The sequence below is a fragment of the Pieris rapae genome, chromosome 5 (genome assembly GCF_905147795.1).
Source record: "Pieris rapae chromosome 5, ilPieRapa1.1, whole genome shotgun sequence".
Lineage (NCBI taxonomy): Eukaryota > Metazoa > Arthropoda > Insecta > Lepidoptera > Pieridae > Pieris > Pieris rapae.
The window spans coordinates 10,713,645-10,987,775 of record NC_059513.1 but is presented as its reverse complement, the minus strand read 5'-3'; the positions used below and the strand labels follow the sequence as shown (position 1 = coordinate 10,987,775).

The window sequence follows — 274,131 nt, the reverse complement described above, 5'->3', positions numbered from 1 at the left end:
CTCTATCTACGGTAAAAAGGTTCGTTTCATATTAGCAAGCAAACACAATTTCCAAACTGTGGCTTCAGTAGGATTTCATTAAAAAAGTTATTAGTATTGTCATCATTCGAGACTCTTTATAACCAAAGTTAAACCACTTTTAATAAATACTCCGTAACTGAAATATAATAATAAATTTCATCCCATTGATTTATTCAAGCAAATATTTCGTTGATTTGATTTAAAAAACATTGCAAAAACAATTGTGAAATAGAGGAATCTTTTAGAATTAAAATTAATTCTATATATGGTAATTCGCGGCGCGGGCGTTGTACAAACATTATCACACAGGCTGTTTGCGAGAGATATCTAATCTCTGTTTGCAGCCTCTTTCTAGCACGACCCAATTAGTTTTACCTAGCTATCGTCTTCACACAGCACTAATTGTGTCTATTAAGATTTATTACTCTAAAACTAAGAGTTTGACGTTTTTATGGCTATATCTAGATTTTACTGATTATTATCTAGACGCTACCATACTTCCAACTTCTAAGAGTGGGAATAGTTAAAACGCATCCAAGGTTTCAGATAAGCCAATCACCGTTACGACCCATTGATTCAGCGTACAATTGAGATATAAATCCAATTTGATTAATTATCCAGCATTTACATTACGTAACCTAACCTAAATTAACCACTATCTATGCCCATTACAGCAACTATCCGTTATTAACAAAACAATCAATCACAACCCCCTTTTATTAATCCTCTGATGCATGCACTGTTGTGCAGGCAGTTCAAGAAGACCTGAGACAAGTGACCATAGTCCAAAATTTATAGCAATATAATATGTTGAAGATGTCGATATTAATTTAATGTAAATTGGGCATGGGGACTCAAAAACGCGGCCTTTCAAACACATGAAACATTTATACACATACTCGAAGTAAATACTAAGTCGAATACAGTAATAGCACGAAATCTTTTCAGACTTAATTCCTCATGGATTCTGTTGCCAAACATGTCCTCAGATTTACTATAAAAATCGTTGAGCCTTTTCCTAAGGTGCTGTTTTCCATATTAAGATCCTGTAGCTCAAGGCCGTGATGGTACACTCTGCCGAGATGCAACGGAGAGTAAAATTAAATGTTTGATCGTGCGACACATCTTGTCTATAACCTGGTTTAATAATTTAAAGTAGGACACCTAGATAAAGCTTTTTCTATTTTATGCGTTAAATATTGTATCCGTTAATAATTTCCAACAAGTTGGATTATTTTTAGTTCTTTAGTTTAGAAACCAAAACATCTGCTCAGGTCTTGTATATGGATTAAGTGCTTTTCTTTTTATAATAAGTATGTGAAGCTGTATGATTACTTATAAAAAAAAACATAAAGGAGAAATACCTCTTACTCAACAACATCAGCTTTTTTCGCTAAAGTAGAAAAAAGGTATTATGATATAGTATCAGTAAAATATTATGTCATCAAAATATACATAAATCTGATATATTTGTCAGTAAATACGTATCATGTTCGTTGTATCTTTTAATCGATAAAAAATATTGATGATTAATGATTTTCCAACAGACATCAATTCACACCACTTAAAATAATTTCCCATTCTCTGTAGTCCAAAATTACCAGTAATTATGTAATTGAAATAATCCCACCGTGATATAATATTGACACAGCGCGAGCCGCGACTGTTATACATATATTCATTTTGTTGGCGATGAGATCACCAGTTCATTTGCGGCAACACATCCTAAATAATTTAATTAATATTGATATAGGACTAATCTGTGTTTTCCTTTTCGAAAAACTGTTTCTTTCTTTGGTGATGAAATTAATCTCAACATTACATAACAATTTTTACATGAAAGAAATGTATTTAAGTTGCTTTGATAACATTTATCCCTATTAACTCATTCTCCTCTAGTTTACGCATATTTCTTTTTTATTTATCAAAAGTTGTTTAAAAACTTATACATTAAACAAAGAGTAATAGAAGCTGTACTTAAAGTCATATGTTTATAGATCATTGACTCTAGGATACGTTTGCATTATAAGCGAAATTTAATAGGAATTATAAATGTAATGTGTTGTTTTTCGCATTAACAGCCGAATGAGGTTACATTCCAAATAAATGATTCTCTTATTTCCTTAGCACGTGTTTAACCACATTCACTAACTTGTACTAAACTGTACAGACATTCTTCATAGTTATTAACCTATAGTATTTAAGAACACGTTTCTGAAAAAGTTCATACTATTTTAAAATTACGTACTGCAAATGTCATTTATAATACATACATAATGTAATTTATACAAATTTAATTATGTATGATAATTGACTTAATTAATATGAATCTGACTAATAATGTAAAATCTAAACTAAGATAAATTTGCGCGCCACTGTGTGTGGCAGAATATGCGAACGACTGACAATTGTACCACCTTGACATTTTATACCATATTCGTGCAATGAATAAATTATTATTATTATTATTATTTATTTAACTTAATTTTCAGGCACTTCAAAGCAATAGAACGTATATATTGGTGGTAGCACATAATATTGAGACATATTCTCACTTGCTTATCTTATATCTGAGAAAATGTTAATAAATTTTATTTAAATTAAATCTTCCTCAGCAAATAGACCAACGGTCTCTGCCACAACAGCGAAACAGCAGTATTACTAATATAGTACACGAACGCTAACTCGGTCACAACACAATTTGAGGCTGTGTTGATTTCTGACGATGTTGAAACTGAAGATAACAGATGCAGACAATCCAAACCTTAGAGTTGTTTACAAGGCACAATTATAGAATTTTATTGAGTAACTATATGTATCGCTACTGACACTTTTTTTTTATGTAACAAACAAACGCTCTTCTGTTGTTAAGTGACACCGCCGCCCGTTGACACACACATTCCTAGAAGGCTTGCGAGAGCATTGCCCGCCAAATAAGTATAATCTTTTCTGGTTGCAATAGGCTATTACATATTGTATGTGTAACGCGAATGCATCGCTCCCCGTGAGGGGACGCATATCACTTTACCCTATCAAAGGTTCGAATGAGGAAAGCAATTATCCACGTGCAGACATGCAGACACGTGCCCCACAGGAAGCACCCGCCCTCGCGGAAGAGCACCTGCTTCATGTTATCTCAATTCCACAATTGACACTATTTCTGTCGGTTGCATATTCATCGTTACTGATGCAATTTTAATAAAACAAGAGTAGTAATAACTTTATATTATAAAGGCCGTTAAATACTGGAAAACTTTTGTCACATGTTACTCTGTCCAGTATTTATCAGTTTACACACACAGTTATTAGATTGTGTGGGATTCACAATAAAATTGTGATACAAATTACTCGGTGATCATTTATCATCAACACCATGGAGAATCGTTTTAGCATTTGCTGTATTATTATTATTATTTTCTTTATTCTTACATAATTATACATTTACGTTGTATATTCGCGGATACTTGACCGACCCATGGTGCTTCTTCAAAACATACAGTGAGTTGTGTTTTGCGATATTGCTACTCGATTGCTGCGCGTTCTTAATTTGTCGTGTCATTTTCACAGGTGTATAGAGCAAAAACAAATAAAAAAATAAATAAGCGCCAAACTTAGTTACTCGTAATCATTAACGATCTTGTAAAGACGTTAAAGAAAAAAATATTAAATTTGATTGCGCCTTCGAGAATAAACAACGCAAGCGCCACGAATGTACGCCGTTAAAATATTTATACAAACAATTTGATATTAAAATACCGGCCAGCATTTGAAATTTGTATGTAATTTTAACATTTAAGTTGCAGCATTTATCTTTTCAGTTGTTGACATCTAAGTGGGTGATGAAAATGTGATACGAAACTAGCCCGCGTCACTTTTGGCTGTGATCGGCCAAATGGAAATATGGATAAATGGACCAGGATCCTCCCACGTAATACATGAGTACATCAAAAAGACATCAGGCCAAGGAGATCGGTATCACAATCTTGACCTGTATAGTCGAGTCTTTGGACCTAAATTACAATAAACGGATATAAATGACTTACCTGAGCCTCAATCCGTGTGAAGGCTGATTCCAAACGGGTTCTAATCAGCTCGACCCATCCTAATGACCATTTCCAACGTCACCTCACTGTTAATAAAAATAGGGACATCGTTTATAATTCTATTGAATTATCATTTGAAGTGTCACTACAGATTAATTCAAGGAAATCAAATTGACATGGCGTTTTTGAGAAGTTTCAGTTAAATATTTTACGTCTATTTCGGTTTATTTACATGAACGATATTCGCTGACGGTATTCAACATTATATTTGGGATAAATGCTTCCATTCTTTGCAAATAAATAGCGCCAAAACACTTTTTATTTAAAAGAGCCCAAGCATAACTATTTTTTATTTTGAATTCATTTGGAAATTCTGACGGAATTAGGAGAAAAATAAATAGTGGAACACAAGTCATTAGTAATCAGAGTTTATTTATTAAATCGAATGGTACACAGAGCGAACGTATTTTAAATATCCGCTTAGAATGAGTTAATGAGGTGGCTTACGATCAATGCCTGGGCTTCAAGATGCTCATCTCGTTCCCTTTGTATACGTAAGCCTTGAATGGACACACCTTCTTCCCATCCTTGTAGAGGTAGAGGCGGAAGCACGTGTCGCAGAAGTACGTGGGGTCGAAGGGGACCACGTCGCAGTCCTTGACGACCCACTTGGTGCTGTGCTCCGAGCATATGCTGCAGTAGATGACCTGGGTCGCGCCCACCTGGCTCACGAACGGGTACATCTGCGGTCGCAGAGGGTCGCGGGGGTGCAGCAGCCGCACCTCCGAGATGGTGAACGGGTGCTCGCAGTCGCCCAGGTGCACGTACACCTGGACAGGTCACATAATCGACAGTGACTACAGAGTTAGTTTAAAAAGACACGCATCAAACAAGGCGACATACGTCGGGATGTCCGAGCCTGAGCTTGATGTCTTCCAGCTTGACGTCCATGGAGTGAGAGGGAAAGGTGCCCATGTTCCGGGCAGCGGCCCATTCCCGCAATTCCCGAGTGATGTCGGAGCAGCCTTTGCGTTCGTCCACGTAGAACACGTTGTTGATAAACATGAAACTAGACGGAAATAACTCCTGAAAGAGGATAAAACAAAACCATCAGATTTAAAATATTAAGAAAAACAAGACAAATGTTGGATTAATACATGGATTGATTACTTTGTACTTTGTACTAGAATAATTATGCTCAGTGAAAATACAGGTTATTGGTTACTTAATTTTGCTTTATTATTGAAGCAGTTGTTTTTTTTTTTTTATGTTACAGCATATGTACGGGCTGGAGGCTTATTAGGTCAAGAGATACACTCTCGCCGGACACTCGCACTTCGAGAAATATTTCAGTGGGCAGCTGATTGCTATAGCATATGTCAAAAATCGCAAATCTCAGCTAAAGATTGCATAGTTTACCTCATTATCAATCCTAAACCTCGAATTATTATATCTTTAGTTTTTATCTGTTCCTTCTCATAAGTTTTTTTAAAAAAAGCAATACGGCTTTTAATAAAACGTGTTAGTTATAAGTTTGCTACATTCCAGGAATTAATGTACACTGGACATGTAGCACTTTTAATTTTTATTGAACATTAAATAAAGAATTTTTGAAATTGAAATTGAATTGATTGCTATAGTGGTTGCAATGATACAGTTGATAGGATACCTTAGCTGAAGTTGAGGGTACGGCATCCGGGTTCTCTGAGACATCAATGCCTGTAGAGATGTCATTGAGGCAGTAAATGTGATCTCTCAGAGCCCAAAGGGGCTGTTGACCCAGCACCACAATTTCTGACATCAAAAGTGAATGACGGACAGTCTGAAATCAACAAAAGACATATTTTAAATCTGAAAGCTATATTTTTGGAAACTGAAAAATGTTAATTCATTTAAACTTTATATTTTCTAAAATTATAAGCCTTTCCGGAATATGTATTGCCCCTTTATTTTTTATTATAAATATTCATGTAAACAAATTAGTTGGAATAATAGTTTCGAGGCCAAAAGGAAGTTGGCAATACCTCGGGTCAAAAATAAAATTTCCAAAGCTATCTATACAAGAAATTATCAATTATATGCCAAGATTAGATTCTTCTCTAGATGTTTTAGAAGTTTAAAGCAAAACACCAACAATTTTTGCATAGGAATAAGGGAATGGCCGATATAATCTAACTCTGTAGACGAGATCTTTCCCTGGTTGCAGCAATTCATTGTCAGGTTCATCCTTCTGAAAAAAAATCAACATAGGAATTGTTAATATCACATTTCTTTCTTGTAAATGTTAAATCTGACATGTATGTGAATGTTTTACCCATTATATGTATTAATATTGGCTAGAGCTAATCACATACAATAAAACTAATTTAGTCAGCTATAACAGTACACAGAATGATGTTAACTACATAATATATGTTTATAATAATAATTATTGATTATAGATATACAGATATTGTGGCTCTAAAATAACTCATAATTAATAATCAAATGGTTGCATCAGTATAATTCACTAATATAAAAATGCCACTTTTATTTTATTATTGTTTGAAGAAGTGTACATATTCATGTGAATTACTTACTTCTTCAGGTGGTGGTATAAGGCATACTGTTCTATATTTTAACTTCCGGGAATAGCGATTCTTTCTATCAATTTTTTTCTTTCGGAACATTAAATTCTTGCAGAAGTTTAAAGAGCTGGAAGCTTGAGGATTATAGCAACTGTTCATAGCGAAAGCTTTGCTAGTAGGTAATGACATTGACATCTTTAATTCATGACCAGTTTCCAAATGTTTAGGGCTAAATAAAATAATTATAAATTACTGTTATCGATTGAAGAATTATAATTCATTTTTTAATTTACAACTTACTCGCAAAATTCGACAAGTTTATCATATTCCTCATCGTCTATGTTACCGACAAATGAAACAATTTGTTGTTCCAATTCGATCTCAACGTCCTCCCTCGACGTAGACTGCGTACGTATTGGTAAATGCTGAAAGATCTTCGGTAAGTTTTTTGTAATCAACGACTTAGTAACACTGGTGCAGGTACTGGTGACATTACGCCAGTGGGGCCCGTCGTCTTTTGCATATAAGTTTCTAATGTTTGCTTCATTTTCACAGAAGTCTGGCTTTAAACCCTTATTTAAGTCATGGTGTATGCTCACTTCAGGCTTTTGTAATGTTCCCTCTAATTTATCGTCGTGTAGCATTGTGGCATTAATTTTAAGAAAATTTAATCACAAAAATCTCTTAAACTTTAATAACAGAAAAACCAATTGATATTTGATAATACGTATGTACTATTTTAAATTTTCAGCTATAATAATCAATCTTTTTTTTTCTTTTGGCTCTAACACGGTTTGTGCATTAGCCAAATCAATCGTTTAATATCACTAAATATAAAACGATTCAAAATGAAGTTTACATTTATTTATTTTTTTCAATTTATCCCTAATGGGAAAGGCCTAGTCCATACAGCCAATTACATTTTATTAAGTTTTTGTGACATAAAAACACACTTACTGCTCACAGTAACAGACTAAAAATGATTGAATTGAATGTACAACAGCACAGAGTGTGTTGTCTATTTCACAACATTGACATAACCAGTGACCCTTTCCGGAGTAATATTTTTTTTATTCATAAAACTAAATACACTATAATATTAACAGTATTGAGCCAGAACAACAATTTTAAAAATAGAATAAAGTATATAATATTAAACACAAATCATAGACCATATCGCTAGAACATACCCCTAGATATAAGAAATCGAATTCTTGAAGAACACTTACCACTCTCCACAATAATTTAAGTAGGCTAACTATAAATCTCGGCTTGTTTTTAATTTATTGTTCGCCGCCACCCTAGACTAAACTTTAATGTAATTAATAACCCTCAATTTTTAGTTTCATCTGAAGCCCAAACAGACATATTACGCATATAAAGCTTGTACAACTAGCTTGAAATAACCTCAAAGCTTATAAACGTCTTTCCCTTAGAAGCACAACTACCATTAGAGATCGTCTGCACAAAGTATCTAACATGTCTTATTACATCTAGTACGCCTCAAACTAATGATTGACCTAGTGGACTATGGTTTCGACTAACTTCGTTTGAACTCTACATACTGCTGTCGACATTTTAAGATATGTAATATGCAAAAAGGCCTACAGAAATCTAGGGTTCGTATTACGAACAGGTTGTGGGATGGAGAACATCAGTGCGATTAAAATTTTATACAACGCGCTAGTGAGAAGTCACTTGGAGTGCAACGCGATGGTGTGGGGCCCCATATGAGGCTAAATACAGTCTCATGTTAGAGCGAGTACAAAATAAATTCACTCACTACCTCTACAAGAGACTGTATGGAGATTATCCCTTGTCTCCGCTTATGTACCCGACCCTGATGGTTCTGGGAATGGTAGGTTACGACCAGCTAATTTTTTAATGTTTTTTTATGTAGGATAATTGGTGTGGGTATATTTTAGAAATCTATCGAATTAATAGTACTTAACTGTTAAGGTAAAATAATGAAGTGGAATAAACAAATAAAAGCAGCGTAAATATTTTTTTTGTGTGAAACCGATACTGGTCAACTTCGATACCAGTATATCGTTATCCATGTTAAACGCTTTCCTGTAATCAAAATATTAGGTCCTTACATATGAAATTGGCGTATTTCGTACTGGCCACTTTAATCACGTTCTTCTCCTCTTTGTTAAGGAATTCCAAATTCAAATTTGTACAGCTATTTACTCATGTATTTGTGTTTCGATGACTGTCATTCATTTGTGTTTTTCTTCTGTTTTTTTCTGTTTGCGTCACTCATTTCACAAAATGGAAAACTTAAAGTATCGCATTATTTACGAGTATGAGTTCCGCCGTGGCACTAGTGCTGCGGAAACGACTCGAAGGGTGAATGATGTGTATGGCGGTCATGTTGAAAAAGAAAACACAGTTCGTTTTTGGTTCCAACATTTTCGTTCTGGAAATTTCGACCTGCAGAACAAGCCCCGTGGACGGCCTGAGACCCAAGTTGGTAATGAAGTATTGAAGGCTATTGTGGAAGCGGATCCATCGCAAACCACATCCATGTTAGCTGCAGGCTGCGATGTTTGTGATAAAACTGTTTTAATTCACTCGAAGCAAATTGGGAAGATTAAAAAGCTTGAAAGATGGGTACCTCACGAATTGACTAAAGCAAACCGGCAAATGCGCGTCGACTGCTGCGTTACATTACTGAACCGGCACAATAATGAATGTATTTTAAACCGAATCATTACCTGTGATGAAAAATGGATTCTTTACGATAATCGGAAGTGCTCAGCGCAATGGTTGGATCCTGGCCAGCCAGCCAAATCCTGCCCCAAGCGACAATTAACCCCAAAAAAGTTACTTTGCTTTGTAAGCGTTTGGTGGACTAGTGCTGGTATTGTTCATTGCAGTTTTCTCAAATCTGGCCAGACTATTACGGCTGATGTCTATTGTCAGCAATTGCAAACCATGATGGAAAAGCTAGCGGCTAAACAACCCTAGGCTGGTCAATCGCTCTGTGAGATGCCAAAAGTGCATAGAAAACAATGTTTCATACTTTGATTAAGCAATTAAATATATTATATTTAAAAATATTCGACTTTTTGTTCCTCCCATACAAAACGCCAATTTCATATGTAAAGACCTAATATTATATCGTTACCTATGTTAAACGCTTTCCTGCGATTGCAATCTTGCGTGTAGTGTAGTGTGTAGCTTGTACTACGCATGGGTCTAATGTCATGCTGAAAATGCTTGTGCCGAGCTTTTTTGAGTTTGAGAGCGGGAGTTTTTTTTGAGTGTGTGTTTGTCGATAAAACAGGTCAATGTGATTCTACAGAGTATTTTCTATCACTTGGTATCACCCTCGTTATTTTCACGTGACTTAAGGTTCTCGTGATTTTTCAATCTAGGAAGCAGCACTCGTCACGAGTACAGATAGGCAATCCCTCATAATATATGCGGGTATGCCGTATTTATATTTATTTTAATTAATATTTATTTTAAGTAAATTTATATTTATTTTAATTAAAATACATAGTTTCTGTAGTCTAGAAAAGGGTTAAAACGTACCTAAGTAGCCATCGGCAGCAATTAAATGAATTCTTTCGTTAAAAAACCAAATAAAAATTGCCTGTTTCAAGCCTAGCCTGTGTCAAAAGGACGTCCAGTCCATGGCATGTTTAACGTGACAACAATCTACCACGGAATGAAGGCCTCCTCCAACTTGTCTCTCATCATCAGTATCATTTTCCAATCCTTACCCTCCATCACGTTTATTCCATCTTCCCAGTTTCTGATGGGCGTTCTCTCATTTTTCTTCCAAAGTAATGTCTTTTTGACCCACCTGCACAAATGACATGTTGGACATGTATTTGTGCAGGTGGGTCAAAAACATAATAATTAGTTAATACGATTAACTCGTAGCAATACTGTTATTCAAATTTCAAATTTCAAAGCCTTTATTTCGACTTATACAAGAGAAAGTTTGTTGCATAGCTGTCCTCTTGTACAGCTTCCCTTTGTGGCACAAAGGCCTCCTCCAGCTGTTTCCAGTGCTTCCTATGCCTGGCAAGTCTTTGCCACAGAGCACCGGTAGCTTTTATAAAGTTATCAGCCCACCGCGCACATGGTCTTCCTAATATTATTATAAAAACCTCGAAACATCGAATAGTTTACTATTTGTTTATAAATGAGAATTATCTATGACTTAATCCTCACTTGCAAATAACTTAGAATAAGTAATTTGCAAGTAGCAAATTACTTATTCTAAGTTATTACACATTCAGTGATAGAGAACGCATTGAATACCACGTATTAGTATTTCAACTAAAAATAAGAATGGAATTTATTCCTCAAAATAAACTTTTAAAAGTTAAGGCAGACACTCTGAAAGTTATCCGGGATGAGATCAACCTGGGTAAACCAGGAGAAATGAAGTCCGCTGTTAAGATCCTTAAGGAGTGGGTACAGCAACAACCGCATTTTAAAAAGAAGGACTTCGGTAAATATTTATTGAATTTAATTTATTTTAATTATATTTACGTTCACCTAATGTACATGATATGTATATGCAATACACAAATATAACGAATAAAAGTGTAATATTTTATATGACAAAAGCCGTTTAGTTAGCCTAATATAAATTAAAAAACAAAAAAATGTTTTATAATTGTTAGCAAAGTAATAAGACTATTTAAATATGCTTTACTATATTGAGACATAAGTTACCTTAGATCGGTTTTAATTTGTTATAGGTGAACATTTTCTAGAAACGACCATTATTTCGGGAAAAGGATCCATAGAACGAGCAAAGAAACAGATAGATAGAGTGTGCACATTGAGGTCATTATGGCCACAATTTTTTGGGGTTATTGATATTAGAAAAGAGTTTGCAGATATATTTGCAATCGGGTAAGCATTACGTATTTCGTTTCTCAAATAGATTAAACAAAACCGGAGGAAGGATGCTGTTCAATGTTATATAATTTTAGTTTTATAATATATATATATATATATATTATGGATATTTTGCACCACGTATAGCTTCAGACCCTCAAGATAAAAACCAGTCACGTCCCCGTGCAACATTTATAAGTGTAGGAATTCTGAATTTCTGAACACTTTATTGGTTGAGGAATGGTAGCCTATTTTTAGATAATGGTAATGTCTATAGAGGCATTTCATTGTTAAATGTATTTTGTAATACTTTTAGCTACTATTTCTGTTTCACTTTAACTGTTGGTATTTTATAAACGCGTAAGTTCTTTCTTAAGTGGATATTTGATATTTAATTTTCTTTAGCAAATATATTTTTGTCTGTTGGAACTGTTATATCTATTAAGTAGGTTTGTTATTTATTTTTGCGTGTGGTTGGTATTTCCCATAAAACTTTAGCTGTCGCAGTTTCTTATATTTATGATATATATGTGAACAATGGTTAATAATTATAATATTATTGTAGGCATTTCGGCGTTCTGCCCGAAGTAAATGAAAATAACCACAGAGTGTTTGTCGCTCAAGTGAACGGAAACATTTTAAAGTCATCACAATTACTCAATTATTATAGATATGCAATATGTGTAAGTATTATTTCCTTGTCTCTTGATATTTATTTATGCCACCAACGTGTTACTTAAAACTATTATATTTATATACTTAATATATAATATTTAAACTATCTCGTGTAATGTTAATTTTGATTCATATTATAAATATACTAGCGGATCGGACAGACGTTGTCCTGTCTACACGTCTTTAATTTCAAAATTTCAATTTTTAATAAGCCATTTTGATGAAAATTATTATACAAATGTTATGACAATATCTAACGATCCAGCACATGGTCACACACGATATAACACAATGATAACAAAACTTTTTTTAAATTTCGGGACAGACTAAAATTAAAATTCGAATATTATTTAAAAATTTGACACTGCGCTGGTAGCGCCGTCTGTCGGATCCAATGTAAAACATTCCAAAATCAACAACAACTAATAAATTGAAAATTAATTAAAAAAACATTGTCCAGCGGACAAAATTGTGAATCTGAACCATTCCCAGATCCCCTTGAACACACACAAAAAAATTCGTCTAAATCGGTCCTGTCGTTTAGGAGGAGTTCAGTCACATACACACGCACACAAGAAATATATATATTAAGATTGCGAAATAAATAGAGTATTCTAGAATAAATAATTATGTCATATAGATTATTGACAACGCTACCTAATATGTACATAGATACATAATATGAATTTCAGTTTGGAGAGTACATGAGAACGCACGATTACTATGTCAGCTACCATTACATCGTAGATCTGAGACAAACCGACATGACGGCCTTCTTGGCCTCCTGTAATCCCATTGAGATGAAGCAGGCACTGACAATATTGATAGTAAGTTCATAAATCAGGATCATAATACCTCAAGTCATATACTAATATAATTTAGCATCCTTTGGGATATTTAAAAGGTACATAGTTAGAAATTAAGAGTCTCTTTTATTATTACGTACTATTAACACCTTTGTGTGATTAGAGATTCAATAACTGTACAACTTACAAACACCAGTATACCAATAGCTACTTTATTGATAAGGCCAATAATTAGCTTGACAATTGGCCGGCACTGGTCCTCTCTAGTGACGTCGTGAACCGACGCAAAACTATTATGTAGGATATATTAATACGCAGATTTCTAGATATTTGTCGCTACCTTAATATTGATATCAAAATTTAAAGGCTGCTTTAACTGCTAGAGTTATAGATATGATTACTGCATTAACTAACTGGTTTCAGGAATGTTACGGAATCCGATTTAAGGGGCTGCATTTTATTACCAACTCAAAACACCTCATAGATATGTTAATCACAATATTAAAGCAAATATTGAAGCCGAAGATAATTCAGCGGCTACACCACCACGCTACTTGCGACAGCTTGGCGGATTTCATCGGGAAAGACTATTTGCCCGTGGAACTGGGCGGGACGGCGGCCTCCATGCAGGATATCCATAGTATGTTGGCATCTTTTATAAATCTGTCTGACCTATTTATTTACTCCGTACTTATTTTTTTATTGATTGCTATTATTATTTAATATATATAATAATAAGTTTACGATAACAATATTTAATAATTTAATCAAAGATCAATTTTTAATAACAGAAGAAGCAGAAAACCGAACCAAACAGAACCCGGTAGAGGCATAAAACAATATCTTTAAATAAACCTGTTTCAGATAAATGGGTGGAAGTTTTGTCTTCGAAGGAGAACATGGAGTATTTGCGTGCAATGGACGATGTCGGTACTAACGAAGCACTCAGACCCAACGTTCAGTTTAACGAAGAATATGCAGGTGTCACGGGAACTTTCAGATTTTTAAGCGTTGATTGATCTTGTCAATAACTCTGACGCTTTTTTTACTTGATACTTGATAAATTGAACATAAGTAACAATTTTATATTTTTTAATTTACTTCTATACTTATGCGTACATTACTTCTTAACATTCCTGAATTGGTTAGTATTAATTGTGTCTCAAAGTTTCCAATGTCTTCTGCCTCGCACTTTTTCCAGTGTTGGTTCTCCAGCAATTAATTTAACGTCTCCTTGCATATAATTTAATGGTAAATAAAGCTTAAAAGTTATAGCTATAAAGCTGGATAACTGATTAAACTAAGTTGGCATCTAATTCTAACTACCTATTATAAAAATAGTATATATTTACAGTAGCAGTAGTAAGTTTATCTTAGCAGTAATAAAATTCTGTTTTGCATACAGGACGTAAATAATTACTACGAGTCATTATTATGGCTCTTGACCTCGGGCTCAAAGATATAAAAATGTAATTAATTGTAAGGTATAAGGCATAAATATAGTAGTTGTTTAGCTGTATAAAGAATTAAGATCAAGGATCAAGAACTATTAAGTAAGTACTTATATGAAGAGATTTAAAAAGGCGTTGTTGTTGTCTTGCTTTGCTTTTAAATTCCAAACTACAGCCTCAAAAAATATTAACCCTATGTTATTAAAAAGGAAACTTTTATATTAATGTTATTTAAATCACTCCACACGACGCCACACAGCCGATCTAACATTATGGCAGTACATATTTATATTTGCTTATGAGGTAAATATACGACTTTAAACAGCACTGCCTTTAACATCATTAATGATTGAGCGACGTCCATCACACATTAGCACGGTTTATGTCTCCTTTTGTTTGAAAACTAGTGGAAGCAAAATCGACAACGAAAACATTAGCCCATTTAATTAATACAATATAATTTACTTGACAAAATAAGCCCATTTTGTATGTGTTCAGCTTTCAAATCAGTCACTAGATAGTAATTATAATAAATACTACAAAGTACAAACACTACTCACACGTTACATATTATATACATCTTCACTTGTTCATTGGAAAACAGCAGAGGCTTGGCTTTGCAAGAAGAATCTAAACTTAAATTAGCACTGATTGAATTGCAGTCTTTCAGGGATTTATGTACCCAATTAACAAGTAAAAGAAAAGAAAATGAAAAAGAACTCTTAAGTGTGCTGGAAAGCAACAGGAAGCTCAAAAACGAAATGTCCCTGCTATTTAAATAAAATACTTCACTTAAAGATGATTGTGATATGCTTCAGCAGGAATTAAATAAACTTGACTGTTATGGTTATGAGTATGAAGTAGCTTTGCAGCGCATAAGAAGCCTCGAAAAACAGCTATTGGAGGCTCAACAATATATTAATAAACTAGAGGCAGTATCACAAAGTGAAAAAGTTACACAAACTAATGCCATAAATAATTCATTAATTGGTAATTCAAACTATGTAACGGACATGTTAATAAAGCATAGACCGTGCCTGGAATGTGAAAAAATCATTGTATACATAAAGGCGGCAAACAAGACAGAAAGAGTGGGTCTCGCGAGGAATTGCGCCCCGGCTCGCCCATGAATATTGTTAATAAAAATATTTCCGGACGCGTAACACTTCCAATACACTATTTCACTATAGTAGCAGTGAAATTTATTTTTTGTTTGTTGAAAAAAAAATTTTGAGATATCCTGTATATCCCAAAAGTCGACGTCAAGTCGAAATCTTCTCATAGGTAATGCCACACTAGTTATCAGTATTTTTGAAGTTATGGAAATTTTTCTTTTATTCCAGAAAATGTACACCATGTGACAGTTTTTCATTCTTGTTGTTACAAATATTTACTTTTTGCCAATTTTTTTTCTCTTACGTCATCCCGAATGGTGCTTTATGTAACCTATGATCCTAAACCCTGTGCCGATCACTCCAACTTGTAGGAAAATGTCATTTTATACCGTACCAAGTTTTCAAAATTAATTTTTCGCACTAGTTCAACTGATCGTCCTGAAAAAAAAAAGTACTACTCCCGTTTGGCAAGCAGCTTTAAAAGTTTGCGCATTTAATAAGGATTCTAACGTGGTATAACACTTACTGCAGCTGAAGGACGGCAATTTGAACATCTTTTATAAAAAAAGTAATAAATCTAATCATAAGTAAGTATCTGTCTCGCTCACGTTTTATGGAATGTCTCTCTCCATCTTATTTAAACCACGCTGTAGTCATTAGGAACGTTTTGGGTGCGCTAGAAAAATTTGTTGTAATTTCAAAGAGATTTTTAAAAACAGACTTACTTTAACAAAAATTTTTTTTATGGCCGATCTAAGAAATAATGAAGTAAGTGTTATACCACGTTAGAATCCTTATTAAATGCGCAAACTTTTAAAGCTGCTTGCCAAACGGGAGTAGTACTTTTTTTTTTCAGGACGATCAGTTGAACTAGTGCGAAAAATTAATTTTGAAAACTTGGTACGGTATAAAATGACATTTTCCTACAAGTTGGAGTGATCGGCACAGGGTTTAGGATCATAGGTTACATAAAGCACCATTCGGGATGACGTAAGAGAAAAAAAATTGGCAAAAATTAAATATTTGTAACAACAGGAATGAAAAACAGTCACATGGTGTACATTTTCTGGAATAAAAGAAAAATTTCCATAACTTCAAAAATACATGACTTAATTTTTTTTTTAAATTTTCCTGATAACTGGTGTGGCATTACCTATGAGAAAATTTCGACTTGACGTCGACTTTTGGGACACCCTGTATAAAGTCCCTGGACACGATGGCAGTAGAGTAAAATATTAATTTTAAAAAAAAACGTTTGTATGGCAATGATATAAGCTCACGTGTAACCGTAATGTGAACATTTTCATCAGATCTCATATCAAATTAAACTTAATACACAAACATAGCACAAGTTAGATAATCATCTATGGTCTGTCGCAATGATTTTGTCTTAATCCACATAACCACATACTACATAGCAATAGCTTAATATGTCAATCTTATTCAAAATAGAGGAGATTTTTTATCTATTATTTTTTATACATAACCATCTGAGTAGACTTTAATGACGTGTTTACTATCAAATGTTAATTTGTAATCTCAACTCTCAAGTCACAGTCAAGTATTATAAATTATATGTCCTGTGTAAATATTACTACAAGTACAATTCACATTCTCAAGTAAAGTTTATCTTTAAGCAGTATTTAGAGACAAATGTTAAAAATTTAAGGCATTTATATATTTTGTTTGTTTTTATTTATTCATTGGCTTTAGATTGATTTTACCTAAAATAGTACTAAAAAATAATCCTTTAGTGTTAACCAATAAAATGATTACATTATGGAATTTATTTGAAGCAAGTCTTCTATGTTTAAATGCTGTTTGCGTTCTTCACGAAGAAAGATTTATGCAGAAAAGTAAGTTCTTTAATTATTTAAAAAAATTACATGGTCCATTGATCCATACAATCAAAATTTTAAGTTTATATACAATTTATACTTTTCCAGTGGGCTGGGGAACCAACAGACAGCAACAGGGTTTTGAAGACCAATCAACCATAAAATATCAGATATTAAATTTAGTACGTTCTATCAGGACAGTTACAAGAAGTAAGTTTTTATTTAAGATGTGCTAAGACAATTTTTAAAATGGTTTTGTAGTAGTAACATATTGCATGTTTAGTAGGCTTAGCTTAGAATTTTAGAATAACTTTCAAAAATTTGCTCTTGCGTTTTTCTGAATCATCATAATTCATATCAGTAATTTTAATGTTATGAATTACCTAGTAGATAGTAAATATATGTTTGATATTAAAAATTAAAATATTAACTTATAGCTTAAACTTATTGTATTTTCCACGAGCACCAGTTAATTTTAAACCTTTTATTAAAGGCTACAAAATAAAAAGACTGATATTTTATTTTGTAGCTATATATTTGTATGTTCATTGTACAGAAAATGTTTTGATAGGCTTTTATCCTGTGCTTATATAGTCAATTATTGTCTTGATGTCAATCATAATTATAAGTATATGTGTTGATTTCATTGAAATATGATATTTGTGGTTATTGTGTTCTAGATTTAATGTAAATTTTGTGTTTCAGCAATATTTTAATCAATAATATCTCCTTTGTTTCAGTTCCACTTATTATTCTAAATATACTAACTATACTTTTTAAATTACTCCTAGGATAGCAAATATTACCTACCAATAAATAAATAAATATTTTATATGTGTAAACAAATGAAATTGCTACAAAAATGTAAAATTGCAATACAGTGTGACATTGTTTTGTATACTTTGTAAGTAAATTGTGTAAACACTTGTTGCAGTTTTTTATTAATAATATCTTAAAACATCAAAAATATAAAGGTTAGTGGCCCTTTTCTAAGAAAAGAACACATAAACATTATTTTTCATATATTTTTATGTGTTCATAAGTTACCTACATGAATAAACAATATTTTGAAATTAAGAAGTACAATATCAGTTCAGTATCAGTTAAGGTAAAATTTAATTATTATGAATGGGTGTGATCCAATCCAATTTTTGGATTTTGCAAACCTTTACATGAATACATTATTAATATGAAATAAAAATTAACAAAAGGGATGGGTTTCAAGGATTATTCTAAGGAAATAAATGAAAAAAAAAAATATTTTTGAACCAATTCAACATTTCTGAATAAATGTAAAAATTTATGATTCTTAAAATGCCGGCAACGAATTTGCGAGCATTCTGGCAGTGATATCACATAATTTCAGAAACTGACGCACATTTACCCCTAAAAATCATAGTACTAATGATCAAACTAATGGTATGTGACTTATAAATTGTTATTATAAAAACACATAATTAACCCAATATAATTATAGTACGAGATCCGGTGGCAGGTTTAGTGCGTTCATCGTGCGGGTTATTCAAATCAAATCAAAATTTATTTATTCAATTTAGATACGACTTAGGCATGCTTATGAATGTCAAAAACGTTTACAAAATTCGCGAAAGAGCAAAACTACGCCAGGAGGTCTTGTTTTGAGAAGAACGGGCAAGAAACTCAGCAAGTTTTATCCTCCCTCTACATACAATAATTCAAAGGAAAATGTCATAAACCACAACGTCGTTATAACGTCGCCAATAGCACGTTTTTGCAAGATAAAAATAGACTGTATATCTGCTGCTTTGCCCCATAAAAGAATTCCATACGACATTTTAACATTAGGTAAAGTAAATCTTATGCATTTTGTTTTAAATGATTTGCAGAAAACCAGGACAATATTTTAGAAAGGCGTTGTTCACATCGTCAAAGTTTGCCTTATATCTATTTACTTTAAAAATCAAGGACGTGTCATCAGCAAATAATACAATATCACATAATAGCTTTGCATAAGTAGGCAAATCGTTAACGCTAATGAATAAAAATGGCCCTAATATTGATCCTTGCGGGACTCCTATTTTAATATGTGATCCCGAAGATTTAGTTCCATTTATATCAACTTTATGAGTTCGACAACTTAGGTAAGAGACTATTAAGTTAAGAGCTACATTTTTATACCGTAGTGGTCAAGTTTGCAAAGCAAAGTCTCATGATGAACACAATCAAACGCCTTCACTAATCACAGAAAATTTATTATAAGCCACTAGAGTATCACTACATATTATAAAACAAAGTCGCGTTCTCTGTCCCTATATCCCTTTGTATGCTTAAATCTTTGAAACTACGCAACGGATTTTCATGCGGTTTTTTTTAATAGATATAGAGAGAGTGATTCAAGAGGAAGGTTTATATGTATAATAACATCCATTAAACAGTGGAGAAGTACTGTTATTTTTGAGGTTTCTAATGTAATGTCGTAAATAATTACATTTTTTCCGCTTACATTGCAAACGCAGGCTGAACCCTACGAGTTTTATCAAAATAATGTACTAAGTATTGTACACATTGAAAATGTCTACAGAAAAGTCCGTGATGGTATATGTCTATCTCTTATGGATAACCAATATTTTTATATACAACGTTCACAGATTTTCTGCAGTGTATTTAGTATCAGCATTGCACACGTGCGAAGCCGGGGCGGGTCGCTAGTTATATATGTATATCAGTAATCAGAGCTAAATTGGTAATAATCTGTATAAATTAAGTCAAGAAAGGCCCATCTTTTTTATTTTATACACACGGAAATGATTAGTTTAATTTTTTACCCATATATATTTTTTTAAACACGTTAGATTCAAAAACAGTGGTACAATGCATATTATGAGTACAATTTCGTGTTCGTGTGGGCCTTAGGCCTATAGGTTGTCATGTGTAAGTTGGCGTGTGGCAGAAAAAGGTACTAATTTTGACAGTTGTGTTGACAGTTCTAACAGCTTGGTAGCCTCACGTGTGTCGGTGCTAATAATTTGTGTTTTAAAGTGTAAAAATCATTACGAAACATGCCAAAAGTAGTGCGGAGTGCAGCTAGAGAAATTATTCTAGCTGTAAAACGTTTTTGTGAAGAGGAGAAACGTAACAATGGGCCGATTATTCCATTTCAACAAGTGAATGCTCGAACAGCGGCTTTGACAGGTAAAGTATTGCCAGTTAAAAGTGATATTTATATCCCCAAATTTAGGGAAAAATAATAATTGCTTTTGAAAGTAAATGTGATTGATGGATAACTTAAAATATTTTTTGTTTTATTTAAGGTGTTTCTGAAAGAACCGTGAACCGTATAGTTTCAGAGGGAAAAATCATGGAAAGTAATTTTACAGCGAGAACTGAAGTCCCTAATCAAGCAGCTCAAGGACCTTCCACATCCACAGCTTGTGATGACAATTCCACACCAGAGAACACTACTTCCGAGGCTAAGACGATAAAACTAGTCACTCCAGGTAAAAGTAGAAAAAGAAAATTAACTGTTTCTGATTTGGATGACTTTGATCTTTGTGTTATTAGACGCAAAATCCAATCTTATTATTTAAATAATTCCGTCCCTACTCTCAGAAAATTACATTGTGATCTAAAGGCAGACATCAATTTCAAGGGTAGTATAGAATCTCTCAGAAAAATACTACACAAGTTGGGATTTAGTTATAAAAAGAATAAATCCAAAAGGATGGTTCTCATGGAGCGATATGATGTTGTTGCCTGGCGATCAAGATTTTTACGAGAAATAGACAATAATAGAAGGAGTGACAATCCGAGGCCAATCGTTTATTTGGACGAGACTTATTTACACCCTGGCTATAAAGTTAAAAAATGTTGGCAGTCTGAGGAAACTGAAGGTGTCCTTACAGAAGTCTCAGAAGGTCAGAGATGGATCATAGTGAATGCCGGAAGTGAGAAAGGTTTTATCCCCAATAGTCTTTTGTGTTTCAAATCTAAGACCAAAAGTGGAGATTATCACGACGAGATGAATGGAGATAACTTCAGTAAATGGCTACAAGAAAAGCTTATCCCAAACTTAGAGCCCAATTCATTAATAGTGATGGACAATGCGTCATATCACTGTATTAAAATAAATAAACGCGTGACAATGAACAGTAAAAAACAAGAGATGCAAGATTTCATAAAAAAAACAATCTTTCATACTTGGAAACCATGAAAAAAGCAGAATTGTATGAAATTATAAAAACAATCAATCAGGAGAATGTCTACTTAATTGATGAAATATTAAAGAAACATGGTCATAAGGCTGTAAGACTTCCGCCTTATCATTGTGACTTTAATGCAATAGAATTCATTTGGAGTTCGTTCAAAAGAATATTTGCAGACACAAATGTTACTGGCCTCTCTGAAAACATGGAACAGAGAATCCATAGTGCATTTTCCAAAATAACTGCTGAAGAATGGCAGAAACACTGTAATCACGTTATAAATGTTGAAAATAATTATCGTATGACAGACAACCGCCTTGAAACAGTAATGGAACCATTTTTAATTGATTTGAATAGCAGCGACTCAGATTCTTCTGACACAGATGACTCTGAAGAATTCATGGAAGGAATAATGCCTCTAACAGACCATAATTACTATAAAAAATAATTTTTTGTTATTGAGTTTTTTATTTACCTTTAATGTAATATCTAAGAATATCCATCAATCCAAACTAAACAAAAAAAGTGGCAACACAGAGGGTTGTAGGAGGCGCCGCCACTGGAACGCCAACTTATACTTGACAGTCTATAATTAGTAATTACTACAGTACAGATATAGTATAGTTATTTATTATCTATGTACATATTTCTTGTCTGTAGCCTGATCCGCCATCTTTATTCCCTTTATTCTCTATATGTCATTAGTCATAGAAAGAAAGAACGCCGGTCTTTTGATGTCAAGTTTTTCTCCGTGAAGAATTTTTAATTTTATATATTGGGAAAGTGGTTAATGATGGCAGCAAATAACTATTTTGGGTTTACCCATGGAGGTACCCAATATGGGTAAGTGGACTATTAAAAACATTAGTCTTTAATATAGATCAAGACGCGCACACAATTTACTAACTAATACGCAGCCTTGAGGCCGCATTCTGTGTAATCAAAATGGCGTCCCCAATGTATTGATTTGATGAAAATTAGCAACTATCGTGTCTGTGTCGGGTTTAAGAGGTGTATACTGTATCGTATGATTTCTAGTGCGGCAACGGCCGGTGCCGCTTACGGTGGACAAACAGGGTACGCCGTGGCGCCGGCTGCGACAGCCGCGACGTACGGAACTCAGCGTGCCGCAGCAACTGGCTACGACACGGCTTATCAGGCAGCAGCCGCTACTCAGGGTAAGGACTTTTCTCTCTCGTCGCATAAGTCCAAAAAAATCAACTAAAGCAAAAACCTTCAGAAGTCCTAATTGTTTTGACACAACTGCGTCTCTAAAATCAATACACTATGCAGTGTGTATATCTAACTGTACAATGTATATTTAACTGTACAATACAGCTACAGTTTTATGGAACTCTTCCTTGATGCCAGATAGATAGATCCAGGTCTCTGTTTATGAACTCTTACCATAAACAAATGGGTGTAAAAATCAAGGTCATTAACCTTATGTCTCATTAATGCCATAACCTATCTACTGTCTATAAGTTATAACATAAGAATTACACCAATTCTGAACTGAGCCTTTATAGTTTATGTATACCAGTAAATTAAAGGTGGCATGCAAAATAAGTTTAACTCAATATAGAGAAAAAAGTAAAAAGCCTCACAATGTGTCTTCCTTCTTGATGCTGTATATCTTTAATAATTGACACAAAAATGATAAACAAGGAAAATACAAAATTAACCATTACAATATACATACATATAAAATGCGCTAAAAATAAAAATCCAGATAAATCAGAAAGACAAATATTATTGGCATTAAAAACTAAAAATTTTAAAAGAGAAGTGAGTTTTATCAGTATGTAGATTTTTTTATTGTATAGGTATTGCTCAACAGTGTGAAAAACTGGAATGCATATATTTTTAATTTTTGGGCCACTTAATATTTATAAAAACAGACTGGTAAATATAATAATAGTGTTTTCGCAATAATGGTGTGTTGTGATTGTAGTAAAGTTTTTATTTAGATATTCATGACATTCAGCAACTTTAAAGTCTTCTAACTATGAGCCATGTGTTTTATATCAAAGCAAAATACATTCATTCAGTTTTAATATGTCCTAGCCCATGCTTATTTTATTTTATGAATGTAAAAACATTACAAAATTTGTCAAAGAGTAAGACTATGCCATTTTTTTGCAAAACTATGAGGCGGCCTTGATCTGAGAAGAGTGGGCAAGAAACTGTTAAGTTTTACCCTCCGTTTACATGAAAATTATTTAAAGGAAAATGTTGTAAAACACAACATCATTAAAGTTACATAGGAAAATACACACATTTTAATATAATACATAACTTTACAATTTTGACCCCTTGTCGTGCCATACAATGCTGAAGCAAATTGCTTAGACTAGGTTATTAATTTTTTAAAAATTAAGAGGCACGAGTCGACCACACACAGACAGAAGCACCTGTTGTTCACAGGCATGAAACATGAATCAGCCGTTGCTTTGTTTTCTGTCTATATATTTTGCTTCAATAAGTATGGTTTTATGTAATCCATAGTCCAGTTAATAAGTTTCTTGTAAATAAAAATAAGTTTAAATATTGAAAGACAATAAATAAAAAAATATAAAATACAACATCTGTGTATTGCATTAGCAGCGGCTCACGCACACGCCCACGCCGCCGCGGCCGCAGCTTCGGCGTACGACGCCAGCAAGAGCGCTTACTACCAGCAGGCGGCGGCCGCCTACCCCACGGCGGCGCCGCAGCCCCAGCCCGCTTACGACGCCACGGCCAAGCCTACGTATTCTACTCCCGCTACTTATGCACAGGTTGGTCCGGTGCTTGCTGACATTTTCAAGATTCACTTTCCTGTTCTAATTTACGTGTGTGTCTAAACTTAGAATATGTCATGATTTGTCATAAATTAAACATATGTTACAACAGCATCGTTGTAAATTTATTGAAATTTTATGTACGGGAAACATTCTTATTTGTTTACAAAATTTGTCAAAAATTATTACTATACTGATTAAATAATATATCGTAAAATTATAACAAGAATGAGAGTCCAGTATGGGAGACATATAGAATTAGTTTCGGGGTGGAGCCGGCCGGCACAGAGTCAGTATACGATATAAACCCGAAGAACAACATTATAATCCAGGGCGGAGGACGCGCCGGCGGCGGCGCGAAGGCGGCTTACGGAGGCGTCTACACGGCCACCACGGCCGCCGCCACCTACCCTGCGCAGCCATACACGGCGCCCGCTGCGCAGCAGGCCAAGCGTTAGTACTCACTCTATACACCTACACTATCCCACTCTACACGGCAACACGTTTTGTATGACATAATTAGGTTCATCTTTGAAATGTTTATGAAATCAGTACGACCCGAGGGTAACTTTAGTGAACAGATGAATAATGTTTCGGTTTGAAGTTCGTCCGAGGCGCTGTCTATGAACGGGGAACGTAGTTAGAATAGTGAATTGTAGTGGCGCACAATGAGAGTGTGTGGTTGTGTGGTGTTGTAGCGGCGACTAACAGGGGCACCTCTGCTTATGATACAGCGCTGTACAACGCGGCCACCATGTACGTCGCGCAGCAGAACAAGACGGCCGCCAACCCGTGAGTATATCTTTCAATTTCATTTAGACTTTCAAAGCATTAGCCTGTATCGAATCGCTGTAGTGCGTCTCGATATCGTTCATGATTTACTGAGTGTTCCTCGCACGATGCAGGGGTTGGAAGAACTACAACAAAAGCGGAGTGGGAGCGGGTCAGCCCAGACGGCCCAAGCCACCGCCGAAGGCGCAGCAGCTGCACTACTGCGACGTGTGTAGGATATCGTGTGCGGGACCTCAGGTGAGTCGCAATCGAAGAGATGATTCGCGATCGACGAGATACGCTCAGAAGAGATCGAGCCGTTCGTTTGTCTGTCCGCAGACGTACAAAGAGCACTTGGAAGGCCAGAAGCACAAGAAGAAAGAAGCGGCGGCAAAGGCCGGCGGCGGCGGCGGAGGAGGAGCCGGCGGCCGCGGCTCGGGCGGTGCGGCGCTGCGCTGCGAGCTGTGTGACGTCACGTGCACCGGAGCGGACGCGTACGCGGCGCACGTGCGAGGCATCAAGCACCAGAAAGTGGTGAAGCTGCACACCATGCTGGGCAAGCCCATTCCCTCCACCGAGCCCACGAAGCTCTCCTCGGGTAAGCCGGTCTCCCCGTCCTCGTCGCGACGTCGAACGTCCTCCGTCCTCCTCGCGCGCCACGAGAGCGCGGAGCGCGTTCGCCGTCGTGCCTCGTCTCGGTATCATATCTGTATTCGGCGACCCGTCGCTCGGGCGATTTGATGAAAATCAAAAGTCAAATTTTCTGCGGCCGTCCCCGCACGGTACAGATATGGACGCGCTATCGACTCGCCGCTCTTTCGAGAGAGAAGCGCAGAGAAAGTTTGACTTTTGAAATCGTAGCGAGCAACGCCGTCGGCGGCGCGGCCAAGATCGCGTTCGTCGCTCGCGGCGGACTCAGCTCGGTGACGGTCGGTGCCCCCGCAGACAAGGCCGAGGAGCGCGACGACGACGACGGCGAAGAGGTGCAGCCCGTGGGGCAGGACTACATCGAGGAGATCCGCGGGGACGACGGCAAGCCGCACAGCTTCAACTGCAAGCTCTGCGACTGCAAGTTCAACGACCCCAACGCCAAGGAGATGCACATGAAGGGCCGGCGCCACCGCCTGCAGTACAAGAAGAAGGTACGTCCCGCACCCCACCCCCACCCCCACCCCACGAGCCCTTCCGTGTCGCCTATCCTATGATTACTCAGTAAAAGGTTCGAGGCACTCGTCGAGCCCGGTGCTCCGTCGCCGAGAGATCCGGGTGCCGCATGATTACAATCTCGAATGAGGATACTCCGATTGGCTATTGAACTCCTAAAACTCTTTAAATACCGAGTACCAGTATATAATTTGGCGAATTGCGACGGATACAGGTGCAACCGGACCTGGAGGTGAAGGTGAAGCCGTCGATGCACCAGCGGAAGCTGGCCGAGGCCAAGGCCCAGCGTATGCTCGTCAGAGACGAAATGTGGGCTCGGCGTCGCATGCACGAGGTACGCTCTCTCGATCGTCTTTAGATTTGTTGAACGATACAGTCCTGTGTCGTTACTACTGAATGAGTGGTTTTGCTCTAACCGAATGAATGTTGAATCGCAGGGCATGGAAGACGAGGAGCGCGCCTACTGGGAGGGCGGAGCCGAGGCGTGGTGGGCGCGAGGCCCGCTGCCGCCCCACATGCACCACCACCATCACGTGAGTCCCGCTCGTTTAACTAGGATTCGATCAAATCATCCCGTCGCTAACGACACGTCCTCTATCGCAGGGAATGGGCATGGGCATGGGATTCGCGAGCATGGGCCGTCGCCCCGAGACCTCGGACGACCGCCACGTGGTGGCCCGCCACGCCGAGATCTACCCCGAGGAGCAGGAGCTGCAGCAGATTCAGCGGGTGGTGTCGCACACGGAGAAGGCGCTCAAGTCTCTCTCGGACGCCCTCGCCGACCAGGCGCTCGCCAAGGTACGTCCGTCGCGTCCGCGTCTCGAATTAAACTTTTATACGTTATCGATTCATTTTCTCTTCATCTGACCGCAGGGTTCCGCTAAGCCGTCTCCGAAAGTCGAAGACAAGAAAGACGAGAAACCCGAAGGAAAAGAAGACGGCCGGGACAACCAATTGTGAGCATCTTCTCATTGTCATCCCGTTCGCTACCCGACGCTTTATAATATACCGCTGCCCGTGAATAATGTTTTCGACTCGATTGTTTATCTTCTGCGAATGTTTCTATAGTTGCCAAATATCCGTCGCAGGTTCTCTTTCATGGGCGAAGGAGAAGGCGGCGGCGGCGGAGAGAGCGGCGCGGGTCCCTCGGGGGCGCCGAGTCGGGCCCTCAAGGGCGTGATGCGCGTGGGGCTGCTGGCCAAGGGCCTGCTGCTGCGGGGCGACAGAGACGTTCGCCTCGTGGTGCTCTGCCACGACAGGCCCACCGTCACGCTGCTCAAGCGCGTCGCCGCGGACCTGCCCGGCCACCTACAGAGGGTCAAGGTACGTCCGCGCTCTCGGCGAGACGTCTCCGACCTCCGTCGGCCCGGTCTCACCGCACATTCGCCTGTCCGCAGACGCCGGGCGACGAGGCCAAGCACAAGGTGGAGCTGCTGCCGGCCGAGGGTGCCGTGCAGGTGTCGGAGGGCGCCGTGCACGTGCTCGTGAGCCTGACGTCGGCCGTGATGCGGGAGCCCGCCGGTGAGACTCCGTCCCGCTGCCCTCACGATTTTCGAGGCCAATTTCATCCCGCCTCGTCGAGCCTCACATGAAATTGGTTGCCGAAATCGACCGAACCGGCCGAACAAACTATCCCAAACTGTCCCATTTCAATACTTTGAAGACGTTCAGAGCGTTTTGCTCTCACTTTGCGTGATCTGTCGCCGTGACGAGGAGATATTTTGTTCCGACTTGACGCCCGCGGGCACTGTGTTGATGCTTATTTTTAGGTGTAGCTTAAGAAGCGGAAGAAGGTTTTTTGACCATCCGCTGAATATACCACCTAGCCTAGGTGATATATCTCCCGCCGCCGAACCGAGGCAAACATCGCGCCCTCGACGATATCGTATAGTTTCGGGGCGCGCGCTGTTCTCTCTTCTTCCGACGGAAGGAAGGAGAAGCGCGCGTCCGGGGGGTCGGACAGGAGTCGGGGCGCGAGTCCGTTTGCCCCGCGTTGGTTCCGATGGTCAAACACCCTTTATTGTCGCTAGAGGGCGGCGACGCCAAGCGAGACGACAAGGACGTGCTCCCGCGCCAGAAGTGCTTGGATGCGTTGGCCGCCCTTCGGCACGCCAAGTGGTTCCAGGTACTGACATTACTTTCGCTCGGTTGTCCGCTCCGTCCTCGCGCCGCCCGCCGCCCGACGCTCCGCAGCCCACCCCGCGCCCCCACCGGCCCGGGGGACGGGTGACGAACGGCGCGAGGGCGGAACGCAATTGAAGTTTTCGGTGCGCGATACATCTCTTACTCCGACGCTCTTCTCTTTCTCAGTAGACTCCTTCGAGAGCAGACTTTTGTCAAATCTCGCGGCTCTTCACCTGACACGTGAGAGATTTATTGCGCACACATTTTAGTCACATGTTTTTGTTCTCATTATCTGAAGTGAATCGATGACGATAGTAGAAATAGTTGAATTTGCCGACCCGACGCCTCCCTTGAACATGTGGCTACGACTTCGAGTGACGGTCGGCCGCCGGGAGACAGGTCGTAGGAGCTCTGCTTTCGCTCGTTAACGGGATGCGATCTCGTCTCGTCCAGACTTCCTGTTCTCGTTTAATGTCGTATAATCGGCGAAATAAAATTCACGATTCCTTAAAGTGTGCGCCCGAATACCCTTCGTAGAGTAGTCGAATAGACGAGGGTAGATTGTCTGGACGGGAATGCCGAAGCGTCCCGTCTAATGAGGTGGAGTGGGGAAGGGCGGGGCGCGGCGGATGTCGCTCGAGAGCGAGACGAGAGTCCGCCGCCGCCGCCCCTCGCCCCTCGCCCGACGGAGGCGTCGGCTGGGCGCTCACACGGTTTGTGTCGCAGGCTAGAGCGGCCAGTTTGCAGTCTTGCGTCATCATCATTCGCATCATGCGCGACCTCTGCCGCAGGATTCCCAACTGGACGCCGCTCAATCCCTACGTGAGTTTAACTGAATTCTATTATTTTTGACCTCGTAGTCTTTAACCTTTACGACTGCAACATTTAGCAAACAAAGAGTTTCATGGCGACGATTAAAAAACAAAATGAATAGCGATGCGTTCACTCGTCCAGGCGATGGAGTTGCTGGTGTCGGGAGTGATGCAGTCGGCGGGCACCGCGCTGTCCCCGGGGGAGGCGCTCCGTCGCGTCATGGAAGCCGTGGCCGGAGGCCTGCTGCTGGAACACGGGCCCGGCCTGAGGGACCCTTGCGAGAAAGAGCTCGTCGTGAGTATTGGATCATTGCCGTTTAGATAAAAATGCCTATATTTTAATTTGTTTTTTTTTACCACAAAACGTGCGCAGACGACCAGCCAATTTTATTTGCATTTTACAATATTCAAACTTATGATGGGTCGTCCTCTGATATTTCAGGACGCCCTGGGTAACCTGGCGCCGCAGCAACGCGAAGATTTGACGGCGTCCGCGCAGCAGTTCCTCAGGCAGATCGCCTTCAGACAGATACACAAGGTGGGCTCGAGCGACGAGCGACGGGCGGGTGAGTCGAGGGAACGAACGGAGTCGTTGAGCGTCGTTTTCGCTCGCAGGTGCTGGACATGGAACCGCTGCCGAAGGTGAAGGCGGGCGGAGCGGGCGCCGGCGCGGGGAGCGCGGCGTGGAAATTCCCGCGCAAGCGCAGGCGCTCCAACACCGACGCCGATCACGACACGCCCAACGGTCGGTATTGAAGCTCGACGTCTCGACCAGGCTCGGGACTAAATATCTTTTATTAATGAAATGGCTTCGCAGGCGAGGGCAAAATAGTGAAGACGGAGGAGGCGAAGGCCGAGCCGGCGGACAAGCAGCCCGTCAAGAAGTAGTCTCGGCGAGGTCTGCGATCTCTCGACGTGGCGATATCCCATTTCTGTAAATATTCTCTTTTCTCTCGCTCGGGGTCAGCGATTTGGGGACGCCGAAGTGGCGTCGATCTGTCCATTGTCGCGGCGTGCTCTGCGGGTCTGATGCTAATACACTCGTAGTGGTATCTCGGACCGGCACGCACCTCGCACGTAGCGGTAGGCTACTCGTATTTTAATATAATTAGATTAGTCTAAACTCTAATATATGAATTGACAGGGAGGGTCGTAGGTGTTATTTTTAGGATCGCAGTATTTTGACTTATAAAGTTAGTTCCTTTGCAGTTAAATAATGTAAGTTCGTCGCGGTCGCCCTCGATTTGTCGCGAGAACTATATTACGATACATTTGACAAATCTCTATTTTACGAAAGACTCTACGAGACGTTTAGGTGTTCGGTTATGTCTAGTTCTAGCGTTTAACAAATTCGCTCGAAATTTATTTTCTATATATTTTAAGAAAATTGTTTTGTAAACGTACCTACGAACGAATATTTATGTCAATAAAAATACGCATTGTATACGATTTTGTTTTATTTATATCCTAGTTTTAAATGGAATTCGGCCATCCTTGTTATGGTCCTGGGACATATTTTTGCCGCATTTACCAATTCTATAAATACATTTCAATTAAAGAATTTCGGAATTTATTAAATTATTTTGGGACAATTTCTTACTGTTGTTATGTATATGTCACCGTAAGATTGTAAACATCGTTATATTACAATCTATCCAGTAAGATTGTAAACTATCGATAGATTGTGAACCGTATCATTATGATTGCAATTTAACGCATCATTTTTCGCTTGATTGTAATCTATCGATGGGAAGCGGTCAAATTGTGAACCGGCGTAGGACGGAATGCAACTCGCGCTCTGATTGGTTGAACGGTATGTGCCCCCGCCACCCCGGCCACACATCATATTTGTTTGTTATTTCTATTTTTATAATTTGTGCTTGACATAATAATTGTTGATTTTTTTGAAATTTTTAATTAGAATTTGTGTTTGTAGAACAAATATTTCGTTACAATTTGTTTCTAACATATTTCTAATTTCCTATTAAATAATAAATTTATTTTATTTAAGTGACACGTCTATTTCATTTCTAAATGAAATGAGACCGACCAATCAGGAAGAACTTGCAGACAGTTGACAATTTGACGCGGGACAGATTGTAATTTAACGGTTTCAATTCGGTAGATTACAATATAGCGAAAAATGATGCGTTAAATTGCAATCATAATGATACGGTTTACAATCTATCGATAGTTTACAATCTTACTAGATAGATTGTAATATAACGATGTTTACAATCTTACGGTGACATATACAAAACTGGAATCCAAAGATTATTAATGTTATTTATTGAAATTGCCAGTAGTATGGGAGCCCAAGCGGGAATTTCGGGATTTATTAAAGCGCGGCAGATTAATATACAGAGGGATACCTAGTACCCGGTTAAGTATCTCCACCTAACATGAGGCCCATATATAAGGCCGCCCGTGAAGGATACAGGATCAGATTAGTAAAAAAAATAGATCATCAGACATTCTCGGGCGCGTCAGATTAAGGTAGTGTGAGTTAATTACATCCTAAAAAGTGTATATTCCACTAATCTGACAATTTGAGAGTGACGTAAAGAAAGGGGAGGGCAGCAAATTTGTAAAAAACACGTCGAAAAAGCGCGGGAAGTGTAAAAATAGGCGGGCGTCTTTTTTTTGGCTTAAATTTTGAAAATTAAATTAATATAATAATACAGGATCAGTTAAGTTATAAGGTGTATATAGTAGTAGTTATTGTTGATTATTTATATTTTTAGTTTGTCTTAGTAGCCTGGTAAGTTATTTTATTTTATTATATGTAGATAAGAATTTTTTTCTTGTCGTCCGTGATGGAGCCCGAAGACCCTGGAGGGACATCCCTCCAGGTGTCTCATGTAGTCACAATCGATGCGTCTGGAATGGAAACGGAAGGTTCCATTATCGATACAGACTGCTCGGATAGCACGAAGTCTGTTAAAAGAAAAAGAGTATCTGTTAGAAATGAAAAAAAGAGAAAAAGTTCCCAAAATTTCCCTAATGATTTAAAAGACAATATAACTCCTAAAGTCATCGAGTCTGATGTTAAAATAACAGAAATACCCCCAAATGAGGCTGCCCACTCTAACAATATTTCAATTAATCCTCGCGTTGCTAGGTCGCTTTACCAGGCGTCAGACCCTGCGCCTTATGTTGTCCATGTCCAAAAAATCATGGAAACAAATCAAACTGGATCTGTTCACCCCATACAATTTGGATTTTTCCTTAAAAAAAATTATGTAAAAAGTATTGTAGAGGGAAGTATAAAAAAAATAGGGAGGAATATGTTGTCATTGCAATTTGAGACATTTCAAGATGCTAACTTATTTTTAAATCATAAATCTCTCAACACAAATAAATACAAAGCCTTTATTCCGGCTTTCACAATCACCCGCATGGGAATTGTGAGAGGTGTTCCGTGTGACTGGGATGAAAAAGAAATTTTAGAAAACATTGAGCTTCCGCAGAATTGTGGAAGTCTTTTGAAAGTTCGGAGGTTAAACAGGAAGATCTTTGAAGGAGAGAATTCCAAGTTCATTCCAACTGAGACTGTAGTCTTAACCTTTGATGGGAAGATCTTACCTACCAAGGTCTTTATATGTTACAACTCCCTACCTGTAGACCTTTATATTTACCCCACACTGCAATGTTTTAATTGCTGCCGTTTTGGTCACACCAAAATGCAATGCAGAGGCACTCCAAGGTGTTACAAATGTGGTGACAATCATTCAAGTATTAGTTGCAAGACTGAAAGGGATGATGCTGTGTGTATCTTATGCTCTGGTTCTCATTTTGCAACGGATAAAAAGTGCCCAGAGTATGCTAGGCAAAAAGCTATTAAAGAAACAATGGCTAAAAAGTCAATATCATATTCAGAAGCCAGTAAAGTCCATCCACCAATTTCTAAGTCTTATGCAGATGTTGTTGCTTCTGCGTCATCGGCCCATTCTGGTCCGAATATTTCTTATTCCAGTCCCTATAATTTAACAAGCCCTACTAAGACTTCCACACAGTCATTTAGAAAAACATTATTCATGAAACCCAAAGCTCGTCCTAAAAATGTAAGTAGGGGATATGATCAAAAAACGCATGCAGAGCTTATCCAAGATTACAGCAACATTCCTTCCTTTTCTACAGGTTGTCTCAACAACTATAATGATTTGTCAGAAATAATAACAAAGGATCTCATCATTTCCATAATACAGTACCTTTCACAATCTGACATAATTAAAATACCGTCCAACGATGCCCCTTCTACAAAAAGTTTTTTAACTAATGAACAGTCAAGACCATCCACAAAACCAGTCTCTGGTGATTCAATGGAATTGGCGGAGCATTTATAATAAAAAAAGTGACCTAATTTTTTTATGAAATAATTACAAACCATTTGCCGTCTCTCTTCAAGAGACTTGGCTTCGTCCCGGATTCAATTTTAGAATTCAAGGACATATCTGTCTTAGAGAAGACAGAACAGATGGGTATGGTGGAGTTGCACTAATTCTTAGAGGAGGTGTGCCTTTTGTTCATATACCCATCCCTAATCACAGTGATAAATTTTCTATTATTGCTGCTAGTGTAAATAATATTTGTATTGTAAATATATATATACCTCACCCTTCCACTTCTACTTTGACGCTTGGTAAAGATATTACTTCGACCCTTATATGTATGAGGCTGGGCCATGCATGCATACCCTTGCATTTGGCAAGGCTTAAACCTTTTGCCTGACGACACATTTGAGTGTGGCAATGACGTTGGGGGTTTTAACCATATATTTTTTGCCTGTAATAGACATGAACGTTCCGCTTTTATTTCCTCGCTTTTATCCATAAATATTCCTTTTCCTACTTCTATTTCTGTCTTTTTATCTAATATAAATATTGATGTATATAACATTTTAGCCAGTTTCATTTTTCATAACAATATAAAATTATAACCTATGTTTTATGTATATACGTACTTATAATAAAATTTATCTGATCCTTTTCCAAATTCCGTACTAATTTCCTATCCAATAAACCTAATAATGCACTTCCTAACTTTTGTACATGGCTGACGCACAAACCGTGCAGGCCAAGAAAGGAGAAAAAAAAAAAAAAAAAAAAACACGTCATCATGACATTCTCGAGCGTAGCTAAATTTTTTTTATTTTGAATGAAATAATTGAAGAATATTGAAAAATATATAATCTGACGATTTCCGCAAGCCGAAATAACAAAATTTCGTCGATAAATTTCGTGCGATAAACGCGTGCAGCTGCGTGATGCCTACATATCCTTATCCGCGTTTCCCTCAAAATTAGATTTCATGTGAATTTGAACCGATTCGGACCGATAGATTTTGAGAAATTTTGAAAAATCTCAAAAACATAACAATTTGTTTTTTTGAATAACTTTTAAACGGCTTTATCCATCAACTTCAAAAACTAATCCACCATTGAGCTTGAAAAACAACGTCGATCGCCACCAAAGTGGTCAAAATCGGTTGATTCGTTCAAGATATCGTGAACGAAAGAAAACTGAAAAAAGTGTTTCTTTCACATAACTTCGACATTTCATATCGGATCGTTTTTGATGAAATTAAATAATTATACCTTAAAAAATGCGTCGATCGCCGTCAACCGCGGGAAAACAGCTTGATCCATTCAAAAGTTATTGGGGTTTGAAAATTTCAAAAATGTGTTCTATGAAACTTCTATCAAACTTTCGAGCTGGGAGAGCTCAAATGCATAGAAATATTATATATTTAAACTCAGCGAGCTCATAAGTACAATTTTAAGCGCCCAGGAATGGAATTGCAGGGATGACCTTTAGGGTGAACCGTTTTTCTTGTCAGATCAGGCAAATCCCTCTAGATAATCGTCAGATTATGAGACAGTACGTTTATAACATAAAGATGAACCATATATATCTTAATCTGACGCGCTTGAGTATTTCAAAATGGCGAATTTTTTGCACCTTAAGAAAATGGCTGCGAGTTTGTGTCCCATCGAAATCGTCAGATTAGTGAATGAGAGCTTTTTTTTGGTGCACTTAACAGTCCCTTATAAAATCTGACGCGCTCGATAAAAAATTTTTTTCATTTTCGACCCTTACATACAACCACCCGCATCATGTAAACGATCAGATTAACTTACGTACATTATTAAAAATACGTAGGCCATTGATGCTAATAATATCTGACGCGCTCGAGGATGTCCATGCAACAGTTTTTTTTACATATTTAAAAATCTATAGCCGCTTCCCCCACCGATGAAAAGGTATATATCATATCGTCGACGATACTGCAATAGCGCTGAACTACCATTTGCAATACCGCGGAATTGCAAAAAGTAGCAAAATTCAAATTTGCGCGCCGCGCTATCCTAGTCTCCCATTGCTGCGTGTTGTTGAACACACCACTTTGAATAAGCCAATCAGAAACTCTCTGGCGCTTCGCGGCAATAGCGCGATGCGCGAGCCGCGTTTATTGTTGGAAGAGAATACCGCGTAATTGAGCAAAACGTTAACAAATTGTAGTTATAACATTGCGCTGCGTGAAAAATATTGTTAAAAAGTGGTTATTTGTGCATGGAAAGTACCGGTAAGTGATTTAATCTGTTGATTTATGTATAGGCTTGCTATGTTTGATAATGGATTGTACATTTGCATTGTATTTTTATAGATAAAATTGATTTTGATGCGGGGTTGTAATTACGCGGTTTTGTTTTTGGAAAAAGCAAAGTAGTTTTGTTACTTCCGCGGTTTTGACGACATTTGAAATTAAACGGTTTTCAATTTGTTTCTTTCAGAATTAGTCGGTATGGATGATGTCTTCCAACCCAGAATCGATCAAGGATTTAGTCAAACGACGGGAGGAGTTGCTAAAGAAAAGGCAATCAGTTTTAGCCAGACAAACACAACCAGGCACAAGCTTCAGCAATGACACTGACATTGTTCCTAAACCTTCGACCTCAGGTGCCAACCAGACAGTTTTACTTGAGTCCATCACCACGACAACTTGCGAAGAAACTATTAAACCAGATTTTAGCGACTTTTCATCTGACGATTCAGTAGCTGACCCTGATTTTGTGTTAACAATTGATGAACTTGTAGGTAACATTCGTTCTCCGACATTGCAGTCTCCTGTTATGGAATCGTCCCTTCTTCATTTAGAAGATATCGAAAATTTCCCTGAAAGAACTATTGAAGAGGAGCACACGTCGACAAGAAAAAGAAAAGCAATAGCAGACAAAGATTCATGGAAAAGAGAAAATAATAAAAGACAGAGAATGATGGGGAAGGAGTACTTAGGTTTTAGAAAGATTGATGGAAAGTATGTGCAAGACATCGCCAAACCGAACAGAAAGCTTAATATGATGCGATGTTCTTCTGAACGCTGTACTTCGAGTAAAGTTTTCTGTTGCAACATTTTCACTGAAGAAATGCGGATGAAAATATTTGATGAATTTTGGGCGATGACATGGAAAGAAAAGAAGCTCTATGTTTTGACCCTGATTGACACCCAAGACACACAACGAAAGACTAAAGGTGCCGGCAGTAATAGTAGACGCAGTGGGAGCAAGATTTACCACTTAAAAGCTGCCAATAGTAAAGTACGTGTGTGCCAAACTATGTTTTTGGGCACGCTTGGAATCAAGGAATGGACTTGCAGATATTGGTTGGGCGAAAAAGGAAGTAGAGGGAGTTCTCAAGAAGTTTCAGCTCAGGCTGATGGGCAGAATGATCAAATAACAAAAAAACTCTCTGTTTTGTCTTTTTTACAAGAAATCCCCAAACTTCCATCGCATTATTGCAGGAAATCGAGCCAAAAACTGTATTTAGAACCTATTATTCAATCCAAGGCCCATCTTTACCGTTTATATGTAAAACGTGCAAATTCTCTCTCGTCTCCTGTTGCAGGTCGAAAGTTTTTTGCAGATTTGCTATCTCAACAAAATATTTCCCTTTTCAAGCCAAAAAAGGACGAGTGTGATACTTGTTGTGCACATAAGGCTGGCAATCTAAGTGACGAAGAGCACAAAATACATTTGGCTCTCAAAACAGCAGCTCGTCAAGAGAAGAATAAAGACAAAGAGGCAGCGATCAAAGGAGAAGTTCACGCTATAACTGCTGACATGCAAGCCGTAATGTTGTGCCCATACCTAAATGCCAGTGCACTGTACTTCAAAACGAAGCTTTGTGTGCATAACTTTACAGTTTATAATTTGAGTAACCATCAAGCAATGTGCTACTGGTTTGACGAAACCGTTACAGATTTGAGAGCCACCACGTATGCTTCCTTCTTTGTTGCCTACATCACGAACTTACTTGAAAACGATCCTAAAGAAGTGATAATTTACACAGATGGTTGCACAGCTCAGAACCGTAATAATGTGGTTTCAAATGCTCTCTTGCGGCTCGCCGTCAAATATAATGTAACGATCACCCAGAAGTTTTTAGAAAAGGGACACACTCAAATGGAGGTAGACTCGGTGCATTCCGTAATTGAAAGAAAATTAAAAAATCGCGAGATTCACCTGCCGAGTCAGTACGCGATGATATCAAAAGAAGCCAGAATAAAACCTTTTCCCTATGATGTGGTGATGCCTGATTATACCTTCTTCAAGGATTACAGCCGGAAAGACTATCTCGTTTATGAGTCTATAAGACCAGGACGAGTTGCTGGTGACAAATGTGTGACTAATATAAGGGTGCTAAGGTACAACACGAATAGTACTATTGATTATAAATTGATGTACTCAGATGAATACATGCGTTTACCCCGGCGTGCGAAACCAATAGAATCCCTCTTATCTGAACCTCCACAGCTACATGATGGTCCGCAAAAAATTACTAAAGCAAAATTTAATCATCTACAAGAGCTGAAAACTGTCATACCGCCCGATTGCCACGAGTTTTATAATAATTTAATTTTTGACGATTAAAATAATTGTTTTGTACTTTTTATGATTGTTTCAATTACGCGTATCTATTCATTTTATTATATCTTAAGACTGATATTGGCACAAAAAAACCGCGTAAGTGCCGCAAAACTCGCATAAATTGAAAAACTGCAATTTTTCTACCACTGACTGATGGCCTGGTACACTAAGAACCCAATATTTCAGTAAGATTTGCTATATCATTGTATACACTTAAATTATAAAGTTTTTTTTATCTCCTGGAAAGTAGTCAACCTTGTAGTTACGCACTATTGCAAATAGTAGATCAGCGCTTTTGCAGTATCGTCGACGATATATTTTTTTTTTCTTCTTATCATCTAAGCTTTGCAACCTCGAGTAAATCCCCATTTAGCATCGTGGGCTCCCCTACCAGTGTGTCCCACTCATGCTCACAAAGCTCACACTTGGAAGTTTTTGTTTTCAAATAATCCATCACGTCAAATCAAGTCGTATGGTATCGAATACAAACAGAGCCAGTCTAACACTTAAAAATCCTTATTTCCGTTACTTTTCACTTCTGAAATGAATATTCCAATTATAATTTGCAGTTTGCTGATATTACGGTCTAGTCTTTCAAAACAAACTAGACAAAATACTATAATCATATTTGAAAAGGTGGAAAAAAGCAACCTTGAAATGAGTTCTCATTAGCTCTAAGTACAAAACCAATTAAATTGACTGTATAAATTAAAATTTTTCCATATCTACACACAATATTTTACATTAGTCTGAAAAGCGGTAGAGTAAGTTAATTTGTTTGGTGAGATAATTATTACTATTTTGTTGCAACGGATGTTAAAGCAATTAATTAATCAATATAAGATACAGTGTTAAATAGAAAAATTTTCACACTATATAATGTGGGCAGCCGAACACATTTCTCTGCGAAATAGTGTTTTTTTAAATAGTTTCTAAAATGGATCCAGCGTCGATAGTGGCGCAAACATTAACCATCCAACGCTCATTGAGCGTAATCGCAGCCACCCTCGCTCTTACTGCTTATTTATTCCCGAAACAAGCTCAGATTTCTGGTAAGTTGGCAAACATTTTCACCTGCGCCATTTTAGCAATAATGGCTTACCTCATATCATGTTTTAGATGTGAAGGAGTTCGACATAATAATAGTAGGCGGTGGATCAGCAGGATGCGTACTGGCGGACCGACTTACTGAAGACGGTCGCTTCTCTGTGCTGCTCATAGAAGCGGGTGGCGACGCTCCCCAAGAAGCTATTGTAGGCACCTTTATTAATTACAATATAATAACAATAAATATATTACATACAATTAAAAAAATGCTTTTTTAGGAAATAAGATTTTCGAAAGGTAGCAAAGGCGCGAAATATGAACATATATAGCAATAATATTTAATTGATATTACTATTTAGTAAATCCATATAAAATTAGTGGTGTGCACAAGTTTTTCCCGAGAGTTCACAGCGTACTGAGGCCAAATGAACAATACGCACTACTATAAAATATGTTTTTATTAATGTTTAGTATTATATATTTTGTGTTTCGTCTGTAATGTATATTATTATTATTGTTCACTAGTGTCAATTTATGGCCATCTGTTAAGCAGGAGTGTGAACATATTTTTTTTTACGTTTTATGTGGTAATAAATGTTTCTTAAAGAAAGTACTTTAAAATTATAAAAATAAAACTGCCGTAAAAAATTTGAGCTTAAACCATTGTTAATTACAATATTTTGTAAATAACTAAACAAAGCGAAAAACATAAATTATGATTTCAGTTGCCGAGCCTCTTTCCATATTTGCCACATACAAAGTACGACTTTAACTACACATCGAAGATTGATAACACAACGTACCAAACCCATAAAATCCGTGCGCTGAATTTGACCGCCGGCCGAGTCCTGGGAGGAGGCAGCAGCGTCAACTACATGGCGTACGTCCGCGGCTGTCCTGACGACTATTGGTGCTGGGCCAAGGATATCGGCGATGACAACTGGGGATGGGACAAAGTCTTTCCTTTTTTTCTCAAAAGCGAGAAGATCGTGAGTCCTGAAATTCTGCACTCAACCTACAGGACTTATCACGGGACTAAAGGGTTCTTAAAGGTATCTAGGGAAAACCGATCAGACATCGACAAGTATTTGAGAAGCTTCGAAGAAGTAGGAAAACCGGTGGTTTTCGATATCAACGGTCCCTCCAGTACCGGCTACACCCCACTATTGCTCACCATCGCAGACGGAGTGCGCCAAACGACGGCCTACACTAACTTAGCAAGAATAAAGAACCGTCCCAATTTGTTCGTAAAGAAAAAAAGTTTTGTTACAAAAATTATTATTGACGATGACAACGTGGCGAAGGGTGTCGTGTTTATTACCGAAGACGGAAAGACCCAGGGTGTTAGAGCGCGGCGAGAGGTTATCGTGTGCGCGGGCACAATCAACTCGGCCAGGTTGTTGATGGGGTCCGGCATCGGGCCCCGAGAACATCTAAGCGAGTTCAATATCAAAGTGAAGAGCGACCTGCCCGTCGGCTACAACTATCATGACCATACGACGGTAATCTTATCTATCAAGACGGAGGAGAGTCACGGCACTCCGCCTGCTCCCGACCCACACATACTTCCGTTTCCCGCTTTCAGTGGCTTTATTGCGCTAAACGAATCGCAGTCGTGTCCGGATTATCAAACCTTAATTTTTGCGGTTCCGAACGACTCGCCCGGCCCGATGCAGCTCTGCGCGTTCAACATGGGCTTCGAAGACGACATTTGTCAAAATCTCTTCGATGCCAGTAAGGGCCGGAACTCGTTGTTCGTGAATTTAGTTCTGCTGCATCCTCGTTCACGAGGGCGGGTCAAACTGCGGAGCGATGATCCCTTCGCCGAGCCCGTGGTGGAGCCAGGCACGTTCGCAGACCAAAGGGACCTCGACGATTTTGCGAAGTACGTCGCAGACTTTGTTGGGGTTGTGAATTCATCATATTTCAAAAGTATAAAAGCGGAGGTTGTGGATTTACCGGGGCCGAGATGCGCGAATTTGGGCGGTTTAGACTACTGGCGTTGTTACGTATTGAGTAGCATGTCGACGCTGTGGCACTATGTTGGAACGTGCTCCATGGGCCCCGTGGTGGATTCGTCCCTTCGTGTGCGAGGCATACGTAATTTGCGTGTGGCAGACGCGAGCATTATGCCGAAAGTTGTTGGCGGTAATATTAACGCACCTGTTATTATGATCGCTGAGAAGGCAGCGGACATCATTAAACGACAAAACTCCAAATAAATATGTAATTTACAATAAATTTCGTAATCCAATACCTAACATATCATCAAAACTATCGCAGAAATTGATACATATAAATCGTGAAAACCAAATGTACATAACATTTTTATAAAACGAAATTAACTTGATGATTATTAGAAAATTGTTTTAATTTAACAAGGCAAGGTCTTTTAATTTCATGATAAATTTGTATAATTATAAATATAAAATAGCGAACAGTTAACCTTGAGTCAAATATGGTTAGTGGTTGGTAGTTTCTAAATTAAAGTGGCCTCAAGTGTCGGGCTTGCAAGAATGAACAAATAAAAGACATGGTTGTGAGTTGCAAACACCATTTAATTATCTAAAATAAATAACAGAAATCGATAAATATTTTACTAATACATATAATATACCATATATCTTTTGAAAAAAGCGCCGCCAAGCTTAAATAAAAAACAAATTCTTATTGACTTGCTTCGCCATCTTTTGGGTATTAATTTTTACTTTGGTCCCTTATTGACTATCTCGATCTAGCTTATCGATGCTAGTCAACAGTGAGAAGTCTGAATGTCCCGGGCATCCCTGCATACTCCTGGCTGAAGTCCCCTTTTGGCCGAAGGCTTTCGTCAATGGTAGCCTCCCGCATCATACGCATGTATTCCATGTTGCTTTTAGACGATAGCTCGGTTAGCCAATCATCTGGAATTTCAATAATTATGTACTGCTAGGACACAATTTTTTTGTCTAAGACTGGTAGTTTCTTGGCAGGATACATTATTAAGATTTTTAAATATACCCCTTCATATATTATAACTAGTAATATTAATAAGTAGTAAAGTAAAGGTATGTTTGTTAAATTCAATCAAGTTGTAAAAATATATGTAGCCGTGCATAGCTGAACCTGAACGCTAGTGTGATAAATACCACATAAACTAGGAATCATTGATATTCTTTCAGACCGCAAGTTTGCAGTCGTATTAATAAAAAAATACTGACGTACATACAACAGTTATACCTACGGTAAACGAATTAAATATAAGTTATCTAAACAGGTTTTAATGATAAATGTTAGAAACACGTGCACCTACTTCAATACGGCTAATTTTTGTATATGAATTATTCATAGCTAATTACATACACGAAAATTTATTTTGACATATAATTTAACGAAATTGTTGAAAACAAAAAATTCAAGCCATAAAACAATTATTATAGTACTGACATTAATTTACTTTTTTATTATTAGCGCACTATAACGGCTCATGCCCACGAGACTGGAAAAAAAGGGAGAAGAAGAAATAATAACCACCTTGTATATCTCTAGCGCATCTCTCTTTACCACCGACATCTTGAGGAAGGTACTCTTCGCCGACAGCTTTAGCCAACTGATCAACGTCTGAGTAATGATGGAGACGAGAAATCAGTTTGGGCTTCAGGAATTGTTTCAGAATTCCTATAAGAGTATCCACCAGCTTAGACTCTGACACCAAGTGGATTCCCTTTATACGCATGCCGAAGCAATCCTATAAACAATAATATTATACTTTGATCAGTGTAATACTTCTGTCTAGCGAAAATTCTCTTCAAAACAGAAAAAAGTAGCTGGGGGCCAAATTGAAGCTCGCGCAGCAACCACTTTAAACAATGCTTTATAATTCTAAATATTCATCTAGAATATCTCCCATAGCAACAAATTCCTTTGAGGGACTACCTTCCGTTTAACGTCTCGGCTATCTAACGCCCGAACCCAATAATTAATCCACATTCCCAGATTAAAAACAATCCATTTTTGGCGACGGATAGAATGCAATCTCTTCGCCCTTTTGCACTCTTATTTGATAATCAATATAAACCATATTATAGTAAATAAAACCGTACAAATAATATTAATATATACATGTCTATGTTTAAAACATATCAAATAGCTTTTTAATTATTTTAATAAAACTGCTGTAAGTTAAAATCTTAAGATAGGATATTGGCACAGTTGAACTTAGATTTTCGAAAGGTCTATCCACATACATCGATCCGACCTACCATGGATAGGTAGCTTTTATCAATATGTGTTTAAGATGTCTATCTCAGACGGTCACAAATGGATTGAGATAGGATATTGGGTTTGGGCGTTATTCAACAATGGTTTTGCGAGTGCGTGCATCGTCTTGGGTACTCATTTCACTTCGTCATCTTCGCCATCTATGTGCCATCATATGAACTTTTCAGCAACACGACTTGAGACACAACTCTAGGCAATTCAAAAATATTTGAGAACAACATTATAAAACAGCCCAGTGACGAATTGATCATTCTAAAATTTTTTTTCTTTCATCGAACAAAAACTTCTATACAAAATGAGAGTTTCTTTAAAGTGCATAAGTCTTTTTCTTACCACTAATATGGTGTATATCTGACGAAAATCAGTGAGGTTAAAGGATTTGAGGAAGTCAGTCATATTGGCTTGTCGCAAGTCCAAGACGTAGTGGTAGCTATTCACATAGTCGTGGGCCTTCAGGTACTCTGAAACCTGACCACGAATATTAATATGAATAAAACATATTTTATCACTATTTCTCCTAAAATTGGAAATAATAATAAATACTTATGCCCCGAAACACATTTGAGCAATGATTAAGACAGAACCTCAATCTTGTTTGTTTTCATTTTTGGATGTGCACAATTGACACTTGTAGTGTGGTATACCTGCTGGCAAAAAAGCTTCAAACCGAACTGTCAGCCATAAAAGGCACCTCGTCACCCTAGTTTGCAAAACAAAATTCCGCAAAAAATGAATCGGACTATAGAAAATTTAACAGATTTATGAAATTAAAACAGGTGTAAGCATAGTACCGTCACCTAAAGTAACATGAGGATGCTCTTGCTACTGAATACTTGGTACACGGTCATATTGTAATTATTCATATTTTAACAATAACTTGTGATCAAAGTTAAGAAAGAATATAACCTCAAATAAATTTTAGCTATCATTAACACCGGAAACAATTTATAAAGCGATATAAGAATTCTAAAGTAAAGTTTCGGGGCCAGTTTTCGATTGCAATATATATTTTATTTTATATTCCGCTGTATGTGATATACATACTTACACAGACTCCAAATTTGTAATGTTGCAAAAGTTTTTGCGAGGTCATTGTGGACTTTCCCACTTTGACCACGAGCACTCTGTGGTGTTCTTTGTTAAGATTCGGCATAACGGCTATACATCTGAAACGAAAAGAAAAAACCTGCATTTAACTAACTTTGATGGCAATCATTTAGATTGCTTAACAAATCATTATTGTTTCGGTGCTATAGGTAAGACAATAATATAATAAAAGAAACTAAACTCTCTCACACATTCACACCTACACACTTACTCATGCACACACTCAGGTGTGATGATAACGGTTCAAAAAATAAAAAAAAAACGAATTGGTTAAATAATGATATTTTAAGTAATTATGTTTGTTATGGAAGACCTGGGAACCCTAACACAGGTATATTTACTTAAAAGGGTTCCCAAATCTTACACTATGAAAAGAAAGATGTACCTACTTAAATTGAATAAAGACTTTTTTATTATTAATATTTTTATTATAAACGTACATGCAGATGTTAAGTGTAATGTATATCATGCGAGAAAAAAAAAATAGCGAAAACACTTCAAGTTGACAAACATAATAATTGTTAGATATTGGGAAAACCACTTAAATCTATAATATTATTAATATTTTTACTGAACGTTTAGCGAATATTGATTAACATTTAATCATTCAATATAAATAAGCTGAACTTAAAAATAAAGACGCAATATCTAAACACCATTTTAAAGTAACTTTAGTTTTTTCGTTTCCTCACTACATTAATTGTAATTCATATAATCAAGGATATACAAAATTCCGAATTCAAGAAAAAAACATTAACATATTTTTTAAGTATATTAATATTGCGTCATCTGCGCATAAATTTATTGTTCTCTATGTTTTAAGATTATAATGACGGCAACCTTATTTTTTCTAATATGTATTACAAATATTTTTTTTGTTCATATCATATTTCCTCATTAAGATAATGTTTATAAGTAATAAAAGTTGTAACCAAATATGCCCGTAATTATAGTTATGAGAAGCAGGACTTACTTCAGGCAATATATTCTACGTAAATTATATTCTCGGTCTAACTCGCAAAGTAACCTTTGCCTGTTTGTCAACCGCTTCACAACGACTTACGACACAGAAAACAATGTACACTCTAAATAAAATACAAACTCAACTCTATTGGGTTGGAAGTATTATTCTATTTAAAATAAACTTAAATATCATTGATTTTAAATTTGAATACGTAAATTATAGGTAAACTATTAAAAGCAAACCAGGAAACACGATCTCTTTCGTGTAAGTTTAAGGAATAAATAAGAGGTGAATGAATATTTCTTTTTAAGATTAACATAACTTAAAGCCGCCTACCTATCCGCCGCACCTTTCTACTTATACCGCTACAACTTAAAGCGAAAGAAATATCAAATTATTAATAAATTAGAGAACTATCAGTAAATAAATTCAAAGCCCTTGTTAAAAGTAAATTAATTAATAAAGCCTTTTATAAATGTGACGAATACTTAAATGATCCTAATCCTTGGGATTAATTTGCTCCAGTTCAAACAATTTGTATTAAAAACTTGGCGATTGAAAAGAGTGGCGGAAAGTTTATTGCCAGTTCTTCTTACCCGCTCTACGCTCTTGACTTGCAAACTGGTTGTAAATGTTTGTTTTTTTTGACGTTCATAAGTGTACATGTTTACTTATATGAATAAAGATATTTTTGAGTTTGAGTATTCAAGTTTAAATAGCGGTTGTGGAATCCTCCAGTAATAATCCGAAAGCTTTTCTAAATTAAGGTAATTCTAAAATAAGTTGTAATTACCCGTCTTCAATGGTTTCTGCGCAGTCGGTTCTAATGTCCTCTATGGCAAAGAAATGAGGCCACAAACTCCTCATTGTGCACACTTTGTCAATCTGCCTCTTCGCTCGCTCCATCGATCCCTTTCCCACTACTATCGTATTTTCTAGCATATGTTCACCTGTTCAAATATATCATCAGTAAAGGTACCACAAATAAGGCATGGGGTTAGATTCATTCATCATGCTTTCCAACGTCTTTCCTCCATCATTGCCTTATTTAGATGAAATATAAGCTTGTTTGTAATTTTATTATTTAAACATTTAACAATTTATGTATATAAAGATTTTTTTAGTGTAATTACAATTTGTTCAAAATTAAAAATAACTTTGAAATTATACAACACTATTATTATTTTAAAACCACGAAACGTAAACTACTCACTAAAGTCCTTCTTTTTAAAATGCGGTTGCTGCTGTACCCACTCCTTAAGGATCTTGACGGCTGCCTTCATCTCTCCCGGTTTGGCCAGATTGATCTCATTCCGTACAGCTTGGAGTGTGTCTGGATGTGACCGTAGCAGTTTGTTCTCCTGTATAGCCTCCATGGCAATGAGCAAAGACTACTGCGAGCAGCGCCTAATGTATCAGATATAAATAAGCTTACGCAGTTGATGACCTCTAATAAATTCGTGTATTAATTAGTGGCCTTATACATTTGTTAGCATAAAGCATTTATTCCAGTATTTAGTTACAATTTTTAAGACTACAAAAGATTTTAGTCTTCATAATATTATTTTAAAGTATTTATACATAATTCCTAAATTTGGAAATTTTTACTCATCTGGAATTTCAATACATGGTGATCCTTGTGATGTTTCCTTCATTGTATTAATCATACATCAAGGTTTAATTAATTACTTGTTGATATTTTTATATATAATAAATTTAAATGCATGCACAATAAAATGTAACATATTTTGTATATTTTAAAAGAGGAATTAATGTCACCAATGTAAATAAACAAAAACAACCTGTTTTGGTCATACAAACTCGTCAACTTTTCTTTCTTTTAAATTCTATCTAATTACTCGATAAGTACAAGTTAAGGGACTCATGCGCGGTTCAAGGCTAGGATTATAACAAAAAAACGAATAAAAACTACATCACGCTTATAAAATATTGTAAATTAACATTGTGAGCTTAAATTTGCGTCATTTACATGATTAAAAAATATACTAAAATTGTGAAGTAACGAGTGAAAATTATAGTTTAGTCGAGCTACTTTTGTATCGTAAATTGGATGTTATACATTACACGGGGTTTAGGTCTAAAAGTATACTAGGTTTGATGAAACACAAGTACTCTAGGGTCAGTACTCTAGTGTGCTGGGATGATTTGTAAATTGTCTACTTCTAGTTATAGCCAGAAACATAACCGTGTATAAAATTGGTGCGACATCAATGAATAGAAAAACCAAAACTGAGAATTTCACAAAAAGTGCAGTTTCACCAAAGTAGTCGATTCTTTTGAATCATGGTATAGGTGAGCCTATGTCACCTACAAAAGTATGAATGTAAAAACGCCTATAGGAATTTGGAATTCATTTTTCGTATCGACAGGAAAAGATGCGATTTGGCAAGTAAAGCAATGATTTGGGTCCCACATGAAAAGAAGTACCCACCAATGGTGGAGCGAATACAAAATAAGTTTACCCGCTATCTACATATGGATGATGGAATTTTCCCGTTTTGCCCACTGATGTATCCGACATTGTTTTTTTTGTGTATGATACACTAAGCTTGCGGTTAGAAGGGATCTAACTATTATAACTCAGTACCTATTTAGAATTCTTACGGATAGAGTAGGTATATGATGCAGATGAGTTTAGAGGGGTTGGGGCTGCGAGTACCGACTAACTGCACTGAGAACCGGCAACAAGAAGAAGTATCTGTAAGGTTCAGATCCATAAGTGGATTTAGAGGCGTTTATTATATAATTTACTTAATTTTTTCATGTTATTACAGAGTCAGATATCACGAGTGAAGAAAGTGAAACAGATGAAGATGATAGCGATGTTAGTAGCGAAGATTTATCAGATGAATCTGATGAAGATTAACTTCTTTATATATATATATATATATATATATATATAAATACACAAATTTTTGTACCTAGATTACTAAAAAATAAAGTTATTTAAATTTTAAAAAAGATTTTTTCACTGTATCTTATTTTACAAATAGGAAAACGAAAAAATTACAATTCTTGTCGGACTAGTGATACATACCTGTTTTCTTGTAGGACATTGTTTCTTTTGCACAGAGAACACATTAACCTATTATATGATATTTTGGCCTACAGTTAGTAATGAGAAAAATGGTCTTGTGGTATTAACAATTTCTGAGCGTAGGACCAGGATAACGTACCGCGCAATTTGTAGCACAATATGTCTGTTAAATTACATGAATATTAACTAAGTAAAAAAATAAAATCTGCTGGTTAGTAATCTAACCAGCTAATCTAATTTATGATGACCTCGTTATCGATACATGTCGGAAAGAGGGGACTGTTTGATTAAACCATAGATTTTGTAGGACAAATATTTTTTCGAATAATTTAGATAATTGTCTTGAGATTTAACAAAAAAAATTCAGTTAGTAATTAATATTTGAGAATCATCAAATCAACATATTTTATCCTTGCTACCTCTGTTAGCTACCACAATCGAGAGTTTCGTATAGGAAATTATTGGGCGTCTCATCAAAATAAAGCTACTCACTGAAAATTAGCTTGATAGTAATCAAGCGGAAAAATGGGCTGGATGGATCCTGGACTATCATAATTGTATTGGCTTGCCAAAGTCAAAATATGTAATTCCTTAAGAACAAGGAATAGAAAAAAACGGTGTTTTGAAATTTGGAATACTATAGGTCTTTTTTATTACTAAGACTCTATACATATTGACGAGGATTTAGAAAGATGATAGGGTGACTGATGACTTGACCATGTTCTTCCGATGCATTATATGAAAAACGCTTTCATTTTTAAAAGGATAAAATTTAACATAGAAATAACAAAATCTACTACTACGTATTTGAATTGATATCACAAATCTATTGATATTTTGGTAGATGGAGAAAAAGTGGAACCAGTGGATAAGTTCATGACTTAGGCTGTATGTAAACTCCTGATGGAAAGTCTGACGATCATAAAGAAAGACGAGTGAATGCTGGGAATAGATAGAATTTGTAGTTAAGAAATCTCAAACGAGGCTAGACTGGGCTTACATAGCGGAGAGTTTATCCGTTTATACTTAATATATTTATGTATTAAAGAATGAAATTAGAATAAATGCTGTGGAAATAAGACATGGATAAATTATTGTATTCAACTGAGAACAATAAATGACGTTTATAAAGAATATAAAGAACTGATGGCAAGTACTAAAAATATAGATATGTATTTAAAAATATTTCATCATTACACTTACGCGAAATCGACAAGACTAATTTAAATCATAGTCATGGAAGTTGATCCTAATTCTTTTCATGCATATACTTATTAGAAAACAGTAAAACTTAAAAGGAGCGTCCAACGGTTGATATAAAAATGATGTATGTTGTTGGACAATCAATAGTAGGATAAATGATAAGATGCCGATAATTTTGAGCTGCGTTACACCTGATACCCAATGTCAAAGTAGTGAAATGGTTTTTAAAATCCTTATAAACATTTGACAATACCACAACATCAGGACCAGTCGGCACTTCATATGAACTATCGTACTACTTACTAAACTATTGTACTGTAAGATAATCAAATTATTAATGTGTCTCTAAACACTACACTAGTTTTGATAGTGTCAAAGATGATGTTCTGAGCGCTCAGGAATAATAACTTATAATGAGCGTTTGAATGCACTCGACTAAAGGAAAGCTCATTAAAACTTTAAAATGCTTACAAGTCACTATGTTGCAGTAATTGAAAAGCTCTTTGCATTAAGTGGGAACATACACTTAAGGCGATTTTTTTTAAACTGACCAGCCTTCAATATAACACCCATTCCCTAAAGAGCATTTTCCCAAACCAAGTAGTGGCCGACTAGGAAAGGTGATTAGTGAAACGTCTTTTATTAAAAACAGGATGGATAATTCACTAAGATACTAAAAATAATTTAACTGACTTAACTTGAACTTTAAAAAATATGGCTAAATATTGAAACTTCTGAATTTGTGTCTTTGATATTTTTGATTAAATTTTAAATATAACTCTGAAAAGGCAAAATGAGAATATGCAAGTATTAAGTAATAAATAACACAAAGTTATATGTATGTGGCAGTTTGTATATTTTAGAATATAATTTACAATAAATTTTGTACATGTTAACCTTGCTCGTGTCCAATATAATAAATTGCAAACATTTGTAAGAGGAAAAATTTACTATTGATATGGAATTTTTCACAAAATATTTTTTTTTCTCTCACAATTAGTTTTGGCAAGCGAATAAAGTGCTTGAAAATTTGCATTTTACTCCGTTGAAGCACAAACAGTTATTGATACGTCGAGAAATGAATTTGAAGACGTCACTTTGCGTTACAATTGTTTTTTAAAACATGAAAAATATATTTTTAATACAACATTTTTCTTTCATTAGCATTTCAGTTTTAAAATTCATGTTTTCTAAAAGAACAGTGACCATCGCCAAATCCATTCCCCGTAACTCGCAATGCAAGCCAAATGTTCGAATGCAAATTAGTCTTAACTGCCTTAAAAATACGATATACAACAGTTCGGCAGTGATAGTTAGCGCGCCCCATAATATATAATGCCAATAATAATTTAATAAAACATTCCGTTAACACTTAAAATTACGTTAAAGAGATACAAACTGCATAATAATTTGGAATAGAGGTTCGTTTGGGGCGTCGATTATTCGGTTACATTTCATTGCGTAGGACGATTCGACCGCGATTAAGAACGAGTCGTACTCAAAGGAAGACTACCAGAGCCTCATCGAGACGACTCCATGCGATTTCACGGAAGATGAACGCGTCCCGACGCCACTGAGCGGCCTATATGGCGGTGTATCGCCATCGTCTTAAGCGTGCAATACCCTGATTAGGAAGAATCCTTTTTATATCAATTTTCATTTTTATATATTTTTTTTTATTTTTACAAATATTTTAAACATTTTTTTTTGAATTTTTTATTTTTGTTTTTTATTGTTTTAGGGATTTTTATTTTTTATAATCAGTTTTCGAGATTGAGCATTCTCTCATTTTCATAATTATCAAAGTTTACTTACGGATAAACTTTTTAAATTATTGATTGTACTTCGACGCGAGGGAGACGTCCCTCGAGGTAAAACGAATATAAAACTTAACGATTAAATAAATGTCTGGGCGCGAAGGCGAAAATCAACGCGTCGGGCGGCTCCGACGGTCGACAATTTGATAAAACTCATCACTTTTAAAAATATATTTTCTATCGTTTCATAAAAGGCGCCGCGGTTCCGCGATACGGGCTAAAAAAACTTCAACAATCTGACAATTAACATCCTACACACAGAGATAACCATTCTCGCACAATCCTTACGGTTTCAAAGATATGCCTCGTTCGCGTTTCATCTCCGGGGCGACGTCGAGAAAACATTCAAAATTTAGCACCAGAATATTATTGCGGCGGATATCACAGACGGACGGACGGACGAGTCCGCGCCCGAAGGAATGTCGAAGCGTGCGCTGCGAGCGACGACTCTATATTTTTGTCATTTCTCGTTTACATCAAAAAAAATACTATTCACATAAAACATAGACAACGTTAAAACATTTCAATATCTCTTTCATTCTTATTTTGTACATTAAATAACTTACAAATAAATATAAATATTAAAAAATTAACAGGACGCAATCAAGGCGCGACCGGAGGCCGAGTCGCAACCGCGAGGCGATCCGGACGCGGCGCCGCGCGAGTAACATATGTCCGCGGAGGCCCCGCCCCGTCGCCCCGCTCTACGGGGTCGGTCGCGTATCACAGCCTACGTGCTCGAACGGCCTTCGGGCCTCGACGGCCTCGGGGCCGAGCCGGCCTCATCGGGCCTGGGGCCAGGCCTCGGCCAGGCGGGGGCGGGCGGCGAGCCGTCGATGGCTGTCGCGGAAGGCCTTCACGATCTTCTCGAACGTCTCGGGGTCGTACACCGACCGAGCCGTGTTCGTCAGGTCGAAGGGCTCTGCGGACAACAATCGACATTCCGGTTACGCTCGGCTCGAAGAGCGTGCGACCGATCGCGTGCACGTGCGCGTGCGCGTCTCACCTTCGACACAGATGTGTTTCCACTGGTGAGGGTCCAGATGCGAGTAGCGGCACTCCGCGATGGGGATGCGTCTTCCGGCGCGGACCGACACCGCCATCTGGTCATATCTGGAAAGACCACGTTCTCGTTTAATCTGGTTTAAATTGATTACCGTCTACGAGAGCGGATCGAACCCTGCTATCCAGATACACACACAGATGCGGATCTGTGTCTGCTTTATTTTATTCTAGAATCTAGATCGTGCAACAACTTACGAGAAATCTGCGTAGTATTTGAGGAATTGCAGGAACAGTTCCCCTAGAGTCAGCCTATTCTGGGACCTCGAGGGCTTCTCGCCCACTTCCGGAACGCGAGGGAGAATCCACGGGTTGGTACCGCCTGAAAGACATCACCTACGAATTAATATGGTCTACGCCGACGGATTATTACTCAGAAATAAATAAAGTAGTTATACTGACACTGCAAAAAGTGGATGACCATGAGTGTGAGGGCGTACGAAGACAACGTGCGTCGTCTCGCGTCATTGATGCGATGCGCACGCGCCCACAGTTTGGCCACCGCCACCAGAGGGCGCACGCGCCAATCGCCTACGGATAGCTATTTAGATCACGTTTATGTTGACAATTGCAATTATTAATTAACAGACGACCGCTTCTCAACGGCCATTTTTATTTTATGGCTTGGATTCATTCCTTAAGACAACAAGAGACAAACAAAAATATTACAGATTTAGCGGAAATTGTCAGTCACACACAATAGACATTGACCGTCGACAGACCAAAGCTAAGTTAATGAATGTGTACCAATGGAGAAGGCGTAGAGCATATTGGTATTCCGAATGCCGACCACGTTGTTGCAGTTGAGGTCCACTTGCACCCCGGAGTAGGCGTCGCGGAACTTCAGGATAGGCACCTTGGCTTGAATCAGTTCCGCGTCTACATTTAATGAATTTCATTATATTATACTTTATATTACAAAGCCAATTTCAAATGAAATAAATCACAAATTAGTAAATCTATAGCAACCTAAATTGATTTTTCATTAAAAAAAAATACAAAACTAAATACATACTGTAATGCAGTATGTATGTGTTCATATATAAATACTGTATACATGTAATACTGACCCGGATCAAATGCACGGATGAAGGAGAGAATATAATCCAGGTGCAGAAGAGCGTGTGCGCGCGGCTCCACGTGACCCATCGAACGCACATACAAACACAGATCCATGTCTGACGACTCTAGACCGAAGCCCGTCATCGTTGACCCGACGACATATAAACCGTACCGTGGGAATATTGTCTGGAATTACGTCGATCACAATAGATATAATGCAATAAAGTTAGGAAACCTATAAAGACAATTCATTAAATTAATTTGCTAGAAATAAAAAATTTAGGCTTTGACTAGTCAAATCCATCCAAAAAAAGACTCAACTTCTACTGAATAAAAATAAACAATCGGGAGTCCCACGATTTTGAAGAGCATCCCCTTAAGCTTACAACCATATTCATATAAAACTTATATTCTGTTTTTAAGTGTAACAGAACTTACCCTAACAGTTCCATAGAGATATCTCCATAGTTGCATCTTGTTGTGGAAGGTGGCCTCTGTTTGCTGAGACTTTATAAACTTATCCCATATCTCCTGAGATAGGGTATCCCACTGAGAACCTGTTATATTTTAACAATAAAAATGTACTAAATAACAAAATAAAAAATAATAATATTACAACTTTTCTTACCATTTAGCAAGTCATCAGGTGCAAACTTTACTTCAAATGGATAGAATGAAGAGTTAAATCTGTCTATTGTTAACCTTCTTGGCCGGTGATCACGACGGTTCCTGGAACGCCATTCACGAGTCACAGTATTTGAACCAGAACTGCTTGAACTGCGTTTACCATCTGCATCCAATATTTAAGGTTATTTAGAAAATATCATAAAGCTTATACATAAACCATAAGACAAAAATACCAAGTCATTAGTTTAAAAAATGTGTTTTAATTGCTTTGAGTTATTGTTACTGAAAGAGCTTAAAGACTATTCCAAACAATTTAAATACAAATAATCATTTTATGTATAATAATTGCATTATTATGATTATTATATGATTGTGTCTTTGAGCATATATATCAAAATATAACATTATAGATAAATACTTATAAAAATACATATTTATTTCTTGTGGGTACATACCAAAGCAGTTCTGCTTACTAGAACCAATTCTTATGTCATGAGATAACAAGGAGATCACATTTTCAATAATATCTAATAACTTTAGTCAAGCTTACAATAAATATTGGTAATACTATAGAAAAATATTTGATACAAATAGTTTTGTAGAACATTTTTTATTTGAAAAGTGTTTAGATGAAGGTAGTAAAATAAAATATAGAAATTGTAAGAAAACAAGCATGTGCAATTTTGTTTTACCATTTTCACTTGATTTATTAGATCCATTTGATCCTGATGCGTTGCTAGATAGGCTTGAGTCATCAGATTCATATCCAAATGGGGAATTCATATCTTTTTGATGTTGCTTGTCCCTGCCCTGCCATCGCCTCTGGCCCTGCCGTGGCGATCCTCCTCCGCGATTAGCCACCCCAACCATTTGTGCTAGAAAGTGCTGGTGATTTTGACATTGTCGATCCATATTCTGTCCCTGACCGACGCGTGGAGCACTAAAGCCATTTTTCCCATGGCACATCACTGAGTCACCTTCACTCATATTGCCACAATATCTGTGAGTAAAATCGTATTTAAATTGTAGTTAGCAAATAAAACCGGTGAACGAGATGAACATTCTCATACTAACCTTTTCAAATCTCTAAATGTAATGACGCTTTCAATTGTGGGCACCTATTGCGTCATAATAAACTCAGTTTTAATTATTAAGTTGCGACGTCGAAATTGTATAATTTACACTTATTTATTAAACCACCGAAATCTGAGACGACCCAGTCAGGCTTATTCCCTTGTACGTCGATGGCGGTCTGTTAAGAATCAGGTTGTAGTCACAGTAATGTTCTAGTCGCTTCTCTCTTACCTACACAACCTATTGAAATATTTTTTTCGACGTCTTAATTAATAAATCTACCCACAAAAATCAGAAAATCCTCAAAATATGAGAAAAAATTCCGCCATGACTTATTGAAACGACACTTGTGACATCTGGCGGTTACTATCAAAAACTACACGTGACAGCAAGTGACTTTTTATTTCAAATTATTACATTCTAATTTTAGCCAGAATGATATAAACCATATAATTTTGCTTGATTGGATATTTAAAATAAAATAAAAATGAATAAACTCTTTAAAAGTTTTTTTTTATTTTGGTCAAATTTAATAATAACTCCGTTTCTTTTACTTTATTCATACTTTTTAACAAATTCTACAAAATATGTATATAATTGTAGCTGGCAAGTAGTAAACAACTAAACAACAGCTGCATCAATTAGTTTCATAACTGACAACTGACAACATACTATTTGTAAATTGTAATGTTTCATATTTCAAATGTCAGAATATACTTCATCTATATAAATCTGTATCGTACTAAATTATGACTTATTGATATTTAATAATAAAAATAAATCGTATCTTTAGTATTTCGAAAAATTATGGTTTTATTTAGTGAAAATGTGCTTATGACCACTCGTTACATGTGTTAATCTTGATGTGATGACGTCAAACGAAGATAATGTAACCTTAAAAGTGCAAGAAGTGACGAACAACAAACTTTGTTTTATTTTATCAATACTATCAGTTTGAAAATTTTGTTGATATGTCACACTTCGGAGATTTTATGGACGGTGTTCCCGTTAAAATATCTGAGAAGTACAAGCGTCCTCCACCAATCGAGTTACCATTCTGTGTAACTGCATCTCCTTTACGTGCACAGACTGTTGTCGATTGCGTAAATTACTGCTCTACATTTGAGCGTAATATTCTTGCGAAACTTAAAGAACTAAGAAGTGCAAAAGAGACCAAAAAACACGAAAGACGACATCGTCTTCACCTTCTTGAAGAGGCAAAACAAAAAAAACTCGATGCTATTGCTGCAGCTGAGGCTGAGGAGAAGCTAAAGCAATTGAGCATTTCTGAAGTGTCTTATCCAAGCACTGAGGAGATAAGCCCACTCTCTCCTGATGATAAGCCAGAGCATAACTGTGATACCTCAGTTCAAGACAATATTATTACTAATAATTCTGATGCAAATAAATCTACTAGTGTAGATATTAACTTGACAAAGCCTACACAGGAGTCTCAGTCAAGTATTTTACAACCTATCCAAGTTAAGTCCAACTATCAGCAATGCAGTTTGCTTGATGATCCTGATCCACTTCAAGAATTGAAGTTTTCTACAAATATAACAAAAGCACAGTATTCACACAATGTGGAAACTTTGACTTTTAAAGACTTTGAAAATGACACATCTAGCCCATTTGATAATGTTGAACTGAAAACTATAAATGATATGGAATTATTAGCTCAAGTTCTACAAAGTCAAAGAGATTCAAGTGTAAGTTGTCAAATCCAAAGTTACCCTGATCAGGTGTATTCAGGATATGCCAACTGTGCTACCCAGGCTCAACTTGATGGAGGTGCATACCTTCCAAATGCTTACCAACAGACAATACATGGTCCAAACATTATGTATTCATCTCCTCAACAATTTCCTGCGTCTAATGGATACTATGTTCAAGCAGACACAATCTGTGATAACACTTTGCCTATAGACAATGTTTATGTGCCCAATTATCAATATTATGTTCCTACACAAACATATGCTGATCAATACTATAACGCATCTACATCAGCAGATGTCAGCCAAGTAACAAATGGTTCATACATTCCTCAGCCTTACTATTATCAGTATCAACCATATTATGATCCTAAAATGAATACTGAACAAAATAATGTAACATCAAGCAGTTCACAGAATATAAAATCTAGATCAAGAAGTGTGCCGGACATCGTAAGAGAGTTGAATGAAGAGTTAGCTACAGCTAAATTACGGGCTCATGAAAGATCTTGTAATGTTAGCCCAGCACCAGAAACAATAGTGCCTAGGTCTTCCTCTACTAGTGAGAAAAGAGAAAGTAGGAGAAGGAAACAAGAGCAGTTACCAAACCCATTTGAAAAGTTTCCACCTCAGTTGCAAACTGTTTGTCAGAAAATTCATGCGATGGGCTTCCCACTGGATCGGGTAGCAAGAGTATGCAGTTTAGTTGGTGATAATGATAAAAAGGTTAGTTTTCAAATAAAAAGGTAACATAACCAGTTAGAAAGAATTCATTCATCCTTGTCATTATGTTAATTATCTACAATCTGATAATCATTATTTGTTTAATATTCTTTAGAAGGTCATACTTATCTAAGAATAAATATAAAGTGTAACCAGAAGCACTACTTTATAAAGTTGGGATGCAAACTAATATGTCAAAGTAATGTATCCTAATAAAACAACTGAACGTTTTCTAAAGCAGGTTTCTGGAAGTGAGAGGGCAGAGATTTCACGTAATATCAGAGCCTCTAGCCTGTTTACCTCCCTATTACATAAAAGAAAAAGAATTTTATGCTAGATATTATTCTTATGGAAATTATTCAAGACCTGATTAAAAAAATTATTATAATATAAGTTAAACATAAACATAAAACTTATGATAACTTGAACTCAAACCTACTACTCAAAAAAAATATTAATTATGAGAAGATTTTTCAATAGCTGAAATTGACATTGATATTAAGATATCTTTTTAAATTCCAGATAATAGAGGGCCTTCTGATTGTTGGAGAGCTCATGGATTTAGGTTTCTCTGAAGGGAAAGTATCAGCAGCTCTTGCTAAACATGAATTTAATAGAGATAAGGCATTAGATGAGTTGGTTTCATAGCAATGTATGCAAATTCTCTGGTTAATGAATTTAATGAGACTACTAAGCCTTAAAAATGTTCTATCTATCATTGAGGTATTATATGCCAATATTATGTCTTGACAGTGGTTTATTGTTTTGCCCTGGAAGATTTAAGGCAGTTGCAAGGATGGTGCGGAAGGATGAAATGGCTAGAAATAGTGTCTTAAAGCAGTTATTTGGACATTATTTTTAAAGAATATTTTATATCTTTTTATCTCTTATAACTTGCCTGACATTTGGAATTTCTATATCTCCTTTCATGCTTCCCAGATATATATAAAATTATACTAGCAAATTTTTACCCAAGAGTTATTGTTATATTTTAAAAATATTGATTTTGTAGGTAAAGGTTTGGTCAAAAATTTATTTAATGCTATACTTTTATGGTTTCAGTGATAACATAATCATCTTTAGGTCTTAATTAATTTGATCTATGTATCTCCATGCACCCCTTACGATAAAATATCAACAGCCGTGTTATGTAATATCTATTGCAAAAACTAAATCATTAAACACACAAAAACAACATCATACAACTTATATTACAATGACGAAGACAAAAATTCAATAAACTAGCGTAATTTCCAGTTCTACTCTCCAGATTGATACCTGTGTCAATCTGGAATCAGTTTTGTCTCATGAATTTTTTAAAGTATTGTGTCTCAAAGCTAATCTAAAATCTATAATTTATGTGTCCATATTGATTTAAATTTATTACTATCCTCATGAAGTAAATACATTTCTCTTTAAAAAAAAATTATGTTTGATCAGGCAAATATTTGATTTTCACCAAGTTTGACAGAACTTTAAACACAATTGATAACTTAAAAGCTTGATTTATAATATTGAAAACAAGTTATCATTATAAAATTTATGTTCACTGAGAGTTGTACCGCAGTGTCTTTAACTTAATAGTTATATTCAGTAATAATCATTATTATTAGAAGTATAAAACCTCTTCTCTAATAATCCAAATGTCAAATCTTAAACCATAATATGGTTATGTAATGGCTACATGGCTCATTTTAACATGTTGCAACAAAGTGTATGAATAAGACTGTCGAATTTTTATGTTGATGTTTACAACTGTATTGTAATAAATTGCCTCTTTATACTTTCTTTCTTTTTATATATAGTAACATTGTTTTTTTGTTGCCTTGGTCCTAAGTGCCTGACCATCACGCAACAAATAATGAAGTCTGTCACATAATTGGGACATTTAACACTACTAGAATTACATTTTTGCAGTTGTATAATGTTTAATTTCAGATTTAGCATTATAAGCATATTATGTTATGTTAAACATACCTAATTATTTTTGTTATTTTGTAAATAATAGTACAATTCCTGGTAATATATTTTGTCCATTGATAGTAATTGTTATTTAAACTATTCAATTAATTTTAGGTACATTGAATATTATTTGTTACTCAGTAGAAAGTAAGTATTGATTGGTAATTTATACAGGTTCTTAATTTTTTTTAATTATTAGTTATCACGTGATAGAATCAATTTAAATATTCTGCTGTTAAATATTTTGTTTGATTGTAGATCATCTTATATGCCAGATAATTTGACGAAAGATTGAAGAAGGCATTAATTACGTCGGGCTTTGTTTAGTTTAGAATTGAAAATACAATAATAAAAAAAGGGGGTTTAGTTATGATTATTTGCGAGTGTTAAAGTTTCGTTGCACATACTTAATGGGTGCATTATATCAGTCAATAACCTAAAAAAATTGGAATAATTGAATATGCACGCTCTTGCGGTAAGATGCCTTCCTGCATGAGAAACTTAGCCTAATGATGATAATATTCATTGTTTATACTCATGGAACTAAATATCCGAAATATTTTATAACACGTTTGTCCTAAAACGTAATAAAAAGAAAATGTTTGCATTTGTCACTTGCCTTGATCACCCTGAGCTAACTTTAGTGATACTGTCTATAATGCTTGGGCATAGGGCGCGTGATTTTCAATAGCTTAAATATATACATATATAAATTATTGTATAAATAAAAGAGTTATTTTCATACTCTTGTTTTATTTATCATCCGAGACTACGCGGTAAGTACAAAAAGTTGTGCACTATGCCTGCATGAATATTTCTGATCATGAAGGTTTAAGTTTAAGCTACAAGCTAGCAGCGAAGAGTAAACATTATTTTGAAAGGAAATTTAAAACGCCACTCGTATTTGATTATTGAGTTATCGAAAGTAAAATTTCCTTAATGTTTAACGTGAGCAGAAGCCTCTAAAACTATCAGTTGATACAGATGACTTTTGTTAAGATTCGCATCGAAATAGCTAACATTTTTTACTGCACTTTTTATTACTACATCCTGCATCTGTCATGCAAATGAATTCTGTCCACACATGCAGCAGGTTTTTTTTTACTTGTACCACGTTCTCATGCCTTTTTTTATAAACTTGCGCCGTCTACAAGTGTTTGACGTCTCATAAATGTTTTTTTGTACAATTACCTACTGTAAAGTCAATGTATATTAAAAATAAAAAATATCAAATCAAACTTAGTCAATAAGCCATAAATTATTATAATTAATGTTATCCTGAATATATAAACAATTCATAAAGGTTCAAAGCCCTGTAGGTTAGGTTACGTGATAAATCTGTTATATTTTTTATTTCGAATAAACTAATAGTAATAGCACGTGTATGTAATCGCATCACATGAATGTTAATTAAGGACTGACAGGGTTAAGTAAGGAAAAAATATAATTATTACATTCATATTTTTTATTAGTTTACTAATTACATTCAAGAATTCCTACATCAGCGTAATCGGAGTCAGGTGCGTGCCCTCATAATGTGTAAATTTACGTCACAAACTAACATGCAAATTACAAACAGTGCCGTCAGACACGTCATTTATTAGATCTTTGGCTTCCTAACACATTTGCGGCTTCTCGGTTTTCACAGATCCATTCCTCTTGATAGTCATCAGCCGACAATCAACTTTCTGACGCCTAGTCAGTTGCTTAATGCTTATCTTTGTACTTCTGTAGTAGATGAATGAGACAAGTCTATTCGAAATCGGATCATATTGGCCAAGATAAGGACAAATTTAGCTATTTAACATGCGTGCAAGCAAGAGCGGTGATATTGTGCGGACAACCGGAATTACTGCTGCGTTTTGTTTTGAGACGGCTCGCGCCCGGTCCACCGTCAGCCGTCGCCACTCGCCGCCCGCCTGTCGGCCGTCCAGTTGCATAGAGAGCGGCGTTAAAGTTGCTCGTATTGTCAATTTCGCGCTAAAATGTTTTTTCGTTTCGTAGCGCGCCGCGACACAATCGTTTCTTCGATAACATCTTAAATCCGATATAGCCGCGTGATAGAGATAGTGACGTCCTAATTTTATTTTATTACGTTTATAATTCATTGACCATGTAAATCGTTCGCGAAATAAAGCGGGCCGCTTATGTTGTAACAAAAAGAAAACAGATATTCTGGGAATGCCCACATGTGGTAAACTGCTAACAGCGGCTGCGATTGTTATAGTGTCACGATGCCGCGAAGAAATAAATGGATGCATCTGGTGGCCGGAGTAATAGCCGGAGTTACGCTTGGAGTATTCTTAAAATTATGCTTAAGACCTTCCACTCGGACGTCCATTGAGACTTGTCCGGAAGCTGCAAAATTATACGCTCCCCCTGACCCATTAGCGGTGATAGGCTTGACGGCCGAGGAAACGATACAAAACTCAAATAGGACTTTAGTGTTTGTGGGTGTGATGACTGCGGAACAGTATTTGAATACGAGAGCAAAAGCAGTTTACGACACGTGGGCTCAGGACCTTCCTGGCCGATTAGCATTCTTTAGTTCTGAAGTGTCGCGAGCACCTGGTTTGCCCTTAATTCCCTTGCGCTATGTCGACGACAGCTATCCTCCTCAGAAGAAGTCGTTCCTAATGTTATTATACATGTACGAAAACTATGGAGAAAGGTTCGAATGGTTCATGCGTGCGGATGACGATGTGTACGTGCGTGGTGACAAATTAGAAGAATTCTTGCGTTCCGTGGATAGTAGAAAGCCGCAGTTTATCGGTCAAGCGGGAAGAGGTACCACCGCTGAAAGAGATGCACTGGCTCTGGACTACAATGAAAACTTTTGTATGGGCGGGCCGGGAGTGCTTATATCGAGGGAAACTCTCCGAAGAGTGGCACCTCATGTAAAATACTGCTTAAAGCACCTTTATACTACTCATGAAGATGTGGAACTCGGAAGGTGTGTCGCGAAATTTGCCGGAGTTTCCTGCACATGGAGCTACGATGTAAGTCGATATAATACAATGCTTAATTGTTGTAATTTAATATTCTGTAACATGATTTTGCTTGTGTGTGCTGATATTGCGATTAGGTTACCTCACTATAAGCCTATTTTGAGGCTCTATAACTAGTTAAAGAGATATCTATATTTCTCTTTGTTTTTTTAGTAGTGCTAAGAAACCAGTTTCTGTACTCGGTGACAGAGGGAATTAAAGAACTCTATGACCTAAAAGATATTATAACGTCGATAAACCCTAAGGACAATGACTTCATTACTATGACAGATATATCTATCTTATACTTCATACTAGTTTGTAAGGAATTGGCTAAAAAATTACTTGACCAATTTTAAAAATTCTTACACCATTTGAATGCTACAATATCACTGATAACATTATACTTTATTCAAAACACATAACATAATACATAAAAATATACCTAATAACTAACCTTAAAATTTAATTATTACTTAATAAATATTATTAAAAGGAGTCCCTTTATGCAAGGTTCCGAAGATTCTGGCAGCGTTCCCCCTTTGAATAGCTAGACTAATTCTTTGTGCGAGGTAGCTGCCAGCTCTTCGTTCTCCTAAAGAGCAAAAAAGCCATAACGCGCTAGGACCCCACGGACCAAGGGTCTCGACACCGAATGGGACTAATGGGAACTGGAATCAAACTCATACCGTCCGGTCTCTTGCCATCGCCTATTTATCACTGATTAATATAGGTTTAATAATAATTTTAATTGTAAGAAAAAATAACAACCTACCTTACTTTAACTACAAAAATATTATCCAAGGTGTAAAAAATGTCTATAATCTTCTTTCATCCCATGCGTTGCGAAACCTATTTAGGATACATCAAAAAAATGTTCCAAAATATTAAAAAAAACATATAATCCAAAAAAAATAAAAAAGGCAACCCGTGCAAAGCCGGTACGTAGTTTAGTATATGTAAATCAAAGTGGTCAACACTAAGCAGACAATAGTTTATCATAAAACAATATAAATACATCAAAAAGTTTTAGCCCCATCTCAGACCAATGGACAATTTTCGCCTCCGTTGATAAACTTCAAGTCAGGATGGGTTTGATTCATCGCAAATTCGCAAGAACTTCTTTCTCATGCTTGCATGCATGAAACTTAACAATATACTATTTATGGTACAATTCATTAAATTACTTTAAATGTAAATAAAGGCAGCCTGCCCCAAGCCTTATAAATCACACTATTAAGTTATTTTTACATAATAAAAGATGACAATGAGTAAAGATGGGGTTGGCTTTCTCAAAAATGTCGGTAACCTAGTTATAAAACAAAAATATATATTATATAAAAATAAACCATGCGCAAATTAATAACGGTTTTAACCAATTTTGTAAATGACATTAATGTTTTGTGAAACCGGAAACGTAATTATATTTGCTAATTATTACTCAATTTTAACCTAAGAGAACTTAACGTTATCTGCACTGCGGCGAATTTAAAAATTACCATGAAATTGTTATGACTCATTTACAACTTATCGGGATTTTGACAAGCATTTCCAATTAACATATCAAACATAGTACATATATTTATTACAATTCCCTAGAATGGTTTCCCTCTGCTTCCCTCAACTTTCAGTGTTAGAGATAATGCAGCAATCTAATTGCGAAATAATTGCAAATAGTTAAACGTGCAAAAGTACAAATGTGTAATATTTATTATAATACATAAGAATTTTTCTATTAATATGATATATAGACGATAATAGCGAAAAATTACTGCAAATATAAAACTTTAAATTCGTTCATAATTGGTTAGAAGCAGAAACTATAAATACAATAATTTATAGCTACAATAAAGTATTAGCGTGTTTAGTAGGTACATACATAGCCCTGATTAAGGTCCGCTATCTAATCATCTATATTATTTAAAATTTTACGTGATCGCAGAGACAAAAGTGCAGGTATATAATACCTTTAATTGTATTCCATATTTATTTATTAGATACTCTCAGGTTTTGATTATAAAACCACGAGTTTACAGTATTAAAATCAAGTCAATTGACAAATTTACTACTGTGAAGGGCGTTTAGGCAATCTGTAACAATGGGATTAGGAAGAAACTGCAGTAGATTCAAAACGTAGCCCAAAGTACAAAAATGCTTCTAATGCCCTAAAGTACGTAATAATATAATCACGCTTATCAAAGAATGGTTAAACTAGGCTATAGATAATTGTATCGATTTGTAAGCGGACCCTTGGTTCCTTAACATTATGATTAATAATTTTCATGGAAAGAGTAATGGCAGATTTAAACGGCAAGCGAAAGGAGACTATGTTTTAAAGCACCTTTAGCAGGAACAATAACTATAAGTTTAATAGAACAAGGTTTGTATGGACCAAGATTTTATATAATTTAGCCTCATATAATCCTTGATACATAAGAGAAACACACTTCGAATTTTATAACTTTTATTTAAAGTAACATAACAAAGGCGTCCTATCTAACTTTATCTTGAGCATTTTCCGCCAATCTTCTCCAAAAACTTCTTTTAGCTTGTCAGCTCACCGTGCAAGAGGGCGACCTCTGTTTGTTCATCTGCCATTGTTCAAGCGAGCGTTGTGACCCTCTCATTCCCACTTAAGTTTTTGGAAGATATAATAGCGGCGCAAATTTACTTGTGAATAATATTTGTACACTATACTGCATGTACTTACCACCAACACATAAACAACACAACATGTAAACACCGATTTCGTATAGAATACATGACAAACTATCACAATAGTTCTATGCGAATAATTCAACGAATATTCACATCTCTACACTATTTACTTATTAGGCACCATGGCTTGTCTAATGAACTAATAAAAACTATATTAAATATACCTTAATAAATTATGCGATACATCGCATATATTGCGCGCAATAAAATTAAAAAACGTGAAGTAGTAACTAATTAATAGATACATGTCATTTATTACATTGATTTAAAGATCTTAATTGTAACCAGTTTTTGATATCATATAGCTTTTTAATAAGTTTACGAAATATAGTTTGCATAGATTTCTCTCCGCTTATTTTCCCATATTTATTTATTAAATGTACATTTAATGGACACCGAATTAGTTTTTTTAATATACGGTTATTATAAGTTTAGATTAATCTCAAAAGGTTTTGGCAATAATTTTCATGTATTTTGTGGCACAGTATAAGTAAAGAAGATTCAAAGAATTATCTTAATATCAGTTAGGATGTCAATCCTACAACAACGAAAAACGTTAAAAAATGTAACAACTGATACGCAAATGAGAATCTTAGTTTAACTTTTCGATATCCATTATTTGATCCTATGTTTTTTTTTATTAAACTCGACTGCAGCCGCTGTTAATCACTTAAAGGCAACAATTTAAAATATGAGGAAAGGCAACAGACACGACATCAATTTTTTCCCAGCTAGGAATAATTTCTATCGGAAATTAATTGTCGTTTTTAATATTTTTCTTTACTATTTATATTTCTCATTGTTTAAACCTTCCCTGAACTTCCAAAAATATTTCAAGATCATAATAATTATCCAAATCGGTCCAGCCATTATCGAGTATTAGCGAAACAAACGAACAGAAATTAATTTATATATATACATTCTTTAAAGCTTCTTTTAATTAGGGAATTATACAACATTATTTGTATAGGGTTAATTAAAATGTACCCGGCGTCATACGGTATAACGTCAGTCGACCCTCAAGAGAAAAGGCACCTACAGTCCCATTTTGTTTATTATTACTATATTTTTTATAGTCTCTGCATTAGTCAATTTAGCTATGTTCTGTGGTGTAGAAAATCTGTATTTTCAAGCATTTTTGTTTATAATTGGATTAAAATGACTGGCGGACAGTTTCTTGTCATTTCATTTTCTCGTCAATTCTACGTTGTTGATTAGGAAGTAGTAGAATTTTTATTCACATTATTTAAGTTTGATTTGATTACATATTGAGTAATTAATTTTTTGCTGTATGGAATAAAAAATGTTAGTAATTGTCGCATATAATTGAGTGACCCGTTATCTGGGGTTCAATGTCTCGCAAAATTCAAACGCATTTTGTTTCACAAATCTCAGTCTGAACTGGTTTCCATTACACTGGGGCTACCATAAATAATGGGTTTGAAGGACATTTCGCCCCATTTACGTTCGATATAAAACGAGTTTTATAGGGTCTAAAAACACGCTTTTTGTATTAAAAAAGATGTACATCGCTAGCTATATTATTTCAAAGAGTGGAGATGTTTGAATAATATTTGTTAAAACTACTGTTATTTTATAGATTACTAAATCGTTGAGCAGGCTTGTTATTCAAAATCTAGTCGTAACATTTTGTCAATTTGGTTAAACAGTTTTTGATAGATTTATTTATACAAGCTGAGTATACATATAAGTAATGTATATTAGGAAAAACATAAGTTTAAAGGTTATAGTCGCCAGTTGGGGCTTGATAAATTTTGATAGTCTCCAAGTCTTGACCCAGTAACTAATTGATATGGGAATGTCATTAGCTTATGATCACTCTCTTAAAGTGATTTTGTACCAAGCCTATCGTCCGTGAAAGTTTTTCGCATTGAAATTCCAGGTCCATAGCTAGTAAATGTTCTACATTTGAAGTGATTGACCTCTATATTTCTTCATAAAATTTGTCATTGATAAGATATTTGATTCTTCGCAAAGATACCGTATGCGAGGGGAACGTTTTTATAACATGACGTGTTAATATTCTAAAACCATTTAATAAAGACACCAATAAAAGCGTCCATTACTTATTTCTAATTTTCCAAGGTTTTACTTTGAGTAGGAATAAAATGTAATGTATATTGTCTGTCTACGTACGCGTTTTTGTTTGCGTATACAGACCATGTGACTTCTTAATATGTTATTTTGTATAGCAACTCTATAGGAGGTATTTAAGCAAACATCCGAAAAAATCGGCAAAAAACGTAACAATAGTCTACCTGACGGAATCTCTTACTAAATAAGTATCGAGTTCGAAGAAAAACTGTTAGTCCCAGGTAAAATTAATTTCAAAGTTACCTTACACGGCGACACGTTTATTAATCAGTTCTTAAATTATCATGTTTTAATGTTCGAAGAGCGATACATTTAATCTAATAGTAGAGACAGCATAAAAAGTGACAGAAAAAAGCAACAAATGAGTAATGTTTTTTGCAAACACTCCTACGGTACATTAATTAATGCTTGAGGTAAGTGGATAGGGTAGCAATGATTTAAGAAAGCCCCCAAATCTCATCAAAACATATTTTTATTATGGCTAAAATAAACCAAATTACGTAAGTTAAATGCTTGTAAGACTAATGATCCATAAAATTACTATTAAAATAACCGTACCTTTGATATATTTGAATAAGTATTTACTTGCCTTTAAAAGTAGTTTAATTAGACATGCGCAATGACTGCGGAAGAGATTTATTTGAACAGACTCGCCATGAGCTCGTAGCCGGCGGGCGTTTTGCCACGTTTTGTGTGTTATTACTCACAAAATGAGTTTTTTGAACGCAACGTTAGGTGGACCATAGTTTACTGTTTTTAAAAACAACCTTTTTTGTTTTTTTTAATAAACAAATAAGTGAATTGCTAAGATCAATTTTAATCATTACGATAATGTACGTTATGATCATCTAATTATTTCAATTATAAATATGCAATGGAAACTGAATCAAAAATGATGCAATAATATTCTGTTACCAACTTTCTTCTTTAATACTGAAATACATTTGGCTAATGCGAATAAGTTTTTAATTAAAAGTGATATTCACCCTACTTATTGAACAATGTAAACCTCCAAACACTTACTTTCGGTTCATTAAAATAGTTTAAATATTGTCAAACCCACGAAAATAGGCTTTTATACTTTTAAGAAAATTGGCTGAGCACGACGTTACACCTGCACACCAATATCTACCTTATCTTTTCAGACATAAGGTCGTTATCCAGTATAATATTTATTCTCCATTGAGGACAGAAACTCACCTACATCCATTTGGTCATTGCCCTTTCGAAATTAGTTCAATATCAAATTATTGTTTAAGTTTCGTGTATGATTTATGTGTCGTTTAAAATCATTATCATTTCAATCAAATTATATAATAATTGGGATTAAGAATGCACCTTTGATAAAAGTTTTAATATATCGAATATAAGGTAAGATAGACACTAACAAACTTGACTCTCATACTCGGGAATGTGATGGTGGCGTGGAGATTGACATATTTAATTAAGAGTTTTATCAGGTTAATATTACTGTGATGAGAAATACCTTAAGGTTCTAATAAAATTAAATCAGATCGAAATCATTTATTCATATAGGTAACAAAATGTTCACTGTCAAAAATGTATATATATTAATTAAATGCTTCTAATTTTACATTTATTGCCAGTTCTCAAATAAGCACACTAGCAGTTGGGAAAAATATATTTTTAATAACGATACAAGTATAAGCACACTATAAACCTCCATCTGTCAAAATCCTATTATTTGAAGAGAACAGCATAATATTAATATTTTTCCGTTTGGTATTGCATGTGCTGAGCTGGGCAGCGCGTGAGTGCCCATCATCTAAAAAACTTTTAAAACATAAAATATTTTTATATTGATATGGTATGTCAATATAAAAATATTTTTATCTGTATGAGATGTCTTTACGATAGCTAATTATATAATACCTTTAAACAGAAGGGCCCTTAAGTAGGGACTGAATAGACCGACTTGGTAGTACAAGGATCTCACAAGTCATAACTTTACGGTAGAATAACCGCGTTACGAGATTTGATTTTTCCTAAACGTAATGGTTTTGATGAAATTATATTTAGCTCTGCTCATTGTTTCCATAACCACGTTAAAATACGCAAATTCAGTTGATTGCGGCAACTGAACAAAAACTTAAGAGTTCAAGTACAAAGTGACGCTCGAAGGCCGCCCACCTTGTATGGTTTCTGTTAGTTTACGTCAGTGTGAGTTAAACTAACTGACTTTTAGCCTTATAGAAGATTTATATTATCTTTTTATTTAAGGAAATAAATAATACTTGTATTACCGACATATTGGTTTAGGTTAATTAACAAAAAAAGAACACGTAAACTAACTAAAACTGAACTAAACCAAAAAAAATTAAAGCTAAATTTTTATGTGTTAAGATTTAGCTTAAAATTTTACTTACTTATAAGACTGAGCTCGTCTTATATCAAGAGGTACGGAATTCCAAAGTAGGATACTTAGCACAATTTTGGCGATTGATATGAATTCAGTTTTATAAACAGTTTCAAGAATTACATTGCCAACAGAATATCAATATTTGGGTGCCATTCTCGATAGACGCGCAAAAAAATATGTGCGAGCGTGTCTATTATAACAGTGGTTAGATAAAGATATACATATATATATGTTTAACTTTTTCTAAAGAACGCAGTCGGGCAAAATACTCATCTGGTGTTAAGTGATCCCGCCGCCCATGGATCACAATACCAGGCTCGCGAGTGTATTGCCAGCCTTTTAAGAGGGATTACAAATCCTTAAAATAATAAGCCAAATTGGTTTGAAAATACCTCGACGACAGCCGGTTCCACATAGAGGTGGTCGCACCACAGCGTATTATTATTTATCAACTATTGTATTGTCATAAAATATTCGTGCAAAAACATACAAAATTTTAATACGAAAAAACAGATAACTAGAAAACAGAGCTTTGGTCGGTTGTATTCATTTGATTTTATAATCATTTAACATGTTTGTCGGTAATATTCAAAGTTAAATAAATACTTTGATTTTATCAGTAGATAAATTTTAAAGACATCAAAAATAATTCAATGGAAATGATATAGCTTATAAATTAATAAACATAGGTTTCCTAGTTGATAAAGATTTTTTATTACTTAATGGTATGCACATTTTATGTATCCGGTATCTATATATAATTAAGTATAGTTTTTATGCCTTTGGATATTGGTCCAACTTGTGTTGTATTGGATATTAAATTTATTTAAAACTTTTGTCTCAAAACTTAATACACAATATTTTAACTGAAATGACAACTAAGCGCGATTTTTTTCATTCTAAAAAGGCATAAAATCCCTTTCATGGAAAAAATTAAACTATTTTTAGAAAATGCAATAGTAATTTTAAGTATTTTTAATACACTCAAAAACTAGCGACGTAGATTGCAGACGACGATTGCAGGGACGTATATCGTTCGGGATGTAGTCTATTACACACTTATGCGTTTTCTTTCCCAACTGTCAAAACAATGTCTATTAAAAAGAAAAAACTAACCACGAAGTTGATACTAAAAAAATCACCATCATGCAAATGTTTCTAAAAAAAGCTACTAAGTAATTTGTTTCAATATCAGATTTAACAATTGGATTCAATGAGTTATGTTAGGTTTCTTTTCATTTCATCTCATTAAATTTAATTTCATATCAATAAAAAAATCTACTGAAGATTTGGCTGTATGGGCATAGTAACCTTTGCCTGCTCACAATGGGTAAAGAAAACAAAAAAATCTCTGCTTACGGTTGGCGCCATTTTCCAAAAATGTTCTTGCGAGTTGAGTTGTTTGTTACACAAAATGAGTAATTTTGAGGAATTTTATTTGAATTCACAGCACCCGAGCCTAGAATTATTGCAAAAAATGCTTCGGAGAACATTTTACCGGAAAAGTAAAAAAGTCGCTACATATACGTACGATGAATTTGTTGCTTGGAGAAAAGAGAAAAAAAGAAAATAGTTTTATTAAATTGATTAATTTTATAAAACTATACGCAACTGTATTAAAAATATGCGTGAAGTAATATATGTATAGATTACATAAGCTTTTTGGAGGAAGATCGAGGAACTTATAGGCTATATTTTAGTAAAAATTATGTATGGAACTTACATTAATGAATTCTCTTTCACTGTTGTAATAATAATTAATATGGGAAATCTTATATACGTTTTAGGCTCTTATTTGCCGTTAATAGTAATATAGTTATGTGCCTAATTCTCGATTTTTTGGCCCATTAATTCACACAATGTTTGCCTTCACTGTTGTTAACGATTAGATACAACCCTACAAAGAGAAAGATGATTTGATTTTTACACAACCCGCGTTTCACGTTAGTTTTTAGTTAACGCCTAGGTCAATACTACCCTGCTATCATATGCCACATCAGAACCGTGGTTAAAGCGGAGTAACACAGTTAAGTTGGTAAAGAGGGTAACATATACTTACGTATTATCTATTATAGTTCCGTACGAAAGAGGTCGCTAGTTTAAAGGAAATATAAAAAAAAATCGCGTCTTATAGAAAAAAAGCGTCCGATCTATTTATCGGCTTACGTGGAAGATACTATTATAATTTATAATGTATAATGCATTTGTGTGCGAAGACACGGGTGCATGATATTGTCCTCATAGATACACATTGACAATAACAATAAAATTCAAGTTTTGTAATCTACGCAGTTACCTCAAAATATCTCGTGTGTTGTGGCACTTAAGTGACTAATCGGAAAGGAAATTACCGACAATTTAAAGCGGCCAGGTTACAACACGTTAAACACTGAATTAAATAAAACTTTGAAAAGATTATGCTTTTGTATGCTTCCTTGTTACCAATAATATGTTAATTAGTTGAATTGTTTATAAGCTACACGATATCTTATAAAGAAGTGTGGATCTTTTGGTTAGGTTAGGTCTCCCATGTTGTGCGTCGGAACCCCATCCTTGGAACATTTTTTATGTGTAGGTACAATTCACATTTGCACATGTGTTGATGAAAGGAGAATACCTAAAAGTCAATGCGTTGTGTCAGGCTTAGAAGGAAGTTAGGAGTTTGTTTTCTTACAAGATTTTATCACGGGACATCCATCTTGGTTTCAATATAGAATTCTCTATGAAACCAACTACGAGTTACTGTACGCACGTAAGAAAATCGACAACCCGCAGGAATTACGATTTTGGATATAGAAACTGTTTTCTGTCTTATCATTTCACATAATATTGATCAATTGAAAAATAAATGCATAATTGCAGTATACAAAACTGTTATTTGGCTATAAGTATTGGTAAGGCTCGCAACCAAATAATTTAAAATAACATTGTCATTCAATAGTCAAGTCTATTACACAGTTATAAAGAACTGAATCGATTGAACTTGAATCTTTTATTTGCAATCAATAAAATAAATTGAAATTTAATGGACTCGGACGCGACTGAATTAGTACTTGCGTATTTTTATTTATAAACTTCAATTAAAGAAGGTTTTTTTGAATTAATCTAGAACCTCGATCTTTAATGTGTGAGCAATAATTGTAGACATTTTATGTTCAAAACTGTAAAAAGAAAATAGCTGGCGCCAAGATTGTTTTCGACAATTGTGTAATGTCAATATATTAAGTGAGGTAAAGTTATTAAGATACCTTCTTGCTTACCTGAGGTAATAACGTCCTATTTTATTTTTAATGGTTCTATATACAACTTGGATTTAATTATATATTGCCTTTTATGACCGACGCGTAAAGTATCTTTATGGAGCTTGATCTTGGTACAGGTATAAAATGTAATTTAAAATAAAATTAACTTAATTCCATAGTCTATACCTATTGTATTATGAAACACTTGGATACAATTTGTTAGGTCCTGTGGCTAATAATTGTCCAAACCTTTATTTTTTCAAGATGACGTCTCTCTATACAATATAATAATAAATCTCTAATTCACTGAGACATGCTGATGAAAGAGTGGTGTGGAGGCAGCATGTTGACTAATCGGATAGGGCTCCATTTAGTAATAAAGACTACGAAGAAGAAAAAGAGAGAAAAGGCAGTCATTAGGCTTTTGTTTTGTTTGAGGTTAAAATAAAGTCGTAATATCTATCTTGACTGAGAAAACATAAATACTAAGAAAACTATTAAATCACTTTCATGAACTAATTGGATCACAATGTATGCTAACCAAGCGTATTGTGGAATATAAAAATAATACTTATTAAGTGTAAGTGCTATACTAGGGTGACCCTTCATTGAGGATAATATTTAATCATTTAGAGCAATAGGCTTCGTGGTTCAAACCGTACCTTCAGTAGTTCGTAAGTACGAGGATAGGTGAACGGAATATATTCGCTATACGTACACGCTGAACAAATGCATGGGGCATTTGGTAAGCATTTGGTAGAGCTAAGAGTATAGGAGGCTCTACCTATAGTCACTGGTAAAAGCTACCAGGTGCCTACTTCTTTAATTGGCACTTGTGAACTTAATCCCCATGCCCAAGAGAGGCTTTACTTCAATTGAAACACAAGGAACAAAATCAAAGTCAGAGGAAAGATTATTTTTATTTGCGCCGTTTATTACTTTCCGCCTGCTATACGCCAGCGGTAATAGAAGAGGGTTATATGGGTTTAGTTCCAGTTGTGGCCATACAAAAATTATTTATTCGGGAAGTTAATGTGAAAAGAATAAATAAAAATTACTGAATAATAAATGGTTACCCTACAATAGTTTAAGAATATCCAAGACTGTTTACCTACGTAGGGCAAATGAAATTGCAACGTATTGCAAAGTACATACTTTGATGAAATCACTTCATTCGTTTGTTTAATAAACTATTTATTTATGGAAAATATTTGTATGGTGTCGAAATAGTCTTATTTTAATAAAATAATTGTGATAAAGCGCTTTAAATCTCGTGAAGTTACGATACTGAAATATTCAAGCTTCAAAATCTTTTAGTATTGTAGTAAAAATGTAAAAAGCTCCTTATGAGAGCTTCAAATGATTTTGAAGTGATTGATAGGATATTGTTGTTGTAAGAAGGCAATTGTTGCTCTATTGAGCAAAGTGATGTACCCCAATTTCGTAGCAGATATAAATATCCATAAAATAGTTGATACCATATGTCTAACTACAATATATTTAATATTATCCAGCCGTCAAGACTGAACTGCGAGACTAAACGCTAGGTATTCTAGAAACAGCTATTTGTCTCGGCTAATAAATGTCCAATGAATTTTGAGTATAACTATTAAATATGCAGCAAGGGCAGTGCGCCTAATGCACATTAATTTCAAGTTCAACGTGATTGATTACATACATTATTTAGCTTCTAGACATCAAACGACCTCGCCATAGTTGGATAAATTACCAGTGGTGAAATATATAATTATAACAAACGACCAATTTAATTTTTAGAATACAGACAGACAGACATAACATTTATTACAAACAAAACACACACACACACATAACCACACAAAATAACAATAATCAAAGAAAGAAAAAATTAAAATGCGATATCGTTAATAATGTATTGTTTTTGATACCTAAAAGAAATTTTATTATTATTATTATTAATAAATAATCATAAAAAAAAAAATTCTCATTCGGTTCTTTTAAAATGTGTAATGCGTGTGTGCTGTGGCTGTAATTGGTTCTGGCTCAGCATTATACTGAGGAGCAAACAACTTTTATTGGTTTTAGCATATTTATAAATATCTATACAATTATAATCGTAATTAAACGGTTGTTACTCCCTTTTTATTAAATCATGATTGTTGTATTGGTGGATTTATTTATCACATCACTCCACTTATTACGTACGGGGATAATTAAGTAATTCGTTTGCGTCAGCAGTTAATATACACATTTAATTTTAATTTTTAAAGATTTAATAAAAATAATAAAAAAATGGACACCGGTTTGAATAGGGGACAGAGACATTTTAAACTAAGATACGGGACATCTGGAAACGCTAATTGTAATCCAAGTCGAATCTCAGGTCACAATTTTATCTTGAGCGCTGCCAAATAAGAGAAATATAGTCTAACAAATAGTTGACCAATATAATGAATAGGATAGCTGTAGGACGCACGAGTGTTCTTGTAATAAGGAAATTTGCCCACTGCCCGTTAATCTGTGGAGATGTAGGCCACTCCAGCTCGTAGTGGCTAGTTGATAATGTATGAACAAGCCGGTGAGAGCGATACTTTCTACTGATTCTATTTGACCCTTGTTTACTCGGCGGCCTATTCACACTACGATACTTTTAAATGAAACAGAAACTTTGTAAAGACGTAAATATTATTTAAAAATCGCCAATATTTTTATAAGCCAAATCAATTCTCACACTCATTTAAAGGTTTTTTATGTAACAGGAGTTTTATCTGGTGTTAGAATATACCGCCGCCCGACACTCACATTCCCAGAAGGCTCGCAAATGCGTTGCCTTTTATTGGTACGCTACGGATATACTTCATTGGGCAGGTGGTTCTAACTTAACTATACTTTCGCCTCTTTCTGTCAAATTGCGTTTACGTTGTGATGAAATGAGACACATGGGAATTTTAGTAAAAACTTTGCAATTAGACTATTTAATTGTTATTTATAGAAAGAGAGAATATATTTTCCATCACTTAACATTTAGTAAAGATTTACTTATCAATGAATCAATCAATTATCTGTTATCGTTATTTTTCAATATTTTTTCTTATCGATTTTTATCAAGTCGCTTGACCGAGGTTCATCGTATTTGTTATTAGTTTACTAGGATTAAGGATACAAAAAACAATTATTTATTTTATAAGTTTTAAAACGTAGTTGTTCTCCCGATGAGCGATAAAAAAAGGCGCGTGCGTACAAATTACACTTGCCAGAAGTGAAACTTCTTTCTAAATTAATTATTCCTAAGGTAAATTCCCCAATAGATGATCATGTACCGGTTTAAGATCGCTGCATGTATGTGTTTATCTATATTCACACTGTTTACTCACTGTATGTACGTGCTAATAATAATATAAATAAATAACAAATCTGCGTTTGCTGCACAAGACGTTATGCAACAGAATTTGCCATCTAAATTTGTAATGTATAGGCTACTAAACGAATTAGTTTTTTTTAATGCATCTTTGTCTATTAATGTACTTACCTTTTTCTGTTTCATATATATTGTTTTTATATAATCTGTTTTGGCTTTGTCTGTCTAATATTGTCTTTGTATTTTGCCTTATAATATGTCTATAAGCTGTAAGATTACTTATAATTAAATAAATTAATACATCAACCATTAGCGTTTTCTCGCTCTCCCTTTTTCACTCTCTCTCTCAATCGGTGTCAATCGATCTCAAACTTATATTACATATTAAAGTTATATTTTGACGTACATAAAGCTGCGGCCCTATAATCTAGATTCAAGACAGTTAATTCCTAGCCAATATTATCAGAACTGCGACAAAATCGCATACAAAACTGACGGGATCAGTATCGCTGTCACTATTGAAAGTTACAGAGCAAGGGCCTAGTGCTAATCATTACCTCCCTCGGCCTAGTGCTAAATAAAGAAACGGGCACAAATTAATTACAAATCATATATTAACCTTTAATTGATTATAGCGATAAAGGTTATGTTTATAAACGTTCGGGCCAGCTGGTTCATTGGACAATTGACCAAATTGACGCCAAATGACAACATTTGTGTCAATGGATGCAAGTAATTTGACGCCGTATCACAAGGATTGATTTAGAATAAAGAATATTGTGTTTAGGACATGGAAACGTATTTCATTTGGCACGAATTTATTAATGCAAATGTATTAATAATTTATAAGTTATTAATAATTGTTAAACAATTCTATCAGTGGTGCTTTCCTCTCTCAACGAACAAATATCGCAATATAAGGCAATAGAGGAAATGCCAGCATTAAAGGGACACTAAGGGACCAAATTGTTTAAATTTTAGTTTTCAATATTTCCACCTTTAATTATTATTATTACAACGTAGGTTAAGAAATTTGGTTTTATTTGTTCTTCGTTACCTTAAATCACTATTTATAACAAGCTGTAAACTGTTTTAAACCCCTTTTTTATTATATCACTGAATAGAGAAGACCATTTTAGATGCTTTTTTCAAAACGTTGAACCTGAAACATGACCTGGGCTTTGGTTTACTGATGATGATGAAACGTGGATAATGCTGACTGAAGCAGTACCTAAGTACTCCATTTTAAATTATATAGAAACCAGATATTAATCACATGTTAAGCAAATCATTTTAAGTTTTTTTTAATTAGTTACAGTAATTAATCATATAATCAATACACAAAACATACCATATCCATTTATTATAACAGAAATGATAATGAATTTTATATCCGTGATTGATTGATAATTATCATTTTACAATGGCAAAATTTTAATATTAAGTAAATATTTATTTATCCCTAAATTCGATGGAATGGTTGTTATGTCTAAAAAATAATATCAAAATATGTTGCTAAATGCAAATCTCGAAGACGGCTAGACAAACTCAGAATTCAAGGATAACTAAAATGTTCTTTTTGTTTATTTCTTGAATTCTGAGGACGGTAGGAACTATAATAAGAAATTTAAAATTTCCTTTTATGTATTTAGTACTTCGGGTTTTCTGGAAATGCAAAGTCTATTGAGTAGCATAAAAAAATATTTTACATTTAAACATGCACTCTAATTAGAAAATCGAATATTAAAAAATACATATTTAATTTTTTACTAAATATCTAAATGATTTGTAGTTTACTAAAATTATAATACCGAAATTGTTAAAAATCTGAATTATACTTTAATATTTTTAAACATCACCGAGGTTCAAGGGCTGCAGAAGCCATTGTTTTGACATTTCAGTATTCCCAAGTACAAACAAACAATACACAATATAATATTAATGTATTGATTGCGTCACTTTCGCCGGACGATGGATCGTCACATTACATTGCGAAGTAACCATGAGAAACTCGTGATATCATTATTAAAGAAGAAATGGAAGGAAAAAACGGTATCTTTAACATTTCTTCCGCCATCGCTACGACAATGAATTCTGAAGATTCAAATAAGAAATGGACGTACAATTTATAAAATCCAGCCATGAGCGACCTGTCGATACAGTAACTGCTATTTTAGGAGTTGTAAATAACATTATCAATATAATATGTTTATTTATAAAGGTACAACACATCATATATAATGCATTTTCTTTATGTGACAAGATATATCTACTAAAAATACATGAGTTATGGTAATTATGGTGAACATATTTTAATTTTAGTTTTTACTACTAATTTTTTGCACAACAATACGGATCCAACGATCTATATTAAGCTGAAATTCGGCCAGAGGTGAAGTAAAAGAGACGGCAACGCACTTGCAAGTCTTCTGGCATTTTGGGTGTCCAGCTAAACTAACTCACTCACTAAACATCAGGTGAGCCTCCTGCCGGTTGCCTCCTATTATATAAAAAATGTATTAATTTTTAATGAGAGGTCTGAACTGCCAGCTTGTTTTCTTACAGACATTTATAATTAATCCGATCCTAAATTAAATACCATAAAATAAGAATTCCTGCAAGACGACGTATTCTATACATGAAGTGAAGCTCTCAGTTTTCATATTTCATAGATTGACCTTGATACCACAACGAAATTCGCGTGATTGGCCGAGGTCGTCGCTCTCGGCTGCATTATTAAAAGAAATTGCCGTCATTGAGATGTATCATACTAATAATGCACAACGGTTGCGATACTTTTTAACCTCTCACGCAAAAAGGGGAGTTATAAGTTTACCGTCTCTTACCCAGTGATCATTATTTGAAGTAAAATTGCCAATCTAATATAAAAGTTATACTTTACGTGCTGTTGTATCTATTTTCATACAGCACTTATCCTAGACAGAGTCAGTGGTCAGAACGATTATGCTGGAAGGTCAGAAGCAGCAGCAGTAGCTATAAAGTCTAAGCCAAAGACATGATCTTCTTGACATTTATCAAGTAAAACGCTACTAATGATACCAGAGCAATAGTTTATCATTGAAATTGCAAAATTAAAAAAGACGACCCAATATTTATCTAAAAATATCCGTACAAAGAGATAACCGACACGTGTTATCAGTAAGGTGAACTGGGTCATCTAGTAGTATTATACACGTCAGAGTTCGGTAGCAGGCTTTTGAATTAAAAACAAAGAAGGCAAACGATCAAAGTTTTAATAAATACATTTGAACTGATTATATTATTATGGACCACTAGTAATGTAACCTTACATTACATATATATATTTTACTTAATAATTAGAAGCGAAAACAAAAGCAATCATCGCACATATGAAGCCAAAATGACCTCTTTAGTTTAATGTCCAATAACATAAGTGACACTTAGATTTAAGAACACTTCAATAAGTTAAGTTAGTTTTTTGTTAATCCAGCTACATAAACCCCTTTATTTATTAATAAATGTATATTTCAAGTATAACGTAAGCAGATTTACTGCAATTCATACCCCCCACCCCTCTTGTCAGCATAACTAAGCTCTTAAAAAGAATAGTACATAAACGTAAGAATTTATTGGAATCCTTGAAAATCCATTTCGTTATCAAATTTAGATATGACATGTGAGTAATATATGTAAAAAAGTAAATAATTACTGTTGACGTAATCACCAAACAAGAAAAGCAAAGACCCCCCCACCTCTATACTGCTTACTTAATACCTTGAATGGGCCCTATAAGTCAATTGACACCCAGCTTCAAACATTAACTAGTTTAATTGAACATATCTACTACAACCTCCACGAAACTTAACTGGCGCAGTCGGTACGATTGCGTCGATATTTTGTCAAATATCGGTGACCTATTTCAAAAATCAAACAACAAACAATGGATTTAGGTGATGGACGGATTGTTTTCACGTAAAATCATTACAAGTGGGTGCAAATCGATAAATATTGGGGCAGTGCAAGTCATACCTTAAATCGGATCATATTTCTTTGGGATAACTAACTATACCTTCATGTGACTTCCAAAGTTCCAAAGAGGGGTCGGAAGTGCGTTACTGGCCTTTTAAGATTTGGTACTATCTTTTCTTAAAGGACCCTAAGTCGAATGGGTTCGGAAATACTTCACTGGTTCCACAAAGTGGTGGTTCGCGGCAAAAACTGCCTTGACAAACGCTCAGTTGTGGAACGAAGGACGTTGTGGTGATACGGCTGGAATATCGTATTGCCTCGACGTCCTTTGATGAAACTCAGCTGCAGGTATTAATTTGTATAATATGTATCGTAGTTATATCATAAATATTTTCCTGCAACTAAACACTACTCTTAAACTTATCTAACACGACCGCCATCGAACTTAACTTACGATACAAGGTTTTAAATAGGTAAAATAAAAATCTACAAATGAATATTCTTACATTTCTACATTCAACATTTCAGCTACAAGGTAGTCTTCTTCCACGTTTAATAAATAATACAAGCCTTTATTGGTCTTGGCCTTGCCTTGGAGTTGATGCCTTTTTTGCATCGGTTTCATTTATAAGCACTTGCTTATTAGGCGAACGGTCCTTTCACGCCGACCTTTTTTCTTATATAATGTGTTAATTGATTCACAGACATTATTACACAAGTTGCTGATGCATTGTTTATTTGGGTTTGGGCCTCAGATTTCTGTATTTAAGAATCATCATTTATCAATTTACTAGGCAAGTAGGTGTGCAACCTCCTGTGCCTGACATACGTCGTCATTTTTTATTTCAGTCTAAGGCAAGCCGGTTTAGTCACGTCGTTCACCGTTCGAACGAATGTGCACTGCGCGCGTAAGACAGAAAGTAGGTACATTGGAGGTCAGCCGGGGATCGAACCTACGATCTCAGAGATGATAGTTGCGAGCTGAACTCACTAGAGGAACACTGCATATAAATAATATTACATTTAAAATAAAAATCATAGCGCGATAATTCATAATACATGAAATCTAAATATTTAGTCATTTATTACAATGCAACATTGAGTTGCTGTTTAAGCATAAATTAACACGACGGTGACAAATTACAATCGCCTATATGGCGTCATCTTTTTTTTGTAATCACAGTTAAAAAATAACTTTTAGCTGTGGCCTTACAATAAGTTAATCACTTAAACTTGTCGTTGGTATCGTTAATTATAAGAGACCAAAATACACGTGAAGGTCACTAGGATATTCAGAGATGGGATGGACATATCCTCACGACAGTTCGCGTGTCCGTCTGCTAGACATAAAGTGGGTGCTTCCTTTGTTCTAGCGCTTAAAGTACCGTCACTCGGTTTGTAATAATTTATTTCGTTATTGACTCTACAATGTATATAAATGGTTGCCATATGTTTAGTTAACTAGCCTCCAAAATTTCGATAAATACACTCAGTATTAGGACAAGGCTGTGTTATCATAACAATAAAACAGATGCTATCGAAAAATCTTTGTAGCAATTTTAGCCTCCAAGTATTGCCATTTACATGTATAACCTGCTATCCTTATATTATAAATGTGTATAAAGTATGACAGGCTTAGTGGCCTCAGCGTGCGACTCTCATCCCTGAGGTAGTAGATTCGATACCCGGCTGCGCATTAATAGAATTTCTTTCTATGTGCGCATTTAACACTTGCTCGTATGGTGAAGGAAAACATCGTGAAAAAAACCGGCATTCCTCAGACCCAAAAAAGCATGTTTCAGGCACAGGATGTGATTACCTACTTGCCCTTTAGATTGGCCCTGTAAATATTTTAAAGCCAATGATATATATTAATATATATTAAAATAATGAATAAACTAAGTTTATTTATATTACCTTAGAAATATTATTTTATGCAACATTGTTAAGACTTTCGCCAGAACCAGTGATTTGCAAACAATACAAAAGTCAAAATACATCTCATTAGCTTGTTCTAGACATTCTTTCTATGTCAGTTTTTAACAATAGGTTATATTGTTAAAAAGTCTGGAAATACGAAATTGTCTCGCGTCAGGTGATTTTTATTTTCATATTTGTGAATCGAAAAGAGTTTAGTATACATTATATTCCTGTATGTTTTTATAGTGTTCTTAAAGTTATATAACAACGGAATTTCGTCTATTTTAGCAGTATTTCGCGACTTCTTCAACAGTAACATTTATATTTTAGTTAATTTACATAATATAATCATTATGTGGGTTAGAAGAAAGAAATTTATGTGGGTTAAATAAAATAAAACCTCCCCGGGGCTCACATCTTCTTCTCATCATCATCTTTCGATGAAAATTTAGTATATGTATGGGCCGGGGTTACAATTTATTATGAGTCTAAGAGATTATTTATACTGTTTCCAGGAGGAGCTTCATCTGACAAATAATTTATTTTATCATAAAAAGTGATTTTTAATGTTAAATGAAACGTAAACAATACAGATTAATAAACACTAACTCTTTTTATAAAATGTGATTTGTAGTTTCAATGTATACTTTTTAGAAGATCGTTTTAATAGTCCGTTACTTTAATTTTTTTGCTCGCTTGTCTTGTCCACATTTTACTGGGAAGACATCATTTTAATAGTCGATTTAATGTAAAAATCCTTCAAATAGAGACTTAAAACTTACCAGATTCCTCTCGAATTACGTAGGCCGATGTTTGGAAAGATTGTTTACGCACATTTGCAAATCGGTACCTAATATACGCCGACCTACTTACTCAGGTTCATGTTATAGATCACGGACAACCATAATAATTCAGTGAATGTTTGTTTTTTTATGGATTTAGTGATTGATAAATACAGTTCGAAACGTGCCAGTACTCTGCAACTTTCGAGCGATATGGATACCCACCGACGTTTTGTAGATCTGCTGTGCAGCTGTGCCGATGTAGATCTCTCAGCATTCGTAGCGCTGCTGTCGTAACAAGCAATTAGTATGGCCATTGAGAGTAACAGCGCAGGTTATTCAATCCTGTTATGTCTATGCTTCATAATATTCTAAGATTAATAAATTAATAACGATATGACTTAGTCATGTAAATGATGATTTTGTTTTATCCTTTTAGACTATTTAAGGACTGCTTTCGTCAATTTTTCATACAAATATGATTACGTCGCCTAATACTAGTAAAATGTACAAGCGATTCCTGAGATTGTGTTGCCGACATTTTAGAAATTGATACGTACTTTTCTCGAAGGACCCTCGAATTGATTACTAAATTCAATGTGTTACAATGGTAGTGTGCGGCAAAAAATGCCTAAAGAAACTAGGGATGCCAACAGGCTCGAATTTAATGACGTGAAATAAGTGATACCATCATGATCCTATGTTCCAAAATAAACGTATTTTATTTTTTATTTTAAACGCTCACGCGCCTCGATGTCCGACGACGTAAAGAAAATAGTCAGCAAACGCAATCGGATGCCAAAACACATTGTATGAAAAGTTTAAACCACCGGCCTATAAGTACCGCGTAATAATAACTTCGTCGTAGGCCATACTATCAATGTTTAATCGCTTGTCAAACTCCCATAAAATGTGAGATGTAATCATGAGCTTACTGCCTCTACCCTGCGGCGGCATTTGTTACACTCTAACGGTCTCTTGACAACTCATCAGTTTCTGTCGAGTGTTTTAATAAATTTCCCGTGTATAATAGAAAATGTTTATTACAATATCACACATATTAGTGCCTTATTTAAAAATAATTTAAAACAACTGTTGATGTCCTAATTCTTGTATGTCTCTTCTCTTTAATAGCTACAGGTATATTTGTCGTTGTCCGGCTTTATACATTTTGTGTTGTCATGTTTTGTTTTGTTTTGCTCTGTATCATATTTTTATTAGTGAAACCTTTTGTGGATACATCCAATGTGTAAATAGTATGCTTTATTTTTACCTGTTTTAGTGTATAGATGTATCTGTTTTGTTTCCAAATAAATAAATAAATACTTTACCGAACATCTTTGTGTGCGATAAGAATTAATTTAAATCAATTTTACTGCGCTCTTTAACCCGTAATGGATTTGTTTTGCATTATTTGATAACTGTGTAAGTTGTTTATATTATGTATTTAATGTGTTTCATTCTTTCCAGTTTACCAGATCCCGTCCTTTCCAAAATACATAGGTGAATTTAAATATAAAGTGTGTATCTTGCTTAGCTCTTAATCCAGCATTAGCCCTTTCTATCTACCTTCATATATTATATATTAATATTAAGAGCTTTATATTTTATAAATAATAGTAAGGCCTTGAAAATATCTATGCTTTTTTTTTTTTTTTTTTTAATGAGGTGGAAATGCACTTCTGCAGGCCCGCATCAAGAATCGAACTTAACGCGGGGACTGTGGGGCTGGATCTACACTCAAAACCCTCTGCTATTCAGAGGGGTAGCGAGACCCTACCCACTAAAACCACCTCAGCCCATCACACGCCCTTAAGATGGGCCCTCGGGGTTCGCTAGGCATTCTACCCAAGGGACCCGGGCTTATATCCGACATAGAGAGCTAATCATGACCTGCGGTTCCGGGCTACTCGAGGTCGAGCCCCCAACCTTGAACTACCGGTCCTTCTACAATCATCCCCAGACCTCTCCCTCAGTCGCTCAGCTGCCTCCTTCTGCAGCATTACATGCTCACAGAAGGAGACCATTGCACTCCAGGCCTCCTCGCTCCCTAGCATGGCTATTATAATTCCCGGTAAAGTGAGGTCCGCCCCTATAACCGATACCAGGTCATGACGCTCCCTTGTCCAGGTGACACACTCAGCCACAGTATGCTCCGCCGTGTCATTTGGAGCGCCGCAGTGGTGGCACAACGGATGCATCTCCCTTCTAGGCACCTTATGTAAATACCGACCAAAGCATCCATGCCCAGACAATATCTGCGATAGCCGAAACGTCACAGCACCCCAATGTCTATTCACCCAGTCTTTTAGGACTGGGCGGATTGCCCCTACCGTCAATGCACCAGCGCGGGGCGTAGCAAGATCGTCAGACCACAAAAAGGAATGTTGAATTACTGACCACTGTAATTACCATCCTCGGCCTAGAACGTATTGCTACGTTCTAAACCTACACAGTATCCTTTCTATAGTTGCCCACTGCATTCTATAGAAATTCAACCATGCCCACCATGTACGGTTTAAGCACTCGCCCGGTACCGTACAACCCTACCAAAGGCCGAGGATAAATTGAAAACTTATCCTCGAACCGGGAATCGAACCCAGTACCCCTCACCACAGCGGCCACATACAAAGACCGCTAGGCTATGAGGCCCTTGAAAATATCTATGCTGGCTAGCTGTCTCTAGCTGTCTTTTTCCTTATCTAAAAGATAGAAGGAGATAGGTATATTTGAATGCTGAAACAGAAATCAACAGCAAAAATCTACCTGCTCTCTTCTTTTAAATAGCTAACGTTATAGGCTATGGATGCAAATAGATGCGTTGCCGGCCTTTTACTTACAGTCTCTATTAGGGAACATACACTGTGTTATAAGAATTACCTGCAATATCCCTTAAAATAGCTAACATCGATTTAGAACCGAGAAAAATGTGGCGAAATTAATTTCAGAAGTCAGGTTTTTTAATTGTTAGCCATCTAGCAATTGAATATTTTTTTTCAAATATAGACTTAAAATATCTAGATACAATAATAACCCTTGCATATGTTGCCCTTTATATATCATCATTATATATATATATATATAAAACTATATATTGTAATGGTATTGTAAATATTTACAATACCTCAAATGGAACAGGAAACTCTATTCCATGAAATTTTCTGACGCCGAACTGTTTGCAGAAATATCTGTTTTCAATTCTATGTTGTTTGTATAATGTACAAATGAGTTAAAATGAGTTTTTTTTAAATACTACGTCTCGCGTGGTTTGAATTTGTAATTCTAATTTTAAGAATGGAATGAAATCTATGAAATATTTTTCTTCACTGTACTCATCATGTCATCATGTGTGTAATTAATTTTTTTTTAATTATTGAATTAATTGTGCCATTTCTATACAATAATTGTATTGTATAGAAATGGCACAAATTATCTACGAAATTTTATGTTTGAGACAACGATTGCTTCTGTTTTGTTCTGAATGTATCTCTTAATTAGCACAATTGAAATGAAACAGAGTTTGTGCCAAACCTAGAGGTCATTTCTAAATAGGAATGTAATATGTATTTGAAATGTGCATATTATTTAAAAATACCGTTTCCACGTTCCGTTATTCGCAATATGCATATAGTATCAAGCTATTAGTTGGCTATTAGAGGGCTTGTGTTTATAAACACTTAGTACACTATCGGCTGCGATGTCTGACCTCAAAGTTACGATTTTAAATCCTGTTACCCCCAATTGAGACGTTCTTCATCTGTTTTTAATACATTCATTCTGTTCACTATTTCAATCTTTTTCAAGACCGTTACAGCTTAACCGGGGCTCAAATCTACAAGGTTAGCGCGTACTTAGTTACTAATCTAATCCTGCATATTAACTCCTCACGGTATTTCTCCACACTCTCTGCATCCCGTATCGTCCCAAAGATGCATGATGCGCCAAGCTTCATGTTTTGATAATTGTTTTTAACGTATTGAAAATCGCTAGATAAAATACTTCAATACCACATGAACATACTCAAAAACTAATATCTATAATTCTTGGTATAATGATGATGATGAAGATGCGTAGATGACGTACTTAGGTTTACCATATTCAATTAATGAAAATAAAAAATCTTTCATACATAAAATGTAGAAATATGCAACGTTTACCTCACCATGGAAAATCTGATTAAGTACTGTGCAATAATACCATTAATTATTAATAACTTGTGACTAAAACGCTCTGATTTCACACATATATAATCTTGGTTGAGGCCAGCGATTTATCTTTATCCACATCCTTTCAGATGCAAACGATACTTCATCACAACAGCAGTGGAACAGCTGCTTACACTGGCCGGCTGAAGAAACGGGAGGTCCATCGAGCCATAACCCTCCATCCCGTAAAAGACCACAGACAGATGTACCGGCTGCATACTTACTTTAAGGTATTCTATTTAAACCCACAAATACCTTTTTCAAGACATGCTTTCGTGAAATGTACTTACGATCCTTCCTTCCTTCTTTGTGTCTCTGTATGTGTGTCTATAGGGGCCCTTGCCAGGTTGACCTCGGTTATATCTAAAAATACAAATATTACCTCAATATATCGCCCAGTAACACTGTTTCCTGAGTGAAAGTTAGTACATACTATATTTTTATAAAGTTAAAAATGGACGTAATAACTGTCGTCGTTCCAAGTTTTACCAAAGTTGTTTATACAAGCTCAGGCTTTATAAACAAGGACGCGATATTTGAAAAAATAAATAAAAAAATTTTTTTTAAAGATTTATCATAAAATACAACTTTAAATAACTTAAAAAATATCCGAAAGGATAATACAGCCGTAGGTGTTTAATAAAACCCACAAAATTCTTTATAAAGGTAATATCAGGTTGCCATCAGATATTATTTAATGTTAAATAATTATAAGGCAATGAACTCGTTGTGAGCACAAAACGCAATTTTAAGAAATTAACCTGTATTCATAATTATTTATGATTTGCGCTTTCAGTGATTTTTTGGGCTTTTTAACTATATATTTAAAAGTACACCCTTATTCGTATTTGAGAGACGTTTTCAAGTTTCATTTTGTCGGTTCCAGAACTTAAAAATCCAGGATCTTCGCGAATCCACCCTAGACCTTCATAGAGATATCGCGTCATCACTCAAGAAACTAGGTGTGGAGCCAGACCAAGTAGCCGACTACATGCTTCTAGAAGGCATACCTCTTTTTCCAGCTAAAATCGGCGAGCCAGGCTATTTGGGTGACAACAATATATTAGGTAAGATTTACTATATGAACTTTTTAAATAACATGGTCAGACCTCAAATCAATTAAATGTTATTTACGAATGTAATAAATTTAACTGTTTTAAATGACAAACGGTATAAAGGATCTGGTCGAAATTTACCACAGATAAATTATTAGAAAATAATTATTCTCAACGCTATTATACTCATATAACATGACAATTGATATCAGACGAGCTCAGTCTTTAAAAAATTTAAAAATCTTCTTTTTGATAATTTTTCTTCTGCCTCGTAATTGGCTACTACTTATATATATTAATTGTGACTCGATTAATCTTTTAGATGTTTGTTTATACATATTATTATTTATATTTTTTGTTTAGATTTTATTTAAGTAATTTCATTTATTAATAGTTACATATTATTTCAATAAGAGTTTCTTTTTGTTAATTAATTATGCACTTCTTATATACCCTCCGTATTTGTTCATTTTTTTATTATTGCATATTAGGGTTGTCTGGAAGAAATCGTTTGTAAGCGATAAGGGCGCTCGTTAATAACTTATGTAACCTGCATTTTTTTTTAAAGTAAATAAATAAATAAAAAACATGACTTAACACCAAGCTAATTGCCAGTTGTCCCACATAAAATTACGAATGACATTTCTGATTTTGAAAACAAGAACTTCGTGATCGTAATATTGTTTAAAATATGCAATTCCAACTTTAACGACATTATTTTATTTTCAACACACAAATATACAGTATTTACAATATTCTTAACCTACATAGTAATTATAATTTAAAATTGAAAAATACATCATTAATTCGACTTTTAAAAGTTTTTCTGCGTTTCTTTACTGTATTGACCTCTGTGGTCACCGGTACTATCTACCAGGCGCCGACTAAAATTTAACTAGCGTCTGTGCACTTGGGAACACTTACTCCAAAGGGAACAAAGCCGAAGGAAAGACTCCGTTTATTTTTCTACTGACAATTAAGTTATGGTAAACTGCATTAATATATTTCTTGGAAAAGTGTGATAAATCCGAAACAATCATTTATTTTCCTAAAAATTGTTATCATATTACGTTATATGTCAAATCATTAGTACCTATATATTATCTATAGTTCGATGGCATTCTATGCGGCGAGGATTACACGAATGTTCAGTCATGCGGGTTGCAGCGGTTATGTGTATTAAAGTATCTTGCTTTAAATAAAATATAGCCTACATAGTTGTTATTACGCAATTATTAATTTAAACTTAAGCGTATTTAATTTTGTTTGTACAATTCGATTATTATATAATGTTTAAATCTAGACTGTTGTTTTTATTAACTTTGTACTACTCAAATGAATATCAAGGTCTTCAAATTATCTCCGTCGATTTCCTTATTACCATTATCTTAATAAGTATTTAAGATAATTGGTCATTTTTGTGTTAATACTGCCAGGACTATAGCCCAGTCATATTAGGGCTTTCACCTCGGAATGAAAGATAATAAGCTGCAAATTGGTATGAACCTTTGTTTTGTCATTCTAAATGTTGTCTCAAAAGTCACAATCGTTATCGTGTCCGCGTCTCAAGATATTCAAGGTCAAAGGTCACAAAAATCGGTTTTTCGCGAATATCTGGCTTCCTATCGGTTAAATGAGATTTGCATTTATTATAAAAGTTGTAGGCTATAAAATTCCCTACAACATTTGTTTAAACTTTTTTTTCATACGACCAACCGTTTTGAAGGTAGAGCGCGAAGTGCACATCGTACAGTCATATACGGCCTAATGCAAGGTCAAGCGTGAGTTATGGTTATCAGTACGTTATAAAGTCAATTATTTACTTGGAAATTATAATTATTAAACAATGCCTATTATTTATGTACTAACTATTAATTATTTATATTTAATTAAAGTAAGTAACTTGATTATTTATATATAATTATTCATATTTAACTATTTAAGTATAAAATATTATTAATTCTGGATTATATATTTTAGTTTTATTTTAAGTTAAAATGATAGTAAGAGTATATATTTAACACATATTTTTATTTATTATTAAATACGGCATAATATACATTTATCAAAATGTGAGTTCAAATATCAAAAGTATCTTTGTTGATTTTAATTGTAATGAAATTGGAAATGGAAGCTAATTATCTTCTTCTTCTTGTCGCTCAAAAATGTTCGATTCACTGTCATCATCCTCATTATCTGTCATGTTCATCTCCAAACCTTCCAGAATATCGGGATCATATGTATTTTCTTCATCGGGATTACTTGGATACAGTGAAGCGTTGAGGCAAGCTTGTCCGTTGCACTGGCCGCAAGCTAAAGAACATTGTAGCCCTGATTTTCTGCATCCACAGCGGGAACCACAACCATTTTTGCAATTGCAATATATTACGTTTAGTAGTTCGGCTGGTGCTGGAGGTAATAACGTTCGTATGGGCTCCAGGATTTCATTTTCAAGCATCCAGCCCCATTCTTGAGGTTCTAAGTCCTTCCCTAACCACGTTTGAATCTGGTAGTAGACACGTTTTATGTGTTGATGAGCTGCTACACTTGTTGGTGGAAGTGTTGACAGTTGTACAGGTTTATTTAGTTTTGTAAATTTGATGAATTGCGTGTAGCGGAAATGATCAATGTTGTCCTCAGATTTTGGAGCATTATATAATGCCAACAAGATGCGCACTCCATTTTCTAATAATGTTTGTTTTGGGCAGTTTTCTTGTTGAAATACTTCCACCAGTTTATCTAAATCAGGAATTTTTTCCAATGCTCTAGTAACAGTTTTTTTTCCTTTTTTAATTAGCGCAGAAGTCGTGTCACAGCCACTGAATGCGTGTAAAAATAAAATGTGCTTTTTAAATATGAATAATTATATATAAATAATCAAGTTACTTACTTTAATTAAATATAAATAATTAATAGTTAGTACATAAATAATAGGCATTGTTTAATAATTATAATTTCCAAGTAAATAATTGACTTTATAACGTACTGATAACCATAACTCACGCTTGACCTTGCATTAGGCCGTATATGACTGTACGATGTGCACTTCGCGCTCTACCTTCAAAACGGTTGGTCGTATGAAAAAAAAGTTTAAACAAAAGTTGTAGGGAATTTTATAGCCTACAACTTTTATAATAAATGCAAATCTCATTCAACCGATAGGAAGCCAGATATTCGCGAAAAACCGATTTTTGTGACCTTTGACCTTGAATATCTTAAGACGCGGACACGATAACGATTGTGACTTTTGAGACAACATTTAGAATGACAAAACAAAGGTTCATACCAATTTGCAGCTTATTATCTTTCATTCCGAGGTTGACCCCTTTTCTTACCTAATATGACTGGGCTAAGTAGTTGTGTTGAGATTAGAATTATTGTTCTACTAATAAATTGATCAAAGTGGTTTGAGGGCGACTCCGAGGATGTCACAAACTACTTTCCCTTGCTTTTGACTACCTTTATTACCCGACTTGAAAAAAAATGAGGCTGTTACTTTGACCTGTCTGTATGCATATTGTTGGAATTGGATAATACTTGGTGATTTATTTAACTCTCCAAGTTATATCAAATGATTTATAGGTTCTATGTAAAATTATGGAAGGGACAGCATTATAATATAGGTGTATAATGTTGACAGGTATTGACAACAGTATAATGTTTCTTGATAACTTAATTATAAAATTAGTTTAAGTTTCTGTCATAATACAATATGATAGAAATGAACGAAACTAACGCCTTTAGCAAAGTGAAACGTAGCTGAAACAAAAACTGACATACAGATTCAAAGAGTACATATGTACTTAAATAAATAAAATAAAATAAATAAAAAGATATTGCGAAAGGATAGAGTTTGTGTAGCAAATTTGAATAATTACGAAGATGACCCGAAATGTAATTGTATAAATTTTAATTTACCATATTATATTCCCCAGGAGCTCCGATTGATTTCAACAGATACAAACCAGAGAACGTGGAAGATATAATTCCATTTGAGTTCATCAGCAAATCCATTTATTCCACCAGTCATTCGAACCCGAAGAGACGCATCGAGAGTCCGCTGAAGGAAGCATTGGATGATGTTATTCGAGAGGTAAGAGAGCGTTCAAGTACTAAATATTATCTAATATACTCATAGTGGTTTTTTCCTTTACTAACAGTGGTTGTCTGGAAGAAATCGCTCTAAAGCGATAAGGCCGCCAGTTGCTTGTCATTAAATTATGTTTAATATTTTCCTTTTATGTAATGCAACAAAGTGTTAATAAATAATAAATAAATAAATACATAGCCTAATATCATAAGAGCAATATGTCCTTTACCTTCTACTTTCATTGTAATAATTCAGATCAATAGGAAGTGGAACTACTTTTTACCACTAGTTATAATATTCAGAACAAACTGGCACCAAATACTTATGATAACTTGTATAAGGTGGCATGGAGAACAAGTTAATGGATTCACAGGGCAAAAATGATTTTGGTCTTATCTACCCCTAGAATATATTTAATTAAGAGAAAAATTGTGCAAGCAATCTCATTTTTAGTTACCTTAATTAATTGTAAAGTGCATATGAGTAATATAGTAGTAATATAGAACTTCAGTACAGTCCAGCATCTAGACTTCTAATTATTTTATAACCAAGATCTTCGAGGTTATTATTGCATCACGATAAGTAATGTAGCATAAGAATTAAATATAATATAACATGTCTGTATATTTATTAATTTAGTTAAAAATCATCTGCTTTATCTTCCATTAATCGATTCCAGGTTATGGAAATAATAAATGCGCCATCCCGTCAACGAGGCCGTGTGATCGACTTCAATGAGTTACTGTATGGGTACACTCGTCTGCAGCCACTACACGGAGTCGACCACGTGTTGGATCTGCTGCTGAAGTACCGAAGATACCGAGGTCGGAAGATGACCGCTGCTGTCCGAAGACATGCGTATCTTCAGCAGAGTTTCACTGGTATGCAGCGATGGATGTGATTTGATTTAATTTTTAAACACTCAGTGCCAATGTCAAATGAAACGCTGTAAATTTGTAAATTTATTTAAAACTAAATAAAACGTTATAACTTTTAATAATAATATATATGACAAAACATATGTATGAGAACCAATTTTTTCCAATTTCAGCCACAGAGATACGCGAACTGCCAATGGGTGAGCCTCCACCGTTCGAGGATCCAGAAATTCTTGAAAAAATACACAGCAAAGATCCTCTCAACGAATACGCGGACTTCGACGAGCCGAGCCAACAGCCGGCCGGTTTCCTCGACTTCGGAAAGCTCAACGTCAAGGAAGCCATAGAAAGCGGTCTGATGAAGCTGCAGAATCTGCCAAATGTCCTCAAATGGTCCGATAACGACTACGAGTACCCAATATACGACAGAAGAATACATTTCATCCTCCCCCTCATGGGGCGACAAGAGATATTCTCCCGCTTCATGAAGAACTACGAAGACGTCGTCCTGAAGAGCGACGAAGCGGTTAGTTTAATCGTAGTCCTGTACCTGGACGTCAAGAACCCGCTGGACTACAGGAACGCCGAGGCCTTGATAGACCACTACAACGACATGTACGGAAAGGACGTGAAGATCGTTCACATGGGCTCCAATACCTTCTCGCGAGGAGCGGGCCTCACCGAGGGTCTCAAGCGGTGTGCGAGTGACGACCTCGTCTTCTTCATAGACGTGGACATGATGTTCAATCACATCACCCTCAGGCGGATCAGGATCAATACAGTGAAATATCACCAAGTCTACTTCCCGATCGTGTTCAGCGAGTACAACCCCGAGGTCGTGAACGGGGACGATTTCAACAAGTTCAAAGATGAGCCGCTGGTGACAGACTCTGACTTGGGTAAATTTGTGGACGAAGCTCCCAAAACGGACAGAGAATTGGCCGATTTGAAGTATAGCAAGGAGATTAATGACGATTTCGGTTATTTTAGGCAGTACGGCTTCGGTATACTTAGTATCTTCAAATGTGATTTCGAGAGGGTGGGCGGTTTCGACCTGAAGATAAAGGGGTGGGGCTACGAAGACGTCCAGTTCTTCGAGACGTTGATTAAGTCGAATCTGACGGTTTACAGGATAGCGGACGAGAGTTTGGTGCATAAGTTCCATTCGGTGGACTGTGATAAGAATTTAGAGAAGAGTCAGTTCTTGATGTGTCTCGGCACCAAAGCGTCGACGTACGGGAGCGAGAAACACATGACGTATTACATGCTGAACCACCCGGAGGTGCTCTGGCCCGAGGAGAGCGAGAAGGGAGCCAGCTAGTACGGGATGGCCATAACTCTGGGATGTTCGATGTATATTTTGTAATTCAGTATTGTGATTTAGTCCAGAAGAGAGTGAGACTTGACTTTTCGAGACGTTTATATCTGGCGGTCGCTGAGAAAACATAATAATTATAATTGTACATACTTTGGTGAATTGTATTTTTGTAAGCATTTATTGTAGAGTTAAAATGTTCCTAGACAATATTGTACGACAAGGCAGTTTTAAATTACTTAATTTACTGATATAAGATGTAGGAGAAGTGTATATATTTTCAACTAGCAGCTATAGAACAAAAAATATATTTTAGTAAGTAGCTATAATTGATGAATGTCTGAATGTTTCTTGAATAAAAATCATACAAACATATGTATATGGGGTCCAGTGTGTTAGCACATTAATGAATTATAAAATAATTGACCAAAATTGTAATCTTAGCAATCTTCTTATTTAATCAAGGTTAAAAATACTACGATTTTTCCACTCAAAAGAGATTTTATACGTATCGAATATATTTTTAATACTCAAACAGTTACCCTTCGTAAACAGTGAGTTAAATTAAATAATTTACTGTAAATTATGATTTAACGAGTGTTAATTTGTTGTAATATGTTTAGTTATCAATAATGATTTCATATATAATATTGATAACAGTTTATTTTCGGTACAATACAGTCTTAATACGAAATATATTTTTTATCTGGTGTGTTATATAACGTTATGATTTTAGAGCATTTAAATTAACTTATTGTTGGAAAAAAAGGAAAATATTTACTATATGCAAAGAGAAAAATCTACTAAATATATTTCGTTGAATATAATGTTTGATTATTATCACGAACGTTGAACTATTTTTGTAACATATACAGGAATGTTTATATATACATATAGTCAAGAATAATGTATTAAATGGCAAGTGCCTGAATGTCGTGCTCACGAAGTGCCAATTTAATAATAAGTAGCAAATAAAAATAATGTATGTTGATATTTTTGTACATGATATTTTAATTTTGTATATTATTTGAAAATGAGCAATATTAAATAATAATTAATAATACAGTCTTTTGTTACCCTAATTGATTCTTCAATTAAATTTCATTGAATTATAACGTTTATTCTGTCACAATGCCTGTGAAACATTTTGCCTACAGTCCGTAGTAGGCGTTATCAAAATTTCATCACGCTTTCTGTCAATCATACCTATAAACCCTATTTTAAATCATGGTTGAATTTTTTTGCACATAAATCCGCATAAAGTAAAATTATAAACGTTAGGGTACAAATAAGCGAACGCCTAACAATTTAAAAGAGCAAATTTTCCTAACGAAATTTTAATAAATAGTTATATTAGTTTAGCGTCACTTCTTTTAACGCTTACTACTGTAATGCCAATACCAAATTTTTAATTTAAATTGTCATCCACAGAGCCCTTGTTACCTTGAACAATGTACCAGCTTATTTGCAATCCAAAAAGCAAATGGAGACGAAGTGTGTCCATGTAATCAGCGATGTCTAAACAATAACTGTAATTAAGACAATTCATAACTTTCTCATAATTACCTTTACGTCACACAGGTGCCGCTATTATCTCGTAGTGAATTATGTAACGCAGCATTATGTCCGAGATTTAAGCGATTAGTCGTGGGATTGAGTTTCATAATGATCAAAAGATGGTAGCGTCCAAGTAGGTCGGTTGCAGCTTAGAGAGTAGCGGGCGTACGACTTTGCTATGGCGTCCGTTTAAACTCCAATTGTTAGAGGTTTTAAGCACTACGGCAGATTTACTTAGATAAGTAGAGACGGACAGGATTGGTGATGTCCCGAATTGGAGGAACGCCGTTGGAAGGTGGCACTTCTGCACTAGTAGCAATAACCGGGCTATCAGGATGAAATCATGCCTCTCTAGAGACTATCACTCGATCGATGTCTTAAAAAAACCTAAAAATTTAGCACTTGTGAACAATAATTGTGATATAGCCAAAGGTTTATTTATGTTGCGTTATCAAAACATACGTAGGCTGACGTTTCTTGACGTAAAAAATGTGTAGGTTTTCATGCACTTTTGACTATTATTCACCAACAATATTGTATTTTGCAAGAATGGGTATCCAAAATGTTATTTTAAATGTGTTCGTTGTCATCGACTTAAAGCATCTCTGACTCAACCTCAAATGAGTTAAATAAACCAGGTGTGGGCAGCCATTGTGCTGGGCCATTTCCATAAATGTTTCATCGATACGAAACACCAAGATCGTAAAAGGGTACCTCCGTGTTTTTGTCTGCCATGTTACAAAATCTGTACACCTTTTGGTGGTCATCAGTGCTGAAGCTTTTATCGCTTGTTTATCTCGTTTTAGCAGTCGTCTAACCCGTCGTCTCGGGTTACCAAGTTTAAGGGAGGCGAACGTTACCTGGGGGAAGTAAGTAAGTTTTTGACTCAAACCAAATCTCTAATGAAACTTAAGACTTTGGACTTAGGACCCCACGAACCAAGGTTCTCGACACCGAATGAAACAAAACCAAATTTTGAGCTTAGACCCTTTTATTTTTTCGCCCCTTCACAAGCCGCACCCGCTTGTTGTTGGTTCCAAGTAGAAGGGAAGGGGCGAGCGTGTCTGAACAGGTTGTATCCCATCCCAGCACCCAGGCCATCTTCCACGGAATCAAACTCTACCGTCCGGTCTCTGGCCATCGTTTCTTGCAATTCCAGTCGGCTCAAAAAGACTTGGCACGTTGACGGTGCCAATTGACTGGCGTATATCGTTAAGTGCAGTATGTCTCGTGAAGCGGTCTATACTATTTTGGCATGACGGTCCGTGACTAGAACATCACTGCCACAGTGACATTTATGAAGGGTAAGCCAGTAGCCGGTCTCATGCGTACCCACCGCCTAAAGTCTAGCACGCGTCGAACCTTTACTACAGCTCAAAATTTTATCATAAGTCAAGCAGCTTATGTCGTCCCAGCTCCTCTGTAAATTTGGAGAAAAAGAAATATTTTGAACTGGGAATGCAACTAAGAAGGCGTTTCTAGCTTCTATTAGCTTCTTCTTAGATTGCTGGATCAAACCAATTTAATGTAAGATAAATGTAATTCTGCGACTTGAAACATAAAATCGCGTGTTGTATGGCTCATAACGATCTCGACGAATTTTTCATCGCTAAAAAAGGCGCATTTGCAACAGTAAAAAGTTGAAGAAATCTCAGAATACTCTACTCGAAATGTTTCAGGTCAAGAGTGATTCGAGTGTTTGAAAGTTATGTTCGCTTGGACACGAAGATTGAGACATTATTTAGGAAATACAGCCTTTATTCCACTTTATTGAATAGAAAATTATTGCACTGAATCATTAAAATTTCGGTAGTGATATTATTGTAGAAGAAAAAAATCAGAATAAGTACCTATAAATTGCCGCATGCCGTCCTTAATTGCAATATACAACAATCAGAAATTTTAGCAATTGTCTTTAAATTACCATCTAAACAGAACGAGATCCTAAGAGCAATTGCAAAAGTACCATGGTACATAACCAATTACGAAGTTTACGAACACCTTGAACACCAAATAAGAACAATCAAAGATTAAACCCGAAGACTGGCACTTCAATACAAAGAGCGGTTTATCTGTCACGCGAACGAACGTGCCAACTCACCAAGAACAGTATGTCAGACGAGTAAAACGTCACCATATTGTAGAGCTAGAAGACTGGCAGTACATAAGTAGATGATGCCAATAGGAAGCCACTACACATGACAGCACCACAGCACAGATTCACTGGTGACACAAAAGGGGTTTTAAATGAATCTAGCTCCTCTAAGTTGTTGTACGAGGCACTGTATTAGTTTGTTGAATGCTCGTTAAGTAATAATCGTCTTAAAAGGTGAAAAAAATAAAAAAATATTCAATACGGTGTCAAAATGTATTTATTTTTTTGAAAAAATAAAAAAAACAAACTTATATTAAATTATACTAGTCTTAACATTAGGTAAACTATACAAAACAAGAGTCGCTCCCAGCGGTAAGCCACTTCGATTCTGTCAAACTGACGGAATCAACTAGCAAGTTGAGTCTGTCAGTCATGGCAGCAGCAACGACTGGCTGACCGCTGAGTAACCCGTGAGCGTGCACAGTCGCAAGCGTTGGCCAGGTGTGGTGGGCCAGCCGACGCCACCTACATTGTACGTAGCGATCGACTAGTTTTTATTTACATTCGAGCCGGGCGAGCTCGAATTAGAACGCTTAAGCGTTCGGATCATTGGTCAGAATTAGTAGGGGGCGCCGTAGCTTCCAGAAGGAGTGCCATATGAGGAGGATGGACCAGAGGGGTAGCCGCCACCGGATGCTGTCTGCTCAAATTGCGCAACTTGGATAGCTTGACGGACTCCCTCTAGGTTGATGCCAACAACGCGGCCGCCACCGTGGGGAACACCGTAGGATGACGACGGGACGCCGTAAGATGATGAGGGGACGCCGTAGGAGGAGGAAGGAGCGCTGCCGCCGAATCCTGATCCAGAGCCAGAGGAGGCTTCTTCTTTAAGAAGGATTTGACGGATTTGTTCAAGGAGACCAGCATCGACGTTTTGGCCCTCTGAGGTTTGGTAACCCGAGGAAACAGCGCGGTAGCTGCCTCCCCCACTGAGACCGGATCCTCCGTGGAAACCACCGCCTCCAGAGGGACGGTTGTAGTTGTAGCCCCCTGGGGCCTCGGCGCTGGCACACGCCACCAAAGCCAGGGCTATGCACTGTTGAAAAAAAAAAGATTTGTTATTTCGACTATTCAAAACAGTTTTTGACGCTTTCTTTTTTTAAGTAATATAATATGATAATAGAACAATAATTGGAAAAAAATATTGCCTTTCCTCATTTATTGTTTCAACTTTCTCGTAGAAATTTGCTTAGTAATTTGCATCTAGTATGTTAATATTGTGTTATTCAATAATGTTGCGTCAATATTAGCGATGCTACTAGACGTGCAACGCATTCCCTAATAGTTTGTCTATTTGACTAGCTACTGTGCTTTACACCTTTTTGTGTAACATTTTAATGCTTGTTGAATATCATAGATTACTTTTGCCTACTTCTCTGATTACTAATGCCTGGAGCGGAATGAAAATTATTTAGGCTAGTTTGTGCCAAAAAATTCTTGTCCTTGTTAATAAAAAAATAAAATTCTCAATGAATTGTTATATAATATAATATATTTTGTTATATATAATAAGTACATTTTTCTTAAATAAAAGTATCGATATAAATTATGAAGGTGCGAAAATTCTCACGCAATAATGTGGCGCCAGCTTTTAACTTTGCATACAGTTATTTAGATTAATGACCACATGTGAGATCACCCGTTTATGTGATGTTAAAATACAGTAAATGGATGATTTATATCCACCTGTTTGCTGTATTGCTTTAATTTAATTAAGTAAATGAGTTGAGCTTCCAATAGCGGTTAGAAATTTAGCGAAACTTTGAAGCTATAAAAACTCGCGATACTAAATAAAAATAACATTATAAATTGGAGTGAAAGTCGCATCTTGGGTCAAAATGTCAGAAGTTAGAGACATCGTTACGTCATCGACATCGCGATCTTAACGAAAGGTTATTCTACCGTGAGAGAGGTGTTTTCAAGATAGGATCATTAGCTTTTTGTGCAAAATCTATTACGGGTCATGTGTCATTAAGAAGTCTTTTGTGAAATAATGGAGCCTTACGTCTGACTCTATGTATGTTATTGCACGTAACTCAGTTTTAAAATACTTGTAGTTTAATAGTAGTAGATAAAGAAATGGGGACGCTTTTAGAACGAGTAAATATATAAGATAGTTGTCGTGGGATTTCTCTCATTATTTAAGCTTTGCGTCTAGCCTTTCTGCTTCCGTTACAACCGGAAGTCACGTAGGATATTTAGATCTACAAGACAAAGATCCGAGGTGGTATGTTTAAGGACTTTCTATTCTTATTCACAGTTCATACTTATATAGAAATGTATCGTATATATTTTAATACTACAAATGATAATAGCTGATAATTTTCAAAGATAATGATTAGCGATTTTTATGTAATATAATACTATCGCTAAAGGTACTTTCCATACGTGCAACTAGTAATAAAATATGTCAATTACCGCGAATTCTAATCATATGATTACATTTAAATCGAATCACGCGCAAGACAATCGTGTTTAGAATCGACTCTAGATTACGACATCAGTTATCTTCGATGATGACCGAATGCTTTTTATTGTATAGCCGCCAGGCACATTTTTGCGCTTTCTTCAGGGGATTTTTTTTTAATTTTTAAATTTAAACCAAAGTGTTTTTAGTTTCTTTGAATTAACCATCTGAGTAGAACAACCATCCTATACGAAACATCTAACTCCTCATTTAAGAGAAATTTGTCCAAGTATTAACCTACTTAAATGTTAGGAATGTTTTTACTGAATTAATATAATTATTGAAAAATCCAAGTCATATTATGTTCCGTTGGAAAATGATTAAGCTTATATTGTGCAAATAAATGACCTCCGACCTGCATTACACAAGCGAAAGGTATGGTGTGATTATCTTAGATTTATACGGAATAATTTATTCCTTACACAATCTACATACGCACAATTACATGCGTCGGAAATGCACGAAAGAGATTGTCTAACAGTTTCAATCATAAAATAAAAATCACTGAACCTAACTTAAAAACCTTTTAGACTGATTTGTAATATTATTTTTAAATTTGATTATCAATTCATACATTGTAAGAGGCAAGATATTACTATAAATGGGAGTAAAATAAGGGAATTGATCTTCAAAATTTTAATGAACAATTATTAAAAAATACGTATGATTTTTCAATTTCTATAAATGTATATTTTTCAATAGAGAGAGTAAAACAATTCCTTTGTTCTAAGATCTAAAGTCATTCACGAAAACGACACAGATTAATGGTGTGTGAACCAAGATTTAAATCTCAATTGTTCAAGTGTCAAATATAGATTAATATCTTATGAAAAACGTGTAAATGCATTATTTAAAATCGTGATAAGAAGTGGAGACACTTGAATTAGTTCAGTTCCCAGGATTTCAATTACGCGAGGTTTTGCTTTACGAATATTTCAGAATAACTGATTTATATTTTTTTGGTTGTAATTTATTTTACTGTGTGTGTGTGTCTTACTACAAGAAAAAAATATTTTAGTAAATTGAACGCATATAACAATATAAATATAAAAGAGGTTTTCAGTGGTGGCTTTTCATTCGGTTCTGAAATGTACGTACGATAATAATTTACAATACATCTTTAGTATTTGTACGCAACTAATATTTTTTTGGATTAAGTAAAATTCATAAAGAACTTCTCTATTTAAATATGACACGAATGAAAAGCCCAACGTTCGGAAATCAAGGCATTCCATTTTCAAATTTGTGACGCGCTTTTCACATTGATTTCTGAACTTCACTGATCACTTCACTTCACTTCACTACACTTACCGCTACGAAGGCTTTCATGATGTAAGATGGGGTCACTGCGGTTCGTGAAGAACTTGTGTGATGCTCCTACCGTGTCAAACGGATATATAGTAAATGTGCGGACGGTGGGGCGGAGAAAGGATAGGTTGTGCAATTTAGGGAGATGCAGCTAGTGTTAATCTAATTGGAGGAAGATTTTGGTGATCGATTGTTGATGATTTTGGGTTTAGGTTAAACTTAATGCATTTGTGGTTTCGACAATTGTTCTTCGTAGTTTATGCAAAGAAGTTTTCATTGTCCTGGTTGAAAATATCGTCGTTTGTTTTTTGTCTGCAGAAGGTCGGCACAATTATCTTTTATGAAATAAGTCGATAAAAAATATGTTCAATTTATCCGATTAACACTATATAATGAAGATGAAGTATGTTATAGAAGTTTATAAGGAAAATTGAACATATTTCGCGTATCAAGTTGTAAGTTTATTGCGATTTTTTAATACGTTCAATCTTTATAAATCGGTATTTTGTGTGATAAAACAAACCGATTTATATCGATAAAAGTATTTATACCGAAAAAAGTATACTCTTTAAGTATAATACTTTACTCTTTTTCGGTAATCCTAAAACAACGATGTCTCTATGTAATATGTATGTATATCTCTCGACACATATATTTTCTTAAAGATCATTTTCGAACGCGATGGAGACTCACTGTTGATGCCCTCTGCTCCATCTAGGGGTTATAGGACATTAAGCAAAGTTAGTCATTTTCTATTTAAATCAATTGATAAAAAGACTTACTTATGACTGACACATAACTTTAAATCCTTCCTAGTACTTTAGCTACTTAATCATAAATACAATTAATTTCATACCTCAAGACGAAGTTAAAACTAAATAAATACCTCTTTTATTATATCTAAAGGAGTTTCTCGCCCATTCTTCTTCACCTTTTGGATGGGCAACTGGTAATTTTTTAAACATATATTTTGACTTTCAAAAGTGCTCTTTAATAGGCGTAATTAAAACAAATAATTTAAAATGTCTGAAAATATCTGTAGTACTTTTGCGCAAATAAGCCAAATATGGAATCGTTATAATCCTATATCTTGCACCATAAGCCATAAGAAACATTGGCACAGACATTTGTAGGTGATTTTATTGTAATTTTTACATTCATGGACATTGATATCATGTAATTTATTTAAATTAATAAGAATTACTGTGCATCTACGCAATCGTATATTTGTAAACTCACAGAATACTCACAGAATAGTAAGCCATGATCTATGTAGATCGTGAATTCTTTTTTAAACTCGCATTGCCATTTCGATATCTATTGCTTGACATTTATTAACTTGTATCAGAGCTTGACGGCTAAAAATAAAAAAGGGTGGAAAAAGTTGGTATTGGTCGTGTCCTGAACAGCGGCGGAATTTATTTTTTACCTATTTATAATGTGGCATACATTATAGTAATACGGTGTGTATGCATCAATGCTTTTTTCTTAACATTATCAATCAATTAAACTGTTCTAGTCGCTATAAATACATATTGATTTTTGGCACTGACTTCTGAATGACTCGTTTTTTGGAATTATCAAAGACAATTCATAGATGCTAGAAATACATTACTCGGTTGCGTACAACACACACTAAGTGCCGTATATTTCACAACAGTTAGTCTCATCTTTTTCAAATCTTTGACCTGTCTAAGCTAAAACCTTTGTAGATAACAATAAAACATTCATATGTTACATTAGTTTGAATAGTTTTAAGCTTTGTTTTATTCCAATGTTAGTAAACAACACACTAATTATGTGTGTTGTCACGTATATTTAATTTTTATGGATTATGGTAATATTGTTTGGAATTTTCTTTCAAAATAGTCGTTGGACTCAATATTTTGAAACTATGATTAACAATTCAAACAATATTTGTAAAAAAATAGATTTTTATTTTTGGAAATAGGTTACTGGGTTCCATGGAGTGTGGATCAGACATTTCTGCGTTTCTACTTGCTGATTTCTGTTGTATTATTTATTTCAAAGCTTTTCTGTGTAACATAAAAAGTCTTTCGTAAGTGGTCAATAAATGTTATTACTTTTGCTATTACGTGGTGTGCATCCGATATGGTCCTATGTCGGGGCAAGGTCAGTGTTGCACAAAATATTAGTATTCATGAGGCAACTTAAAAAAATATCCGTTAGATTATTCGTTTTGCGTACAGAGTCTTCAAGGATTAGGATATTTGTATCTAATGGAAAATTTGGGGCTGTTTAATTTGAGGGCAACGAGGCTTCGAACGCACACAATGACATATTATATATACATTTGGCTGTAATTCAATCATTAGGAGACGTTACATGCAGAAATAAACCGCCTTTGCGGACACTTCATTATGAACCTTGTTGACATACCAAAAAAAGACTTATGTGTAACTTGACAAGTGATAACATGTTAACGTGTTCATTTTAAATAATACATATTCTGTAGTTTTAGTTAAAAATTCTTTAAAACCTTTTTGACGTCGATAAAGCTATTTTGGTATAGACAATTTTTTGCTCAATACAAAAACTTGAACCTTTTAAAGTCATAAACTTTTAGTTAAATAAAAGACGAATGTTAGGAAACACTACATAATATTTGCAATTCTGTTTTTGTTCAGATGTAAGTAATTTAAAAGAAAATTATAGGCTTCGCGGGTCATTTGGATGTAAAAAGGTTAATAAAACAGTACTCTACACAACAATTCATGAGTTCTCTTTTCTTTAAGTGAGCATTTTCACAATATTTTACCAAAATAGTAATAAAATGAAAATTAATTGTATTTTTATGATAATTCACAGACGTGATTAAATTTCTGAATATTTAATTTTATTATCCTCAACAATTCGTTCTTATGAATATTTAGTATAGAAATTGTTGGTGAGATCTCTTACGCAATATAATAATCGTTTGTCGAAGACTAAAGGCCAGAGTAGAATTTACCACATTTCACGTAAATTCAGAAAGTTTATTTAATTGCTATTGATATTAGGTATACTTCTTTCTAAGAAGTTAGTATTATTGTAAAAGAATGAATCACCTTGGAATTTAATATTAATACCATTTTTAAATCTCCACGATAGTTTTGACAAAATTTTAAATGATAATATTAATTGTTTACTATAATTTGGGTTTACGTGTTGACAATTATATATTACGCACAGATACACCGACTGTGAACATTTCTTGAAGAACATCCTTAAAAAGAAAAATAATAAGGTTAGAGGTGCTTGTGTGGTCATTGCTGTAAATTATAAAAAGTTATCCATTTCCATTTAATAGATTTAGTAAAGGCTCCAAGGCTTCTCAATAGGTATAGTTATTAGCCGCTCACTCTACAACTAATGTCAATGGATGAGGTGATTTGTAAACTTACTGTGCGGACTAATTAGAAATTAAAAAGAACGATGATATTTGCCTGTTCTACTTCTCCCTTTTATTCCCGGTCGGATAATTATCACTACATATTATAAAACAAAGTCGCTTTTTCTGTCCCTATGTCCCTTTGTATGCTTAAATCTTTGAAACTGTGCAACGGATTTTGATGCGGTTTTTTTTAAATAGATAGAGTGATTCAAGAGGAAGGTTTATATGTATAATAACAGCCATTAAATAGTGGAGAAGTACTGTTATTTTTGAAGTTTCTAATGTGATGTCGTAAATAATTACATTTTTTCCGCTTACATTGCAAACGCAGGCTGAACCCTACGAGTTTTATCAAAAAAATGCACTAAGTATTGTACACATTGAAAAGGTCTACAGAAAAGTCCGTGATTATATATGTCTATCTCTTATGGATAACCCACATTTTTATATACAATGTTCACAGATTTTCTGTAGTGTATTTAGTATCAGCATTGCACCCGTGCGAAGCCGCTAGTAATTTAATAAACTTTGTTATAAAACTTTTTTTTATAACTTGTGAGGTTTTTGATGGCTAAATTTTTTCAAAAATTAAATAGTCGTATTTGCACAGTCGGTAAACATGGTTCTTGTTTAGATGGTTAAACTATGGTATTGGTCACATATTACTCGATTTAACAAATGCATTAGATGCTGCAATCTAAGTATCATACTCGAGCAATGGAATCGAGGTTATCAGAGAACGAATGTTTGGTTCAAACTACTTAGGAACATCACTTTAATTCATTTAAAGAACTTGATTTTAAAAGTTTGCTTTGTGAATACAAACGTTTGCTAGAAACGCTATATTTAAATCATAATCTTAATTTCGTACAGTACATACTTTCGAAAAAAGAAATCACCTGTAAAAGTCGACTTAAAACTCTTTGATTGTTTTGACGGAAAATATAGAAGTATTTAAATACAAGAATAAAATCAGAGAGAATTTTTTTGTGAAATTTAAACTATTTGTACTTTTTTATTAGTAAAATAATAATGTTTTCTTCTGTATTTTACATTTGATAATATTACCACCAATATTATCAGTTACATAACTTAATATTGTTATTAAACTGACTGCATAAAGCCTGCAAAGTAGGAAACTTCTGAGCTTCTGTAAGGAGCTAGCCAGGAATTCTCACACAACGGCCAATTGAGCGTCTAAGTCCCTTTACACTAGACACATAGACATTATATGTATACTATTTTTTGTCTAAACTCTAGTCAATTATATTATAAAATTTATGAGCTCCCGGTGACCTTAATCATAATTTATCTCTAACCGCAACTTCCAACTGAGATGATAATTGTTTGCAATATATTGCATGCGTTTTTCGTCATTCTCTTAATGTGCAGTTGCAAACTTTCGAAACAGATGTTTATCCGTTTTGAGTATTTCAAATTGCCAGTATCTCATCGCCTAAGCACTGTAACCATACCTAAGCATCTTGTTTTCTAAATCGTTTTTACAATGTCATATTAAAATTAGATTTTCCATTCCAGAAAACTATAATATTTTCATATTCAATCACTTCACTGGGATGAAGGCCTCTACTGGCAGTCACACTGCACCAAGTTTTTAGACTGGTCATGAAAATAAAAATTAACTATAGTTAGAAAACAGAAAGAAGAAACATTTTCTATTAGCTGACTAATAGAAGCTGAAGCCATATATGAAATAAACCAAGCATAATAGTTATAATAAAATAATAATAAAACAAAATAAATATGACTATTTATTTAAAAAAAAAGATAAAAAACGTAATACAAATTTTATGAATGCTCAAGTGTGATATTGTGGTAGCTCTAGTAGCAAGTATATATTTGTTAAAGTTTTAATTCAAAGAAAGCACTCGCATGAAAAGTCATCTACAAATTAATAATAATATAAAAATAATTACAGGTCAATGAGGAAACTAACGTGTCAGTAAAGAAATACGAGTTGCGTAATCAATAGTTTGCTATAAACCTCACATATAATAACTGTAATTATTTACTTTTAACCTTGGTGTATATAAAAATAAAGTAAATATACCTTTCACCTAAGCGTTACTTAATTTACTTGATGGAATATTACAACGTATGGAATACGATACGATGGGTTCATGTCAGACATTTCGAATTGAAGACGAGAACTTTTTAAAACTGGAAATTCTGATTATTATACTTAAGATTAGTAAATACGATTTATTACTTCATATAGTTTAAGGAAAACCTAACATTTATCATATTTTAGTTATATGTATAAGTTTATTTGCGATAAGCGAAAAACATTTTTAAAAATTAATTTCTTATAAAAACATATTTTTATATGATCCATCGAGGTTTTTTGATAATTTTAATTGCGAATCGTATGATATAAAAACTTTACGCTTATTAAAGAGACTTAATTGTGAACCTTGACCTATTGCTCTTCGTAATTTGCATAAACTTATTAGTTTTGTGTAAATACACCAGGCCGGATATATACTTACATAGATAAATACACATACAAACAGAAAAGACCGATTGAACCATATAAAGCTTGCAGATGCTTCACATTTAAATTCAATGACCGAATAATTAAATCTAGAATCTAGAATGGGTTACAGCTATTTGAAGCAAGGTTTCTTATAATTAAATAGGTTCTATAGAAATACTTGTTTTTAGATTAATTGTATAATGTGTATGTGAATAAAACTTAATAGGTGAACTCTATAGCGCTAGACTGTAACATGACTCCAATATTGGGTTTTATTTGAGTACCCAAACGGTCTTCGTCGCTGACTTGGAATCGCGCGGTTGAATATCTTAATCTTCGAGGTCGTCTTGGGAGTTACAGAGCATCTGTAACATTCTTAACCTGTGTTATGTTTGTGTGTGTCAATTATATTGTTCTGACCATACTGTATACATTGCACTACCGCATCAGCGTGTGTGCAAAAATAATAACTCGTTTAATTATTTTGTGATATCAATGGAAAATAACGTGAACTATGGTCTTCAACAACCTTTGAGGCGGAAGTAAAAGTTGTGGTAACTCGTGGAACGCGTAATAACAAATTGATTAGATATTTTTAGGTTCCGTGGTCATGTGTCAATCAATGCGAGGGCGTTGTCTTGAGGATTGACTTTTACTTATACGATGATGAGGCATTTTATAAGAGAATTTTTTGCACTTCCCAATATTTATACTTTCTTCTTGTAACTCGTAACTCTAAGAGATACTTAAATTATTCCTAATCGTAAATTAAAAGTAATAATCGGTGTTCGTGTAGTGTAAAAGTAACAATGGAGATATGTTTCTATGCGTAAGTGTAACCTGTTGTGGATGCATCCAATGTGTTTGTATTGTGTTTTATTTTTGACTTTGTTTTTATTATGGATGTATCTGTTTGGTTTCCCAATAAATAAATAAATAAATAGACTGCTGTACGGGAATGGAAATGTATGTTAAAGGGCCTTAGACGCAAATATTGACAAATTAGGAATACTAAATAATCAAGAAACAGATTTAAGGGTTGAAGTGCCACTGACCTTTTTAGACTTTTAATTGTAATAACAGCTGATTTAAAGAAGAATAAGGCAGTAAAAATACCCTAATTAGGCCCCAAATGGGTCTAATATCCTTTTTCGAATTAATGACCTGAACTCTGGAAATAACTTATGATTTTATATGTATTGATTTCTTGGCCAATATGACATAATCTTGATTCGAAAAATGTGTAGGTGTTTGCCTATGGATTTTGCGATTTCGAAATAAATTATGGTGACTATCTGGTGACCAGTGGTGGATTTTTTAAAACATGGCAGTGGCGACGGATGTCTTTTGCCGAGAATTGCAATGATGACCGGCCAATCTTTTCCCCATTGCTTCACGACAACGCACGATCTCACACTTCACGACAGACCATAGCAAAGCTAAGAAGTTATAGCTGAAAGCTTTCCGTCACCGGACGGTACCTCATCAGATTTATAAATACTAAATCGTATAATACACTAGACAAGAGGCAGTACAAAACGCTATAATTCATCGCCTTCCATCAGGCAGACTTCTACAGTAAAGAGATAAGCAAACTGCTACTAAAATGAATCTTTTGATACATAATTTGGACCAGTACTTTTGACAACTCAAATAAAACAACTATCAAAATTTATATACTGTATATTATTAAAAAAATCTCAAATTTCGTAGGTTTATCAATTCTATAATTTAACGTAAATTTAAACAACGGTAAATACTCTGATATTAAACATATCTATTTTTAAGAGAGAAAGATAAATGCTATTCATCTTATGATGTAGGCTTAGTAAACATTCCATGTTTGTTTTCATAATGAGGTCTTTGCGTGCCAAACAATTTGCCTAAATGACAGTAAGTAATGTATATATCGTCCGTTTCTCGTATATTCATTTAATATGTGAACAGTAAAATATTTGGTTTAAAATATGCATGATACATAATCATTTCTCCGTCACTTTATAAGTTATCAACCTATATAGCTTCTTTGTTTAATTCTGATTTCACCGGGTTGTTGTCGCCATGCGAACCAGTTATTGGGAATCATGTGCCATCTTAATATTTTTGCAACGATATACGCATATGATATGTCATAAATATGGAGTTTAAAGGTGGCGGTTGGAACATATTTGTTAAACAAATATGCGATTGTTTTTCGTTAGAAAACATTAGAGATGCGCGGGGCATCGCTTACGTGTGGAAAACAAACTTTCCCGTTTCACCGCAGAATCCTTTTAGCGATCGCCAGTGCTGTAGATTAGGTGAAAAGCGGGCAGCGAGTAGGTACCGGCATATGTTTGCGGTAATAAGTTTTGTGCAGGATTAATTTATAGTTTAAGGAAGGAATAAGTCCACTAAAAGTTTACTTTTGCATTGAGATTATATCAATCACATTTTTATAACATAATCGTAAAATAATATGGGATAATGTAAAAAGAATTTGAGGAAAAAGTCGATGTTGCAAGTCATCAAGACTGCACATAGCAGTCATCATGTATCGGACGAGACCGTAAATAAGAAAGAGTTTTAGAAAACTGGACGCCATTTAAATAAAACAATACTTAATTTATTTGGAGTACTAATTTATTTCATAATAACGAAGGTTGTTTAAATATGACAGAAAAGTCAACCAAAAATGTTGGATTAATTTGTCTCTTATAACTTGGGATCACATATCCGATATTTGCGCAATTCATACGGAAGCAAGATGAGTGTGACTGACATAATGATCTGACCATTACGAGCAAACATTTTTACCAGAAATGCACCTCTCCACTTATTAGACAAATAATAATCAGGTGTAGCGTATGTGCCATAACATGCCTCTGTTTGTATTGCAATTGTACTATCTATGTCAATATAAATCAATCAAAATCACAATTATTAAAAAAAATATAGTTCTCATTGCTTTTTTGTAATAGTAAAAACTTTATTTTAATAACCAGCTTCATTTTGTCTATTCCCAACCCTCGTTGGCTGTAATGTTTAAAATTTTCCTCGTCTGATTCCACAACTCCTTAGTAAACTCAGTGTCGTATGTCATCCAGTGATTTATCCACTGTCGACAAAATTTGTAATGCATACCGCTAATATTACCAATCTCTGGGTCAGCCGCTAGGAACAATATTTCATTGGCAACATCCTCCTTGGGCTGCCCAACTAAATTTACAAATATTTGCGACACATTTCGAACCAATTCCGGTACGTTTTCTAATATATTTGTATCACGAACGATAAATGGATCAAATGTATTTGCCGTCACTCCAGTATCCGTCAATATATTGTCTAATTCTGCCGTGAATAAGGCTACCGCTAATTTGGAGTTCGCCAACACTTCTACTGCGGAGTACCGTCCAATATCATTCCAGTGATCAAAATCCAAATGTCCGATATACATTGACGACGCTGAACTATTTATAATCCTACTCGGTGCTGATTTAGTCAACAAAGGCAGCAGAAGGTACGTTAATAGAAACGAGCCGAAATAATTCACTTGCATAGTTAGGTTTAGTCCGTCTTCAGTTAAGCGATCAGATAATCCAACAGCACCCGCATTATTTATTAACACGTCGAGTTTATCTTCATTTTGTATATTGCTAGCGAAATTTCGCACTGATTTGAGAGAGGCTAGGTCCAACAATTTATATGAAATGTTTGGGTTTTTTGTTACTTGCTGTATTCTATTTCTGGCTCTGATAAGTTTGGTTTCGTTTCTACTAGCTATTATAACTTTAGCCCCTTTGTGTGCGATATGCTTAGCCGTTTCGAAACCTATGCCAGAACTTCCTCCAGTGATAACAACGGTCTTTCCGTCGAGTCGCGAATTTGTTTTGCACATTTTTTTCAATACAATGTCACTGCACAAAGTTAATCAAGTTACTGTCAATAAACAGGAAGTAAAGGCAATTCAATTCGTTTGTTATTTTTTCTTACGAAAAAGGTCTAGTGAGTTACCATTGTTTCTCGATTCTTTTGTCTACATCGGAATGTTGGCGATGATTAATACATTGCAAGCGGTTTAATTCTTATCTGCTTTGCTTGGAACACTTAAATGTTTACTAGTGAAAACTTTGTGTACGAATTGTTTTTCGAATTTAGTCATACGAAGGCAATATATCGAGTTCGATGTAAATAGTTATTACCGGTGACCTTATGTTCATAACCAGTTCTGAATTTTGACACTTTTAATTACAATCACTTTTTACCTTACTATACGTAAAATAGGATACCTGTGCCGCAAAAAATTAAAATAAAACATTGTTTAATTATAATTAAACATACATATAATAATTGATTACTTAAAAAAGACCATCAGTTTTAATTAGATCCACTGCTTTCTCAGCCATACCGATGATCACCGAATTTGGGAACAAAGAAATAGGTGATGGGAAGATGCTGGCGTCCATTACTCGTAGACCTTTAACTCCTTTCACTCTAAAAAGGAAGAAAATTTTTAGAAAACAATTCAGTCTTGAATTTTTCTGTTATAGCAAAGCCACGCGTTAAATAAATATACACACTCCATGTACCTATATGTACATGTATTCTAACTTTAACAGTTTCGTGGTTAAACCACATGTCGTCTAACTGTCTAATCCCAACGAAATAATTATTGTTAAGTTTAGGGTTGGCAGTGACAAAATACTGATCACAATATGTACAGAAAATCAACTACCTAACGACGTTTAATGCTATTTTTAAATTTAAAATACTCGTAGAAGTTTCTTACAATACACAACTTAATAAAAATCTTGTGACTTATTAAAACTAAATGAAGGTACACTTTGTAAACAAGCACATTACAAATTAGAGGATTATATTCAAGATAAAAAATGCTTGGAAACATGCTGGTCCTACTGTATAGGACCATCATAGAGCCTTGACAAAATCAATTGGTTGCTGATCTAATTTTACATATTTTTGTTATTTTTTGTCACACACTGTTTTATTGTTTTTTATTACTGTTTAATGTATAATATTCTACAGTTTCGATATTTTTAATATGTGAAGAACATGTATACTATCAATACAATAATTGAATTTTATATTAGTTTTATTCTATACAAATAACTAAAGTATACAATAATTTCAAATTCTAATTTTAAAAGAGTAAGTGTGGAGTTTCTTGCCCATTTATCTTCACTCGAAACTACCTTAATACCGTAAAACAAGTACATTATTAATACGGAATCGCATAGTATAGAATATTACAGAGACAGCTATTAAATTAAACAGAAAAATAAGTAAGATATAGAAAACGCGTAGTATCAAAGACATGCCTTGACAATTTTAAATCCTTGACGTGCAAATGCAATTATAAGATATGTATGCGCGGCTTAGTTAATAGATTTCATTTATTTCGTTTTTACAAAGTAATAACAATACCTCAAATGGTTGTCCAAAACGGTGCCACCAGCGCAAGTTCCTCCCACGTGATGACCGGTGACGGCCACCTCACGTGTGACACAGGCCAAGTATTCATCAGGAGGACTTGAAGGTCTTCGGGTCTTCGGCGGTGTTATTGTTTGAGGTTTTGTTCGTTCTACTCCTTTTTGGTACTTAAGCCTAGAAAATGGCTTTGAGTTATAATGCTTTTTTACATAATAACTGACTTGTTTTAATACTGCAATACTAAATAGATAAAAATCTAAATAAATAAATTGTAAATACTTCTTCCGTCTCCTCTGAAGGCCTAGCTGATCCTGGCTGCTGTATCTCCAGAGGCTGAGACATCTCTCGATTCTGGGCCAATGAATTTTAGCTCCTATATCCTTGAATGGCTTCGTTGATATCAAACGCTCTGCACGACGTAAAGCTGTAAATGAAAAATATTCTAAATAATATTGTTACGATAAAATAATATTTACAAATGGAATTAACACCTGTACAAAATATCACATATATAATATATAGGTATACCTTTCACAATACACTGAACATCATACTCCTGGTGCAAGTAGTTAGGGTTGACCACTACAGGCACTGTGGTACTGGTATCCCGAAGAGAGACAGACCCTCGGCTTCGGGGCTGAACACACGACGCGAGGAAAACAAACCCTTCTTTGCTAGTGTCATTGTGGAATGGAAACATGTCTCGGAAGACCTTAAAAATAATTAATTATTAAATATTTTTATTTGCTACGCATCGTAAAAGTAATCCTATCTAAGCATCCGAATTCGGCGATTAACTTCTAGGTTGTTTCACTTTTTTTGATTCTGTAGACACAGGTAATGACATTTGACTTATAAATAGAATAGATCCAGAAATGTGCCTGTGTTCCCCGTGCCTTGTTGGGATTATTATTAATTATGAAAACTTGATTTTGTGATATATTTATGCAGCGCAGAGTTCATTAATAGAACGATTATTATAAAAGCCATTTAGTAAAAATATAAAGTTCTTTATAAATTCAATTGTAAATTAAAATAGGGCAACGTAAATGTAAATTCCTTAGAAGAAGCTTTAGTAAATAATCATTTATTGTTCGAGTCTTAAATCATATCACCTGTGGTTTGTAATTTGAGAGGTCTCGCAAAAGTCGCTCGCTAGTGGATCCCATTGCGAATAACATAAGTGCAGACATATTTTTATATTCAATACCGGCCACGGGTGGAAAAGATAAGTGTCCTGAAATATAATAATAGAAAAAATAGTGAAAACAACCTACGTGTACAATAAATATCATATTGATTTTTATCTTGCTTTTCTTAATATGCACATACAATCATACTTTTTTTTGATATAATATAAATATATGAAAATGTGTGTCAATTTTAACCTTCTCCCTTCCAGTAGTAATCCCAGGCTGTGAAAAAGCTAAAGACTTTAGCCAGAGTTACACTTATGGGCTTCCTGATGCTAACGTAGAGAGGAACATTCAAATGATCGTGAAGATTTCTACCCACATGGCTGTTTTCTAACACAGGGACTATTTTCAGTCTGAAAATACATTTTTTTCTATAATTGTTCAATTGATTTCCGATAAGTTCATGTACAATTACGATTTAAGATTTTAAAAGCAATGATAGAATACTTATAAAAATTTCATGGCACTGGCACATATAGCTTATTACAGCTTAATTTTGACAGGCGCTATGATTCGCTCCAGACTACAAGAGTCTGGAGCGCGTCGATTATTACATCGCATATAACTAACCTTTTTAACAAATCCCGTGGTCCAATACCAGACAACATCAATATTTGTGGTGTTTTAATAGCTCCCGCAGAAATTATAATCTCCTTATTTACAAATATGTTGTTTAGATATTTGTGGTCTTCCAGCACGTAGAGTGAGGACGCCACTTTGTCAACGAACCTCACCTGGCAGCGTTAATTAGATTTAATTGTGGGGTTTCTATTTGATACTAATACCTTTGTATTTATTAGAAGTAAATAAATTTGGTCGATATTCGTGAGTTTAGTGCTCCACGTTAGTTATTTATGAATTGATTATGTTTATACATATTTGTCTATCTTTTTTACCAAACATAATAATTATAGTTATAAATTTCATTAAAGCTGCCAAAGATTAATTTGCGCTTTATCAAATACTATACAATGTTCTATTATAAGAAAGTCGCAATTTTATTGTCTTTATCTTTATGATATCGACAAAAAGATTATATATATTTATAAGCTCTAGGGGTTTCACTTTTCCTATTTTCAGTCGCCCTAAATAAGTAGTCCAGGTATGCACCATATTAATGAATGCACCTACAAACTTACAGATACAGCCTGAGTTTTCAATAAAACGTGCAGATTGGGTCGATTTAGAGCTGGTTTTAGATACGCATCAAAAGCCTGATGTCGGCGTCCCGATAATACTGGCGCAGTTGCTTTACGAAAAAGAGTGTAGCGGTCTGTCAGCCTAGAGGATGCTCGCTTGAAGGTGTTCATTAGTTCGTTGTTTTCGTCTACTTTTTTAAGGTGCATTGGAATCTATAACATAAAAGGCGCCTTAGACAGTATATAGCAAAAGTTGTTAAAGGACATTGTCGTGTAGATTAAGATTTCCTTAACAATTTCATTTTATGTTGTTTCAACATATTTTAGCGTAAATCCCGAAGAACTTGTATGCGCCAGCGCAATAAAAGAAAGTTAGGTGTTGTTTCAAACGGTAGCCATCAGTATAGAAGAAGAAACAGTAAGATATGAAGTAAAAATAAGATATTTTAGAACTTAGGTACCTTAGACTCGTTGCAGTATCCACCAGCCACACAAGGCGATTCAAATTCGCTTTCCGTCGTGCCAAATGCCTTCAAGAAATATGGCTTTAAATCTTTGAAAGTCCAACCATGGAAACCTAATTGCGACCACCTATAGAGAAAAACAACAGGCTTATAACAGTGAAACTATTTTACAAATTTAATTATATTATATTTGTAAATGTACCTATTATAATCTTCAGGCAATCCAAAACCATGAAGAAGGAAATTAATCTGTCCAGAACCACCAAGACCTCTGCCACGTGGTATTACCGGCGTCTAGGAAATACAATAATAAACTATAGAACAGAATAATAATTATTTATTAATTATGAAAATATAATATTATTATCTAGCTTAAAAACTCTTAGGCATAGAAGATTTACGAACGATGATTTCTATCATTTTGTCTTCAATTGAGTAGGTATTCTTAAGAAATATTTTTTACCTGATTCCACATGCCAAAAGACGAGTACTTTTGGGGTTTAGCATGAAACGACCAGTCATTAGGACCTTGCTGTGCCGCAGTGGCCGTCAAGGGTATTTTCGTAAAGTATCCCATATGACCCCCAGCCTCTACAAGAAGCACTTTGACATTGGGATCTTCGGACAACCGCGATGCAATAACACATCCTGCTGTTCCCGCGCCGACTGAAAATACAAATGGCTAATTTTATATATTAAATAAGCCCCGTTGAAGAAATAAAATTACGGTTCGAGCAAAATGCTCAACCTTGGCTCTTACACATATAATGTAATCATCCAACCATGTTTTAGATTCAGAAGTTACTAATTAATTGTGCTAAGTACTGTTTATTAAGTACAAAAATGTACTTACCTATAATATAATCGTATCTCCTTTCTGGCTTTTTGATAATACTAGTATTTGTATTCAAATACTTATGGTATACAACATAGGAAATACACGCGACAAACACAGCGGAAATGTAAAATTTGAACGACATTGTACTTCTAGGTTTATGTGCAATAGTGTAACTGTTCTTTGTATCTTAATTCAGACGGAGCCTTTGTTCTGATTGGATTGGACAGAGGTGAATAAACTTACCCTTATTAAAGTCGATACTATTTTATTTCGCCAATTCTTTCTATTATAACAAAGGTACTAGTTATAAAGTTATACAAATTATTAAATATTTATAAATGTTTGGTTGATAAATCTATTCATTTCTGAGAATTATAAACAAAAAAATATTAATTTATTTGTTTTAAAGCTAATTGAAAGATAGTAGCCAAATCAAATAATGGTGTTATTGACACCTTTTATGGTTTGAATATATATATATAAATGAATGTTCTCATTTATTGAGTACTGTGGTTTAAAATGTTTGCATCCCCTGAATGAAAACCTAAGAGGATTAAAGTCTCAGCGGTGGAAATCAATAATTTATAATCATGCAATACATTATCTTTTACTATGATTGAAAGTGACCCAATTTAATGCATAAAATAAGACATATGAGGCAAATTTATCTGGATTTAAAAAAAGGCTAGAAAGTTCCAATTGCCCTTGACTAGATTTTGTTAATGTTTCTTGCAAGTTTTAATAGTAATGTATGTGAGCTCTCGAATTGCTTATTTGTACTCAGTTAATAAAATTAAAAATATTTTTTGCTTTGCTGTGGCAAAATGAAACTATTTTTCTTAATTAAAGTACATTTATTATTTTAAAATGTTTCAGCTGGTCCTAATGAACTAGGTAGCAAATTTATCATGGCAATATGCTGATTATGTATGAGAGATTATGTATAAGAAATATTCCATATTTCTAATTGTATGCAGAGAGAATTTATCTTTTTTTACAATTCAACTTCTCCTCCATCAATTAACATTTCTGCAGTAGCGGGTACCACCACTGGAGCCTCGATGACCTGTTTTCTTCCTTTAGCATCAACAACCTCGATAGTTTCAGGTTCAACTTCCATGTCAGTTGCTTCTAGGGCTTGTCTCTGTTTTAAGCCGGCTGCTGGTGATCTATAAAAGTATGGTTATAAATTATTAGTGTCAAACTTCAACCTGTCAAAATTCTGTCAAATTTCTTAATACATCTCATTTATTTGTATTAAAATTTTTACGCAAAACTTTTTAACTCAGTTTTAGGGTTACAAACATATTCAACAATTAATTTGAGTGTTACAAGCCAAAAATCGATTCTAAAAATTGTAGCCAATAATTGCTATTTGAATGTTACATTGTGACTATGTATAATATAATATATTGTTATAATTTGCTTTGTTCTCTTGGAAGTGTTGTGAATGTAATGGAATGTAATGGTGAATGTGGTAAATCACAGAACAGATTTTATTTTATTTTTACTTATGTAACTTAAATGATGTTGTGGTTTATGACATTTTCTTTTTAATTATTGTATGTAAAGGGAGGATAAAACTTGCTGAGTTTCTTGCCCGTTCTTCTCAGAACAAGACCTCCTGGTAGTCTTGCGAACGGATGGCGTAGTTTTGCTCTTTCGCGAATTTTGTAAACGTTTTTGACATTCATAAGCATGCCTTAAGTCGCATCTAAACTGAATAAATAAATTTTGATTGATTGATAATGACTTCAGAAATTGAATTACTTAACTTTTGACAAGCTTCAAATAATTTCTATACTAGTATTAAGAATGCTTTTTCTATTATGAAGTAATAAAAAACTTTTGAAGCATCAGCAGTATTTAAAATACAGCATAGCAGATGCTGGGGTTCCGTTTCCGGCATCAGAACTGTCAACACCGTAGTGATAAACTCCGAGTATTATTAAGTGAAATAAAATAGTAAACGTAATTTGTGGCTGCTAGTATCCGTCGATACAGTACTGGGACCTCTGGAAGTGACTAAAAAACAAACAGGGAAGTGTGATCACTGGAATCCACCGTAAATCTACAACCACAATATCAACTATTGTATTGGAGGTTAGAAAACACAAAAACAACAAATTGTTACTCAGTGACACTTGCCGTAAACGTCAAGTAATCTGACATATCAAACAGTGTTGCCATTTGTGAGAAATATTATATAGCCATATTCTACTATTACGTTCCGCTACACGTAAACAACAAATATAAGATGGAAGGTCAATTCCAAATATTATTTGAAAAAATTAAATTAGAGATGCATAGTCAAAACGCTGAATTGAAGGAGTCTATAACAAATAGTATTATGGAAAAAATAGATGATAAACTAATCCCTATAATAGAAGAAAATAATAACCTGAAAACTAAAGTAGAAAAACTAGAAAAAGAAATAGATTATCTTAAGAGGTCTGAGAAAAACAATAATATTATTATATTCGGCTTAGACGAAAACGAAAAATCCTCTTATGAATTAATCTTAAAGCTCAAAGATACCTTCAATCAAGATTTAAATATTAAAACGGAAGAATATGATTTCAACAAAACTTTTCGCTTAGGAAAAATAAAGAAAGAGAGCAACAAACCGAGACCGATACTGTGCTCGTTTACAAGCAACTGGAAAAAGACTGAAATTTTGAAAAATAAAAACAATCTAAAAACTATACACATTGCGGAAGATTACTCAAAGGATGTGTTACAAAAAAGAAAGGAGCTGCAAGCCAAGTTAACTGAAGAGAGACAAAAGGGCAATATAGCATATCTGAAATACGACAAACTTATTGTAAAAGAGAACAACTACAGCCAAGAGAAAAGGAAAAGGGAAATATCCGCTTCACCCTCTTCAGGTAACAATCAACCAAAAAAGCAACAAACCGAAAACGCAATGAAGACTAACAGGACAAATGCTTTTGATCTAATGCGATACAGATCCAGCTCCTTATCGAACATGCCTATTACTAATAAAAACCAATAGCAACTCAAGAACGACAAACGGAAACCAAAACCAAACAATAAAACAGCCAACAAAGAAACAAAAAACAACGAACTCCCCCAAGCCGACTGGTCCTCGAGGGGGAAAGCGACCACAACCCTCCAACATATAAAGACAACAACCACCAAAAATTAGTAATTTACATAGCATCCCTCAATGTACACCTTGAGAAAAGAAGAAAATCTTACGGAACTGAATAGAAAAGGTTGGAGGAGGCCTTTGCCGACTGGCAAACAGATCTGGGGAAGATAACAAAACAAATACTACACTAAATTTAAGCATAATATAAATCTTTAGAATTTAATGTTAACTTAACAAATCCATGTACCTAATTGATCTGAATAAAAGGCTATTATTATTATTATTATTATAGCAGATGCTGGACCAAGCTACTAGACACCTAATATGATATGGTTTCCTCAATTCCTGCCAAAAGATATTCTTACGCTTACCGTATTAACGAGATATCTCGTTGAACTTCCCGAACATCTCTTTGCCATTCCACTTCCCTGCCTTTCCTCAATCTCTGCATTATGTAGTTATTAGAGCGTCTCTGACGAATTTCTTCCACTTTCTTCATTGCCTCGATGGTTTTGGTCCATAATTCTCTGTTGTATTTGACTGGAGCGTGTCGACGCTTTTCAAACTCAAATGATGGATCAATTGCCAATTCCTTGCCTGCCGTTTTACGGAAAGCTTTAGTCCATTTAGTTTTACGTGGGTTCTTCTTCTTTTTGAATGCTGCGTGACATTTTGAACGGCAAAATCTGAAAATCTACGCAATAAAGTTAACCCCAAACGTTCAAGATCATTTTGTGTAGGAAATTTTCGAAATATATATTTCACTTTATTTACCTTGCAATCATTTCTCACAAATTGAATCCCATGGCCAGGATAAATCCTGGAAGAGCAAAAATAACAAGTTTCAATACGCATTTTCACACGTGCAGTTTTGTTGTTTTGACAGCACGTCAACAAGAGGAAGGTTTTCTTGTCTGTCGAAAATTACAAACCATGACAGATAACAAATATTAAAAAACTAAAATCTTATGAGAGATAAAGTTCAATTTTATTTAATAGTCACGAAAATAATTGTAACTACTTTTCTATTAAAATTATCTTATAAGTAAAATAAAATAATATACTACGCCTAAAATTGGTTACATAACGCCACCTAGGCGCAGAAAATAGCAACGCACAGCACTTAATGTCTATACTGCAACTAGATGTCAGCATATGTCCTAAAAATATCGTAATATATTATTTTAATAATGTGTTTAAAATCGTGAGTGGACTAATATTAATCAATGTTGGTAGCTGATAACTGTTGGAACAAAGCGTTTCGACCTTTGAGCTATGGTTCTATATTGTATATACAAAGATAAAATAGATAAAAAGTAAAATATTCACAACTGAAATAAAAAGATTCACTTTTCGAGTTCAATTAATGTTTACCTAAAGATGTAATAAAGTAATTCTAACAATCAAGTTATTAAAATCGTACAAAAATTAGTCATTTATTAAATAATGTTTAGCCATTGATGCTATAAGAGGAATGTTTAGCTACTCAACACAAGATGTATGAAAACGATAAAGTTATATTTATGAGAGGCAACTTAGCGACTTAATGAGAAATCAAGCTAGTTACCGGTACATCACATAGTGAATAGGCAATACTTTTCAGTTGACTGCCCGATTTATGGGTTTCCTAAAATACCGGTGTTTACGTCGGTTGTACGTTATGCGCCTAATTACTTCTATGTATATCTGGCGATATTTTCAATACATATAGGCAAGTAAGGTGATGTTTTATGCTCTTATTTTGACTTAATGAATTAAAGATTTGTCCTTTATGAGGGCTCCTCATCACGTCTGTTACATGAAATTTACAATAAGTAATCACAGACTCATTCTGTGCCTTTTAACATAAAAAAATATTGGTTTGTTAAGGTATCTGTTATGTACAACGTATTTGTCATCGAAAGCGAAAGTGTTAACTAACATATTTTACGGGAAGAGATCGCCTAAAAGCGATAAAGCCGTCCTTTTCATTTATAATGATGTTTATTTTGTATTATGTTAATGCTAGTATGTGTATTAATGTTAATAAATAAATATTGAATAAAAATAATTTTTATAATCTTCTATCACTTTCTACGCCATGATCAAGCGTGTACTCCGGTTTTGCATAAATGATGATTTTATTCCATTCTCTTACGATCTTCTAGACTTCAGAAAAAATATTTTTAAGCCATGATGAAAATGGCATAGCACAAAAAGCTAATCAACTGGATTGTAACGCCACGTGTTGTAGAAAGAGATTTGGAGGAGATTTTACATATTACAGTATTATACATTACTACCACATTTATATAACAAGCACAAAATTATCTAATCGCCTTTAAGATTGAACTGCTAAAGGCAAAATGATAGAGCAACATTTAGAAGTTTCAAACTAATCTAGACTCTAAGTCACATAACAATAAAACGAAATGTGCCTGTGTTTAGGTCATCTTGGGTGGTAATGAGCTAATGTGATACGAATCGCAATGGCTTAATTATACCGTCCCCGGCTTTGCTTAATAGATAATTATACGTTAAGGTACACCGACAGAATGTTCATGTTACATCAGTTAAATAACGTCGTTATATGGACGAAATGTGACCTAATTCAATAATAGGAATTCCTTTACCTTTTTTAATTTATAAAAAAGCTCAACATGTAATTATCGCATTCATAGATAAAATATTGAACGACTATCCAAAATCATATTTTCAATGGATTTCATGAAATGTCTTGCAAGACCGCTTGACAAACCCTAACTGCTTATACGCTTTGCCTGTTATGTTATCCATATGTTCTGATAGACCCATTTTTTCATCTAATAATATTCCAAGGTCTTTAACTAATTTTACTTGTTTTATGGGGATGTTATTGATTTTGTAAATATATTGTATTTTTTTGTTTTTACGTGAAAAAGTTATCTTATTACATTTGTTTATATTTATTGTAAGTTTATTTTGTTTGTAATATATTTATAGCCTATTAAGATCTGGTTGAATTTGATTAGAATCTATAGATTTTATTCTTAAGAAAACTTTTTGTCATCCGCGAACATAAGATGTTTGGAAAAGTGAAAACAGTATTTTATATCGTATAAATAAGCATTAAATAATAACGGGCCAAGTATTGACCCTTGGGGTACTCCTGATGTGACGTTAGTGAACATGCTTTTGTACCCGCATATTACTGTTGCTTGTCGTCTGTTAGTTATGTATGACTTTATCCATCTGTAAAGATCGCCACGTATTCCAAGGGAGATAAGCTTATGTAAAAGGATAATGTGATCAACACGATCAAAAGCTTTTTCTATATATTACTGTTAATAGTACATGTATGAAGTGCTAAGCGTAAAATATACCTACATGAAGAAGATTTAAACTACGAATTATAAGCCTGAATTAATTATAGTTCTGAATAAGCCGCAGACGGAAAGCCTGACTTGTAAATTGAATTTCAATACAGGTATTTCCAGTAAATTCTTTCGTGAATTTGTGTGAAATTACCTGTGGATCTTGGCGCCACCGATGAAAACTGCCGAATTCCAAAATCGAACTGTATTAGAATGGCAAAGTTTGTTTTTTATATTTATGTTAATGTATACATTAAGACCTCAAACATTGAGTTCAATTTTCTTTAATTTTATCAGAGTTACGATGCGATGTGCACTTTTTGATATTCGAGTGGCGTTCACGATGTCACCTCGTTTATCACCATCGAGATGCTTATGTGTTTTTTTTCAATACACAATGACATGACTTTTGAGAATCCCGCATCGTTCCGTTTTGCATATTCGCTTTGTGAATTGTAAATTAAAAAGTGCACGTTGGAATTCAAATGCAATCTTTATGTACATACTAAGCGCGCTGGTAAGAGTGTGCAGGGTTTAATAATATAAATAATTAATATACAATACTCTCAAAACATATTCTATTGATTATTGTGGTTGACGTAACTGAATACGGTAACTGATTTATAATATTATACTTAATCTTCTATGCTTCTATCATTTGTTCAAAGTATTTAATCGCATTTAAAGACATTGTTAGTTGAAACAATCATTTGAATTACTATCTAATTCTAATCAAGTACCGAAAATCTAAAATTTCTTTTTAATCGAATGAAAATCCATTAAGCAGTATAACTGGGTTAAAGTATAATTAAAGTTCATTTTGGTTTTTCGTACGACTCGGAAACAGACATGTTTTAAAGTGCTCTAAGTCACAATAGAAGCAAACGTTTCGTTAGATCTTATGTCTTAAGGCTGAAGGATGTTTCGTCTATTATCTTATTAATCCAAAATTTGGCTCTGGTTTCTTGTAAATCTCTAGTGAGGAATAAAAACAGTGTTTCAGTGATAAATTTAGTAACAACCAGAATAAGAACAAGCAATCGATGTAGCGAACTATCGAATCATCGAACGTAATATTGATGCACAATGGGCATTTGTTTCTTCGTAAAATATTATTGCAATCATATCCATTGTGTGCTGTGTTTAAAAACTGTCTGACGCTACTGCAGCTCAATCAAACAATATCGGATGTTTTGTTTCTCTTTTTTAAGGTACCCAGGTCTCCTCTTTAACCAAAACAATTCATTTTTCGCTGGGAATCAATGAACTTTAAAATTAAAAATTACAGTGGCTGTACAACCCTTTAAATCTAGCCACAGCTATTTTGTTATCAATTGTTTATGATAAAAAAAGATCATTGGTATACAGCCGGGTCGCACCCTGAAGATATCCATCTGATATTATATAGATTATATTTATGATAAGTATTATGAACTTGTAAGATTATTCCCACAGTTATTTTGACGGTGTGTACGTCCCTACAAACGGGTGCGGGCTCTATGGAGATGTAATTTCTGATTGTTTACGCCTCATTAATGTACCACTTAGGCCTACTTTGCTTTCACGGAAGAACGGCTTCCAGGCATTTATCCTTAACCTAGAAATATGGTTCTGATTCTAGGAATTAGGTATTACGAGGCTTTGGAGGTAATCTATAATATTGTAGAACTGCCTCTATGACTTAGTTAACATTAAAATTCTCGAGTCGTGGTTAGCACAAAAGAAAGAAGAAAAAAGCAATATAATTGCTGAAAACATTTGTTTTGTTTGATAGATAATAGTCTATGGTCATATTGTCTTAATTTACTTCTTTATCGCATATAAAACTAAATCACTTCATGTGACAACAGCCAAGGATTGAAACTCCTTCGCCTTTTAATCTTACCTAAACAGTTTAACATAGCTTCATTCAAGCCGCGGCTAAAAAGGCATTTTTTAGGCAGGCGTGTTCTCCAATAGACCGCATCTCACCTATCATCAGATGGGATTGTGGCCAAACCTGTCCAGTTCTAAAAAATGCGAATTTATCACATTTCAGCAATCGAGGTCCAAGTTTTCATTGAAATTTAGACCAAGATGACAAACGTATGAATTGATTCTATAAACTATCGATAAGAAACAATTTTTAATATTATTGAATATTAAAAGAAATTTAGTAAATAAAACAGGACCCAGACCGCAAGTAATATGCAGTGGTCATCCGGTAAACCGATAAATGTTTTGCAGGGCTGACTATAAATGACTTATTATTGAGTATGCCTTCGACATAGAGAACGATATTTTTGAAAAAAGTGTTTTCATCAATCTTGCATTATTTGCATTACTAAACGTTTACAAAAAAATCCTTCGAACATTACACTCAACAGTTTTTTTTTTTTTTTTTTTTTATAATTTATTTATTGCACAAATATGGTATAAAATGTCAAGGTGGTACAATTGTCAGTCGTTCGCATATTCTGCCACACACAGTGGCGCGCAAATTTATCTTAGTTTAGATTTTACATTATTAGTCAGATTCATATCAATTAAGTCAATTATCATACATAATTAAATTTATATAAATTACCATGTCTCACACAAATAATCGTTTATTGAGTAGTACGTTTTTTCTAAAAGTAATGCACTAAGTCGCTTTTTAAAGATTCTTGTCGGAAGATCTTTAAGTTCTTTCGGTAATCTATTGTAAATTTTAATTGCCATACAGAAGGCGTTTTTCCGAAATAATTCTAAATTTATTTTTGGCACAGCCAATTTCTCCCCATGTCTACTACTTACTACATTCGATTTAAAAATATGTATATTTCTGTGTACGAACAGGGACATTTCTAATATATAAATACATGGAAGAGATAACACTTTGAGTCTCTTAAATAGAGGCACGCAACTATCGATGCAATTTGCTCCACAAATTGCTCTAATACATTTTTTTTGGGCCTTAAATACCCTATTCACTTCGACTGAATTTCCCCAAATTATAATTCCATATCTAATTATAGATGCAATATATGCATGATAAGCAGCTAATACCGCAGCATGGTTAACAGTTTCCCTTAGTCGTTTTAACACAAAAACAAAACGGTCTATTTTGTTCTGTAATTTTTCAATATGTGATTTCCAATTACAAAATTTATCTATCGTTATACCTAAAAATACACACTCGTTCATTATGTCCAGTTTATTGTGTTTATATTGTACGTCTATTAGTGTTTTAGAGTTATATGTCTGAAAATGAATTATGTTAGTTTTGGTCATGTTTATTTGTAGGTTATTTGAATTCATCCAGTTGATGGCGTCGTCTAGAGATTTAATTAAGTTGTTTTTTAAATCTTGGTCGTTTTTGCCTTTTATTATAAGTGTAGTGTCATCAGCAAATAGTATACAGTTCTGGTGTATAGCATCTGGGAGGTCATTTATGTATGTTAGAAAAAGTAGTGGGGCCAAAATACTGCCCTGAGGTGTTCCGTACTCATTTTTCTTATAGTTGGATCTATAGGTTTTTTGTTTTAGTTTACAAATCTTTGTTATTTCCACATATTGCATTCTATTTTCAAGGTAACTTTTCACCCAGTTATAGGCATTACCTCTTATTCCGTAGCATTCTAATTTTTTTAAAAGTCTTTCATGGCATACAAAGTCAAAAGCCTTTGTCATGTCTAAAAAGATGCAACCTACAAGCATTTTATGATTTAAGCATTCAGTAATTTGTTTAACTAGGGTAAAGCACGCAAGGGTAGTGGAACGATTTTTCCTGAAGCCAAATTGTTCTTTTTTTAGAATATCGTATGATAAAAAGAAATTCTCTATTTTATTATACATGACTTTTTCGAAAATTTTAGATAATATGGGAATTAAAGTTATTGGTCTATAATTAGTCATTTGTGTTTTTGCTCCTTTTTTATGTAATGGTTTGATAATTGATATTTTTAGTTTTTCAGGAAAGATCCCTTCTACTATCGATAGATTAATTATGTATGTCAGTGGATCAAGTAGGTATAATGCGCATGATTTAATTGTTTTGGTATCTAAATTATCGTATCCTGTAGATTTTGTATTTTTCAACGATGTAATAATTTTTAGTATATCCGTGTTATTTATGGGGGAAAGAAAAATACTTTTATGGTTTAGAGGGATTTTAGCTTCTGGCAAATTGTTTGTTTTATTTTTAGTAGGCAGTGAGGTAAAATAGTCATTAAAAAAGTTGCATATTTCATGCGGTGATTCATATGTTTTGTTATCGATATTAATTGCTTCTATTCCTGTATTAAATGTCATGTCTCGTGTATTAGTTTTAATTACATTCCAGGCTGCTCTAGTTTTGTTTTTTGCGGAATTTATGTATTCTGCATTATTAAGTTGATGGGATTTATGTATACATTTTTTTAAGATAGATGAGTATTTATTATATGCAGACTTATTTTGTTTTTTATTGTGCTTATTTAAATGATATTTTAGGTATAACGTTCTTTTTCTTATACAACATTTTTTTAGCGCTTTAGTAAAGAATCTATTTTTGATAGGCTTGAATGTATTTTTGATTTTTAAGATCGGAAAGCACAAATTGTAAAATAATGTTATAGTGTCATGGAAGTTGTCGAATGCTTCATTTGTTGTTGTGGAGCTGTATACGTCCGAGAAGGTAAGGCTTGATAGACACCTCATAAATGTATTAGTGTTTTCTCTATTGAGTTCTCGTCTGTATATATACCAGTACTTTGGGATATCTTTCAAGTTTTCGTTTTCTTCGAGTGTAAAAGTCAGCGATTGTGCGGTCTCATGGTCTGAAAGTGCCAAGTAGTGGAGGCTCGCTTGTGTGTCATTTATGTTACTTGCTATTAAGTCTAAGCAGGCGTTTTTACGTGTTGGGCGCTTTATATGATTTTGTAAATTATTATTTTGAAGAATAGAGATAAGTTCTCGGGAATTTTTATCATTTTTTAAAATATCAATGTTCCAGTCTCCACATAATATTAGTTTTTTGTTGCGTTTCCTGCATAGGTAGTTGCGTTTCCTTATATCATATTAGAGAGAGGTTTGGTCCTCTGTAGGTCGATTTATTCTTATTTAAGCCACAGAAAATAGCCCTGATTTACAATCTTTTTAATAAGAGCATTTTTGAACGCTATAAAAAATTATACCATTATGATTATGTATGGTTAATATTCAAAATGTTAGTCTATTTTTTAAGCTAGTCATTTAGTACGGCCTTGCCATCGGCGATAATTTATTACATTTATAAGTACGGCACTTGAACGGTTGCTTGAATGTTTTAGAATAAAAATTATCAAGTGCTTGAAAACTTTATAAGCCCGCGTCCACAACACTTTCATGACGCTATACTGGATTTTTGGCATTTAATAAGATTAACAAATTGTAATATTTCGACTTACAATACAGAAATGTTTTTCTCTTTAATCTTGTATATAAAACATTTATAAGACTTGTTTTGTCTAGAATTTTTTCATTGCTAATAGTCGGTCTCGAGTCATCCAAATGGATAATACATTTAGATAATTAAATTATTATAAAAATTATATAAGTATCGAAATGTGTCTAAATATACGAGAAGCAAAATGTATAAATTCTAAATTACATCAACATCAGCTTGATAGCTTGATTTGTTCCACAGTCCGTTGCAGAAGGCATTTTCTATTGTGAACTGGCGAACTGTGGAATCGACTCCCGATGGAGGTCTTCCCCGAGAGGTACGACCTCCAACTGTTCAAAATTCGAATGTACTCCTCCCTCAAAAGCCGGCAAGGCAACCTAAAAATGGGTGTCTATGAACTGCAATGACTGCCTTTTTGGGCGTTCCCACAGGCTCGTTTGCCCTGCTATTATATAAAAAAATCTAGATTACTATTATTTCTCTATAGAAAATAAATTGCTAGTTTGCTGCAATGGTAACCATGGTAACAGGGGACTCAGGGTAAGATTCAGAAATACACAGTAGGCTCAAAACTTTCGTACTAGTTTAGTAAGAAACTAAATAACATTTTTGTCGTCTGGAAGACTTAGCGCTAAATTTCATTGCTGAGAATGTATATTAAAATACAAAACAATTGTGCGCCCCTTTCGATCGGCCATCAACATCTCTAATCCAAAACAATTGAGACGATACGTCGTGTGACGTAGACGATGGTCCGTTTGACCAATCAAAAGCACGTTGCTTTCGTCTTGCGTTCTTCTCTATGGTTTATGATGACGTCCATTATCCATTTTATTAAGCAACATGATTTGTCATGTGTGAACTTAGCTTATGAAGCCGTTTGCATTAAGATTACCATTGCTTTCAGTCATTTAACAACTAATTCCAGCAAAGTTTTAATTTTAAACTTGACATTGAAACATGCTAAGTGAATGGACGGAATTTCGTTATTGATAAAAACTTGTGGGCACAATTGTTTTTTATTATTATTTATATCTTCGATTTACTCGTGCTTAACACTTATAAAAATTTCATTAAATCAACGGGGATTTATAAAACATAAAACTTCTTGGTTATTTAAATACATGTACTAGATACATTTAAAACATTACAATTATTAAAAACATATTACATCATCAAACAATAAGTTTCTTAGCTTTAAGTATTAGCGTTATTAAACACTATATCGTGCGTCTGAACCCCGAATTGGATGAGTGAATTTTTTTTCTATGTGCACATTTCATTCCGTCTTCGGTAATAGAAAAAGCCGCGAGGCTTGGTTGGCCTTTAAATGGAAGATGTACAAATTTAATACCCAAACCCACAAATAGTTCTAGTATCGCTGATAATCTAATATCGCCAGGCTTACTTTTAATAAACAGAATACTTATTTAAGGCTAAAACAACTAAAATCATCAAAAACTCCATAATATACCTGTGTTATTTAGGTTTTGGCTGGTGTAAAAATGCTTTTCGTTATTAAATCTAAAATTGCTAAACTCGATTTCATCGAAATCGCCGAAAAGTAAACTCAAAAACATGATTTAATACTTTTAACTGCAATTTCACAATATAAATCTTTTCGTTTGTCTTAGGCTGTTTTACGCTAGAATTAACCTTGTTAAAATACAGTAAAGTTGAATTTGCCTTACATATAATGTTTCTTATTTTGTAACAAATAATAACGTGTCAGAAGCGAGATTTTGCCCTCAGGTGTCGCCGTGCTTTTGTCTTGTATCGAAATTGTTTGATAATACAGATGAATTTAAAATGTAGTACTAAAGTTTAAAATTCAGTTTTGCACGAACGAAAAGTTTTGTGTGAAACGTACCGATTTGAACTGTATTATCATTTCATAGGTATAGGTTTAGTACATAAGCCAATACTTTCGTTTTGAGACTCAAAAATTTGGTCTCATAGTAGTCTAAATATATAAAATAATAAAATATATAAGTGGCGCTACAACATGTTTAACTCTGGGCCTCAGATTTCTGTATTAGTTCCATGATCATTTACCAATTTAATGGGTAACTAGATCAGTCTCATAGGCATGACACACGCCGTCGACTTTGTGGGTCTAAGGCGAGCGGCTTTCTTACGATGTTTTCTTTCATCGTTCGAGCAAATGTGAAATGTAACCACCAAAGCAACACGAGCAGCGTAGATATATGAACCATTTTAAATAGTAAAATAACTAAACTTTTACCGATTTCCAGTAATTGGATATATAACTCGCATATAACATAAATTCAACCAGAATAGCAATTCATCCAATCATTAAGCCGTCCGTAGAGCTTCCCCATTCCTTCCAAAACTAAGAATTATAAATTCTACAAAGAACCCAATATTTCAAACGAAACAGCCATGCTGTAAGCCCGGTTATAACTTAGCAATCAAATTATCAAAATTCCATCAAGACGTATTGAATTTTAAATTAATTGGTGGGTTACGATGTTTATTGTAATCATTTACTTCAATGTTACTACCGTATTTTGTAAATACACTTAACAAGCGACATAGTTAAACATTAAATAAATATTTATTTACTTGATTTTGTCGAGAGTGTAGTTGCTCAGATGTTCCGTTGCGATGGGATGTACTGTGGTATGTATCTTGTTGCTGTCAAAGACGCTCGGAAAAATATAACATTTTCAAATTACGTAATTTATACAGCTGTCTCTCAATGAGAACCATAATGTTTAATTACGTTTCAGACCACGTCAGACTTTTTCAAGTTAAAAAGCCTGGTAAAGAAGGTCTAGAGAATGTTAAAGTTACCATCGAGGGAGAACGGCAGTGGCGCTGACAAATCCAGCTAAAAGCGGCTATTATTTTTTTCTGGAAGCCGTTCATACCATTTTCGACCCTCTACAATTTTGTTGTGAATAATAGTCGAAGCCTGAATTTAGTTACCAAGCACTGACTGTATAAACGCGGTATATGACAAATTTCATTCAATTTAAATCAGTAATTTTAGAATTATAAGTAGTCAAATTTCTGAAGTTTGTCCGTACTCACTAACTGACTGTTTATAAAAACTCTAAAGAGTAAATATAATTGGTGAATAAATGTAGGAAATTTGAATAAAATATTAGGAATATCGCTGTGGTCGCTATAAGATGTTGTTTGGTTAGCCAAACAACGGTATTAGGAGATTATGAGTAGGGACTGAATACATTTACCGACTTGGTATTACGTGGATCCCACAACAACAACAAGTTGTGTTTTTTTATGGAATAAATTATATATCTTAAAAAAAGGTATAATTAAAAAAAAAATATAATTTGGTCAAAAAAAAATCGAAATTTAGAGTAAGAAATTAAGGCAAAGTAATTGAGGCAAACGATAAAGACATTTTGCTTTCAAGATCTTACTACTACACATGGCATATAATCTCGCTGGAAATGTTAGGTAAACGTGTCTGCAGAGTCACGGAAACGATATCTTACCACCACGCATTTCATAGTTTCCCTAACATCCAGTTTCTTGCATATTAAGTGGTAAATATTATTACATAAACATCGTTATTCTTCATTAACTGTCTCTGTGATCGTGGTTGAAGGTAAATTATACTTTTAATTGTCTGTGAACGAGCGTGAAATATCTTTAATTACATAGTTGTAAAGGGTTTCAGAAAATTACAGTTGATTACGACTAGCTATAATTTTATATTACCTATGGGTAGCATTCGATAATATCCAATCGCCATTAAAAACCAGACATTTTATTTCTTAATTATCTTACAAAAGTCGCTAAGTACTAACACTGATGAGATTAGCTGAGATGAGATGAGCCTAGTTTAAATTTTTATACATTTAAAGGTCAGGTGTATTGATAAATTTGTAAATATGTATAACATTGTGTGAGTGAATATTTGGTTTTGAGACCTCCCGTGATACTGTACCATAATTAACACTAAAACCAAGGATTAAAATGCACTCGAAATAAAGATATCAAAACACGAATTCGTGCAAGGCAGACGGCTGTCAATTTTAATTCTAAAGTAGGCTTTAGGACTCCGCTAATTTCGCGCCCAATCCGCTTAGGCTGTCAAAAACGACGCCTGCAAATTATGACGCGCGGTGGTCCGATGCGTGAAACGATCGTGGAACATAAAGGTATCGTCAATCTCACTTCGGCAATTTTTCTTTTAGTTTCAAAATAAATGAAAAAAGATACATTCGTTTTATTGGCGTCTCGCATCAGTTGCTCAGTTTGAAGTTTGTTCGCAGCGCGCACACTCGTTGTCCATCTTTTCCCGGCTGCGCAAAATTTCGAATTTTGTATTTCAGTGCTGTGCAGTGTTGTGAAATTTCATACTTAGTTACTAAAGGTGTGCTAATTTGTGTTGTTCTTGCGTTTTATTGCCATGAAGTTTAGCAGATCCATTTCTATACAGGTAGGAGAATAACATACTTAGAGTTATTATTTATTTATAATTAAGGTTTTCTTTTACAATATAAGTTCATCGTTGCTAAGTATTAAGCGTACGTTCGCGGTCGCATTCACAAGAGATTAACCTTATTTATTAGTCCATTCTAATCAGAAGAGGGCATTATATTAAAGGATTATCTGTTAATCCTGTTTTATTGACTGCTTACTATGTTAGGTAATAATTATGTCAATTTAAATTACAGTTAATTAATATATTGCCAGATACTTAATGATGAAGAAAACGGCACAAACGTTTGTCGTCTCATGAATTCTTTAAAAACTTTTAAACGAATTTTTAAAATATTAAAATTTACATAAAGTTTAAAATCTTTTGCAAAAACTCCGACGACAAAAATATTAAATTTATAAGCTGATGTGCTTATAGAATATCAGCGCCATCTAGGAAACATCCAACTTTCTGCAATCAAACCCAGAACTTTAAGTTCCTAAGTAACAGAAAGTGCAAAAACCAAACTCACGACTAAGACGTGGAAACTACGTAGACAGTAGTATTTATTATTCGTACTAATATGTGTAGCTCATAACATTATTAAGTTGGTACATAAACCTTTTAAGCATTGCTTTACCACTCAAAGCGATAAATGTCATTTAAGCTCCCAAAATGGCCTGTATAATAAACTTGAAATGTTTATTTCCCTAAAATGCCATAAATCTCTGTTAATATTAGACTTTGCAGTTTAATCTAGATGTGTTAAACACTTAACGGCCGTGTTTGAGCTCTAATGATAGGAATATAGAATAATTCGGATAACGAGGCAAAATTTACAAATGTTGGAATTGTGAACGTGTTATTATTGAAAACTTCTATACATCTTATTTATTTTATTTTTCATCTATTATTCATATATATTTTAGATGTATATAACTAAAGTGTAATATATGAAATATAAATAAAATATTTACTATTATATAGTTCAATGCTTGTTAAAATTATATTTTAATACAGTTAAAACTATTGTTTTAACTGTATTAAAACTTCAGACAGTATAATTGTTTTTGCGAACTTTTTACAATCACTGCAAATAGACAGTATTGGGAGGACCAAGTAATTACTTTGATGTAGTATTTTCATTATTTACAACCATTATCTATTAAAAACGTAAAGACTTACTATTTCACATATTATATGCAGAAATAAAAACTGCGTCAAGCTCTTAAAATTATTTTATAGATAAATTTATAGAATGTAATCAACAGCTACAAAAAATGATTTTCTATTATCGATTAAAAATTAAAATTAACCACGCGGTTAAGCCGAGTAAAAAGCAAACAGTGTCGAGTGCTAAGCTACCGCTATCATTAAGCGGTTTTGGTTTGTAAACAACAGCTTTGAAAACTTTCTTCACACTCGGCCACACAAGTGTCTAGTGAATTTTCAAACGCAATTCGATAGATGTTTCCAAGAGGTACTTTTGACCATACAAATTATTTTTAGAATCCTATGTAAAAAAATTAATACGCTAGACATCTAGCAAAACTGTCTTGGCACAAAACACAGATAAATGCTTATAATTTATTAAATTTTCACTACATGATTATACTAAGAAATAAAAAATAATAACGAAATAATAAATTAAAAACCTAATAAGCAATTTGTCTGAACGTTATCATAAATTTGTTTTCACAAAGTAATTCATTAAAACAAACGTTAAATTCCACCACAACGACTTTTAGAAAATATTGTATGTTTTGTAGGAAAAATATATTAATGCTCATATTATTGAGAACAGGTGCATTGTAACATATTTTGTCTGTTATTATCAATATTACGCAATAAATTTAAATGACAAATAGAATTTCTTGTGATATTTGTTTCACTCTGTATTTTACAGAGTTATTCTTTTTTATTCTTAGATATTAATTGTGGAGTTTTCTTCTTGCTACGTCGGTAAATGAAGCTACGCTAAATGAAGTACTGAATGTAATAAACCAATACATATTCTTGATTTCAGTGCTTAAAATGTTATTAAATTTAAAAGTAAGGGAAAAGACGGAATTTTATAATTATATGAAGTATTACTTATACGACATATGAGATAGATGTAGAAGATTTAAATTGGTTTTTCTAAAAGTTTTTTTTTATAGCTCCATCCTATCCATCCAGAATCCTAATGCCATTGCAACAATCTATAAATAACTAATTAGTTGGATAAATATTCCTTATACTTTTAACCGTGATTGTACTATGGTTTGTTTAAGTCAGGCTCAGTGAAAAGTTAACTGACTTCTTGTTTAGTGGTTAGAGAAGTATCGTCGATTTTTAATAGCACCTCATTATACAATGACTCACTAATTTTAATTTTATTAGACACTCGGTATCTTTGTTCATATGATTCCGTTATTCAAGGAAACCGCTATTACTTGTGACTGTATTAGAAGGTCTTTATAATATTATAATGTTTTCCTATATATTAAAGATATATATAGAATTACAATATTTGTTTAGCTTTTTCTGGTTCAAAGAACTTTATTAAGTTGCCTAAACATATCTAATTGGGGCTTAAAGTAAGTTTTTAACATTATTAGTTGACTTTGTAGTTGATTTACCACTTACACACATAACTACTTCACGTTTCGATTTAACTTCTTTAACATATAAAAACGCAGTTCTTTACTTATTTTTTTTAGTTAACGCGATCTATGGATTGCTGCTGTGAAAATGGTTAATCCCTTATTGACTACACAATTTATAATTTTAATTAATAACAATAAGCGATAATTTAAAAATCAGAAGTTCTATACGTCTCATACTGTGATAAAAAAAGACACAATCCAATCAATCGTGACAATATAAACATTGAAAGTTTCCCACTAATAAATTGTTTAAAGAAGCACCCAATTTATTTAATGAAGTACAAACTATGTCTTTGATCTTCACCGTCGCCTACCAACACACCTAAACAACAACACAGATTTATTATTTTCTTATAAACAATTTTTATATATTATGACGATTGGTATGCATATAATTTATACTAGAGCTAGGAATGCGAGCATCCAATCAATTTGATAGAAATTCGTTGATAGAGCTGGAATCTCTTAAATGTACATTGCTTAGCTCATGTTAGTAAAATGAAGTCTGAATTGAAAAGAGGAATGATAGTTTTATGTCAGAGGATTTAGTCGTTTCTTTTTCTTTAGAACAGGGGACTAACGGACACTCGATGCCAGAGCACTCGCGTTGTGTTGCCGGCCTTTTAAGAATTTGTACGCTCTTTTGTTGAAAGACGAATCGAATAACATTACGAGGTCGAAATACATTTATATAGAAAATATCTGTTAAGAGACACCTTATATAGACTTGTAGCATTTTATAGAACGGTAGTGAAAATAGATAGAGGTATGAAAAAACGGGGAATTTCTATCTATCTATCAATATAGCTATGAAAACCCGGGGAGGGTTAACATTACCTCTGGCATCAAATTAGAAACAAAATATTACCCTCAGAAATCTCATTGCAAGTCAATGACCCGTCCATAAAAACTTCTAGACTTCAATTATCCATTTTAATTATAGATATGCAGTCATAAACCTTACGTACGTAGATATAAGAAATAGACTAAATGCAAATGTAAGCATGTAGACTTGTCTCCCACATTGTTATATCTCTAGGGATTAACTAATACTTTTTATAGTTATTAAATAGTCTCCTTATGTTCCGGAGTTATATTTAGTAAAAGAGTTGTACCATTTTAATTTAAATTACTTGAGGTGTTGTCTATAGGATTAAAGCAATAAATTAATAATTAATAAATAACAATCTGATTTTGTTAATTTGTCATTTGTTTTATATAATATATGTATCATAGACATCATCCTTCATATTGTGTTAATAAAGCGGAGATATTAATGGTTATTATGAAACAATGCTTTAAAGTTAATATTGTTCTTGTCGGCTATTTGCCTCTAACATAATTTACTACCTCGTATTTGGTTTAGACTTAGTTTGCCCATGTCAAAATAGTAAATAGTACTTTATCATGCATCACAACTTGGACAGTGTTGAGAGTGCAAACTGTTATGCAGTGCTTTGTCTACGACTCGTATTAGTAACGTTGATTGTTTGATATTGAACGAAAAATTTTTCTTCTGTAGTAGAAAGCAGTTCGCCTTGTCGCTCAGAAAGCCTATCTACTTAAGAAAAGAGTACCTCGAATTTTATTTAGTTTTTGGTAATAAATGAAAGTCGCAGGGTGCCAGGTCAGGACTGAATAGTGGATGACTCATTATCTCGACCTGCCATAGTCAAATATTCAACGGTTTAGTTCGTTTTGCTGTGTGCGCTGAAGCATTTTCGTGGTGAAGGAGGATACTGTATCGAGGGCGCTTCTTTCGAATTTTTTCCAAGATAACAGGCAAATAGCGATTAACATACCAGTCTGCAGTAACTGTCTTTCCATCTCCTAGCACAACTGTCGCAAAATGACCTTTCCAACCAAAGAATGAGGCAATAGTCTTTTTACCTTACGTCTTCCTTTCTTTAACACCCACTGAGCTGATTGTATTTTTCGTTTCGGGGTTTTAGCAGTATATCCAGCTTTGACGATATCAAATACAGCATTTGAGTCACCGCCGTTGAAATTATCTATCATTTGGTCAGCAGTCCATGTGAAGGTGTTTCTGGTTGTAGGTTAAATTATGGGGGATCCATCTGGTACAACGCTTCTTGACGCCCAAATGTTCGTGTAATATCTTTTGAAGTTGATTCATACCTATGCATGGGCTTGTCCTGCTGATAGATCACATTCTTATCTTCCTCTAACATGCGTCACACAGCACTGATTTTATCTTCGGTAGTCGCTGTTAAAGGACGTTCCTTACGCCGATCATAATTGAGATTGAACACGTTAAACCAATTTTAAATAGTGGCACGAGTCGACGCTTCATTAAGAGATACTAATCGCAGCATATCATAGCTTTTGTTGAATAAGCACACAACGAAAGTCATAATAAATTATTGATGGAAAATTTCACCTAATCTCGCGTAAGCTTAATTTTCAAGAGTTTAAGATTTCCCGCCAATTTATAAAAACAATTTATGACAATTGAATGCAATATTGAAATTTAAAAAAAAGTTTTCATTAATGTTTCTAACTGGCCAGTTCTCAACATTTTCAGTGTTACCCATGTAGAGCCACTGGTCGTTACAACCTACTGTTTTTATCTTTGGTGCATAAATGCTACATAGTGTATTCAACCAGAAGCAATTATTGTTTTAACGTGAATCAATCTGAGGACTTATTATATACTTACTTATTAATTAATTTAAATATTTAAATTAAATCACATGTGTTACCAAGTAAACTGGTTAACGATAGCGTTAAAATAAGATCACTTAACGCCATCTTCAATCGTTTTAAAATAGCCGAATCTAAATAGAGTGTCAGTCAGTGTGTCCTTGTTGCACTTTAATTATATCTTGTCACTCAAGAATAAAATAACAAAACCACTATCGATGCTATATCGATCGTCTTTGTCTGCAAGGTATGCTACACATTAGTGCAAAATTGAAGCCTCATTTACTAAGAAAGATTGATTGTGATAATTTTCAGATACGCTACTTAGGTAATCTTTACTTTCATAACCATCGAAGTAAGAAAATTTCTCTAAGAATATTTATTTATTTGGTAAGATAAATCGAACACTGGCTCTGTGATTGTAAAAGAGTTCTATGTAATGGTGGTCTACTGCTATCTGCTGCCAATATATATGCTGCCAATCTTGGCCCATGCGCGCCAAGGTGCCTTTAATGAAGTCAAAGGGCTTATAAACGGCTAAAAAGGGCTAAAACAACTCTTCTATTTCGGCATTTTTCTGAAACTACTTGTCGTCCTTAGAATTTACGCAATATTTTGCGTTACACCAGTAGCTTCTGCTTCTCGCGTCCAAGCTCTGCAGCCGCACATTAATCCTGATCTTTTAACAGTATTGTTTACACGAATTTCCATGTAGCTAACTATAAAGTGCATAACTATGTCAAATCATATAAAAACGTTCTAACAACTTTAAAGGCTTCTTTTACGGCTGATATTTGAAATGTCTACTTGCGTACATTACCGTAAACATTCGCGATAAAACCGATGGATCATTAATCATTATCCTCGTTATATTATTAATTACTCTGGCTGTTTAATACTTTACGAAACCCTTAGAAGGTTGCCTAATAATTATTATAGGCTTTGTGTAAGAACAATTATTGTTTTTTGTTTCATATAATTGATATAAGATGAAGGATTACGAACTAAATAAATACTAATTGTATAGTTTATATAACTTTATTTTTTATTTTATCAAAACGAATAAAAAAGTCATAAACCTTAAAGTAATATTTAAGTGTTCGAGTTTCCGTTACTAAATAATCCCTTGTAAATAAATTAAGATTATTCTAAGTTAATCTCGTGTTTGTCTATTCCTAATACAAACAAGAATTGCTTAAAGGGCGTGTCTACTTTTAGTCTCTAATGTTTTTCGTACTAAAATCATTACATATTTATGATTTTACTTTTGTCCTTAAAAAAATATGTCTAAATTGGTACATACATTTATATAGTATGACAACAATGACGTTTATAATATGTAATATTGTGATGAAATTAATATGAAACAGTGTGATTGTATTGTAATGTGTATGATTGTATACAAACCATAAATTTTAAAATATACATTTCAGTCTCGGCGAAGACCTAAACTAATTTATGGAGGACAATTTCTATAAATGATTTTACTTATCTACTGTTAAATATACCTTCATTTTAAGAAGTAAAAATACGGAAATGAAATTGTATATAATAAATAGTGAAGTCACACAGTTTTACTGCCATATAACCGTTCATGACAACATCATTACGGTTTTATCTGTCTCATAAAAATCTATACTCGTTTTGCTATTGAGTCGGAGTAGAGATTCATTTGCCAGTGGCCATCATTGCATTATGTTTATATTGAATTTTTCATGCAAGACTCTAGAATATCTAAAAGTAGAATGCTGTCGGTAATCCCAGCGCGCCTGCTCGACCCACCGAGTACTGCCTAGCGCACTTCCACCTACATTACAGCATATTGAAAAAAAAATGTTAACGGTAACATAGGAAATGCTTTTATTAGAGAATGTGTGTAATATTTATACACATGCATTTCTGCCAATTGTGAGCAATTCCTATTAGTGGATCATAGGTTTAAAATTGGCAAAACTTCAATACGCTACTGACCAGATAATCTCGATAATCTTATATTTTACTATGTCCAGAATTACACGCGGATTACCGTCCGTAAGATAGTCGTGACACATAGGCAAGTCTTTATTATAAACCCAGAAGCCCTAAATTCGAACGGTGAATCATTATTTGAATAAGAATAAAATGCACTAGAACCTCTGCTATACATAATATTTTCTTTTCATTTCATGAAACTATTATAAAAACGTAACAATTAATTTGTGAAATCAAATACTCCCTTAAAACGAGAGCTCACAAAAATTGATTAATTTACTTTACTCCTCATTGTTCGGCGTTTGATTTAAAGACATATAAGGAAAAATTAAACAAATAATAGCATAATCAACCCCCCACAGAGAATACAAAGTAATAGACAAGTAGAGCAGACTATAGATAATATTAATACGATCAGAGCAACCAGTTCTGATTAATATTTACTATAAAGTTGTTTTTAATTAATATTCGCTGTAAATTAACATGCAACGAACCCGTGTGAACTGGTTTAACGAAGATGAAAGTACATGTTGCAATTAAGAATTTATTCTGTTTATTTTCAAATTATCAAATGCGACTCAGGCTTTTATGGTTTAGTAAGAAGATCCCATTCCATCACTTGTTTATTTAGACCTGGTGTGTCTGACACGCATCGATTTTTTTACTCAAAGACATGCAAAACTTTACCGTACGAGCATGTGTTTTATTAAACAAATCAGGACAAAGGAAATAAGGATAAATCTTCAGTAATCGTCTGCGTGCCCAAGATTACACAACGCGTTTCACGGTGAAATAGCGACGCCGTGTAACCCAAGGCGACAAAGATGGGCTGCGGCATACAACTCCCTGGCTCCTCTTATTTCCCTCCCTTCCCTCAGCTGTAGTCTGAACGTGGTGATGGTGGAACACCCGGCGCCTGTCACATCACCTCATCATGAACACCTGTCATTTCCCTCCTGCCCAATTTCTAATTGCTTGGTGTCTTCGGTTAATATCCAATATAGCTTTAGGTGACCCTGCAGTGTTGGTACAGGGCCAAGGCTGGATGGACAACCTTAGGGTTGAGAATCACTGACCAGAATCACAAGACTTTATGGTAAAAGTTTTAATTTCATTTATTATTATATAATGTATAAGATACATAAGCAAACCTTTGAAATTTACATTTAACTGATATATAAAATGTCCGATTTAGCTGTAACATAATATAAAGTAAGTGTCCTTAAGTTACATCCTGCCTTTCTATCTTAGTTTTATTTAACAACCCTTAGAGATAAAACTTGATTAAATTGATTACACGATGTTTACATAATATATGCATATGGTATGATGCAGCATCCAGACGCCAGTAATGCGTTTTCTATTTAGTCTTACAGAAATTACGAGACCCAAAAGGTACCTTTCTCGTATTGTTTTATTGATAAGACATGGAGGTTATCAGCCTTCACAAACTTTAATCTTTGGATTACACAGTTTGCTGACACTTGTAATTAAAGTTTCATTAATATCTAACAGAAAAAATCAAGTGTTCCTTATTATTTTTTATTGCGGGCAAATATAAATTAGTTATTAAAGAACAACATATTTTATACACCACTAGCAGACTCGGCCAAGCGTTGCTGTGGCTAAGGTTTTTGTTATATTACATAGTAGTAAATTAATCAAGGGAAACCGTAGGAGAACTTATGTGAAACGTTGGTACCACGACACGGACTTAAACTAAACTACCTTTAACTCAGCGCCATCTGTTAGAATTGTATCAAATAATAAATAAATAATTTGCAATAAAATAAAATTGCGACTATAATTAAAGATCTTACCTATCCTATCTCTCAAGTTGGATCGAACTGCACATGGTGTGCGAATTTTATTATAATCGGTTAATTGGTTTAGGAGTCCATTGAGGACAAACATTGTGACACGAGATTTATATATATATATTAAGATTTGTCATTTAGTCTTTTATTATGATTTTATTTTATAAATTCTTCTTTATTCATCTTCAGAAGCTTAAATTACTCTCCTCTTTATTTTCTCTTTAAAGTGCCAGCTCCATTCGAATGTTGGTGCTGATCATTGTCTAATAACATTTTGGGTGCAATATCTTTATATTATATTTAATTCACTTGTTACATTAAAATGAAAGGAACCCTGGGAAAATATTAATTAAGGTGATTTGATTTTTTCTCGACAGGAAATGTAAATAAGTGGTCTTAAATTACGTCCAATTTTAAATTAATTGCCATCTACCAGGCTTTTCTTGCACGCGATTCTCAGACCCCTGCCAGGTTCTTATTTCATGACGCATTTGCCAATAGGAATTATGATAATATATTGACGGGTACAATATTAAATAGAAATGAAACCACTTAGAGGAAAGTTCAGTTCAGTGAAGTAAGAGAGTTTAGAGTTGTCGAATTTAAAAATAACTATATATCTAAAACTATTGTATCTCAGCTTCAACGAATGGCACACTCGTTAAAAATCTATAAACCTAAGTGCGGTACCAGTAGTTGCCTGCCTTGAACCTGCTAACAAGTAGACTAATGCGGTATTTACTAAGTAAGTATTTAGTAAGTAGTACGAGTAGTAATACATTTATAGTAAAAAAAGTGCGTGTGTACAAAGTACACTTGTACGAAGTCAAACTTCTTTGTAAATTCATTATTATAAGGTAAAAGCTGCATCATATGATCACTCCGCGTGTGTAAACAGTGTGAATATATAAATAAATAAATTCGTGAAAATGTCATCTAAAGTTCTAATATGTAACTACTAAACAAATACATCGACCATCAGCATAAATTTTTCTTGATACCTCTTTCTCACTCTCTCTCAATCGGTCTGAATCGCTGTCTCACTTTTCTTTGACAAAAACGCTGCAATTCTTTGTGACTTTTCATCCGTAAAAAAATTGCCCTCATGCGCCTAAAGAAGTTTCACTTCAAAACGTCTAAAGATATACTACTTACAACCTTATTTTTTTGTTTTACACGTCCGAGTCCCGTATGTTGTTATAAAGGAAAAACATACTAAGGGTAACAAGTAAGACGAGATTGCCTCGACACTATCATTTGCGAGTGATAAACCAACAGAATGGGAGATTGACGCGTTTTTAACAAGTTTATGCATTATTCATGTTCTGCTCGCGCGCAGGAGGTAATCACTATGCGGTGCGCAGGGCTGTAAATTTTGTTGACACTTTAACATCTATTTTCTAACATAAATACTATGATATTTGAATGTGAGATAGGTATGTTAAAGATTACTTTTTCGAAATTCGTATTTATTATTAATTTTAGTTATTTTTATTACTTATGTAATCCAGCAGTGATTGTTGGCCAGGGTTTGGTATTCCATCCAATAAATCTTTTGATGGCTGGTGAAATTTGTGCTTGTTGGAAGAAACTTCCTCTCATAAATAAGAGGTGAAATATCCTCTTTCAGTTTAGCTTATCAGTACTTGACAGTCAGCGGCATTTTAGTAATAATCTAGATATTATTTCATACAGGAAATCTCTTTACTAAAAACATATCTTGCTCTTTGTCTATATCCAATTCTATCAATGGAGGCTCTATTCCAAGAGATGCCGTTAAACGTCAATTGTCAATGGCCCTACGTATTTGCATCTCTGTATTTATATTCCAATAGCACGGGCTGTATGTCTTCTAAACATAGCACGTGCTTGGATTCTTACACCCTTGTCTCATAAATCAATGAGACAAAGAATATATTTGAAATTTCTTACCTACGAGCCAATCTGCGAACAGAAATATAGGTACATAAAATACAAAATATTGAATAATCTGATTCAATTTTACAACAGTTGTCAAAACAAAATAAGCACATTTCTTAAGTCTCTTTTATGCAATACACAGCCCTAAAAGCGATAACATTAAAATCACTGGATAATATCAGAGGGTAATTGCACCGCTGCGCCTACGCCGAATTCACATGCGGTTATACGTGTGTGCATGACACATACCGACAGGTGTCCATGACATTGAGTTGAGAATTCATCTTCATTCTACTATCTCGAGATCCTAGACCTATCATATAAAAATGTTCGTAAGAGTTAATCGAATTTAATTTTTGAATTGGGCATTCAGTAGTTATTAGCCAAAAGATATATTTTCTAAGCTATTAAAAAGGATTTTTTTATTTTAACCTGTACTTATTAAGTATAGATGTCACTACAATATCATATTATGATATTGTAGTGACATCATATTCACAATCATATTGTATTTGTGTATTGTAGTTATAACAGTTTGCTTTGTTCGTAATAAATTAAATATATTTATTCACTGAATTTTTATTAAAGTAAAACAAAAACAAGACATTACTAATATTGGTTTCATCCTACATAGTTCTTACAGTAATTAGTATCTTAAATGTTTTGTAAAGTATTGTAAAAGTATTTTAACTGCAAGAAGTTGTTATAGCAGTAAGACCACCCATTTTCATCCGCTGTCTACTATTATTTTTATCTATTTACATGATAATTGTTTATCGAGAAATTTCGGTATTTCGCTACTTTATTCAGGAAAATATTTTTATAAGTTCAGTAAATAAAAAATGAGTATTATTACATGTCATCCTACCTAATTAAAATTTAATCAGATTCTTCATTAGTGTTTTCACGACTTAATACTATCATGATTCAAAAAGTCACGTGTTTTGATAAAAATTAAGAATGAATAAAAAAAAGTAACCTATTTGCATGTATTTGTTCAATATGGTGTTGAGACAATAAGAAAACAATAGTCGAAATCGTATACAAAATAAAATTAAATCTTTTTAGATCTGAATCACATATTTCTGTATCTGTTTCATGATCATTTGTCGATCTAATAGCCAAGTAGGTGATCAGCCTCCTGAGCTTGCCATACCTTCGACTTTTAGGGTCTAAGGAAAGCCGGTTTCCTTACGAAGTTTTCCTTTACCGTCCAAGCGAATTTTAATTGCGCCCAAAGACAGTCCATTGGTGCACAGCCGGGGATCGAACCACGACCTCAGGGATGAGAGTCGCACGCTGAAGCCACTACGCCAACACTGCTCGATAATAAAAGAATACGGTATATGAAGTTAAATTAATAAGTTCAATTAATTTTTTATTTCAACTTGGGAAGACGTAAATCAAACCTTTCTATAACCTTACGTTATGAACAGCCCTAAGTAAAGCTTACTTAAAACTTCAAAGTATAAATGGCACATGGCTCGATTCACTATATTATGTTCATACAACATAGCGATTCTATTCACTCGCCTCCCAGACCGATCGGACCACCTTTTGGCGATAATCCAATTAAATGTGACAAGAAATGTCTGAGATTCTGCAAATAACCGTAACAGTGATCAATAGCTTTAAAAACACGGTGGATTCTAGGAAATCGTAGTAAAAATATAAATAGCTGTATCTGATGATATTTTTAAAGATATAAATGAGACGTTGATAAGAGGCGAGTGTATTATTTAAATGGTAGGTTAAGGTTTTACGTCATCTTTCTATAGTTTTTAGATGAGGGAGAGATGCTGGCGCAATTAATTTACGCAATTATAAATGCATCATTTAATTTTTATAATCTAGACTTGAATACTAGGGTTATTAATAGATATTAGTGCATAGCCGGGATAATGTGCATAAATTTAAAATATTATACTTAAATGAATCATTTTTTTTATAATTACTGATATTTTTGTAAGCCCTTTATAATAATCTTCAGATCAAACATACTTTAAAGTCACATGAGAAAAAACGATTTTTTTAAAGTAACGTATGTATCAAAAATCACTTATTAGGTATTTCACTACGTTACTAAGAATGTAAGACAAGAATTTAAAGCGGTCGTTTGAACTAAATACTATTGCGCGATCTGTTGGAATTCATGAGTACAATCTCGTGTTTACTATACTAATAAATTAATTGAAAACAAAAGTATTACTACTTAACTCTATGAAGACATAAATTGTATACAACTCCAGTTCTGCCTATTCTCGTTAAATTCTGTAATGTAGCTAATTCTAACAAAAATAGTAAAAATAAGGCAACGGATATGTAATGACAAAAGTCATTACTATATTAATCATAATATCATATCTGTGTTAAATTAAAAGGACCCTACGATCTTTATACGATATTTATTTATTCTGATATCATGACATCCTAAACCAGATTTTGATTTGACTGCATTTTTTAAATAATGTTTTATTTACCATCAGTATCTTTACAATACTCAAAATGAAAAATGGAAAAATAAAAAGTTGAACCAAATTTAAAAGGTTTGGTCCCTGTGGCAGTGTACCTACCTACCTACCTAGTTTGTTGGTCTAATCCATAATGTCACTATCTGAGTTCTCCAAAATAATTCTAACAATTTAAGGATTGACATCAAAATGATGATGATTATATTTGCCCCTTCAAAACTAAAGGTTATTACTTAAACTATAGAATAGTCAACCTGTAGTATAACAATTTATTAAGTGTAGTCTAAACAAAATCAACTAACCTTATTAAATAACTAGGCTCCACAGTCATTTTATGTTTCTACTAATCAAATTATGCGCATAATTATCTTATGTTTCTGCCCCAATTATAGCAAGCCTCTTTATTTACGGCTATCGGCGAAATTACTATGTACCTGAATAGTATGTGACAATCCTAGTTATATGGTAATGGTTTTCTAATATGCGAAAGTAAGGCAGCATATTATTTTACAATGAGCCTTCTACATCATTTTTAATTTACTTTTCATTGAACTTTTGTTTAATATTCCCCGCCCTATTGGTTCGTAGATATCATCAACGCACGGTGGGACCTAGAGTATTATTTCTTGAATTGTTGTTCGGATTAATGGGCTTCGTTTCATCATTGGACTTCGAGGCATAATACGAAATTCCATCACCTCGACAGCCGTCTTTCCGTGACTGAGCATTTTTAAGGCAGCTCTATGGCTTGAGCTGCCCCTCCGGCAAGGCACTCGCGAGCCCCCTGCCCGTTTGTTACCTAACTAAAAAAAATTGTTTGAAACACAAAGTTTATACATATTGTTATAATATTTTCAAGTATTATTTATATTATCAACACATTATCATGCCCAAGCTAGCGGCAATACTCTGAACTATCATCTGAGCTATCCAGAGATATATATGAAATTTTAGCGCAGTTGTCAGCACGGTTGACCTGAGCAAAATAAGCGCTTCTAGATGACCTATACCAATAAGTCAACCTCTGACACTGATAGAGCTATCATGATTTTTTTGTTGCATTACCGTTATTAAGTGCCATTAATAAAGAATTGTTTGATAATATTATTTACGAGTCATCAAAGCCGTAAATAATATCATCAAAACTCATAATAGTGATTTGTGTTTTTATTATTCATTTATGAACATTTATTTGTCAAATACCACCACGAATAATGGATCAAGTTATTAGCAAATCCGTTTTTCCGTAATTTGCAAAATCCGTTTTTATTGCATCATTTATCACATTTTTTGAATTAAATTATAAAGCTGGGTCCAACGTATTTTATTTAAAACTTTGAAAGATCACAGAGAAATGTTACTTTAATTATTTTTTTTATAAAGGGTTTTCAATAAAAAATCTTGGCTCAGTAGTTTCAGCGTGCGACTGTCATACCTGAGGTCGTCGGTTCGATCCCCGGTTGTACACCGTGGGTGACTTTCTTTCTATGTGCGCATTTAACATTCCCTGGAACGGTAAAGAAAAATATAGTGAGGCAACCGGCTTGCTTTAGACCCAAATAGTTGACGGTATGCTTCAGACAAATGATCATCAAACTGATACAGAAATCTGAAGGCGAGACCTAAAAAAGTTGTAGCGCCACTGATATTTTTTTAATATTGCGATGAAACAAAACACCATCGTTTTGTTTAAAAATACTTATTTAATTTTCCGTATAGAAACGCAGGGATAAACATTAATAATTAATATATATACGGAAATGGTTCAAATTATTAACCTACCAAAAGAATTGAACACGTCCTAATTATAAATGAATAGCGCAGAGGTAATAAATACAGTACTTTATGAACGTGTTGGTGTCGTAATTAGGTGAAAGTTGGATATAGGCTCCCGTTACTGTCACCATGCGATGAGGAGATAGAATTGGTGATCTACGGAGCTAGGGTCAATAGAACTATTATTGTCAAGACCTTTATGCTGTTATAGGAGGCCGATCTTTTGGAACTTCGATTGCTTCTAAAGTTATTTTTCTATACAATTTCTTGTTTTCGTTAATAAATATTATTTATGCTATTGATAGATTTATTGATATGATGATAATAATGTTATATAAATAATGTTATTTGTTGTTCAAAATGGTCCCGCACCTACCATGGACTTTAGGCCGAAAAATACATGGTTGGGTATATCAATTATTTTATTAAGTGATTATGCTTACAAGACATTCTAATCACGAAATCAAATTTGACGGTTTTTTTTCTATGCCGACTAGGCAAGTTTACAAAAATATTGCTTTTTATCTACGTTTATATGATGAAGAAATGAATGATTTACGATATTAAAAATATATGAAAAAAATATTAATTTCTTTCTTTTTTTTTATAGAACAGGGAGCAAACGGGCAGGAGGCTCACCTGCTGTTAAGTGATACCGCCGCGCCCATGGACACTCTCAATGCCAGAGGGCTCACGAGTGCGTTGCCGGCCTTTTAAGAATTGGTTTTATTCATTTCATTCGGATTACAGAACTCTATCCACAAAACATCGTACACCATTACTATACAATCCATTAAGTACAATTTTTTCTATGGTTTAACAATGTCTATAAATCTGGACAACACAAGCGAGTAGACAACACTTGTTGAAATGTTTAGAAAACAGGATTTCACTAATAATTCCAAATATATGATGTCTATTACACTTCAGTATTAATACAAGTTAACAATATACATATTCAAATTTGGTTGGAACAATAAATTACTAAGCAAAATTTAATTAAATCATTAGGCAATTCTTTGAAACAGTAACATTGTCAAAACACCCGGCTGCCGGCGTGCTTATCATAAATCTGATAATGTTCAGTGTCGTGTACTAAGCGTTTGATTGGTTTCATTAAAATAATATATTATGCAACTAGTTTCCCCCCGTGGTCCTACTTGGTCAATCTTATAAATTGTAGATTAGTTATTTGTTTAGTAATTAGTGATTGATGCTACTTAGATATTGAAGAAGAGGTTTAATTATGAATTTCATATTCAATGTAGACCGAGTTGATTCCTTGGCCTTGTGTAGAGATGTGGGGTCTCTCTATATTTTGTACCGTACTGAAACTTTCTATGGAGTTCAGAAGAGTTGCTCATCCGTAGCGCTAGTTTCGCAACCTTGGAATCACGCGGTACAGTTACCAATAATAATGAAAGCGAAAATTTGAAAACACATTGATGTAGTCTGCTTTACCGCCACGTTTTATATGTTAAAATATTTAAACTTGTAATTTAATCGTGTATGTACTTCAATAAGCTTTAAAAGCAATTACTATTATACATAACTAGAAATGTTGCTTGTTTTATTTGAATTCTATTCAAATACTATTAAAGTGGTAATTTATACGCTTATATTCAACATGTATATATAACATTTATACAATTCTTATTAATTTACTACACTATCTTTCAACCTTTTATAAAAAATGTGGAAGCTTATATGGCGCAGATGTGACTGGCCACAGGGATTCTGGACACTTTTAACATAGATTCAATCTAAAATCAAGTCCCGCGTGCGACTGTGACAAAAAAACTGAATGAGATTTAACACTCCCTGTCTGCCTAGTGCCTAGCTTCTCAAAGACAGATCTGCCTGATCGCGTGTCTGATAGATTAGTATGTAGGGGTCCTATGTATTAAAAAAAAGAGTACGTTACAAAAGCAACGGAAGCAATAAAAGTTCTTTAAATGTCCAAAGTTTCATTATAAATAAAAAATACTTGAGCTTTATGTATTTAAAAAAGGACCTGCAATAGATCTCCATTAGGCAATGGTTTGCATTGTTGGAGGATGGGCTTTTCAATTAAAAAAAAAAACTAAGTAATCGGCATGCATTATACCCAAATAAGACGACGTGTGTCGGGCACAGAAGGAGGGCTGATCACCTGTAGGTGATAACAGAAAAACCAAACCCATTAGAAAAACAAATGATAACCAAATCGATACAGATCTAATCTAGGCAGTTGCGCCAAATCTAAAAAGTTGTATCGTTACTAGCTTTAATATTTATGTATGCATGAAGGTACCTTAGAAAACCTTAAACTTACATTATTCTTCTGTTAAACCGTGCCGTGGAAGACGGTGTAGGCGTGTTTTTATTTTTTCTCAATTAACGCTAATTAGTTGTTAAGTTATACCATTAGCGAGATTAACGATGTATTTAATAACGCATTTTTATGTATCTACATTTATTTGAGTAAAAAGCTCGCGTAATACATTCATCATTCGATTGGAATTAACATACAGTTGAATATTTATGTTTGTTATCTTTGCATTTGATGCACTTTTAAACGATAGATGTTGATTGGAGATTGATTTTTTTGAAATATTTCAACATCTTAAATTGTAAATAGCGGTAATTTTGATGTTATTAATACATACCTACGTAGTAATAGAAATAATAATAAAAAAATTCAATCGAATTCAAAAAGTTTGTCCTCTGTGGCAGTGTACCTTTTATGCTGGCAGCATTTCAATGGCACCAGCTCTGGGTTCACCGGAACTATCTACCAGGCGCCTTCTAAAAATCTTTAATAAGCGCCTGTGCAACAAAGGGAATCAAACCAAAGTTGGTATTATTTTGTGCATTGATTTAAAACAGCTAGCACGGAATATAAAAATATTTGTTCTATTTATTAAAGAAAAACAAAAATAACAAATTAATCAATAAACATCTTTTACGGAACTATAACACTATAATTTACTAACACTATTAATTCAAACTTTTCAAAAAGTTCTCTTACGTAATTGTTCAAGTCAATGCATTTGTGCAAACCAATTATAGCGTTCAAGTCAATTGAAGCAAGTAAAACCGCAAATTGGCGAGTGTTTTCATTTATTTTACGGGTTAGGCCTCGGTAATGACCTTATTGTGTGGAGCCAGGAGCTGGAACAGGCCACAAATAGTCCAGGGGTCATGGAAGTTGAAACTATTTAATCGTACTAACACACTGACTGAGTATGCAATGTTAATTATGTGTTATGGTGCTAGCACGTTATTCTTTGATTTGATTATTAAAATCAAATATATTTTGTTCACACATATAACACAAAAAAATGTTTCTAAATTATTTACTGCCAGTTCTCAATTCAAGCGCAAGGGGCTGGCCTAGCGTAATATTAAGTTAATTATTACATTAATATAAATAGTACTGATGTGGTTTCTTTGTCGTGTCTCAACACGATTAGCATTAATTCAAGAATAAACCATATATAACCTACCACATATATTATTTGCATTTATTTACCTAATGCATGGGTTTCGCAGTAATCCTACTAATAAATTATTTAAATGCAAAATGTGATCTTATAGTACATATATGCTGTATCGCTTTTGTTATTATATTTTTAAGTTCCTATAGTACTAACAGAACTATAAAAATATGTACGACAAAGAACAATTCGGTGGCCGTTACACAAAATAATAAGCCCTATATATACTAATAGGAAGAAAGGCGGAATTACCAGTCGTATGGATAATAAGGATAAAATTAGTAAGGGGATAAATAGAGAGACTGATAATATAGTAACTTATTAAGCTTAAGCTTAAGCTTCTATGCCTTTAAAGTATGCAAGAGGAACTTATAAAATTGGTTGTTGGGCGTAGCAGAATTCAAAATGAGTTTCTAGCATACAGATAAAGATACACAGATCACCCATATCAAAACTTATTGTATGCAATAATGTATGGATTGCAGCTGTCTGTACTATAGGAGCAAGTCTTGATTGCGCCACATACAAAGTATTAAAATCGATTAGCATAGCCGAGGTGAGAATGCACGTCCTGACTCCTCAGAATCAGAACCGATTCCTTAACTGCTAACTGCTGCGAGGATTACTAAATTATTTAACTACGTATTAGGTATATAAACTGTTTATAGCGTATAAAATATCAGTGGCGCTAGACGTTTTTTTTTTAGATCTCGGCCTCAAATTTCTGTTTCGTGATAATTTGTTAATTTAATAGGCACCTGTGCCTGACATCCCATACTAGATAGAAAGAAAATAATAAGAAAGACATAGAAAAAAAGTCCATTTATTCATTTAGGCAACACAATCTAAACTTATAAACTTCAATAAAAAAAATAGATATAAAACTTCTAATTTTACATTTACTGCCAATTATCAACTCAAGGGACAACGGAAGAGAAGAACTGGAAGCCAACTCTCCGACACTATTTTTTTGATAGTCGTACGCTATTATTATTATATTGCGTATAAAATTCCAACTAAATATGCAAAATTATTTTAAGGCATTCAATATAAATTTTTAAAATAAATATAGCCATTAATATTTATTAGTCTCCATTACGACTCTGAAAGTCTCATTACTCACCAAAAATACACTTTCAGACTATTTTCTAACGTGTGATAAACGTATGATCGTTTTAAATAACAGCGGTATAAATTGTATGTGAATAAAATTGTCGTCGAATTGTGAGAGAAATGGCTTTAGTCTAGACTTGAATTAATATAAATAATTATTCTATTTTCTACTGACCTAATGCACCAAGGTTAAAGACTGTATGCATATTTCGTGTCGATTTGGAATTCACTAATTATCGTTAAATAATTATAAGTTATTTAACATCAGCTTCAATCCAGTAAAAAAGGGTTTTCTTTAGATTTTTTGTATTTAAGACATCTGTCAGGTCCGCTGTTTTTTTTAATAAAGATCTCTTAGGTATGTTTGTTGTCTCTAAAATATATTATTGTTGTCTTAGAGAGGTATCAGTAGAAATATAATAAAGACTTTTCAGATGTGTATTTGATTTTACTTTCAGTCTTCTTTAAATTAAAACAATTGAAGTTTTCATTATTGATAATCCTACATTTGGCATGCTTTAAAGACTTTAGGCGTAGAGGGACCCAGTTAGCATATAGATTATTTTTATCGATGTTATTAAGATGAAAATTATATGTAGGACGTAGCAGCAAAAGGTGTCAGGATTCAGTAATAACTCACCCTGCCAAAACTCAGCGAAGTGCAGACAAAATAAATCGTCGTACCGTGACACAATTTAATTATAACACATCATTGTAAGCATAAGTATATTTATAAATCCATGCTTTATGAAAATTTAAAAGAACAAGCTGAATAAGAATATATGATGAAGAATTTGGGAATTGTTGTGGATCAAAAAAAAAAACTTATAGTGTGGGACTTTTATTACTTACTATTAAAAGTCCCTTCACTCTCTATATTATTAACGTGTAACTTATTATGATGAATAATTGACAGTATTTCAACATCAAAAGGAAATGTAACGCTTTTTCGAAATTAAAAATACAATTAAAAGCACAAATATAGAGATTTTTAAGTATTTAAGTTTCTTTATAACTCGTGCATTTTTTGGGTTAATAATACAAGTACTTTTAAATGAATACTGATAATTTAGTTTTAATAACGTAACGTATAAAATAAAATAATGTGTGCGTGTAGTGTACACACATACATTTTAAAACTTCATAATGACCTTCTTTTTTGAAAAAAATATCTACTATTTGCAACAGAAATTGGTTAAATAAAGATAAATTAGTGATTTTTTTAATTAAATAAAAAAATTAAACACATATAAACTGAAATATTTTATATATTTTATGAAAATTAATTAACAAATTTTTACAGAATTAGAAAAAGAATTTCAGTAATGGGAGTAGATATATTACTATCATTGTTATCGTTATTATTTATTTTTGTTTTTAATACCTTTGAATCAACCGTGGTAGTGACAAGAAGAAGACGGAACGCAAAAATGTGACGCGTAACCGAAACATGTGACGGGTAACCGAAAAATGTGAAGGTAATTTTTTTTCAACGCCGATTAAAAAGTTTCACTTCAAAAATATTGTTAATACTTAAAAAGTTCCCGAACCTTATTTATCTGAAACTAATTTACTAACAAAAACACAAATTAGTTTGTCATGTCACGCAGTTAATTTGGCATGACTTCAACGTCACTTCAACGTATGTTTTGACATAAATGTTCAGAGTTAAATTAACTTTTGACTTATTGTTCGTATAATTAAGAGTTATAGCACTTTAAAGATGCAATGAAATGAACACACCGCACTGTAATCACTGTTAAAATTGCTGAACGTTAAGTATTTTCTCTAATTTCTTTTAATAAAAATTACTCGTTTGCAAGGTAAGCGAAGTTTTCGTTCATAATTTCGTTTTGAGTAGTTATCATTCATGAATTTATTAATTATTTTTTATATTATTAACAAATTTACCTAGTTAATGAGGAATTGTTAATTCAAAGTTGTACATATAACAAATATAATAAGTACTCTGGACGCAGGTACCTAGGTTTTGTGATCATTTGTTTTTTGTAAGACGCATGTGCCTTATACGAAAATGCTCAAAAGCGTGAGCGAGCGATGAGCGTCTAGAATTCTACATTAATTGTTTCCTTTACATTTATTTAAGTGATTGTACCTATCTAAGAACACTTTATGATGTGAATATGAATACATTAATATGGCGTTATAATGACACTGTATTATTATATCAATTAAATGGCAGGTTTACGACATTTGCCGGTTTTAATAGCGTTTTATAACGATAGTAGTTATTTGCAAAATACGGTTCTCAAAAGCGAAAATTTATATGTATTAGGTACATAGGTACATATCGTTTACCAAATACTTATGAGCTAAATTGTTATATAAATGTTTCTATGTGTCCTATGACTTACTACTGATCAAATATAGCATACGGTTTTGGATTACAAAATATTTTCAATTTAATCCACTAAAATAAGAGGGAGATAGTTTTATACTTAAAAACATATTTCTATCTCATTCTCCGTTTTTTGTCTCCGACCTCCGTATCTGCCGTTTTTTGGAAAAGGCCTCTTCCAAATCCCGCTATTCCTGTCTGCACTGAGCCACTCTCTGCCATAAAAGAGGCAAAGTGTCAAAGCGTAAATTTCCTAATTGAGTCCTAAAATGGTGTGTGTGTAAGGGGTAATGTGTGTGTAAATTGGTGCGTGAGCACCCAACGTAGTTAACCTCAACCAGTACAGTTTACAGACCATAAATAACACTAGTTACGTTTACGAGTACATAAGGAAATTGGTGGTATTAAGATTTTCATTCACTTTCACTAATTTAGCCAGGTGTCATGGATCAGCTGACAGACACGACGTTTATGTGCTAATAATATCGTTAACTAGCTTTCATATTATTATAATTGGTATGTCTGAAGACAAGGTAGTATAAGAGATTTATAGCGAATTCATTATGAACAGGTATACTAAAGGTATACAGAACTTGTGAGAAGGTTTATTCGTATGAGTGTGCTCGCGTAATTTAAAGGATTATTGTAATGTACTGTACGGTAAAGTACTCGGTTCTCTTATACACATACGTCATATACTGTGACATTTATAATGATTTGTATAAATTATTTCGTTCATATATTGTATAAATCATTTTCGTTATATGGGGTCATACCAGCGGATTATACGATTATCCTACAACGCTATATCGCGGAACCTATCTATCGTGTTATAGGAGGGAATACTGTATTGGCCTCCTGACGCGTTTGTCTTACATATGGCTATAGGATGAAGTAGATATTTCCCCTCATTTTCGTTCGTCATTATACTTTATTGGCAGGTGATTTTCAAACTACTGTGACCACTAAAATATTTCATTCCACATACAGTACATTGTTACTCAAGATAAGTCTAAAGATACAAAGATTCTCCATTATCCGCGTATCGGCAGTTCGTAGGAACATTATTCCCTACTAGGAAATGTTTTTAATATGTAATGTCAATATTATCTGAATCCAGTTAAACGTAACACCGTTCATGCTTTCTTCGAACTTACATTTATGCAAAGACTATTTTGTATACAGAAGCACCATACCTCAAAATATATCATGAGTTTTATGATAGTAAAGTATTGGTTTATTTAATCCAGTACATCGATGTTTTTTTTCGCTACAGTTCATCAGTATGGCGATATTGAAAAACGAAGGAAAAGGGGTTTAAAAAAAACATAAATCAAAGTATTTTTACTTGTCTTCTATCATTATTTATCGATAATAAAAATAAAATTATCGACATTGACAAGTTTTTAAGAATCTTGTGTGACATGTCATATTTAGTCGTTTGGACGGCTTGAGCATCGGGCCTTCCCAGGAATTTCACAAGAAAATTCACGATAATATACAGGTAAAGGATGGTTCTTTGCTTCGAAATACTATTTATTATTTAATCTATGGTAAAATAGTCGCAGACATGCCGGATCCATCCATATATCAATCGGACGCAATCCACCGACATTTATTTACACCACGTATTTACCGCGCTATTTTAGGAGTAAATCTGTACCCGTTTTTGGATGTTGTTGTTAACAGATACTGGAGGTGTTTTTGTACAGCTTTCCTCTGCCAATATTGAGAATTAACTCATGTTATGATCCTTACATCTTAACTAAAATAATGCCAATGGTACACAAGATGTGATTATCAAGTAAATAACTATGATAATCAATTATTATTAAACGGACAATTATTGTACTAATAGCACTAAAAGGTGTCGAATAGATGGTATGATTTTAAGGTAAAAACTTGAACTTAAGCGTTTAGACGTGTCTCAATTCTTTTAAGCACTAGCTTAAGCTAATCTCAAGAAGGAAGCATTATAGTGTTAGCTGCGATGTAATGAAAGCTTAATGTATTACGCAATGCAATGGCTGAACAGAGCTTCAAAAGCTATAAAAGCCGCTTAAATAAACCTCACCGCAAAACGCAACGGTAGACCTAATTTAGCAACAATATTTTCTATCTTTAGCCCATTTTACGATATTTACTTTCTCATCAAATCCTGCGAATTATGCTGTTATGTACCAGGCTGTCAGAAAACCTCAGGAGATCAAAAGAAGCTCAGCATTAGTTCCTTGTTTATATTTTGCAATGTGTTCAGAGAATTGAGTAAGTGTGTGAAGCTTGTTTGTGTTATCAGTCAATCTAAGTTATGTAGTACAAAATGCTAAGATACAAGGGAAATCCTGTTAGATATTTTCTTATATCAGAATGATGACCATTTGGATGCGTTAACTTTTTAATAATTGTAAGAGAAACAAAACTATGAACAGAGTTGTGTTTCTCTTACAATTATTATGTAGTTATTGACAAATTAAGTTTCAAGAACCTTATTTATAGTAATTGTAACGTTTTTTAAATATGGTTGTAAACAATGTATTATGACAGATATTGTACCAGGATTTCATCAAACATACAGGCCGCTTTTCGTTCTTAACGATACTAACGCAGTTACAGGAAATATGTACCTACTAAGAAAGTACCTATGGACATTGTTTAATCCAAACTCCCATATTTCATACTTAATTTATTAATAAATTATTCGTGTTGATCACTGAACATGCACAAGCCAAATCCATAAGCCACTACCGGTGTTAAGCAATACAAATATTATGAAACACCAATTTGCACCTCCTGTGAACTAAATTAAATCGCTCTTATTGCATATACATAAGGGCTAGAGTGGCTCAGAGTATAAGGATTTAATGGTTATTGACTTTTAACTCTTAATCAATTTGAGCTCGATTCTCTCGTCTTGAGGTTTGATTTAATTTTACTGTTTGTGGTCCAAGTGTATATCTACCATATGAACATGGTATTTTAATATTATAACGAAACATTTTTACGTTTAAAACTGAAATTTATTTTACATACTAATGACTAATATGTATAATAAATTATGTACCTAAGTCAAATAACCAGTGCAATTTATTTTTGTAAAATTCGAAAATATTTTTCAGTAAAACCTATTTATCTATGTATTTGTTTATGCAGCCAAAATCTTATATTCAAATCAATAATATATGCATAACTATAAACTAGATATCTAACTATAAAATCAGAAAAAAATGCTATTAGCTGCCTTCCCCAGTAAATATTTAACTTAGTAATAAAAACTACTAATAGGAAAAAGGAAATGTTATTTGTTACTTTTAGTGCATTTTGGGGTATGTTGATAACAAAAAGGAATTTAAAAAATGAAATATTTAATATTGAAAAATGAGCTTCGAAAAAAAGACTAAGCTAACTATTTGAAAATTCTATTATACTGATAGTAAAATATTAAATAAAGTTTAGCCTGCTTAAGTGCACATAATAATTGATTAAAATGACTCAACTTATTTAAGGTCGATTCAAAATAATCTAACTTTGACATCGTGTAAAATTTATCGTGCGGCAATTAGGTTAGGTTTCGCTACCCGTGTCTGACACTCAGCTTGAAGTTTACATGCTTTGTGCGTGAGTTATTGACATGTTTGCTTAATATTGGCAACTATGGATTTAGACGTATAATCTATACACCTTCATCAGCTTGTTCGCATGTGAGGCGAAAACACGTTTGCTTAAGTTATGTATAAAGAAAGACGAAGCCGGAAAAGACTCCATGTACACAGACATAAAAATCTTAAGTAAAATAATCAAGAACCTATCCCATACAAGGAACATAATACGTACGCAGACCAATTTAATTCAAGAACACTAATATTAACGGGACATTGTTTAAAGCCTGGCCTTGAGAAAGACATTTCAGTTTATTACGGATGCATATTAGCCAGCAAGCATTGATAGCCTCTTTCGGAAAGCTGCCCAATTCATCATTAAAAAGATAAAAAGTAAACATAACTGAGTGTGACTTGCTAATTCCAACAAAAATAATTTATAATCGAACCTAAGTTAACAATCACTCACTTTGGGGTTTAGTCAAGATGCAAAGTCGTAAACTTAATTGGTAATAAGATGACAATTCGTGTCGACAAATTTTCATACAAATTAGTTTTCGGCTTTCCACCTAGACTCTATTATGGCATCTGGAGGCTCACCCTTTGACAGTGTATCAGGTTTCTACCTTATAATCTTTATATCGATTTTCATACATTTACGTAAATATGGCAAAGGTATTATTATTGTTGGTATATAGTAAGAGTTTATTGACCCTTTTTTGGGGCTTTTGCATAATGGATCTCTTCTCTAGCAGATCTTGCATTGTCAATTGCGGTCGAAGATGGGATGCGGTATGGGGCAAAGCTCAAATAGTAAAAACACGTTATCCAAAGAAATATATATTTTTTTCGTTTTGGCATTTATATAAAAGGAAGCCGCTAACGTTACAATTTTTAAAGCAAATTTTGGTACTAAAAGTGTGTTGATATTCAAAATTAAGTCTAAAACATTCATAGTTATTTATTTATAAATTCTAAAACAACGTGTATGCATAAAATTACACTAGAAAATAAGACACCACAAATTTTACACACATACACAACATTTATATTAGAACATAAGTAAGCTAGCAAGTGAAAGAATTAAACACCACCACCACACCACACCACAAAAACATAATAATAGATAAAAATTAAACCTCATAAGGAGCACGATATAGGAAGAATTTATAATATGTAAATATCAATATTTTCATAATATAAGCCCCGAGTTGCATAATCATAAGTCATATTTGTATTTAGAATTAAACTAAATTAGGTAATTGGAACATTATACACTCTAACATCATCTTAAAACCGTTTTATCAAGAAGCTGTCAAAATGGGTGGGCGAAATGTTCCATTTTCAAATAAAGCGCCATCTTTATTTGACATCTCGCTGACACATCTTAGATTTTGTAAGCCGCGTAATATGAAAATCCTAATTTATAAACTCAATAGTCCAATGTTTGGTAATCGGCCATTAAGTCTATAAGATATAGTGGATTTCTCATGCGAAAATAATCCGATAGTATTTTATATTGTATATGTATTTGAAATTAGAATTCATAATAAAAAAATCTAAATACCACGTTAATATGTAAATTACCCTGCAGATTTATAGACTGCAATAGATGGAAAAGCAATACATCCACATTGTTCAAACCTGTCATTGACAACTTGTGTCTATACTCTTGAAAACGGTGTAGTTTTATTATTTTCATTTCAAAATTAATATATGATCGGTGTAATTGTTATTATGACATTGCGATCTTTAAGTAGTTTTTTTTGGATTTCATTATCATTTTAGTTACTTCTGATAATTTCTCGAAACAATTTCTCGTTAGACGTCGACCCTGTAATAGAAAATTGTAAGACTTAATATACTACTTATAATGATGAATCGAAGACCTTTTTCACGGGGAAATGCGTTATGTGGGACTCGCCACTGTGCATGCCTACTAAAACCCCACGGAGCCACTAATAATCGCCCGAGGACACGGTAACAGCTTAGCCTTGTCCGCATCCAGCCATGCGATCAGCCGTTACAACTCACGGTCCTCTGCGGCCATGAGTAAGACAGATACCTGTTTCAACTTTATCTGGCCCAAGCTTAAAAGCTTCTAGAAAATACATATTCAAAATACTACTTATCTATACCTACTATGTAAGTAAAGAAATTTATCATCAATATATTATTCATAAATGGAACAGGAAATAGCCATTACAATCGAATAGCGTCGTAATCGATACTAAACGCGGAATCGAAATCGCATCGAATATTCAACACTCCGCACACGTCTGAACGATTTACAAAAGCTATTTAATTCGCGCCATCCCGTTGTTAACTTACTGGAATGACAAATGGCAAAGGAAAGAGTACATTTAAGGTGTAATTTGTATGAATACCGCCTCTAAATGAGCCAATAATGTGATTGTTCGAAATGAAGTCAACTCGCGTGTGCCTTGGCAAATGTAAGCCAATCCTTTAAACTTTACTAAAGCTTTAAATGTTCTTTAAAGCAAGTCAAGTAAGGTTCATTTTCATTGCATAAATACTTTACGTTCACACTTAAGTTTGCAAATCGGAAGGTGGCGCCACTCTGCAATAGATAGTGACACGGACATTGATAAGTGTTATGGTATGTGCTAATGTGGGCAATACTTGTAAAGAATTTACGAAACTGGGGTTTTCATAGACATTTTTGCGGAAGACTTTGCGAAGAAGAAGCTAGAAGACTTTGACTTTGTAAAACAGTAACAATTTAGTTTTTACATTAAAATTTAAAGTATTAATTGTCGTTTGGTAAAGGTTTATTTTCAGTTTCCTTTTTTTGCGTATTAATGTACTTATGTTTTCTCCTTCATATATTTTGTTAATAAATGTAATCTGTTCTAGCTTTGTACATTGTTAAAGTGTTTTGTTTTATAATATGGAAATGTGCTATCTGTAAGATTACTAATAAATAAATATGAAATTCTGTAATCCAAAGGTGTTTTAAGTTTGAAGATTATATCCTACCATGTAACCTGCAACACAGATAATTATTCTGATTCAAATATAGAGTTTGAACCATGTAATTTGTAGTAAGACAAATCAACAAAAACAAATAATACTAAACTATTTTAATTAGATATTACAGAGTACGGCAGCAACTTAAAACATTAACAAATAACAATATAAGTCTAAATCTTACACTCGAAGTAAATATTACAGATATAATGATAAAGAACGTGAAAATAAAAGAAAACCGGAAGTATTTTAAACGTGCTTCCCGGTCCAATGAGACGTGACATTTTCTTCCAGACTGTCTACGCTCAATTTAGAATCTAATTAATGTGTATCTTATTTATATTCGCACTTAATTAATCTTGATTGCATATATGCGATTTTTATGTATGTGGCTCATTTAATAATAATATTCTTGTTCTTTTTTGGTATCTCCATTACTTCAGATTGGCAAACAGTGTTGTGAAGCATATCTTGTTTGTGCCAGACGTAGTAACTCTTCTCTTACCTCTTAATTATAATATTCTTGTTATTATAATTTAGAAAGAAGCTCGCAGAGGCTTTTTCAAAGCGTCCATCCCATTTCAATATGGCTAAAATCTTCGTTTAAAACCGTGATTGTGATAGTTCTAATGTAATTATGTTGATTTCAATAAAGCTTTAATTATATGAAAACTAGAGTACGTTTTATATAAAAAATTCATTGTATCTCCGATACATAAAAAGCTGTCGGTGGTCCAATATTTATAGGTGCAGTCGGCATACATATTAAGTGTTCAGTCGCCACGCGTCTAGACAACGTTACGTTTCAATTTTATTGTAGTTACGCCAACTTGCATACGTATATTTATTAATTTTATACATATTTATTAGGTACATAGCGATTTATTTGTCAGCGATGAGAATTTGTATTTGAATGTTGTGGCGATTCAGGTTTTTTGAATCCTAAATTTGTTTGCATAATAGAGGCATTTCTGAGATCTCTTTAATGTATGTTAGCTATGTTTGTGCTGGTTTTAAATCCAATTATTGCGTATTCGTGTACAGTTAAAGAGAATATCGCGAAGAAATCGGCGTGTTTTTCACCAAAGAATCAGTTATTATTTATTATTATTAGCAGGAAATATTATCAGTGGGTAATGTATAGCGTAGTAGCGTTGCTATAGTATTTATTTATATATTCAAACTCAAACGCAAAATAACTTTATTCATATTTATTTATTTATATATACATTCTAAAACAAATCTAATCGCTTAGTTTTGATTCATACAAATCGTTTGATCTGGAGAAAATCAATCCCAAGGATTAGGATCATTTAAATATCTGTCAAATTCATTAAAAGCTTTACCAGCGAACTGTGGAATCGACTACTGGCGGGGGTCTTGAGACCTTGAGAGATTCAACCTCCAACCATTCTCAATTCGTCCCTTAAAGGCCGGCAACACACCCACTAAAAACGACGACTGCCTTTTTGGGCGTCCCGCAGGCTCGTTTGCCCCCGTTTTTATATTAAAAAAAATCGGTTTGTCAATTGACGAACTCAAGTACACACACACAGAGCACGTGTAATTTATACGTACGCTTTTGTTTTCAGGATCCACCGAGCTGATATGAGGGAGAAAAAGTTATGTAAGTAGAAAATAGGTTTTGTTTCATTATGAAAGTTCAGTTACAACGTAGATTTTTTCTATACTTACCGAGACATGTCATTGAAATGTAGTTCAGATGACATAATAATGAGTAATAACAAGATTAATGGGTAATAAATCTAAAAACAAGTATATTTGGTGAATTATGCGATCAGTTAGATGAATTACAAATTGAACTGTCCCACGGGCTTCTGTTCGTTATTTATTACTTGTGTCAACGAGTACCAAATTGAAAAATTCTTTACATTGAAACGTATTATTTAAGTGGCATTCTATATACCCATATGGTAACTGTATTAACCGTAAAGCTAACTTTAAAACAGTCGTTCTTTCCAAAGAAATAAGTGATGAAATCCCACATATTGCGTCATTTTTTATTTAATTATATCTAGAAATCTTTTTAATAGGTGAAAACCGTTAGGAAAATATTGTAATATTTAAACATTGACGAATTTTTCTGGTAAGACAAAGCAAGTCTGACTTGAGTAATAATGTAGCATATTAATAGTTTTGCGTTATCCTCAAACTAATACAGTTTGTATTAGAATTATTAAACAAATTTAAGAAATGTATTAAAGAAAAGCTGTGTAAAAAGGCTTACTATAAAGTTATTGATTATCTAGTTGATAAAAGGGCCTGGGACTAGTGCTGGGCAGGCTGCCTCTAATTAATTTGATATATTTGTTTTAAATATTGTTTGATGATTTGCTTTTTTAAAAGAGTACCGAGAGTTTTTTACGCCGGCTTTTTCTCTCGGCCTACACCCTCTGTCTTTACCGATGAGTAGGGATGCCTACAAGTTCGAATTGATTGACGTGGAATTAGTGATACCTAGATGATCTTATGTTCCAAAATAAACGTATTTTATTTTTTTTATTTTATTTTTATTTTTATTATAAAATAATAATAAATAAAATAAATTTGGCGTAGGCCTCCCCCAGCTCTCGCCAATGAATTCTATCATTGGCAATTCTGGGCCTCTGGGCTACTGCCCCGAGGTCAGGCTGATGTCATCTTGCCATCCTGTTTTTGGGCGCCCCTGTCTTCTAGTCCCATCTCTTGGAAACCACAGAGATACTAGTTGCTCCATTTCTCGACTTTGCATCTCAGCATGCGACCTGTCTTTCTCCATTTTATATGGAGTATATTAGAGAGAATATTCTGTATGAGCCAGTACATTATGATTTTTTTACTTAGTCTTATTTTAAGAATGGTTATATACCGTAGTCTAATTTTAATGTTGACAACATAGAGAAATGATGTGTCATTCAAATTATTGCCACCTTCAAACCACCGAAAGCATTCTTCAGTCATGTTAACTATTTTCTGGTATTTATCGAAAATATTATTTGGATTGCACACAACTGTATATCTTATATTTCACAGCTGTGGGCATAAATTCCTTTGAGGTTAACAAAGAATTGTGTCAAAGGATCAGTGGTTTGTTGTGATGGCGCTGACGAACTTAATGACAATAGTTTTATTTTGGGAGTTAATTAGACGACGTTTTAAGATTCCATCTCCTAAATTGAGGAAATAAGATGGCTAGACGAAAACAGAATAATCTTCTTAATACTACAGTCACTATTTAGTACTACGCGCTGTGTGTGTTGTCTTAAGACTTTTGATAAAGAGGCAGACAATACATATTTTTTCAATACAGATATTATATGTTCTAAAAACGCAAATATTATATGATATATGAGAATTAATGCTATGCTTGCCCAGATTAGATCTTATGCTTAGTTGAATCTATGCTGTATTAGGTATACACAAACTTTAGTAATTTATATTATCTGTAAAATTATGTGTTTAAAAAATGTTTTAGGGAGTAGGTGGCATTTAAAGTCAGCGCTCATCCCTGGGGTCGTAGGTTCGATCGGCGGCTGTGCACGAATGGACTTTATTTATATCGCATCTGACATTCTCTTGAAGGGTGAAGGAAAACATCGTGACGAAACCAGCTTCCCTTAGACCGGCGTCGAAGTCGACGGCGTGTGTCAGGCACAGAAGCCTCATCAGTTATTTATTAGATTGACAAATAGAAATGCCACTGATTAATTTTTATTTTAATAATTGTATTTTAACACAAAATAATTTTAATAATGAATGTAACAGGAAATCAGTGCTAATGTAGAGAAAGACTAATTTAAAGGACCAGTAAAATATGGATAGTCCATGAAGTGTTAGCGACAAAATACATTGGTTACAAACCTTACTATAGAAACTTACTATTTAGGAATTTATGAGTCATTGAATCAATAAAAATTGGTCGTGAATAATTTATTTTGCTTAGGAGCTAATAGCATTCATAGTCGGCGCCAACCAAATTTATGTTGATATATAAGATAACATTTTTCGCCTTTATTGGTTCGTGGGCGGTAAATGCCTTTTTGCCAAAAGGCTTTTGGGTTTGCTGAGAGATTAGAGGATCAATATGATAATTATATTGCTTTATCAGGGAAGGATCAAAGTTATTATTAAATATTGAATAGAAATCACGAATTATAGACTGTTTAGTTTAGTAGTTTACTTAATTACTTTTTTGTTAATTTTTCACAATTGCATTTGAAATATATAAATTTAACGTAGAACTATGCTCGACTCGTGCTCTCTAAAGATTTTTAGTGCAATAATTTAATTAGAATTATTTTTTTGAATAACAACTTTATTTTTGCGAAATAAATTAAATTCTTTTCATGTACTTTGTAATGTGACGTTTGTTTCTTGTCTTTTCGCTAATATAAGTATATCTAACCCTTCGTATTTACTAAATATGAACAAAAGAGATAGGGAATAGTTCTGCCCATTGCTCTTTGGCAAACTTAATTTTTTTGGCCCAAGTTTGCTAGCCGTTTAAAACTTGAAAAATGTACGTTTCGTGCAGTATGTAATGTATTTTTTTTGATAGCTATACGTATGTTGCTGTGTTTCGCTTTTTTTATTGACGTCTTTAGTATTAGATAGCATATAAGTCGAATATGTATATTCTTGGTCATATTAAATTTCGTTTCGGTTACCTACAATTTGGATATGGACTGTGGAGTTTGTATTGTTTTCAGACTATATTTTTAATAGTGTGCTAAATAAAAATAATATATTAAATATTAAAAAACATATAAAAGAAATTGAATTGGAATGCGGAACCAAAACTTTAGAAACATATTATTTATAAAGAATCGAATTATTGATAAATCGCGTGCTGACGTAAGGTGTGACTACTAGACTGTTATTTATTAACTTTCTGTCTAGATGTTAAAATGTTAAATGGCGAAATTCCGGTTCAATAAATTTGCAATTATGCTTTAAATGAATCACACAGTTTTCCTAATATAGGAACTAAAATTATTCGTTATTTTAAGTTGTATATTTGAAAATGTCAAATAACCCTGTCCTTCATTTCTATCTATTAAAAGTATTTAGCAAACGTTTACCGATGCATATAATTTATAAGAATTCTTACGGACCTATTTTATTTTAGTCTTCGTACATGGACATGGAGATTCGGAGTTTGAAAGAATAGCTGCCAAAAATTGGATAACGACGCCAAAACGTAAAATAGAGCCGTTAACATTGGATAGGACCGGCCCTCTCTTTCTCGTTCTTTGTATATAATGTATGTAAATAAAATGTGGATTAATATTGTTATTATTATATAGAAATTCAAACTACATGCATTGTTTTTACTAAATCCATATTAAAACATTTTTGTTGATGCCCATTCGATGGAACTTAATACAGAAAGTTTAAACAATAAACATGAGAGCGCAGTCAAAACTTTTATTTGACATTTAAATAAAACATTAATAGAGCGAGCGAACAGGTGCACTATCAAATTCCTGAATAACAAGTGTTTTATCTTATACGAGAATTTGCATTTAAGGCCGAATAACACTAGCTCTGATAACTTTTGTTCAACTTGCTTTACAGTATTGGTCGTCAGCTAACAAATTTTATTTTGTAGATTGTTGGTTATTTTATGAAAAAAATAATGTGGCGGCGTTAAAAATTTTAGTTTGTTTTAAAAATGGAACTGATGAAAAATGATTTGAAAAAGTTTGCGTTGATATCCGTAAAACATTTTTATGTACCAATGATAATAACTAAAACATAATTCGATTAGCTGGGATGGTGCCACTTTTTTCTGTTTCAATTATAATAGGTACACACAGCCTACATACTGCTAATCATGCATAAACTTATTAAATAAATCTTGTAAATGTATTTAAATATGCTTTTAAATTCCATCCACAAACTATAGACCATCAAAAATATATTCCGTCGCATAAAAAAACATCGCTTGGTCGTAACACGATGGGTTATTTGAGAAAATAACCCATCTCGATTGAGATATTTTGAACAATAAAACGTTTATTATGATATTGGTATCAGAATTAGGGCGTTTTTTATACCAATGCTTCGTTTACCAATAAATATTGACAAATTACAAATCGTTTATTTTTGTATGAAAATAACACGTTTCAATTTAGTCTGGTTGTGTTATAAGTTGGCGTTATACGCACGTAATTAAGTCTTCTGTGATCTGATTTTCACAAGGAAATACGTACTCTAGTGTCAAGTTTATTTAAATTTATAGTTCATAAGGTGTATAATGATCGAATTAGTTGTCGAATACACTTGCAAACTGATACCTTATAGTGCAACGTTTTGTTGAGTAAGAGTTTTTAGCCGATCACAATACAGGTTAAATTATACTTTAGGTTGCATTTCGATTTTTTCTGTACGTGTAATGGCGCGTAAAAAATCCAACAAAACGGTTTCTAATAATAAAAAAAAATGGCGATTAAAAAGAGTGGCGGAGAGTTTATTGCCAGTTCTTCTCTTCTGTTCTACCGTTCTACGTTCCGTTCATAAGTGTACAATGTTGTTATCAATGTGAATAAATTATTTTTGACTTTGAATTCATAGATTAAATACAAATTTTAAAATCAATATTTGATTTTAGAATTGAACTAAAAAAAATCCTGAATAACTTGCTAATAAGGACGAGACCTCAGGATGAGCAGGGCGGGTTCGCGCGTGATCACACAATCTTAAGTGGAGGACCAAATACTTAGTGTCCTGCCCTCGGGGCTTTAGGGTTGAACGAACCAAAGGTTTTTGCATATACTGTTGCAATAAATTCTGTGTGATGTTATTATCATTTACAACAATTAATTGACATCATAGACTTTGGTTAAGGAATTGTGTTTGTAAATTCGTGCATTAGGAATGTATTATTATGATGACCGATGATGTGGAAAAGTGTTGATAAACATATTGCGGTGAACATGCTGCACCTTGTGCTGGCGATTTCATTTCTTATTTTTGTGGATGCTTTATTTTCCAGATAACGTCCATTTCCGGTTGATATATCGAAAGCGTGAGTTCATACAGGTACATGGAACGCGGTTAAGATGTAGCTGTTTAATATTTGCTATGTTTTTCAACATGTTTTCGATTACATACAGTATTTATTGGTGCTAATTTAACTAAAATAAAATAAATTTTCGAACTCAGTTGTCAATCGTGGTTAAAAGTATTAGTAGTTAATAAAAGCGTTTCACACCATATAAACTCGGATTGGATGGATTTCGCAATTTTACACTTGTCACTCATAAAAATGTAATTAAATAGGAATGTGTGTCGGTTCGATGACACGACGCATCAATTTGTACAAATGTAAAATCACTATCGGAATCGTAAAAAAGTCGTAAAACAAGCCGACACTGTTTTTTATTTGGCGATTTAGACTAAAAGTTTGATATTTATATATCATTTTGATTAAATTTATGATTTTTAAATGGACTTGTGATTAAGCTATTTGTCAACTTCAGTTTCACGCAAAGACAGTCCAAAGTATAAATATGAAATGATAAAATAAAATATGGAAAATTGTAAGAAAATAAATAATATATTAATATTTTTACATAATGGTTTGGCACATGAACAGTCCGGGGCATGACCCATGGGGCAGTTATATCAGGTAGACATATTTCATCATCTATATTATTATTTTCTCACTAAAGAGGTATGTTCCAAAAACCTTCTCTCTCTTTTCTTCTGGATTTTGAGTGTAAGGATATTCAGAGTTGAGATTTATTGTGCAAAGTTTCGACATCGGTACATGTCGCCTTTTTCTGCGATGCACTAGCATGTCATAATCGCGCAAAGAAATAGAAATGTATATTTACTTATAAAAAGAACATACTATTTAGTTGCCTATATGTTATTGGTATGTAAAATAAAAATAAATCAGAGGCACTACAACCTGTTTAGGTCTTGGCCTCAGATTTCTGAATCTGTTTCGTGATCATTTTTAAGTATATTGGCAAGTAGATGATCAGCCTCCAGCGCCTGACACGAGTCGTCTACTTTTTGGGTTTAAGACATGTCGGTTTCCTCACGGTGTTTGAAAGAAGAAAGAAAGTCCATTGGTGCACATCCGGAGATCGAACCTACGACCTCAGGTATGAGAGTCGCACGCTGAAGGTATGCAGCTGACATTATTAACTCAAAATAATTGATATTTTAGTTGTAAGTGAAATTTACAAAATATTTTTGAAACTTAATATACAAATAACATTACAACAAACATTTAACAAAAAATACGTCATTGTTATTATGAAATATATTTAGAAATCTTGGACAGTTTAAACTTTCATTTCCAGATATTAACATTTCAAAATAGTGTTATTACTTTTATCAATTCACAATATCAAATATCAGCCGACTCGGCCTAGGATCACTGGGAATTAACGATGTGAGCTGGGAAATGTCCGAGACACAATAAAAGCGCAGTAATGTTTAACTGTCCACAATCGATCAGACACAGTATCGTAAATCAATGCTAACTCTATCTATACTTTACTACTAGTACTATAGTAGTTTGCTATAACTTTGAGTTTGCATGAAAACTGACATGGTTAATTTTTTTTACTGTAATGCCCCACTGGGTTCAAATAAAGTACTTCGAAACTGTTATGCATATATCGACAAAAATTTGGAAATAGCACCATAAGCACTGCTGAATATTTTGTATATTATTTAACGATACATACAATTTTATGTACCTACATCTTTTATATTTTAAATAAGTTATGTAAGATCCCGTCATTTAATTATGTTCAGGAACTTTCCAGAAACTTATCTTTTAACAGGTTTCTGCCATGTAATATTGTGCTCATACAATTTATGTTTACCTATTTTTATGTTTATAATGTGTCACATTAAAATATCTGTAAATAATAGTAAAAATATTGTAAATCGTACGGCATTTAGATCTGTTTAAATCTATGTAATTGTACATATCCAAAATATTATCTAAGCTCTTAACACACATTTTCATAATAACATATAACTCCAATCAGGTTTAGCTTCACAGCCGTTTTGTATTTTAAACGTTACCCTAACATACCCGTGTCATGTGCAAATCAGTAACGGGAAAGAATTATAGCCCAATCACAATGCCCTTTGCTAGAGGCGAGCCCATCCAATCAATTTTACTAATCTGCCCCATTATCTGATCATGCAAATATGTGCATCATCAATCACACCATTCAATGCTAATTTTGTGAGTACGAGATGTAACGAGTGACATACATTGCCTTTATGCATTTGTACTATATGAAAACAACTGTTTACGATAATAATATTCGCCAGATCGATTCAGTCGCTTTGGAGACTTCCCAACACGGGATCTTACATTCTACATATAAAAAATAAATCAAATCACCTAAGTCGAGACTGCTAAGTGTGACTTTAGTAGGTATGTGAAAATCGTGTGGAATCTTATATTATGACTATATGCCTAGCTATATATTGAAACGTAGAAACTATCAACACCGGTGTAGCGATATCGTTCGTTCAAGAACAATTAAAATAAGTAATTTACGTTTAACTGCACAATGCCACCCGTTAAAACACCTTTTTAAATAATCGTTAAAACCTAATCTAAAATGAACTCCGCCATAATTACGTTAATTTAATTTAGAATAGATAATTGTTTAATATTAATTACTTAATGCGTTGAGCAATAAAACGCCGAACTTATTAAGTTTGATAAAACGCTTAAAGAAATAAGGATTTTTACGAGTAACAAATGAGCCGCGATGTAAACACGAGGACAGATTAAGTAATAAAACCTACGTTTTATTGTTACACTATTTTTTTAGTAGAATTAGAGTACCGTTTTAAAATAAAAGTTCCAAAGATATTTGGCTATTTTACATCTCTTTCTTATAAAAGCACAAGTTTTCGATTTTTTTGAGTATTGCTAAATTCCCAGTCTTTTAACTATACAAAATGTAAATTTAGTATGTTTTTTTAATACCATGGTAACGATGTTATAACTATTAAATGTAACCATTACTGTACAGTTAATACAGTAAAGTAAGTTCATGTTTAATAATAGGAACGAACGATTATTTTTAAAGCATAATTTGATTGGGTATATAGTTTTATACAACAGAAAAAAATCTTTTTTTAGTTTTTTTGTTTTTGAAAATTAAGAATCGTCTAATAGATTTTGGTGTAGACGAAAAAATGGAATGTTATACAATGTATTATTTTCGTCCATTTTTAGTTAAAACTAGATTATGGTGTGTGTGCCGTGTCGTTCTATAGCTAAATTAGTCGACGGAACCTCCATACTTTGGACACTATCTTAACGACAAGATTCGACTATATTTTGTGAATGACATCTGAGCGTAACTACCGAGTGTTTTGACCAGACTTTATGGTAAGTTTAAGCTTCTTTGTGCTAAGGTCGTAGCTTTTAGTATTAACACGGTGTATCGTAAAACTTGGCATTTTATTGTCTTCCAACGGTATCTAGGAATAGCACTTTGGAGATTATAATTGAGAATTTTATAGAACGTGGTAAATAAGGGAACTTAATTGTTTTCAATGCTGTTTGTTTTATTTTATTTTCAGCTACATTACCATAGCTAGCATGCTAGAATTAATTATGTATTACAAATATAAATTACATTTTAATCCCAATATATATAACTTATATGTTTAAAAGATAATTTGAATTTGTTTGATACCCTATTATTTTTTTATATTAATTAAGGTTATTATCATCATAATATATTCAAAGCAGAGGAGAAATTAACCCTTAGTACAAGTAAATACGCTTCTTGTGAATTGCATAATGAAAAACTGATTGTAAATAGCATCTTTTATAATTGGGTCAGTTCATTATGTCGGTGACAACATCGTATTTGCCAACTAAGGGTTTATTCGAATCCATTACATCATTACTTAAATGGTAAGCTTGAGTAGTCTAATCTGAATAAGCTTAATTATTGCATGTTAACAGTATCTTAACTGTGTAAAGCTAACAAAAGGACATAATACAAAAGGACCACTTAAGGCTTTATTGATAATAGCAATAAACTTAATAGCCCCTACTTTTACTGATATGGCTAAGCGATTGATATAAACACGAGAAAGTACCAATGACTCAAGATAATAAAATTAAATCTAAACTTCTGTTCCTTTTTCACAACTCCCCATAGTAGCTTCTAATTTAAAGCCTTATTGTTAGCAATTAGTTGCTGCTAACTAATTAAAAATGGGTTCGGTTTAATGCATAATATGAGAAACATTACATAAATTTAGACTGTTAATATTAAACAAATTTTAAACAAGTTTTTCTTCTGCTATAAGATAAAATATTTACCATCGAATACTATAAATAGGATCACTTGAATATTGTATTAATAATCCTAACAACTTCATTGATACTACAGCATTAAAATGAGTAAGAGAAACCGTCCATAAATATGTAAACGTCGCCTCTCAGTAGTAAACCACTGACACTGACATGAATACGGAATAGGCAAAAGCAAATAATATACGGCTAAAATATCACATTATTAGATTTACAGTGAGCTCTAGCCGAGAACCCAAAGATAAAGAAAGCTACGCCACTCCAGGACTTAATTTACAAAGAGCTCACCCGTCGCTGCTTTCTAAGGAATAATTCTTGTTACATCTAGGCTTGTCGGAACACAATAGACTCTGAAGAACCGTAATTTAATTCCTTGCGATATGATAAACGTTAATAAATGATATTTATGAAAATGGATTCTGCGGCGATTGAGAACAAGACGAATAAGTTAAATTCAAACGTTATTTTGGTTTATTAGGTGTTAAGTTTGTTGGGTTAATAATTTAATATCCTCAGACCACACTGGTGGCGGTCCACCCCCGCAATCGTTACATTTGTATAGGAGGAACTGTGCGTGGGCCATAATGCCTCCTTGCAGCACGCCCCACTTCGCGGCCGACTTTGTGACTCAAGCACCGTGATGTATTTTACAGGCAAGCGTTTACTAAATGATAATATATTTAAAGCAGGGTTGTTCGTAAAGTTGAGTAACAAGCACTGAAAATAAACAACCGATATCTATGACCGTTTTCAATATATACGCCCTAAACAGGCGACCTACTTACGTTTTATGGAGCTGACATTATTTTTAATTTAACCTAGTATTCTGTAGCATATGAGCTCATTTCTAACTACTGATTTTACGACGGCAAATGAACGTTTTATATTATCTTTAGATTGGCTGTGTATGAAATGGAATTCATGACCTCCATATTAATATTTGCGTCATTATTACGTTGTACTAGAAGGAATAAAGTGAATAAAATAATAAAATCAGTCGTAAAATGATTCTATTAATAAATGACGGAAGATCTAATGTAATTTAGAGCTAGATAATGTATTGTTTTGATCTTTCCGTGTATTTTGAGCTGTTGCCAGTCAAGATCCATCAATTTCGTGATTGAACTTGTTTTTAAGATAAATATTGATTTATAGAAGATCACATAAACATAAAGTCTCCTTAAAAGTAATTGTTAGTTATTAGAATTATTTAGTAAATTTTTGCTTTTGTAATATAAGTTATTTAATTAAGAAGAAAACATCGAAACTCACGTATGCTCAAAAGGGTTTTATTTTATAAAAGCTAAAGTAAATTACATTGAACATCCCTCTAAACAAGTTCTTGATGAATAATTTTTTATCAGAATATATTTAATTTAAAGACCTATATATAGTAAAATATCTACTTTGAAAGGGGTTTGATGAGCTGTTTCACACAAGTACAATAAAAAAAGCTGTGAGCACTTGTCGTTTTAGAATAGCCAACTGACACGATATGACAGTAGTAAAGTGGAAACGTGTGTATAACATTTGTTCACAAATTGTTTGGTTGTCAGGTTCAAGTCGCCCACGCTATCTGCAAATGATTTGAAACTTTCATCTGATTGTATGTTAGTTATAATGATTACCGAGATAGACAGATTTAAGACCCTTTCGTTGCATACGGAATAATGTTTCATTGCAAATGTAGATAGATAACCGTATTGTAGAAGGAAGTAAGGATTTAAACCATAATTTAAGATTATTATACATTTTCAGGCGTTTAACCACACAACACCACACATAGTTTTTTTTTTTATATAACATGGGTCAAACGGGCAGGAGGCACACCTGATGTTAGTGATCCGCTGCCCATGGACACTCTCAATGCCAGAGAGCTCGCGAGTGCGTTGCCGGCCGTTTAAAGAATTGGTACGCCCTTTTCTTGAAGGACCCTAAGTCGAATTGGTTCGGAAATAATTCAGTGGGCAGTAAAAAAGAATATAATTATTTAAAATGTGCAAAAGCGCTAAACGATAAATTAAATATCTAAGTTATTACATTTTTATTAAGATATTATTGTCATATGATACGTGATGGCGAAGCACGCTGGAAGCTCTCTAGATAGGACACCTACTACTATCCTACCTAGGCGATGTAGGAAGTCAAACAGACTAGTGCTTGTGTCATGACGATAGCAAAGCTTCAAACATTGGTATAATATGGAATTTTAGGTGTTATATTCTTAGCAGACGATATCGCGAGTATCATCCTCCTCACAAGCACGAATAAATTTATATCTCTTTGATGTTTACATAAGCAGAGTTCACATCTCCTTTCGAGTAGTATGTCAACTTAGTTACAAATTGCAGCATTCATTTTAAATTTATTCGCATATTTTACGGCGTTTTGTAAGAGATAAGTGACATTGTTTACAGTTAGACATTGATATTTATTGTGACAATAATGTTTTGTATTATATAGAACTTGCCTTGGAAGGTTATGAATTGAAATTATTGTGGTTGGTTTAAGCAATTAATTGGGACTGGAATTTAAAAAATAGTTTATTGATCACGTTTTTTTCAATGTTCAAAGTAGAAATCTAACGTCAAAAATATAAATTATATTTGTTATAAATTCTATTTCTGTAGAACAATGTACAACAATAAGCTACGATAGAACTTTGGCGGGTCCGGCCTCGGTCAAAATCGGTCTTCTGGTTTTACAGAGTTTCTGTTTTCACTTATATTTAATAGATCCATCTGAATTTTTATAACCAAAGAACGGAACACTACCCAAAATTGGCTATTTAAATTCCCATTTGAATCCGTTAACCGTTTTTAAACTTTAGTGCTTAAGAACCCAACTACAATATATACACCAGTTATTCAAAAGGTCTTTTAAATTCATTCACTAAATTAAACTTTCCAAATAAAAACAAATAACAGATAAATTATATTGTAATACAAGTACACGACAGTGTTAATCTATTTGAGTCTGCTTCTATTTCTGAGAGCGACATGCCGCGCTAACTCGACGCTGATTTGAAACAACACTTCGCACCATTTAGCACGGCATTTAATAGAAATTGGAATATCAACAATTTATACTTTTCTACTAATACTTTTGACAGTGTCGTGGATACGGTATAATACATTCTTACTAAAGAACCGCCGTTGGTTCTCACGATCGCATGCTCTGATAAGGGTGGATCTACGAATATTTTAGGGATTTATCTAAAGGCTTTTGGGCTGCAGCCTAGGGCCCCATTTATAAAAAGGGCGCCTAGATCCCACTTTTATTTTTTACATATAACTGAAATTAAATAAAAATCTCATAATAAGATTGGAATCCTTAAGATCAATCAACGCATGTGCGATACGCGTCCATCGAACGGAACAGCGAATTCCGCTTTGTAAGTTTTTGGGTCCATGTATTTTATCACCTGTGCGTCCACTTTAGGGGACTTCCCCGTAATATTTCAAAGTCCCAAAAATTCCCTATTCCCCCCATGTGCTCTAATGATCCATGATTTGCTTTTTCTCTTTGTTGAGGTGCAACTTAAATGAAGGAAGGTATTTTTAAATTTTATTAATTAATTTATTTAAGTTCACCACATCATACAGTACTGAATCTTCGGTATATGTTACAAACTCTTTCATCTAAAATTTATGACAATTTAGGTAAACATGAATGTTACAAAAAATAAAAAAAATATAAATAAAAGATTTACAAAAAGATGAAACAAAAATACCATTTGTTTTTAAATAACTACCAGAAAAAGAGCGGACTACGTTCAAGATAGGCACTTAACAATGCTTTCTTTAAAGCCGATCAGCCCATACAGCCGAATATATACAACTCTGGATAAGTACCATTAAATCGCGAAGACTTTGAAAGAGTTGGTGCCTAAACTTCTATGTTGGTTTTTGCAAATGTTTAGAACTTAGTGGACAAAATAATTAAGCATTTGTTACAGTACACAGTACAATAAGCGATAATTGTAAACACAGAAATGCCAGCGAGGTTCGATTCGTTCGGTTCGTTCATCGTTCTACATTGTATGACAACTAAAAATATGTTTTATATTGGAGTACTCATAATGTATGAGCAATAAATGCAACGTCGAAATTCGATCAGTTCAATATTTATAACAGCACTTCGATTCATAATTCGCGAACGACAGATATAAACAAATCGAATTCGAAGAGATATAAATCGATGTCATCAATTTAGATTTTCGAGGAACACTTACGATCTCTCTGTCATTGACTGCTCATCGGTTTAGCCTGGTATATGTAGGTAACTAATTAATAACTATTGGAAATGTAATAAATGTAGAATATACAATTTAGATTTGTTATATACATTTTTTTTCTTGTCATCCTAATATGCTAATTTCCTTGAATACCTATTGATCGGAATCCCTTCACGGGTACAGGCCTACATCTTTTTCCAAATATCTCAATCCATGGCTTTCTCCATTCGCTTTCTTCATCTCTTCTCCTTAGTCCATTCGAGATGTATGAATTTTAAACTTAAAGATCTAATAAAGGCATTTTTGCTATCATAAGTTTAATTAGTTAGTTTATGTTAGTCTCTTTAATCGTGCATTATTTTTTTTGACTTTTCAGAGCAGTTGTGATTGGTTTCTGCCACATGATTGTTTTGACACCGAACCCGTCCCGTTGTTTTTCTTATAATTAGTTAATGTAATCTTTAGATTAAGCGGCAATAGCGAATATAAAACAATTTTATCATTATTTTTCAAGACCAGCATGAAATGTAAAGTAAGTGTCCTCGAGAAAACATTCCTACAATGTCAGAAGGCCAACAGTCATTTCGTTTTACGAAGTACGGAGTTGTGTAAGTTCGAAATTACATTCTAACATAAGAAAGTAATATTTATTTTAGGTATCACCCCAAACCTTTAATTATTTTCCTTAACCATACCTTTAATAAACACTGCAACTATAATTATAGTTGAACATATAGAGTGTTTTTTATGAGTAGAACAATCGAAAATGTTTTGTGAATACTGCAGTATGTGGAGGTCTGTAGTCTCTGGTCCTTTGTGAAACAGGTGTTGCTTATATAAATATTAAATATATATGATATTGATATACGGTAATAAATGCGGTTAGTGAGATTATAGAGATGTTTTTCCAATAGATAAACGTGTTCATATGTTTTCCACTTAATAATTGGCCCCATGAAAAGGGTAAAAAACTACTGCAGATTAAAGATAGACATATTTAGGTGTTAACAAAGATACTAAGGATTGTCGATTTAAATAAACTACTTATTATTAATTTATTCTACACGGCAGTTGTTCCTGATAATGTCAATTGATAGCTTGCGATATGATAATAAGACATTAAGAGAGCTTTTAATATAAGATATTCCCGATGTACATTTTCTATCTTGAGCTTTAATATAAGAGTAGTTTTGTCCCAAAGCAAAAAAAGATTATGACGTGACCTGGAAGCCTGATCATTTGAGAGTATGTGTCCCCGAAAGCCTACTTATTAGCTGTTTAATAAATACTACTATTATTATTTTAACTCCTATATTGAATAATACTGAACTATTTTTATACAATGATCTTACGTGGAATGAAAATTTGTTTATGGTCTTGGTTTTTTTTTATAGAATCGGGGGCAAAATCGTTTAAGTCGCAGTTAATGTTACGAAATATTGCAGACATTTTATATAATTGATTTGCCTAAAATTTAAAGTGGACTTCTGGAAACAAATTGCATTAATTTGTCTAGTCATATCTTTTTCATTATTTTTTTTTTATTTATATTTTTACGATTTTAAATTATCGCATTGTAAAAAATCTGTTTTTTTACATCACCACGAAAGTCGTGTATTTTTTTGTTGTTTTCTAGTCCATATAATTTTTATATATGTCATTAGATCAACGAACCTTTATGAGAATACCTTCTAAGCCAATCTGCATAAACTCAGAAGTTATTGGCAGTAAGCCTCTTACATTGGATAGAATGCTCTTAAATTAGCTAAGTGGCTTTATCAAACCGCGGCAAAGTCGAGACAAATAGTTTCTACTTGAGATCTAACAAACAAGGAATAAAATGAAGTAGTTTTATATTTTTGATTGTTCTTAAAAATATTATAAGAAAGAATTCAACCATTGCTTGAGAATACACTTTCCATGTTGCGTAAATACGTTTCTTATCAATAAAAGAAAACATTAAATGACGCATTTCATATCATAAATAATAGATAAATTATTCTAGTTAGACTTTTATATATATTTTTAATATTTTTTTCACACATCACACATGTTAAAACTGGTTCAAAATGACATGAAAACTTATTAATTCATGACACTTCCTGTAACTGTTTGTATCAAAGAACTACCATGGGTCTGCCAAGCGTCCGCAAATACACATAAAACAATGTAAAGACCAAGACCTCCAATTGTTTAAGGAAAGGCGTTCTCCCTCCAAGGCCGGCAATGCACGCACTAAAATGGGTGTCCATGGGCTGCTATGCTTGTTTGCCTGCTATTTTTTAATAAAAAAAGTATTATTGAACAATATTTGGTCGTTAATTGTAATTCGCCTATGTAGGTATGTACGTAATCACCGTCTCCGTAGTACAAATTAAATGAGGAATAAAATGTAATAATTTTATCTGTTAATAGCTTTGTATCTAAAGCGAATTAACTGAGAGTAATAGATGCGAATCATCAACACTCACTTTCAGTTAACGTATTTTGAAATGTCAAGTAAACATTCAATCAGGTTTAACAATAACTTTACAAGAATTTGACGACATTGTGAAATACACCCTCTGTCTGGCTTCTAACGAGTTGATAGTAATTCTCTATGATATAAGCCGTGAAATTTGTTTCTCAATATTGTAAATGCATAAAATGAAAATAGAGTCAAACAATTTATTTAATGTGTGTAATATCTGGGTTCGAATAATTTATCTTCTTTTGGTGCTTCTAGAGGTTGGTAGGTATGTGTCTTGTTCTGTGCCAGATGCAGCAACTGTTCCGCAGACGCAATACCCGTCAACTCCCTAAAGGCCCACAGCTTGTGTCAGGCACATAAGTCTGATCATCTATTTACTTATTAAGAAAAGAAATACTCACAAGCAGATCGGAGGCTAACACCAACTCAATTTAGGTGAGGTCTTACACTATTTACCTTAGTAAATATTATATTAAAGTACTAAATATCCATCGTAAGCCTTATTATAACGTCTATGAATTGCTAACATTCCTATTTTCGGCTTAGGCTAAGATCCAAAATGATCGATCGGTCTTGTGAATTGTTGGCAACAATGCGTGCCGAGTAATACTAAATCACTATTATATCAAATTTTATTACAAACCAAAATTTACACGTGTTTTTATTCAACTAAAAGTCTAATTTTAATAAAAATAAATATGTGATATGGTAATGCATTCTTCATTAAAAGGTAATACTTCATTTTTTGGTCCGCGGGGTCTCAAAGTTGCGACGAAAATGCATAATCAGATCGCTGCACTGTGATTTATAGATGCTGAGGCAACAGAAAAATCCAACAAAATAATTATATATCTTTAATATTATGAAGTAAAGCATTAGAAAAAAATGTTACATTTTTTCGAATAGATGCAGTAGTTTTTGAGATTTTTTTGATACAAATTTACAAATAACTCCTATTTATAATATAAAGTATAAAGATCTCCAAACCTCTTTATTTATATATTATCGCAGCAAATAATCAGTGGAAGCAGGCCAGATTCACTTCATCTGCTACGCCAATAATGATAACGATATTGTGATAATATTTCAAGATCACAATCAAAATATTCAATCAAAACGTTATTTGATTGAAATTGCTACTCACATTCCTTTTACACACCACAATCACAAAGTAGCTGGAAAGGTAACCAAAAATTCAACCAACTTGTTGATGACTATCACGTGAAGTTGCCCAAAATTAGAATTTTTGGTTATATTTTGGTCACGTAGAACTAAGTGCTTAACGCCGCTGATGGTACGCGTTGCCGGCCTTTAAGGATGTGGTTGTAAGTGGTACCATCTTCTCTCTAATGCGACAAATTGTGTTCAAAATTAGCTGTTTGTATAAACTGATAGTGCAAGACGAGAAGTAACTCTTATAACAAAATGTGTGAATGATTGAAATTATATACATAGTTTGTATTTTCGTCCGTATGCCTACGATTTCAGAACTGGCAGGAAATATAGAAGGATTACGTTTCGTTGATCATTGTGATACATGAATAAAATACAGTTTCATTCGAATTGGCTTCGGTGCTCATCGAAATATTGTTGTGCATTCTACATTTTATGAAACCCTATCTAGATATATATATCGATGATAAGTGAGTCATTATGTCATTGATTCTTAAATCGTGATGCGGTGTATCGCGTGTTCTTAATACATTGTAATTTGCACTGCAGTAATTGTACCTATTTGAGGCTTTCACTTTTTGCACAGAACGTAATTACTAATGTGACTTAACCAGTCTAGACGATGGGGTCTATTCTAATCCATAGACACTAATTTTGGTTTGGTCATTTACAGTTATGTTTTTGTTCAATTCCAAAAGTCTGATTTATATTTAGATAGTTTCAATATATTTTATGATAGCTACTGCTGGAAGCGACCAAACATGCCTAATGGAATTCGAAAGTCAAAATTTGGTTCAGAATTCTCACGATATAGGATTAATCGATGTATTCCCACATTTATTAGGATCGGTGGACAATACTTAAACCTTGTCACGTAGAATCAAAGTCGCCGACGACGTGTTCGGTTTTTACTTTCATAAATTAATGGGAGCAGGAAAATTATAGAATATTAATTATAAAATTCCTCTAAACTACTGAATTAATAAATTTGTACTGGGGCATGAGTAAAGAAATGGTATAATTCTTGGGTTAACTATTTATTTATTTGCCCCATATACAAAATACACAAAATATATTCTTTAAAATTATTGATAAAAAAGTAATTATTTAATAATAATAACCCAGTGACACTACAACATCATCAGCAACATCGCATCTCTTGAGGTCTTGGCCTCAGATAGGTTCCATTTATGTGATCATTTTTATATTATGGACACATATCCATTCTGTCTGACACTTGTCATCGATATTGGAGACATACCAGTTGCCTCACGATATTTTCATTCACGAGCGGGTGTTAGATTCGCACACGGAAAGTCCATTGGTGAACAGACGGGGATCGAACCTACGACCTCAGGGATGAGAGTCGCAAGCTTAAGCCACTAGGCCAACATTATTGTCGAAGAGAGGGATTGAATAGTGTAAATAAATCTTTTGTCATTAAGTTTGGAAGTAAGTTTTAGGTTTTCTTACTAAAAGTGAACCACAGATCTGATCAGACCACGTTATTTCCGAATTGTAAATAGGAATATGAGGAGACCAGCTTCACTTTGTATATTGAGGTTAGAATTTCAAGTACGCTGTCACTGCGATAAATTCTATCCATTTTGCATAGTCAAATTAATTACAATAAACAAATTGCCCAATCCGTTGATGTGGTTGAGGTCAAACGACCAAGTTTCGGTCTAAGCATAAAATTATGCGCAAGTTATCTACGACCACATTATTTTCATCTATCTATGTATATAAATAAAAATAAATCGCAAAATTTGTTGCTACGCGCAAAACTCGTCTATACAAATTCGAGAATTTTTTCTATTTATTTCTTAAACTCTGAGGACCTTCAATATTCAATATTAAAAAAAAATTCATTTGTTGGTAATTAGATACTGTTAGTAGTATTGGTATAAACATACATTTTAGTAATATGATTTAGAAAAAAGAAATCCTGTTGGGTGGAAAGCATGCAAAGCTAAACAAATATTTATTTACGTCTAAAATATAATGTCTCAGGTAAGAACTAACGAAGGTTCATATCGCACAAATATAGGATATTTCTATCCTTCTGCTCACGCACTAATTAGGTACTTAACGCAATTTTTTGCCTATCTCTACTAAAAATTATCTTGCTCATTCTCTTCTACGTTATTCTTGATTACGGTGATGTGTGTTATCGAGATTTAATTGATTAGATAAATTAGAAATTATTCAGTAGGTATATTCGTAGCTCTGCTATTATTGCTAAACCGCGTGTGGTGGTTTTGCAAGATTGTTTACAATTCACTCACCAAACGGCTTCACTATGTAATACCTATAAATTTTACTGTATTGAACATAGTTTTCTCTTATTCTATCAAATAGTGTTTAAGTGGTGAAGAAAAGAGAGATAACCGCTTTAAGGCCACAGGCTACCTTACAAGCTTTAATTAACCTACAGCTCTGAATCATTGTTTTCCAAATTCTTCATACACGTGTAGTAGCGGAAAGGTATCTTTGATCTCCGCCGGTGGTACAATAAATCGTGTTCTAAGTGACAAATCGTCGAACGTATTCATTGAAGTTTCTCAGAACTACGCAGTTTCGGGCAGTCTGATCGAATTTTTTTTTCGTTAATTTACGTTTTATTTTGTAGTAGGCTCGCTTAATTGGTCTTATTTATGTGCTTAACGTGATTTATTGTATCACTCGATTGTTAATCACTGGGTTTATATTTTTAACAACATATTTGTTAGTATGTATTTTATATATTATACATCCACTATGTGGACGATAAATATCGAGTAAAACAGCTGACATACATGACTTAATAGTATTTTTAACTTCGTCCGTGAAACTGATATCCTACAATCAAACTTATATTGTCCACCCATAAAGCTTGAATATCAGCAAATCTGGTCTCAATCCGGTCAAGAAAGCGTTTCTTTTGATCTGAGTCAATAGTTGCGACATCGAATCGTGCTGTATCGATTGGTAACAATCGTGATTCACCGATTCTTGTCGCCAAAGCCTTCCGGAGAAATTATTATTTATCACATCGGTTTTGAGAACGCGGTTTATGTATGAAAAAATGAAATTTTGACGCATCATGTTCTGTAATTGTATTAAGACAATAGTAGTAGTAGTAGAACCGCAAATTTTGGACTCAGATTTTGTATATTTCCTTTGTGATAGCTTTCATGTCAGAATCTCCTCTCAATCTATTACTACATCGTATGAGCAGGTATTCATTGCGCACATAGATGTTAGCATAATTGTTCAACTGTTAATCTTTACAGCTGGGTTTTGAATTCACTACCTCTGGCTATCGTTTCTATGGATTGTGTTGCGGAGCAGATTCTGTACTGGAAAACAAAGTACAGGAACTACTAGTACGTATAAAATTATGTTATTATTATTCGTATAATGTAAACATAATTTTAGCGTTAAAATAACAATATGTCTGTTATGACTGCGCCTTATTACCAAGTTTTATACAAACATGCCGTTTTCACAACTTCAGCACAACGACCCGAATGGTATTTTCTATAGAAATATTGGAAGGACTCACAACATTTGGTTCCAGCTATGGATGTGTCGTCATACGCATTGACAGCTGTCTATCTCTTTTTCTTTAGCTCGGAAGTGCGGTTCGGGCCTACTAATTGGTACGCTCTTTTCTTTAAATTCGAATTGTTTCGGAAATACTTCAATGGACAGCTGGTTCCACATAGACAAGTGATAAACTATTGAATAGTTTCACATATAATGGTTATAATAAAAGCGAATGCACTTTTCAATCTAAAGCAACTGTTTCTTTGGAAATAATTTAATAAACCAAGCACAATCGACTGCTGTCATCGAATATTAGAAAATGTTGACTCTCCCTGACACATGTTCGTGGATGATTTAGATATGTATATCGCGGGAATAAATGCAGTTTCTATTGTTTGTGTAACCGATACTTCTTACAATAACAGGGAATATATATTAACACCTCGATATTTCTGACTTGAACTTGTGTGGAAGGTTAAACTGTATTGCTAAGGAGGGAATTCAGAGTATTAAAAACCTATTACAATGTTATTGTTTAATATTTAGGAATGTTACTTGTACTTTAAGAATTATATATGATGTTAGGCTTCTCCATTTGTATTATTTATCTTGTTTATGGATATACTTACTATATCATTACGTCAATATTTACGTTCTAGAAATGTGAAAACATGAGTTGCGTCTTTTTATGCATTAATCGGAAGTTTTATATTAAATAAATAGATCCAGAAGGCCTCGAAGGCGTGAATATAATCCATTATCAGTGCTGCCAGATACAGTCGACACTTGGACGCGAGATAAGCGGCGCTGTGTGGCAACTCGACTGGCAATACTTGTTATCTTTTATTTAATTACAACAATGACGTTTTTTTTAATAATTAGGGCATCATCAAGACACAACATACAGCTTTTTAAAATCTTTAGTAAAATAAAACTATTAATACATTATGTTGGATTATAAAAGAAAAATTCGATGCAGGATTTCATACTTTTGGATCTTTTCATACCCTGGCCGGCAACGCACTCGCGAGACGTCTGGAATTGACAGTCGCCATGGGCGCCAGAATTACTAAATATTAAGTGAGCCTCCTGCCCATTTGCCTCCAGTTGAATTAAAAAATCACTGCCGTAATTTGAAAAAACATAGCTATATTTTTAACCTGATGTTTGAAAAATAATTTACGTTAGAATTGCATAAATAGATAACTAGGCTTTGTATCTTACGATTTAGTAAGAACCTAATTTAAGTAATTATTGTTAAAGGAATACTTAAATATTTCTCTATTTCAAGTAACTCACTGAAATCTATCTCTTATTTTTGGTCTACGATGTGTTAACCGCCTACTGCATTCATACTGACATAGACAAGACACTTGGGTGACGACACGTTACGACACAAACACTATGTTCCATGTCTGACACACATTTCCGCGACACAAATCAAGAGAATCGCTATAACATTAAATCATCGAACTTGTAAGCTGTTCGGAGGTGGCTACCGGCGCATAACTCATAATATCAGCAGCTGTTCACATCTGACCAACCAAGCAACTCATACTCGTACTTGTTACAGTTGTATAATATTTGATGTTTTACACGTATCAAATGTCCTATCTTATACAGTTGTTCCTTAGAAGTTAAGCTTGTTCCTTTAGAGACTAGTAAAATTAATTAAATTCGTAACATCCTTTAGGGTTTGCTGATGCTAGTACCTACCCTGGTGTGTTCCATTTGTATCTAATGGCCTTTAAATAAATGCAGTACGTAGTTGGAACAATTCTTAGTTACAGAACTTTTTTCGTCTTTTATGCAGTCTGCTTGCTCTGAGAGGTGAGACGGGTGTAACGTTTTAACACATTTATATAATATTATCTTTTATCACGTCCATGTCACGCGCGTTAGTAGTATTACTACTATGAGAGCTGTTCAAACTGCAGTTCTTCCAATTTCTACGTCACGATATACATTCACTCCACTCTTACATTACTTACATTACTTTGTGTTATAAATAATTTACTGCAATATCTATTTGATTTTAGGTATTGATACGACGGTGTTAAACTAAAGTTAACTGTAACTACAGTTTAACAAACGCCTATAAAGCCTGGTACTAAACCTTAGCTGATGAAGTATCTAAATAAAATTATTCATCACACAGCAAACGTAGGATTTATAGTATGAAACATTTCAGTGAAATCGAACCGGCCACGATCGCGGTCGTTACTGATAATGGCCAAATCAGGCTTGAATTATGTTACACCCAATGTGCCTTTTAGCGTGACCCTAGGAATGATAACATGCATGACTCTACCGGTGTTGTAAATTGTTCTATCTAATGATTTAGTAGAACTTGAATAAGGAAGGTTTCATAGAATCTAGTGAGGCGTTTTCTCGTGAGTAGGTTTTATATATAAAGAATGATTTATTAATCAAGCATTACGTTTTATATACATATTTTCTTTTGCTTTATGTACCATTACCCGTGTGTGTGACTTTAATTTAAGTAGGTACTACTATTGATGTAAAGTGCTCCGACAATCGGCTCGGGGTAAACAATACTTGCTTGTACAATTTTGCGTCGTGTATTATCCCCTAAATTACAACTTATCAGGTCCAGAACCCTCACTGTTACGAAAATCGATAAAATGATTTAAATAATAATTATATGCTCTTGTATAACCCTCAAAATATTCATGGTAATAATTTTCATAGATGAATAACTAAATAGGTAGGTAAAACTCTTACATAGATGTAGCCTTATTCCCCTATTATGATAATATTAACGTCAGCCTTCATTTAGCCATATTTTATTAACAATATTATATAGTTAGAAATTAACAAATAAAATTACTAAAAATAACCAAATTAAATTACACGAAATTAACCACAAATTTAACAACAATAGTAACGTCCTATATCTAGTGCGAGCGTCGAAGAAGTGCGCCCGACCATACAGCGCGCCGTGCTTATATAGCCTGAAAACCAGTTTAGTCCAGTATACCCCACTGCTACACGTCACTTGACTTTTTACAGCTTATTCGGCCTCTCCTGACGACGGTGCGTCCTCGCCCGTGTGATGATAGGCAGGTTGGCATGTTGAAACTTGACCTGCTGATGACTCTTGTATCACGTGCGGTGGTTGTGGTGAAGGACTATCGTCATCATCTGCGCCACCTAAAAATTACATCATTTTTGTTATTATAACGTTAAATTAACATAACTTCATCGAAAGTAAGAGCGCATCCATTACTTTCGACACAACATTAGTTCATTTTTTTTTTTATTTTTTTTTTACATAGCAAGAGCGTCTCCATTGCTATCAACAGTAAGAGCGACTCCATTACTGTACATCACACTAAGCAAGAGCGACTCCATTGCTTTAACAGTAAGAGCGACTCCATTACTGTACATCACACTAAGCAAGAGCGACTCCATTGCTTTTGATAGTAAGAGCGACTCCATTACTATCACACAAGACTCCCGCAGGTCTTTACCAAAATAGTTACTACCTATATGATAAGCAGTTCTAATAAAATGACAGTTTTCACAAACATTTATCAACATACATAAGTTTTGAAAAGGCAAGTAAAAATTACTTACTCTCAAAGAATGCGGCACACACATCAGGGGTCCATTCCCCGCGCCAGGGCAACATGTATTCCGCGGCAGCTTTACCATAAGAACCAGCGACTAATTTTAGTTCATATCTGTCCTGCGACAACGTCGCTAAAACCACATATGGTCCGCGCATACAGGAGTCTAGCTTACCAACAGCTTGGCACAAATGCAAAATCGCCGCCATTGAAATGCACACCCTTGCGAGTCAACCTCGCAATGCACGATGTCTTCATATCTTGACCATTGCTAATGACTCGGCATAGATACTCGATCTCCGTAGTCTGAAAGTTACATTTTTTTTTTAATTAATGAAAAAGCCTGCCTGGGTCCCTTACCCTTACCCCCATCTCTGACACATCATGTAATGTACCTAAACCCTCTTCTATTGTTTTACTAGGTAATAATACGTCATATACACAATTACAACACACAAGGGCTCTGCCTAATCTATGTAAAATCGTAACGTATTTACTCATAATGACCCTCAGGTGTTACGAATCTCGGGAGTGGTGTCGATTTTTTTATTTAATTTTATCTGGTGAAAGCCAGTAGCCATATCAAGGTAAATATAATAGGTAGCTTTACCTAGCCAAACAATATGGTCCTCAATTAACGGAAGCGGGTATTTTAACTGTCTTTGAGTTTTAAGTTTAAAGTCGACACAAAGCCTATCTGAATCGCTTTTTTTCTTTACAAATCTCTATCTCTAATTATTTATTGATTTAACACATCTTTTATGATATCTCTAACGCGTAATTTTTCATCACACGACATTTTATAAGGGCGGTAAACTATAACTAATTTAGCCTACCGCTCGACTCGGAACGCTGTCGAACAAAACAGTCCTCCGTTTTATGTCCTACCTTCTTACAAAATGTGCAAATAATTTTGATATTAGAAAACTGCCTTTTTTCTAAACTTGAATTGTTTGTAGATTGAGTCTCTGGTGCGGTTTCATACTTAGTTTTTTTTTAGGACACAAAATTTGTATATGACCAATTTCCCTACATGAAACATGAACAGTTAATATTAGACTGAAAATTATCTCGTTTTCCGAAATTATCTCGCAAATTTGGCCTTTTAACGTGATTTTGTATTATAGAGCGCGGTTCTAGGGGCTTGGAATATAATGAGAGGAATTTAACTAAGCCTTCCGATGATAAATTAGCACAAGTCGCGGCGGCGCGAACTTGTGGGTCCTTAATACCCCGAATAACTACTGCGACAATTAACTTTTCACTCATTCCTCATAACACGCAATACATGAGATAACTATCAGAGTCTGTTGTCATTACGTCGAATAAAATATTTGCTAAGTCGCTACGGAAAAAGCTATTTAAATTCTCTCAACTATGATCATTACTAAGCCACTCATTTAGCCACACTTTAGCATCCCCTTTCAAACAGTATCCAATCAGAGATACACACTCACGGTCATCCCAATAATTAGACAACCGCACAGTCTTCCTGCTCACACCATATATCGAAATATTTGAAAGACGGATCAAAATTAGAAATATAAATGGAGTTAGATCTTACCAGAATTGTGCTCAACGCACTTACTAGTTTGTCGGTCACCTGATTAAGTACCAGATCAGTGCTTGACTCGCATGCGCTGCTTGAACTTGGCACCGGAGCGTTCTCAGTACCATTGTGCGAACCGTCAGTACCAGGTGGTAACGAGTGTCACTTAAGGAAGAAAGCAGCAAATCCGATGGTGTTGCGCATGTCGGTGCAAAGGGCCGATCCCCTCGCGGTGGTGTTGCTGAGCACTGTTGTGGTGACACCACTGGTGGACATAGCTCAGTCGCTTGCGTCGGTTGACGGTTAAATATCGACTGTAACGTTTCTTCAAGCCCAGAGACGGGCACACCGTCATTTTTTTACGTGTTCACCGCCTACCCTCCATTATTTTTATTAAACGTATAACACTCGCGTTTCAAACTGACTAAAATAAAACCACGTGGGCGTTAATTTAAACTAATCAGAAATGAGAACGAATCCCACTACTGAAGTTAGAAATTAACAAATAAAATTACTAAAAATAACCAAATTAAATTACACGAAATTAACCACAAATTTAACAACAATAGTAACGTCCTATATCTAGTGCGAGCGTCGAAGAAGTGCGCCCGACCATACAGCGCGCCGTGCTTATATAGCCTGAAAACCAGTTTAGTCCAGTATACCCCACTGCTACACGTCACTTGACTTTTTACAGCTTATTATATTTATATTTGTATGTTATCGAACCAATTCGACTTATGGTCCTTCAAGAAAAGAGCGTACCAATTCTTAAAAGGCCGGCAACGCACTCGCGAGCCCTCTGGCATTGAGAGTGTCCATGGGCGGCGATATCACTTAACATCAAGTGAGCCTCCTGCCCGTTTGCCCCCTGGTCTATAAAAAAAATATAAATTGTATTATACTAAAATGCAGCCATGTCCGAGAGAAGATCTACTCCATATATTTTACTAAGTCTTATTTTTTGCCATCAGCATCAAATTTTTGCCAACTTCCCTTTCAATATCATCAACCCATTGCTCTTTTGCTCTGTCCTTGTGCTTTAGGGCCAGTCTAATTGGTTACCGTTTTTGACCATCTGCCATCTGTATGAACAGGCTACATGACCTGCACATCTCTATTTGAGTTGCAGGGCATCTTGCTCAGCATCCTGCGCTTACTTTTAGTTTTCTGTTTGTCACATTCAAATAATATTTCTTTCTGCGCTGGCACGGACGTATTTTGACTAATAAAGGAATTGGATTTATCAAAACAACGAATGTTTTGATAAATCCAATTACTTCATTAGTTAACATTTCTATTATTGATCTGATATGAAAACCATATAATATTATTCTGAACACAGATCGTCTACAGAAAAAACAATGAAATGGAAAAATTAATAAAAACGTCTTTAAAAATAAATAAAAAAATTTTGCCAAAGAATGTTGTAAACTTTATCCTCTTATATTTTTATTTTTTATTATTATTTTGTAAGAACCCTTCCGCAGGTGTGGGTCCCCTCCAATCATCTACTTACTTCTATAGTAATTTACTTATATAAAAATTATACACGTAGGTACTCCTTGTTGTAATAAAGTTTAAAATAATTCCTGGAACTAATCACAGAATCTACACGGCTTAGAAAAACAAGTGAAGAAGCATGCTCTTACAAATCTATTCACGAGTCAAGCGCAAGTAACAAAAGAGATATCTCCAAAGATAATGCAACGTGCAAACACTTATTTTTAAAACAAATACAATTTTCAATTATAACACCACACGATAATCAGTCCTATTTGAAAGGAATAGAGCATATCTTACAATGACGGCGTTTCAGGTAAATTGCAGGACCGTATTTAAACAATACTTAGTTAAATATGAGGTACTCAAAACAATTTTGTTCTTTTACTTGCAAATCATTTGCTTAACCACGTCGAAGGGTTTACAAATTGAAGCTACACAAACAATTTGTTTTTGTGATTCTTTGTTGACTTCTTGTATATTTCATGGCAAGTGCAGACTTAACATTTTGCATACGTTGTTGTCTCACACTCGCATAATATTAAAATAAATTGTCATGCTTAGGGTAGATAATTTTTATAGTCTATAGTTTCCATCCATTTATATTAACTGGAAACATTACTGTTCATATATGTGTGTTTCAAGTTTGACATTTTATTCTTAGTATAAAAGGGGATTAAACATAAATTAACCTATATATCCTATTTGCTTTAAAAAGTTATCAATAATTCCGTATTATAATATAACCAATAAAATTTACATAAAGATAAGAACTGAAAGTGTTTTTAATTGCACATAAAATAACGATTAATCATTGTTCTAAACAGCGGAACATAATCTAACCATATCACCCGTGACCATAGCGGTACTTTTATATTTATTATAATCGTCCCGTAAGTCGTAAAACAATAGATTGCGAAAGCTTCAGCCAAGTTCAATAGCAGCGTACGCGCATTACAGAAATAGGGACGCAGTGCAAGCTTCACTCGCACCCTGTCAGCACGCATGACAAAGGCCGACTGCCGCAAACCTTCCGACACTGTTCGATATTCGAGTTTTTATTTTTAATTAATTTAAATTTGACAGAACTTCACTGAATTTAATTTAAAGTGTAAATGCTTGTGATTTTAGTGAAATATGTAGTGGTGTGTTGTGAAAGTGACTAAAATGTGTTTCGGGTTATGGACAACCACGACTTTGTTAACAGGTATTTATTTTAATTATTAATACATACATATTTTTTATATACGTTATAATAACACCAAATCGATAGTATTTTTCCAATTGATGTAATACCTTTAGTATACGTCGGTATGTCTACGATCCAAAGCTTACAAAAGTCAAACAAAATTATTCTGAAAAGTATTATTTATATTTTTCGTAATCTTATACGTTTGCATTTTTTTTAATTTAGTATATTTAAAGAAAACATTCTTAAATATTTTGGCAGGCTACATGGGAAGTTATCATATTTAGAAAGTATTTAATTATTATTATTATATCTAGTATTTAGAAACTTATTCATCAGAATATCCTATTTTACCTATGTACTCGAAACTAATAATACTTGTCCCTCGACTGATGCATCGGAATACCGCCAAAGCTCATTCAAATCGGAGATTATTTCTGGAAATCGCTAAACAATAGGATTCAAGGGGAGGCGTGGTTTCGAAAGATTTATCAATTGGGGTATTCTAAATACACTACTCTAGACAATTTTAAGAGAAATTGAAATAAATCACGGAGAATGTGCAGCCGCCCTCCGCTGAAATGTTGATGACTCGACACGGGAGCCGCGGTGCAAGTTAAAGGATATATGCGTTTTTATTATTTGTTAGGTAATATGTACTGATATAGACTTTTGTAATAATAATTTATATTACTTTCGTACTTTAAAGTTATATACGACTGTGTGCACAAACACTAAGGACTTTACAATTTATTACAAATATTATCACAGATTTCTATAATGTATAACGGAGGGAATATTGACAATTCTTACTTATAGTATTAAATATATTATAAACGAAAATTATACTAAATATATTTTATAAATAGAGAGAAGAGAAAAAATAAAGTTTTTAAACACTTAAATTGAGCCCATAACAAAAATACATATTTTAACCTACAAGTTAAGTTAAAAAGTTAAAATAGTATTTGGTACTTAAAGTTGGAGTGTAGTTTTTTTATAGTATTTATTGGCTTTTTTATATATTGAGACGAATAAACTAATTTACATTATTTCAAAATGTAAATTAGTTTATTATTTCTTTAAATGACATTACTAACCTTTGGGGCTGAAAATATAAATACAATATAATTATATAGATGAGACTGAGATGAGACAATGAAATATTCATTGTACACAAAAATAAAAATAAAATAGCGTGTTCAAAATTTACATCTAGTGATACTACTCAAATCAATGGCGTAGAAGTGACGAGAAGAACTGCCAAGATGCTCCAAGACACTCACCCTTTTAAATCTCCTCTCATTTTTTCTTCTTTTTAAAATACCTTTACTCGGTTCGTACAAATCCTTTTCTATTACTCTTAAAACCAATAATTTTAAACAGTAACACATAGTATCAGAGTAATATTTAGAAATAAGTCGCTTCTCCTCTTGGCTTGCGTCGTTCAATTGAGGTGTAACTCAAGTTTGTGCGATGACAACGTAATGTTATGTTTGACATATCGAAAGCACTTTCTATTACTTGACAATATACATAATACACTAGTTTTACTACTGCAAGCCTGACCTTCTATTACTAACGTAAAATGTAAAGAATTATGCACCACCCCGTCTGAGTTTAAATATTCCGTAAAAATCGCGAGTATCCACTATGGGTGCTGTAACATTATGATCCAAGGTTTTTATGCAATATGTATTTGACACAGTACTTTCTAAAACTATATTTATATATAGAAACTATATGTGTGTAGCTGTTAAACTAATATATATTCCTGGGAATAGAAGCTCTTCAGATAAATCACGGCGACATGTTTCGTACACGTCGTAAAGCGGAACAATATATATTTTTTTAAATTTTGACATTTTCAGATATGGGTACATATTCGTAATTTATTTAACGAAACGAATGTGAAGCAATAATCGAAACATGTCATCGATTATTGAATCGATCATTCGATAGGCTCGAATTACACATTCGCGCCCACGATATTAACATTTTCGTCGGTATTCGTCGATATCGAAAAATTTATTGTACACCGAGTGCAACTTAATAAAAATACATGAACCTCTTCGTTTTTATTTTACGGTTATTTTATTAGTTAAGTTGTTGAAAACTGGCTGTTTACTACTGTCATTCAGTCTAAGACAACTTAAAAACGAAATGAAATATTTTTTTATCACGCTGGTTAAGATAGCTTATCTTTTTTAGATAATCTTAATGCAACCATATTTGAAACCACTGTACCATAGTGTTTAAAATGCTAAAATGCCGAAAGAAAGAAAAGCGGTAAATTATATAAGTAATTAATTTGTATCAGGACTCTCGGTAGCTTATTACTTTTATTTGTAAATCACAGTTTTTCGTTAAAAATAAGCACGCAAACACAAACATATTTTCTAAGATATCTCAACTGGTGATTATAGATGCAGAACGCCACATGTGGCCATCGACTTGTACAGAATCAATTACAAGAACCTGACGATATAATTCATTAGATGGCGGAAATCATGTCTCCTGGTAGAGGTGTCACCTCACGGGGCTATGATAGACCCGGTAGTTCTCATGATATAGTCATACCTGTTTATTTAAAGTAAGGCATTATCTGAAATGTTTGATAGGTCTTCAAAGGATTCAGGGATACCATGTTCCTTATGATTTTTTTATTGAGTATGATGCAATTTTAGGAAATACATTTTTATACATAAATCTTCAGTTTAGTGTATGTTTATTTTTATACAAATATAAACAAATATAGTTAAAATTCAGAAAACATAGTTCATAACCAATTGTTGGAATATGACTTGGTGTGGTTTTATGCTTAAAGATTACGACAATATGTCAGCCGGTCATACATACTAAAACACTTTTCTAATACAACAACTACATTTAAAAAGTTGTTATTAACTATTACTACAAAAAAATTCTGTTAAAGCCTTCTTAAGGCTGTGTATAACATAATCTTGTATTACAGGTCTATTGAATATTGACGGCTTCCTCTACGATCCGTTAATCTTCGTGCACTATTGGTCAACTTGAACTGGTTGAAATGGAAATAGCCAATGAATTTAAATGGTTTTCCATAACTTATTCTGTTGAGAAATGTAGTCCAGCTTTTGGGAATGAAACGAGAATAAAATTTGTTGTCTTGTTATTTGGTATAAAGTTGCAACGCAACGTATTAGTTTTTATTACTATAATTCATTATATATTCATTTTTTTTCTTAAGAGATTTTAAAAATTATTTAGCTTAATAAAATTTAAACCAGTTTTTCTATAGTTAGGTTAGTCTACGTCCATAAAGTAGAATACTACTGAATTTGTTATACTGTACGAACATAAGATATATTAGATATATTCCATCCCTTGACACCGTCAAAGAAACGAATTAAACTTAAATAGAAATGAAAAGGATTTGCTTTATCACAACCATTGATTAAGCGCGCTCAAGTTGATATAAGCGATCGTCCACGCCTCGTAATTCGTAGCCGCAAATTGCCAACCTCGATCCAGCCGTACATCTTGTGCCTTGCTAACTACTCGTAAGTTGTCAGGCTGTAAATTAAATGATTGTATAACGTGCTCCTGCGCATATAAAAGGTCGATGGCGTATAATATTTTGTTGTGTTTCATTGATTTCTGAACCTTATGGTTCCATACAATATAAATTGTAATATACATATTTGTATTTTATGGGCTTGTGGTAAGAAACATTCATCAATAAAGTATATTTTAAAACAGTAAATAAGTATTTACAATATATATATATAATAATACATTTTATTATCGACCTTATAGACCTTAGTTTTTTATTTATGCCAGAAAAACATAACGAAATCCTACCCCATATTATTTGTTATATACCCATATTTCTTTACGAATTACTCCGCAAAGTAAATAGATTTACCTATAACTTTCCAATTGTTTATAAAAAAAGGTTTTGTTATCCTTCTTGTCAAACTGTGCCAGTATCAACACCCAATAGACAAATTTGCATAATTTATTACCATTTTTAAAATCCCAACTCGATTCGCCGAAATTTCTAATGCAGAAATGACTTTTACCATAAATAAAAGAGATTTTACCTTCAACCTCTGGCCGGAACAATAAATAGCTTTTTTGTTTTAACATTGTTTACTTAGTAACAGGAGTGTGTGGGGTCTTTATTTGCATAAGATTTGTGTCGTCTCACACGATTGTGACCTTTATACATATACACAAAATGGTCATAATGTTTATATCGTGTCTAGACTTTTTATCAAATATGAAGTTGTCAAAGGGTTTTTAAAAGGATGTCAATGTGTTAGAATTAGGCAATAATTTTACAGAGAGACCATGCAAGTATAAAGTTTATAATGTATATAATTCACGTTTCCGGCCTTTACTGCTTTGCGATGCTTGATCAGAGATCATATTAATTTAAATAAAATAACATACACAAGGACTTTTCCTATGTGGAAGAGGAGAGTCGAGCGGTTTCATTATTAAACTGGTAATATTTTAGTTTTTTTTCCACAGAATAGTATTTATATCAGTCACCCCAGACATGTGCATACAAATAATGACATAATCAAATTTATAGGGATAGTGGAAACTCAGATAGATCTAATCCTTTATCTAACAGCCAAAACTTACAAAATTATGTCGGGTCTGCTTAAAAGAATACTTAATTAACTTTGTGCAAGGTGACTTCTGAGGATCATGTATATTAATACAATACATAATTTTCTTAGAGGCCTCTTCTAACCTTCAATCATAGAAGTGTGCTTCTGACGCATGGAAAACCGAGGTTTGGTCTTCGGGCATCGAAATCATCGGTTAGGACCTTATCTTTTAGAATGTTGAAAAATTACGTAATAGTGACCCAAAATGATACCCATTAATATCAATGGGGTAAGTGAAGTGAGCTTTATCTCAATTACCTTTTCCATTCTTCAATATGAGCGTATGCATTTATTGATTATGTTTACTTAGCCTAATAGTTCAGACCGTATAGGGCAGACCAAGAAAAATGTTCTGTAGTTTTTTAAAAGCGTAGATCCAGTTTCTGTCTGAATATGAGAAGCACCTGACATCCCATTAGGAGGTTAAACAGAGTTTATAGATGTGCATGCTTTTCTTAGTGTAGAGGATTCCAATTGAACGAATCCAATATATATATATATATATATATATTTCTAACACTTTTTCATTCTTAGAAATAATTTTAAGAATAATATTCAATGTCAAGCCATACTTCATCGAAAATGTGGACAGACTATGAATTGACACTTGGACCCAAAGATCAATTTGTTGCTGGTCAATCATGATTTTCTTATCTAATTGGCAAGTAGGGTGATCAGCCACATGTGTCTGAGACACGCCGTCGACTTTTTGAGTCTAAGCCAAGCCGGCGTCCTCACGTTTTTTTTTCTTCACCGTTGCAGGAAATGTTAAATGCGTATCCGAAAGTCCCTTGGTGCACAGTCGGGGATCTAACTTACAACGTCAGGGATAAGAGTCGCACACTAAAACCTCTAAGGCCTAAGCCAATACTTCTCTCTCTACTTCCATCAAAAAGGCTGAAACATGTAGAAATTTAAGATCCCTGAATTTAAGCGATTGTGCATTTTTACTGTTATCTAAATTTCAGGAATGCAAATACCATAGAGATAAATATAAATATAGATAATGGTAATAGGTAACATTTTTTAAACAATGCTGTCTGGAATTCTTACTTAGAAATGAAGTTTTGGTTCACTTATTGTTTTCTTAGAAAGCAAAGAATGGATCGTAATGGAACAATACTTACGATATCGCACACGCGACGGTTGAAATGAGCTAAAATCCTCTGGTATATAGCTGAAGTATTTCCGAAACAATTCGACTTAGGGTTCTTCAAGAAAAGAGCGTACCAATTATTAGGCCATTAACGCAATAGCTCTCCGATTTCTGCCGGTTCTATAAAGCATTTTGGTAATACAGATTTGTCAACTAGCTAATTGTTTATATAAAAAATATTCTTATAAAAATATCAAATAGCTAATATCGTAAGGTGATTGGATATTGTCTGAAGAGTCCAAGAGCGACTGCAAGATCTGCCCATCCTAATACACTGGCGGAAAAAAACTTTTAATGCTTAGTGGCAGACATAGAGTAACAATGACTGGGAATTTAAAAATGCCGCTTGAAGCAAGGACAGACCGCTAGTCTAAATGTAGCAATGGTACAAATCATTTGACTACTAAACTAAGCTAATTCCATTACACGGTCGAGCTTGTCAAATAGATTACCAAAATTAATTTTCATTAGTCCCTTACGTCCTAATTTACAATACCGCAAGTGACTTCATTCAGATTAGATCATAAATCGCCAGAGGCCAGTAATTGATAATTTATCAGATTTATCGGCCGACTTCTATTTCGTATTGGGATAGTCTAAGAGTGGCCACACGAAATGAACTATACTATTTTTATTAACGTAATAAAAATATACTATAGTTACGTATCTTAAATGCAGATGTCACAATAAAAATAAATAAACTTAAGTGGAAATGGGTGATGCAAGAGGAACAGAAAAGTGGAGCGTGAAAGTATTATACTGGTGCTCAAGAAACAAGACATGCAAAAGAGGATGACAATGTAGAAGGTGATTGAACTGGATTAAGGACATAGCAGGTACATGGCGTCTGATACCTAAATGGAATGGCGTGATTTGGAGAATGCCTTTGCCTTTGCAAAGGGTTGAAAGAAATATGAATTTATTTAAGTGTTTGAAATAAAGGGCTTTCATTATTATTATAATGCAAATCTGTACATATGACATTCATAAACATATTTTTTTAAATTATTATCTGTTACAACTAGCACATGTATTCTAAATTATATATAGTCCTGAGTTTAGGTTTAAGAAATAAATGTAAAATTAAAATTAATCAGAAATTATTTAATTTTATTACAAAGTACTTTAGAACTATTTATAGCACGAAATGTTATTCTTTTAGATGGTAAATAGTTAATTTACCTAAAAAATACAAAAGTTATATACTATCATGAAAGAGAAACAATCTTTACCAGCTCCTACGCTTTATTTGTCACGACTCTGTTCTTTATGAAAGAATTTTCTTTAAAAACTGGAAGTATCTGTTTCTTAACACCTTTCTCAATCGGCACAGTAGGTGCGCGTGTAATAAAGTCGTCATTATAACATTCCACGAGCAACATTATTATGAATCTTATCATATTTCAACATTGACACTGCATTGCGATTTATTTTCCTCTTTTTATCTTAAAAACATGATTGTTTACATAAATCATTATGACTGCTGAAAATATTATTGAATTTATGAATAATGTATGTTATGTTTGAAATATATATGGCTTTTGTTCTCGTATGTACTCAGGAAAAATGTAGGGTAATATAATATTTGAAATAGGTCCTACAGATTGTGAGTTTCTTCGTTACACACATACATATCTTTCCTCTTTATACATAACACCATGTAAATCAGTATTACTACGGTAAATATTTAACCATCTAATTAACCTAGATTCTTCTATTTTTTACTATTCTTCTCTTCTTATAGAACAAACTAAAGACTTTTCATTAATACAAAATGTACGTACCTGAGATGAATTATTCGTCAGCCTATAAGGAAGCAATCAAACATTTATATCTTAAAAGTCTTGTAACCATGCATAGCGGAAAACATAAACATTACTGCATTTGTTTCATTGACAATCACACATTCTCCATATCAACCCGAAACAGATTGAGCATTCTGATATACAAGCTAGTTCTGGATGTCCATAGTTGCTCCCCTCACACTTTTAAATTGATTTTTGTTTATTTTTTTTGTCTAGTAATTGTTTTTAAAATATTTGTTATGTTTAATATTTGTACGATCTGTTCATGCATGTCATGTTTTCTGTGTCATTAATGTGCCGAGCGCTCACAAGCGTTTATAGATATAAAAAGAATCAATTATTACTCCAAGAATTATTCTATTCAATTGCTTTGCTTTAAGGATACCCGGGATTCGGTTTACCCAGTAACCCCGTCTTCATTATCAGCGTGACCAAGAACTGTAAGTGGTCTTACAGATCATACCATAAATAAATTTGTTCTCCCAAACATTTCAATAGAAAGTGCAATTAAGATATCGTCCATCATTAATTCCCTACTGTCGCCGTTCATTACTTCGCCGTGATTGATCGTCGCTTTTGTATTTATCTCATACATTTAGTAATTGTCACCGAACAACGCTCCGTTATCTTTCTTTCAAATGTTAGCTTCAATAGGTTTTTATAAGACACCGCTTAGATATGTTTATGTTGTGAATAGCCGACGTAGAGTAGTGTTAACCTGGTGGCTGAAGCGTGCGACTCTCATCCTTGAAATCGTTGGTTCGATTCCCGGCTGTGCACCAATGCTTTCACTCTATGTGCGTATTTAATATTCACTCGAACGGTAAAGGAAAACATCCATCCTTAGACCTAGAAATTTGACGGCGTATATCAGGCACACACAGGAACCTAAATTACTTGCCTATTAGATTGACAAAAAAAGATTGTGAATCAGAAGCAGAAATCTGAGGCCCATGGAGTTTTTTTAGTCGATCGAGCAAAGCTAACATTTTTTTTGTTTAAGAAAAACTTCTAGCGCATTGTTGTATGCGCGTATTAGGAAATAGAGCAGAATGCAAACATTCGAGGATCAAAAATATCAACTTACACAAATGCTTGTCACAATATTATAGGCATATTATGTGCTATCGGTATAAAGACTTTAAAACGAATAAACCTATATCTATACGTGGAATACAATATACTAATAAATTATTAACTAATAGCAAAAAAATACTACTGATCTTCTATATATCCTTTAACAGCTGTGTGGGGAAAATCCCAAAGATACCATAAGTACTCTTATAATAAAAGAATGTGTTTTTGTTACATTTGGTTTCAATTTCGTAGAACCAACAAGACGGCGCCAACCCTGATCAAATACAACTGTTTATTTTGTGAAAGAAAAAATTGTCAAGTTCTTTCTTTGTTTTAGGGTTTGGTTTCACTATTTAGTGTAATGAGTGAAATAAATCTAGACAAGACACTTTTACTGTACTTATTTAATTATTTCGTATATAACATTTCCTTTTTTTAACATTATTATTCCTGAAGCTAACGTAAATTATATGTAACAAAAATAAATAATCCTAAAGCGAAAGGAATACAAAAACACATACATATGTATATAAAAAAGTCAATATAGAATATTCAATAGGTACATTTAACTAAGTACCTATTAAATATATATATATATACCTTATTTCGTGAAGGTGTGTATGTGGGGAATGTAAAGTATTTAACTACATACATACTTTCAGTTATTTCCAATTTTTTCAAAGGAAAAATAAGTTTAGGATTTGTGAGCGTTGTTCAAAAAATTAAGTTAATCAAAATAAGGTAACGGTACATAAACAGGAAACCGTCAAATCATGACCATGCAAACTGTAAGAGAGTTTAATAATTTCAAATAAATAATCTTTATATATAGAGCAGTGTAGGCCTACTGAGATCATAGGTTCGATCCCCGGCTGTGCCACCAATTGACTTTTTGGTTGGTGAAGGAAAAAATCGTGAAGATACCGGCTTGCCTTAGACCCAAAAAAGAATTTGGTCGCATACTTATTAGTCTATTAGATAGACCAATGATTATCAAACAGATACATAAACCCCAAGCCTAAGCCAGAAAAGAGTTGTAACGCCTCTGATTTTTTATTATTATTGAATCTTACTACGCGTAAAAAAATCGTTTATTCCGTAAAATTGTATTTCCTCAATCCTCTTGAATGTAGTAAAACAACTTAATCGCTTCATCTACACATATAGTATCTTATACATACCGTACACGACATGTACCACCTAGTTACGTGACGTGTGACGAATGTAAACAGTAGTTAATATAAAATTTCTACTTGGGAAGTCCGTTTGAAGTCGTATCTCGACAGTAACGCGACACCTCGGTGATAGGCTATCGTGTAAACAGCGCATGACGTTCAAAAATTGCACTTTTTCAATGACATGTGTTGACGTTGACAGTTTCTTTAATTGTTCTTTTGATGGCAACATACATTTTGAATTTGGAATGTTTTTGTTCCTTTGTTTTGAATCTGGACACATGTCTTACATCAAATAATGTGTTAAATATTCGTATATAAAGTTATCAAGCTTTTTTTACGTCACGTAAACATTTACACATTAAATATGCGTGGACGCGTTTTTTACTCAGGAATAGCAAAATATGTTGTGAATCGATTTATAAATATCACAAGAAACCTCTTTTTTTACAACTTTAAAACATAATTACAAGAAAGATCTCAAAGATTGAGAGCTATTGTCTGCTTAAATCTCGTTTAAATCTCTCCTCAAATTCTATATAATGGGGGCAAACGGGCAGGACCGCCCTTGGACGCTTACATTGCCTAGATGATTGCGTTGCTGCGTTGCTGACCGTTTAGAGAATTGGTACACTCCTCTCTTAAAGGACCCTTAGTCTAACTGGTTCACTTGGGCATGGAGGGCCGAAAAATATATTAATAAATGCCTTAAAATATATTAATAAATGTATAAATTATATAAATGTCATATTCTAAACCTCGCTTAGTGTAAAAGCAAATACATAAGTATACCCTAATTGCTATTGCAAATCGATATTTCAAAAGGTCAATCTGCTATCATGAAATTATGTTAGCCATTAAATAAAATCTTAATCACGATCTAAATTATATTTCTTCTGAACTGTTCTAAATGAGAACGACAGATTAACTTAAAATTGCACAGTAGTTTATCTGGTGTTATTTTAATACGTTATCCAATTCATTAACCGCTCGTTAACCGCCGGTTAAATCGCCGTATTCGCAATACACTTGTAGTCATCTGTCATGTGTTTTATTAAAGGCTCTGATTGTTAAGCATAGAACAGAAGGAACCTTTACGGTTAACTTTGGTACTGCCCAGTATTAGCATGCGATTTTTAACTCTGAAATACGTTTGAACCACGAATGTGCAATTTTAATTGCTCATAAAGGAATATATTGAAAAAAACCTTAGGAATACTTTCAGAGTCGCAGTTTAATATAAGTTACGCAGTTTAATTAAGTCATAAAAGTTTTACATATGAAAGTTACTCCTTAGTGAGTTAACGATACCGAAGTCTTGATCAAAGAGTTAGATACAAATATCGACGACCCTCGTTCAGGGTAAAATACTTTTGGCACATTATTTTGTTTATATTAAACCGATTTAAATATTATTTCTCAAGAAATGTTGCTTAAATTGTTATTAACCAAATTATTAAAGACAATTTAAGTTTGATTGTTAGGAGGTTACAATTTGTCACTAACAAGTTAGTTAAGTTATAAGAAATTAAGCGTATTCATAAAAACTTAGGCTACAAATTTATGGAAAGGGGCATAATACTCTAATATTTAATAATTTGAAAATTTATTCAATGTAGACACAGCTTTATATCACCTAATGTGGTTTGCATTTAGTATGCAAATAAGTCCAAAAGTACGCAGTTACGAATTACCGAGAGTTAGCTAAAATATTACAGTAAATCTAGTTAATTTGTTAGGTAGTGCTTTACGCAATAATTTAGGTATAGACACGAGCTTAGAGTGGTTAAGAACGTATCTATTATGGGCATATGTTAACATGTAGTATGCCATTCTATTCAACATATATCGCAATTAATATGTAAAGTGTAATAGTTTATAAGATAGTATGTATTATAAAATAGGAGTTCTTACCAACTCGTGTTTGACAAAATTCACTATTAAGTATATTATTTAGAAATGTATATTACAAAAAAAACATAACTTATATTCAATTACAAGATGTTTTTGGAACGAAGTTTCTTATCCCGCATTGCGAAAAGGCTAGACGGAAAAAAAAATTAAAGACCAAAAGTTGTAAAGACACTTTGCTATAGTTTTTTTGTTTTATATTATTCTCAAGTCTTACGCCAACGTCCATACCACGTTGAATATACCGGTATAATTTCTAGTCCGATCATCGAAGTTAAACGATGTCGGGGGAGGTCAGTACTTGGATGGGTCACCGCCTGGGAACACTTCGTGATCGTAGGGATAAGAAATGAAAATTATTTTTGGAATGACATAGAAAATTATTTTTGGAAGCTAAATTAGTCTTGTTTTTGTTTTGTCCTTGTACAATAATGGCGGGGACCCTAGTTTACTTACAAAATACAGTTACATACATCATCTATAAAAATATCGGCGAATTCAAAACTAAGTGAACTTGTTACCAAAATGAACGAAAACATGTTAAACAAGGAGTTCATCTCCAGATGAGACTGAAGCACGAAATATGAAATATGCTTATTAATTAATTGTGCCACAGAATTTATATTTAGGTCATTTTACTATTCCTCGGAACTTTTTTTTATAGAACAAGGTGCAAACGGGGAGGAGGCTCATCGGATCTCAAGTGTTATAATATATAGGCACGCTCTTTCCTTGAAAGTCTCTAATTGAAATTGTTCCGGACATACTTCAGTGGGTAGCTGGTTCCACATGGTGGTGGTGCGCGTCTACCTTAATAACGCACAGTTGTCAGGTCGAGGTGATGAGGAGGAATTTCGTATTCTGCCTCGTCCGACTATGACTGTCAGCAGCAGCATGTAATATAAACTCAAGAAGTTGCAGAGAAACTCCACATCTCTTCTTTGAACACTGTCAAGAAGAAGGAGCTCCAAACTGGTCCCGCCCAGGGGAATCTCCATGTGGGGCCCAATTTGCGTTAGAATAAATATAACATACAACTGTAAATAGAATTCGAATAAAGTATAAAGAAATCAATTATAAAAAGACAAAACCGCTTCATTAAATCTCTTATATTAGCAGTAAGGTTTAAAATCGTTTGTATGGATGGATACAGTTATAACGCCAACAAACAATTTGTCGATAATTTTTACTGAGCCATTAATTCGACGCGACACTCGTATTTGCCACTTGAAAGCATTCGAGACCAATTTGTTATTGATTCATGGAAGACAATCAAAATATGTTTTATTGTCTGAATCATTGTGTGGTATCTCTATGGAATGAACTATTTGAAACGGCAGAAATAACTTTGGGGCTTCTAAGTCTTCCGATCTTGGTCTCGTAAAATCCTACTAAATCGAGTTGTGTGGTGGAGTGTTTATTGCCAGTTCTTCTCTTCCGTTCTACGCCCTTGATTTGAGAACTGGCAGTAAATTTTAAATAAGAAGCATTTAATGTACATTTCTTGTTTTTACGTTCATAAGTGTACATTATGTTACCTACACGAATAAATGATTTTGAATTTGAATTTGTGAATGAAATTATTTCATAATATTTAAAAATATTTTCGTTTGAACGATATTAGCCGATTTATGTTCCTGTAGGCTAACCACGACTTTTGATTTACTGATTTTAATCATCATATTATGGAAGTAATAATAATAATCTTTCCATACCGTAATATTCAAACGTTATATAGTAGCGAGGCTGATTCGACTTCTAAAAAAGTTTTTTGTCGTTGTCGATAAGTAACAAGCCAAGCAACCAACGTTCTATTTAAAGTTTACTCCAATAACAAATACTTGAGCAATATAGAATTTGAAATGCATTTCGTAACAATACCTGTAACAAGATAAATAAATCGCTAAATAATTATAGGTCTGTTGATGGAAATTGTTAATTCATTGCAAAATATATTTAATAGTTATTATCTTATAAAACCTCACGGATCTGACTCGAGTTATTTATATATTAAATCATTAAAAAACATATAAAGCCTAACTCAAACACTAACACACCAGTAGATCATGCCATGCAAATGGAAATGAGTACTCCATACACTCCGAAGAGATCCCAATGGAGGCTCATTGTGGTGTCTACCCCAGCTAGGAAATCTAAATAAATATAGCCTTTATTGACAATCTTGTAAGATACATTGTATTTAATTTCTACTTAGGTATTACCGACATGTAGTTAAACGTATTGTATCTTATTATTTCCTATTAGCCATCGGTTTTTTGATCGCCCTGCTTTTCAGCATAGGCATCTAGCGATTATAGGGAAATCAAGAAGTTGGGCTTTAATGTGTGACTCGCTTCCTGGGGTTGTTTCCCGACTGTGCACCAACGGACTTTCTATCTATGTGCGCATTTAATACTCACTCGTATAGTTAAGAAAAACGTCGTGAGAACACCGACATGCCTTTGACCCAAAAGTCGACGGTGTGTGTGATCACAAATAGCTGATCTTCTATTTGCCTATTAGAAATGATCACGGAACAGATACAGAAATCTGAGGCCTAGTGATAAAAGGTTGTAATGCCATTGGAAAAACTAATTTGGTCTTCATAGGTCATAAAATCATCTTTACAAGATTCCTAATATATATGTTCCTATATATTATATTCCTTGTATAGGTAAAATGTATCCGAATCTGTGTATCCCTCATATTTATGAACTGCATTCCATAAAAAACACAGTGTCGAATGAATCGTTGAAATGTTTATTGCACCGAAGCTCTGGCGCCACATTCCATAAAATATTGTTTAGCAACGCAATTCAACAGAAAGCCACCACAATGTAGAACAAAAATAACAAATACAAACAATCACAGACAGATACATTTAAAATGAACCCACGCGGTTATAAAGGCTAACACAAGGTCGTAAATACCATTATTCCCTGTGAGGCATTACCAAAAATGCCGTTCGCAGTAGTCATAGAAAGCACGAGTAAACATCGATAATAATTTTTCCCATAAGAGCGAGACGTATTGAGCAACCATTTATCGTATGCGATGTATCCATATGTTTACAAACACTTAATGAGGCGAAAACTCAAAGAAAACAAGATATGGATGGCGCCTACTCAATTCAAACGGTGATTACTAAACAATTACAATTTAAGCCTCGAAATATTTGATGATTTTCATGAAAAATTGTGTATTTTTATAGGTTTTATATGTCTAGCAATGCCTGATGCATATCAGGGTATTTAACTCGTTTATCAACCTTCAACAATGTCCAATATGAAGTACCTATATATTTTTTTGAACATGTGGATTTTGAAGTCATTGATTTAAATTCGCTATTTATTTATCAATTTTAAATGCACTCAGATATATAAAGCTTCTCAGTTTAAATCGTGTAATGTACAAGTGTCGCTGCGTTATCGGCTATCTCAATAATACGGAATTAAACGACCAGCGAGTTTATGACCACAAGGGCCTTGCGGTATTAGTAGACCTTTCTAGAGAAATCTATCTGTTTTATTGTTTGTAGGATGTATGCCAGGACGTGGGTATTACATACAAATATTAACAATATGATAAAGATAATCCGTACGTCAATAAATTATCCCACTTATTTGTGAAAACTATACAGAATTCATACGGAAATTTTGCAAAAAAAAACACGTAAACGCAATGTAATTATGGGGAGATTATATCTGAGATTTGTTTATCTCATTGTCTGGTATACACTATTCTTTATAAATCTCATACAATAGAGTCCCAGGTTTTATTTATAACACAAGTATTTCTAAACCCTTTCCTAACCATCAAGCCTGCGCCAGTATTCTGACTCGGGATTTCCAGAATCGAGATGGCTATTGGTTATTTGCCTCCTGTCCTTTGCCCCCTATTATACATAGAAAAAAACGGTCCTTTGAGCAATTTTCGATTATAAAATGTAGACCAAATTTCCAATAATATAGCATCCATTAAAAATGAGTACCGCGATCATGACCTACCCATTAACCTACGGGATTTCATTTGTAATTAAATTTTTTTAAATAATTCATCGGCTTTATTCAAAGCTAAAATACAAAGAACATACAACATCTTTATCAATAGTCGACAATGGAAACATAACTTAAAGGATAAAATAACTATAGTTTTAATCATTTTTGCTTCGGTTCACTTCTCACAAACGCAGGAATCCAACAATGTTGCGACAATCTCAAACTGTTGCTAAGCCGTTGGTTATTAAGAAAATCATGCGCACGAATTCCTTGGCTTTATAGGTAACCGGGGCGCATTTATTATTCCATAACTACAATTATACAGCTGGGGAGCAGGGGTTTTTGCTTAGACTCACGCTTACATTCAAGAAGTCAAAGCATTTTTCTGTTGAAAATTGAGCATATTTGTCAAAGCTTAAACGCAGATGGGACTTGAGATATTTCAGTATAAGTAATGATAAGCAGTATTGGTATCTGTGTGGTCGAAACTACCAAATACCTTCATAGTCTCAGATATTTATGCAATTATACTTCGTTTGTGTTTATCGGCCTTTTGTTAGATAAATTATAAGAGTAACACATGTTGATATCCTAAAAAATTTACTTCATGAGCGAACGACTAACTTGCACATATAATATATATATAAGACAAATTAAAAGCACCCAATGGAAGGAATGTTAGGGTTGAATCAATTAATATCTAGGCTAACACTACTATGGCCATAGTAATAAAAGAAATCAATACATACCTAGTACTATAAGAAAGAAACAATTGAGTCACATGGTGTCTGATACAGGTAAGATAGTGGTTGAAACACGAGTCGTGTTCCAGGAAGTGAGACGTTTTGGCAAACAATCGTCTGCCATTTGATTGTATTACTAACAGTTTCCGCGAACTGATACGAGTTTTAAATAGGATTTTGTTACATTTCTACACTTTACAATTATAAAGCACCTGAGTAAGAAAATATTGACCGTATAATAAAAACTTTTATTAAATAATTTAAAGTTTTTATTTGTTAACCGGTTTTCTAAGCCAACATTTATTACATTAGAAATAAATTGTTTGTGTCATACGACTGTTTTACAGGCATCATTTCTTTTTGAATAAATATTAAGATACTTTTGCATACAAATACAGTATTTCATTTGTGTAGAAACCTAGTACATATTATGAATTATTTACCGACTCACTACAAAGTATATGTTTTATGTTAGTTTCTAATTAATAAAACTATTATGTTCCCAATATTAAGGACAGTAGCTTAATCACATAGTTATCAAGCAATTTGTTAGTACACGCCCTAAATAGCTAGTGAGTCGTACTACCATTAATAACCCATACCTGGCTGCGCTTATTAATTCGCCTTATGATGAAATTAATCATTTAATATTGTGTTATTATTTATAGTGATTAACACTACCCACTAACGGGAATAAATGTCTATTACTAAACAACTTAAATGCATATTTCTATGCATGACATCCACGTGAAAAGCCTATTAAATGAACCCAGATCCTAGGGCATACTTTAGACTAGCTAAGTGCCATGTTTGGCCTAAAAGAAAAGTTAAAGTCACACATTTTACAGGGAAGAAATAGAGGGGGAAGGTTAGAAGTAGGTGAAATAACATCGATATAAATATAAAAAAAACTAATATTTTTCTAATATTCTATAATAAAGATGGTAACATTTGGACTTTTGTGAGATAATTCCAGCATGTAATCTTAAAATATATATTTCTTGTGTGCGTGTGTATGTGACTGAACTCCTCCTAAACGACTGGACCGATTTAGACGAATTTTTTTGTGTGTGTTCAAGGAGATCTGGGAATGGTTTAGATTCACAATTTTGTCCGCTGGACAATGTTTTTTTAATTAATTTTCAATTTATTAGTTGTTGTTGATTTTGGAATGTTTTACATTGGATCGGACAGACGGCGCTACCATCGCAGTGTCAAATTTTAAATAATATTCGAATTTTAATTTTAGTCTGTCCCGAAATTTAAAAAAAGTTTTGTTATCATTGTGTTATATCGTGTGTGACCATGTGCTGGATCGTTAGATATTGTCATAACATTTGAATAATAATTTTCATCAAAATGGCTTATTAAAAATTGAAATTTTGAAATTAAAGATGTGTAGACAGGACAACGTCTGTCGGATCCGCTAGTATATTTATATTTCTAGAAGTTCTAGTGTAATTGTCACAATAAAATATTGTTATCTTTATATTTCTAATTCTACATAGTACTTATAGAAATAATAAATTTGTAATTTATTGTTTAATTAAGCAGAGAATTTTAAATCATACGCAAGTTCTGCCAAGTTTTCTACGAAGTATGAAACGAAGTTCGTCTATAAATCAGTAAACATGTAATATGCATTTGTGAAGATTGCAATATGAAGCGAAGATATTAAACATTTGATAGGCGTTTAATAAGGAAATCCATCGGTATTTTAATGGATTGTTTGGTGGAATATTAATATGCTCAACACGATTTCGTAACATAGAAGGCGTCTTTTGTCGTGATACTGAAAATATGCCAATTAAGTATAAAAAGTATATGAGTAATTATTCATGTTTAGTTTTTAATCTATATATTAGATTTAGGGTGAACAAATCTTCCTGTTAAGACCTAAACAGAATAAATGAACAAACCTAGAAGAACAAATGAATGTAATTTATTTTATCTTATCTTCAGCAGGTTTTCTATCACGGTCGAAGTAGGTAAGAATTGCACATGTAGAAAAACCAATCGTTTTACAATCGGGCACACGAATCTGTCTATGCACTAACACCAAAGTCAATTTAAGTACTAAAACTGTCCAATATTGATTGATCAATATGATGTTATAGGTAATATTTATACACATCTATAGATGACACCATGTACAATCTATAATCGACTGTACATTTATATTTTTAAGAATTCCCTATTCTTAATGGATTTCTGATCGCTATCATAGTTGCGATATTTAGTGGCATTTAAGTCGTCAATAAAGCTAATACTCATTGTAAAGGTGTGCGATTCCCACGCTAATTCGCCAGTCGAGTTGACTCAAATGTTAACACTGGCGTGAGACGCGACACTGTCACGATATGTCAACGTTTACTCGTCATTTTTGCTATTTGTCTCTAAAGTGTAAGTCAATTTTCCAATTGATTATCTTTTGAATTGAAGCATCTTTATACATTACGACGATTGAATGGCGGGGTTTTTTGTTCTTCAATTGCCCTTTAATTTTTTGAAGAAAGCCTTAAAAACTCTTAAATGTTTATTATTTCTCAATTGATTTAATTTGATTATCCAAGAATGATTTGATTATTAAGTCTGGATTTAATAAATTAAATCAAAAACTACTTATGTGGTTCAATGCATCTGGTATATGAATAAAAGAGATGAAAGTTTTATTTACTTAATATTTTATTTTATTTAATTACAATAATCAACTCTTTTTAACATTTGATGAGGGGCCTGATGCTTACAAATATATTAAAAAAAACGATTAAAAAGACAACGGGGAGTTCTTCACGTTCCTTCCACACTATTGATTTCAGAACTGGGAGTAAATCTAAAATTAGGCGTATAATTTTATTATATTGGCTATTTGGTTACCTATATAAATAATGACATATTTATTTAGTACATAAAATGATAAAAAAGCTCTTGACGCGAAGTTCAATCTATGTAACTAAATTCTATTCTTCTATTGCTTACTGAAAAAAAATGACGGTACCTTTTAGGTTTGGGATAAGATTTCTTTATCTGTTTCGTGATAATTGGATTTTTCAAGAACAAGTAGACCAGCATTCAGTGCCTGACACACAACGTCGACTTTAAGTGTCAAAAAAGCCCGGTTTCCAGAAGAAGGTCTCGAAGAGAACCGACGACCCCAGAGATGCATACTAACAGCACTTTAATTAACCATCTCATTAGGAAAGATCATGTGCATTAGCTGTTATTAGCTTCTTCAGAGCGTCATAACTTGTGGCCATGCAGCATTGTAACCTACACCTTGCAGTCGTGACCCATTTACGCAGATGTGGTCACTGGCGCCAGTTATTTTATAGCCAATAATTAATTCTATTTACTTCTAATGCGCTCACGTATAATGCGAAACAGTAGTATCTAAATATACCTTATTAACAATTGTAATTAATTGAAATGTTGGTCTTGTAGAATCAGTTGGTTGTATGAAATATGAGCTATTAAGGCTTTGATGGTAAAGATTGTTATAGTGCATAAAGAAAAAATATAATAATTATATATAAGTAATATTTAAAACATATAATAATATGTCACATGCATGTCACAAAATAAAAAAAAGCTTTCAAAATACAGTTTCTCAAGAAGATGTAAGCGAGGCATCAAACAATCTAACCACACTTAGAAGTAAAACGTCTGAAGCATAAAATGTAAAATATTGCATATTGTTCATGGACCACGGTCAAGCTTTATCGTCGTGAGTTTTACAGGCAAATTAATTTATACTACTTCTGTATAACTACTATAATACGTATAATGTTTTATCAAGTAGGTGTAGTAAAGCCTTTATTCTATTAACGGGAAAAAACTGTTCAGAAGAAGTGATATGGATTTCATCTTCTACTTTAATAGTCTGTTCGAAAACTCTGGATGTGTGGATGATTTTTTTTCTCCTTACAGGACTAAAACTCAGCCGCAATATAATTGTAACGTAATACAGAAGTACTGGGAATTCGATATTTGGACGCGCTTACCGCTGGATTATAAAGACAGTAGGTGCTAAAATAAGCTCAAGTAAACATTTTGTAATGCATAATAAGGCGTCAAGTTACCCACGCAACAGCTTATGCAAATACGAGATCACAATAAGCAGACAAACACACGAACAGATGTCCGCTAAAATGTGCGTTACATAAGTCCTGGATATGTTCCAGAGAGATAATAGTTCAAGAGCCGGGGTTGAACCTAATGAAAATACTTGTTTGTATATATACAACTTAGAAATGACAAATAATATTTTTTATCTATTTTATCTGGTAAGAAAATAGACACACTATTTTCTTACTAAATTATAGACTCTAGACATAGCATAGTTTCTTTTGCTTGTTAAACTAATAAATTAAAATAAATGAATAAAAATTAGATTTTACTCTTCATCGAAAGCTTACCACTTATCCTAAAGGTCAACGTTACTTGAATTCCTATCACACTGGACATTAAACTAAACGGGAGATTTGCAATTTTAATATTAGAAGAAGAAATGCGAAAATACAGACTCTGAATTTATAGCTCACAGCTAGCCAAGTTATTTTTTAGTTTCAAAAACTTTGATTCGGAGGTTGTTCTTTTAAAGCCAAACTACCGCTACAACCTTTCTTCAAATCTAAAGTCCAGGTCTAAGGGCTTTAGATTTTAGCATTTGACCATTTTGACAAATACACATTGTGTTTTTTTAAAAGGCCTTCTGTGCCTATTAAAATGATTTGGCAGCAGTATAAAATACAACTTACCGTGTGTATACCGTTTTATATAACAAATATGAATTTCCAATCCGTAAGTATCTCTATCACAGAAGTTCCTAATATTATATTGTTTAAATCACAATACAATGTTACGTAAATAATCAAACTAATGATTTATTACATGAATAATTCAATTTGGTAATTCATCTTTAAGTTGATTAAGCAATTAATTACGCCTGACGACATGGGTATTATCAAATTTAAAGTTTATGTACAAAACGTGGGTTCAAGTGTGGGAATGTATTGTCACTATCATGTAAAATTAGGAGACACGTTTTGTTAACTTTTACTACTTATACATTAGGCAATTGTTGATTAATTATTTGAAAGGCCTGCTATAATAATTTCATTGTATCTACTCTTTCATTTGTGTATATGAACTTTCAAGAGCATGATGTGAATAAAAATGTAACTGAAATAAATGATAAGAGCAAAAACCTACAAGAGTATTCGTATACTACTAAACTTACGACTAGCCTTTGCTAGTTTCTACTGCTGCTGATGCTATATGAAATACTTCACAATATTGTCACTCGTGAGTGGATGCCTATTTGTCAGTCTGATAGGGCTGTGACTAAGTGGATCATGTTCTACTTGATAGTGATTGGTCAAATGGAACGACAGATAGTCTCGCATGACGGTGATTGGATTAGAAACGTGTTGACTAATCACAGTTAAGGGAAACCCATTGCATTCAGAATAAACAATTTATCCAATAACATACTCAATTTTCGTTTAAACAAGCATTGTTTGTAAAGAAAACCTAAAGAAAAAGTCAAATATTCAATTGTATAAAAAAGTCAGATACAATAAACCAAAATGAGATTTTTTTAAATGCATACATTTAGCTACATTTATGTAAGTTAATGTATTCAATTTTATAGGTATTCATAACGTCTTAATATAAACTGACCAAAAGCTCCATTAACACGCTGTAAGGTCGTTCTTATCTCAATAGAAGTTAATCAAAATTTAAATTATAACTTCTCAACCATTAAGGATATCTTAAAAGCTAAGCAAGTTGTGTAATGGTTGAATAAACAATTATTTAATGATAATACATAATTATAGGAGTGAGGTGTGGTTAATTATGGATAATTTTAGTTTTAATCGCAAAATCGAATAAATACTTGAAGGGTATTAAAAAAAGTGGGAGAAATTGAGCATTACTTACTTCTCAACAAAAAATTAGGCGTGTTATCATCTGCAGAGAACTCCATCGTATTACAAATCTTATATGAAAACGATTTATTAATTCATACTTACAATTAGATTGGTAAAATGTTTCAAAGATTAGATGTAACCTCTGCTATGAGAATTCTGGCAATTATGAGAGGGTTAAGTGTGAAACCCGATAATAGCCCGCGAAGTTTATAACATTAAGGGTTTAATTTGATTATAACCGAGTCGATACTTCTATTGTTGTGATTATATCGAGGTTTTAGCTTAATAGTGACACCTCTAGTTAAACACCTACTAAATTCTTAACCTATGTTTTTGGACAAGGCAAGATATTTGATTTTTAATACATTTACGGAAATCGATCATACATCAGCTTTAAAGCTTTACAGCAATCTTTGTCAACAACAGAAACTTACGCACACAACAACCGGTGTAAAACACTGAGATTTTAATTTCAAAGATATATGATTTGGTAGTTAATGTGAGTTACATCATTGGACGTCGCAGTGATACGTGTAAAATTTCGTATTCTGCGTCGTCGTTCCAAAACTGAGCGTTTTTAAAGTCAGTTTTTGCCACGCTCCACCACTTTGTGGAATCAGCTACCCACCGATATATTTCCGAAAAAAATGACTTTTGGCTCCTTCAAGAAAAGACTGTAACAACACCTAAAAGGCCGGTAACGCACTTGCTTGTTACAAAAAAAAATTCTAATACATACTTAAAGTATGATACACAAAAACAAAAATGTAGTGAAAATATAACAAAAGCAACCTCTTACAAACGTAAGCGTAACGGCGGCATTCGAAAAGTTCATTGTAATAAAAATAAATGTTACAACCACCCATGACGAATCCCACCAAGCAATAAAAGTGACCCACAAAAATGCATTATTTACCATTATATCGGCAACGACATACGAACTAATTACAAAATCCAACACGCCGAGCACGTAGGTGTAAAAGGTACGGGCGGTAGAGGATTATTTGAAGCAACAGAAAAACTAGCTAAATTCATCGGCCACAATGACCTGTTGGATCAATATTGACCATGGGCCCTTTCCCACGGTGTCCTGATACAAGTTCTCATCCCTGTCGGTAACAGGGCGCCCGTGTAATGACCAGATCAAACAAATTGGGATACAAATATTGTATCTGATGATTCGGGTACTCGGTTCCAGCGCACAAAAGCGGCTTTTAACTCATAAAAGATGTGGTAATTGGATCGCTTTTTGGCTTTTGATTGTAGTTTAGCATCTTCACGAGTTCATCTTAACATGCAATGATGCGTGGTTATTTTGGATAATGGTTTTTACGTTTAGTGAAGTTTATAGTATTCTATATCGCTTAGTTATTCATGTTACGGTTTTCTCAATTGTGTCAGACGGGTCTATATCTGGGTAAAAAAGTTTATTATTTAGATTTTGAGTTAAATTAAAGCATAAACATAATGGAACATTTTCAATCTAGACAAACTTTATCATTCAAATTAAGAATAATGAATTCTTCATTGTTGTTGTAATTAATGATTTATTTCTTTGTTTATTGATCATACCTAATCAAGTATACAAAATTTGCGGGATAACACGAATTAATTTTCAATTATAGATCGTTTATAGTGCGATCATAGTCTGACGTTGAACAAGATTAATAGCGACGCTGTCAAACGCTTTACTTCAAACCAATTGGAATTAGCTCCCGTGAAATATTGTACCTTGTAGGTTTTTGCCAAATACTAACACAGATGCAGGTCAGAAGTTTCACGACAAAATATTTTTAATATTTACATGTAAAGATGCTTTATTTCAACTAAGTTGGCTTTCTTGTTTTTTGAATCTATGTTTAAAATCGAGAGAACAACTACCTTCTAGTACGGGCAACGCGTTTAACTTCATTTTAGTGTAACTTGTTATTAATTAGCTTATATCTATAACAATTGTAACTTATATAAATACACTGCGTTTAATACGTTGGTATATGCTCTTGAAATTCTCTACCATAACCATAATCAAATCTATGATAATACAAGAACCACAATCGACAACTTGAACATTGGCTTTAGAACAATTTTAAACAACCCTCAACAGGTTTGGTAGTTCAACAATAAATTAACACAACGACCTTCAGATCAAGCGGTATATAATCAATTTTAATAAATAGCATTGAAACAAGTAGCCTGATTTGTATTTGCGATAAAACCTATTGAATAAGTCAGATAAGGTGAACAGTTTTGGCGCCAATCGGTTACTATTTTGCACTAATAGTAATAAAAGTGTTTATTTAGCCATTTCAATAAAAATCTCACATCTTCTTTGACCGGCGAAATAATATTGATTGGACTCGGTAGATTAAAAATAAATTAAAGTCACAAGCCACCAAACTATTAAATTGATTGCTAAAACAATGAGGTATTACCATAATTATTATTGTTAGGAATAAATAGCACCTATAAGGAATTTTTCTAAATAAGGATAGGTTAAGCACACCTGAGATAAGCAAATGGGTTCAAAATGTCAAGCTCATTATCTTCAGTTACAAGCCAAAATGTAAATAAATGTTTACCGTTAGTCGAAATTCGAATTTCAATACGATTACTCCGCATGATTAGTTCTTCGCAAATGATTTATCAAACAAAGATATAGAGATAATCCCAGTAGTGACAGTATCGTATTTGACAAATTGAGCGGTTAAGTGGGTTGGAATTATGGTAATTTATCTATTATACATACGTCAAGTTAATTAAGGATGATAGATCATTCGAAAGGGCTTATTAATTTAAGCCTAAATTATTTACATAAAGATTTTCTATCTGTTGGGTCCTTAGATTTTTCCATCTGTTTCATTGACATTTCACTTTTTAGGAAGATAGGTCAGCCTGTTATGCATGAGATGAGATTTATCTCAGCAAGAAATGGTTTCCTTCTTTCCTCCACGATCAGACAAATTTTAATAACCCAAATATAATAATAAACCTTTTAGTGCATATCCAGAGTTGAAACCGCCTATATATTGCTTCACATTTATCAGATACATGCCATTATTGCCATTTACCAAACGCCGTTTGTCTTTCGAGTCACATAAACGTAATTTAATATTGCATCGTTATTCAATAAATAAATAAATTCAAGCGCATGAATAATACATACTCTAATAAGCACTAAGCATTCACAAAACGTGAAACCTTTTAAATAAACATCCATTCAACTATTCATAGATACTCGTAGTTGTCATAGTTCATCCTCAGACGTGAATCTTGAGAGTCGAGTGTAATTGCAGCAAATCATAATGTTTATAATGCATTTACTTATTCACGTCCGCTTGTAGAACGTGATATTTTGTTAAATGGATTTCAATGGACAACACGAAAGGGCACAGACTAACAAATTGGAACTCTGACATAAGACATAGAAGGTAGAAATTCCCTTGAAGCCCATGTAAATAAGATTGATGCGAACGTTTTTTTAGCGAACAGTAATCTTTAAGTTAATGCTGATAAAGTTGGTTTTGAGAAATTGTTCTGCGATATAATTAATGTTATAGGTGCTCCTGCTGCGTTGTTTGCTACAGTTGTCAGTGGTGTAATTCGAATTATCAGTTAAAGTAACGCACAGACCTCCAGTTTGATTCAGGGAATTAGTGTACATAGCATTGGTAAGATAACATATTATAATGCGCTAAGCCTTGATTAATTAGTTTGAACTGAGAATATATCGTTTAAAATACATACAATGTGAACCAATAAATGTATATTATGATAAGAACTCGTTCCAATAATTTAAACAATTTAAATATTTTTTTTAAATACTTTAAACATTAAAAATTTGTGTCGAGATCTGATGGGGTTAAAAGTCGCTAAACTTTGCTATTTACTTGCGATGGGTAGATATATCAGCTCTTAGGGGTTGTATTAAACTTTACTGTTTACCACCCTTAAAGCTGCACAAACTGCAGAAACCTTTTATTTTAGTTGCTCTGTCATTTTAAAAACATTTTTTAAGCATTCTCCGTTTTAGGATTTTAAAATAACAGTACTGATCAATAATATATATTATCAAGTAAAACATATTATTTGTATGTTACATAGTAATCACAATACATTTAGTTTTTAAGTATTAGTATTAGGAGACTCAATTAATAAGTATTATGTATGGTAATTAGTCAAACCTTTGACCTAAGCACACACAAATCTCAGTGCGACTCGTAACAGTTTCTAAATACTGATATGATCTAGGATTTTAGTCACGTAAAAGATCAAATTCATAGGACTAATTCACAATCCTTTGAAATGATTAATTTGAGCAAATTCTCCGTCACGACATGATAATATTATTTGGTGACAAAACTCTTGTTATCTGTAATGAAGCTTAATTTAATTTATCGGTATGGAATGTCACAAAAATGCACTTTTTATTGTAGCCGGAATACATTAAAATGTTGATATTACATTTGTGTAATACATATTATCATTTGTTCTCTAATTTTATGTTCAAAATATAATTGCAAAAAATGGCAACCCTAACTATGTTGTTAAACTATGTACTCTCCATAACATAAGAATTACGTGTATTCTAATAACTAATTTTCATTCTTGTTCCAGATAATTCTCCAATCAGACATAATAAGACTTTAAGGGGAGCAAAATTAACAAGGTAAATGCTAATTATTAATTATGGTAAAGGTAATTTAGAATAAATAAATACAATTGCGTCAAAGAGTTAACAAACTACATACACAATTATAATATTTTGAATATTATTTGTCAATTTTCATAAATGACATGTAATCCGTGAGTCTTTTATGACCTTTCAAACAAAAAGAATTTACACACTAGTCCAGGCGACTTTGTGTAATGTAACCTACTTTTGGAGTCATTTAAAAATAGATTAAAGAATTTAATAGATATTTATAAACAAAACATTTCCCTCTAATTGCCGCGACGAATTATCTGAAACAGACACTTGTAAAACTGGCACTAGACAATTGTCACCACTAATCGTTGGAGTTTTGACATCACTTTACGTTGACAAATGATATGGCTTGTCACCAAGCGTTAATTTGTCTGACTGTGTTCGCCGCGGCGCTTTCATTATATCGGGGGCTCAATTTAGATATAATGGTGCGGATCCTCTGACACATTAAGTTGTAGCATTGTTGTTTAAGCATTTTTATCGTTTTTTTATATTTTAGTTTCTGCAAAATTACAATTCAATTGTATTTTTGTTTATATTTTGCCTGTAGACCGATTTGATAATCAAAAAGTTAAAAAATTAGTTTAGCTGCAAAATGTATTTTTGACTATATTCTGTAGAAAAAAAGTATTATTTTTGACGGTTGGGATTGTTTTTATGTATCTTAGAGATTTTCTTACCTACAGCTTAAACATGTTTGTAGTTCTGTTAAAATTTCATCCAATCCTTTAGTTCATTAATTATATATAACATTTTTAAGATAAAAATGAACAAGAATCACTTACAATTCAGTATTTAATAGAACAATCACTACAAGAATGACAAAGACGTTCGTCGAAAATCATTTATCTGTATGAACCTTTACAATATTAACATGTCTCAATTTAGAGACTTAAATGACGCGTGACTCTGTCGAAAGCTTTGAATGAATCAATCCGATGTTCATTTATTTTCAACACTTTCTTATGTTTTTGATCTCTGCTTAAGTGACAGCTCGGTATAGTGGTGTCATTGTTAATGACATCTTTTTATTTTGTCTGTCCTGTGTTGTGACATTATTTAAAACTCATTTGTTTGACAGGGCATTAAGCATCTTTTGGGGATTGAAAACGTTAATTGCAAGACAATTAACAAAGAGGGGTTTTAACATACCATTTGTACTTTAGTAACTATAATCTAAAACTTAATAACATCAATTATTTTCGAAACATAATGTAAACCTAGCATATATAACACCATTATTAATATTTTGAAATTATGGCGTTATTATATTATTATTTTACAAACATTTTGTGTAAAATACATAATTTGTGGGAGAAATACATATTCCACAAGCAATATACGAATACAAACGAAGATCAATAAAAACCACTTTACCATAATTAAATTTTAATACTCTTCAATGAGCGTTCCTATCAAATCTTAGGTCAAGTTCACATAACGCCTTTTGATTGGCATAAATTATTGCCAATGCGTTCGTTTGCTCAACTTTTACCAATTGTACTCAATCGTTACTTTGCTATTCCTTTTCAATCGTACGTCTAATAAACCAGGCTTTGAATCGCTTGACCGTATCTGTTTCACGCAAATGTAAGTTTGCTAAATGAACTTTCATCGTTGTCTGATTATTATTTACATTATCAACCTTAATGCACTTTGATAAAGTCTACATTGGTGTTAGACTGACTCTAGTAAATGCGTCATCTCTCAGTATTTGATGTTAATGAAGTCGACACTTGTTACTTTCATTGTCAAGTTTGTTGTTGTACGTATTCGAGAAAATATGTTTAGTAAAATGTTTGTTGGTTTAATGATACGTTTGAAATTTCTTAATTTATCTCAAACAATAACTTTATTGGCGAATTCTTTAAGGTCTCTGCAGTGAGGCTATGGAATTTTATTCCCGTCCCTTTTCGCTAAGCTCCTCTATGTCTACTGTACAAGCGTTATCTGTCCTAACTGTCGAACTAATTCACGATTTTTTTCTTTTTCATGTGTCCTATTTTTAATATTGTGTCTGATTACATGTTTTAATTTCATTGTTTTGTTCCATTAGTTTTGTATAAAGTAAATGTTACATGTCTTATGTATTTTGACACTTGCGTACCTTATCTAATTTCTTATCTCACAGTGGTTGCCTGGAACAGATCCCTCGAAAGCGATAAGGCCGCCAGTCGCCCTCCTTTTCATTAATTTATGTCAATTGTATTGTCAGTTCATTTTCATACAACGAATTGCTCAGAAAAATAAAACTAAATTTGTTGCCTATTTCTATAAATTACAAAAGTTTATTTTTATACAATGGGTAGCAAACAGGCATGGGGCTCACCGAATATGAATACCGCAAGTGCGTTGCCGGCTGGAATTGGTACGCTGTTTTCTTGAAGATAATTTGTCCTCTAATCCCTATGTTAAATTGGTTCGTAAATACTAAATTTTATATAGCAAGGGGATGACAAAACTACAGCCCGTTTCGTTTGACTAAGATAGGTCAAACGCAAAGACTGATCGTATCGCGTGTCTGTGATAGGACTAGATATATAAATCAGATTTCCTCTTGCGAACACAATTCAGTCTTCAGCGTGTTTCATGAAATTCTATATGATATAAAGAGTGCAATGCATAAATAACAATGAGCGTGGATCTTTCGCTCAACATTCGAAGAACACCGGAGTGGATGTTCATTACTGTTCGCGTTGAGTAACACAATTGATACACTTATCGATTGCTTTGGGGTTCCGTATAGCATTTTTCTAACTACCGAATATTTTGTGTAGTGTAATCTGTATGTCTAACGTATATACATTTACATATGTGAGGGTTTAGACCGCTTTGTATTGTAAATAAAATTGTACTGCAACAACGCTCTTAAATCAATTACAGTAAAAACTGTGTTGTTCAATGGGTGATATAATAAATATGTGGTTAAAAAACGAGATTTGTTCATGAGCATGTTAAAAGACATGTAAGGAATATTTAAATTATCTCTAATTTATTTATTAAATTAACGTGTAGATAGTTGCGGTAGATTATAATAATAACGGTTTATTAATGCAAAACTTACTTATAGTTTATTCTAATACAATTCCTGTTATTAGAAGCAACATTTTGAGACTCCTACATATACATGTACCAAGCCGTGAAAGACGCTTCCCGACTGATGGATTCCAAAGCTTTTATGATGATTTATTAATATTTCTTCTAGTATACGGAACCGCATCAAACCTTCGGCCGCGTAATGTAGGTGTATCGCGGCCGGTGGTCGGTTCCCGCCGATCGTAAACATAACGTATTGTCGTATTCACACTGTGCACTCGAGACTGTGACCTTGCTACATATTATATTTATTGAGTTTTGGTGGTCATTGTGGTGTGGTAGTTAAGGTAGCCCGCATGCCGCCGAAATAAATAAAACAAAAATACGGGGATCGATATCCCAAATTAAATGTCGTAAAATAACGTGTTATTTTTCTATGGACATTAAAATCGTTTAAACCGTATAAAGCGTGCATAGTTTCGTCTTATTTTTGAAGTAGTTTTTGTATTGACAAAAATTGTCACGAAATTATTTTTTATATTGTTTATTAATTTTTCCTCTTCTTTTCCCGCGCCTATTGTTTTCGTAGAAAATGATATTCAAAAGAATACGGAATACCGTAGAAATCAGAATTCAAAACACTACATATGGAAACTTTTTTAAAAATTCTCTTTTTTGTAATTTGACATTTTTGATAAATCGTATATACATATACGTACATCACTTCGTATTTTTGGAACAACGTTGTTTTTAATCCCACTGTGTTACACGAATGCGATTCAAAAAGCTTGTTCCTTGTTAAAAAATCAAAAACAATAATAATTAAGTACAGTCAGGCGGATAAATCGATGGGGAACTAATTGCTTTATCTGTACGGCTACACCTTCTGTTATCTTGATCACTGATTCATATCGAGTGGCATCTGATACAATGGTATCGTCATTTGAAAAAGTGTTTTTGTCTCTCAATGTTCTTTGTTCAAATTAAGGTTTCTGAAGTATTTTTTAACTGCGTGTAACATTGTATGTGCTTTAGGTATACGTCATTTAAGAATCTTGAGATTCTTATGTTTTCTATATCGAGGTATTTTGTGTCAAGCGACAGAAAATAACTTACTTGCAAATAAAGTATGTCAAGTTCTAGTTGTAGAAGAATTTTGTATAGAACTGGAGGGAAAGGGAGAGAGTCAAAGAGCGGCGGTATCACTTAACATCAGGTGAGCTTCTTGCCCGTTTGCCTCAGTTCTACAAAAAAAAGGGGCTGATGATAAATGGTACTGCCTCCTATTCACATTCTCAATGCTAGAAAATGTTATAATCTGTACGCTCTTGAACGACCGTTCTAGTTCTCTTTAGTTCTAGTTAGTCTAGTTCTAGTTTCTAGTTGGTTCGCAAATACTTCATTGGGCAGCTGGTTCCACATAGTGGTACTGTGCGGCAGTTTTTAAAATGCCCAGTTTTGGAATAACAGATGTAAAGGTGATACGGGTGGAACATCACTTTACTCGTATGAAGAAAAATGTATATGATATTCAGAAATAGTCCTTCCGATTACATTCTATACCAGTTCATCGCCAATATGTATTAGCTTATATATTAATGAATTGTATTGTTTGCAAAAAAAATAGTCTTCTCAGCAAAATTTAAAAAATCCGCGATTTACATTTATTGACACTTTCCTAAATTGGCTAATAAAAGTCTAAAGAATCTAGTGCCATTTAATAAAAACAATACGAACAATAAAAGTCAGCCATAAAATACAGAATTATTTATCTCTTAGTCACAAACTATTAACAATTTTATATCCCATTTTCTTTATTAAAGTAATAAAATAAACGCTGATTCACGCGACTGTACTAGATAATAATCTTTTACGATTGTGTCTCAATTGCCAATTCCCGATGCATTAAGCTTTTGATTGTACCATCAATTATATTTATTCCTTTTTAGCCGATTGAACGGATTAATAACTGGGAATTAACAAACTTGCTGCAATGTCGAGCAAAGAAACTAAAAATTTGAACAATTGCTTTTAGCCCCAAATATTTCTGACTTTGATTTCTTGGAGGGCGGGACAAGCTTTGGTATGGGTTGCTACTTGGGGAGACGTTAGCCTCGTCTTACCTCCCACGGACAAGCACAAAAGCGGCGCGGCCGCAGAGGAGGCGGAAGATAATAAACGGCCCAAATATTAGATTTTTTTATATAGAATAGGGGAAAACGGGCAGGAGGCTCACCTGATGTTAACTGATACCGCCGCCCATGGACACTCTCAATGCCAGAGGGCTCGCGAGTGCGATGCCGGCACAAGTATTTTATTTATTTTCTACAAGTACAGACTTGGGCTGTGTTCAAGTGGACAGGAGCTAAATAAAGACTAAGGTCTAGTAGATAGTACCGGTAACTCCAGATCTGGTGCTTTATCAATAAGTATCGCAAAACAGCGAGGTAATTCTGTCAGCATTAATAATTACACTGCCACAAGAACCAAACTTTTTAAATATGTTTTAATTTTCTAATTAATATTGAAAAAAACTGACTTTCAAAAGTGTATTTTAAAAGGCCCAATTAAAATAAATGATTTGACATTGATTTTGGTGTCGCAGTTTGAAGGTATTTTTCATAATTTATTATTTTAGAGCTCTATCGAATTAGTAGTAACTGTTAAGGTAGAATAATGTAGTAGAATAGATAAATAAATAAATAATATGTATATACAATTTTATTTAACATTCATACTATCACCTACCTAGCTTAGAGGCGTTATCGTATCCAGGCTTCACTTGTTATTTACGTACAAAATAATAGTTCAAACAATAAAATCTGGTCACGCAATTTTCGCTTTATGCCTTTAAATAATTTTGCACGTGGAACAATCAATAACACGTCTCTTAATTAAACTGAGTAATTAATCACTATATCACAAAATCTAATTAAAATGTTAATTGTTAAAATGAATAATCATTAAAATAAACAGCGCAGTAGCTGTCTGAGCTTCCTCGTTGTCTTATTAGTCTCCTTATTTGTCGAAAACTAATTTATTTTATTATGTGCTAAACATAAACATATAACTATTGTAATTTATACTTTGCCAGCTATAATTTTTTCAGCATATAAATCAATAATTTATAATATAGTAGGTACATAAATAGTGGTACGTTTTTCGTCAACAGCACTGAATATAAGACGACATCTGGGCTTTGATTTCCATTCGGGACTAATATGATTGATGTTTGGTATCCTCTCTCAAAGAGCGGGTGATATTTCTGTCATTTCTGCGTTATTCTTCAGCTTCATAATTCTGCAAGTAGAATACTCATAGCAGTCAGGGAACTGAGTTTGGCTCACAATCACCGATTATTTATTGATTCTTCTTCATAGCAATGTCGTCTTTGTTGTCAATCTTTACGTCATCAAATCAAAAATTTAACCAGTACTACGCATCTAAAGAAGACCGAAAAGAGATATATCTATACTAAACAGTTTTTGTGAAACCGGCTTAATTCTTAAGTTGCGTCAGTCTTAAAAACCGGTGTTGAAAAATAATGGTCGTTTTCGCTTAAGCGTAATTACAACGCGACGCCGCAGCGTGAAGGTGTGAAGAGTTGTTGACGAAACGTCAGCCGTGAAAACCTTTTTAATTCCAAGAATGTTTATAAAGAATCGTTTATAATAACTTTGACAATATACTTTGTACTTTTTTTTGTATATGAAGACCATGCACCTGCTAAAATAAAATAACAGCAGATATCAAAATTATTATGTACATAAATGGTGCTCACATATTCATCAATGTTGCAACTGTAGATTACACATTACTCTATCTATATAAAAAGAAATCTGTGTGAAGCGGCCATACCTTTCAAAATATAATATTTACATGAAAAAGATACCAATTTTACTTAAGTGAATTCTTAGTTTTGTTTGTATAATTGTCTTATAAGAAATGTGGGATTATTTATATTATGTGTATGCCTTTACATGCAAAAAATTAATAACCCCACACGTCAATGTTGACACGAACACAGATTGTTTTTACCTTAACCATACAGAAATCATTTTACGTTACCGTTATCCGGTCATGCATGTCCTTGCGAAAGAATTTGCTTCGACAAAACCCATATTTTAAGTACAAGTATTTAAAAAAAGAGAAGAGCGAATCGAATCTTAGCTTCCAGGTTTAACACATTAAAAACACAACAACAGAATAAAAAAACGAACAAAAACAAAAATTTCCTTTATTAAGTAAATAATATATATATGAATAACCAAGCACTTGATGGACAATGGTCAAAGACAACGTAGTCTAAGCCCGGTGGATGCAAGACCGATAGAGAAGATTTAATGGAATTTCCATCCGATTCTACTTATTATATAGAGTGCCCGTCATTGTGTGCTGGCGAAAGAATAGTCAATAGATAAATCCCGGAAACTCAGCTGGCCTGCAATCGTCGAATTGGAATTTATTATCTGTATAACATATGCGAACTTATCCCACAAAATGTACTTTTATGAAACAGGGGCAAACGCGCAGGAGGCTCACCTCATGTTAAGTGACACTGTTAACCATAGACACTCATATTTCTAGAAGGATCGCAAGTGCGTTGCCAGCCTTTAAAGATACGCTCGCAAGATATGGTATGCTCTTTTCTTGAAGGACCCCAATATATGGACGCTGAAAACATGTTTAAGAATTATTAAACAAAATATCTAATTGATATGCATTGAATTACTTAGCGCCTCGTTGTCACCTCATCAGAGGAAATTGATGCCGGCCATTAAAGTGTGTCCGTAATGATAACGTAGCGAAAATCAATTTGCTGTGACGGATCGCAGCGTCGAATGCGCCTACGCCGATCTCGATTCTACAATATATTACAGTGACGTTATTACATTATTCTATTTTGATTGAGTTCGATATTATTTATTTATTTAGTAATCCTACAGCTAACATAAATTATATTTAATTACAAACAAATACACTGAAAATACAACAAAAAGATTTATAAAAGGGAACAAACAAACACAAAGTATTTAATACATTTAACTAATGGTGATTTAATTTATTTAACTAAGCCTAAATTGGTTGTGTTGTGTGATGATGTAAAAGTGTGGGTATATACGTGATGGTGTGTATGTGGGGTGTGCTCATGATGTAGGTGATTTATCTTTTAGGAAAACGATTGCACGAAAATATAGTACCTTTGTATTATAAATTAATCAATTAATCAATAAAAAAAATACAGGATGTATTTTCTTTGTTGATAACGCGACGAATAAAACATATTTCATTAAATAAGTGTGAATTGACAACGATCATTTCCCGACAATTCCAGACTGAACCAGTATGGTCATCAAATCACTAACTAAAAGGAACCATAGAGCTTATAAAAATAACAATGCTCGTACAAAAACATGCTATAGAAAACATATTTATTGGCTTTTCAAAATGGGAATAATATTTCAATCTGCATTGGGAACTTTCCAGTTATCAAGATTGAAGGATTGAAATAGATCAAGTTTCTAGGTCTGTTTTCCGAAAAAACAACCTGCCAGGGTATTGCACCCATACTCATTTGTTTTTTAGATATTTATTTCGCGTTGCGAATTGTGTTTAGGTTACCTATGCGTCACATAATTAAAATAACTGTGAAAATTACGTCCCGTTCTAAAGATTTATAACTCTGCATAGATGTATCCGGAAGCACCACTCACTACATTTGCCACCAGCAAGTATCGTGACCCAATCACGGGGTATTATGAGCATAACTTGGTCGTAGTGTCGTCAACCCCAATTATTTCTCCGTTCATAAATGATATTCGTGACTTTATATATGGGGTAGTTATGTGTTAAAACTGATATGTTTTTCTGTTACACACGGTAGAAAGTATTTTTATCCGGAATTACCAAGACTCGCTTAGTTTGAACTTCGATTAAATACTGCTGTAATAATTATCTTGCATTTAACAACAAAAATTGATACAATTATGTGAAGACGCGTAGCTGCATTTTCAATATTTTCGTATTTTCCCTAAGATTTAAATAGCAAAACTCAAGTAACGGAGTGATGTAAGCGATATCTGATTTCCATCATAAATTTCGTAAGGAGAGCGTTATAATCACGGCATGTTGTCTAAAAGCGTTCCCGTGTAACCGCTGATGTATAGTCTGTGGTCATAGGTTATAGAAAATCAACATATATTTGTATACGTTTGAGCAGTTTTTGAGGCTATCTTAAATTACGATTTGCAATGAGGAAGACTATCTTACATTATGTTTGACGGATAATAGATTATTGCCTTGTTAATGGACAAATTATAACAATGCAGAATAACCTACATTAGTGAAAATCTGCTAAAATAATTAACATTAATGGACTGACTAAAAAAAAAAGTTTTAGGTAAAAAATAAATATGACAAGAAACGATCAATCAATGAAGAACGTTCGTAGAACTTTTAGTTTGGTAGAGCCTCCGAAATAGTGCTTATTTAAAAAATAAATAGCTTTATATCGAACATGGATTGAAATTCCTGTTTTATTACCATAGTTACCAATTATTACATAAATAACTTCGTAACCATGGTAACAAAGACGGTATTTGCCGTCGTACAAAACTCTTGCAATCGTCTAATTGCACGCAGACAAAGTCGCGTTTACTAACTTGTTTCATACCAGTGAAATATCTACGATAGTTGCCGAGGTATTTAGCCTCGAAAGGCCGGCTACTGGGCCTATTCTTTTGATTAATCGCAACCAGATTGCAAATGCGCACACCCGCGGCTATGTACTTTGCACTTTAGGCTCTTAATCATCAGGCTTTATTATATATACATATATAAAATAGAATAAAATTAAATACTGTTGAATAGTAACTAAAATAGTGAAATAGTAGATATATCTATTATACTCTTATTTTTATTTCCGTATAATTCTGACAGCTATCATTTTTTGACATGTCAGAGATGGCAAAACTTTTTGGTCGGGCACATTTTTCAATTTTACTACAAGTCTGAACATCTGAGGCTATCTATACATAGATTTTATTTGTTAGTGAATTTATCCATTTTATTAAGTATGGTGCTCCACATTAAAAGTAGTTTAACGGCGACTGATAATACGTATAAGTAAAGATAACATTTTATTTTTTTTAAGATTTACTAAATCTGGAATTAGTAGGCAGTGCTGGCAGCTATATAAATAAAATAAAATAAATTAAGTTTATTCGATATATTTTTCGTGATTTTGAAATATTTGCTATATTTGTATTAAGTCCCTTGAGGAAGTAAATATTTAGGTTTACTTTTTTGTAGGAAAAATAAAAGATACGTAGCATTTCATTTTTTATTACTCAATGGGTAATTTTTTTACTTTTTTCGGTGGATAACTTTTTTAGTAGCAACACCATTAAAATGTCCGAATTCTACGGAATAAAAAATCCGAGTATACACGATAAATGCTCAAGTACTTTTCCATGTAGGCTACTGCGGAAGTAAGTAGGCAACCTTACCTTAAAAATATGAATGACTCGGAAACATGTTTCCATTACGAGACAAAATATAAGCAATTTTTTTAAGTTTTTATAGTTACTTTACTTAAGTTTGGGTGAATTTTTATAACCGAAATATTACTTTCGTATAACCGTGTTTTTATATAAATTGATAACGCACTTTTATACTGAAAAATATTACGTACACAATATAAATATTTAATGCAAATCTTCCGCTTATAGATCGTAATTATCGTCAATCGTGCGCATCTTATGAGGGTAAACAAATGAATCCAGTGTATTGAGTTAATATATGAACACAAATAAATGTTTTGTTATAAATAATAATAAATCAATTATTTGCAAAGAAAGTGGTACATTCAGATTGATATAATATTAACCGCACAATTAGCCAAATAAAAATAGGCTTGCAAATGTCTTATTAATTATTATGATGTCATAAGAACAGTTAAGTTATTTATACTATTATAGTCTACATACTCTCCTACACTATAAAGGCGCGTTGCCTATACAAATTTAATTCGGATACGTAATAAAATATTAAAACAACTTAAAAACTTAATATTATTAGTAAGTAAAAAAAATTAAATTATAAAAGTCATTTTGAGTCTCATCAGTAGTTAATACTCGTGTAAATAATACAACCCTGAAAGTAGCGACAAACTATGTTAGAAAAATCCTTCATATACATATTATATGTTTAAATGTTGACTTGTATTTGTCATAATCACATCGCTATTGTTTAAAGTACTTAATAAGGACAAAAGTCTACATAAATCGCATGCTGATGTTGGAAACCAAAATTCGTTTTGCATGCACATATAAAATACGAAAAGTGTTCGCAAGTTCCCAATGTCAGTAGTCAGTGGTGACGTCATAACGTTGCATGCAATGGCGCCAACATTAACGCCCCATGACGGATTGCACATCACAGTTAAAGCTTACAAATCCTATACAACGATTCCTTGATCCGCGATCGATTTTATATCCCAATTGAATGGAGGAAGGCTTACTTTTTCTCGTATATCAAATGAAGAGGTGATAAAATAGAATATTTGTTAAACATTTATATAGATGGGCATATCTGAACATGAAGCCATCTATAAATGCGCGATACGCTCACCAAATTCTCGCCAGCTGAAAAGTGCCCAAGCCGAGAGGCATCGCTATTACAGCCCTTCTGGGGTGGTTCTTGGTAGTGCAATGAGGCTTCAGTGGGTAATGCGAGTCCCACATAACCCTCCCGCACTAATAAGTTTCACTGTGGAAGAGTGTGTGACATTTCCACAATTAAAAAACAATTTCAGTTTTCCAGTTAGTTTCCGTGCGGTTTGATCTCTTGGCGCTGCATGGAAATGTGGGGTTTCTCTGCATCTTCTACCAAATATACCAGGGAGAGTGTTCAGTGGAGTTGTTTGGACTAATATCTGCAGCAAAAATTCATTCCACAACTGTGCATTTCTTAAGATAGTTTTTGCTGCGCACCACCACTATGTGGAACCAGCTGCCCACTGAAGAATTTCCAAACTAATTCGACTAAGGGCCCATGATGAAGAGGCCTTCTGTCCGTTTACCTTCTATCACATAAAAATAAAATAAATTAAAATTAAAATATGGGAGTAATAATTAAACTCTAAAATGACCCAGTACCCAGTTAAAATCAAAAGGTTTCTTAAAAACATCAAGAGACATTTAATTAATACAGTCGACAATATAACTCTTTCAACTCACATGCGTAAATCAATACGTCTCGCTTGACATGAAAATTAAAATAAATAATTAATAACAATCAATTGCAGTTTAATTTATATAAATACCATATTGGCTGAAGTAATTAAAATATACGTTTGATCTTGTACGTTGATCGTAAATACTTATAATTTATTGATAAAATTTTAATTGATGATATTTTGTATTTATTCGCTACTAAGTTCAGAGTATATTTGCGTCAGATTCAAATTGAAATCGTCAAATATTTTAGTTAATAATTAATCATAATATATTTCTTTCTAGATAATTGTAATTAAATAACATCTAAAAATCACAGCTAATTAATATATAAGATTATTTGTTGAAAAAATTATTCAAAGTTTGATGGAAATTATAGTACAAGCAGTAGTACATAGTTCGAATTTTAGGAGCCGAAAGAAAAGAGCGTACCAATTTCTTAAAGACCGGCAACACACTTGCGATTGTTCTGACAGTGCCAGAGTCAATTGGCGCCGGCATCACTTCAAATCAGGGCGGCTGTATAAAAAAAAAATAAGCTGACTTGAATGAATGAAACCTTTATTTTAAAGAACCAAGTTCTTACACCTAATAACTAATCTATGAATTAATATTATAATTGATCTACTCAATATTCCTCGGTGTTTGCTAGTCTGTCCTGGGTTGTGCTCCATACTGGGTCTGCTTCTTGTTTAAGATCGTCTTCTCATCGGATCAATGGTCTTCCTCTGTTCCTTTTTCATGGATACTATTCTAGAATATATTTAGTCAATGTCCCTGTACTATCTCTTCTTGTATCATAATTTTAATTGTTTCACACTGTATTCTATATTTTATTGTTTCCTCCTATTTCTTATTTTCGTTAGTTTTATTCTGTCCCACCTTTTAATTTTAACATGTTTCGTTTAATTTCTTTTTGGTATATTTTTGATTGATTTTGAAAAAACTTTGTTTTTATAGTCTCTGTATTGAATTTTTCATAATACATTTATGAATCATCATCTCTTTCATGTACTTGCTACTCTTCGTTTTACGTCATTATCCGTCAAGTTCTTGAGGGATATAATTGCTTCTGAAATCAACCTGTACAGTCCTTATTTATAAACAAACAAGAAACCTCGATGAGGTAAATTATGTTTTATCAAATATTAAATATCTCATTTTTACTTCAGTTGCCTTAAAGGACATACCTGTAATTCAATATAGTAATTATTTAATACAAATAAGATATGCGCGCGTGCGCCGCATAGCGCACGAGTCTGCACGAATTGTAATTGCTTCTATACACAACTTCTAACAACGGTTTAGTTCAAAATAGACCGACAAATAATGTCGTGCGTGAATCAGTTGTTCAGGCAAATCACTGCGTTGAAGCTGATAGGAGTTCAGTCTTGGCGAACAATAATTTATTCAGAGGATTGGTTACTTGTCTATATCAACTAAAACAGTGCCTCTCGTATGAGATATTAGAATACCATTTCTTCAGCTTACTTCGTATATTTAAATTTTGATTTGTCTCTAGTTTTACCTACATATTAGTTTCTTACATTTAAAACGTATTTTCTTCGCTTATCGCTATTTCTCCTTCAGATGCCGTTTCATCTTTAACCACTCCAAAAAACAAAATTTTCAGAATCACAAAAAAAATTCTTAAAGTGCAAAAATAGTTTCATTATAGATAGGTAAGTGTTATGTAGAAATTATTGTCCAGTACCGTAGACATGTCAAAGGACGAAAGAAAGTCAGAAAGGTTTATTGTGGGGGCTAGTGCACTTTTTTTTAAAACTAAATATCTATAACTGTTTCTTCTAGTTATATAAAACTCTAAAATCCACCTTTACTAACCCAGTTTCAATCCCAGTCGTTTTTTTATAAATTTAGGCACTTTTAGCGAGACACAACTACATTTGGTCTATTTCAGTATTTTCGAGTGAGTAGTACTAGTACATAATATAAATTCACTAATAATTAAATGATAATATAAAATAACTCAATTAGGCGATCTAAAAAAGGAATGCTAATATTTTAATGCGCCAATAGACTTAATAAGAAAATGACTTTACACCCACTAAACAAGTTATATCAAAGGCTATGCAAAGAATTTCCATTGTATATATGAGTCTTTTCATAAGGAATCATTCACAAGCATACATTTTATGTTTAAGTTTATTTGTTCCTGTTGAATTGTATAGCAATTGGAAATCTCTTCTGAAAAAGATAGAGTTATCATAGACAGAACTTCTTCAAGTAATCGGTTGCCACATGTTGATTGATAGAAACTTTTGCTATTTTTTAATTTTAATTTTGTGAAAGAGTTCCGAAGAGCCTCCATTGTATGTCGTAATGCACATGAAGAATTGAAGAAAAAATCCACCAAACTGTATTAAGAATTTCACACAAAATTTACGAATTTTAATACCAACTAAATAGTACTTACCCTTGTGTATACTATGCCTTAGTATTATGTAGATCACAGAGCATTAGCTATGTAGATCATCGGAAGGCGCCGATACAAGATCTAGTAGATAAAATCTGATTGAACTGACAATTTATCGCGAGTTCAAAGCGAACGATATTGCCATGAATTATTTATTTGTTCTTAAGTATCCGGGAATTTGCTGATTAATTTATAATAATAAGTACTTGAAGTATAATATAATTGTTACATAAAATCCCGTATAGACGTATTCTTAATATCACTGATTGCGATGTTAAGTTTAAACAACAATAATCCGGTAGTGATTATTTAATACTGCAAGAACTGCGATTCTTACATCTGCTTTATTAATAGTTTTTCTATATAGCTAAGCAAGTGTCTTCTATGCCTTTATCATACTTATTTAATGTAATTAAGACATCGTTTTAAATGTTAATTGTGCATATACATTGGTGCCAGGGTTAGACCTAAGGTTCGCATGCTTAGCCAGAATGCACAATACTGCATCTTCTAAAAAGTATGATGACAATCAGGAGAACAGTACAAGAGCGGAATTTGAGATTTGGTGAACTGGTTCACCATTTCTATAAAATGCTCTTCATCGTAAGTGAGAGCATAGGAATTTTCCCTCTTTACTCACGTGGCACCGTGGCTTAGTTGGTTAAAGCGCCTGTCTAGTAAACAGGAGATCCTGAGTTCGAATCTCGGCGGCGCCTATATTTTTCCTCAATAATATACTACAAACAAACAAGATCTCCCAGTCTTATAAATAATTAAAACTAAATATAAAATGTCTGCGATGTTAATGGATTGCATTGATATTTAACAAATTATAGGCTTATACTAAACGACGCATAATTAATATTTAAATCAACTTAAAGCAATAAATAATTTTAATCCCCTTACATTTGAATGCTAAATAATCTTAATAACATGCTAATAACGCAGGCTTTATAATGAATGCGGCATTGTGATTGGTTGTTTTTAATTAATTGTTAGACACTGTATTGTGATTGGTTGATGGGTAATGTCACAAGTTCTATCTAGCATATAAAATTGTATTTTGTTTTTATGTTATTTCGATCAATTAATGTTGCTTCATCAAACTGTAAGCTACATTATTTTTAACACACACATACACGCTTATTTTTGAGTTAGAGTAGAATAAGATTAAGATCATAAATTTTGTTGTTGAAAGGTTACAAGTATAGATTTGTATCTATTTCACTCAGAGAAATATCTAAGTAATCATGTAGTAATTATATGAGCACTACATACTCCCAACATTTGTTATAAGGATTAGACATTATTATTATCAGTGTAATAAATTTATTTAAAAGTTAATTTACTTTGATATTTTTTATAATTCAAGCCAAATTCCGCAATATGAGCAGTTGAATGCAGAGTAAAATATAGTTTATTATTATTAAGGGGTTTTATTTGATTTTCTCGATTATGGAATTAGCGATTTGGATCGAACATTTGAAACTTTATTCAATTAAATTAAGTCATGAATCATGAGCATTTTGAAGCTATTGATTGAAGTTATAAAAAATAGGAAAACTATAAATAAGGAAGAAATAAAAGGAAAGGAAAAGCAGTGATAATATTATGGAAATATATATAGAATAAAGAATTACCGAAATTGTAAGGTTAGCATCCTCTATTGGGGGATAGCGCTTCATTTTTTACTAAGCAATATGTTAAGGAATATTTACAGTATTAGAAACATGTATTCATGTGAGCAATTAACAAAATGATCCATAACTTTTGACAGAAAGTTAATTTTCTCGTCTCGGCTAATGAAGTGCCGGTTACAGCTTACAACTTAATTAAATCCCGATTAACTAATTAGTATTTGCAATACCTTGAAGTAAACATAAATTCATAGGCGATCTTTTTACTATCTAATTTAAAGTATCAATGCGAATATGACCGTTGCTAGACTAAGCGTGCTTAAGAGCGCCCAACCCGACTATCTTTCCATACAAACGCTCTTACGTGATTATGGCGTTGTAACAGATTTTTCTTTGAAACTTTTGAACTAATAGGCATCTTTTGCACTATATCTAGGTTTCTATCAAAACGCAAAATTAAAATTTTAATATACAAATTCAGTACAGACCTCCAAAAATCAGCTTTTTGCACCAATTTTATGTGAAGTTTGGGCGTTTATAACGTACTTAATAATTGAAGCCTGAAAAAAATATTTGCATAAAAACCTTGCAAATTTAATGGAGTTTCTAAATGTAAAACTTTTTTTTATAATTCTGTAAGGCTTACGAAAAAACACGTATTTCTTGGAACAAGTTTTTTAGAACAAGTTCCGCATACTACAAATTTTCAATGTTATCGCGTTCTCACTTGCTTTTAACGGTTGAAAGATAGGAATGATTTTATTTTTTGCTCTGAATATTACATAAGATGTTTTTGAGATATTTATGGTTAGCAGATTTTGTTGAAACCAAGAATATAGAGAATTTAGGTCTGACTGAGCTCGAGCAACCATAGTCTGGATATTTATACCGAAATAAAATAAGCAGGTGTCATCAGCGTTAAAAATATAAAATATTAATATTAAAAATACAACACCTGCATTATTTCAGAGAAATGTACAAAACTATAGTTAGCAACTGTGCGCGCGTAGCGAGGCACGTGCGCGATACGAGATTATGTTTATGAATGACTCGCTACCGCCCGAGCGCCCCCGAGTGCTCAGCCGCTTTCTCTGTCTTTTCGCTTTACCTCTTGTTCTGACATTGCGCTGGATGAAACAACAAGCTTTTTGGCCATGCTCGCGTTGAAGTTCGTCGGATGGGGAAGGGCCCTCTTAAGACATATTTTTGTCGAATGTGTATGTTATCAGAAAGTCAATTAAGTAATGAAATCTATGAAACAAACCCATGATCAAAGCCCCAGACCCCAATGGGCCACAAGGTCAAAGTGAACATAAATAATTCAATTTTTGTAAAGGTTCTCTATAATTTTTTTCCCATTTGTAAAATTATTTCAGTTTATTCACTAAACAAACTTCCCGAAATCCGCTAACTCATCCGCCATTTCACTGAACATGTTGAATCATTAAACAAATATTTCAATGATAAATAATATCTGGCGCCGAAATAATTACACCGATAAAAACACTACTGAAACTTTATTACTGCTATAAATTAGTTTATGCGGATGTGGTCTTTATGGCTAGTGCAGGAGGAGATATATTAGTATAAAATATTAATGTTAATGTTCCCGCCAGTAATGACATAATAGGAGGTGTGATTCTTAAGGCGCCGATAAGGCAATGTTTGGAATTTGCATTATGACGCCATGACATTGATTCGTACTACGCTAATCATTTTTCTTATCTTTTAAAGGAAATACTTATTAAAAGAGAAATTGTATAGAATTTATATGTTGTAGTAAAGATTTTCTATCACTGTATTGTAATTTTTATTGTTATCCTAATAAATCGGACTTTCGTCGCTTGTTCGTTAGAATTATTCAATATATATTGGTATAACGCGTATATATAAATAATATACGCGTTATACCAATAAATTTCTTAATAACTCTCACGTTTATACCCTTATTTTATTTTACACCATCAAACAACTCCAAATTAGTTCACTTAATTCAATTCATTGAATAATTCTGAATTTTTTTCTTTTGTAAATTGGTTGAACCATTTTGTAAATATTATGTACTCGGTCTTCGACTATTTCATTACTATAATTGTTTGTTAATATATATAATTATAATAATATATAAATAAATTAAGGGTATTACAAGAGCCCAATATTTACATTTGATTCAAAACATCATTTGGATTTGATCTTTATCGTAAAAGAGCCAGGTAAATTCAATATATAGATATATTTTTAAGTTACACAGCTTTGCTTATGCTGCTATATGCTATTTTATATTGCAACCGAAGTTGAGGCATATTTATGCAAATAATTTACGAACTAATAAACAAACCAATAAGTTTTCGATTAAATTCAATTGCAGTTTAAACATCCTTTCAAAACGTTCAAACGGTCGTACTTGTGTGGAAATCACATTTATGTTACTCGCTTACGACTCAGAGTTACATAGCATTAAATTGGCAATATTTAATGAATCTATAAACTATTTGGCTTTCTAAGCCCTTGTAGGAATTTTACGACTATTTTTTAGGGCTACGGCTAAGAAAGTTTCTTCTTAGTATTATAGTGGGAAAAATGTAGGTTTAGAGCCATGAATTTAATAATAATAAACCAATAAAACCTTATAATTTAAATAGGTGTAATACTAGTATATGGCATGTGTAAGCAGTTGTTCACTTTCGCATGAATACTGATACATAAAGGCAAGTAACTGCAATAGATTTTATTGATACCCTATTAAGAGGCTCCACTCTTAAGGTCGGATGTTTGAAGCTGGGCATGTTATGTTTTCTCTTAGAGTGAAGGAAGACCAGGACCGAGTCCCAAAAATCTGTTACAGAAATGATGCCTCGTTTTTCAATAATCAAGACATTTTTATTTCAGCAGAAAGATTACATATTACATTACACAGACAAAATTAATGATAATGACTGAATCATTTTTCTATGTCTAACGAAACATATATAGTATAGTATAATAAATCTTTTTTGTGGCTACATTAATAATATCAACGGCGTTGTTCAGACTCATCTTCTTGTTTTTAAAGAAATAAATTGCCTGAGTACTAGTTTTACTGTTATAGACCTTGCTAATTAATTAATTAATTAATAATTGTTATGATACAGGTGCAGGATGTTGGTGCAACGGTGGTAGAGGTCGGGAGGGCGGCGGGAGGGGCTCGCGCGCGCCCGTCCGCCGGCCGCCTGCCTCCTCCGGCCACGCGCTACTATGCTGATGGCAAGCGCCCTGTCCACTCTCCTCGCGGTAAGCATAATTTTTTGCCTCATCTAGCTCCTTCACGTAGAACTAAGTGCAGGTCATGAAGTCCTCGGTGGAGCTGCAAAATCCAGCTATTCGGAAATTCCTACATCTGCATCTCAGAGCTGCAATATAAAAAGCAAAAGTCGTATTTAATTAAGCGGTATTGACATATACTTTTTTAAATATAGACAAAATTTTTATTTTTATAATCATAGTGAAAAACTTTAATTCATCGACTAAATATCAATTTAGAAAATGTGTAACAACACATTTCCGATATATTTTTGATATATTTTTTTTTAAATGAAATGTTACGTAATAGTATATAAATTATAATACAAGGATTTTCATAAATCAGCATCTCACATTCGCAAACCTTTCGAAAAGTGATGTCGTAAAATGTACTTATGCGGGATATTTTATACCTCAAGATAAAATCGAAACCTTTCTAGACAAACCTGATTGGAACTTAACCAAATGAGTTCGCTGATAAGCCAAGATGGGAGGCCGCTCCAATTTTCCTATTAGTACGAGGTAGAGAACATTTTCAAAAGGAAAAGGAATTTATTCCATAATTACAAAGACATTACAAATTGTTGCATTTAATTGCAGAGTTACTTTATTATTAGTGTTCTAATATTTTAGTTCGTTATTATGAAAACGCCGCTTCCGATGCTTAGTAACTTACACCATGTTATGCAGCCTTGACGTCCCGGTTTCCAAATTTAACTAAACAATTTTTTCAGGCCAATTATTTATGAATCAAAGGAGACCCAAGGCGTCAAAACTAACCAATATAACCCAACAACAATAAATCCAAGACCTTATAATATAAATAATAACTTAATTCTGTTGCACAGTTTTAGCAGTTTGGCTCCTAATCTAAAGCATCACCTAAAACGTTTATATGCTCCAATTAATATAATTACTTTATAATGGTTATTGGTGTTAATTTTATAGTTTTATTATTTAATGTGTGTGACTCAGTGGTTCGTAATTTGTATGATCAACACACATTTGTAAACTTATATTTTACTTGAACCCTATTTTAACTATTATTTAGATGTGTCCATAAAAAGCAAAAGGTAAAACTATTTATTTGAACTAGTAACGAGCAAAATGTTTAATCACTAATAATGGATAATAAGTTATTAGGAATAAAAGTGCTACATTCAGACTGATGAATTATAAAAAATAGCAACGAACACTTAGGGCGTGATAGACTAAATTCAAGTTAATGATGACACACTTATTAAAGTTCACAAAATATTTTAAACTCTATATAATATATCAATCACGGGTAACAATCAAGCATCACCATCGAAATGCTATCGCGTGAGCGTCACCTGTGCCAGTCAGGCGCAACCTGCGAACGATGACAGTTGGCTCGTTCGTCTGAAAAAAACCTGTCAGTTTACCGATGGCGGGAAAACAGCGCGCGCGACTTTTAATAATTTTTGAACTGTGAATTAATAATCTTTTCATTTTCATATTATGTTCATATCATGATGTGTTGTGTGAATATATGAAAGAACGGAAGTGCCCCCTCAAACTTTATGTATGAGTTATTTAAATTCTTGGATAAATTTATTTTTGCTTATGGCAATTAAAATGGTAAGTTTATAGATTTATGTTAAGCTGTAACTCTAAATACGTAATTCCTAGTGACCGCATGACGTCTTAATTTATATTCAAATCAATGTGATAAATATTAATTCGATTGGATACTATAAACATTTTATTGCAAAACTTTGATTTTAATTGGGTTAGGTACACAGTCACTTTAATTACTAAAATAAAAAGCTTTTTACTATTTTTCCGAAAATTTATAAATATTTTATTATTTAATATATAATAACTAGAAAACAATTTGCCACAATATCTATAACCAAAAAGCCCCCTTGTATAATTGATAATGAAAACATTAATATTATTCGTTAGGCAATAAAATTGTCGAATCAAAATGACACTATGAATTTTTTTCTATAATTTCTCAACAAATCCCCATCAAGGACTGCGATGGAACTGCGTAAATATAAAGAGGATGACCATAACCTATCACGCTACATATGAGGCCACCCAGAATTAATCACCTAAGTCGTTTCATGTTAATTTATATGACTCCAGACTAAATTATCATAACATAACAATAAAACTTGTATCCCTAGTGAACATTGAAGTTCATGAAGTCAATTAGATTCGTCCCAAAGTTTACTTTTTATGTTAATGAATAGTCAAAAGAATTAGCACAAATGACTCACTTATTTGAGAATTCGTGAATTGGTTTAAACAAAAAAATAAGCTAAATGTTACATTTACAAGCATTTTACAAAAACTTAATCATGAGTATTCTGAGCTTTTCGCGATTATTACAAAACAATCCGACGTTCAACAACAAAAAAATACTGTCTATACGAAATTAAGAAAAATATTAAGGAATGTCACTAAAATATTTTTTGTCTGATATACTCAAGTTTGTTTTTAAAATAGAACAGGGCAGGAGGCTCATCTGATGTTAAGTTATACCGTCGCCAGTACACACTGAATGCTAGAAGACTCGTGAGTGCATTGCCGGCCTTTTAAGAATTAGCAGCCGTTTTTCTTGAAGGACCCTAAGTCGAATTTATTCGAAAATAAATCACTGCTTCCACATAGTAGTGGTGCGCGGCAGAAACTGCATTAAAATCGCTCAATTATGAAACGTTATGAAACTCAAAACACTGTCGCCGGTAATTAGAAACTTCTTGGTGTATAAAAAAATATTTTAGTTTAATCCTACATGCAGAGTAAGTTACATTTATATCCCTAAATACTAATATACCAATATTATTAGCGATAAACTGTGAAACAATAGCAGTAGCATTGACCTTTTAGTGCGGTTTGTTCAGTTTACTCATGCATTTGCATCAATCAGTACAGTTAGTGATGAATGTGCATAAACAATATTTTTTACGATTACTTGACCCAAATGATGGGGATTCCGACTGCAGTAGGAAGGTTGCACCAGTCGATTCCAAGCTTATGTCATTAGCGCTAATGATTGCGAAAACTACATGAAAATTGCGATATAAATGCAGAATTTAAGTCGGGATATTGGCATTGATAAAATTTAACAATTTCGGCCGTGTCTCATACTTTTGAATATGTTAATATATTTGCTTATGATATTATAAGTAATAAAACATATATATGTTACATACTTATGTTTTGCAGAGAAAGTTGTCAATAAAGTATGTAATTTGATATTTAAGTTAGCGTAGGATTTTTATAGTTCATCGGTCCAAAGTGTTTTATGTGACTTCCTGAGAAAATATCTATTACTCCATAAATGTAACAATGTGCCTTTAAACTATTATATCAAGCTGTTTTATTATGTACTTAACGCTGAACGATTTCTACTATTATTATAGCTTCAGTCATCTGGAAAACAAAATGCATTGGTATGTATTCATATTAATGTGGAGTAGACCTACGTGTAATTTATTACATTTTATGGTTCCTGAATCAGGATATTATAATTACAAAAATTGTCAATTCGTACAGTATTGTCGTAGTTGAGTGGTATCGGCCTCGTGCGATGGCTTAAGCGACTCTCAACACTGAAGTCCAGCGTTCGAATCTGTTTTACGCCACTGTTATTTTACTTTCTTGTCGCATTTACCATTAATTATACTGCAATGTGCGGGCGTTTCTTTCTCTAAAACATTTTTTTTATTCGTATTACTTAAATGCGGTAACTAACATTTTGATCACATAAAAACAGATAAAACACAACATAAATAAATTTAAAATATTTACAAAGACAACCATTTTTACAGTCTAGAAACATGTCATCACCATATTATATGAAAATCATCTTATAAGAATAAAAACGGATATTTTAATAAGTGTTATAGATATAGTTCAAGCATATTTTGTCGCATCTTTTAAAATTTGTGTGCATATTTACGACTGTCTTAGCTTCACTTTGACTCAAAGATTAGATTAAAATAAGCATTATTATGGTAAAATTAAGTATTGTATACAGTATTGACATACACAAAAACCTTCGGTTTTAAAGTCAGTTAAAAGACGTAAGAATATGTTTTAGTACTGTAAAGAAATCGTCTTTAGAAAGACTTTTACCATAATATTGCATATTCTAATCTAATCTTTGAGTCAATACGAAGCTAAAGCAAAAACTATTCCATCTGTGGATCGATTAGGGGTGGTAGGAGTCCTTTAGAGTTTTTTAAATTGTAATGAATCTCCATATCCCGTAAAACATTAATTTAATTGTTTAATACATTATCTTGCTATTTATTACTTTTAGTTTTGTTTAGTTATTTAGTGGTCTGTTCTATTTCTTTTAGATTGTATCAATATTAGCACCTAATTCTGTAAGTATCCTAGTATATCCAACTAAGAGAAAAATACATAAATTTTCGCCATTATCTCGATTAGGCCGGCACTCGTTTGCCTTGCGTTGTCCCAGGTATTTCCCCACTGGCCGATACTGGTTGAAACTAACAGTAATAACGTTAAACGCAATGTCAGGTTCAATATCAAGATCACCATCAATCATTTTATGTAAGTGGGATATTCTCACGGATATAAGACACTTTGATGATGAAAAGAAGACATGATTTTTTTTCCACATGAACACCGTTATTTGATAACTTACAATTATACTCTCACAAAAGTATGGTTGTCATAATCTTAATACAGTAACGAATCCTTTAATACATCTTTTTATCAAATAAATAGTCAAAAACGCATCACAATGCAAATATACATTTATATTCTTTATAAATACTTCTTATACAGAATCAAACTAATAGTCAAAGTAATGAACAGAGGTGCACATTATATTTCTAAAAAGGAGTATTAGGAATATCCATTTTATCTTTTATTATATTTGAATCTTTTTGTATATATAATGTATTCCATCTTTAGCAACAGGTATAGAATAAATGTTTTTGTTGTATTTAATGAATGTGAGATGTAGGAATATGCAATAAATGAATATTGAAATTGAATTCACGCAGAAATATGTCGGTCCCGTTTGTAGAAATATGTCTGTCCCGATTGTAGGCTTACGCTAAACGCGGCGTTAAAGGCATTACCTTTAAACAGTGAAATTATCACTGTATAGGGATTTAAAATTTTTACAGCATACTAAAATAAACCCAATAAAACACAGACGAAAGTAGTTAAAGAATTTTCCTATATAAATATTTATTATTTTTATACCTGTATTACATCGATCTGATACCATGACAATAGTGTTATTTCGGTTAAAGATAACATTCCTTAGATAAATGATTATTTATTGCAACGTTATTAAGTAAAATTTCCAAGATTAGTCAAATTATTGAAACCGTCTACAATTTATCAGCTCAGAAATTTGGACCTTTGTAACATGAATCCACTTTACGTTAGGCTAAAAATCAATATGTATAAATATTTTTTTTTCATCGGACAAGCATTGAATTTGTAAGTTACCTGCTTAAAAGAAATTTCCTTTACTCAACAGGTTTTAATACAATTTTTATTAACAAAACTAATTGTATTGTGCGCAGTTTTATATCGTATAGTCTAATAACAATATTAATATTACCACACATTGATCTCAAGAATAATAAAATATATTCCTTTTTCATGAGTATTGTCTATCAGCCATTTTAGATTGTCGTCTACCGCAAGTTGGCACATTAACTGGAACAAACGTATGCATGTTTACACAACTCTGCGTCAATTATACAAACATGTGCAGAGGAATATTGCCAAAATATTGTTTATTTATCTTTCGTTTAAACACTTTAGCTAGTTGATAGATTCATTATTACCTCGTTTGGCATTCTGGCCCGATAGAATCTCTAATTCTCAATTGACAGGTCTATAAAACGTCGAAAATTTGGAAATAAGCCCCGGGTCCAGGTCACATTGCCTAGAATTCTTGGTGTATCATACAAGAAACATATTGCGAGAAAAAGATTATAAAAAAACTAGTGGAACTGACAGACGTTGTTTTTGACATTTCACATATTAAGAAAAAAAACTTCTGAATGTAAATCTAACCCATTCTCGACTTGAATACACACTAAACTTTTTATCCAAATGTTTAGGACAATTTTAATTACAAACACGAGCACAGAAGATATGTTTATATTAAACTAGCTTCCCCCGCGAACCTCTATTCTCCTGAATATGATTTTACTTAGCCTACCTTTTTAGTATATACCAAGATGGAACATTTTGCTTAGCTACCCCAGAGACAGAAAAAGTTTTGAGGTTTTTCTGTGACTTTTTCTTTAAGTAAACCTCAGAGTTCAAGTAATGTTTTAACTAACAAAAAAAATAGGGATTGATCCAAGACGGGTGAAAATTAAGGGTTGTATTATTTTGATTCGCAAAACAAACCGATATGCACACAAAATATCACAAAATCGGTCGAGCCTTTAATTTTATATATTAGATAAATATATCACTGATTCTTTCAATCGTTAGTTCCACCTTCTTACTAAAGTGGTTATCCATTATAGCGATATAATAATTGTGTGTTTCTGGTAGTTTTTCCGAGTATATTTACCATACTTGCTTTGAGTCACAAAATGTCTTCTCAAAACGGCGCGTCAAACAAAAACTAATTATAGAAAAATAAAGGTTGAATAGCTATGTTAACATTCCATAATTGTTTGCAGAAGCCCTTATCGAATGTACACAGGAAATAGATCCCGTAAGGTGTCTCGACAAATGTTTTACATACCCCATATTGTTTGACAAAGGTTACCAAATATTGGGTGAACACGGCCCCCTTTGAATTTCGGGAACTAGCTATATCAACATATTATTTGACAAACATTTGCACTTGATGGCCATTGGCTATAGCTGGGAGATGAGCCGAATCAGTATCCAGCTTCGAGTTATTTTTAATTTTCTACAAAATTCCTTAAAATTCTTTATACTAACTAGAAAACATTAGGGATTAGAAAAGAAATTGAAAATAAATCATAATTTTAGTGTCAATCAACTTTTCTAGCATGAGGATATATACTAAATATAAATTTGTGTCGATCCCTTGGAGTTTGGGACGGGGTGCTACTTGTGAGGACACGTTAGCGCTATCTCATCTGTCCTCGAATAAGCACTAATGCTGGCGCAAGCGCAGAGTATGCCATAACATAAGAGAGCTTCCGCCAAATTTTATTTGGTTCCCTTTGGATTTGACTCTTGGGCCGTGGGATTCATATAATTAAAAATTCTAGTTGGCGCCTGTTACATAGTACCTGCGACCACAGAACTGGTGCTTTCCTCAACAAGTATCGTGCTACGAGGACCAAACATTTTCAATTTTTTTTAGGATTATTTATATTTTAATGATTATTACTATAATTACTATGTAGGTTAAGAATATTGTAAAACTGTATTGTGAGTTTAAAGAAAATTAACTGTCACATTACTAATTGGTAAGTCTATCGATCAATAGAACTCTCCAAATAACATGTAATAAGGCTAATAAGTTACAGTGTTCAAAACAAACCTTGTGACCAAGCCCGTTTAGATAAAAAAGAAAATTCCGTCGACACATTCTCAATAATAAATATGAGCTTTGCCAATCAGTTCGTTTACTGTTGAAGTAGGCGACTGCTAATTGGGACCAATTATTTCGACTTAAATCCGAATGAATTAGGCTCAAGATACTGAAGTTTAACTAGATGTTGGAATGGCAGAAACTTCATAATGTTGCCTAATAGCTATGCTTTGAAGTAACCGTATGTTTAAGATTGTCAGAACTATTGGAACTTACGGACTGATTTGGCTTAAGTTATTATCTCTTAAGTTGAATAGTAAGCATGTTTAGAACTCGTCCCGAGAGCATATAAATGATTTAGTAGATAATTTAGAGATATATACACACAAACTTTACTTACCATCATTGGGTGACAAATAAAGCGTGTAATAAGTTATATTATTCGAACTTATAACAGATACTTGATATTTATTTCATGGTTTTGTAAAAATATAAATAAGTTAACATGATCTTAAAAACCGATTTCGCGTCATCGACCTTCTTTGGAATCCAATAAATCCGAAGCTGTCATATCAAGTCCACTTAACAAAGGTCAGCAAATACATGCGTCAAGTATTTATGGGACACGTTGGCGACAATACGATGAAATTATAATTGATTTAAGATACAAGGCTCCTTTGAAGATTATAAGCCGTACAATGAATATTAATGGGTGTCTCGCAAATTCTGTCACTGATACATTCTCGGGTAACGTTTAAAACTTCGAGCTAGCAATACGAAGCGATGGCGCGTTTCGTTTGATTGTGATTCGTCAAAGGGAACGGTGGGTCAAGTTCCGTGTCTGTGATTGGACTAAGAGTTTCAAAGTTTTTAAAGCATGTTTTTCATCTTTGCATAAGAAAAAAGATTGATTGTTCATTCACAATAGTCGAAAGCGTAATATTGAATGAAACTGCATCGGAAGGATTAAAGATACAAAACAAATAGTTGATTTAACTACGTTCCCGGACACTCCCTAATAAACAAAATAAATAAATATTTTTTATTGTATTTAATCTAAACTGAATATGTTTTTTCAATAGTTCGTTATAAATAACATGTATATTTAAAAAATACGTTTTCCGCGACACCAATTAAATACATTTCTGCGCCTTTTACAGTAATAATCTTTAATTCTGTGCCCACCATAAAATTTAATAAAACTCCTGTACCTAACACACCCCTGTCGACTTTGGGTCAAAAGCGAGTCAGTTTCCTCACGATTTGGTGCACAGCCGGGGATGGAACCTATGACATCAGGGATGGGAGTCGCGCACGCAAGTCACTAGACAACTATCAAAATATTAATATGTACAATCGAATTATTTATTAAACATTAAAATATTTGTGTGGTCGATAGTGAATTTAGTGACTTCTATCAAAAATGTACCGTAAAGATAAATATTGTCCCGTTAATATCGTTATAATATACATATAACATAAATAATAGTTTAAAAATCCTGCCTTACATTTGTCTTGCTCTAATCTGTGATGTATGGTCATTCAGTCCTGACATGTATTAGAGGTATAAGGATGATGGTGATAGGGTTGTCAGTTCGATATCTTATAAACTAATATATCAGCTATTTGAATGCTTTAAATTTAAGGGGTTCAAGACATTGAGACTTTAGTTAGGCATTTGCCTGCCCCTTATTTGGAAAATATAATACAGGCTTGGTCCAGATACTGACTCTTATTTTTAATAGCGTCCTCTTGTGTTTCTCCAGACTGGAAGGGAGTTCCAGACAACAAGAAACCACGAAGCCAAACGGGACGTCCACCACACACAGCCCTGCGGATGAAAGTCATTATTTTTATAAAATGAAATCATGCTAATTTTTCCTCTGCAGGCACGTGATCAAACGTTCATATTTAAAAATTTATTTAGACCTTTTTACCTTCAAAAAGAGAGTGTCAAAGAGACAGTTTTTATTAATAAATGCATAAGCATTTTCAAGAATACATCAGAAGTAAAAGGGATATATACAAATAAAATTATATTTATTAGTACCTATATAAGACTGTACACGTTTCTGTCATTCTTTATAATGCAAAACTGCGCCTGAATCTACTCTTATTTACACAATTCAAGTACCATTTAAATAAGAGATCTCTTGTAATTCAAGTGTATTTAAGTAAATACTTGATACTTTTATTAATTGCTTCATCAAATGAAGGAAATTATTTAAGACTCCATACAAACAGTTTCCTCCAACTGATTTAGGGTTAAGAAGCAAAAGAATTCTGCTTCTCATTTGTTGAAAATCACTTCAATAATTTCCAAATACATCAAATTATATTAAATACAAAGTTATTGTTTATCAAAATCCACACAGTGTACACAGTCTATATATTTCTTAACCTACATAGTAATTAAAATATTTATAAAGAAAATTTTATTCATATTTAAAAAGTTTGATCTCTGGGGCAGTGTACCTTTAACGCTGGCAGCATTTCCTCGTTGTATTGCGATTCTTAGTCGTTGAGCCAGAAAAGCACCGGCTCTGGGGTCAACGGTACCATCTACCTGGCACCAACTTAAATATTTAATTAGCGTCTGTGAATTTGAACCCCACGGCGCTTGCGTTACTCCAAAGGGAGTTTTTTTTATTGGTATCCTGTATATAATTCGATTTTAAATCAGATTAAATTGTCATTGCGCTTTCGGCAGCCCTATACGACATGAAAATATAATTCTCCATTAAAACCAATGTTCATAGTATTCATATATCAGTGTCGGCGCCTGCCTTTATACTGCACCGCAATGTTATGATTTACTTTTTGCACTTTTTTCAATGAAATAAAGCAATCGTTTATATTTTATTCAATTGTATATATACGTTTTGGAAAAAATCCTATCGAGAGAATATATAAACATAAAGGTTCTTAGAAATATGTAGTGTTTATTTGTATTTTATCGGGTCCTGATCGTTATAGACAATAATAATAATCTTTATTTATTTTCTCACAAAACTTCATACAATATGATAAGTTACAACTGTTTGTTAATGCATATTAATAATTGTCATTCTTCTTTTGAGGGATAATTATTGTTTATGTGAGACTCATGCCTGCTAAAGGTAAGTAAGTATTATATGTTTAATGATATGTAGAGAATCTACTACTTATTATAAAATAATAATAAAATAAGTGGTTAATCCTGGATAAATTTATAATATAAATTTTTAATATCTTAAGTAGAGTGGGGAATGACTGATCCGAGATGCGTGAATAATTATCTGTCAAACAGGAAAGTTGTAGAATGAGCTACTTAAAAAAATACACTATAAATATTATATGAAACCGGTATGCTTTTGATTAAAAAATTTGTGTCTTGCTTAAATAGTTCGATATAACTAACTTTGTAAGACGGCATAGTTCTTCTAAATTTACAGATTTCTTCATTTACTTATTTAGATCTCACGAGTATGTAAGTGCGTGCTCCTATTTCACCATGCCTCCTGCTTATAGAGGACAAATCTTTGTTTTTAATTTATTTGATTATTCTTTATTACTCAAGATGTCATATGGAACATGGTGTAATGGTTGCAGCTCCTTACAAATGTTGTGTAAAAAAAACTTGGCTATTAAAAAGAGTGGCGGAGAGTTTATTGCCAGTTCTTCTCTTCCGTTCTACAACCCATGATTTGAGAACTGGCAGAAAATGTAAAATAAGATTAATTTAGTGTATATTTCTTTTTTTTTTTTGACGTTCATAAGTGTCCATTATGTTACCTGTGTGTATGAATGAATGATTTTGATTTGATTTTGATTACAAAGCATTGTTGGCCTAGTGGTTTCAGCGGGCGACGCTTATCTTTGAGATCGTAGCTTCGATCCCCGACTGTGCACCAATGGACTTTGTGTCTATGTGCGCATTTAGCATTTGCTCGAACGGTGTAGGAAATTATCGTGAGTAAACCGGCTTGACTTAGACCTAAATAGTCGACGTGTGTCAGGCTCAGGCACCCAAAAAGGCTTTTGGATCTATGGTTTTTTTAAATCTATGTTGACATACAAAATCCAGTAAACTAAAATAGTGAAGAGTAGAACGATTTTCTTAATCGCGCTTTTCTAGCCCTAAACAAGAAAGGCTAATTTATACGCCGTATTTTTTTAGTTTTTTAAGTCGGTTCAAAAGATCCTAGCGGACTGGTTCTATACTGCTACTCTCTCACATTTACATTCTTTCATTTTAAAAAAGCTTCAATAAAATATTTTGGAATTTTTCATTTCCATCGTAACCTATTGATTTAAAACTACCATAACGATTGCATCGGTCGTTTGAATGAAGACGTCATGAGTTTTTCGCTTACGGATACAATAATTTACACCCACGATGACATAACGCCGTTCATATATCGAAGCCCAGTAAACAATTTAAATAAACCTAAGGTTGTTTAGGCATGAGCGTTTGATGAGCTTATGTAATCTCCCTTTATCTCGTCTTTTATTTATGTTATCTTTACCAGTCAGTTTTTAATTTTCATATCATATATTATGTTTTACATTTAATTATATTACTATACAATTACAAACTAAAAATATATCTAATAACTAACCTTAAAATTTAATTATTAAAAAATATTATTAAAAGGAGTCCCTTTAGGCAAGGTTCCGAAGATACTAGCAGCGTTCCCTCTTTGAATAGCTAGACTAATTCTTTGTGCGAGGTAGCTGCCAGCTCTTCGATCCCCTGTGATGTCGACTAACCTTTTTGATAATTCCCTAAAAAGCTTTAATGCGCTAGGACCCCACGGACCAAGGGTCTCGACACCGAATGGGACAAAATCATATTCAGAGCCTAGACCCCTGTATTTGCAGACTTTAGCTTTTTCAGCCGCATCACAAGCCGCACCAGCTCTCTTGTTAGTTCCATGAAGATTGGAAGGGGCCAGTGTGTCTGAACAGGTGGCATCCCATACCATATGAACACGTTCTATTAATTTGAACGTTTATAAAACGCCTCTGTCTATTCAACCTAAAACTATAAACAGTAGTTTAAAATGCGTGGGCAAATATTAACACAAGAACGTTAGTTAATTAAAATTATTTTTGGAAAATGTACCGGAACTCAGAAGAATAACAAATTTTACCATTCAATGTCAGTAATATATTGTATTTCTTTAGATATCATCTTTCAATAGTAATGTATTTCAAATAATCGTGTCTGAATCTAAATTAGTAAAATTAAGCTGATCTTTCCTTTTTTATTAACAGCCAACCATTTTGCTGGTTTTAAATTGTTTACATAGAATATCTGCAGTTTCACTACAGAATTTATTTTACGAACTGTGGAATCTTCTTCCATGGGAATATGACCGGCCGAAGGACAAAAGGCCGGCAACGCCACTGAAATGGGTGTCGATTGCCGCTGTTTATCATATAAAAATATTGTTTGTAATTTGTATGTATAAATGAAACAACACTTTGTACTAGCACAATTTACTATATTGATCTATTATTTATATGTAAAGTACAAGAGAGTGTAATGTTTTAGGCGTCGTATGGTGATTGAAAAAGATCACGCCTAGTTAATAAAAGCAAAGAAAGATACAACCATGAAGTTGGTTTCTTATAGGTCATGGGATATGATAAGCCACACATAATTCTCAATGGCAGACGTCAATAAATAAAAAGCTCCTTTGAAGATGTAACGCACTCAACTTATCTAAAGTGAAACACATAGTTCACACTCCATTATAATAAGTGCGTCTGCTATTCTTTGTTTGATGTGCCGATCTACTTTGCATCTGCCTAGTAAAAACTGTGTCGGCTTATTTAAATGATGGCTAGAAATATTTTTGAAGAAACAAAAGACCTAAAAATGTTTTTGAAATGGCTTTGGAGTTTGGACAGACTGCACTATTAGCACAATATAGTTTATATTTAATTATTATGTTGTCAAAAATTCATGTTTATTAGTAATTATAACAATCAAATATACAGTATTTACAATTTTCATAATCTACATAGTAATAAAAAAAATAATTAAATTTAATAAATAGAGGCAGTGTACCATTAACGTTGGCAGCATTTCTTGGCTGTATTGTGATGCTTAATCGTTGTGGTTAACATTAGGTAAAATATCTCTGGAAGAAACTGCTTTTAGCAGTGAGATCCCCATCCTTTCTTTGTTTTCTTTGATGAACAAGTAGTGCATGTTTTGCGATATTATTTGTGGCATTAATAAAGTATTTATTAATATTTTCATGTAACCTTTTTTGGAATATTTGCAAGACTACTATTATTATTAACTTATTTGGTGGGGTTTGGTTTTACTACTAGTAACTTATTTGGTGTTGAATGTATGTGATCCTATTTAAAACGACACTGTGTTCCTTGCTAATTACAAACAAGTGAACAAACAATACTTTCAAACAATGAAATCCTTATTACATTAGGAGCATTTTTTTTAAATTCAGTTAAACTTTAATGAGAGCATAATTTTTCGTTTTGTTATTTTTCTGTACGTGCATTGACTTGGAGAACAATGGTTGCGATTGGTTGCAAACAATGATCAATTTCAGAAATTAATTGAACAATACATTATACAAGACAATGCGACAAATTTATCTTGAAATTTAATTAATCGACCATAAGGTATTAAAAAATATTGACATTTTTCACAATGAGTTATATTTTGTGATTTTTAAAGCAATTTTGATTCTTCGTTTTTAATTACATTCAAGAGTAGACTAGAAAGATGAAGATCATTTTCCGAACTGCGTAAAAAAATTTAGTTTATTATTTATAAAAGAAAGATGCTCGATACACTGATACATTGGTAGAAGATAAATAAAATACGAATTTCTTATTTCATAAGCATGTATAGGCAAACAAAATACACGAAGAAGAAAAAATATAAAAACTAAACAAAAATAGATTTCAAAGTGAAGGGAGCAACTATGGATATAGGAAACCTAGCTTCTTCATCAGAATGCTCAAATTGGATATTGTTTTGGTCAAAACACGTTCTTCTGAAAGAAGGTACAAGGGGTACACGAGTTGAGTGAAACAGACACAAAAATGTCGTAATGAAATGAAAATGTGAATAAGTAATATTGGTGTATCTGTGGATATGAATAAACTTCTTAACAATCAGATTATAAAGTTACTAATAGATAGGTATATTTTTCAAGCTTTACACTTTGACATCTTTATGATGGACTCAAGATCCCCTTAGCTTAAAAGCTTCGTTCAATATTTTTTTATTTATTAATGGCGCACTAGTTACATGATATAAAAGTTTTATATCCATTTTATAGTGAAAAGTTCCGAATTAATTCGATATTTGATTTATATATAGTTGGAAAGCCAGTCTTTCGTCAACAAAGTTTATCTGGTTTTCCAAATTAATACATTCAGGTTCCTGCTTTAAGTGTATGGGATACAGTCGTGTTTTGCCTGCATGTATTTTATAATTATCCATCAAATTTTAATAGCATATTTATAGGCATTTAACCTGACCTATCAGTGATCAATTTTATATTCGTCAGGCTTTATCGGTAACGAAGTGTTCTTAGATATTTATGAGAATTTAATCAGGGTTTTATAAATTTTAGTGGATTTTAATATGGTAAGAGCAATTTAAAGGTAATTTATAGAAATTCGAAAAATACATTAATCAAATGTATCTATTAGGATTTCAACGCATTAGGTCAATATGAAGTTTATTGCGGAAATAAGTTTATATTTAAATGATTAAATCAAAGTAATGAAATGTAAATAACATAGAATGTTTATCAATCAATGCAATTCTTGTATTATTTTTTTTACACTAACCTTGTTATGATATTTTACTTATATTAGATACTAAGTGCAAACTAGAATATATCGTATATCTGCCCTTTATAAGCTCATAGAATACATTAAAGTTTTAAAATCGGTACGATTATTTTCAAATCCATATTTTCATTAAGAGTAAGTGGACTAAGTAGTCAAGTAGGTAAGTTTATCTAAACGTTACTTATTTAAAAACATATACCTAACCTAACCTATACCTAAGTATAGGTTGCATTTTAATTAAATTTAAATAATATAAAAACGGAAACGAACTACTTTCTAACTCCCTCACACTTTACATAATTAAACGTAGTATCGTAATAAAATGCATAATAATAAAAATATTTATCTAATTTATGCAATTATAGCTCAACAAACAAGCATGGCTAACTACGAAGATCTTTGATACAGCTTAAGTATTCAAATCACCTTTTTCTGAACAGGTGTGATGGCCTTATAACTGTTCTCTCATTTTCCGATTTGCATTTTAACTATCCTATCGGTTTGTGTCAACTTAACCGATTCCAAAAAGGGCATTCGTCACATATATATAGTAATAGAATATAATATGAAAATACATCTTGTAATTTATTATTTTAGTCTAGGTAAATATATTTTAGAAATGTGAAAAATTCGTGGTCTAACTGTCTTAATTCACTTATGTGTGATCGGATAACTTCGTCGTAAATGAAACGATTTTGATTTTCTTTTTTATTCTAAAGAAGATATTCACAGTTGTACCTGGTGGAATCTTCTTAATATCTATGATAAAGAAACTCTGATAAGATGGTAGCATACCAGAGAAATCAAGGGGAACCTTCGATATGAGATGATTTCTTCACAAGTCGTTTTTATAAATTATGTACTTATGTACTTATGCAAATTGTATTTATCTTGTGATAAAAAGATATGATTTAATAATGAGAGGAAGTGAAGGGCAGATTAAAAACCGATATTAAAAAAATAACGTGATCTATGAATAAAAATTCGTTCTGTGAGAACTAATCAATTGTACAAACGTTATTTACACCTGATTAACGAATATCTCACCTACACTTGTACACTAAACTTCACATTAAGTCATAGACTTAATTAGGTCATTCGCAAACAAAATCTTGACGGTGATTTGACACTGAAGCAGAATTCAAGTAGCAAAAATGTTGAATGAATAGGAAATTATAAACTATAAATTATATATTTAATTGAGCTTCCGTTGTAACTGATATACATGACCAAAATTTATCACATTTCCATTTATATATTACGTATATGAATGTTTAAATGAAAATAACAATTTTATAAAGACTTTTATATTTAACTGCAAATGAAATAACGAAACTTTTGTTAATGATAAGTCAATCAAAATGACTAGTTGTTCCTTTTGAACTATCATGACGAAACGTGCCAACTTTCGTATGTTGTTTTTTTAATTATTACCACCCAGTTCTTGAATGCTCAGAGGGTTCGGTGACTCTTTCAATAATCGAAATCCTGTTCTACACCTCACAACGAAACCTATGAAGAAATGTGTGTCTTACCTTTATAATTTATTTGCTTTTAATCCTGTCAAAGTTGACCGTCTCACTTCCAAACATCTAAATCGTTTTATTTCGATCAATCCTACGCTTAGCCGACACCATTAAAATCAAATTTATAGCATCGTTTTTATTTTACATAATCGGAAATCGATTGACACTCGTTATATTTCAAATTGACGATCGTTCGGTGTTCTTTTGACAGTTGTATCTATAGCTATTTGCACATAATTAAATAATTTAAAATCGGATATTGTCGAGACACCGTGCGAAATGTCAAAATAATATGTTTAATATGATAATGTGCCATTTTTAGTCTGCGTCCCATAAATATTATTATAAACGACCATTGAGATAAATTAACGATCCTCACAATTACCATTTACAATGTGACCCATGGCTTATAACAATTTTTAAATTTCTATGAATATTATTAACATTTGAGTCGGAAATCTTTTTTTGTCTGAAGCATATCAAATTCGTAAGTGGTCCGAGCTTTCTGTCCTAGATTATGAAAGATTCTAATATGAATAATATGAATTGAATTGGTATTAATGATAAATGTTTAATAATTAATTAGGACATACGCCATAGACATCACGTCTTTTAGAAGGAATAAAAAAGCCCAGAAGTATTTCACCAATGAATCAAATTGTAAATGCTACCCGTATCACCTCGATGTCTTTCTTTCCACATTTGACCATCGCAAAATCACTTAGTGGAGGTGAAGACATTCCAATTCTTAAAAATACTTAAGTATTAATCATTTCGTCCGTGAAACTTGTTAATAATGTAATTGTTACAATTAGATTAATAATCGAATCAAAAAGATTACGGAAGTATCACACTAAATATATAGCTATATCTTTTCTATTGTAAAACAAGCTCTTAAAATTTTTACGATCAATATACGGCACTTATACTAACATAATACTTATTTAATGTTGCTTTTCGTGTATCACGCTCGTAAAACATCGTTAAACTAAAATATAACTTTTATTTGTATGACTTAAGAATGATTTATAATCTACATAATACTATTTAATAATGCTAGTATAAACATAAAGCGCTCATCAAAAGTTTACTGTAGAATTTAAAACTCTGATTACGAATTGCGGAAATTAATGTAAATTTCCACAAAACGGTAAAGTAATTAAGTGTGTCATGTTGAACCCGAAGGTAGCGCGTTTTCGCCCCGATTGATTTGATCGAAAATACCCTTGCTAGTAGTATGTTGTAAAAAGTACATCGCACGAATAAAAACCCAGTTTAAAATATATATTTATTTATCCAATGTGTTTGTATTGTGTTTTATTTTTGACTTTGTTTTTATTATAAGGATGTATCTGTTTGGTTTCCCAATAAATAAATAAATAAATAAATCGCCTTATACAAAAACACACAAACAAAAATAAAAAAAACAGCTACAAAAGATATAAGGTATAGATGCTCAGAGCGGAAATTAATGCGTATTTTTTAAAAATAATTTTCCATTTATACATAAAATTGAAACTTCTATTTCACAATTATAAGAGAAAGTGATATTGCGATATATATCGTTATGTCTTACATAATGTGTATGCCACTGTTTATGTTTTCATAAATCCTGATTCATGAGGTTGATACAATGGAGTCATTTCCAACTATTCAATATTACACGACATTATTCCCATTTGTGAGTTGTGTAATTTGAAAATCTTGGCCGACTTACTTAACTGACTTTTACTTTTACTTTTTTACTTTTGACTTACCACAAGTCAAATAATCATTTTATTCAATCACTTTGAGTTGTTTTTTGGGTAGATTTTGATAGTGATAATGACATTTCTCTGTCGACTATTGTTTTATGTATTATATTTTATATTATTCTACAGAAAAAATGGATCCGCCGCTGAATACTTAAGTATTCTTTTCCTTTAAACATTAGGTACTTTACTATATGAAAATCAATACAGATTAAAACTAACCAGATAAATATATCTACTTCAAGCACAGACAGCTAATGACACAGATTATATTGTACACCTACCACAGAATATAATAAAGAACGTACCCCAAGTATAACAATTGACCATAAACGTTGAATAACTCAATCCGAGCGATATTATCGAGTTATTTAGGGTTAATAGTAGGCATAATACTGAGAAATGAAACTGGCAAAATACCTCCAACGTTGTTACGTGGATTATAAATTTTGATTGAGAGATATAGGCCATGTTGATTCTGAGTAGATTTGTCGTTTCACAATACAGTTTAGTATTATTGTGACAAATGCGTTATTTTGCATAACGCACGTGCGGAGGCTTGCTACACAAGCATATGAGGTGTAAAGCTTAATATTATATATTATATCACTTGCCCATGGAAACGGTCGGAAAGCACTATTATTACTGTTTTAATGTTTTTTTTATTTATGTCTTCCTTGGGTGATAAATGTATTTCTTTGTAGGGTAGTTTTCTTTATGTACCAATCCGAACCCGATAATTGGCTTTACTAAAAATCAAACACTTCCTTTTAGCGGTTATTTTAAGAATAAAATACAATATTTAAACCAATCTTAAATAAAATATGGTAATTGTTAGTCTTATAATCATAATTTTTATGACCCTTATCTTTATAGTATCATTAAACTATGAATATATTAAATTAAAAATCGTTTAATAGATTGTCATAAATAAAACATGTTTGATCTGTGACGGAATTTAAGATATGTGGGGAAATGTTATCTTAACTTAGTACTAATTACTCATAGATTCTTATTCATTAGTTATACTGTTGAGTAATGGTTAACATAATAGTAACATTAATTGCTACTTTAAAAAAGCTCTTAAAATTCTCAGACGACTATGAATGTCTGCCATTTCCGAAATTACTGGTAATCAAAATAAAGGATTTGTGTAGCAGTTTTATTTAGAAAATAATACTAAACAAAACTTTTGTAACATTAGCAAGTTAAACTTCTGTGATATAAACTGATAAATTAAGAACGTAATAAAATAACAAATAATACGTTAATAAATAGGGAAGAAGCCAACGAAAATGACCATTTTTTTATATATAATTGGGGGCAAACGAGCCTGCGGGACGCCCAAAAAGGCAGTCGTTGCAGCCCATAGATACCCATTTTTAGTGGGTGCGTAACCGGCCATTAAGGGAGGAGTACGCTCGAATTTTGAATTTTTGGATGTCGTTATCTCAGGGAAGATCCCCGCCAGACCATATTTAATTTACTTCTTCCTTTCATTTTTACAACCTTTTTGCTATGCGTTGACCACAATTGCATCAATCTGATGATGAAGATGTATTTTGTAGTTATGTATGTAGTTTAATATCGTAAGATACGTAAGAATTGATGTATTTATATAGAAATTAAATAAATTGTGTTAGTTATTAGATAAAACTAATTATTGAACGTCGAACCAAAATCTTTGTAACATAGACATAACATTTATTACAAACATAACACATATAATAGTAATCAAATCTAAAAAATAATAGAAAAAAAGAAAGGAAGGGTACATTTTGTGTGTATACTGTGTGTGTTATGGCAAAGAATATTTTTTTAATATAATCGGCAATTATATTAAAAGAAATATGCTTTACCAATGTAGTAAGTATTTGGCAATGTACATCTTGCCTTTTTTATCTTCATCAATCATTTAATATGAATCAAGCCTTTTTCCTTTTTTTTAAATTTAAAATTTTTAGGTACATTATTTTGCAATCTGGTAATAATAGATGAAACGTTAACTAAGAAATTCGTCAATCCAAGATTATTTTTGAAGTGTTTGTATTTTTGTAGCTGTACTTGTTTGATTTAAAGTAAAGCTTATGTTTCTAATATTTCAGGTGCTGTGTGGAGCGATGGCGGGCGCGGGCGCAAGCGAGGTGTCGGCCAACGCGAGCCGGGTGCGACGGGCGCCACTCACGCACCACGCGCACCGACTTATGTTAGTATCTTCTTCTTCTTCTTCTTCAAGTGCCTCTCCATTACTGGAGGTTGGCCGTCAGTTTCCTGAAACGCGTCTCGTCCTGCGCCAGATGCAGATGTTAGTATACTATTGTACTACAAAGAACGGTTCGTTGGCCGTCGATACATAATTCATGGTAAAATAAGGAATTTTTTCAAAGAAAGATTGTCAACCGTAAGGATTTGGAGAAATTCTGCTAGTATGGGAACAAAGAGTAGTTAGACTGATGGTGATTGATACCTTGCCACACAATAGTTTCTAAACACTCACGTAACTACAAATATAATTAACAAAAAGTATATATAAAAATTCATCTAACGTAACCCGAGTAAATCTCAACAATAACTACTTAATCAAAAAACCTCAACAAACAGTATAAAATTAAAATTATATATTTCGAACATAACCTTAATTTTATATGCCTTATACGCTAGATTTATATATCTTGAGACTTGATACTAGGACGGTACGAACCTTAAATAATTTGTGATTACCTCCGAGATCGAATTCATACTTAAAATGCTTATTACCAACTAAGGCACAATGGCAGCAAAATTGATCAAAAAATGTTTTGCATACTGTAAGCGGCAATTTTGCTTACTGGCTTAACTTTGGCTGGCTGAGCTGGCTGAGCTGAGAACTGAGCACCTCGCCATTACGTGTTTTAATTAAAAATAAATATTATTTTCAGGACGGAGGAAGAAATGGACGCGACCGCATCTTGGAAGCGTTCCCACTGGCGCGAGATGCAGTCAATACTACGACGAGAGGGCTCCCAAAAGGAGGTCGTCGAGTGCTGCCCCTCAGTCCTAGAAATGGTCGCGAAGAAAGGCGGCCGAACCCCCACCGGTCTCTACGTAGAACTCTACGAGGACGGTGAGAACAAACAGAGGCTCTACGAGCTCTCCTGCGCACCGGATGTTGTAGACAAACCCTGCAGATTCGTAGACGCACGCCTCTTCAACCAATCGAGATGTGTGCAGAAGTATTCATACTCCTACGCACTAGTGAGGTATTCTTCAGCTACCGAGATGCCGCTGCGACATCGGCCGGAAGGACATTTCTCTGTCCCCGGTTCCGGCGGCTGGTCCATGGACTATGTGATAGTTAGAGCCGGCTGCGAGTGTCAAATCACTCCGCCTAAACGCAAGAGTGCGCACCGGAAACGATTGGAGAGGCATCGCCGGAAAAGGAAACGACTGGAGGATGACGATGACACTTGATGTGTGTGTTGTGTTTACCAGTGGACTTAATAAATTGCGGTATTTCCGATTTAGTTTAAGATTAGTTGATTTGTCGTGATCTACGTTTTTCAGCCCTTTGGATAACTTAATAAAATTGTAGCTCGCTCACGCCCTTATATTCTCTATCTAGCTTCTGAAAGCGTAAGGAACAACTGTTTTGATCTATTTTCTAAGTCTTTTTAGGCACTAGCGGCATGCACGTTGTAGGTACGTAATGGGGGATGGAGCAGGGATCACGGCATATCAACGAAAATGTTACCGATGCCATCAAGTCAGATGTAAGCTTGGTTGTTTTGACAATCGGTACACGTATTAATCTATGTATTTATTATTAATAGTCTATTTAATTACGCTTCTTGATGTAGTCTCGTCAAATTTGTAATATAAAGTGCCTTGTTTTGTGCCTTATTGTAATATGCCAACAATTAAAATTTAGGACTTTGAACGATTTCGAAAATAAACCATTCAATAAGCTATTTTTGATCAAAAACTACGTAAGAAAATACCTCATTAAGGCGCAAAGAGATTGATTGGACTTGTGAATCGAACTTTAACGCGTTTTCAATAAAACATAATTGGCTGAGGTCCTAATATCACTGATTTGAATGCTCTCTTAAGTTTTTAAGAATATTTATTAAATTACTTTTTTTGTACGCAATACGTTGTACTTCCCACGTAGTTTAAGTGCGTCCAGTCAAAGATCTGTATTATTTTCTATTTTGTAATACTTTTATTGTATTTAAAATTAGCATAAGTTTCATACATTTATTTATATTGTGTTATAAATACGAGGTATTCCGACGTGTAACTGTGTAAAATGGCTTCCACATTATGTATTATACACAATTAATTTTAATATTGCAGTAGTATTGTGGACTGAGATTATATTTGTGCATTTAAACGTGAAAACGATATAATTAACACCTTACGCATGTATTGATAAAAGCGCCATCTGTCTTCGAGTAGCAAATGTTGGTTATACCTATACATTGACAGATGGTACTTTCTTCAAAACAATATACAGTAACAATTTAACATCACGTAACAGTGCCATGTAATTTTTATACAAAGTCAATTATTAATTAATATTATAAATGTATCTAAACTTATAAAGTATAAAATAATTCCTATTTTAAAGAGTTATCTAGTAATCACATATTGTACTTACAAAATTTATCTCACTGAATTACATTAAGTATTTGAAAATTATTTGTAACTACGACACTAATAAACAAACAGGCCTTCAGTTCTAAAAAAATGTGCCTTTATAATCTGTGACTTACATCAGCCAAAATGTTAAAATGGTCAATAAAAGAAATGTGAATTCGAAGACGTTTTTCATTTAATTACATTATCCGTTAAATTTAAATGGACAGTCGTCTGATCAGTCAAAAAATTCTACAACTAGGTAAACTTATAATTAGAAGCGTTATGGCAAATCATATGAAATCCCTCCCTCACTAATCTGCATGATCTGTAAGATAAAAAATGTCGTTTTAGTTTTATTTCAATGATTATAATTTAAAATTTAATATGATTTGTTTTTTTAAGCAAAGACAATTAAAGTATGAAATATGTAAATTTTAACATGATATGGCATGAATATAAAAAATATAATTATTTCATTTTACCTTATTACTACTAAGATTATTACAGAATTTCATTAATTGTAATAGAATAAAATATAGTATCATCGTTATCGTTATCGTTATTATTTCTTTTTGTTATTCATGGCTTCGAATCTCGAAGTGGTAGGGACAAGAAAAAAAGCGTAAACGAAAAATGTGACGGTAGTTTATTTCCAACGCTGATAAAGAAGTTTCAATTCTAATAAATAATCTCGACTGTTACCAGACAGTTACGGCTTTTCCTCAGCAATGATTTGTCTACTTACTTTAATTGTCCTTGGCTAGTTGTTTACTGTTCACAGCGCCATCTATGCTCATCAAGGCGTACCTGATCGAGCTCTAACTATTCCATACTAAAAGCGCAGTAACGATCACTAGTCTCTGACAAATATTGATAACAAACTTGAATAAAACTCACCTAAGTACATCGTAGAAAGATACATGACAGCGAACCCTGTTGTCACAGCGAAGAACTGTGCAACACCCGCTAAACGTTTTTGTTCATGCCAGCGGGCTCTTTCCCTTGGAAGAACTTCACTCACGGTTACATACAGAAGCGTTCCGGCAGCTAATGCCTGTAATAGAAGGAGGTTAGGAATAACATTGATGATTAATGTCAAGTTTTAGGTTTCCTTGTTCGCGGATGGAACCTAGTAATTAACGGAAGTATTTGTAACCCATAATTTATAACAAAGAAATTCAAATGATCATGTATGCTACAATATTTTCAACGAAGTCAACAAGTCTAAATAAAGAAAAATCATAGATTTTTAATAGCTAATATTAAACTCGATTAATGTATTCCCGCATTTGTTTATTCACCGTACACCCCTTTTACGGTTCCTATGTAATGTCTGGCTATATTCTCGGGGCGCAACTCTGACACATAGAAAATACAAAGGGTCACGAAATAAACACACACATGAGGCCAAGACCAAGAGTTATTTGGCCACCTGTTCTTTTCTTTTTCCTATATATGATATTAACATATTTAACGTTTTACACATTACGAAATTATAGATGTCACGCCTTAGGAAAACAAACAAAACTTAAAATAACATTAACCATTAATCTCGCTACGTATCTTGGTCAGATTTAATTTTTGTTTGCCGCATACGCACCTGCAGGATGGACGCAGAAACTGAATTCTTCAGCTGGCTTATAGCATCGAGACCGGTACCTAACCCGATGCCTGCAACTGACCCTCCACTGAAGAGTAGAATTGACACGATGTGAGCGCTAAGGCTTCTTCCACTCGCGCACAATTCAGCCCCAAGACAAAAACCCACAACAAATTTATGACAGGCCACTGCTGCTAGAAGAAGAAGAACCTATAAATAGAAAAAAACATAAATTAACTTGGTGATAGGATTTCTTTGATAGAACAGGGGCCAAACGGGCAGAAGGCTTATCTGATGCTAAGCTATACCGCGCCCATGGACGCTCTCAAGCTAGAGGGCTTGCGAGTGCATTGCCGGCCTTTTAAGAATTGGTACGCTCTTTTCTTGAAAGACCCTATGTCAAATTGGTTCGGAAATACTTCAGTGGGCCGCTGGTTCCACAAAGTGGTGGTGCACGGCAAAAACTGCCTTGAAAAATGCTCATAAAAGGTAATAATTAAACGCTTTAATAATTATATATCTTGAGTACGAATCTAGGGAGAAAGTTTCACCTACAAAGGTACCGTCATACCATTATGTATAAAAATATAAAAATGCCCACACATTCGCAAGGGACTTTACCTTTCGCATATCATCAACCAAATACAGGCAAGTGATTCATAATTAAATAACACTTATTATGATATAAGCACTTTACCTTGAAACAATTGAACAAAGTTAAAACTCTGATTGTTTCGATGTAATTGATATCAATTGATAATTGTTTTAATTACAAAAAAAACGATAACATAATACGCAGTTTGCCGTACTCGATATTAACTATATTTGAATAATGACGACATATTAAAATGAATACCTAGTAATACCTGCGATGCTGTTTCTTGCAGTCCAATAGCAAGTCCTTCCAAAAAACTGTGCACGAGCAACGCACATAATAAACCTATGACCCCCGAATAACTCTTATTACAAGGTGCTCTATGGCTAACATGACACATACGAGGATTATCAGCAGCTCCACCACAACTTTCTCTCATTTCATCATCCCTCAAAAGACGAGATTCCTCAGTCCCATAACTAGTTCTCTCTCTTTGGCTGCTGTTATGTGCCCCGTAAAAGAAATGAACCAATTCATCTACAAAATAAACCAGAAAGAAACCAACACATAATCCAAGTTCTGAATATTTTCCTAGAATTTCTCTGGCTTCCGGCAGAATGTGGGTGAGCGACGTGGATAGTAGAACACCACCTCCAAAACAGAGCAGACAAGAAATAAAAAGGGGATGCCGCTGTCTGGCTCTTTCTGAAATACACACTGGTGCCACACCAGCAGCGAAACTCCCAAGCCCCAAGGCCACCATAGATATCACTTTTGCAGTTGACACCTCCATTTTAGGTCCACACTAAAACGTTTTAAAAATATGTATGTAATCAAAACATGGCCAGTTACACGACCGATGTCTGCGCAACGAGCAGACAAGATAGTACTGTGTGTTTTGTAATCAAATACCCCTTTTTCGTTAAACACACGCATAACTTCAAACCTAAATACAGCGACATAAGATCGTATATTTATCGTAATGGATTAAATGTCAACTGACCAAGGACTAGTTTAATTGGAACTAAACGATAATGCGAACTTAAGGAAGTACGCGAATGAATGCAAGGGCGTGCTGGTTCTTCGTATACTGGTCATAACCAGGACAAAGACATTATTTACAAAATCAGTCAATATTGGTCAATAGGTAACGTATTTTGAAAGGTCAGTTGTATGTTGTTATTAAAAATAACATACTTCTTTTAACTATTCATTAAAATAGTATAGTGTAAGAAGTTTCCCCTTTAAGTTGTCATTATAAAAACATAATGTCACTCCTAACCGATTTTCTTATCTGTCAATATTTTCAACATTTACAAGTTCATCAATAGACAAAATGAATGAATTGCTGCAAAAACACGGGTGTTCTAACGTATTCAGCGTCCCCGAAGGCCTCAGGGAATTGATGGCAGATATTACACGTGAAGTAAGTATTCCTACAATATGATACGGTAAAGGGAGACGATTTTATTGTTAACCTATAGATACTTCTTAAATATTCTAGAACCGAATTTAGTTGGTTTAGTTTAGGATTAATTGAAAATAAGATAAACAGTGTACTCTCGTGACATGACAGTAGAACTTTCAATAACATCATTAGCATAACAAGAAAATAGCATCACAATTTGCTACTAGATGACAAAATATTGTAAACCAGCTTGGTTATTAAAAAGTCGTCTTGAGTATCAGGGCACGTAATACGTTTAAAATATTTAATTAAATTCCAGGTGCTGCGAGAACAGCCTCCCAAACTCTTCGACTTTATCGCCAATTATCTCTCAGTGTTACTTCTCACGCGTGAGCACGGGGTCATGGCGGTTAAAGTTCTGGATGACTTATGCGACTGCAGACCTTCGGTATCCGAACATCTACTACAGCTGGGTCTAGCTGGCGAGCAAGCGAGGGATTTAGCTCAGATTATCAAGCAGGAGATTGAACAATTTGAGCCTGTTGCTGGAAGTGGTAAAAACGGGCGCATTAAAATCTTTAATTGTTATTATAAAAATATTATTACTACATTGCTGAATTCATCTCTTCATTCATCTCAATTAAGCTTAAGTTTATAATATTACTGTTTTTTATTATTTACTATGCTTTTCAAATACTTTTTTTCTCAGTTTGTTTATGTTTCAGAAAAAATTAAAGAAATGCAGATAATGAAAACCATATTAACGCGATCCACTTTAGACGAGGTGATGGCGTCAAAAGTATGTCAAGTCGCGAGAAACGCATACAGAGATTACTGGTATAGAAAGAAGACACTAGAACAGGTAATTAGGATTATTTTTCCGAAATTATATGGAGGTCTTTGAACTGCATTACGTATAACCATTATCATACAATTTTAGTCTATGAAAACTCAACCCGACGAACCGTGGGAGATAGCGGCGCAACATACCCTAGAAATATATAAAAAAACTAAACCATCATTCACAGACATGAACAGAGCTGCTGAAAAAATTCAGGTAATGTATATTAATTATTAATCGTATGATTAGTACGAAACTACGTATGTCTTAGACAATACTTTAGAAAAACATTTTTGGTATAAGAAATTAATTAATGTAATATTTTACATTCAAAATACAATACATACAATATACTATTTACTAGTATATGCACAGATAATGAACCGTTTTGTTATTTTATTTTATTTATGTGTTGTTATTTTAAAAATCTAGCGATAGCTATTTCGTTACAGATCTCTCAATAAAATTCGCACTTTAGATAACATTGCCAGCTATTTACAGACGGCGCTAAAAAATCATAAATACATTAAATTTTATACCAATTTTTCTGTTAAACATATGAACGTTAGCTATAACCATCAAAGAGTATTAATTAAATTGATATATTTAACTGGAAGTGTGTGTTTAATAAGATATATTTTTTTAGGCGGCATATAGAGGATACCATCTTCGAAGAAACCTTCTAAAGCATTTGAAACAAAAGAAGAAGGGTCCCAAAGTGGACTTGCCCGGCCCACCGCTGGACATTGGAGGGTCCAGGGAAATTGAACTGGGTCCAGTGCTTGTAAGTTTAATATTATGTATGTATTTAAATAATAAATAGACATTAATGTAACCTAACGTGATACTAGATAATTATTTACGCGTTGATAAACCTCTTTTTTTTAATTTTCAACACATTTCTGGTACTACACTTATAATGTAATTATTTCTATTAAAAGTGTAATAAAATTAAGGTTGGTAATTTTTACCCATTACTGGTTTAATAGATGTAAACTTAAACTTAAAGCTTTTCTTTCCTACAATAAAGTTTATAATAAAGAGTACGATTTTAAAAGAATTGGAATCTAGCCTATACAATAATATTATATTTACTTATTTTTTTACAATTCAAATGAATAGCTTTAACTAAGGTAATGTTCATTAACAGTCTTACTGTTGTATAATATTTTTCACAGTGTATCCGAAGAAGACATAAAAATAAATTTTAAAAATCATTGCTTCGTTTTATTAAACATCGTCTTTTCATCACAAGGTACAATTTGACAGATAAAAACGATAGAGAACTTTAGTAAAGAGAGGATAATTACCTGATTTAGTTTAATAAATAACAAATTTTTGACACTTTTAAGCCGTCTTATTAATAATCATTAAAACATATATTAATTAATACAGGACATTGTCGTACGCGTACAAATCAAGATAATCAGAACCAGAAATTAATGATAAGGAAACATGTCGAGGACATTATTATAGTTAGTATTACTACACTAACACGTGTCGGCAAAAAATAAATAAAATACAATAATAAAAGACTGGTTTGTAGATACTCGCCGAACATGAATTAAATAATAATGTCAAGAGACAACTGGGGAAAAACCGTAACTGTATACCAGCATCATGGTGTTTTAGCATTGCCGAGCCTTATCTGAGTTTATTAAGGTCTTTCATTGCTCTTATTTCCTTGAAAGCTGGTAATAGTCACTGTTTCTATTTGTCAATTAATTAATGCCTCTGTTGATTCCACTATAATAAGCCGGCTCCAGCTGCTACAGATTTAGCCTAAGTATCACATAAAACATTTGTATGAGATCAAAATATCACGTGTCTAATTTATATATCACTTGAATCTAACACACGTTGGTCCAATTCTACGATAACCTTTGGGACATTTGTTTCTCTCCGTCTTTTCTTTGTATTTCTTTCTATAAATAGGATATGCCGGTGGCAATTCAGGTATCGTAGGCTCGATATGCACCGCCTCCTTAAATGGACAAGTACAATTAACCAACGGTGATAGTTCTCCCGCTAAAACTGGATGCTCGTCATCATCCGTAATTCTATCTGGAGATGACAGATACTTTCGGAGCTCTTCAAATTCAGCGATCGATGTAATCTTGCATTCACAATCATCGCTAGAAACGAGGATAAGGCACGAGGAAAATAAAATACTTAATAATTTGAACGCCATGTCGCTCCGAGCGTTTGAATGGATGTGAAGAATGTTTTTACGGCTGTTTTATATTATAGTCTCTTCTGGACTTTGTCCGGTTGCATTACAAGATTCCCGTAATTTAATTGCATTTGGGATTTCCTAAGATGATTCTAAAGCGCTTCAGGCTTGTAATCGACTGATCAGTATTATCCCTGAATGTATCAAATCACAAAAAGCTAGCACATGACTAATAAAAAGAACTGATTTTTTGGCTTGATTCATATGTAATTTGCAAATTTTTAGTTAGTATAGGTATATGTTTACCTTAAATTATATTGTGAATTAAAATTATATTTTTTATTGTAAAACAAATACATACTTAACTATTATGATGACTGTCGGTAAATTGAGAAGTGGAACTTCCCAATTTACCTGAGTGGTCTTTAGACCTCACAAAAAGGCTCTCACGACAATATTCTTAACCAAAAATGTATAACCGTCATTTATTCAAGATACCATAGAAACAGCATGGACACTTTATTTATTAATCTTGGAGTTTGAATATTGCATATTACCGCCGATTTTTGGAAAACAGGCAGTAGGCAGTTTTCTTAGGCATAACAATGGTTAAATAAATTGTAGTAACTACGACTGTTAATTTTATCATATATTTTATATCTATACTTTACTCCGATAGGATGACGTATCTGTTATTTTAAACGCAATATAGTTTCCCAATTAACAGCAGAACCTGCGTAATTTTAAAGATGTGTCGACATTTATTCGGGTTTTTTATGATTATATTTAGATAAACCTGATTATGAGGAAATAATAATTTTAATTAATTTATGAATTACAAATGACACCGACAAAATTTCGCACCACATTTTTGACGGCTGGGATTTACGAGTAATTGTAATGACGTCTTTATTCTAACGTCACCCTCATAATTAATTAGGGCAATACGATTTGATTTTCAATAGGTAATAAACAAAAAACAAACGGTTTCCTCCTAATATATGATTTTGTCCTCATTCAAGTTTAATTAACATTACATAACAAAATAATCAAGACTGTATAGCTTTTATTGTTAAAATTTAATCCAAACTCTTTGCGGCCCTTTCAAGTAAGTTGTCCTAATAACAAAGACAATTCTAAAACAGAAACTCCGTGTACCAAAAGACAATGTGCGACCAATGTTCGGAGAGCACGCCACACAGAAGCTGGGAATACCGTACGACCCGATGTTAACTATCACCCACGTGCCAGAAGACCAGCAATCGATAACAAGTCAAGGAAGTAGAGGCATTGGCAGGTTCACTGATATACCAGCCATTAGAAGTCCAAGTATTGGTAGCACTTCTACACCAGGTGAGTTTTTTTGGTAGCTAAAATATATCATAAACCAATTCCCATTTGGTTTGTGTGTTAATGTTGTAGTATCAAGGGTTACATAATATTGTATAATGATAGTTTTTAAACCTTCTTTTGACTCTCTTTATTTGTGACCTTATTTAACAGTATTATAGCTGTGCTAACACGGAATTTGGATAAATATTCAAATCGCTCAGTATCAAGTCATTGAAGTTTTTTTTCGTTTAAATCGGCTGAATGATCAGACATACGTTTTCAAAACTTAAAATTGTATTATTACTAATACCCCGGAGATGTTTACGTGACAAATCGTCCATTATAAGAAAAAGATTAGATTGTTATTACACGATAATTTCATTCAACGAAACAAGCCTGTATATAACTTAATCAAACACGATTTTCCTCTAACATATACTTTACTCATACGTGACATTGTTTGAAAATACTTTGTCTTGTGGCATTCGCGTATTCGCGTACATTTATATAAACATTAGAAAATATAAAGACTAAACTTGTACGTAAAGGAAGGTAACTCTTTATTATCCATGACTTCATGAGTGACGTATTCATAATGTAAGCAAATAGCAACCATGACATAATTACACTATTACTAACATACCATCTGTATGTTTATTATAGTAACACTTTGTTTTTTAGGTTTACAATGTATTATTATCTTGGCATTTTATTAAATTTTTGTAACTATTACTTTTCTTTTGGTTTGCAAAGTCAAAGTCTAAATCATTTATTTCTTATTATAGGTGATTATTTATCTATTTTTTAATAATGCAGTTCTTTCTTTGTATGTTCATTCAAGTTTTCTTTCACATTAATTCAATCTACCACTCTGCCAGACCCAGACTAACACGCCTAGATCTGTCTTACTCTAACGCGTACCGGCTGCACCGGCCGCGCTTACGCTACGTCATATATCTCGTCAGAGAGATGTGAATACGCAGTATGCCTTCTGTCTCACTCTAACGCATCTGTGTTTCGTCACTGATCACGCCAGACCGATTTGAGACGTATGAGTCCGCTCTGACGCGATTCACCGCTCCTATATTTCGTCATCGTGTGTAAGGTTTATTTTCGTGACGGAAATTCTTGATCCCTGAACGCTCAAAGCCCGCGATTAAATCTATGCAGTAGCTTAAAAACTACTAAACTAAAATAAAATAGGCGCATGGAATATCTAAAACAATGCAGCAGATAACTAAATTTAACTACAATGCCTCTAATCGCGTTCAGCTATCATCTATATAACCACTTGTAAGACCGCGGAATTATAATATTAATGTAATTCATCTGGGTTTATTTTAAATTTACCCAAAAGTAAAATATATTTCTTATCACAAAAGATTTCCATCAAGAATGTGTTCAAAAATAAGTAATCAATATATGAGAGGAGATATTGAATAAAATAAGTAACAACAAATTTTAATTGGAAAACCAGGCGCAAGACAGGTTTTAATGACGGCCACAGTGGAAATGAAGGGTCCAACTTCAGTCGGACAATCCATGCACAAAATATCCTTCGCTGAGGTACATTTCTTAATCTTCTATTTGCTACTTGAAAGCCCCTTTATTTTTATTAATAAATTCGTAATTAATTTCTATGCGTTTAGAAGGGAGCTTAAAGATAAACATTGATTCTAATTATTGTTTATTATATTACTTATATACCTACATTTTATTTTGATTAATCATGAGGGTAATAGTTATAATAATGTTAACTAGATTTATTTCATTTTCAGGTGCCGCCGGAGGTGATTCCAGATTTCCAATTGGAGTTTTTAAAAGAGAACGATGTATCTAATGCTGCAGAACAGGAAATACCAGAAGATATCTCAGGTTGGTATCAGGAAACAGCAGATTTGTCTATGATATTCAACAAAGACATTATGGCTGACATTGTTCATAAACATTCAATGAAAAAGAATTTGTGAAAAATTATATTTATCCAATGGAAATTACACATTAAAGAAAAAATCTAAAAGTTTAATTTTTAAAATATTACAGTTATGGAAATTGTTATGAATTATGATTTTTTTTTTCAATTTTATTACAGACACATGTAATTCTTTTCAGATGACAAGACAGAAGGTGATGCTGAAAGTATACCTGCATCAGCGCCATCTACAGCTCGCGACTCCGCTTCTATAACAGACGTAGAAGATGAAGGTGACAACGCTACAGTAATAACTGACGAGGAAGCAGGATAGATGTATTTTAATGTTACGAATACAATGTTACATAATTTTAGTAATAACTTTATTTAACGTTTGCAAGAATAATATTTAGTTTCACAATTTATGTCGAATATTCTTTACGAAATTAGTTTATGTTACGTTTATTAAATAGTATAACAGATAAAACGACTTCTTATTTCAAACCTATCTCAAAAATTAACAAAATATCGCCTTGGTCGTAGCCGTATAGATTTTTACTCCTGACGTATTTTATTTATAAAATATATTTTTACAAAATGCAAAAACCTTTAAATGATAATCCGTGCCAAATATCACTCCCTGAAGGTTTAGGGGAACTTATGTCTGATATAACAAGGGAAGTAGGTATAGAACCAATCTAAGTTGTGAGAACCTAAGTGTCTGAATAAGAAAAGTCCCTATTGTCATCTTCATCATCAATGGTACAGCCATTGGCTTTTGTCCAACTTCGAAACCCTTTTGTTTCGAGGTCCAAGGACCTCGAAACAAAAGGGTTTCGTGTCAAGACACAACTTCTAATCCCAACGCAGTCTCGGTCTACCGCGTTTTCTCTGTTAGTAAGGACCATAGGAATCTGCCACATTTGGGCTGTGGACGATGATGGCGTCATCAATGATATTATAAAGTTAATTGAAGCGAATACGGCAAACGCCGTGGTCCCAAACAGGGCCAAATTCTCTAAATAATTTTGCGCTCGGAAATAAAGAGAGCAAGCGTCCTTCTTGCTACGGGTTTTACTATATTAGTTATTTAACTGTTTATTAACAATTTGTAGATGTATGTTAAATTTAGAATTATTACTAGCTATTAAGACTGCTCGCGTTGATTAATATAAAGCGAGTTATTTAAGTCGAGACGAGTTATGACTCATTAATTAGACAGACACATAGATTTTTGACGTGTTGTTTATGAATCAAACTGTAAATGCTATTGCGATTTTAGTTTGCGACGAATTAGTGTTCAATGGTTGATTGATCTCTGTGATGTACATATTCATTGATCTACACTTCTGCGTGACGCTATAATTTTTATGATGTGAA

At 33.6% G+C, this 274,131-nt stretch overlaps 18 protein-coding genes, 2 long non-coding RNA genes and 1 other non-coding gene across 29 annotated transcripts; 12 read left to right on the top strand and 9 right to left on the bottom strand.

The window, feature by feature from the left end:
• Positions 1-4,487: 4,487 nt before the first annotated feature.
• LOC111003614 (snRNA-activating protein complex subunit 3) lies at positions 4,488-7,529 on the bottom strand. Its single transcript, XM_022274225.2, has 6 exons — positions 6,932-7,529; positions 6,644-6,860; positions 6,199-6,294; positions 5,734-5,886; positions 4,968-5,150; positions 4,488-4,894 (listed from the first exon to the last, which is right to left on the bottom strand). The coding sequence occupies exons 1-6, from the start codon at positions 7,273-7,275 to the stop codon at positions 4,574-4,576; spliced, it is 1,314 nt and encodes a 437-aa protein (XP_022129917.2). The 5' UTR covers positions 7,276-7,529; the 3' UTR covers positions 4,488-4,573.
• A 3,369-nt stretch (positions 7,530-10,898) lies between these two features.
• LOC111003535 lies at positions 10,899-14,996 on the top strand. The gene is made up of 6 exons (XM_022274112.2): positions 10,899-11,105; positions 11,359-11,515; positions 12,066-12,183; positions 12,868-13,002; positions 13,405-13,621; positions 13,846-14,996. The coding sequence occupies exons 1-6, from the start codon at positions 10,943-10,945 to the stop codon at positions 13,998-14,000; spliced, it is 945 nt and encodes a 314-aa protein (XP_022129804.2). The 5' UTR covers positions 10,899-10,942; the 3' UTR covers positions 14,001-14,996.
• A 1,879-nt stretch (positions 14,997-16,875) lies between these two features.
• LOC111003566 (immediate early response 3-interacting protein 1) lies at positions 16,876-18,312 on the top strand. Its single transcript, XM_022274154.2, has 3 exons — positions 16,876-17,403; positions 17,494-17,595; positions 18,126-18,312. The coding sequence occupies exons 1-3, from the start codon at positions 17,316-17,318 to the stop codon at positions 18,179-18,181; spliced, it is 246 nt and encodes an 81-aa protein (XP_022129846.1). The 5' UTR covers positions 16,876-17,315; the 3' UTR covers positions 18,182-18,312.
• Positions 18,313-20,495: 2,183 nt separating this feature from the next.
• Positions 20,496-20,924, top strand: LOC123689223. Its single transcript, XR_006750246.1, has 2 exons — positions 20,496-20,556; positions 20,676-20,924. It is a non-coding gene; the product is annotated as an uncharacterized LOC123689223 (long non-coding RNA).
• Positions 20,925-22,268: 1,344 nt separating this feature from the next.
• LOC111003510 (zinc finger RNA-binding protein) lies at positions 22,269-30,666 on the top strand. 6 transcript variants are annotated; one of them, XM_022274045.2, is made up of 20 exons: positions 22,269-22,409; positions 22,605-22,744; positions 24,174-24,346; positions 24,664-24,802; positions 25,048-25,141; positions 25,255-25,378; positions 25,460-25,718; positions 25,982-26,262; positions 26,499-26,618; positions 26,722-26,817; positions 26,888-27,082; positions 27,158-27,240; positions 27,373-27,607; positions 27,682-27,805; positions 28,315-28,409; positions 29,135-29,230; positions 29,363-29,515; positions 29,663-29,758; positions 29,836-29,965; positions 30,038-30,666. In XM_022274045.2, exons 1-20 carry the CDS (start codon positions 22,357-22,359, stop codon positions 30,106-30,108), a joined length of 2,757 nt encoding a protein of 918 aa, XP_022129737.2. In that variant the 5' UTR covers positions 22,269-22,356; the 3' UTR covers positions 30,109-30,666. The 6 variants fall into 6 exon arrangements, with proteins under 6 accessions (XP_022129737.2, XP_045484160.1, XP_022129738.2 ...); XM_045628204.1 differs by having other exon boundaries at positions 24,171-24,346; positions 24,682-24,802; positions 25,084-25,141; XM_022274046.2 differs by having other exon boundaries at positions 24,171-24,346; positions 24,682-24,802.
• A 1,158-nt stretch (positions 30,667-31,824) lies between these two features.
• Positions 31,825-34,322, bottom strand: LOC123689225. Its single transcript, XR_006750248.1, has 3 exons — positions 34,184-34,322; positions 33,833-34,005; positions 31,825-32,157 (listed from the first exon to the last, which is right to left on the bottom strand). It is a non-coding gene; the product is annotated as an uncharacterized LOC123689225 (long non-coding RNA).
• Positions 34,323-35,653: 1,331 nt separating this feature from the next.
• LOC123689220 lies at positions 35,654-38,169 on the top strand. The gene is made up of 2 exons (XM_045628455.1): positions 35,654-35,805; positions 36,014-38,169. Exon 2 carries the CDS (start codon positions 36,029-36,031, stop codon positions 38,147-38,149), a length of 2,121 nt encoding a protein of 706 aa, XP_045484411.1. The 5' UTR covers positions 35,654-35,805; positions 36,014-36,028; the 3' UTR covers positions 38,150-38,169.
• Positions 38,170-38,876: 707 nt separating this feature from the next.
• Positions 38,877-41,416, top strand: LOC111003587 (4-pyridoxate dehydrogenase-like). Its single transcript, XM_022274188.2, has 3 exons — positions 38,877-39,198; positions 39,266-39,399; positions 39,919-41,416. Exons 1-3 carry the CDS (start codon positions 39,084-39,086, stop codon positions 41,413-41,415), a joined length of 1,746 nt encoding a protein of 581 aa, XP_022129880.2. The 5' UTR covers positions 38,877-39,083; the 3' UTR covers position 41,416.
• A 162-nt stretch (positions 41,417-41,578) lies between these two features.
• LOC111003641 lies at positions 41,579-49,891 on the bottom strand. Its single transcript, XM_022274270.2, has 7 exons — positions 49,786-49,891; positions 46,738-46,931; positions 46,318-46,474; positions 44,502-44,619; positions 43,787-43,921; positions 42,707-42,920; positions 41,579-42,096 (listed from the first exon to the last, which is right to left on the bottom strand). The coding sequence occupies exons 2-7, from the start codon at positions 46,898-46,900 to the stop codon at positions 41,942-41,944; spliced, it is 942 nt and encodes a 313-aa protein (XP_022129962.2). The 5' UTR covers positions 46,901-46,931; positions 49,786-49,891; the 3' UTR covers positions 41,579-41,941.
• Positions 49,892-50,623: 732 nt separating this feature from the next.
• LOC111003589 (poly(A) RNA polymerase gld-2 homolog A) lies at positions 50,624-55,798 on the bottom strand. The gene is made up of 10 exons (XM_022274189.2): positions 55,428-55,798; positions 55,046-55,353; positions 54,355-54,516; positions 54,165-54,283; positions 53,735-53,912; positions 53,412-53,543; positions 53,067-53,195; positions 52,863-52,986; positions 52,609-52,715; positions 50,624-52,524 (listed from the first exon to the last, which is right to left on the bottom strand). The coding sequence occupies exons 2-10, from the start codon at positions 55,338-55,340 to the stop codon at positions 52,385-52,387; spliced, it is 1,386 nt and encodes a 461-aa protein (XP_022129881.1). The 5' UTR covers positions 55,341-55,353; positions 55,428-55,798; the 3' UTR covers positions 50,624-52,384.
• A 335-nt stretch (positions 55,799-56,133) lies between these two features.
• On the top strand, positions 56,134-60,566 carry LOC111003517. The gene is made up of 2 exons (XM_022274058.2): positions 56,134-57,865; positions 58,385-60,566. The coding sequence occupies exons 1-2, from the start codon at positions 56,399-56,401 to the stop codon at positions 58,508-58,510; spliced, it is 1,593 nt and encodes a 530-aa protein (XP_022129750.1). The 5' UTR covers positions 56,134-56,398; the 3' UTR covers positions 58,511-60,566.
• Positions 60,567-61,464: 898 nt separating this feature from the next.
• LOC111003509 (chondroitin sulfate synthase 1) lies at positions 61,465-95,848 on the top strand. The gene is made up of 6 exons (XM_022274042.2): positions 61,465-62,823; positions 87,551-87,691; positions 88,348-88,528; positions 92,452-92,609; positions 93,286-93,487; positions 93,658-95,848. Exons 1-6 carry the CDS (start codon positions 62,059-62,061, stop codon positions 94,803-94,805), a joined length of 2,595 nt encoding a protein of 864 aa, XP_022129734.2. The 5' UTR covers positions 61,465-62,058; the 3' UTR covers positions 94,806-95,848.
• A 2,862-nt stretch (positions 95,849-98,710) lies between these two features.
• LOC111003639 (pro-resilin) lies at positions 98,711-102,408 on the bottom strand. Its single transcript, XM_022274267.2, has 2 exons — positions 102,290-102,408; positions 98,711-99,547 (listed from the first exon to the last, which is right to left on the bottom strand). The coding sequence occupies exons 1-2, from the start codon at positions 102,305-102,307 to the stop codon at positions 99,071-99,073; spliced, it is 495 nt and encodes a 164-aa protein (XP_022129959.1). The 5' UTR covers positions 102,308-102,408; the 3' UTR covers positions 98,711-99,070.
• A 7,564-nt stretch (positions 102,409-109,972) lies between these two features.
• On the bottom strand, positions 109,973-112,110 carry LOC111003586 (retinol dehydrogenase 13-like). The gene has a single exon (XM_022274187.2). It carries the CDS (start codon positions 112,052-112,054, stop codon positions 111,173-111,175), a length of 882 nt encoding a protein of 293 aa, XP_022129879.2. The 5' UTR covers positions 112,055-112,110; the 3' UTR covers positions 109,973-111,172.
• A 388-nt stretch (positions 112,111-112,498) lies between these two features.
• On the bottom strand, positions 112,499-117,398 carry LOC111003538 (neither inactivation nor afterpotential protein G). The gene is made up of 12 exons (XM_022274113.2): positions 117,260-117,398; positions 116,870-117,072; positions 116,609-116,700; positions 116,404-116,533; positions 115,943-116,155; positions 115,374-115,537; positions 114,996-115,156; positions 114,723-114,844; positions 114,136-114,319; positions 113,887-114,031; positions 113,602-113,781; positions 112,499-112,650 (listed from the first exon to the last, which is right to left on the bottom strand). The coding sequence occupies exons 1-12, from the start codon at positions 117,384-117,386 to the stop codon at positions 112,515-112,517; spliced, it is 1,857 nt and encodes a 618-aa protein (XP_022129805.2). The 5' UTR covers positions 117,387-117,398; the 3' UTR covers positions 112,499-112,514.
• Positions 117,399-118,224: 826 nt separating this feature from the next.
• LOC111003524 (probable ribosome biogenesis protein RLP24) lies at positions 118,225-121,264 on the bottom strand. The gene is made up of 3 exons (XM_022274071.2): positions 121,134-121,264; positions 120,731-121,053; positions 118,225-118,413 (listed from the first exon to the last, which is right to left on the bottom strand). The coding sequence occupies exons 1-3, from the start codon at positions 121,212-121,214 to the stop codon at positions 118,239-118,241; spliced, it is 579 nt and encodes a 192-aa protein (XP_022129763.1). The 5' UTR covers positions 121,215-121,264; the 3' UTR covers positions 118,225-118,238.
• Positions 118,911-120,517, top strand: LOC110994384. The gene has a single exon (XM_022260987.2). The coding sequence runs from the start codon at positions 119,502-119,504 to the stop codon at positions 120,258-120,260; it is 759 nt and encodes a 252-aa protein (XP_022116679.2). The 5' UTR covers positions 118,911-119,501; the 3' UTR covers positions 120,261-120,517.
• A 12,081-nt stretch (positions 121,265-133,345) lies between the features above and the next one.
• LOC111003515 lies at positions 133,346-262,642 on the top strand. Of its 3 annotated transcripts, XM_022274054.2 has the most exons (6): positions 133,346-133,515; positions 163,895-163,929; positions 219,950-220,001; positions 239,518-239,656; positions 260,376-260,476; positions 261,189-262,642. In XM_022274054.2, the coding sequence occupies exons 4-6, from the start codon at positions 239,621-239,623 to the stop codon at positions 261,718-261,720; spliced, it is 669 nt and encodes a 222-aa protein (XP_022129746.1). In that variant the 5' UTR covers positions 133,346-133,515; positions 163,895-163,929; positions 219,950-220,001; positions 239,518-239,620; the 3' UTR covers positions 261,721-262,642. The 3 variants fall into 3 exon arrangements, with proteins under 3 accessions (XP_022129746.1, XP_022129747.1, XP_022129745.1); XM_022274055.2 differs by lacking the exons at positions 133,346-133,515; positions 163,895-163,929 and adding an exon at positions 192,676-192,891; XM_022274053.2 differs by lacking the exons at positions 133,346-133,515; positions 163,895-163,929; positions 219,950-220,001; positions 239,518-239,656 and adding an exon at positions 241,000-241,267.
• Trnat-agu lies at positions 235,392-235,465 on the top strand. The gene has a single exon. It is a non-coding gene; the product is annotated as a tRNA-Thr (tRNA).
• Positions 262,643-263,065: 423 nt separating the features above from the next.
• On the bottom strand, positions 263,066-265,984 carry LOC111003513 (zinc transporter ZIP3). The gene is made up of 4 exons (XM_022274052.2): positions 265,357-265,984; positions 264,491-264,700; positions 263,788-263,944; positions 263,066-263,215 (listed from the first exon to the last, which is right to left on the bottom strand). The coding sequence occupies exons 1-4, from the start codon at positions 265,876-265,878 to the stop codon at positions 263,202-263,204; spliced, it is 903 nt and encodes a 300-aa protein (XP_022129744.2). The 5' UTR covers positions 265,879-265,984; the 3' UTR covers positions 263,066-263,201.
• A 92-nt stretch (positions 265,985-266,076) lies between these two features.
• Positions 266,077-273,226, top strand: LOC111003512. 2 transcript variants are annotated; one of them, XM_022274051.2, is made up of 10 exons: positions 266,077-266,249; positions 266,406-266,511; positions 266,813-267,047; positions 267,219-267,355; positions 267,434-267,550; positions 267,981-268,118; positions 270,653-270,860; positions 272,317-272,405; positions 272,618-272,714; positions 272,952-273,226. In XM_022274051.2, exons 2-10 carry the CDS (start codon positions 266,422-266,424, stop codon positions 273,083-273,085), a joined length of 1,245 nt encoding a protein of 414 aa, XP_022129743.2. In that variant the 5' UTR covers positions 266,077-266,249; positions 266,406-266,421; the 3' UTR covers positions 273,086-273,226. The 2 variants fall into 2 exon arrangements, with proteins under 2 accessions (XP_022129743.2, XP_022129742.2); XM_022274050.2 differs by lacking the exon at positions 266,077-266,249 and having other exon boundaries at positions 266,263-266,511.
• Positions 273,227-274,131: the final 905 nt, after the last annotated feature.

Bases quoted from the DNA above. Each gene is read 5' to 3' on its own strand.
- LOC111003614 (XM_022274225.2), bottom strand. From the start codon at position 7,275: ATGCTACACGACGATAAATTAGAGGGAACATTACAAAAGCCTGAAGTG. The intron at 6,295-6,643 runs GTAAGTAATTCA...ATTTTTTTTCAG, and splicing joins TTATACCACCACCTGAAGAA to AAGGATGAACCTGACAATGA. The intron at 5,151-5,733 runs GTATCCTATCAA...ATCCTCTTTCAG, and splicing joins TACCCTCAACTTCAGCTAAG to GAGTTATTTCCGTCTAGTTT.
- LOC111003535 (XM_022274112.2), top strand. From the start codon at position 10,943: ATGGAATTTATTCCTCAAAATAAACTTTTAAAAGTTAAGGCAGACACT. The intron at 11,106-11,358 runs GTAAATATTTAT...AATTTGTTATAG, and splicing joins TTTTAAAAAGAAGGACTTCG to GTGAACATTTTCTAGAAACG. The intron at 11,516-12,065 runs GTAAGCATTACG...ATATTATTGTAG, and splicing joins GCAGATATATTTGCAATCGG to GCATTTCGGCGTTCTGCCCG.
- LOC111003566 (XM_022274154.2), top strand. From the start codon at position 17,316: ATGATTACATTATGGAATTTATTTGAAGCAAGTCTTCTATGTTTAAAT. The intron at 17,404-17,493 runs GTAAGTTCTTTA...ATACTTTTCCAG, and splicing joins AGAAAGATTTATGCAGAAAA to TGGGCTGGGGAACCAACAGA. The intron at 17,596-18,125 runs GTAAGTTTTTAT...CCTTTGTTTCAG, and splicing joins TATCAGGACAGTTACAAGAA to TTCCACTTATTATTCTAAAT.
- LOC111003510 (XM_022274044.2), top strand. From the start codon at position 22,357: ATGATGGCAGCAAATAACTATTTTGGGTTTACCCATGGAGGTACCCAA. The intron at 24,803-25,047 runs GTTAGTACTCAC...GTGGTGTTGTAG, and splicing joins CGCTGCGCAGCAGGCCAAGC to CGGCGACTAACAGGGGCACC. The intron at 29,966-30,037 runs GTCGGTATTGAA...ATGGCTTCGCAG, and splicing joins CGATCACGACACGCCCAACG to GCGAGGGCAAAATAGTGAAG.
- LOC123689220 (XM_045628455.1), top strand. From the start codon at position 36,029: ATGATGTCTTCCAACCCAGAATCGATCAAGGATTTAGTCAAACGACGG.
- LOC111003587 (XM_022274188.2), top strand. From the start codon at position 39,084: ATGGATCCAGCGTCGATAGTGGCGCAAACATTAACCATCCAACGCTCA. The intron at 39,199-39,265 runs GTAAGTTGGCAA...ATCATGTTTTAG, and splicing joins GAAACAAGCTCAGATTTCTG to ATGTGAAGGAGTTCGACATA. The intron at 39,400-39,918 runs GTAGGCACCTTT...TTATGATTTCAG, and splicing joins ACGCTCCCCAAGAAGCTATT to TTGCCGAGCCTCTTTCCATA.
- LOC111003641 (XM_022274270.2), bottom strand. From the start codon at position 46,900: ATGGAGGCTATACAGGAGAACAAACTGCTACGGTCACATCCAGACACA. The intron at 42,921-43,786 runs GTAAGAAAAAGA...TATTGTTTATAG, and splicing joins AGATATACACCATATTAGTG to GATTGCTTCGGCATGCGTAT. The intron at 42,097-42,706 runs GTGGTTATTATT...TTGAAATTCCAG, and splicing joins ATGCGCTAGAGATATACAAG to ATGATTGGCTAACCGAGCTA.
- LOC111003589 (XM_022274189.2), bottom strand. From the start codon at position 55,340: ATGAGTGAAGGTGACTCAGTGATGTGCCATGGGAAAAATGGCTTTAGT. The intron at 53,196-53,411 runs GTACACATTCAT...AGCTATCCGTAG, and splicing joins GCTCTACGCCTTCTCCATTG to GCGATTGGCGCGTGCGCCCT. The intron at 52,525-52,608 runs GTGAGACGCGCA...TGTTGTCCGCAG, and splicing joins GAAACACATCTGTGTCGAAG to AGCCCTTCGACCTGACGAAC.
- LOC111003517 (XM_022274058.2), top strand. From the start codon at position 56,399: ATGTCACACTTCGGAGATTTTATGGACGGTGTTCCCGTTAAAATATCT. The intron at 57,866-58,384 runs GTTAGTTTTCAA...TTTAAATTCCAG, and splicing joins TTGGTGATAATGATAAAAAG to ATAATAGAGGGCCTTCTGAT.
- LOC111003509 (XM_022274042.2), top strand. From the start codon at position 62,059: ATGCCGCGAAGAAATAAATGGATGCATCTGGTGGCCGGAGTAATAGCC. The intron at 88,529-92,451 runs GTAAGATTTACT...TATATTCCCCAG, and splicing joins GGGTGACAACAATATATTAG to GAGCTCCGATTGATTTCAAC. The intron at 92,610-93,285 runs GTAAGAGAGCGT...AATCGATTCCAG, and splicing joins TGGATGATGTTATTCGAGAG to GTTATGGAAATAATAAATGC.
- LOC111003586 (XM_022274187.2), bottom strand. From the start codon at position 112,054: ATGTGCAAAACAAATTCGCGACTCGACGGAAAGACCGTTGTTATCACT.
- LOC111003538 (XM_022274113.2), bottom strand. From the start codon at position 117,386: ATGTCGTTCAAATTTTACATTTCCGCTGTGTTTGTCGCGTGTATTTCC. The intron at 115,538-115,942 runs GTAAGTTTGTAG...TAACGCTGCCAG, and splicing joins TGAAAACTCAGGCTGTATCT to GTGAGGTTCGTTGACAAAGT. The intron at 112,651-113,601 runs GTATTGTTATTA...CTTCCTTTTTAG, and splicing joins GTTTTGGACAACCATTTGAG to AGTGAAAGGAGTTAAAGGTC.
- LOC110994384 (XM_022260987.2), top strand. From the start codon at position 119,502: ATGGAAGGTCAATTCCAAATATTATTTGAAAAAATTAAATTAGAGATG.
- LOC111003524 (XM_022274071.2), bottom strand. From the start codon at position 121,214: ATGCGTATTGAAACTTGTTATTTTTGCTCTTCCAGGATTTATCCTGGC. The intron at 121,054-121,133 runs GTAAATAAAGTG...TTTATTGCGTAG, and splicing joins TTGTGAGAAATGATTGCAAG to ATTTTCAGATTTTGCCGTTC. The intron at 118,414-120,730 runs GTAAGCGTAAGA...ATACTTTTATAG, and splicing joins CGAGATATCTCGTTAATACG to ATCACCAGCAGCCGGCTTAA.
- LOC111003515 (XM_022274053.2), top strand. From the start codon at position 241,214: ATGAGTTATTTAAATTCTTGGATAAATTTATTTTTGCTTATGGCAATT. The intron at 241,268-260,375 runs GTAAGTTTATAG...CTAATATTTCAG, and splicing joins TGCTTATGGCAATTAAAATG to GTGCTGTGTGGAGCGATGGC. The intron at 260,477-261,188 runs GTTAGTATCTTC...TATTATTTTCAG, and splicing joins CACCACGCGCACCGACTTAT to GACGGAGGAAGAAATGGACG.
- LOC111003513 (XM_022274052.2), bottom strand. From the start codon at position 265,878: ATGGAGGTGTCAACTGCAAAAGTGATATCTATGGTGGCCTTGGGGCTT. The intron at 264,701-265,356 runs GTATTACTAGGT...TTCTATTTATAG, and splicing joins TGCAAGAAACAGCATCGCAG to GTTCTTCTTCTTCTAGCAGC. The intron at 263,945-264,490 runs GTGCGTATGCGG...CTTCTATTACAG, and splicing joins TTTCTGCGTCCATCCTGCAG to GCATTAGCTGCCGGAACGCT.
- LOC111003512 (XM_022274051.2), top strand. From the start codon at position 266,422: ATGAATGAATTGCTGCAAAAACACGGGTGTTCTAACGTATTCAGCGTC. The intron at 270,861-272,316 runs GTGAGTTTTTTT...TTGGAAAACCAG, and splicing joins TGGTAGCACTTCTACACCAG to GCGCAAGACAGGTTTTAATG. The intron at 272,406-272,617 runs GTACATTTCTTA...TTTCATTTTCAG, and splicing joins ACAAAATATCCTTCGCTGAG to GTGCCGCCGGAGGTGATTCC.